Below are 288,358 nucleotides of genomic sequence, written 5' to 3' on the forward strand. Positions count from 1 at the left end.
TCTAAAATATATGAATGTTAAATTTTCATCATGACATTATGGAAAATAATGAACTTTATCACAATATGCTAATATTTTGAGAAGGACCTGTATATGGAAGATGGTCTGTTCTGATACTAATGATTGGTATTGCAAGTCTTTTTATTACTCCTGTGTTCATTTTGGAAAAGGTGCAGCAAAGACAATATAAGGCTAATCTGAGGAATTATGCTAATAATACTCATCAGCGGATTTGAAGAGAGATTCATCACTTTTCTGATTACCATGATCATGCTGATAATGTCTGGTGGCAACGGATGCATCAAACTGTGAGGAAGATAAGAAATGACAGTTGCTATGTTTGTTGTTTGATTCCACATGCTATTAATGATCAACCAGTTTTAGTACCTGTTCCTATTGATACTACTTTCTTTCTTTGGTTCTTTCTTTGGGTGAAGAATTATATTGTAAGGCAAAGCAGAAATGTCAGTAGATTTTCTAGTGAGACTAATTTAACATGTGCGTCTACGGGAACATTTTATAGAATTCGGGGTAATAGAAATCCGATTAAAGATCCAGATATTTGTATTGCTCAGGAGGAAAGCACACCTTATTTCCTTGGAAAGGGTTTTTGGGTACAATTATTCCTAGTTATGGTGCTGCTAACGCCGCCCATAGGATTAATGAGTTGTCAGTTGAGTTAGAAAATCTTACTGCTTTATCTGAGGAAGGTTTCACTGTTCTGACTACGGAGCAGCAGGCTATTAGAACGATAAGTTTGCAAATAGAATGGCTTTGGATTATCTGTTAGCTGAGAGGGGTGATGGTTTTGAAGAATTTTCCTTTAGTTGTGATTATCTTGTAATCAGAAGAAAGGAGTTGTAATGGAAATTCTTTTATCAAGTGTTCCAAAGTGTATGACCTTTAGGTTACCTCACTCCTCAGAACATCTGTGTTAGAGGAGGAAGCTGTAAAAGCCATTATCAGATGTTTAGTGGTTAAGACCCATCATTTAGGGTGATGCCTTTGAAAGAGCAGTTAGGTCTGTTCCTAGATAACTTTGTCACCTCTGAACCCAAGGAGGGTCTGGGCCATAAAACACAGACTCTTTGAAGTTGAGATAACACTGTCATGTTTGGTATAAATACTGTGTGTAACTGTTGATCGAGGCTCTGCTTAACTGACTTGCTCGGTGACAGAGCCATTCAAACGCTGAATGCCTTTGAATAAAACTTATAAAGACAAAGTCTGGATTTTCTCTTGTTGTGAGTCAACTTCTACCCACTTTAATAAGAAAATTCCACAACAACCAGCTCTTACCAGTAAATTCCCAAGGATTATTAATGTAATTTGATGTGTTTTTCTGTTGTTTGATTTTCTGTATCATTGTAATGTTTTTCCTCATGTATAGCACTTTGAGTGCCTTGTTGCTGAATAGCGTTAAATAAATAAATTTGACTTGACTTGACTAGAAATGAGCTTTAGTTTAAAGTGCCTCTGACATGCTTTTCCCACAAATGCAGCAATTGAAAGAAAACATAATAGGATTAAAGAGGTCAAAAAGACAATTGTGACACAAAATAAGCATATTTCAATGCTGAATTTTGCAAGTCCAATGTTGCCTGGAAATGACACCAAGGCGGAAGTCTCCATCATTTATTGTGTGCGCCAATCATAAACAGTTCAGGTAGAAGCCAAGTTGCGTTAAAAACAGCGTTAATATGGTGAAACGGTGCATTGCTGGTGGTGGCAGCAATACTACGACAGCAGCCGTTAGTCTGCACTATTTTCCTGAAGCAAAGAGGATCAGAGCTGGAAAATTGACGAGGGACAGATGGGCTGGTCCCACCAAGCACAGCCAGTTGTGGTTGTAGGACTTCTCGGCAAACTGCTTCGAACAAGAAACCTCTGAATTCACAAGAGAAATGATGTCACTGGTCAGGAAATCTGACAGACGAAGGAAAATGTTGAAGCAGAGTCTACAGCCACGCTGTTCAGAGCATCTGATGGGAAAAGATCGCCAAAGAAAAGGTTGTTGCTTCTGTTGCTAAATGGATCAAGGCTCAGCAGATAAAAATACATCCTTGTTGCAAAATACATTTGGATTTCGGCAGGTATTGTTAATAATTAAAAATCCAAAATTATTATTATTATTAAAATAAGACAAATTACAGGCGCATACGATATATTTAAATAAATGTTTCTGTAAAGATTCTAATAAAAAGTTTAAAAAAAAAAAAAAAAATGACACCACGTGTCTGCTGCTGCTGCTCCATGCTGCTGCTCACTTTGCCTCCGGTTGTTTCACTCAATACTGTATTTACTGTAACCCTGACTTTACATTGAATCTGCTCCCAGATGAGCTCCAAGAACCATACACAGATTGGGCAATAAAAGCCGGTGATAAATGCGGTAGCAGCGGTAGCGGCACTTGTGCTCTGCCATCTGATGAAAGCTGACTTTGTTCTTCTGACTCTGCTGCATCTCTCTGTGATAGTGACTGAAATATATCTAAAGAAATATCCAATTCTTCACTGCTTTCTGTATTGCTGGCCATTGTAGCGGCAGTCAGTTTACCTGGAGGGGTTCCCCTTTGTCATGACAAAAGAGCACAACAAAATCACAAAGGAGTAGTCTGGAAATGCCTTTTTAGTGAAATGTATTACCATATTTCAACAATAATGCATGTCAAATATATTTACCCAATAATATTATCAAGAAGTGCTTCACTTTATGTAGTTCACATGCTCAGATATGTGGCTTCATTAGTCACAAGCCCTGGGCCAGAAATGTAGTCTATGTTATCAAGGGTCATAATATTCGTCTGTGCATGAGATGCAGATGCACAGTGCACTTGTAGCCTCAGCACCCCAGCAGTAATTATGTACTATGTATGTTTGTTTTAGAAATTGCATAGATATTCTCAAGTACACTTGCATGAAAAATTTCCCAACTATGAATCCCTTTTAAGTGCCAATCGTAAAGATATTTTAAAGTTGTGGTTTATTCTAATTTCTTGGTAATTTACTAAAAAAAAAAAACAATGAAAAACTGTCCGAACCTTAAAAATCCCTGGAATTTGGCAACCATATTTCTAAACCAACCATAATTCTAAAGAACATCTGGTAGAAAACATGACAGAAATGTTCGAAGATTATAGTTAATCGACTTATGTGACAGAGTCACAGTGTGACTGTGTTAATTAACAGCAATAAAGAAATACTTTACATATGGACGGAGAAATATCATCAGTCAGTTGGACCTTAAGGTCCTATTCAGCAGTTCACAGGTTTTCATTAAGTGAATTGTGAGGTACTTTGTCACACTTTAAAGACATATTCCTTCTTTATCTGGTATGTCACAGAATAGATTTTTCTTTAATCATAGATTTCAAAACATGAGTTGGTATTTAAGAATAAATTATATAAAACTGAAATACATTAATATAACAAGCCACTCAACTGCTTTGCAGTCTCTGTAAAAAAGAAAGTACACCTGTGTCAGTGATCAATGTGGAGAGTGCTTTAGTAAAAATGTCCTTCAAACATATAAAAGGAAGAGCTTCTGTCATCTGTATGGCTGAGCTCTAACCTCCTAGAGCATCAAAGCATAAGTGAAAAATTGCTGGGATTTATGTGCAACACATAGACAATAACATTCTTGCATAACATTGCGAGCACTTGGTGGGGTATATCAGGCAACACAGAGCACTGTCCTCAAAGTTGTTTGAAGCAGGAAAAAATAAGCAAGCCTGGGGATTGGAGTCAGTTTGACAATGGCCAAGTCTTGATGGCAGCGCAACTGAGTAAGAGTATGTACAAAACTGCAGCTACATTGGTCAGGATCTATCATCTGTGGCCCAAGGAAGGAACAGTTTTAAACAAGGCCTCATACTTGGGGAGCAGGTACATGTGATCTGATCCCACTGAAGTGCTGCTTTAGCACTTCAGTCGGATCATTGAAATTCATGCAGAGGTTTTTTTAGGTTCTATAATCTACCTTTAATGTACACATAATCTTATGGCTGGTGGCTGTATATGAGAATATGCATGCATTTAGATTCTAATCTCTATGACTTCCAGTACAATTTGTCTCTGGTCACTTCTAGAATGATATATTAAATGACAATAAACACATCACGGTGGGCGTACCTGGCTGGTTTTGTGCAGGGTTTGAATCCCAGGCAGGCTCCTATGCGTTCTCTATCATATGTCCATGCATCTTCCATTTAAAAGCTAAATCTTAAGTATAAGTTTTTATATGGAATAAAAAAAATGATCCATGCAAAATGCTGTCAGTACGTGTGTATAAAAACCACATAAATATATTATATAACACACATGGAGTTTGTGTATATGTCACGTTAAAAAAAAAACCCTCAAAATTCCCAAAATCAAGAGATGAATGTACTGCTACAAAATTTATCTGGTCATAATGGCTTTCAGCACACCCTACGAGTCCAGATACAAACCACACCAACACTCCTGAGAGGGGATTTGTTTGTATTGTTTGATTCTAATTGGGTCCACAGGGTTCTCCAGAGCGGGCATACCAATTTGAACCACCAACTGAAAGTTTTGTTTCAGAACAAGAACATTTATAAGCCTATAGGCGACAATAGACAAACACGATTGCAAAAAGTTCAAAACCGTGTGCATTTATATGTCTGGAGCACCACTCAACAATCACTGATAACATGGAGTTGGATCACTGCAAATTACCTTGTGAGCATTTGTTTTCCTACAGCTACAAATGATAGGGGAAGGTTTTTAAAACAAACAGTCATACTCATGAAGAATAGAAAAAAAACAACTTTAAGCCTACAGATTCATGGACAATGTGGGAATAGCAAGGAGAACATCAGGGATGTTAAGTTTTGTTGAAGATACTCCTTGTATCGGTTGCATGCCTGCTTGTATCAGTGTAGTGTGTTGAATGTCAAGCAGACCTGAAAGCTTTGCAAGGAGTCAAGCAACCATTTTAAACCAAGAAGTTTGAAGAATATTATATATTTATCATAGTGCCTTACAAAGTATTCATATGCATTTGAAGTTCTTAACATTTTGTCATGTTGCAACCACAAATGTCAATGCAGTTTTTATGAAATTTTAAGTGATAGACCTACACAATTAGTCTAATGGTGATGTAAAGAGACAATAGAGTCGTAGTTTTAATTATATATATATATATATATATATTTATATATATATATATTTATATTATTATTATATATATATTTTTTCCTAATTAAAATTGAAAAATTACAAATTATATTTACAGCAGCACCTCTTTTGGGGTATGTCTCTCCCAACTTCCAGCTAAAATCAGCCTCAAGATAATAATTTTTGCCAGTTCTTTTTTTTTTTTTTGCAAAATTAGTTAAAGCTCGGTCAGCTTGGATAGTAAGCATGAATTTACAAGTGTCATTCGCTGTTTCTCAACATGCCATTAAGTGCTGCAGAAACCTTTTAACTACCTATTCATTTAAGCCAGGTGTGTGACAGCAGGGAAAAAATGCAGGGGATTAGGTCCAGGGTTGAGAAGCACTGATCTAAAAGATTTTACAGGGTAATCCAGCTGAAAAGTGAACCTCCAGCTATGACTCGAATCTTTTTCTTCCTGAATTGTCCTGTATTTAATGTAACTTACATGGCCCCAACAATGGCTTTCTTCTAGCAACTCATATACAAAGGTCAGATATGCAGAGTGCACAACTAATAGTGTCCCTGTAAACAGATTAGAACTAGCCCCTTGGTTGTTTATCTAATTAATCTCATCCTTGACTGTCAGTTAAGGTGGAGAACATTGTCTTGGTAGGTTTGTAATTGGGCCATACTCTTTCTGTTTTCAGGTGATTGTTTGAACAGTGAGATGTCCAAAGTTTAGGATATTGTTTCATAATTGAACCCTGCTTTAAATGTCTCCACAAATTTAACTCGGATCTGTCCAGTGTGTTTTTTGATCTTCATGATGTTGTTTTTTCTTTAGTGTTCTCTGAAAAACCGAGACCTTCACATAACAGCTGGGCCATCTTTCCTTTTTCCAAAACTTATCTTTTTCAGGCTGCAAGTATTACCTGCACTTCCGAGTATTTCTGGACAGATTTCTGGTCAAGCATTAGAAAGGTTGAAACAGGTGTCTCTCAGAGGCTATGGACTATCAATCGACATCGACATGTTTCATACACTGCAGCAAAGTTCTTGTGACCTCCAGCTTCCAGACTGGTCATTACTCACTCATTAAATCTGGAGATCAGAATGTGATCTCTTTTTCTGTCCCCCGTCTCCACCCGGGCCTTCTTCTCTCGCTGTCAGAGTCTGAGTCTGTGTGTGTGTGTGTTTGGTGTACTTGTCTTCATAACCATTCAGTGTTTCACAGTTGGTGCTGGAGTTCTCATGTGCGCTGGATGACAGGTGTCTCCTATCTGCTGATTGCTTGGAGGAGTACTTAAGCGGGAGGCTGACAGCACTTCGATGCCAGAGTGTTTGCCTTAGTGGTAACAAGCTCAGCCTTTACTGATTTTTTGCTTCGTTCATGAACTTCAGGTAACTTTGTATTTTGTTTCCTTGCAGGTTTTTACCTGAGGCTTTGTTTACCTTGCTGAGTTCTGACTTCGTTCCAGAGTTTCTCTGAGCATCTGGATTCTCAACTTCTGAGTTAAGGATCTATCTTATTGTGGATTTTCTCCTCTCTACCGTCTGTACCTCTCAGACACGGACCAAGCTGGCGGCTTCCCGTATTCTCCAACTCCTGGACCCAGGCATCAGCATACCCTGTTCCTTCCTCCATCTCAAACATCGGCACCTGAGGTCCCTTTGGCTGGCATCAAGATCACAACAAAGAGGACAACTGAACGATCTTCCCTCACAAGTCACTCTGAATCTCTCTCTCCCTGGCGGTTGAAGCTACAACAATTTAGTAAGCCATTTCAGAGATCTAAGTAATCAGTTACTTCAGATCAATCGTTTATTCACCAATCCATTATTCTTCCTTCCCGTACAGTTGGTGTTTCCAGTCCTCCCCAGATTACTTTGCTGACAATAAAATCTGTAAAAACTTTCTCTTCTGAGTGTTCTCTGTATGTGGGTCAGATCTATACCGAAAATGACAGAACACTCTGGCCAACAAGACCCTGCAGAAACACTCCAAAGAACTCTTTCAGAACATGCAAATCAGCCTCATTCTCATGATTCATCTCTCCATTTTCTTACAGAGCAGCAGCATCAAGCTAACCAGCAGTTTGTGCAGATCACCTCCATGCTACAGCAGACCCTCGGTACCCAGTCCAATTCACAGGTAGATGGCGCTGCTGCATCCCCGGCAACTCCACAGCTGCCTCACTCTCGCGACATCATTTCCCCTAACCCTGATAAGTTTTCTGGAGAAGTGGGTAATTGTAAAGGGTTTTTACTCCAATGTGCCCTAGTTTTCAACCGCTCTCCAAGTTCCTTCCCGCATGATGATTTTGAAATTTCATACATTATTGGTTTATTGACCAGCAAGGATTTGCAATGGGCCGAGGCCCGATTTTCACCTTCTTCTAATTTTGGTTGTACCTTTGAAAAATTTATTTCAGACTTTAAACAGACATTTTCGTCAGAATTAGATAAGTCAGGCACTGGACGACAGCTGCGGGCATTAAAGCAACGCAATAGACCCCTCACTGAGTTTTCAATAGAATTCCGTACTTTGGCAGCAGCTTCCAGTTGGAATGACTGTGCCTTAAAGTCTGCATTTTTTCATGCCTTGGACGAGGATCTAAAGGACGAGTTAGCTCTTGTTGATGAACCTACCACATTGGATGGAGTAATTTCTTTGGCCACAAGCATGGATAACAGAATAAGGGAGAGAAGGAGAACCAGAACAGAAGGATCAAGGATTAGATCACAGGTTAACTTTTCATCCATTACTAAATCCACTCAGCCCTTAGCTACTGGGTCAGAACCTATGTTAATAGGACGCACCCGGTTAACTCCGGAAGAGAGACAGAGACGCAGACAAGCCAAACAGTGCTTTTACTGTGGTTCTCCTGACCATTTTGTTGCTAACTGTCCGCTAACCAGGAAGGGGCGGTTTGCGGACCATTCTTTAGATAGTGAAGCCCTTAGACTCAGCTTGCCAGCTATTATCACAGTTAACCAATAGACTTTGACTTTGCTCGCTTTGGTCGATTCCGGAAGTGAACAGAATTTGATTGATTCAAGATTAGTAAGCCAAGCCGGAATTGAGGTTGAACCTCTTGCTTCCCCTCGATCTGTGTTAGCCCTTGATGGGCAGGCCTTACAGCGAATTACTCATCAGACAAAACCGATTGACCTTTTACTATCAGGAAATCATAGCGAGAAGATATCTTTCTTTGTATTTCCAGTATCACAGGGTTCTTTGGTCTTAGGTTATCCCTGGTTGCGGAAACATAATCCTCATCTTGATTGGTCGAAAGGTCGTGTTGAATCTTGTTCCATTAGTTGCCATTCATCTTGCCTCTAGTCAACGTTCTCACCGAGCTTTTCTGAACAGAGTAGTGAGGAGAACGAGGACATTGACCTATCACATATACCCCCAAAATATCATGACCTCAAGGAAGATTTAGTAAAAGCAAGGCTTTGTCACCCATAGGCCTTATGACTGTGTTATCGACCTTCTCCCAGGTGCTCCCTTACCCTCTAGCAGGTTCCTTAGCTGCAGGAATAATCCGACCCTCTTCTTCACCTCTTGGGGATGGATTTTTCTTTGTAGGGAAAAAGGATGGTTCATCAAGACCATGTATTGACTATAGGGGTCTTAATCAGATCACTGTCAAAAACAAGTACCCTCTTCCACTACTTTCCTCAGCTTTCGAACCGGTTCATGGTGCTACAGTATTTTCTAAGCTAGATCTGAGAAATGCTTACCATCTTGTTAGGATCCGCCAGGGGGGTGAGTGGAAGACGGCCTTCAAGACTCCACTCGGCCACTTTGAATATCTGGTCATGCCTTTTGGTCTATGTAATGCTCCTGCTGTCTTTCAGGCCCTGGTTAACGACGTGCTTAGAGATTTTATGAAAATTTTTGTTTTTGTGTATCTAGACGACATTCTGGTTTATTCTAAGGACATTGAGGAGCATTGTCGTCATGTTCGCCAAGTACTCCAACGTCTTTTGGAAAACCATCATTTTGTGAAGGGTGAAAAATGTGAATTTCACCAAACCTCTGTCATTTCTTTGGGATACATTCTCGAGAGTGGACAAGTACGATCTGACGCTGAGAAGATTAAGGCAGTCCTGGAGTGGCCTGTACCAGACACCCGCAAAGCATTACAGAGATTCCTCGGATTTGCAAACTTTTACCGACGCTTCATAAGAAATTACTGTCAGACAGTTGCACCACTTACTGCCTTAACCTCTTCTAGGGTTTCATTTTCATGTCCACCTGAGGCTGAAGAAGCATTCCAGGTACTAAAAAGTTCTCTCAAGCCCCCATCTTGATTCACCCTGATTCACCCTGACTTTTTTTTGAAACAGTTTATTTTAGAGGTCGATGCCTCTGACATTGGGGTTGGGGCACTATTATCACAGAACTCTGAGGATGGGAGATTACATCCTTGTGCCTTCTTTTCACGCAGACTGAACAATGCAGAGAGAAACTATGACGTCGGAGATAGAGAGCTACTAGCTATTAAGTTAGCTCTTGAGGAGTGGCGCCACTGGCTTGAGGGCGCGGAACATCCTGTCCAAGTCTGGAAGGATCATAAGAACTTGGCTTACATACAGTCAGCTAAACGATTGAACCCACGTTAGTCCCGGTGGTCCTTGTTCTTTTCACGTTTTGACCTTTGTATTTCTTTCAGACCTGGACCGAAGAACACAAAGCCTGATGCACTTTCCAGACAGTTTGCTTCAGATGATTCTGTAAAGGAGCCAGCTCCCATTTTACCGCCCAGCTGGACAGTTGGAGCACTCAAGTGGGAGATAGAAAACATAATCCACAGAGCACAACAGGAACCCGACCCTGGCACAGGTCCACCCAATCGCATCTACGTCCCGCTTCAGGTTCGTCATAGACTCATTGATTGGTTGCACACAGCCAAGTTTTCAGCTCATCCTGGAGTCAGCAGGACAAGAGCTCTCATACAGAGAAGGTTTTGGTGGCCTTCAGTTCACAAAAACGTTAAAGACTTTGTTCAGGCTTGCTCCACGTGTGCCAGAAACAAAACCAGCAATCAACCACCCGCAGGTCTCCTTCAGCCACTTAACATTCTGAGCCGTCCCTGGTCGCATGTCACTTTGGACTTTGTTACCGGTCTAACCCTATTCTCAGGTATGACTACTATTCTCACAATTGTTGACCGTTTCTCTAAAACTTGCCATCTCATCCCTCTCAGGATGAGAGGGATGAGATGGCATCAACACTGCAAACAGCTAAACTCCTCACCAAACACGTTTTTTGATTGCATGGAATACCACATACATCCTGTCCAACCGGGGCCCACAATTCATCTCTCAGATCTGAAGGCAGTTTTGTTTAACCTTAGGAGCTAAAGTTTCATTAACCTCCAGTTATCACCTTCAATCCAACGGACAAACAGAAAGACTCAACAACTTGAATCCTCTCTACGCTGTCTCACTTCCACTAACCCAACAGACTGGTGCTCATACCTACCATGGGTAGAATATGCGTTGAACTCTCATGTTTCCTCTGCTACAGGACGTTCACAGTTTGAAGCATCCCTAGGTTACCAGCCGCCTTTGTTTTCTGCCGATGAGACAGACATCACGGTTCCCTCGGTCCACCAGCACATCCATCGCTGCAAATCCATATGGAACTCCACCATCCAAACCCTCCAACGAACCGCAGAACAAAACAAATGATTCGCTGATCGACGACGCCGAACTGCTCCGGAATATCAGCCCGGCCAAAAGGTTTGGTTATCAGCATGTGATGTACCATTGAAGTCTATGTCCCGAAAACATTCGCCTCGCTTCATCGGACCATATGAGATTGAGACAGTGATCAGTCCCTCAGCAGTTTGTCTCCGCCTACCTGCTAGCCTTTGCAAACACTGTACGTTTCATGTATCCCAGATTAAGCCTTGGATCCCTAGTGCCTAAAGTCTGTCCTCAGTGATCAAATCACGGTTTGGGGCATTAACATACAACTAAATAGGTAAACACATCACATACGGGTCTGTTAGCTCAGTAATGCAACCACATCATTCACAACTCCATGGATGTTTCCTTATCATCACGGATACATTGTCACTTGAACTTTTTCATATCACCTACTAAAAAAAAGTACATCTTTTTAGCATCTTATGATGCTAGAAATATTCATTCACTCCTTCATTACTTCACAGTCAGACCACTGCTACTCTTTATGCCTGGGTTTTCCTCAGCCTTAATCAGTATGCTTGCAGCTTGTCTAAAATGGCTGCAAAACCCCTTACTGGCATTAAAAAAACACAATCACATCACTCCAGTCCCAGCGTCTTTGGATATTCTCCCTTTCTGTTACACAATTTATTAATAGGTTCTGCAGATTCTATTTAAATGGGCTAAATGGGTCTTCACCTTCATATTTTACTCACCTTGTAATTTCCATCTACCCCTTAGAGCTCTCAGATCAACAGGCAACCTTCTCTGAGGTGTCCCTAGATCACGTCTCAAGCACAAAAGAGACCGAGCCTGACATCTGTAATAACTAGCTGCTCCGTGATATCAGATGTGCTCCTTCCATCCTTGTCTGAGGTCTTGGCTAAAATCTTGCTTTTTATTTTGATATTTCTAGACAGCTAATTTTCCAAACTATCCTTTCCTTTTTCATGTGTGTATTTTATATGGTACTAAATTTGTGAGTCTTTTTCTTGCGGGTATTTGGTTTTTAATGTATGTTTAGAGATTGTGTGCTGCACATTGGACAGTGAGAACTGTATTTAACTGTGCTATATAAATAAAATTTACTTTCTTGTTTACTTAACCACAGTTGAAACCTACAGGGGTTGGACAATGAAACTGAAACACCTGGTTTTAGACCACAATAATTTATTAGTATGGTGTAGGGCCTCCTTTAGCCGCCAATACAGCGTCAATTCGTCTTGGGAATGACATATACAAGTCCTGCACAGCGGTCAGAGGGATTTTAAGCCATTCTTCTTGCAGGATAGTGGCCAGGTCACTACGTGATACTGGTGGAGGAAAACTCCTCCAAAACACCCCAAAGTGGCTCAATAATATTTAGATCTGGTGACTGTGCAGGCCATGGGAGATGTTCAACTTCACTTTCATGTTAATCAAACCAATCTTTCACCAGTCTTGCTGTGTGTATTGGTGAATTGTCATCCTGATACACGGCACCGCCTTCAAGATACAATGTTTGAACCATTGGACGCACATGGTCCTCAAGAATGGTTCGGTAGTCCTTGGCAGTGACACGCCCATCTAGCACAAGTATTGGGCCAAGGGAATGCCATGATATGGCAGCCCAAACCATCACTGATCCACCACCATGCTTCACTCTGGGCATGCAACAGTCTGGGTGGTACGCTTCTTTGGGGCTTCTCCACACCGTAACTCTCTCAGATGTGGGGAAAACAGTAAAGGTGGACTCATCAGAGAACAATACATGTTTCACATTGTCCACAGCCCAAGATTTGCGTTCCTTGCACCATTGAAACCGACGTTTGGCATTGGCATGAGTGACCAAAGGTTTGGCTATAGTAGCCTGGACGTGTATATTGACCCTGTGGAGCTCCCGACGGACTGTTCTGGTGGAAACAGGAGAGTTGAGGTGCACATTTAATTCTGCCGTGATTTGGGCAGCCGTGGTTTTATGTTTTTGGATACAATCCGGGTTAGCACCCGAATATCCCTTTCAGACAGCTTCCTCTTGCGTCCACATTTAATTCTGTTGGATGTGGTTCGTCCTTCTTGGTGGTATGCTGACATTACCCTGGATACCGTGGCTCTTGATACATCACAAAGACTTGCTGTCTTGGTCACAGATGCACCAGCAAGACATGCACCAACAATTTGTCCTCTTTTGAACTCTGGTATGTCATTCATAATGTTGTGTGCATTTCAATATTTTGAGCAAAACTGTGCTCTTACCCTGCTAATTGAACCTTCACACTCTGCTCTTACTGGTGCAATGTGCAATCAATGAAGACTGGCTACCAGGCCGGTCCAATTTAGCCATGAAACCTCCCACACTAAAATGACTGGTGTTTCAGTTTCATTGTCCAACCCCTGTACGTGAGTCATAGTTTCTGGAATTATTTGTAACAAACTCTTAATTGAGCAGTTATGACATATGTAAGATAAATAAAGTAGAATTAGCATATCATTAAAAGGGTATCTAAACGAGCTATGAACCTAATCATCTGAATCAACGAGTTAACTCTAAACACCTGCAAAAGATTCCTGAGGCCTTTAAAACTCCCAGCCTGGTTCATTAGTCAAAACCCCAATCATGGGTAAGACTGCCGACCTGACTGCTGTCCAGAAGGCCACTATTGACACCCTCAAGCAAGAGGGTAAGACACAGAAAGAAATTTCTGAACAAATAGGCTGTTCCCAGAGTGCTGTATCAAGGCACCTCAGTGGGAAGTCTGTGGGAAGGAAAAAGTGTGGCAGAAAACGCTGCACAACGAGAAGAGGTGACCGGACCCTGAGGAAGACTGTGGAGAAGGGCCGATTCCAGACCTTGGGGGACCTGCGGAAGCAGTGGATTGAGTCTGGAGTAGAAACATCCAGAGCCACCATGCACAGGCGTGTGCAGGAAATGGGCTACAGGTGCCGCATTCCCCAGGTCAAGCCACTTTTGAACCAGAAACAGCGGCAGAAGCGCCTGACACGGGCTATAGAGAAGCAGCACTGGACTGTTGCTCAGTGGTCCAAAGTACTTTTTTTGGATGAAAGCAAATTCTGCATGTCATTCGGAAATCAAGGTGCCAGAGTCTGGAGGAAGACTGGGGAGAAGGAAATGACATATGTAAGATAAATAAAGTAGAATAAATAATGTGTGGCTTCAGAGCTCAGTGTCAGTGCAAAATAACATTAGTGTAAAACAGCACAGGGTAACAGCAGTTACATTGTAGGCATGTGTACCATATGTGGTCAACAGTACATTTTACATTACACTTACCACAGTGAGAAGCTCACAATTAGCTTTAAAAATAATCAGAACCAGCATGAGACTACAGAGAAAACTCCCCTGCTGTAATCCTCTGCTCAACATGATAAAACACTTTTTTTAAATAATGGCAATTCAGGGTTTAGCAAGATTTTCAAACATATTTCCATGTTTTAATTTCATCCCTCCAATTGTTTGAAATTTGCAGTGGTCCCCAATCTTTTTTACCTGGGGGCTCATCCAGGTAGTCATATGAAAAAGGCTGTTGACAGATTTAATGATATAATAATTCCTATTAGTCCTAAGATTTTGACCTGAACCAACTACCACCACTTCATCAAAACACATTTTTTTGTTACTTTTAGACAGCAAAGTGACAATTACTATGACTGGTAAAATATGATTTCTTTACACAGAGGATTTCCTTTTCCCCACTATACAGAAAGCCATTATGAAGCCTTTTAGGTTGCTATTTAATATGAAAAGTTAATCTGATTTCACCTCACTTTTGGTCTCCTTTAGGCTCACAGTAGATGTAGCTGTTGCTCTTAAATTGTGTTGAACATGTAGTTGTTAAAATGTTTGCTACCTGTTAGCTGCCGGACAGACAGCTTTTTCTTTTTAGTGCCAGACCTCTGTGAAGACATCAATATGTTTATATTTTTGACATAGATCCATTGCTGATATATTCTTAAAATAGTCCAATGCTATTTCAGTGTTCATTATAAAAAATACGTGAAGAAGTCAGAGTATTCAGAGAAAATGTATATGTGGGAACAGGTTTCTGTCAGTGCCCCCAGCCATCCACAAAGAAGGCCTGCAGAGCTGAGATTCAAACCGGAGAACTACTTGCTGTGAGGTGACAGTGGTAACCACCACGCCTTACAGCCCCCTATAAGTCACACAATCTGTTGCTTTTTTGTTTTTATCACAGACACTCCTGCAAACACAATAACATCTGAACCAACTATTTACGGTGTTATTATCCCTAATTTACTCTTCAGAAAAGCCTGCAGTGAATATATGTAATATATTTGTTGTCTCAAAATACTGAAGACAAAAAAATGTAATGTTCAGAAAACTGATAAAATGTAATGTATCCTGACCCTGGTGGGTCTTTGCAAAAAGAGTAAAATCACTCTTTGTTAGTTGACCACTTTTCTTTATAGAAATGTTGTTTTTGTCATAGTCTGGGGTAGTTGTGGACCAAGATGCAGACAAGCACTGGGCGGCAGCATGTTGAAAACAAATCCTTTAATTCAGGCACCACAAAAAGCACTTACAGGTCGTAGGAGGTACAGAGGCAGGAATAATCCCAAGGGAACACGAAGACTGACGTGACAAACATGACCAGGAGAATTGAGGAACCAGCGAAGAATAATTGGCAGAACTGGGTAAATAAACAGGGAGAGGAGGAGAGTGGACCAATGAGGGAGAAGCTAGGGTAATCAGAGGAGAAGTAGAAACAGGTGTGGGAACTGGCTGTGGAGACTGAGGGAATGAATGGTAACTATGGGGACATGAACTAGAGAACGCAGGGACACGAGAGAAATAAGGCTATAAGAAAACCAAAGGGAAACTAGGATCTAAGGATAAACACTAACAGAAAAGGAAGAGCAAAAAAAAAAAACACAACAAATACTGAAATAACTGAGAGGGAAGCAGAGAAAGTGATGACTTAGAATAAATACAAACCAAAACGTAAACAATAAGTGGAACTAAGTATAGCGGCAAACAAATAACTAAAAGCTAACCTGTCAGAAGGAACTGAAACAATAGAGACTAACACGGGGAACTAAGGCCAAGGGGAGGAACTAGTAGGGCACAGAGAATGGGAAAGGAGAACACAGGAAAACAGGCAGGTAGTCTTTAAAAAAAATAAAAGGTCCTGCAGAGGCTTTCAGTACAGATTTAAAGCTTCCTCTTAGAGGGAATGCTGAAGTTTTCAGAGTTTGAGCATCAAACAGATGTGGTATGGAAACCTGAAAGCTGAGTTCAGCTGTAGGAATTTGCTATGTGACTGTATTCTACTTGCTCCCAGACACTCATACGGCATTTTTCAATGGAAAGAAAACACTTCTCTCAGTTTGCTGATAAACACTGCTTGTGGGCCAGAATAATAACTGCAAAAATGCTAGTTTTCATTCAGAAAATTACATTCCCCACTACCGGCGTCCTCTTCTATAAAGCTAAAGCAGGGACTGAGAGCTGAAACCGAAAATTACAATTAAACAACAGAAGTTTACAATGTAAACATGACTCTATCACTATGGAGTGCTGGCACAACAATGTCTGTAATTATGATTTTTTTATTTAATTTTATCAGCTTCAGGACTTGACTACTTTGTTATCTCAAGATAACCAGGTCGGTTTTATGTTCTTACATGGATAAATCAGTCTTGTCTGTTCAGTTTCACTGTCATTACATATGGTGAAGACCTGAAACAGTAAGACAAGTCATGTGTAACTGTATTTGCAGGATGCCTCTTGATGGGACATTTTCAGTTTATGTTAGTTGCTAGCATTGTTATTCTGATCTCTAATAAAAAAGGAACTCTAATTGTTTCACTGTGAACCTTCCAGTGATTTTGAATTTCCTATGTGTTTCTGACTTAATAATAATAACTAAGTACCGTATTTTCCGCACTATAAGTCGCACTTAAAAACCATTAATTTTCTCAAAAAATGACAGTGCGCCTTGTAATCCGGAGCGCCTTATATATGGATCAATTGGTTAATTGGTTGATCCATACTGGTTGTACACGGCGCTCTGTCAAAATGTTTCAGTACGACTGGTAAACTACAAAGCCGCACCGCTTGCAGCATTACGGCTACCGTAGTCAGGGGTGTCGCCGAAGTAATAGCGGTAAACACCTGTACTGTGCTTACTCCTAGTCCAACACCACTTGTGTGTGTATAACGACCCCAAAATTGCACCTTTCAAGAGACACGCTTACGATGCTGAGTTCAAACTCAAGGCTGTCAGCTACGCAGTCGAACATGGGAATAGAGCAGCAGCGAGAGAATTCAACAGTTAACGCTACTATATTGTGAATGTACTAACGTTTGATTTAGTGCATCAAACTGTTTCTTTTACGTGTTTACTGAATCAGGGAAAAGTTCCCTTTCACGTTTTAACTAACGTTTGATTTAAACTTCAACTTCATAGACTCCAATGCATTCCTAACGTGCGGTTGGCTCTATTCAATAGAATTCTATGTAGAGGAGACCTTACCATGAGAGTGAATGGAGTTATCAGAACGCTGGTTTGTAGTGTATTAATAAAGTTTGACTGACTGACTTATCTGACTGTTTTGTTGACATTCTCTTTAGCACAGCTCCATCTAGTGGATGCATAACGCAACCCCAGTCAAACGTTTGACTGCAGTAGCTTCTATTCTATGCGCCTTATAATCTGGTGCGCCCTATATATGAAAAAAGTTCTAAAATAGGCCATTCATTGAAGGTGTGCCTTATAATCCGGTGCGCCTTATAGTGCGGAAAATACGGTATATTGTTGTTATTCAGAGACAACAAACTTAGGTGTCTGTAGGTAATGGCATACTTAAAATGTTATTACCACAAACCAGGATTTGCTTTCTGGTATATAAAAATTTGATTTTGTGGCAAATATCAGATCCTCCTGTTTTTGTAAATCTATGACTTAGTAGTACTGATTTCAGTGAACCTGGTGGCACTTAGACATAGTCTGTTCACTTATGCTGCATTCAGACCAAACACGATTTGAGCATGAAAAAGGCGTCCAATACATCAAGTTAGACGTTTGTGCACTTTGAAGTGAGACGCTCTCAACGCGTGTCAAAAAGTGAGCAAAGTGTGAAGAGACGCGCGAAGCAGTTGGCTTTCCACAGGGAGGCGCAACCCTTGGTTATTTTCCTTTGCCGGTTTGGACTGGTGAAGCTCCTGAAGAAGTTCCAATTTTATGAGGAGGTTTTTATCAATAATAAGGACAAGGGCAGCAGACTTTTGACCACAGTAAAGTTAGTTTTAGGTTGGATATTAGAGTGCTCCGCGGATACAGCGGGATTTCCTCCCGTTTCATTCAAGGCAGAGTCGGAATACGGACAGCTGCTCTGTCCTGCTGGTTCATTAGGACCGTCAATAAATTTCCAAACCAAACACTCTGTTTCATGGTGGTGTTGTTTTGGGGGAAATGTTTGTGCCTCTAAACAGCTGATTTTATGTGTGATCAGTTGGTTTAGCATGTTATTAAATACAGTGCTCCGCTTGCGTGGGTCCTTATACTTTTCTTTCAGCCTTCATGCATGGACTGTGATTTTTAAATAGTAAAATGGTCCTTGTTTCATGATAAAATAGGTCACTATGTCATGGTGCTGAGCTTCTCTGATTGGTTGAGAGTTCGGACTTCCCAACTCAAGCATCTGACGCTTTGGATGCGTGAAACGAGCGTCAGATGCTTGAAATCTCAAAACGCACAGCGCTCAACGCGCGAAACGCTTGAAAACGCGCCGCACCAGACGCATGAAACATGCCGCAGGACCTCTTGACGCTCCGAGACACACATCCACCATAGATTTTGCATGAAAACCAGACACCCCTGATGCTCAAATCGCGTTTGGACTGAACGCAGCATTATAAGAAAAGGAAGGGACTTGACTTTCTGACCTGACCTCCTGAACAACCAGTTACTGGTCAGAGCTGTTTAGGTTGGAATACTCTGGTCCCAGTGCATCTCCAAAGAAAATCAATTTTTACAAGAGATGCACATGTATACATATGCCATAACCTAAAAATAATCTCTAAATAGTCAGTCATTTTCTACCACTTATTCCATAGTGGGTCGCAGGGGAGCTGGTGCCTATCTCCAGCAGTCTATGGGCGAGAGGCAGGGTACACCCTGGACAGGTCGCCAGTCCATTGCAGGGCAACACACAAACAACCATGCACACACTCATTCATACACCTAAGGGCAATTTAGAGTGACCATTTAACAGGCATGTCTTTGCACTGTGGGAGGAAGCTGGAGTACCCGGTGAGAACCCACGCATGCACGGGGAGAATATGCAAACTCCATGCAGAAAGACCCCCGGCCGGGAATCGAACCCTGGACCTTCTTGCTGCAAGGCAACACTGCTATAATCTCTAAATACTATATCTTTTTTTCAATGCACTTGTTTGCAACATGGCTTTTTTTGTAGTATTAGAATTTTATTTTAATTTCAGATTACAAATTGCTTTCTAACAATTCATTTTGAGCAGCCAATATTAGACATTATCGTTCTGTTCTTGAACTTTATGTGCTGCAAGTAAGTAGGCGGAAGCCCTATATGAAGAATCATGAATAGTTACATGCTGTAAGATGCTTTTCATGGCAGTTGTTGTCCATTTTAAATGCTCTTAAGGTGCAACAGGACCAGAAATAACACATGTATCAGTTTCACTGGGGGAAACAAATCATATACACAGGACTGGCCCAGTTCTGCCAAAAATGCTCCCCAAAGACTACACAAACAAGATAACAGCACTATCATCGCACAACATTTGAAGCTTGTTTGCCCTCAATACTCAATCAGGGAAACAGATGCACACAAATGTATTTAGTCCATACGAAGAGGAATGCTGCACACAGATCAAACGTTAGCTGCGCTGTAGTGTTCCAGATATAAACTGGAAGGGGCCAGCACAGATTTCCCAGAAGAGCCAGGAAGAACAATGACTGAGAGTATCTCATGTACTCCCATGGAACAGTGATCATTACAAGTATGAGCATCAATATTTGGTTGATGGTTGATTATGCTGAAACAATGCCTGCCATTATTATCTCCTGTGAAACATTCACTGACACCTCTGTAGTTTGCTAGGTTGTTTTTGGTCACCTAGAAATATAGTTCATAGGTTTACCCTTGGTGCTTTTGTCCTAACTTGGATTGTGAAATGTATGTCTTTGTAGTGTATGAGAAAAAGGATGTTCCTAAAGAAATAGTTGTGGGGAGAGCATTCACGTACCTCTCAGAATGGGGCTTGAACATTGCACTAATGACCTCCTCAATAGGAGGCTACATTTCTAATACCTAATATTTCTGTTTTTTGATTAGTATAATCAGCTTTTGTATCTTTACCAATCAAATGATTTATTCAAAAGTATATTGCAAATTAATTCTGCAAGAACCACCTTTTTCTTTCCAACACCATTTTTGCTACACCTTTGTTAGCAATATTGGAGAACCAAACGGCAGCATTTAGTGTGATCCAAATGCCATTTATGCTCCCTAGAAAATAAAATTTTGTACATCACATGCATAGATGTAATTTTGATAGGAATAGGTCATGATAACTACTTCCATAAAACAGCTGCACTCAGATTTATAAAGAAAAGAAGACTGCACTGTAAATTATGCTACTATTTATTAAACATTCCTTTAGTTAATCATTTAAAACATGTCATTCTGGAACACCATATGCCTGTTGTTAATATTTATTTTTCTATTCATTGTGGTGCTTGAAATTTAGCTAATAAATGATTAAACAAAGCCATGCAAATGTAAAGTTTGAACTGATATGATCCATAACATTTTGACATAATTTCTTTTGAGGAGTTTGATATTCATTAAGTGCATACATTAATATAAATTCAACTATTATTTTTATTACTACATTAGATATTTATTTATTTACTTATTCATCACCAGGAAGATCGGTTTGAGATTAAAAATCTGACCTGGCCAAATTGAGTACCAGCACACAGACATTACCAATCATAAAACCAAAAATACCAATGCAGAATAAAAATGCATCAGAGTAAATAAAACAAGAAAAATAGAAAAGAAATTCACCCACATAAGTGAAGATAATGATAAAATACAATTCGATATCAGTCAGAACATTTACAAACAAATAACATGGACATGCATAAATTTGCCTTTAGTTAGAGAGTATTTGTCAGCTGCCTAGGAGTCTAGGACAGGGAATATAGGAAGGTAAAATACAATATAAAAGCTCTAAATGTTTCATATACAGTACCATGCAAGTATTAAAAGTACATGCAGAACGTAACTACATCTAACACATTCAACCACAAACTTCAATGTTTTTGTTAGTATTTAATGTGAGAGACCAACACAGAGTCAACCTTAACTTTTAAGAGAAAGGAAATATTACATGCTTTTATTGAAATCATTCCATTGTAGTAACAACATCGGGGGTGGACATGGAAAGAGTGGTCATAATGCAGTTGGAAAGTTGCCTACAGATCTACCTTTTGGTTTATGTGTGCGTGTTTTTAGGTGCAACTTCCCATTAATTCCGACTGGCTTTCCTGTGCCTGATTTACTGTGGTGATGGTGAGTTCAGGGTGATATGCAATATTAGGTTTTGGCCACACATACCATTTTGCAAAAAAGTAAAATTGCTGTAAAGTAAAATGTTTATCTCATCTGATCAGTGATTTATTTCACTTTTGTTGTATCCCCCACATAGCTTGAGACAATCTGTAAATATGACTTCTTATGCTTTTCTCTTGCAAGTCTTCCATAAAGGCCAGATTTGTTGGGTAAACAGATATTACGTAGCTGTCTAGTTGACAGAGTCTCTTCCCCGAGCTTCTCTGATTTGTGCTGTCCTTATCTAGCCTGTCAGTTTACGTGGAAGGTCATGTCTTGGTGTGCAGATGTACAATATTCTTTTTTTTTTAAGATGATGGATTGAGCCGAGCACTGTGAGATGTCCAAAACCTGTGATATTGTTTCATAACATAACCTTTCTTTAAACATGTTCCTTGGTCTTCATAGTGCTGTTTGTTCACCTCTGAGACCTTTAAAGAACTGTAGTATTTACAGAACACTGATATTAAATTACAGACAGCTGGCATTTATTTACTAATAAGCTAACTTCTGAAAAATACGAGTGGACTGGATTCTATATAGGGGTATCATAATGAAGATTTTTTTTTGTAAACATTTTGAAAACCAAGTATCGTCTCCCGTCTACTGAAAGTTTGTTGTTGCTATATGGCAAAATATCATAAAGTTTAAGATAAATGAATACTGTTTCAATGCACTGTATTAAAGGGATGACAAGGTACGTTATCAAGTTAAAAGAAGAGTCAACACTATTTTCACACTTATGTTTTTATTTGTCAAACTGAAAGAGCATTTGTTTGAAGCCAAATTTTTTTACTGTACAGAGTCTCTCCCCCATCTATGCAGGTTTAAACCTAAGCAGTGTTCAAACTGTTGCCTTTTCTAGATGGAGACGGAGGAGGTAAGAAACAATTTGTGAACAGATGACACAGAAATACAAAGACAGCGTGGCTTTTCACTTTGCCTCCATTTTGGACATGTTAAATTAAGTTTTACAATGTGCAAGACAAACTGACAGTAGGTTTAAAGTAAATAGAATTACAATGCATATGCATATATATATATATATATATATATATATATATATATATATATATATATATATAAAGGAAGAAAGAGAATGTGCTTTGTGTACATGTTTGTTATACTGTACTGTTTTTATTTGTACATCATGCAAACGTTCTGAAAACTTTGTACCAGACCTGCTCTGTCCTACATGCTCAAAGGAAAGCCAGTTACAAAGATCAGTCAGTACAGATCTTGGCCACAATAGAGTTATTTGGCAATAAAGCATTTAAGGGACACAATCTAAGTAGATGAAACATTTGTGAGATACAATAAATGTATTTATTCTGTGCCCACACCCACAAACCTACAGAGTGGCAGTCACTTATTTATACCAAGAACAGTTTTCACACAATGATAATCTACAGCAAAGGCGTTCAGTGTAACTTACACAAGTGAATTGTTTAAAGACATTCCTCTCATATCAGCGCCATTACAGAGTACTAGGTTATGACATACACGAGTGTCTTATATAATGTGTATGCTAGGATCATTTCCTCTTCTATTTAAAACATCAATTGTAGATTTTATTTACTTGTAAAAAAATGCACTGATACAAAACAACATATTTTCCTCTTGTGCTCTTGATTATTTTAGAACAGATTAACGTAGGGACATTTTTGAAGCCAATTTTTACTTGCAGGTAATGCGGATGAACAAATGTAAACAACTGTGGTCATCAGAGTTTTTAAGAAAAACATGATGAATCATGTTTCATGTTTGTCTGCTACATAAACAATCATACTGAAAATATTTAAAAATGTGTCTGATCATGGACTGACAGTTGGTGAGCCTTAAATAAAGCACTAAATATAAAACGGATGTGGAACTATTCTTGACTCAGCCCTCAGAGTTTTGGAACAGCCATAAAGAAAGTTAACAGGCTGACTTTTAACCACAGAATAGCCTGCAAAATTTAGACTGTAGAATAATTGTCCTTACCCAAACAGAAAGCCAGATGTATGCAGAGAAAACTGGATAAATGTAAAGAAGCTATCACACTGTATCTTATCTTGACACATGTGCTGCCACATATGAAAAAATGCATTTTTATGCCGGTCAAAAGTGAAGAAATTATAATTTTCTACAACATCAAGGTCTTCCCAATCTGTGAAGTATGATGCATATTATGAAGGCCCATTGTGTATAATGTCTGTATTACAATGAAGGGAGTAAAATTTATGGTGTCATACAGCTTCACGGAGGAGTAATTACATTTTGCCATGATCTCACCTTATTGTTTTTTATATTCTTCAACATTGCATACCCATTTTGTAAAGATATGTCAATGTTCTATATAATCTATAAGTACCCTCAATTGGTCAGAAAACTGTTAGGCTAATTAATAAACAAAACCTGTCTCACCCTCTGCTGTTGGAGCTCTACAATCGCTCAGTCTGCTCAGGTGGGCGAATCTTCATTAGTGCAGACTAAATGTCTGCATAGCACAGCTTGAAATTAAATAATAATACTGTTTCACTGCTGCGATTTACAACCTATGTGTAGAATGTATGGTGCATTACTTGCTGTAAAAGCCAAGGCAGCCTTTCTTAGCTGGAGATCACACTGTCGATGCAACAGTACCAGATTTGTGAAAAGGTGAGTATGTAATGTCATTGACTGAAAGCAGTGTGTCTCTGATTGAATGCTAGGCAGATACAAAATATTGTGAAAGAGATATAAGATTTTGACATGACTGGTGTTACAACATGTCAGTAACTCCTATATAATTATTCTATGTAGTTTAATATTCTGCGAGCCTCACTTTACATAAAGGTACAGTTTTCAACACAAAACCGTAATACTTAGGTACCCTGCAATAAACACTAGTTCTCTATAGTTGACACAGATCATTGTCAATGTTGGAGCATATGACACACTTAACATGGTCTACATTAGTTTTCTTCTGAAAACAAGCAAATTAATACTTTTTAATTAGAAGACATAAAAAAACACTTGTTATTTGAAGTATATACATTATGCTGATGATTTCAGTAATTCCTTTCACTCATCTGCGGTTTTCTGTGGACGGTAAGTTTATAATAAGCTTAGGTGGCCAAACATTATACACAAAAGAATACATGTGGGAGTATTGTGAATGATATCTATCCTGAGCTTTTGAATCAATTCATTGTAGATCTCCAAGACAACACAAGGACATTGGAACATATTTCATAAATTTGACAATCAAGTAGAAAAAAAGAAATTAGCACAAAGAATAACATTTTAGAAAAAGACCGGCTACAATCACAAATAGGGAGCAACATGTCAGATAAATAAATAAAGTCTGTAAGCTTCAGTGTCAGTGTTGCAGTAAAACGTTTTAACTGCAGTGTTTGTTTATTGTCTCACAAAGCACTCATCTGTAGAAGAGTAAAGTAATGTGTCAGAACTATTTAAAAATGCACATAAAAATAGGTCCCTATTCAAAGCTATTTGCTCTTAGGACTGGAGGTTTTTCATGATTTGTCGTAATATACATTTATAATTCACGCACCATGCAGTTTGTTAATGTTTTACATATAATACAAGAGCATTAATAGTACTGTGATTGATGCATTCCTTTGAGGGAAATCATGGCTTGGGGGTGTTCAGTTATGAAATTAAAAATATGTTTCATTATATTTTATTTCTACATGGTACCTTAGACAGTTTAGTCATGATACAAAGTTGTTTAATAATGTCCCATGAAGCACAACAGACAGATTTAACATCTTTGTTAAAAAGTGACACTGTACCACTGTACAATAGCTTCCACAGTAAAACCACAAAGAGACCCCCTTTCTGACTCCTAACCCCAATCCATATTTGTTGCAGAAGTTCATTCCAAACAGGATAGCAATTCTTGAGAGGAATAAAAAGAAAAATATTAAATAGGAAACTGAAAGACAAAAGTGAAACAAGGGGACAGGTTTAAAATCATTGTACAAAAGAACTAACAAAACCCCACCAAAACGTATTTAATGCTTATTACATAAAAATAAAAAATAAATAAATTGCTTTTTCAGGTTGAACAGTTTATTTCTGAAGAACTGCACGATATACTCCAGTATTCCAAAGGAGAGGGGGGTGATGGACAGAAACATGGAGAGGGAGGAGACATCACTCTTGCTCTGTGCATCCCAGTATTTCTACACGCAAAGTGATCCTGCCGTACCACGACCAGGGAAGGATCCGGACGAACTGGGCATAGATTGGGGGATCTATCACATTTTTTCTGTGTGTGTCGTTGTCAAAGTTCCCCTGGAATACCTGGAAAAGAGGGCAACATGGACTTAGATTTTATTTAAATGTTCTCTTTTTGAACAAACTATAGCCCCAGAAAAATTTAGGAGACCACTGAATTTTTTTTCTGAAATAATAAAAATCATTTATGGCAGTCTGTGTATGTATGTGAAAGATTTGCAAAGACCAAATCAGGGTTATTGCACCAAATTTGTCTCTGAACTCTTCCTAAATAGGGATGCATGATAGACTAAAAGTTTTCTAATGACACTTTGTAGTATTTATTCCAAAAATAAACAGTGATAAAAAATATTCCAAAATGTATTACTGTCTTTTCTAGCCTCACAATGACTCCTGGTCTAAAACTCCCTGCTTCTGAAAGAGACAACCTTAGTACACCAGTTACAGCAAACAATATTGATATGATATATACTGATATGTATAATATTGATAGTTTTTTATTGGCCCACTAATAATAAAAAAGCTAATTTAACAATCCAATCTATAATGTCAGTTTTTCGGGTTTGCAAAAATCACCAATTAGTTCAATTATTATCACGCAAAAATCCAAATTGTGCTATCTGAAGTCTGAAAACAATGTGTTTGTTAATTTGATCATTTAGAATTGTTTGGAAATAAATGCTTGAAATAATTTCATTTCTTTGTCACCTTAAGATCTTGTGCTTGTGCAGCTAATGCATACACCACAAACAATCAGAGATTTATTTCACACACAACCAGCTTGAGAACATTCACAGAACTTCATCGTTGTCTATGCATTCACGTTTGCACATAATTGGTTTTCCTTAAAAAAAAAATAATAATAATATGGCACAGCTGGAAGCAGCATCTTTACAGCAACAGAGATAAATAAAAAGGATGAGCGTCTTTTTCTTTCTCTGAGTATATTGTTTTGATAAGCTACACCTATTGCTATTAGTATTCCATGTCAAAACGGATTTTTGTTTACGTTTTTTGTCTCAGCTTAGGTAACAGAGGGTATGAGTTCATTTATTTCAGTATTTTAAATTAAAAATCATGACAGAGTGGTGCATTTCAAGCCTTTCTTTCTCATAATTTTGGTGATTATGACATACTGCTAAGGAAAACCCAAATAGCTATTTCTCAGAAAATTTGAATATTACATAAGACAAAAAATATAAACAGAAATGTTACTACACAATTATCGGGTAAGGCTGCTGATTGGACAGTTGTCCAGGGGACCATTACTGGCACTCTTCACAAAGGAGGGTAAGCCACAAGACACCATCGCAAAAGAAGCAGGATGTTCAGAGTTCCTTATCCTAGCATATAGATTGTTGTCAGGAGGGAGAACAGAGACACTGGGCTCAGCAATGCAGATGAGCTTAATACCGTACCACCTCAGCACAGCCACAAGTTGACCTCCTCCTCCATGCCATGTCACGCTGATAAAGTAGTTCATGCAAAAAGGTCCAACCAAGTAGTGCATAAATTGAACAATATACACTAATAATGTACTGTTCAGTATGTGCACAAAATACCTATTAATTTTTTATATATTGATATTTAGTAATCTAATAACATGAATTTCGGGTAGTAATCAAACACTATTACTCTGTGATAAATCTATATATGAGCTACACGTTTTGAACTGAATTACAAAAAAAGTGAACTTCTCAATAATATTCTAATTTATTAAGCTGCACCAGTACATTTGAGCAACATTTTAATGTGTAGACCATGCTCATATTATCTTCATTCAACACGTTTTATTCCTCACATCTTTCTCTGTCACATCAACCCTCTTCATATTGTTCTTCCCTAAATTTATTAATGTTCTTTTTGAAGGTGTTTAACAAATCTTTAAAACAGCACTTTAAGCCTTGACAATCCCAATACATAATCATCACACTGGGACACAAGCTGTCTGGTTGATTGTTAAAAGCTTCAATATGTGCTTAATGACAGCAGGATGAAGTACATTCCAAATAAATGCATCTGCAGGGGGTGCTTCATTCAAGGATCTGATAATGTCAATTTAACACTTATCATTATGCTTGTGTAAGTGGGATGTAATGGGATTCAGTCTGGTGTGGAACAGAAAAGCAGTGGGATAAATCAAACAAGGTGCTGAAAACTGAGATTTACATATTTTTGACTTAATTTTAGGCAAATTCCCTTTCAAATATTCATAAGAGCATGAGGAATTTGGCAGAACAGTGATTTAGATTTCATGCGGTTGAAGCGGATAATCTCAAAATGTAGAGTACAGTTTGCACTTCAAAAGTTCAAATAAAAAAAAGACAAACAAAATTGAAAGAAATCTAATTAAACCTGTCAAAAGACTGCTAGTTGTGTTCAAGTGGATTATAACCAAAACATCTAATTTCATCCAGGTTCACAATTATAAGTCATATGAATCAAAACATGGCCTAAAGTGACTCAGGTGGCGATTGAGTAAAAAGTATAGCATGTATTGCTATATACATTTGTCAACTAGCACAACTGTTTCAGCCGTTATAATTATACTTCACCCTTTAATGTTTAAAAAAAGGTATTTATGTACACATCGTTGCTTGTCAGAAAAGGCTAAGGATTTGTAGTTTATTTTTGATTAATTTTATTAGATTTGTACAATACAAAGATTATAGATGAATGATGCTCTCAAAACAAATAATTTCAAATTTTCTGCAATTTACAATGTATATTTACTCATAGACTGGACTATTGTAATTATGCATTATCAGGAAAATCAAATGATCTTTGATGGATCTAAAATCATGTTAGACTGCTGATAAAAGTGCAAAGAAAGATATTTATCCAGTATTACCTTCTCTTCACTAGCTCCTTGTTAAATCCAACACAAATCTTTAAAGAATTCTTCATTAAAAGCTGTTAATAACCAAGTTGAATCTTAGGTTAAATATTTCTTATTCTGTATGTTGCAAGCAGAGCACTTAACAGGTTAACTGGTGGTTTTAGTGTTCCTAAAAGTAAAATGGGTGGCAGATCATTTAGTTATCAGGTTCCTCTACTGTGGAACCAGCACCCTGTCTACTTTTAAGTCTAGGCCAAAACCCACAGATTAATACTGGCTCTTAATCTGTTTAGATGTGATTTGTTTTTAGACAAAGCCACTAACAGAGCTTATGTTACTATTAACTCTGTGTACTCTTTCTTTCACATAAAGGATTTCTAGGACCAATTCTATGTTTTATTTCTGTTGTGAATTAAAAGAGTATAAATGATCTAAATAGTTTCAGATAAATGTGTGATATAAAAAATGGTTTAGCTGTAAAATACTCTCTTGGACTCTTTGGTTATGCAGCAGGTGACATGATATAACTCATAAGATTTCAAAGACTTTTACTTCCAAGTGAGTGTGCAGGTTTCTGTTCCCTTAGAGCCGGTCTGAGAAACTTTGAAAACATTGTACAGCCTCATAAAAGTCAGCGTTTCTATGTTTTAACCAAAAACTTTAAGTCTCTTTTCTCTTGTGTAGTTTTTATAATTATCTTACTGTGGTCTTACTCGTGTCAAGACAGCCTGTTGTCAGATTTTTTATATCTCAGCAAAAACTCATCATCTCAGTCTGCTCTCTTTTTGTTTATGCCTCTTTGTCCCTCATACAGGTGCTGCTATGCTTTGCTGTGTATATTCAGATGTTGACTAAGTAGAAAATAAATATGTGTTGTGGTATTCTGTTCACTTTCATTTTCATTTAAGTTCAAAACGATTTTGAGTACTTTACTGATGGTCTTTCAAATGTATTCCAAAAAGGTAGTAAAGTGTAAAAAATATGGATTAGATACCTAACTTTGACTGAGTTTCAACATTAAAAGTGTTCATTTTTCAATGGAGCATAATTGCTTTACTGCCCACAAACTGCCTGTTTGCATTAAGTCTACTTATAAAGAAACAAAAAGAAATTAGAATTTTTGGTAAGAATACAACTGTTTGTACACTGATACAAGGTAAACCATTAGATCGATAAAGTAAATTGTTAAATTTTCTGTGTTTACTGAACAGCTAAGTAAATTTAAGGTCATTGCATCAATTTTCACCCACTACAACTAACTAACAACTAATTCATTACTCACATTGGAAAGGTCTCCAGCCTCATAAACCCAAATGGTAACACCCCGATCTCATTAGTGTAGGCTGATCTGGGCGTGGCCCATTTTGTAAAGAAACAGGGCTGAAAAGAGCTTTCAATATCCCAGGGAGCATGACATTTACCACAACAGCCTTTTATTAATCATTGCATCTAAGAGTAAATAGTCACACCCCCAGTATAAGAAATAGCAGGTGTTTAAAAGACCCTGCCCTGTGTGACATAATTAACATTTAATAGATCATGCTTGCATTAAGTTTGATTCATTCTAGGGAAACATATGCACATTATTTGCACTAATAATTGATATTAAGTAAAATTAGTAAAACCATAGTCTTTGTCAGTGGTATGTGAAAAATGAGCCACATGCGGGAGCATTGCCATGACTGTAAGGTGATTTCTCTGACATATCAAAGCACAGTATGAAAGGCCTGATGGAAATAAAACCTGCAGATCCTTGAAGTATGAAAAGGTCCTTTCCTAGGCTGTCTGGGGATTTGCACAGTTTCAGAAGCAATGTCATTAAAACAGATTCTTCAGACAGATATTTGAAAAATTACGATAAAAGAGGACAGAGGAGATGAAGATAAAGACAGTCATAAGCAATATTAACAAATTAGAAAATGTTTTGCTGTATTCTCGAGACATTTAACAGCAAAATCTTCTCAGTAGAGAAGTGGTTGTCCTAAAACCAGACCCAATGTTCAGATTATTGGAAGACAGTTCTCCAATGAGAACCCCTCTATCAGTGCATTAACCTAACCTAACCTAACCTAACCTAACCTAACCAACTTACTCCTACTGGCTAAAAATGTGCTTGCTGTTTCTGACTATCTAATTCTTGATGTGAGTTAAACATGTATGTATGTGCATTTATCTTGCTGAAAAAAACATTTGTTTTCCACCCAATAGAATGAATTTGGTTGTTTGAACTTGAAAAACATTTTTTTTCTGTTTCCGCAACACACAAAAAATAGGCTGTAGATTAAACCAGTATTTAAAAATTCACTTAGAACTGAATGTTGCCTGGAATTGGAAAATTTTCAGCTTGATTGGCCATAATCAGTAACTATCTGGTCAGAAAATCAAAATCCACTTGTTCAGTGCCACCAACACTCTTTGGTGTGGATGTAATGAGTAGGTAGGACTCTTCAATACCAGTAGAGTAGAAGCACACTAGTTGAAAGCTCAAAAAACTAAGAATCTTAAAGTAAACTGTATTTTCTACATATTAAGAAATGTCTGTGTGTCGTTCAGGCTGCGAGAGAGTGTTTTCAACCTTGAAAATATTAGCAATCTTTTTAAAATCTCAGTGTTTACATGCACAGTGTGTAGTGACTACACAGAGTCTGGAGTTTTAGTAGTGTTAGAAATGCTTATTATGCTAAATGTTAATATGAGACGCTAAAGTTGAAATGAAAGGAAGGCTTAGAATATATATTTTCTTTATGAAAATTAGCTTTAGAAAAACTGAGGGTTTGGGGTTTCTGCCCTTGAAGGCCAGTGAGAAAATAAAATCTAGATTCAAATATTTCTAAGCTGTGTCTCTTTTTTTTCAGAGGCTTATTTTTCTGTTTGTTCTTGTAATACTTGGCTATGCCACTAAAGGCACTGCAATAAAACCACCAGCTTTCTCTAAGAGCTGTATTGTTCAAATGAATGGTCATAGGGCTGGTTTACAAGAACCAATGTCCCCTTTTCTAAAGGAGATTGTTGTAAAGTAAAATAAAATACAGCAAAAGCACATAAACAGTGTATGTGTTGACCGTGCTATGTTGTTATCATTCCAAGATTGTATATTTATGTGAGATATAGAATTAACTACAGCATTGATCATGGAAATCTGTAGGACAAATGACCATTGCGACCATGACTGCTGTTTCTTGGGACCAAAATTGTACCTTGCAAATGGCCTTAAAATTTGCTGTCAGTACATGCTTATCATAACTTGTCACAATAAATTAGAAAGGGGTATGATTAATCACCAGGTAAAATATAGAATATGAAACCCTTTAATGATTTATAAAAGTATTTATTCATATTTTGGTGACAACAGCTCAATAAAATTTTTTGAAAAATAATTTTTTTTTTTATCTCAGTCAACAGAGTGGGTAATAAATTTTGTCTTATTTTTCTAAGTCTTTTTTTTTCTCTCAAATCCAATAAGGTAAGTGAAAAAAAAAAGAATTCTGTCTTATTTTTTTTAAGTGTGAATTCTTGTAATACCACTTCTGTCCACTAAAAAGGGGTGGCACAGCCAGCCAGCCAGCTAGGTGCAGGTGAGTGTAAAAAGTTATATTTTGTTTAAAAATCTAGAAGTGTGGCTTTAAAAGATGTTTTGGGATGTTTTCAGATGAGAAATTTTACCTAAGACAGTATATGGAATCAGTCCTTCAAAATGAGCCTGCTTTTAGATTCACTACGGTGGTTTCAGAGATGCAAAGGCCTGCATCAGACCCAGGCTAAAGTGGGAGTTGGAGATAGATCACCACGCGGAGTATGGCCTGATCCCAGCAGGGGGCACTGTAATTTTATCGCTACCTGTTTGATGTATATAGTTGGTTTAAGTTGGATAAAAGGTTTCCTGATTGATAATTACAGGTAGCTGAATATAAAAACTACTTTTTTGATGTACATTGTTATGGACAGAGTTAGTTATATTGTATAATAGTCGAATATTCCTGAATGGTGCTACAACTCTTATTTTGATGGACACTGTCTGTCTCTACTATCAGGAAGTAGCATATTTATTAGCTTGACAGCTTGAGCCTGCATCTCCGAAGATGGTTTAAGTATGATTACTGAGAACAATAATGAAATCAAGGGTCTGTTATTAATCAATGAGATGAGTTTCTATGTTCCTTGTAAAGAAGAAATCCATGTTATAATTAGAATTGTTCATATAAACCAAAGCTACAGCAGTTTACAATAAAATCCCTTCTTGATTGTTTCATGCAGGACAGCCAAGGGCAACTCCAGCATGGATCCAGTTTCTGGACAGCTCCCAGTGGTCTCTCTAGCTTCATTTCCAGCTTCATGGTTTCCTCACCTTCCTGCAAAGTTTAACACTCATTGATAAGGTTGATTTTATGGTGAAGAATGTTTTGTTTTTTATAACTATTTTAATAAATTACATTGTTACTATAAACTTTTCTTCTCTGTGCTGTCCACACACGACTTTACCTGGTGACAACAACAATATAATAATAATGATTGAAATAGATTAGCTTTGTCTGATAGTTACCTTATACACCATTTCATTCAGTTATCAGCTAACAGCTGAGGTCAGATGCAGGTGGGAAAAAGTAGAAGCATATTAGCATATTTTTCCAAGCTCTTCCAATAAGCCTCTAGAAAAAAACAATTTTTTCTCACTGGCCTTTTAGGGAAGAACAGAAAAAACAACTTAGAAATGTTTGAATCTAGATTTTCTTTTTCTAACTTGTCTTTCAGGGCTCCTGTAGTTTCTGCCTGACATAGCTGTGGGGAAACATACACAATAAGTGTCATCAACAGTGGTATCCCATCTTAGACAAGTCTTTATTTCTTTAAACACTCCATCGAGTGCCTGGTAAGTGTTTTATTTTCACATGTACTAAGACTTAGGATCATAGGAACCCAAATATGACCATCAGAGTTAATTTTACAACAATAATATTCATAGTTACCATCTGACCTGGAGGAAACTGAAGGTTCTAATCACTAATTAACCTCATGCCACCTGTGAAACACTATTAAACATAAACCATTTACTTTAGTGCTTGGTTGGCTCCCCATCATCCGGCTGTGTAAATACTGGCAATCATGAAGGAGCAATGCTGCAGGTCCAGTGAACAGTGGCCTAAGTTTGGGAAGTTGGTAGACAGCAAATAGGAGGAATTTGGTTATGCTTAAAGAGTGGACAGTGCTGTAACTTGTCTCAGCTAAAATTGTTGCTTTATTGGATATGTCTGTGACAAAAAGGCTAACAAGCCATTCTATACATTTTGCAAAGGGATAGACTGAATTTATATAGCGTTTTTCTAATCCCACTAAGATCTCAAATCGATTTACAATAGAGCCACCTTTACCCAATCACACACACACAAATGCCCATTTATAAACGTAGAGCGGTAGACTCTTGGGGTTAAGTACTTTGCTCAGGGGCACACAAAAATATAGGAGGAGGAAGCTGAAATGGAACCTACAATTTTAGGATCGCAAGATGAATTCTCTACCCACTGAGCCATAGTTGCCCCTGGATGGATGATATGTGTATGCTGCTAAGGCCCACTTTAACATCTGTATTCCAACAGAGCTTCCTCTCTCAATCTAGATCTAACTGCCTGCTGCCTCTGCCACACAGGAGCTAGAGGGGGAAGCTGAGAAGAATACTTACAAGCCTTCACCACTGTGTTCGAGCCAGACACTCAGCTGCACACACGTTCTCAGTATATCCCTGCCAAGTCAAGCATTGTGAAGCCCCAGGAGGTGCCGAGGGAGGCCAACAGCAAAATCTGTCCTCGAGCATTAATGGCTGCTTTAGCTAACTGACAGGGGAACACATCTTTAGGAATCATAGTGTTAAACAGCCACTTGGTTCCCAGATGTCTTGCTAAACATCCCTGCCCACTTATATAGAGATAGATACTCTAAGTATCATAGGTTCTGCCTGAAATGGTGCAATAATGAAGGAGCAGATTATTAATCTTCATAAAGAATAAATTAAATGTGCCTAAATGCCTTACTGATCTATCACCAATAGTTTTTCCTTGTGTGCAGGCTTACTTTTTTGCAGGCATGTGAAAAGCATTCCATACCATAGGGCTGAAAATATCAGAGTGAAAATCCTACTGAGCATGCACTGGCAGCCATAGATACTAATGAGAGTCATCAAATTATCAAGCAACCTATTTGAACTTGAGTCGCCAAGAAATGATTCAGGGCATCAGCTGCAGCACTGTGCACACAAAAAGCATAAGCGCATGAACTGATTGGAGCATATCGCCCTTAATATTCAATCGCTAATTTTTGTTAAGCTTTAGCCTGCTAATGCCAATTTTGGTTTCTCTTTAAGAACTACATATATGGAAAAATATAGTAAGAACACCATTCAATTTTCTTTTTTACTAGGCTTTATTTGGTGAGTTGTCATTGATTATTTACAGTACAGACCAAAAGTTTGGACACACCTTCTCATTCAAAGAGTTTTCTTTATTTTCATGACTATGAATATTGTAGCTTCACACTGAAGGCATCAAAACTATGAATTAACACATGTGGAATTATATACTGAAAAAAAAGTGTGAAACAACTGAAAATATGTCTTATATTCTAGGTTCTTCAAAGTAGCCACCTTTTGCTTTGATTACTGCTACGCACACTCTTGGCATTCTGTTGATGAGCTTCAAGAGGTAGTCACCTGAAATGGTTTTACAACAGTCTTGAAGGAGTTCCCAGAGATGCTTAGCACTTGTTGGCCCTTTTGCCTTCACTCTGCGGTCCAGCTCACCCCAAACCATCTCGATTGGGTTCAGGTCCGGTGACTGTGGAGGCCAGGTCATCTGGTGCAGCACCCCATCACTGTCCTTCTTGGTCAAATAGCCCTTACACAGCCTGGAGGTGTGTTTGGGGTCATTGTCCTGTTGAAAAATAAATGATGGTCCAACTAAATGCAAACTGGATGGAATAGCATGCCGCTGCAAGATGCTGTGGTAGCCATGCTGGTTCAGTATGCCTTCAATTTTGAATAAATCCCCAACAGTGTCACCAGCAAAGCACCCCCACACCATCACACCTCCTCCTCCATGCTTCACGGTGGGAACCAGGCATGTAGAGTCCATCCGTTCACCTCTTCGGCACCACACAAAGACACGGTGGTTGCAACCAAAGATCTCAAACTTGGACTCATCAGACCAAAGCACAGAGTTCCACTGGTCTAATGTCCATTCCTTGTGTTCTTTAGGCCAAACAAGTCTCTTCTGCTTGTTGCCTGTCCTCAGCAGTGGTTTCCTAGCAGCTATTTTACCATGAAGGCCTGATTCACACAGTCTCCTCTTAACAGTTGTTCTAGAGATGTGTCTGCTGCTAGAACTCTGTGGCATTGACCTTTTCTCTAATCTGAGCTGCTGTTAACCTGCAATTTCAGAGGCTGGTGACTCGGATGAACTTATTGTCCGCAGCAGAGGTGATTCTTGGTCTTCCTTTCCTGGGGCGGTCCTCATGTGAGCCAGTTTCTTTGTAGCGCTTGATGGTTTTTCCGACTGCACTTGGGGACACTTTCAAAGTTTTCCCAATTGTTGGGACTGACTGCTTTTTTCTTGCCATAATACAAATTCTAACAGTCTATTCAGTACGACTATCAGCTGTGTACTGTGTCCACCTCCTGCACAACACAACTGATGGTTCCAACCCCATTTATAAGGCTTGAAATCCCACTTATTAAACCTGACAGGGCACACCTGTGAAGTGAAAAGCATTTCAGGAGACTACCTCTTGAAGCTCATCAACAGAATGCCAAGAGTATGCGTAGCAGTAATCAAAGCAAAAGGTGGCTACTTTGAAGAACCTAGAATATAAGACATATTTTCAATTGTTTCAAACTTTTTTGTTCAGTATATAATTCCACTTGTTAATTCATAGTTTTGATGCCTTCAGTGTGAAGCTACAATATTCATAGTCATGAAAATAAAGACAACTCTTTGAATGAGAAGGTGCATCCAAAGACAAACAAACAAACAAACAAACAAACAAACAGATAGATAGATAGATAGATAGATAGATAGATAGATAGATAGATAGATAGATAGATAGATAGATAGATAGATAGATAGATAGATAGATAGATAGATAGATAGATAGATAGATAGATAGATAGATAGATAGATAGATAGATAGATAGATAGATAGATAGATAGATAGATAGATAGATAGATAGATAGATAGATAGATAGATAGATAGATAGATAGATAGATAGATAGATAGATAGATAGATAGATAGATAGATAGATAGATAGATAGATAGATAGATAGATAGATAGATAGATAGATAGATAGATAGATAGATAGATAAGATAGATAGATAGATAGATAGATAGATAGATAGATAGATAGATAGATAGATAGATAGATAGATAGATAGATAGATAGATAGATAGATAGATAGATAGATAGATAGATAGATAGATAGATAGATAGATAGATAGATAGATAGATAGATAGATAGATAGATAGATAGATACCTCTCTCTCTCTGGTGCTACTCTACACTTCAATCTGGAGGATCGCGAAGCATTTGTTGGCAAAAATCCAGTGTATTCTTTTTTTGATGCCAGAACGACTTATGTGTGGGCTTTAATTATTTTAATCTTATTATATTTAATTTAAAATATTACATTTCCTATTTAAGGAGAGACTTTGGCAGATTTCAATAGTTTCATACAACCTTAATTTTTATGTAAGGTTGCATATTATAAGACAAACATTAGAGACAAACACATTTTTAAAGCACGGCACCTGAAATAATATAGCCTACCAAATATTGCTTTCAAGCAGCTCTTGGGAATTGTAATTTTGCACACAGTGATATTGTGCTGATCATGGTAAATTGAGGATTTGAAAAATGTAACAATGCGGATGCCCGAGATGGAAAGTGCAATTACAGTCTTAATGAATCCAGTTAATTACTAAAATGTGCATATTATAATTAAGGGGATGTGAATTTTGCGATTGATTCCTGCGGACAAGAAATCATCATTGCATCAAGATTAAGAAGGCCTAGCTTTTAATAACATAGATAGTGAGAAAAGCAGATGCCAACAGTATACATTAAAAGATAAGGGTCTGTAGGTTCAGCACCAGCCCTGTGCCTGCACCTCTAATGATATCAGCAGAAGGCCTGCTGCAGCTCCATCCTGTCTCTTTGGTTGTGGATGATTGCGAGAGACATGTAAACTGCTGAAGGACCATAAACAGTTCTGTCAGCAAAGAACTGCCTGAGCCAGGCTGACGGCAGGTTCTTATCTAATCCCAAATCCATCAGAAACAAGAGCACAGACCAGGCAGGTTCTGTTCAAGCCCAGGATAAAAAGATGCAAAAGGGTAGTGAAGAGAAGGAGACAACTTCCAAAATGGGCATCTTCACAGCTAATGTCTGTCTTTTTTGATTGTTATTTTGTATCTTTTCTCTCTAAGGTTCCTGTTCATGCTATGCTTTTAGGCTGCTGACAATGTCTGCTGAAGATGCCCTTGTTTGTGGTTGTGTTATAAATATTTCAAACCTACTGTTCTCAGAGTACTCACATCCATATCACGTCTTTAGTCTTGCTCTATATTTCTTTCAGAGCTGACAATGAAGATGTGTTCATGCAGATACATTGTGGACTCTTCAGTTTGCTTATTGCTGTGGAGTTGGAGTTGAAGATGCCATCATACACCTGCTTCAACAAACCCACTGTCATCTGGACAAAGCCAGCAGCACTGAGGATCATGTTCTTTGATTTCTCCAGGGAATTTAATACAATCCAACCTGATTTGCTTTGTCAGAAACTCCAGAAGACTCATGTGGAGGCCTCAACAATCTCCTGGATCAAAGACTACCTGACAAACAGACCACAGTTTGTGAGACTGAAGGGTTGTGAGTCTAACCAGGTAGTCAGCAGCACAGGAGCACCACAGGGGACTGTACTCTCACCATTCCTTTTCACTCTGTACACCTCAGACTTCCAGTACAAGACAGACTCCTGTCATCTGCAGAAATACTCGGATGATTCTGCAGTCGTGGGGTGGATCAGAGATGGACAGGAAGCTGAGTTCAGGAAGGTGGTGGACCGCTTTGTGGCATGGTGTGGAAACAATCATCTCATTTTGAACGTGACAAAAACGAAGGAGATGATTGTACGTTTTAAGAGAAACAGGAATAAGTAAAAAACTATTTCTATCATGGGAGAAGAAGTGGAGGTGGTGGAGGAGTATAAATACCTCGGTGTTCACCTGGACAACAGACTAGAGTGGAGATGCAACTGTGAAGCCATCTACAAGAAGGGACAGAGCAGACTGTACTTCTTAAGGAAGCTTAGGTCCTTTGGTGTTTGCAGCAAGATGCTGCATATCTTCTATAAGTCTGTTGTGGAGAGTGTGATCTCTTCTGCCATCATCTGCTGGGGAAGCAGCATCAGAGCCAGGGACTTAAAAAAGCTCAACAAGCTGATAAAGAAGGCTGGCTCTGTTCTGGGGACTCCTCTGCAACCTCTGGAGATCATTGTGGAAAGACGGATTCTTCATAAAATGAAGAACATTATGGAGAACCCTGAGCATCCTCTTCATGAGACTGTCCTACAACAACAGAGTGTCTTCAGTCAGAAGCTTCTTCAGATCTGCTGTAAGACGGAGCGCTACAGGAGATCCTTCCTGCCCACAGCCATCAGCATCTACAACGGCTCTTTGAAAAAACCTTCATAATGAGCTACAACAACATTTAATTTCCCTTTGGGATTAATAAAGTATTTTTGAATTTGAATTGAATTAATATGCAGATGCAAAACCACAACTTACCTTGTCTCTTCCCTGTTTCTGATCTTGATATACACTCCACCGCTCTCCATCGTTACTGTAAGCGAGTTTGTATGAACCGACAAACTGGACGTGGCCAAAGTCTTTAGCTCCCTGTGTGATGATCCCTGTAACCTTTGTTGGCACAAGTAGGTCCACCTAAGATAAACAAAAGCCACAGTTTAGGAGAAACAGAGAAGAAAGGGAGACAGACAAAACAGAAAGATGAATTTCATAGATGGCGAAATTCAGCAAGTGAAGAAGTGCTCTGAAGTGCAAAGTTTACACAATTCAGTCAGCATCTTTTTATTTCCCTTCAATGTCATCAGTAGATTTACTGAGGAAAGACACTGGGCGCAATTCAAGTCAGTTTCAATTATTCACAGAATATTGAACAAGGCTAAGTCCACTGCCTGGCCTCAGCAAAACAGAAACTGCATGCGGCAGCAACTTTTCAGACCCACACACCACCATATGGGTTAATTTTTAATAGGCTGTCATTTGTTGCAAACTATTTACTGTCCAAGGTTTCTTAGCCTTACAAACCGTTTTGCAGTTTAAAATGTATAACATATACTAAAAACAAAAAGTGTACCATTGTATCATTATACAAACTACATCACTCCCAGTCTTCCTTTATTTGCATATGGAAGTATCCGAAAGCTGCCAGGATAGACCCAAATCCAGTTGAGATTTGGCAACTCACTCTCCATCAAATATTACTTGAGCGGTTTTGCTGAGAAGGTTAATTTGTTTCTCTAAATTGCCCTTAGGTGTGAATGAGTGTGTGTGTTGTTATTTGTCCTGTGTGTGTCTGCGTTGCCCTGCGATGGACTGGTGTCCAGGATGTACCCCGCCTCCCTCCCATTGACTGCTGGAGATAGGCACCAGCTTCCCCGCCACCCACTATGGAAGAAGCAGTAGAAAGTGACTGACTGACTGATGACTGACTGACAATGCGTAAATGCTTGTATAGGGAAATATTAGCCAAAATAATTTGTAAAAAAAAGAAAAATCCCATGGCTTCCCAAGCAGTAATGAAGCAGTTTTCATGCTGTCTGTGATGACAGGCTTTGTTCTTTCATAAATGTCAGAGGATAAATCTTAAATAATTAATAGCACAGCTTGGTGATGTTGATAGCTTAAATGCCACTGTATAACCGTCTAACCTATGAGATGCATCAGAGCAGCACCAATTTGCCACAAACACAAGATGAAAAACAGGCCGTGACAAAGACAGTGGGAAGATTTAGAAGCACAGAGAGAGGTGCGAGAGAAACATGAGCAAACAGATTTTCGCTGAATATGCTGCATAAAAATACTGGGACAACAATACATCAAACTAATTGGCCTGGTCACCTGTCAACACATCCTGTGTCATGCTGAGAGACAAAAACAAAAAAGGCTTTTGTACGCAAAAATACTATTGTAGGATAAACTCATGAATATTTTCTGGTGACATAATGCAGAGTACAACAGCACCCCACACATAAATGTTGGTACTCAAACTAGTGATGTGAATATAAGATCAAGAGTTTTCATCTCTCATAAAGTTTCAACAATACATCAAAGGACCTCTCCCACTTATTTGAAGATTGAGGTTCATTCCTGGGGCATTGTGGATGCTCTCTCAAATGCTAACCTCCTGTTGTGTGTATAAGAAGGCATAAGATGAAAACTTTTGATTCTTTGAAAGGCACTCGAGTGATTCAGCACCCAACTCTGCATTTGTGAGAGGCAAAGCTAACGAAAGTAGGACGACAGCTCGCGTGTGGGCACCTGATAATGCTGATGTTACAACTATGTATTTATGCAGATGCTGCACAGAGTATATACATGCTTCATTTGATGTGAATTCCTTATTCATGGAGGTTTCTCATCAAACAAATTCTGCATATACCTCAGTTTGCGAATAAACGGAAAGCTCATTTCTGTTTCAGCTGTGGCAGCTGGGAGAGGCAAATTTCCCTGTGATATCTACGAGTACATTAAAGCAACAGCTCTGTTACAATGACAACAATGTCAACACAAACCTCTGGAATAAAGGGGTGAGGAAGAAACTGTGGCAGATGCTGTGAGGCTGATTCTAAGGGGTATGACACCTCACATCAGGAGGCTTTGATTATGCTCCAGTTGCAGAGCAGAGAGGTAATCTCGTTCTACCCAAGCAGTCAATTCTGCACAAAAACAAAGACATGCTTGAAGTGAAACCTGTAATTGCTGTCACAGGTAGCGGTCAAAAAATACGACCGCACCTAGCAATGTCAATTCTCAGCACTTTGATGGCCCAAACTGAATTACGGAGCGAGATAAGCTTGTTAAAGCAAGGTCTATCCTTCGGTCCCCCCATCTTTTGTTCTTTCTTCCATCACACTCTCAATCCAAGTCACTCCTCCGTGAGCTTTTTACCCAGACAAACTGGAAGAGTGAGAAGTCTCTGTAAGAATCTTTAAACGCTTTTGGCACAGATATTCCGAAGAAATAAGACAAGAATTTTGCTGTCTGTTCTTGAAATCACAAAATTTAATTTAGGTTTAGTTTATAGCTTTGAGTTTCCATCTCCAAAGACTACATTCCTGCCCACATCAAATGGCCTGCTAGTCAATCAACAGCATAAAAAAACTCTAAAAATCTAATACAAACATTATTTTGAATAAAATAACCCGTAATCAATCAACATAAAGTTCAATGCTGGATTATGGGAAATAATTCTGACTGTGGAATTTTTATCCTGTGAATATAGGTCAAAATGTGTGAAACTATATGCCATTATAGAGGAAGCACTCTTGCTAATTGTGTAATTTTAGACTGCCTTTTACTTTTTGGATGAAATGTTGCTGTACCTAAGTTCACATAAAGTCTGGTTTTGATTGATTGATCCATCCTATTTGAGGTGGTCCAAGCAGATTGAAGTCAGGCACCAAACTCAACAAAAAAGTGAGTCACCAGAACATGGGCAGTCTTTGGAGATGCTGTCACTATAAAGGTTACTTTTTTGCATCACATGGTATGTTCATATGTGTGTAAGCCTTGAGAAGCAACTCAAGGCTAAAATTGAAAGTGAACAACCTCCAGACATCCAAACCTGAAGTGAACATGACCACTGCACCCATTTGGAACAGTAGCTTTTGGGCTGCATGGTGGTGCAGTTGGTAGCACTGTTACCTTGCAGCAGGAAGGTCCTGGGTTCAATTCCCAGCCGGGGGTCTTTCTGCATGGAGTTTGCATGTTCTCCCCATGCATGCATGGGTTCTCACCAGGTACTCTGGCTTCATCCCACAGTCCAAAGACATGCCTGTTAGGTTAATTGGTCACTCTAAATTGCCCTTAGGTGTATGAATGAGTGTGTGCATGGTTGTTTGTGTGTTGCCCTGCGATGGACTGGCGACCTGTCCAGGGTGTACCCCGCCTCTCGCCCATAGACTGCTGGAGATAGGCACCAGCTTCCCCGTGACCCACTATGGAATAAGCGGTAGAAAATGACTGACTGGCTTTGGAACAGACTCTCCTTTGTGCCATGATGTGTCTTAAAGCCAAATACAAGGTTAAGAAGGGAGATTGCATATCCATGGTGATATTTCAGATCTTATGAGCAGTTAATACAATAGTTGGACAAAACTGGTCCGTCCCCCTCTTGTCCTGGGCAGATGCCAGTGTGAATCCAGATGGATTTTCTTAGGGGTTTGTCAACTGAAAAACTTAAAACTTTTTTTCCTCCGCTTCTAAACCACCTTTTTTTTTTTTTAAATAACCGCACTTTTAATTAGTGTTGCAAGAATAGTATCCTCTTGACAGCAAACTTCATAAGACTCTTAATACCTTTTAAGTCATTAATCAGTGTGATTCTTAGCTTAGAAAAACAACTATTGGTCTTGTATATTAATTAATGATTGTCTCATCAATAAGATCAATAGCAGGTAGATCAACTGGCTGTAGTAAGCATCCCATCTATATTCTTTGAATAAATATAAAATAATAAAAAAATCCCTTGTCTTTTAAAGCGCAATTTAAAACAAAAAATTTTAAGAGTTGTTTAGATGAAATACATTTTATTGATAACTGGTTGGATTATGCCTTTGCAAAGATATTTCTGCCAAATATCACCTTCACAGCCTGTCAGCCCTTGCTATTCCAAAATAAAAAGATGAATACAATATACGCAACCCTGAATGATGCAAAAGAGGCCACGTTTCCTTTGTTAACGAACACTGAATATGTATCTATAGGAAGCTGTGCTGATTTTATTGTATATGGTGAAGATTCATTAAAACTTCAGGAGGAATGCATGTGTGTAATACATATTTTCTGTACATTCTCACAGATTACAAGGCAGAGTTCAGAGATGCATACACCAAACTGGCAGAGAAATAAGGAAGACAGCGCTATGGTCCATCAACCTCATATCAGTGTGGTGATCATTACAGCTTAAAGCCACGGCAAGAGGATAAAAACACCATCATTCAATGCTTCTTTCACAGTGGGAAGTTTTAATAACCTATAGCAGGTCGGTTTGCTTAATCTTACATGAGAATTGTATGCTTTGCATGACTTCATCTTCATGTTCAAGATAAATCTTCGACTGTATTACCACAACAGCCATTATCATAAGTCATTATTATGCCAAAAGCAGCGGAAAAGCTCATAAAGTCTTCCACGATGAGTACAGCATGATTCTGGCTGAATAAAGAAGTTCCAGCTATGTGGCAACCATATATACTAACAGTGAAACATGCATGCTTCGCCATAAAAAACACAGCAGTCAGCTGTCCGTAGATAGTCGATACTTTCAGTTCATTAATTAAGTTCTCCAGTGTGATGTACTAAGTAGTTTCACACTCCGCAAAGCTCAATTTCCACAAACTCGTACTCATACTCGTCGTCTTCCGCTTCATCCGGGACTGGGTTGCGGGGGCAGCAGACTCAACAGAGACGGCCAGACGTCCCTCTCCCCAGACACCTCCTCCAGCTCCTCCAGGCGGAGCCCAAGGCGTTCCCAGGCCAGCCGAGAGACATAGTCCCTCCAGCGTTTTCTGGGCCGTCCCCTGGGCCTCCTCCCGGTGGGACGTGCCTGGAACACCTCCCGAGGAAGGCATCCAGGAGGCATCTGATATAGATGCCTCCTGGATGCCACCTCAACTGGCTCCTCTTGATGTGGAGGAGCAGCGGCTCTACTCCGAGCCTCTCCCGGATGGCCGAGCTCCTCGCCCTATCTCTAAGGGAGTGCCCGGCAACCCTACGGAGGAAGCTAATTTCAGCCGCTTGTATCCGGGATCTCGTTCTTTCGGTCATGACCCAAAGTCCATGGCCATAGGTGATGGTAGGAACGTACACCGACCGGTAAATCGAGGGCTTCGCTTCTCGGCTCAGCTCTCACTTCACCACAACCGACTGGAACAGTGACCCCATTACTGAGGCAGCCGCACCGATCCGTCTGTCGATCTCCCGCTCCATTCTTCCTTCACTCGTGAACAAGACCCCGAGATACTTGAACTCCTCCACTTGAGGCAAGAACTCCCCTCCAACCTGAAGAGGGCAAGCCACCCTTTTCCGATCGAGAACCATGGCCTTGGACTTGGAGGAGCTGATCTTCATCCCAGCCGCTTCACACTCGGCTGCGAACCACCCCAGCGCTTGCTGTAGTTCTTGGCTACAGGGGGCCAGCAGGATCACGTCATCCGCAAAAAGAAGAGATGAAATCCACTGGTCCCCAAACCAGGCCCCCTCTGGCCCTTGGCTGCACCTAGAAATCCTGTCCATAAAAGTTATGAACAGGACCGGTGACAAAGGGCAGTCCTGCCGGAGTCCAACATGCACCGGGAACATATCCGACTTGCTGGCGATGCGGACCAAACTCCTGCTCCGCTTGTACAGAGACCGGATGGCCCCTAATAAAGGGCCCCCGATTGCATACTCCTGGAGCACCCCCCACGGTACCCGTCAGCCGCCGCAGGAGTCACACAAGCCAACCACAGTTGATAGGACTCCTTCTTCAGCTTGACAGCGTCCCTTACTGCCGGTGTCCACCACCGGGTTCGGGGATTGCCACCGGGACAGGCACCACAGACCTTATGGCCTCAGCTACTGGCAGCAGCATCGACAATAGATGTGGAGAACATGGTCCACTCGGACTCTATGTCTCCAACATCCCCCGGAATCTGGTCAAAGCTCTCCCGCAGGTGGGAGTTGAATACGTCCCTGGCCGAAGCCTCTGCCAGACGTTCCCAGCAGACCCTCACTATGTGCGTTGGGCCTGCCAAGTCTGTCTGGCTTTCTCCTCTTCCAGCGGATCCAACTCACCACCAGGTGGTGATTAGTGGACAGCTCAGCCCCTCTCTTCACCTGGTGGCTGGGTTGCTCCTCGCGGGACCCAGCCTGGCCAAGCCCGAAGGAAAGATGCAAGGCTATCCCCCAGTGGGCCCACCACCTGCAGGGGGAACCGTGAGGGACCAGTGCAAATAGGATTGGGCAGCGGACAAAGCTGGAGACCTCAGCGGCCCAATCCCTGGATGCTTAGGCTGGCTCTAGGGACATGGAATGTCACCTCAGTGGGGGGAAAGGAGTCTGAGCTTGTGCGGGAGGTCGAGAGATATCGACTAAAAATAGTCGGGCTCACCTCCGCGCACAGCGTGGGGTCTGGCACCCATCTCCTTGAGAGGGGCTGGATTCTCCTCTACTCTGGAGTGGCCCACAGGGAGAGTTGCCAGGCTGGGGTGGGTTTGGTTGTTGCCCCCCAGCTCAGCCGTCTCGTGTTGGGGTTTACCCCAGTGGATGAGGGGGTCACATCCTTGGGGACAGGTCTCTGACTGTTGTTTCGGCCTACGGGCCGGGCGGTAGTGCATAGTACCCAGCCTTCTAGGCATCCCTGTCGGGAGTGCTGGATAGTGCCCCTCCCGCGGACTCCATGATTCTGCTGGGGGTCTTCAACACCCACGTGGGAAACAACGGTGACACCTGGAGAGGCGTGATCAGGAGGAATTGCGAACCCCGATCTGAATTCCACAAACTTATATCTTGATATATTGATAAAACTCCTGTCTAGTCTGAGTGTGTTTCATTCACTGTAAATTCTTCTTCAGATATCTGGTCTAAGTATATTCTAAAACCACCTGCAATATTAAGGACAAACCTGCAGAGACAATTTAGACAGATGGCTAAAAAAATTGTAAATGGATAAAGGTTTAGCTAATCTATATTTTCTCATACAGAGCAGATAAAACACATTTAAGACCACTTATGCTCCTTTATTGCATCCAAATTGGTCTAACAGTTGCTAATGTTGCCAAGTGTCACTGCCTTCATGCTTGCAAGGCATTTATTAAGTTGGCATAGCACTATATCCATGAGAGGGGAGTTCTCAGTTAGCTTCTGAATTCAGAGCTTCAGAAAATAAGCAAACATTGCGACAGTGGAGGAGATCATGATAATATCATGAGATTCTCAGAAAGAGACATAAAAAGAGGGACTTTGTTAGATGGAACTGGTTTGTGCAGCGATTAAATACATTGCGACAAGTGGATGGAGAAGTGCATCCTTTTCTGTCATTGTCTTCCTAATTTTTTTTTTTTGCTGATCGCAGCTGAAGTATACTGCCCAACACTGCTCTATCGTTTACTGGTGTTATTGTTCCAAGTGTTGCGTGTGTAACTGCATCAGCAGGCTCCCTGATGACAGACTAAAACATGCACGAAATTAAAGCAGAAGACAGACAGGAGATTCTGTCTTTTCGTATGTGTCGACATATTTAATATTCAGCATAAGGTCACACTCACACATTTTCACACCTCATTCTGAAACCTCATTCTGACAGGATTCTTGCATTAGATGTTTTTTCTAAAGTTTTTAACAAAACCTGATTGATAGCATAAAGGTATGAGCAGAGGAAGTAGGAAACAAGCTAAGTTTATTGAAACACTCAGATAATAAAAACAAAAAAAAGCACATCATATTTTATCTACTTATTTGGAAATCCTCATTGTATGTTTTACAGATTTATAGAACAAACTAAGATCTATTGCTACTAAGCAATGAGGGCATAGTATGAAGTACATGTAAATACTGCCCAATAAGATAGCAACAACTGCTAAAATGCAGTTTTCAGATATGGTATTTCACAATACCCAGTGGTTAGAGGTTTGGTGGAAACAATTTAGATTTTGTTCCCTAATGCTGTTTAGTGGATGGGACCCTAAAGATACAAAAATCAACACATATAAAATATCTGTAAATGAATGCACAGTTGTCCAGGTTAAAAAACTAAGCTGGGTAAAAGTCTTCAATGATAATTGCAGTAAAATATTTTATTCAGCTATTCAATGCCTGCTTTGAGTCTTTAAACAGTCTATAAAGTAGTCTGTCATGCTGTATGCCATGTGATTATCTTAAAGCTGTCGACAGTGAATAGAAGGCTGATGTTGACCCCTACTGTTACATCGCTGATCCACCTCCAGAGGTACTCACAGAGCCGTGGCAACCATGAGATTTAGGGACAAATCTAGATCATGGAATGAATCTGACACACTTTAAAGACATACAGTAAAGTAAAGACAGCCACAGCTGCAGCCCCAGTCTGCTGGTGACAAGCAGAGCAATTCCACCAGAAGTGTCAGCCTGATATGAGAAATATGATGATCAGCAGAATCTAATGTAGTTTGAAACACACTGAGAATGACACAAAAAACCTTTGTTTATTTGAAACGCTAAATATGTTGGAAAAGCAAGCAGGTAGATCAAGACACAGAGCTCAGCCAAATATTATTGAAACCTTTGTTGAGTCTGGAACCCCCTTGGTTTCAAAATTTTTCTGAAAAATGGAGGATGGTTGTTGCATGTTTATGAGAGAAGTGTGATAGTGTGATCGAAGAGGGGCTTTACAAAGTTACGTTTTATTGAATCCCAACAACACAGAGAAAAAGACAAAACATCAGAGGCAATAGTATGAGCAGTCAACAAATAAATGTAAAATAATCTGCTAGAGGAAGCTTAGATTCAAACTGAACCAGCAAATGCTACATTCTGTTACATCTGTAGACATACAGAGCTCTATGCAGTGTTTACAGCACACAGACCAAACACAGCTGTTACAAATAGCTTCTGGACATGAGTGAGTAAAAAGAATAAAATTATAAAAACAAAAATGATTGTCATATAACAGCTAACAGCTTGCACATGACCAAATAAAACAGAAAATGTATGGGGTAAATACAGCGTTTCACCTTGGGGCAGCATGTAGCATTAGGTACTACAAAATGTTTAGATGAAAGAACCTGTTGGATGATGAAATGCCAAGACAAACCAACATGTTCCACCTGAATGTAAAAACAAACAAATTATAAAAATAATAAGTAAGAAAAACAATTATTTTACAGCTAGAAGTGTTATCTTTGTCTCAGGTTCCAGCTTAGCTAGTAAGCAAATATGATCTTCAGATTAAGTGGTGGTCTGAACTTTGCTTGCATTCATGAAAATCTATATCAAATTTTTTTTTTTTACTTTTAATGATACATTTAAACTGTTGTTTTTGCATTTGGAATGATGATACATTAAACAAGTGGAATGAATTTCAGTAATAAGAATTGGGGGCATGTGTTTGTTTTGTTGCAAATTTAATTACAGAAGGTCAGGTCCCATACACACACCTGTACACATATTCAAATCTTTTAACACTTGAACCCAAACGTCTGTCAACTCCAATGAAAATAAATTGGTTACAATGTTCAGAAACAACACAGGAAACAACATGACTGAGGCCTAATATGAAATAGAAGATACTGGAAGACCAGAGTCACTGTCCACAGTGTAGCAAGTTTAACGTCAACAATGGACTGAAAGGTGATGACTAAGAAAGAAACCCCTGTTCTCCAATCAGCACCTTTAAAGTTCACCAGAAATTTCCAGCTGCCCACATGAATTAACAAATGCATGTTGGAGAAAAGGTTCAGATTTTGCCCACACGTATGCTGAGGGTCTGCTTAGCTGTCAGTGGTATAAAGAAAAACAGGAGGCTTTGGAATTGATAAAGAAGGTTAACATTAAAACTTCTAGAATTGCCCCTGACCTCCAATCAGTAGAAATGCTTGGCAGTTGGCAGAAGGAAACCTAGGAATTTGAATGAGCTCAACTTCTGAAACAAATGCCATAAACCTTGTTGATGGCTACAAAAGTGTATAATTTCTCTGCAACAGACAAAGAAACATTTATACAAATTTTAGTGAGGGTGTATGTAAACATTGAAGCCTGGATGTATATTTTTGACCCTGTATGGTTTAGAGAACACCCACAATAAACTCAGACTCACATCCTATTCTATTTTTTTCATTGAAGTTGCATGGAAACCTAAGACTTTCAAATTTTTAATTTTCATATATTGTAATACTGTATTATAAAATCAGTTACAAAATATACTCAAATGCAACATGAATGTTATTGCTAAAGCTAAATGTTACACTTGTTTTCCTGTATGAGAGGAAGTCTCATGTTCCACTGCTAATTTATATCAAATTCTCTGTCTCTCTGTTCCTTGGGGCCTATCCACCCTCACACAATCAGTGAACTTCATTTTTTCATTCTCTTATTGTTTGCTCATTGCTTTGCCTGTTTCTGAGACTCTCTAACTTGGTAATTTGCCACATCATATAGTATTTCGTTCCAGTTTACAAATAAACAAGTCTCCAATATTTGCATGTAGTCCATGATCTGTTTTTTTGAAGAAAATAATACTTGGTCTTCGTTTGAATTTCTCAGTAGACACAAAAACACAGAGACGGAAAGAGACAAAAAGAGATAGCGACAATCTCCCCTCTAACGTCTCTTGTGATCAATGTTTATCCACACGGGGTGATAGGATGTCAGAAGGTATAAATGCCTGCTGAGCGCTCACACTGTGAAGGGAAGGTGTGCTGGCAGTCTAAAGTTGCCCGGGAGCATGGAGCATAGAAAAGGCAAAGTCACAGTGGTAAAGCATCATAGGCAGGTCAGCACTGACAACATTCCAGCATGAACTTAAACATTTTCCTCTTTTTGAAATTTGACTTGTATACACTGCTCCTGAGAGTGCTGGCTGTGAAATGTAAGTCAAATATAGTTTCCTCAAAGCCAGGTCTGCGTGTAGCATTTCCTGTCAAGTTATGAGGATAAATACCTTTGTCACAGATCAAGATGGCTTGTTTGATGTATACTGAGAGAGTCACATTTCTCAGCCAAAATTGCTGGGGATATAACTACGGGAAATAAAACACCCTGCAGTAACTCCCAGTAAACAGCAAAGCAGTGGCAGCCGCAAAAATTGAAAGCCAAACAGTTATACATGAACTGAATTGTGCATTAAACATCCTCCCACTTCCTTCCTGCTTTTCTTCACTCTAATCTTCCTGCCAGCACATTTGCATGAAACATTGCCAGTTAGGGTGGCTGAGGTAAAATTCTTACAAATGTTCATTGAAATATATTGAGTTTGTCCATCTTATGTCCTAAACCATCTCATAGGATTAAAATGAATGTTGAGGAAATAAAAAAAAATTACAATTTGCTGAGCAATAGTATTTTTTGCATATTTTAGTCTGTCATCTTGTGATAACACTGGTAATTGTTGTGGCAGTTTGGTGCTCTATACCTAAGGTGCAATCCGTGAAAGGTACAGAGGAGACAAAGACGATGACAGAAATCTTTCCTTTAGTGGATATTGAGCAGACCGATGAAATTGTAACAGCTTCTCTATATGCCAAACGTTTGGATTTTACTACTGGAAACTTGTTAACATTAAAGCTTTTTTCACGAAAAAGTTCAAGCATGCAACCACAAAGACAAGCCCCTCTCTAAGCTGCCTCAGGCCTTTTACAAATCACCAAGAAAGCGACACTGTCCCATGTCACACGTGAGCATTCAAACTTATTTCATTTCCAACTGTTAACTACTAAACAACTACAGATCATTACACTGAAGTGTAGTGATCTGTTCTGTCAAGAGACACTTCATTATGAATAGTCAAGTACATGATAACAACCAAAAACAAGAGTGCATAGCAGCAGTCCTGTTTCGTTTTTGCTCTAAATCTGCCAGTCAGTTGGTTGGTCACGCTATTTGTGACTACCATGCTTGCCAACTCAGAGGCTAAAGAGCCATGAGTTCTCTGCGACCCCCTTGCCACCTCCGTCCTTTTACAAAATTTTAGTTTAGTGAACTGTGGCTCAATGATTTTTGATTGTAGTCCTCCTAGAGTCTGAAAGTTGTTGTTTCAGTGTATAACTGTGTATATTTCTAAAAGTGACTGGATGAATGTGGCTCTAGTGTGAAGGTCTTTAAGTGGTCAATATAACTACAGAGGTGCTACATAAATTCAGTCCATTTACAAGACTGACAACTTTTCATAAACCAATTTGGGAAAACTAAGGAGGCTTTTAGGACAAACATTGTTAGTACTGTGATGTGTGATTTAGATGTCTCTACAGAGATGCTCCTTTTTGCTTTCTTACTGCTCAAAAGCAGCTGTAGAACCCATGAGCTGCTTGCACTTGGAAAGTGTTAACTTTGATTTATTTGCATTTGCTGTTTCTGAACTTGGGAGGAAAAAAAACAACATCTCAAAGTAGTACACAGCTGACTTTTAAATGTGACAGGAAACTTAAACTATTGGTCAGTTGTTTAATACCATGTTGTACAGATCTGTTGGCTCAGGCTCAAACTGCTGTAAAAGCATAACAAGTAGGTAAACATGGCAATTGTGTTGAGCATGGGGCAGCAACAATGGGCAGCTATTATTGACTGTAACCTGCAGATAGAAAGAGGACACATTTTTATTATTTACACTCCAACCGGGAGCTCAGTCTCAGACCATCCTGTCCAACAGTTCTGGAAAATAACTATGGAAGAAAATAGTTAAAAATTACAGTTTAAGTTTTGAGACTCTATACTTTGCATAGTAACAATGGCATATTGTTACTGGAAATGAAGGAAGATCTAATGCCAGGTTCACATGACAGGATTTTAAAATTGAAGTAGCTTTTACTGTTTTAACTTCCACAGGATAAGTTGTTTTGGTCTGACTTTGCACGGTTACTTCACCAACTTAGACTATTTTGTGCATTACATAAAATCAGCTAAAAACATTGAAGTTACATATTGCAATGTAACAAAATAGGTAAAAAGCCTTGCCGAAGCCACACAAGTTATGCACTGCAATCAAGGATTTCAGTTATAAAAAAAGAAAAAAAAGGAAGAAAAACAGACACAGTGGTTCATTTAAAACAACTATGGAACATAGGAAAACATTCCTGGAACTATCCAGATGCTTCTAATTTTCAGTGGTAGTGAATTGAAGTAGTACAATTTATATGCATAACAAATACTTCTTTGCAGCAAACTAGAATTTCACACACTATTTAATGCTCACTCTGATAAGACATTTGATGGACTTCTACATCCTGATAAAATCTAATTTAGACTGTCTCAGTGATCGTTGTTTGAAATCAAACGTGTGATTTACAAAGAAAATAAGAAAGCAGTTTTTGAATTAAATACAACGAAAGAGTAAATGAAAATGAAAAACCTTATATTGAGCCAATGTGGTGTAAAAAAGTCAAATATCAGTTTGATTAGTAGGAAATTATGAAATACTGACAAGAGTGAAATTCAGGGCATGGCGGGGGCTAAAGGTGGTGGATCCTGTGCCTGTGAAATGCTTTTCCCACAAATACAGAAGTTGAAAGAAACCATCCTAATATTGAAGAAATTGGGCAGTAAGTGATAAAAGACAACTCTGACACAAAATAAACATATTTTGTTGATACATTTTGCAAGTCCGAAGTTGCCCTGAAATGCCATGAAAGGGGAACTCTCCAGTCATTTAATGATGGCGCATCAATGACAAACTGTTCAGGTAGAAGCCAAGTTGCATTAAGAACAGTGTAAATATGTTGAAACTGTGCATTGCTGGTGGTTGCAGCAATACTGTAACAGCAGCCATTAGTCTGCACTATTTTCCTGAAGTGAAGAGGATCAGAGCTGGGAAACTGACGAGTGACAGATGGGCTGGTCCCAGCTAGCACAGCTAGTTGTGATCAGAGGACTTTTTGAAAAACTGCTTCGAACAAGAAACCTCTGAATTCTTAGGAGAAATTATGTAAGAGGTCGGGATATCTTCCAGACGAAGGAGAATGTTGTGGCAGATGCTATGGCCACATTGTTCATAGCATCCGATGGGAAAAGATTGCCAAAGAAAAGGTTGTTGTTGGTGTTGCTAAACAGATCAAAGCTCAGCAAGTAAGAACACCTTGTTACAAAAGTACATTTAGATATTGGCACTTATTGTTTATTAAAAATCAGAAATTGTTTTATTAATAATTATAATGATCAGAAATATTATTATTAAAATAAGATAAATTACACACGCATACAATATATTTAAATAATTGTTTCACCAAACATTCTAAGATATAGTTAAAATAAATTAGACACCAGGTAGTGTCTTCAGATCTTAAATCATTTCTTGTGTCTGCTGCAACTGCTCCATGCTGCTCACTTCATCTCTGTTTGTTTCACCCAGTGTCCTATATATCTTGGATTTAAACTGCATCTGCTCTACTGCTCTCCAGTCCATCCGCAAACTTCTCTGCCCTTTTGATTTACATCTGCACAGCTCCGGTCCGCTGCAAAGCAAGGAGGAGCTCCAAGAACCATACACAGATCGCGCAATAAAAGCCAGGGATAAATGCATTAGCAAGCCCAAAACAACTCATTCTGTGGAAGTTAAAGCAGTCAAACTGCTTCACTTTTTATTTTATGCATTCAGATATTTTCCTATGTTTTGTTCTACAATGGGTGAGTACACTAAGTTGCTGGGTTTGGAATACCTTGGTTAATGTTTATAGCCCAGGAACTGAACTAATTGATCTAATGTAAACAACTGTTAATATACACTCACCGGCCACTTTATTAGGTACACCTTGCTAGTACTGGGTTGGACCCCCAATTACATGGCAATTGCTGCCATGTGATTGGCTGATTAGAAATTTGCGTTAACAAGCAGTTGGACAGGTGTACCTAATAAAGTGGCCGGTGAGTGTATACATGTGTATATATAAATATATGCATGTATTTATTAATATAGCTAGATCTAGTCCATCTTTAGTGAATTATTTTCATGTCAGTGCGGTATTATTCATACATCCCGCAAAAATAAAGAATTGGATGGCCGTCTGCAAATCGCAGCACTTGTGCTCTGCCATCCGATGACATCTGAGTTTCTTCTTCTGAATCTGCTTTGCCTCTCTCTGAAATTTACTGAAATAAATCTAAAGAAACATCAGAATCTTTGCTACTGTGTGTGTTGTCTGCCATTGTAGCAGCAGTCAGTTTACGTGCCTTGGTTCCCCTTCTACATCATAAAAAGGCACAAAGGAGTTGTCTGGAAGTGCCTTTTTAGTATAATTTATAACCAACTGTTTATTTCAGTCAGTCAGTCATTTTCTACCGCTTATTCCATAGTGGGTCGCGGGGGAGCTGGTGCCTATCTCCAGCAGTCTATGGGCGAGAGGCAGGGTACACCTGTTTATTTCAGCTGCATGAATTTAGTTTTTGAAATATTTTTATTGTTTCCTTTTCATAAATGTAACTGCATTTATCATAAAATTAGATGTCACAGGCACTTTAATGTACATGCATCCAAAAACTTACAAAAAACTGTAGAACATGTAAGTGGTCTAGTCTGAAAGATATATCCTTTGTGTTACTTTGGACCTAAATCAGGGTAAATTTCAATGATGTTTTAAATGTATGAATATGAGCAGGAGGAAACATTGCTTGTCAAGAGATGGCTTCTAAACACTTTTAAAACAAAGATATGCATGTGTTATGCACTGGACCCTATCTCTGTTGCACCAATTTAACATCTGGCACATTCTCTTCTGACAGTTCCTGCAGATCCAGCAGATTAAAGCAGGCGCTGCAAACTCATGGATCAATCATCCCTTGATAAAGCAGATAAATGCAACCAATGTTGGTTGAAAGAGATTGGCGGGAAACAAGGCTGAGAAAGAGAGAGAGTTATAAGGATAAGGTTGTGGTGTAAAGGGATAACATTGTTTTGTTGGATAATGAAAACAAAAGATTTGCATTACACAGATTCTGGACCGGCACATGTAAGGGTGCAGAGGGAAGGAAGGAAATCTAAAACCAAGCAATCGGAACAGAGAAGCAGATGGACTTACCATCCTTTCTGAAACTTCATTTGGATGCTAATTGAATCTGCATGCTAGCTGCAGGGAGATCGAATAAAGTGAAGAAAAGAAAGAGCCATATTGGGCAGGATTAAAATCAGGCTCTGGCGATAATTCCCTAATGAAATTTAAATCATGTGTTATTTCAAATGAGTGCAGATTCTTACTAAGATCTTTCCTAAATTGTGGGTTAATGTTTTCAAGCTAATTAAATTAGCAGCCATGAGGTTTTACAAAACTTTTAAGTTTATGTTTGTGAGGGGAAGTGGTCAAAATTTAGGGGAAAATTTAGGGTATGAATAATAAAAAAAAAAAAAGGATATGAATACTTTTGAAAAGTACTGAAATCCTGACCTGTATGATATTAACAGTTCTCCTCAGAAGTTTACCTCAACATCTGAGTCTATGACTGAGGATCAAGAGTGGCAGAATGGTGAGATATTCAGTTGACAGACATAGTGAACTGTGCAATGTCCTGATATACCCTTAAAATATCTAACATATCAAGCACTGTTAAACATGTTGTTGTTTTGTATTAGTGGGTGATACTACTGTTAGATCTAGTACCTGAGAGACCTATGACCTGAAAATATGACATGGAAGCTGCTAAGCTGCTTAGCATTTTGAAAATGTTTAAAGATTTTTGCTTACTTCTGCATGTAGCTAAATAGTAACTTTCTTTAAATTACTACAATAGGCACAATATACAGTTGTTCATTGATTAGCTGTTTTGGTGATTATTTTTGTCTGTTCAGCCTTAAAATACTGAATGCAACAAAAATATTAAAAGTCCAGTGTGCAGAAATAAGGATCATTTAATTTAGGCTAAATATGACACCAACACCAATATATCCTACACTTAAGAGAATAGGAATTTTAGAAATGTATTGCAATCTGAAAAGAGAGGGATGGCAATTATAAAGGTTTTAATGATGAGAAATTACATGGTTATTTCTTTGGCGCTCAGACCTGGGTGGAAGACATGAATGCTGAGAATGACATGAGCTAAGATGATCCTTTGTAAGGCTTAGATTTAAATATGTCTTCCCCCTGATCCGACACTGGTCGTGGATTGGCGGCCAGGGAGCGAGGAAGCCAGGAGTAGATGTGAAGGAAGATGGTGGAGGTGGGGTGGAGGAGGGATGAGCTCAGCTGACAAGTGAAGATGAACACGGTAGAAGGTCCTTTAAAAGCAAGGCGTCGGAAGGTGATTGGATGGAGAATCAGACGGACAGGATGCTGATTGGAAGGCCGCGAGACGCACCGAAGAGTCACTGGAAGGCGGAGGCAGTGAAGGTGAGTCTTTCATTCTGAATTTTTGTCAAAACTCCACTAGACTTCTGTTGTTGAAATAAATCTTATAATAATGTTATCCAAGCTAACAGGAGACTGACTTAAATCCTTTAGTCATACCACTTCTTGCAGACGCAGTTTAATCTGACTTTGGAGAAGGAAAATATTATCATAGCTAAAAAAGAAACACTTTTACAGTATCCGCAGTTTTGGCTAGTAATGCTTCAGCATTGTCTTTCCTTGCATCTGATACTGTAGGATACATATTGTATCATCTGGCCAAACCAGAATACCATGTACTTTTTGGACATGTTGAAAAATTATGTAGTGTGAAAATCGCAACTTAGAGACATGATATAAACTATAAATGCCACTTCTACTAAATAAACATAAATGACCAAATAATACCATTACTTAATCTCATGCTATGCACATATCTGCACCAAAAAACCACTCAACTTGGCATGCCAAATGCTTAGACTTGCCCCAGCTAACAACAGTGTTTATTTTGTTCTGATAAATTTAAGCAAATAATTATCTGACCACTGGGGTCCTTCACAGACTCTGTATAGACCACACGTGATTAAAGGCACAACAGTGATGCAAATACCAAAAGTAACTTATTCCATCTATATGCAAAGGAGGACTGGATATTTCACATTCTTCATTCCAATGTACAGGAAATCCAAAAGGTGGTGCATCTTAAGTGAAACACATACTTCACTGCTGTGACAGCATTTGATGCTTTGCAGAATGTTATTATTTTCTTCAGCTTTGGACACACATGAAATACATGTTTAGATAGGGCAACATTTATAGCAATGTAAGAAACATTGTGCTGGAAGATTTAGGGTTACATTGTTTCTAAATAGAACAGAATTTGATTCAAATGGATGAAACAAATGCTGAGCTAGCTGTATATATTTAAAGAAACAGAGCTGAGCTCAGTGGACTGCAGTAGAGTTAGCAATTTTAGATGGAAATCGTGCTCTGCAAAGTTGGTTGAAATAACACTGAGTCTAAATACTTTAAATGCAAACTCACAGAGCTGGAGCAGGAATTCATCGAGCAGCATATCTTTTTATTATTGCTTCTAGCCAGTGATACACATGAGACAACAATCTATGTAAAGAATCAAAATGCACTGATGTTCAGGATGAATTGTAGAAGAGCTGGTGTACATCAGCAGCATAGTAATTTACAGATGTTTATCTTACAAGAATATTTTGAATTTGACTGTTAAGCAACAAATGCATTTTAATGTTTGAAAAGGGATTCATCTTTTGCAAAGAAATTAATAAAAATTTCAAATTAAACAAATAACCAAAACAATTTCCCCTGTTTCCCTACAGTTTCCTTTTGCAGTCATAGGAGATGCATGCCAGTGTAAGTGTAAGTTTTAGAATTCAGCTCTCCTGACAGCATTTTACTCTGCCTTTGCAGTCTTTTAATACCTCGCTAGTTCAGAACTCATTGGCGGGTCTGTTCTGTGTTCCACTGATTCTTTAATTAACTAAACCTCTGCCTTCGTCCAAATACAGCTTGTACAACTTAGTTAAAAACATGAATGTTTCACCTGCAGGTAGCCAAAAGAAGTAAATCTTCTCCAAATCTTAAAGCCAAAATAGTCATGCATTTGTTGCCATGAATAATAATATATGAGACATTAAGGTCCCTTTAAACAAGAATATGCAAGGAGTGGCAGTTTAACCCAGAACAGAAGAAGACTGATCATGTTGGTTAATTTTGGAATGGACCCATCTGACAATATGCATTCACTGTCCACAGCCTGAAGACAAGATTATTCTGTCACTGTCAGCTTGCTGACTGGCTGTGCCAGGGTGATATTTGCCACAAGTAAAAAGCTTGATGTTATCGAGCTTTGTCTCATGAATTAAACATATGCAGTTGCCCTTATCGAGCAATGTTTTATAATTTTCTTTTTTCTCTTATGTATTGTTGTTCATGGATTAATACTTAACTAAATGCCTAATTATGTTAGGAAAGTGTTTCCGAAAAATAATATTAAGGGATCTTTCAAAGCTTCAAATTAGCAAGTAAACCTTAAAATAAATTACAATCCCTATTCCCATTACCAACAATAACATCCAGAGAGGTCACCAATGTCTCCTAAGAACTCCCTCAACAAGGAATGGAGATATGAATTGTGTGACACTGAATAAATGACAATAAATGAATGAATAAAAGAGCTACTGTGTGGCAATGTTTAGATGCATCCCTGCTCCAACACACATGAATCAAATGGTTGAATTACCTCTTCAGTGTGCCGTCAAGCTTGGCAAAGGCCTGGTAACAAGCTGTTCATTTCATTCAGGTATGTTGGAAAAGGGATTCATGTAAAAGCTGCAGGATAATAGCTCTCGAGGACTGGAGTCGGACACCCCTGATCTAACGGTTGTTTCATAATATTAACAAAAATAGTGTTACACAGCTCTAACAGAACCTGTTTATGTAATCTATGCAGGATTACTTATTGTCCTTCAGTGTTCAAATTGTGGAATAGTATTTTCCCTCCAGAGTAAAATTGTCTTTTGGTGTCTGGTGGGCACAAAGCCTTATATGCAAGCCTTTAAATGCTTGTCCAGAGCGTTGGACAAAAAGTTAAAAAGAAATTTAATCAAACTGCTATCTGAAAAGTTAAACAAGTGAGAAACAATAGAATTTATGGCTGTTTTTCTAAAACAAATTCCCTGTCTGAACATGGTTCAGTCAAATCACTTTGGATTTCAAAAGATATTATTTACAGTGTAACACACAGCACCATATACTTAGCAAGACCAGCGGCAAAGCTAAGGGGAATCAATACTGCTACTAGTAAAGTGCAACTGAGGCAACCAACAACACACTGTGGACATGCAGCAAAATAAATTATGGCACTATGGATTCCATAAAATGTCTTGAATAGAGGCAAGGATGGAGAAAACACTGAGAGAGAAAACACCAACAGTGGAGTCATGTTATAACTAATAACTAAGTTACATCGGGAGATGCAGATTGGTGGCTATTGATGTCAAAAATGTATATAAAGGTTTTGACTAATTCCCTTAAGATTTCATCTGAGGAACAATTCAGACTTGCCCACAATCAATGAAAGAAAAAAAAGGTTATTTGGTGATAAAAACTCTTTTTTTGCCAAACCCCAAAAGTGTTCTCTCAGTAGCTTAGCTGTTGCTTCATTGTGATTATTTGTCTCCAGAGACAATTCCCTGCACAGTTTTGGCCTAAGGCAGGAAATAAATGACTCCAACCCAATTCTGTCACAGCTGTAGCATGTTCTAAGGATTGCTAACTCCTGCCATCAAAACTCACACATTTGTTGTGGCGAAGTTTGTTGTTCTTAGATCCTCCTTATAAGTTTCATAAAACTCCTAGAGCCATTAGAGTGTGTTAACAATGAGAGGGAAACAGTTAGTCATCACACCAAAGTTTTACATCCTGGTCAATCAGTATGATAAATCAGTAACTGTCATGATCCCGGTGTGTGAGTGGGAGTTAGTGTGTTTTTTGATAGAGGATCTCTGGTGGAGGACGTAGCTGCCTACGGCATTCTGGACACCTGTTTGCAGTCTCCTAAGCTGGCCTGATAATCAGCCTTTCTTGGTAGAGTCAAGCCCAAATAATCTCAACATTGAAATCCCTTGAGTATTTAACTTTCTTCTGTGGAAGGTTATCTCTGTTTTTTCTGCTTATTTTGTCTAGAGCTCACACCCAGTTTTCTCTGTGCCTCCCAGTTTTGAAGCCTTTGGTTGGTTTCCATGCTAATCCTGGATGTCACCAGCAAATCTTCTCTATGACAGTCCTCTACTGGAAAATCCATCCATCCTCATCCACTGCAGCGCCCCCGCCTCCAGCCGTCACCTGCCTGCCTGCTCTCCAACACTCTGTGCGGTTTATGTCAGGGCCCCCAATCTTCATCTAATCTACTTTATGAAAATTTCCCCTCGGACATTAATCCTTGTTCCCTCCACAATCCACCAGGATCTCATTCCCCTTAACTCTCTCTGCCAACTCTGAAACAGTAAGCCATTTGATTACCTTTGTTGGGACCTCAGCCATGGGTTACAACATTTAAAGGCCAGTAAGAACTTTTCTGGAACTTTCAAAATAAATCGCATTAACCTACTTCCAGCACAGCCAGGAACAAGAAGGGAGTAACAGCAGACTTTCCATGATGTCACTGTTTGAATAAAAACTCTGCGTTCAAACAAACAGATCTCTTTCCATGCGGATTCCAGACGGAACCGGACAGGAGAGGCACCACACAGCAGTTATGCTTCCTTGCTGGCAAGCAGACATAACTCTTTAACTTGGATCCAGAGTGATTTCGATCACATGCAACAAAGTTTAGTAATTATTGACTTGGCTTTTCTTCTGAGGCCTCCAGAAGCAGCCCTAATCGAAGCGGATTTCCCCACAGCCTGGAAAAAAAAAGGCCAGGACCGCATTGTAGCGAGAGCTATCCCGCCACATCGTGGCCACTCAAGGAGCCAAACATGCCTTTGTCCTATGGTTCGGCCAGGCTGGCAGAACGAGCCGCCCCACCCCACAGCTGGATGTTTTTCCTCAATGCCCAAGACAACTTCTTCTCAGCATGGTTCACATAAGAGGTAGTGTTTGGGCAGAAAAGATTAGTTTAGAGGTAAAAAAATCCAAATAATGTCCGTTTATGACGTTTGTTTTGGTTTGTGTTGAGAAACTCAGCTACAGTAAGTGCTAGCAGACTAGCACTCAGCTAAGGATGTATTCTGTGTTGTGTTTTTTTTAAATTGAGACAAACTTTATTTAATGGGTGGTTTTTAAACACAGAAAGCCATAACGTGCCATCAACGCTTATGCATTTCAACCCTCTTATTATTGGTATTTTAAGATATGTGTTTGATTCTGTTGACAAGCTATAAGCTTATTTTGTTAGCTCCAACCGCTAATGGCTAACAACACGCGCTCACCCACTCTATGAGTCAGCTGAAGATCATTTACCCAGAAAGGTGTTGGTCCTATTAGTATTATTTTAACATTTCCTTAATAATATTTCCTTAAATATTATTATTAAACTAAATAAATAAGATTAAGACCCATTTATCCAAAAGGTTTGGTTCTTATTCAAAATAATATTTACATAAATATTATTTCAATAAATAAAAGCAGCTAATTAAACACCATTGGGAATTAGTCGTCTAGATGGTTGGTTTTATTCAGCAAATCATTGTTTAAAATGTTATTTTATTAAATTAATGTTTAATCTGATCTTGCATTGTGAATGGTTGTTTGAAGGTATACCAATTATTGCCTAAGTTAGTTCCAAGACTAACTTCATTTCTAGATTCTTCAAGATAATCCTTGGTTCTCAAACATAAACATCGCGTGGTAATGTTGCATCACTCTTTTGGTCATGGTTTTTTTAACCATCTTTGATTCACTTGTTTATATTGTACATAGCCCATTAGTCTTCCTTATTCTTTCATTCTACTTGGTTGTTTAGTTGGATTGTTTTAGCATAGTAAAGTGTTTGTTGATTGAAATATGTTTGACTTTGAGTTGACTTAATTTTGTTAATAAATTCTTGTATTTCAAGAAATTGTGTGAATTCATTCTGTGTGTTTAGAGTTTTGCTGTTCAATTTTGCCAGATCTTGGCTCATCCCTTCCAATTTTGTACTAATACCACCACCTTATTGGGTTGGTATTCACAGGACAACCCTTAACAGATAAATATTATTTTATAAAATATTAAAGTATCAATATTAAATATTAAATAATATATTCATATTCATAATCACAACACCTTCTTGATTATTTGACTCATTCCTGTTCTGATCCTCCACTTAATCAAACTGCTCCTCTGTTTCTCCAGACGCCGATGAACCACAAACACCGAACCCTTCCTAGTTTTACAATTTTCCCACTTCATGTTGTAAATACACTTTTATATGGATATATCCCAAGTCCGGAGTTTGATTCTGCATGTGGGTCAGGAAACTTTCCAGAAACATGACAGTAACATTAACATCGAAACATATGAACATTATGAATTACTTTTCCACAGCTAATTCTCCAGCAGATGAGATAACTCCCTAACTCATGACTGATGGTAGAAACTCTACACTAGACCTCAAGCAACTTGGATTCTGTACCTGTCCACTCCTCTTGACTCTGGGACCTTGATTTTCAAATGAAAGAGAAAATCTATTCCCATCTAAAAATTGACTGAGCCTGAATCACTGAGCATCCCATCCTCATTTCAGCCCAGGAAAACCACTTCTGACATTGTCTGGTTCTCTGGTGAGTAGCTTCTCACAAAAAATAAAACAGTTGTCGCCCGGTCCTGGATACGTGGGTGTTGGCTTAAGCACTGCCTTCTGCTGCACTACATGTCTTATGAATATCTTTGTTGCTTGTGCCCCTTTTTCCTACCGCACATTTCACTCAATTTTCCATTTATATGTGAACAGCCAGGTTCTTTAGCAAAGAGCTTTGGTAGCTTTTTTAAATGACTGTCTGCCGGACAACAGTCAAGTCATCAGTCATCTGCTTAAATATGTTGGTCAATACCATTATATTTTGCTATTTTAAATCATTCCCTTTATTGGTCTCATACAATAAAAAACCTTTACTGAGTTTCAGCTTTTCCTTACCTGTAGGTCATAATTCGCAAAATAAACTCAAATACATGAAAATTAAATGAAATACTCCACTCTTGTGTAATAAATCTATATATTACAGTATATTATATTTACATTTCTAATTGAGTATTGAAATAAATTGTTTGAGTGTTTGATTATATGCTTTCTAATTGAGACACACCTGTGTGCAGGACATAAAAAGAGTACCTGATAAACTCTACCCTTATGGAGTCTTACATGGGAAAAAGACAAATTAACTAAAATACTGGGTAGGGGGAATGTATGAAAATAAACTAGTGTTTGCTGGTTTAAACCAGCAGCGGGAGCCTGTGAAGCACTTTATTAAAACCGCAGAGATGGGTCACTTTACTTGTGTCTCTTCACTTTACTTCCCTGTCGCTGTTTATAATCTCCCACTGTGCCTTCTTCTAGGTCCCCTGGGTACCTGCAGAGAATCACTCTGATCTCCCTGCACATTTCCCCTGGTAAACTGCTGTTTTCTCTCTTCCAGCATCCTTCTGAACTAACCTCTATGTTTTTATAATGCTCAATTTATTTGTATTCTGCAAATATTGGACCATATTTACATACATTTCTTAGATCATTTTAATTCATTGCAAATATCACAAATTAAACCTCACAGTAATACAGTATTAACAGTATTTGCAAAAATCTTTCAAATACTAAGTAAACATCAATCTTTACTCAGGTAAGTAGAAATTATTAAATTACAGAAGCCAAGGAAATTCAGAATTTAATTTGAGTCTCATAGTGAGAATATGATCACTTTGTTGAGAGAAGCAAAACTATATGTAAATATACGTGGTTAAAACAAATACCCTTTCAAGAAACTACTGTAAATAGTTTGTCCACAAAAAACAATCTAAGGCAGCAGTTTAGTTAAATTACTACAAAAGGCTGTGTGTGCACTGGTTGGCTTCAATGACTGCATGGAAATTACTACTTTAGTATCAATATACTGTCTGAACACAGGCCATCTATAGTTCAGTCAAAGTTTTCACACAAACTCTGCTGTCGTCATTGGAGGCAGAAGGGATTAACCGGGTGCCACAGCCACGCAAAACACATATTTATCAATTCGGGGAGATAATTGGCTGTGAAAACCTCTGAGGCAGGGGATAACTAATGGACCACCAGTGAGAAATTATGATTAAGGCTTGTTTTGTAACCTTTATGAGCTGTAAATAATTTTGACAAGTTGCAAATGATGTGATGCAGTTCTTTACAAGGATATGCCTACAAACCCATTTATATTGCAGTGTAAGATGCTCAGCTGCAGTATTGTGGACTAAGGAGATAAAATATTATTTTCTGGGAATTCTGAAATGAAAAACTCTCTTTTTACCTGACCCAACATGAGATGAACACTCATCACTCACAGCATTTTTCTGTGAGACTGAAGTGTCGCTGTGAATTGGGATCAGCTGTCTACTGTGTGTATGCTGTGCATGTGTGTCAGAGAAAGCAGGTAGCCTCACTTGTTCAGGACTGCCACAGGTGTTACACACTTTTTTTGTGTACTCATATCTTTGTCAAGACCTATTATTGGGAAAGTGCATCCCCCTCCACCCTGCTCTAGAGGTAGCCATTAAAATTGAAAGCTCATGCTGAGCTCAGCCTGCAGACAGGGATCTGCACGTAATCCGTGTAGAGTAGAGGCGCCACGTGGAAAGGAAGAGAAAATTGCTGGCTGGGGAAAACTAAAAAAACCTTCTGTAACTTTGTTTTTCCCCAGTCATTAAAGATGGATCCAAATCGGTATCAAACCCACTCGTTATGTTATTCTTGGACTAGATCAGAATCAGAATCAGAATCAGCTTTATTGCCAAGTTCGTACATACAAACAAGGAATTTGACTCCGGTACACTTTGCTCTCTGGTTTTTGTTTTTCCATTACAGAATATACATATATACAAATATACACATATATAAATAAAACGGTGCATTTGCAGCATCTGTATGCTGTTATTTTGTACTCTAATGAATGTTCAACAGAGAAACAGCCTGGGGGAAGAAACTGTCTCTGTGGCGGCTGGTTTTAGTGAGCAGTTCTCTGTAGCGGCGGCCTGAAGGTAAAACTCTAAACAGTTTATGTGCAGGGTGTGTGGGGCCTGCAGAGATTTTAGCAGCTCTTTTTCTGACCCTAGACCTGTATAAGTCCTGGATGGAGGGAAGGTCAGCCCTGATTATTCTCTCTGCAGTCCTGATTATTCGTTGCAGTCTGGAGCTGTCCAGTTTTGTGGATGAGCCAAACCACACTGAGATGGAGGAAGACAGGACAGACTGAATGATGGCAGTGTAGACGATCGCCAGCAGCTCCTGTGGAAGGTTGAGTTTCTTGAGTTGCCTCAGGAAGTACAGTCTCTGCTGGGCCTTCTTCCGAACAGTGTCTATGTGTGAAGACCATCTCAGGTCCTCAGAGATGGTGGTTCCTAGGAACCTGAAGTGGTCCACAGCTGCTACGGTGCTGTTGAGGATGGTGAGGGGGGTGTACGGGGTGGTGTTCCCTGAAAGTCCACCACCATTTCCACAGTCTTGAGTAGGTTGAGTTCCAGGTAGTTCTGACAACACCAGTGCCTGTGATGTCTTTCAGGTGCTTCAACACCAGCTGCTCAAAGGATTTCATGACCACAGACGTCAGGGCTACAGGCCTGTAGTCATTTAATCCTAGGATGGTGGGTTTCTTGGGCACGGGGATGATGGTGGATCGTTTGAGGCAGGAGGGTACCTCACACATCTCCAGTGACTTGTTGAAGATCCGGGTGAAGATCAGAGCGAGTTGATAAGCACAGGCTTTCAGACATGATGGGGAGACATTATCAGGTCTGCAGGAGACGCAGAGATCCATGTTTTTACCGGTGAGGAGAAACAGCTCATCCATCTTGTTGCTTAGAGAGCGGACATTTGCCAGATGGATTGAAGGCAGTGGTGTGCGAGGTCCTCTTTTGCGGAGTTTTACCAGCACGCCAGCACATTTCCCCCTCCGGCGCTTTCGGCACAGTATCCCATAGAGTGCCACAGCTCCGCTTGCCAGAAGCTCAGTGAACCTCGGATCGATGAAAGATGGTGAAAAAATCCCAAGAGAGGACTCTGTGATGTTGAGAAGTTCCTCTCTACGGAATGAGACCACGGGATTGTGGCTCGAAAAACATATAAACAGACAAGATACACAAACAGAGAGCGAAGCTCCGAGGCGGCCATCGTCGGCGCCATCTTGCTTTCATTGATATCGGGATAAAGCCACCAATTCCTTCCTCATTTCAGGCTTCATTGTTCACTGTTTCTGCAAGTCATATTTTGGTTGATTTTATACTAGTAACAATACATCCTACTAATTTGGATGTATTGTGTCAGATTGTTACAGTAAAAGTTGTAATTATCCAGGATTTCTGCAGGGTCTTAAAAATGTAATAAGTCTTAAATTTAGTCATCTCAATTTAAAGCCTTAAAGAGTCTTAATTACATTTGAGACCTTTTCTGTAAAAGGTCTTAAATTATATTTACTTAGGTCTGAAATTAGTTTGCATTGTCTTGTATAGCTTCATACATGTGTTGTAGTTCTGGCTGTAGTAATATGCGTTATTGTATGATGTGATTAAACCACAAGGTCCATATTTCAGTGCAGAAATAAGTACTGTCAAAATCAGGGCCTCATTACATAATTGGCTAAGTTATATTTTGCCTTACTGTTACAATATCAATAAAAATATAATGTGCATGCTGAAATTTTTGTTTTTTCTTGTTTTCCTAAAACGCTCACTTAGGCGATTATGGTATGTGGAAAGTAATGATATCTCAATATATGGGGTTAGTCAGAGGGAATGTATCGTTGCACATGGAGTCTTGCCTGCAAACCTGAAACAAATTTATTGTTATTTGTTTTGGAGCAGACATGACTGTGTTAGGTCCTCAGCAGGTACAGTTCCAGCCTGTCCCACAATCCCTGCTCCTCTGCTGCGGGAGCTCAGACCAAAGCAGGTCAAATTTTAGATGTGCCGAACACAACCAAACTACAGAGGGATTTTGAAAACAGATTGGAGTAATGTTACAGTGAAACAGATTATAAATTTGTGTTTGCTGTTGAATATGTTTTATCACTGGCTGCACACAAAATGTTTCATCTCTGAGGTGAACAGCATGGATGAGGATATATAGATATATTTTAAATATAGTCACTGAAACCTTTCCTCTAATCCTAAAGTAGCAATCTTAACACAGGTTTATATATTCCCTGTTAATATTTCAAGTTTAACTTTTGTAGCTTTTTAAATAGACCCCCACACACCTATTTATTGAGGTTTTCAATGAAAAGATTTCACACCAACTGATATAAAAGTTGTCATAATGAAGTATTTTGTACATTGTGCAATGAGTGTCATGCAAAGTTGCATGACACTCATCAAAAATGCAAGATAAGAAATAAAGTTCTTAGGTTACTGTTATTTATGCAGGGCTTACATTTAAATCCAATTGGTCTTCCTAAAATGTCTTAAATGTAACTCAGTCTAACTTGCAGAAAGCTTGATACCTCCAGTAACATATAGAATCTGGATGTTTACAGTTTATTAAACTGTCTTTAAAACTGTTGTTAGGTTGCAAGGTCTGCTAAATGCCCCCATCCCCTCCCTCTGAAAAGCCCATTGTTCAGATTGTGCACCTCTCCAGTTGACAAGAATGTAAAAATAACCATGCAAGGACCAATCTGCTATATAAATATCAATCTTGCAAATATAAATTTAACTAAAGATAAGGGCACAAATTACAGTAGTAAAGAGCTGTTTAAATTAGCTTATGCAATACCACGACCAAAAACAACACTAAATGTTAAAGTAAAACTTTCTGGAACAGAAAATGCTGGCATCAGATCGGACTCAAAACAAACTGGATCAATGCATCTATACCTATCACTATGAATTACAGTTAAAATCCTTTAACCTTGTTATTTTAGGGTTTGTCAGATGATACTGCCTTTAAAAAGCTTAGAATCAAATTTTTTAAACAGAAATAATATTTAAGCTTTATTGGAAATTAACATGTACCAAATTCTAGTCTAGCATAAAAAAATACATGCAAGAGGAAATAAGCGGTAAGTGTTGACGTGGATGTTTTCAAATTCCTTTCATAATTCAAGTTAATGACCTGAATTGAATTAAAACCTGTCTCTTTTAAAGGGTTAGCACTTTCATAAAAGCGTGAGGAGAGGACACACAATCACTCTATTTTAACCTTGTGTTCTTGCTTGTCTGAGGCATGAGATTTAACGCAAAACTGATAAACACTTCTAAAAAAGATTTGCAGCACAGATTGGTTAACAGAGGAACAACATGAAATGTGTAGCTATCTAATGCATTGCCAGCAAATTTCTCTTTGCTGTGTGGACATGTGAAGGCTCATAATTAAGCAATCAACTAATGGCAGCTGGAACATTTGGCAGCTCAGACTCACCAATTCAGTTTGACTCGTGAAAACAACTTGATATTGATATAATTCTGTTTTGAGTCTCCCCTCTGTGCAATTTCATTTACAGTCAAGTCAGGAAAACTTTCGCTTGGATGATGCCCAAAACATCTTGGACTCAGTTTCTGTTTTGACCTACAGTGCACAGGGGCAAAGCAATTCAGATATATTACATCTACAGGTGTAAGCTTCTCAATCAAACTGGACTGAGAAGAAAAAAACATCCTGGCAGAGGTTTAGATATGCCACTCAATTCTCTTTTCAGTATTTGCAATGGGTTTCACGCAGTTTCATCCATCAATAAACCTAATTGTATCTTTTAGTATTTCCAGAAACATTCCTCCTGCTTCCACTCCATAATGGAGCAACATTCTTGATTAATAGGAATACTTATTTCATCATTAAGGCTGATTAATTCCATTAGTCTTTGGCACTTTAAGTCATTCAGTACTAGTGCTGAGCATCAATTATCTGCCATGGCAACCAGTTAAAAGTGGACGCATATTGTTACAGTTTAACAAATGCACATAAGATGTTACTCACATATACAAACCACTCAGTTCAAGCCGCTGCATCACAATGTGAAACAGCACTCTGTGAAATATAGTTCTCCATGTTTGATTTTTAGAGCCCAGACATCATATATACCTGTGTGCACAGACACGGTCTTTGGAAATGGATGCCATTGATTGATCTCACTGCATCTGTGTAGCATCTCCCCTCTCCTGCCAGCACAGCATGTAATATGAAACCGCAAGTTTTCCTTTTACCTACAGCAATCAAATTCGCTTAGTCGAGATACATGGCATAGATTTGGCTTCTCTAAGTGCCTTTCTCCCTGAGTACACCTCCCTGCATGTCATCATTCCCTGATAAAGAGCTTTAAGCATGATAATAATTACAACAAAATCTCTGAATGAACCAAATCCAATTACAGCTGGCAAATTATTATTACAGCATAGTGTGAAGAGTGGCACAGCCCAAGTGTGCTGCACAAGTATTGGTACCCCATTAACTTTTTAACATTTTGTCACATTACAACCTCAAACATAACTTGATTTTGTTGGGAGTTCATAATTTAGAAAAATGCAAAAGTAGTCCATCTGTTTGAAGTAGATTTGTTTTACAAATAAAAATCTAAAAAGGTTTGACATGCATATCAGTTCAGGCCATGTGAGTCAATACTGTATAAAACAACCTTTTGAAGTATGTCTCTATCAGGTTTACACATCTAAAGACTGGAATGTTTTGCTCATTCTTCCTTATAAAACAGCGGAAAGTAAGTCAGATTAGATGAAGAGCATGTTTGATCATCAATTTCCAACACTTGCAGCAGATTATTATTGGACACATGAATATCTTTTGATCTAAACGATTTGGCTCGTTGTCCTGTTGGAAGGTAAACTACTTAAACAGTCACAAGTTTTTTGCAAACTCTAACAGATTTTCATCCACAATTTCCCTGCATTTATTTCCTTCTATATCTCCAATAACGCAGACAATCTTCCCTGAAGAAAAGTATCTCCACAGCATGACACTATTTTTCAGATTATCCCTGAACTGCCATGTTTCTTAGTATTCATGGTCCTGTTTGTTTACTAATACTCTTAAACTAAACTCTGAGGCCTGCACAGAACAGGCAGATTTATATGGAGATGAAATTACATGCAGCAATAAAGTACAAAGTAATATAATGTGAGAAATTGTGCAAATGTTTAAGGCCCTGCACCCATACACAAGCTCGGGAAATTGAGCATCCTACATTGATCTTCAATTTCCAAAGAAGATCATTCACAAAACAACCTCTTCTATGCCATTAACTTTACAGCTTGGAATGAGATACTGTTAGGATTGTGTTCTGTTGGAGGATATGTTTGTGTTTCCTTACCTTTCAGAGTCAGAGTGGCAAGGGCGGAGCCTTCCTCACTCACCTGTCCTGGATCCTGCTGATGAGTGCAGCTGGCATTTAAGCTCTGGGTTGTGATCCATTCCTCGCCGGATTATTCAGTGACACTGGACACTTGGTGGAGTCTGGAACTCACCTGTTGCTGGAGCTTAAGGACTTGTGGATGTGGACTCACTCTCCTGGAAACTCTCACCCGAAGTTCAACAATCCTCTGTCCTGCCACTCTCACTCTCCCTCGCGGACCTGGAACACAAACTTACCTCAAAGACGGAATCCCTTTCCTCCTGGATATCCTTTGCCTCCTCCTTCAAAGCTTACCTCTCTCCCAAGAGCCTGACGAATCTACTTCCACCCTTTGTAAATAAACTTCACTTAAACTTTTCATCAGTCTCTGCTTCATTGTTCTGGTTTTGCCTGTACTTGTGTACTCCTCCTGTTACAACTCAACATAATAATCCGGCCAAATCAGACAATGACCAGATTCTCGAGCTATTAACACTCCAAGAGAAACGGATAAATCAAAATGAACTTATGTTTCAACAAATCATCGCTCAACAAAATAAACAGTCTAGAAATTTGTCTGAATTAGGTAGCATGTTGTATTCCTTGGATCAGAAAGTAACACCTCTCTTGACTCCTCCAGCTTCCTCCAGACAAGAGCCCAATTCCGCTGCAGCAACAGCTATAATTGTCCTGGAGTGACATTTTGGACTTTGTGGGTTCTTGTGATGGTTTATTTTGTAATTTAGATTCTCCTTATGGCTCTTTGTTTATTTCTTAGGTTGTTGTTTCTATGTTCTCCTCTAGTTTCTTTGTTTACTTTAGTTCATAGTTATTCTAGTTCTTTATTTCCTCCTCTGATTTATTCTCTTGCTTAATTTGTGTTTTCTGTTGTTTATTTAGTCCTTTCACTCTTCCTCAGCCTTTGTATTTGTTTCACCTGTTCCTGCTGCTTCCCTGCCTCCTTGTCGCACCTGTTCTCAGTTCCCTTGATTCCCTGCCTTTGTCTTTCCCCAGTATATTAGTTGGTTTGGTGTCTCTGTTTGTCGCTGGTTCCTTGTGTTTGTCACTACCCCTTTCCCTACTATGACTATGCTTTGTTTATGCTTCGCTTGGAGACTTATGCTACCTTTTTGCCATTAGTACCTACAGTGTTTTGTAAGTTTTGGATTTTGACTTTGATTTATACCTGCAATGTTTTGTTACATTTTTGCCTTTGGTGAATGAACTATGATGCGGCTACCAAGCTCTTTTCTGCACTTTGGTCCGACCCAAGATCCCCCCTCGACATTAGGAACCAGCCATGAGGACCAAGTGGACAAAGTTACAGAGATGAAGCTATGGGTAAAGCAGCAAGTGGAGACGCTAAGGACTATGTACGGTGAGGAGGTGGAACTTTCGCCCTCACCTTTATTGCTGGAGGAGATGGAAGAATGCTTCGGTGAGGCCGACTGGGCTGATGTGGATTTCGAGCCAGGTCGGAACCGCTGCTCACCAGCACGATCCTCCTCCAAGCGACTTCGTTCTCACCGCAAGCGTTCAACGTCTGCAGCAGCTCCAGCCGAGCTGCCCCCATTGCCACCTGCCGCTGCAGAGTTTTCGGCTGGGTTTTCATCCTGCCCTGGACGACGTCATCGTCGGTGGGCAGTCGCCACCGAGAAGGTACGGGTGGGCGCCTCTAACCTTTCCATGGAGGGTCCATCCGCCATGACCTCCTCGCGGCTGTTTTCCCCGGAGTTGGTTGGCGGTTACCCATCGCCCTCTGCAGTTCTTCAGCCGCCGGTGCAGCCTCCAGCCCCGAGTTGGATTGAAGAGGAGGGTTTGAAGAGGAAACTTATGAAAAATCGTTGCTGTAAATTCGTGCTCCATCTAATGGATCACCCAGAGGATCAGGATCTGGTGCACTCTTTACTTCAGGATGAGTTTCTTGCTGTGGGATGGCTAGATGCTCCAGCTCCACTCTCCGCTGGAGGTCCCTTCGACGCTCTTCTCGTGGCCGTTAAGGCAGCCAAGCCTCTGGACTCACAGTACTTAGCCAAGCCTCTGGACTCACAGTACTTAGCCAAGCCTCTGGACTAGAGGCTGACATTTTTTCGGGAGTCCCACGGGTCATGGGATTCCCATGGGAATCCCGCGGGATGGGAGACAGCATCAGTAAAAATCACGTGATTGGGACGGTACAGGATAAAAAATGAACGGGAGCAGACGGGAGCGGGAGCTAACCAATAGGAGGGAAAACAAACTAGGATCAATTGTCTTTGGAAATGTAAAACTGAGACTTTGTTATAAACTTTAAGAAAAAAAAACGTGTGTAGTTTTTTTCCAAGAAGCCTATACTATAATGTGAGTCAAACGAACTACATGACCCACAAGCCAACAGTGCTTCTGATCGATGTTTTCCACCTGCGTTCAGAATGGAGGGAGCAAACGCAGGTGGAGAACTGGATGTGGTAAAATTGGATTTGTAAGATAAAGTCAGAAATAAGGACTTATCTATTAAACTCATAGAGCTGACAGGAAAGTCGCAAATATTACCGAACTTCAGGAGAGTTGAATGTAGCGGTGTTAACACGCAGTCTGCTGCTTGTAAAAAGTGTTTAGTCGTAATCAAGTATACCAGTGATTAAGGGACACTTGTTTGGCAAATTCTGGATTAAATCAGCCCTGCATCTCTTCATTCATCAAACCAAAAGTACCATCATGTGTCAAGTCTCATCTGACCAACAAAATTGCTGCATGTGCACTAAAGATTTAAGAGGTAAGGTACGGAAGCCAGTGAGGGGACATGGGGAAATGTATTACTTTTGCGTCCCCACGCAATACTTTTGCGTTCGGCATTTTGGAACAGCAGCACAGATGACAAACTGCTCATAAAAAAAACAGCACTGATATGTCATTTATATGGTTTATTTGTCATATGCAGGTTAACACGCAGTAAACAATGCGATGAAATGCTTAGGATAAGAAGAACCGTTCAAATCACGATAAAAACAAAAACACGGCATACAAAAAAAAGTACACATCAGGCAGCATTAATAAGGAAATAAAGTGTCACAGATGTGGTTTCATGCAGTATTATTGTTCAGTAGTTTGTTTCACAGCTTGTGGATAAAAACTGTCTTTTAGTCTGATTGAAGATAATTTTATTTAAGGCCGATTTCAAAATAAAACTCAATAAATCTCAAAACGGGTGTAGTGTTTGTTTCATTTTTGCAGTTCTCTGGTTTGGAAACTATCCCACAAAGTATTGCGAAATAACGCAAAGACTATTGCGTGGGGACACAAAAGAGAAAACAGTTCCCCCATGTCCCCTTGCGGACTCTGTAGAAAGGCTTCATCAAGGGAAGATATTAAATAAATATGTTGTGAAATAGAAAAAAATTTAATGTACCAATAAATGTACAATTTATTTAATACATCATTAAATATTAAGTGTACCACTAATTACGCCATGTCGTCTTTAAAATTATACTTAATTATTCAGTGGCACATTTAATTGCATAATATTCCATTTCATGATATAATGGTACATTTATTGTTTCTGATGATGTATTAAATAAATAAATGGTACCTTTAATTTAATGGTACATTTAATGTTACATTTCTATCATGTTACATTTACTTCACTTATGGGACATTCACAACATTTATTTATTTAATGATGATTTTATTGTATTAAATTTGTCCAGTTTGACCCTCCATTCTTGATGCCTGTATAGGAGGTCATGTCAGAATTTGAATCAGGTGTTCTGGAGCAGACACACGTCTAAAACTTGCAGGGAAGGGGTCCCTGAGGACCAGGGCGGTGATCCATTGAGGTACAGTTTCTAAATTGTGACGGTAATGCCTTTTTGGCCTTTTGTTCAACAAGTACAGTTCTCTTACTAGGTGCATTTTTCTTTTGTTTCAGCAACTTGAAACATAAAAGTAATGTCATTGTTCAAAGGAAACAGTCACTTAATAAATGAGTAAAATACAACTATGTACATTTTGTTTATTCTGCTAAGATAGACATGGTCTGTTTGCTTGTTTGATATTTTATTATTTCTTCATTATTATTCTGTTTACTTTAACTGGCCTTTACTACAGCTAAAAACAGGGACCTAACTGGTCCTTCAAACAAAGAAATTGCCAAAAGACTAAATGAAGAAAACAAAAATGGGAGTGGCACAGGAGTGGGAGTCGTTCTGAATGGGAGCGGGATGGGAGTGGGAGTCAATTTACCAGGTGTGAGATGGGACAGGATTTTTTTCGTTATGCTGGCCTGGGATTGGGATGGGACAAGACATTTTTCTGTGGGAGCGGGATGGGACAGGAGAGAAAATCCACTCCCGTGTCACCCTCTACTCTGGACGCACAGTACTTAGCCAAGCCGCTGGACTCACAGCATGCAGCCAAGCCGCTGGACTCACAGTACTTAGCCAAGCCGCTGGACTCACAGCATGCAGCCAAGCCACCAGAGCCTCAGCCGGCCGCCGCCGGGTCTACAGAGCCTCAGCCGGCCGCCGCCGGGTCTACAGAGCCTCGTCACGACACGGAGGAGCCCGTGGGCGGGCTGCCTCCACTTCCACACCATGCTTCAGAGGAGCCCGTGGTCGGGTTACCTTCACGACCTGGTCCAGAGCACCTGCTCAGTTTCCTCTGGGGGGTGCTACTGGAAATACAGACTGACTATGTTCCAGGCACCACTGACTCTTTGCCTGACGCACTGCAGCCTGACTCTTTGCCTGATGCACGGCAGCCTGACTCTTTGCCTGACGCACGGCAGCCTGACTCTTTCGCACGGCAGCTTGACTCTTTGCCTGACGCACGGCAGCCTGACTCTTTGCTTGATGCACGGCAGCCTGACTCTTTGCCTGACGCACGGCAGCCTGACTCTTTGCCTGACGCACGGCAGCCTGACTCTTTGCCTGACGCACGGCAGCCTGACTCTTTGCCTGACACTCACCATGACACACCAGAGCCTGACACACCACTGCCTGACTATGTGACGACTGACGTTTTGACTGACCGTACTCCACACTACTCTAGGCCCGAACCAGACGCCAGGGCCAAGTCTTCAGGGTTTCTGCCTGGGTCCAAGTTGGACGCCAGGTTTAAGTCTCTGAGGATCTCGCCACGTCATACACTGCCTGACTCCTCGCTTCGTGGGTTTGCCTGGCATCTCCGCTGCCGGACTCCAGGCAGCCTGCATCCTCGCCGCAGACCTCCGAGGAGCCTGCATCCTCGCCGCAGACCTCCGAGGCGCCTGCATCTCCGTCGCTGCAGGCCTCCAGACCATCGACCACTTCGCTGGCTACTTCGTCACTGCCGACCTCCGGATCATCAGCTACTTCGCCGTTGGCTTCGTCGTCGCAGGCCCCAAGATCATCGGCCTCCTGGATTTTTGTTCTCGCCTCTGGAGATTATGGACTCTGTTTTGTTTATTGGGAGTTACTTTTGTTTTGGATTTTGGCCCACCTCCCAAGGCCTCCCTCCGCCCACCCTGGGTGGGTTGTTTTGCTTTTAACTTTTGTTAGTTCCCAGAGGTCGTCTGGAATCCGACCTTGAGGGGGGGGGGGTTATGTCATGGAGTGACATTTTGGACTTTGTGGGTTCTTGCGATGGTTTATTTTGTAATTTAGATTCTCTTTATGGCTCTTTGTTTATTTCTGAGGTTGTTGTTTCTATGTTCTCCTCTAGTTTCTTTGTTTACTTTAGTTCATAGTTATTCTAGTTCTTTATTTCCTCCTCTGATTTATTCTCTTGCTTAGTTTGTGTTTTCTGTTGTTTATTTAGTCCTTTCACTCTTCCTCAGCCTTTGTATTTGTTTCACCTGTTCCTGCTGCTTCCCTGCCTCCTTGTCGCACCTGTTCTCAGTTCCCTTGATTCCCTGCCTTTGTCTTTCCCCAGTATATTAGTTGGTTTGGTGTCTCTGTTCATCGCTGGTTCCTTGTGTTTGTCACTACCCCTTTCCCTACTATGACTATGCTTTGTTTATGCTTCGCTTGGAGACTTATGCTACCTTTTTGCCATTAGTACCTACAGTGTTTTGTAAGTTTTGGATTTTGACTTTGATTTATACCTGCAGTGTTTTGTTACGTTTTTGCCTTTGGTGAATAAACTATGATGCGGCTACCGAGCTCTTGTCTGCACTTTGGTCCGACCCAAGATCCCCCCTCGACAATAATTCCCTCAACCCTCAAGGAACCTGAAGTTCATCCCAGTCAATTCTTTAGTGGTAATTCCGAGCAGTTTGGTGGGTTCTTACTTCAATGTAACCTTGCATTTTACAGAGCTCCCACAATGTTTGCTTCCGGATTACTTATGTCATCTCAGCCCTTCGAGGTGACGCCTCAAGGTGGGCTCACGCTTATTTTCGCTCCCTATCTGTTAATGACTATTCCTTCTCCACTTTTCTGCATGATTTCCAGAGTGTTTTTGAACTCCCTCTTCATCAGGAGACCGCTTCTAGAAGGCTAATCTTGCTAAAACAAGGAAGTCAGTCTGTCGCCGAATTCTCCATCCACTTCCAGATCGCCGCCAAGGAGGCAGGATGGGACGATATTGCCTTACGAGGTATTTTTTCCAATGCTCTAAATGACCAAGTACAAGACCAATTAGCCACTAGAGATGAACCTGAGGATTTAAATAAGTTAAGAACAGCAATTCGAATCGACAACCGTTTACGGGAGAGAAACAAGCAAAGGGCCTACAATTCCCAGCATGCCTCAGTCCTGGTTCCTCAACTCGAGTCTTCAGTAAACCCTTCCCCGATTACTGAGGTAACTCTTAATTCAAAGGCAGAACACATGCAGATTGGGCACACTAGACAGTCCAGTGAAGAGAGAAAAAGATGTTTTGAAGTCAAGGAGTGTATCTACTGTGGCAAAAAGGGTCACTTCATTGCAAACTGTCGTCTTCGTTTAAAAGGCCGATCCCACCAGTAGTTCAAGAGATACGGGTGGGTGCTGCTGATTTTTCTCCTGACAGCCGTCTCACGCTACCAGTCACAGTTTGTGTCAATAATATAAATTTTCCTGTTTCAGCCCTTATTGATTCAGGGGCTGAGCAAAACCTTATTAGTGACAACCTGGTGGAACAACTTGGCATCCCCACTGAAGAACTTGTTTAACCCATTTCTATGATGGCTCTCACAGGACAGACCTTCTCCTCCGTCACTCATAAGACTCTCTCCCTTCATTTTGTAATCTCTGACAACCACCATGAGATGGGTGAGTATTTTGTTTTTCAGTCTGAACACGCTCAAATGGTTTTGGGTTTCCCATGGCTTATAAAACACAACCCCATCATTAATTGGTCTCAAGGGAGAGTAGACTCATGGAGTGATTTTTGTTCAAGGAACTGTTTAAAGGCTGCAGTGTCCTCTTTTTCTTCCTCTAGTGAGACATAGAGGGTTGATTTATCTACTGTTCCCCCTTGTTATCATGACTTGGCCCAAGTATTCAGTAAATCTAAGGCTCTCTCTCTTTCCCCCCACCGCCCTTACGACTGTGCCATAGATTTCCTTCCCAGGGCTCCCCTACGCTCTGGCAGACTTTACAACCTGTCTGGCCCCGCAAGGGAGTCTATGCGTGAGTACATTGAATCCTCCTTAGCATCTGTGATCATCCGTCCCTCCACCGCGCCTTTGGGGGAGGATTTTTTTTTGTGTCCAAGAAGGACAAATCACTGAGACCATGTATTGACTTCAGAGAACTTAACAACATTACTTAAGAATAAATACCCACTCCCTCTGATAGATTCCGTTTTTGAACAACTTCAAGGGGCTACCATTTTTACAAAGTTAGATCTCCGCAATGCCTACCATCTGGTTCGCATCAAGAAGGGCGATGAGTGGAAGACTGCTTTCAGAACACCATTGGGTCATTTTGAGTATTTGGTGATGCCTTTCGGTCTCACTAACGCTCCTGCCGTTTTTCAGGCCCTCATTAACGACGTTCTGAGGGATCTCCTAAATTAGTTTGGTTTTGTCTATCTAGACGACATATTAATTTTTTCCAGGAACCCTCAGCAACATTCTCAACACATTCGCACTGTTCTTCAGAGACTCCTTGAGAACCAACTTTTCATCAAAGCAGAGACGTGCGATTTTCATGCCTCATCCATATCTTTCTTAGGACTGATTTTTGAGAGTGGACACGTTCAGATGGATCCTGAGAAGGTCAAGGCAGTGGCAGAGTGGCCCAGACCGGAAAACAGAAAACAGCTACAACGATTCCTGGGGTTTGCAGACGCTTCATCAGGGACTTCAGCCGAGTCGCAGCTCCCCTTACCAAACTTACCTCCACCCTCCGCACATTCTCGTGGAACTCTGAGGCCGAGGGTGCCTTTTGTAAGTTGAAACAACTGTTTTCTTCTGCTCCCATCTTGTGTAATCCTGACCTTCACATTCAGTTCACAGTGGAAGTGGATGCTTCGGACTAAGATGTGGGGGCCGTCCTGTCTCAACGTTCCCCCAAGGATAATCGCCAACAACCATGTACCTTCTTTTCCCAACGTCTATCTCTTTCTGAGGCCAACTATGATGTGGGTAACCGAGAGCTTCTTGCCATTAAACTGGCATTAGAGGAGTGGAGACACTGGCTAAAAGGCTCTGAGGTTCCGTTCATCATATTGACTGATCATAAGAATCTTGTTCCACTTCTCTATTACTTACCGGCCAGGGTCTAAAAACATCAAGCCTGATGCCCTGTCTCGGCAGTTCTCTTCCTCAGATAACTCCAAGTGCAACAAGCCCATTCTGCCCCCCTCCTGCTATTGGAGCCATCACATAGAGGATTGAGAATGAGATTCGCCAAGCACAGCAAGTGGAGCCAGATCCAGGTACAGGACCTCCTAATCGTCTTTTTGTCCCTAAGACCGCTATCAGTAAGGTCCTTGCTTGGATTTACGTCTCCAAGTTCTCTTGCCATCCAGGAATCAACAGAATGTTATCCTTTGCTAAATGGCATTTTTGGTGGCCTACTATGCACAGTGATATAAAGGAGTTTGTTTCTGCCTGCTCTGTGTGTGCCCAAAACAAAAGCTCACATCGACCTTGTTCTGGACTTCTTCAACCACTCCCCATTCCTGGACGACCATGGTCTCACATTTCCTTAGATTTTGTCCCTGGACTACCTCTGTCTGAAGGTAACACCACCATTCTCACCGCCATTGATTGATTTTCCAAGGCTGTTCACTTCATTCCATTACCTAAACTTCCTTTTGCACACGAGACTGCTCAGCTCATCATTCAACATTTTTTTCGGTTACATGGCATTCCCACTGACATTGTCTCTGACAGAGGTCCGTGGTTTGTTTCCCAGGTCTGGAAGTCGTTCTGTCAAGCTCTCGGGACTTCTGTGAGTCTGTCTTCTGGTTACCACCCTCAATCAAACGGTCAGTGTGAAAGAGCTAATCAAGAACTTGAGTCACTACTTCGTTGTGTTGTCAACAATAATCCGTCTTCATGGTCATCTCATTTAGCATAAGAGAATGGCGGATCGTCATCGGACCCCAGCCCCTCAATTCATGGTGGGTCAGAAGGTATGGCTATCTACTCATGATATACACCTCAAGGATTATTCCAAAAAGATGGGTCCTCGATTCATTGGACCTTTTCCCGTCATTAAAATCATCAACCCTTCTGCTGTTAGACTGCAACTTCCCAGGACTATGCACATCCATCCTAGCTTCCATGTCTCTCAAATTAAACCTGTCATTCAGAGCCCTCTGAACCCCAGCAACCACGACCCCCCACCTCCTCAGTTGGTAGATGACCAACCGGTCTACACTGTTCGACGGATCCTAAATGTTCGTAGGAGAGGTCGTGGACACCAGTTCTTGGTGGATTGGGAGCGCTACGGACCTGAGGAGAGAACATGGATCCCCAGGTCGTTTATTTTGGACCCAACCCTCATCACGGACTTCTACAAGGCTCATCTGGAGAAGCGTTCTGGTTCGCCTGGAGGCGACACTTGAGGGGGAGGTACTGTTAGGATTGTGTTCTGTTGTAGGATATGTTTGTGTTTCCTTACCTTTCAGAGTCAAAGTGGCAAGGGCGGAGCCTTCCTCACACACCTGTCCTGGATCCCGGTGATGAGTGCAGCTGGCATTTAAGCTCTGGGTTGTGATCCATTCCTCACCGGATTATTCAGTGAAACTGGACACTTTGTGGAGTCTGGAACTCACCTGTTGCTGGAGCTTAAGGACTTGTGGATGTGGACTCACGCTCCTGAAAACTCTCACCCGAAGTTCAACAATCCTCCGTCCTGCCACTCTCACTCTCCCTCGCGGACCTGGAACACAAACTTACCTCAAAGACGGAATCACTTTCCTCCTGGATATCCTTTGCTTCCTCCTTTGAAGCTTACCTCTCTCCCAAGAGCCTGACGAATCTACTTCCACCCTTTGTAAATAAACTTCACTTAAACTTTTCATCAGTCTGCCTCATTGTACTGGTTTTGCCTGTACTTGTGTACTCCTCCTGTTACAACTCAACAGATACAGTCTCTCACTCTCAAAGAAAACAGAAATTGTAGCTCTTTATCAGGAATAGCTAGACTATATGAGGTTATATGTGAAGGGATTGTAGGGATGATGGACTGTGAATTGATACAAGCCCTAAACCTTACCAGCCTTTATCAAGCTTACATAGTGTAAAAAGGAAAACTCCAAAAGTAAACATTCAGTTAGAGTTGTGCATTGTCATTTCTAGAAGGTTGTTTAGGCATAATTTACTGAAATGAAAACAAACAGGATTAAGTAGTCTACTAGTGGCAGAAATCATGGATTGCACCCAGAGATAACTAAACAGCAACAGAGGCATGAGGGGGTGTTAGACTGCAAAAGGCTTGCATGTAAATAAACAAACAAATAAAACACTTATTTGTGTCTCTTTCTGCTGAAACTGCATAGGGGTTTCCCAACAAAGGTAGGATTTCTTCAATCCAAGCTAAGTATTTGTCCATTTCCTTATGAAATATAGCTCAATTCCTTTGGATTAGATCATATGTCAGCTTTCTGAAGGAACTTGCTTGTCTGTTCATTTCCCAACTAATATGTTGATTTTCTGTAGACTGTACACTGCAATAGGAGATTAAAATCAGATTATATTTTACCTGTAGCCATTGTGACTGGTCACTGTGTCCAGCTGTCCAGGCATTGACCTTGCCCTGTTTGTCCAAACGAGCTTTTCCAGGTTCCCAAGTGAACATGTCCATGTTGAGTGTTCGGAAAATGCTGGAAGCTGTGACCTGATAATCCTGGACATGTCCTGATTTCATCCCCAGCGGTTCAGAACAGCCTTACAAGAACAAAATGAGACAGATTTCTACCAAACTTTACAAGCTTTCACTACACAAAGGAAGGGATGTAAATAGAAATCGGCTATTCACCAGAAATTAACAGCTGACAATTCAGCTTTGTCAGCACTGACCACTTATAAACTTAACAAATCCAGTCATTTTTCTGATCAGTGAATGCACCACATGTATCTGAAACAAAGTTGCCCTCACAACAACAATCTTCAATGTGGATGCTGCCACTGAGTAAAGAAAACTCAAGGTGAATTATTTTAATAATCAATGAGGTGTAATTAGAGGGAGCACACTGACGTGAGAAGCATTTTAAAAATAAACAGTATTTTTAAAATTTCTATCTAATCAGTACTAAATGTTTATGACACTATTCAAGTAAATCACACTTTATGGCCTACCAATTATAGAAAGTAAAACACAAATAATAATCTGCCAGGAAGAATTGCTAGGTTCCATATTTTGGATCTTTAAATGTCTGCATGTCATGAAACATGCAACATTACAAAATGTTGGCAGAATTTTGTAAATTTTAAGCTAAGGTAGGAATCTAGGGAATACACACAGAGGCTGCTGATTTTTAATACTAGCCATGCTAAGCAAGCTAATTATTAACGTAAGATGCTACAGAAAGTTTAAACTTAGGAAAATATATTGTCTTAGTTTGACAACTATTGAAAAACTATTTTGCAGCAACTCTCTCACAGACGCAGCATGACTTTACCTCCTAATATACAGTACAGACCAAAGGTTTGGACACACCTTCTCATTCAAAGAGTCGTCTTTATTTTCATGACTGTGAATATTGTAGCTTCACACTGAAGGCATCAAAACTATGAATTAACACATGTGGAATTATATACTGAACAAAAAAGTGTGAAACAACTGAAAATATGTCTTATATTCAAGGCTCTTCAAAGTAGCCACCTTTTGCTTTGATTACTGCTACGCACACTCTTGGCATTCTGTTGATGAGCTTCAAGAGGTAGTCGCCTGGAATGATTTTCACTTCACAGGTGTGCCCTGTCAGGTTTAATAAGTGGGATTTCAAGCCTTATAAATGGGGTTGGGACCATCAGTTGTGTTGTGCAAGAGGTGGATACAGTACACATCTGATAGTCCTACTGAATACACTGTTAGAATTTGTATTACGGCAAAAAAAAAGCAGCTAAGTAAAGGAAAATGATTGGCCATCATTACTTTAAGAAATGAAGGTCAGTCAGTCCCAACAATTGGGAAAACTTTGAAAGTTTCCCCAAGTGCAGTCGCAAAAACCATCAAGCGCTACAAAGAAACTGGCTCACATGAGGACCTCCACAGAAAGGAAGACCAAGAGTCACCTCTGCTGCGGACGATAAGTTCATCCGAGTCACCAGCCTCAGAAATCGCAGGTTAACAGCAGCTCAGAATAGAGAACAGGTCAATGCCACACAGAGTTCTAGCAGCAGACACATCTCTAGAACAACTGTTAAGAGGAGACTGTGTGAATCAGGCCTTCATGGTAAAATAGCTGCTAGGAAACCACTGCTTAGGACAGACAACAAGCAGAAGAGACTTGTTTGGGCTAAAGAACACAAGGAATGGACATTAGACCAGTAGAAATCTGTGCTTTGGTCTGATGAGTCCAAGTTTGAGATCTTTGGTTCCAACCACCGTGTCTTTGTGCGGCGCAGAAGAGGTGAACGGATGGACTCTGCATGCCTGGTTCCAACCGTGAAGCATGGAGGAGGAGGTGTGATGGTGTGGGGGTGCTTTGCTGGTGACATTGTTAGGGATTTATTCAAAATTGAAGGTATACTGAACCAGCATGGCTACCACAGCATCTTGCAGCGGCATGCTATTCCATCCAGTTTGAGCGTTAGTTGGACCATCATTTATTTTTCAACAGGACAATGACCCCAAACACATCTCCAGGCTGTGTAAGGGCTATTTGACCAAGAAGGAGAGTGATTGGGTGCTGCGCCAAATGACCTGGCCTCCACAGTCACCAGACCTGAACCCAATCGAGATGATTTGGGGTGAGCTGGACCGCAGAGTGAAGGCAAAAGGGCCAACAAGTGCTAAGCATCTCTGGGAACTCCTTCAAGACTGTTGGAAAACCATTTCAGGTGACTACTTCTTGAAGCTCATCAACAGAATGCCAAGAGTATGCATAGCAGTAATCAAAGCAAAAGGTGGCTACTTTGAAGAACCTAGAATATAAGACATATTTTCAATTGTTTCACACTTTTTTGTTCAGTATATATTTCCACATGTGTTAATTCATAGTTTTGATGCCTTCAGTGTGAAGCTACAATATTCATAGTCATGAAAATAAAGACAACTCTTTGAATGAGAATGTGTGTCCAAACTTTTGGCCTGTACTGTAAATAATCAATGACAACTCACCAAATAAAGCCTAGTAAAAAAGAAAATTGAATGGTGTTCTTACTATATTTTTCCATATGTAGTTCTTCAAGAGAAACCAAAATTGGCATTAGCAGGCTAAAGCTTAACAAAAATTAGCGATTGAATATTGGGACACATAATTCTGATTTGTACACTCAAAACATTAATATATGAAAGTCATATACCTGTCAGCTCACAGCCAAGCAGCTCCATGCGTAAGGTGCAGTGCCTTCTGCAAACTTGAGGGTAGACACGCACATATTGGGCTTCAATGGGAGGTGTGAAAGAGTTGGCTGATGGAGCATTGTTATCAATATTTCCTCTGAAAATCTGTTGAACAGGATGAAACACCCGCAGATGAGGGCAGAGAAAATGCTGCAGCAGATCACTTTGCTATAATGTGACAATCTATCTACTGCACTATCAAGTGTCTGCCCCACAGTGGACAAATTGCTGTCATTCTAGGTCAATGAGCAAGAATTACCAGGAAAAATCAACAATTTCCTGCATCATTTAAACCTGATCATTCATCAAAACAGCAATATGTTTTAAATTAGTGCCCCAATAATTTTGCAAGACTTTCTTTAGAGTTAACTGACAAAATATAATTTGACACCAACTCTATGTTTTGTGTAAAAAGTCAGTACGCAATCATATTTGTTTCTTAAGTTTGCACAAATGCAAAAGTATTTTTAAATATGAAAAGTTCAAGGACAGATTAACATAGCTACATCTTATAAATTAAATAAGACAAGAGCAGATACAGATGCTGCATGGCCTATTTGGAGGCTGTTCATCCCCAAATAGTATATAAATCTAATCTAAAAATCCTGGAAGTGGATAGGGGTAAAGGGTAGTGGGATGGGCCCTGTGTGTGTGAGCTAATTAAAAACCTTCATTAATGTGTCACAGAGTAAGAAGCATTGGGCAAAAGGAGATGTGCACATGTCTCACCATATCCTCATCTTTGCCCTTGACTTTGTATGTTCTCCAGGTCTTCCCATCATCGCTGTATGCTACTTTGTATGACTTGACATACTCTGGGCTGCCGATACGTTTGGCACCTTGGGTAATCAGGCCTGTGACCCTCATTTTCCTCTGGAGATTTATCTGCAGAGTTCAAGGACAACATACAAAATCATCAAATTCCTGCTTAACTTTCTGGCTCAAACACATAAAAAGTGTGCCTATAGTCACAAACAAAGTGAACCTGTCATGGAGATCAGTTTGCCCAATATTGTATTGTTTCTGTCAGGGACATCTATCTAATTCAGAAATCCTAAGTTAAAATAAAACATTTAATCAATTCTCATGATCCACATTCAACTATATCCACAGCTCTACAACCCTGCAAGCTGAAAATACGGTGTCAATGTGAAGCAGTTTGGTAAGCCAGAAGGAAAAAGGGGAGCAACAGTAGAGGGAGATGATTAATGGTTGCCACTGATGCTATCTGGCAACACCAAAGTGAATCTTTGCTCTAAGTGCACACAATTTTAAAGCATTTTACAAACATTTCATGTTGACAAAGTACATTCCTGCAAAACTGGACATTTTTCTTGTGTTTTCCTCTTATAAATATCGCAGCATGTTAGGCATTTAAAAAAATAAAAATAAATACATATATATATATATATATATATATATACCGTACAGACCAAATGTTTGGACACACCTTCTCATTCAAAGAGTTGTCTTTATAGTAGCTTCACGCTGAAAGCATCAAAACTATGAATTAACACATGTGGAATTAAATACTGAACAAAAAAGTGTGAAACAACTGAAAATATGTCTTATATTCTAGCTTCTTCAAAGTAGCCACCTTTTGCTTTGATTACTGCTACGCACACTCTTGGCATTCTGTTGATGAGCTTCAAGAGGTAGTCACCTGAAATGGGTTTCACTTCACAGGTGTGCCCTGTCAGGTTTAATAAGTGGGATTTCAAGCCTTATAAATGGGGTTGGGACCATCAGTTGAGTTGTGCAGGAGGTGGATACAGTACACAGCTGATGGTCCTACTGAATAGACTGCTAGAATTTGTATTATGCCAAGAAAAAAGCAGTTAAGTAAAGAAAAACGAGTGGCCATCATTACTTTAAGAAATGAAGGTCAGTCAGTCCCAACAATTGGGAAAACTTTGAAAGTGTCCCCAAGTGCAGTCGCAAAAACTATCAAGCGCTACAAAGAAACTGGCTCACATGAGGACCGCCCCAGGAAAGGAAGACCAAGAGTCACTCCTGCTGCGGACGATAAGTTCATCCGAGTCACCAGCCTCAGAAATCGCAGGTTAACAGCAGCTCAGATTAGAGAACAGGTCAATGCCACACAGAGTTCTAGCAGCAGACACATCTCTAGAACAACTGTTAAGAGGAGACTGTGTGAATCAGACCTTCATGGTAAAATAGCTGCTAGGAAACCACTGCTGAGGACAGACAACAAACAGAAGAGACTTGTTTGGGCTAAAGAACACAAGGAATGGACATTAGACCAGTAGAAATCTGTGCTTTGATCTGATGAGTCCAAGTTTGAGATCTTTGGTTCCAACCACCGTGTCTTTGTGTGGTTGGATGGACTCTACATGCCTGGTTCCCACTGTGAAGCATGGAGGAGGGGTGTGATGGTGTGGGAGTGCTTTGCTGGTGACACTGTTGGGGATTTATTCAAAATTGAAGGCATACTGAACCAGCATGGCTACCACAGCATCTTGCAGCGGCATGCTATTCCATCCGGTTTTTGTTTAGTTGGACCATCATTTATTTTTCAACAGGACAATGACCCCAAACACACCTCCAGGCTGTGTAAGGGCTATTTGACCAAGAAGGAGAGTGATGGGGTGCTATGCCAGGTAATAATCAGGGCTGACCTTCCCTCCATCCAGGACTTATACAAGTCTAGGGTCAAGAAAAGAGCTGCCAAAATCTCTGCCGACCCCACACACCCTGCACATAAACTGTTTAGAGTTTTACCTTCAGGCCGCCGCTATAGAGCACTGTTTACTAAAACCAGCCGCCACAGAGACAGTTTCTTCCCCCAGGCTGTTTGTCTGATGAACATTCAATAGAGTACATAACAACAGCATACAGATGTTGCAAACGCACCTTTTTTATTAGATATGTGTATGTTGTACATTGTAAATTGTAAATTTGTATATTCTGTAATGCAGAATATTGCATTGTATATTGTACATTGTAAATTTGTATATTCTGTAATGCAAAAACAGGACAAAAGAGCAAAGTGTACCGGAGGCAAATTCCTTGTTTGTATGTACGAACTTGGCAATAAAGCTGATTCAGATATTTTCAGGTGTTTCACACTTTTTTGTTCAGTATTTAATTCCACATGTGTTAATTCATAGTTTTGATGCCTTCAGTGTGAAGCTACAATATTCATAGTCATGAAAATAAAGACAACTCTTTGAATGAGAAGGTGTGTCCAAACATTTGGTCTGTACTGTATATACAAAAGATGATATAATAATAACTTTCAAACCTCATCTCATAGCTCTCAAAATGTGCTATATATACAGGCTAGGTGAAGTATCTTATAAATCCAAATAAGTGTTTTAGTAGTTCAAATAGAGGCCAAAGTGTAAATATTGGGATTAAAGCCTAATTTCGATTCTGCCCTCTTCCAAACATACTGTAAACCAATTATCAAGAGGTAAAAGGTAAAAGCATTACCTTGGACCCCTGGTAAGGATGGACCCCTCCCCTGGTCCATCCTTATCAGTTTGTTTTTCTAATATCTTCAGCCTCACTATAGGGGGTCTACTATTCGATATAAAATTATTACAAACTCCATCAAATTAACAAAAGTTATGTTACCCATAACCTGGTTAGAGTCATCACACATCAGCGTAGGGTAATTATTAATTTCAACAAGCTTATGCTCCAAGAAAATCCTCATAATTAACAGAAATAAAGGCTTGAAAACATCAGTTTGTGTGCAGTTAATCTTTATAATGTGTTTCACTTAATGAGCTACGTTACTGAAATAAATGAACTTTTTAACAATAACATATTATATATATATATATATATATATATATATATATATATATATATTATCTTATTGAATGGGTCTGTACATGCTTATCATAAGAAACAAAAACAACCCGACCAGGGCGGGCGGTGGAGGCATTGGTAGGAGGGCCAAAAACAAAAACAGAGGCGGGCGACCAGGAGGTTGTCCCCAGCAGGCACAGAGTTCCGGCTGGCAACCAGGAGGTCGTTCCCAGCCGGCACAGAGTTCCGGCGGGTGACCAGACCTGGACCACAGAGTTCCGGGCGGTCGGCGGCGAAGCCGTGTCAGCCTGCGACGCGAACCTGCAGGTAGGTCAGGAGGCCGACAGAGGAGAGTAGAGGCCTCCCCAAAAACTCTGTGGAACCCCAGAGGCGTGGAGCCTGGCAAGCCCTCAGAGGCTGAAGCAGAGCCTGGCGAACACTCAGAGGCTGAAGCAGAGCCTGGCGAACCCTGAGAGGCAGAAGCAGAGCCTGGTGAACCCTCACAGGCTGAAGCAGAGCCTGGCGAACCCTCAGAGGCTGAAGCAGAGCCTGGCGAACCCTCAGAGGCCACTTTCAGAGCTCTGGGTTCAAAAGCCAGAACGAGGACAAAACGTTCCTTAAACTCCTGCAGAATAGGAACAGGAGCTGAGGCGTCGACCGGACCCTCAGTGACGTGTGCAAGAGCTGAGGCATCGGCGGGATCCTCAGTGACGCGAGCAAGAGCTGAGGCATCAGCCGGACCCTCAGTGACGCGAGCAGGAGCTGAGGCGTAGACCGGACCCTCAGTGACGCGAGCCGGAGCTGAGGCGTCGGCCGGACCCTCAGTGACGCGAGCAGGAGCTGAGGCGTCGGCCGGACCCTCAGTGACGTGAGCAGAAGCTGAGGCGTCACCGAGACCCTCAGTGGCGTGAGCAGAGGCGTCGCCGGGGCCCCCGATGACTTGAGCTGGGGCGTCCTTCTCACGACGTCTTCAGCGCCGTGTGGAGGGGGTTGAGGCTGACTTAGGGTCAGGCTGAGGCTGTGGTGTGTCTGGCCTGGAGTCAGGCTGTGGTGTGTCTGGCCTGGAGTCAGGCTGTGGTGTGTCTGGCCTGGAGTCAGGCTGTGGTGTGTCTGGCCTGGAGTCAGGCTGAGGCTGTGGTGTGTCTGGCCTGGAGTCAGGCTGAGTCTGTGGTGTGTCAGGCCTGGAGTCAGGCTGAGTCTGTGGTGCGTCAGGCTGAGGCTGTGGTGTGTCTGGCCTGGAGTCAGGCTGAGGCTGTGGTGTGTCAGGCTGAGGGTGTGGTGTGTCAGGATGAGGCTGTGGTGTGTCAGGCTGTGGACCTGACGTGGGGTGCTCTGCAGCAGCAGAAGCTCCTGGAGTCCTGGCGTGGGCTGCTCTGCAGCAGCTTCCTGGAGACTTGACGTGGGCTGCTCTGTAGCAGCTTCCTGGAGACTTGACGTAGGCTGCTCTGCAGCAGCTTCCTGGAGACTTGACGTGGGGTGCTCTGTAGCAGCTCCCTGGAGGCTTGACATGGATGATGGAGGATGGCAGTAATACAGCCTTACTGCCGCTTCATACTCCATCTCGATCTGCTTTATTCTCTCCATCAGCTCAGGAGAGGAATACAGGAGACCTGTCGTCATGAGGATCTTGATTTGGCTTGCAGTGAACCTCAAGCGCTGCTCCAGCTCGGCAGGTGTTGCCCCAGAACACCGGGCTGGAGCGAGCGCAGACGGCATGGGCGGAGGTGCAGCGAGCCTGGCAGACAGTGCTGTGGCAGACGAAGATGCGGGCTCACTTGCTGCAGCCCTCACGTCAGCTGGCAGGGAAACCACCTCCTCGCCAGGCGACCAGCTGGAAATCCCTGCATGACGGTGATTCTTGCGGCGGGAGAAAGATGACGGCTTTGTTGCCAGTATGGAAGCAGGTGAGGAACGTCGGAGCTGAGGCGGAGGGACAGAACAGCCCTCCCGAACTCTCTGGCGCTGGGTCGCCTCACGCTCCATCTGTTCCAGCAGCAGAGGAGACGGCAGAACCTCCAAATCCGTCGGCAGAAGTCTCATCGCCTCCTTCATTTGCTGCTTAACCCAGCGATCCCTGGCGCTCTCCTGCCTACTGTCCGCGAGGTCCATGTTTGGCAGAAACATACTGTCACAATTCTGTCTTGATATTGGACCCCACAATGCAGACGAGCAGGCAGTGTGATGGTAAGTGAAAAAGATTTAATAATGAAAACTCACTCACTACAGGAGGCAGGAACAAAACAAACGAGCAGGCAAGACAGGCATGGCATGATCAAAAAAAGACAAGACTTGGTTAGAGAGCTAGACATGAGCATGAGAGTGAAAGATGTTTCCGCGAAGACAAACAGAGCAGGTGTGAATATATCGAGTGAAAACCAGGTGGAGCAAGGGGACAGATTAACTTGGACAGGTGAGCCGAATAAACTTAATTGACAGACAGAACAAAACGTGGCTGCGGCAAAAACAGAGACTCTAATAAACAAACTAGAAAAACATGAAGCAAAAGCATAACCAGATCCGAAAACCAAACTTGACAAAATCTAAGAAGAATAATAACAAAAGAACGAGTCAAACCTTAACTGTGAAAAACATAAGAAACCCAAAACCCAAAACCAAACAACCCTACATCATGACAGTCTCCCCATATTTTTCATTTTTTAATTGTGTCGAGTACACTATTTCTATTTTTTGCCCCTTTCGAAATGCATAAATGCTTTAGTTTGTTTGGGGGTTTTACATTAAATTATTCAGGTTCCGAGCTTTTTCACAACAATGCTGTGAAACACTGTGTATTACCACGCTGTCCCATAGGAAGTCCCTTTAGGTACACTTTTAAGGAATACTTATGGTGCTTTTCTCTGTTAAGACCTGGAGCTGTCTTTGAATATACCTTTTCCTCTTTCTGTTCATCAATTTTGTGACTGCTGTGTTTTTGGCAGAAGTCCATATTTCATCTATAAGCTATGGCAACAGTGACCTAGCCAAAAAAGTTAACTATTCACAATTGCTTCACTTGATATGCACATTGGTGGTGTCATCATATTTACATACTTGCTTTATCAATGACAAACACAGGCACAGCAGAGAGTGGGCCTAAATGATGCACAAAAGTTTTCAAACGTCACAATTTCAGATTAGGTCAAAAAAGTATGTTATAGAGGCATATTGTGATGATGCCATGACTGAAAAAAATACCACCAAAATAAACTAGTGAGGTATTATTAAGAGGTTTTGAAAAAAATATAACAGTAATCAGAGTTACAGTGGCATTTTTTCAAAATGATGCCACTAACACTAACCAACTTTAACTACCTGTGACAAACTGACAGACAAGTGCTTCACTACTGAAACGGGCATTGTTACGGAGTCTCTGTGAAAGCTCAGTCTACATAGAGAATATAATGATGTTATAATTATAAATAATCCTAGCATCAGTGATTGCTTGTCCTTTGGCTTTAAATTGCAAGATGAAAAGATGCTTAAATGTCTGATAAATACCATGATTAAATTCTGGATGGTGTCAGATAATTTAGTTTCATTCAGATGGGATCCTGCATGTTAAATTATTGCATGGAAAAGAAGAGAGAAGCAGAGGTTTAGGTATGATGAAGGGCTATTTTATGAGAGCAAAATATTTGGTGAGATTAGAAAAGGCCCCATTAAAACTATTGTGCGACTTGGGTCTGACCTGAATCCTAAAGAAATCTTTTTGTGATATTCTGAAGAGGAAAGATAATAAAACACAAGCCCCTTCGGCAATAAATTATTTAATTGGTATTGCATTTATCCTGCTGGAATGATATAAATGTCTATAATATTTTTCTTTGTTGGATACATAATTACATTAACCCCAAATTATATTAAACATTGAAAACTAAATAATTTTGATCATAGTTTTGAAAGATTTGTTTTTCCTTGCAGCCCATAAAAACAAATAATATTAAACAAAATTATTAAATCTATTCTTTTCCAGCATCTCATTGCCACATAGCATGATGAATTTGCTGCTGTCAATCAAAAACCAAATTATTTAGAGTCTGTAAATGAAGCACAATAAGAAAAGGTGCTGATTTCTTGTAGCATTTGCTCGCATTTCATGTGTCTCTATTTCAATTATTTTAATAAAATTTCAGCTTTCCTGTTAAACTCCAAAAACTAGCTAGTATATCAAAATTTTGTGCAAGCTTGTTAGTCTTTATGCCATAATGTGACAGACTGGCAGCCTGCCCAAGGTGTTAACCACATATCTTCTAGGCATTCCTGAATAACTTATAGAGGGCTCGGCTCATCTCACATCTCACAGTATTTGATACCCAAGTTGACACAACATTTTCGCAGTCCATCTCGATTTACAAAATTGCATCAGCTTTTATAAATTTGAGAATAATATATGCAACACCTATGTTTTCTACATTCATTGCTAACAATCTGTCATCGTTTGTTGAAATTTTTGCCATGTGGTGTGGGATTCTGGCAAGTTTCTGAACATGTGTGAAAGCCGATGTCAACTGAGGATGATTCTCATCTTGAGACAAAATGTGAAGGCCTTTGGGGATGGAGAAATGGTGCCATGTTGGTGTGCTCACAGACAAATGGTTTCACAAAGAGTTAAAGTAAGCCCTCACCTCAAAACAGTAAATACTATCTTTCAGCACTGGTTGCAACCCTGTACATTATTTATGAAATGCATAGAGCATTTGCAAGATTGATTGACACCTTGAGTAAACGTGTGAAAAAATCTTAAAATAGAAGATTTTTTTTTTTATTCATTCTCTGAGTTTACTAAATTTATTAAATGGTAAAATATTGTTTTTATCAAAATCACTCATGGCATAATTAACTGTAGAAGGGGTACTTAAGCGACAGCACTTCCTATTAGCACTGTTATAACATTTGTCAAGGTTTATCTTAACAAACTTGGCAGATGCTGTTATCCAAATCAACTTACAAGGTTGGAACTTTTAAAGAAAGAAATCTTTGAACATTTCTCTTTCAACAATCTATGTACAGGGGTTGGACAATGAAACTGAAACAACTGGTTTTAGACCACAATAATTTATTAGTATGGTGTAGGGCCTCCTTTTGCGACCAATACAGCATCAATTCATCTTGGGAATGACATATACAAGTCCTGCACAGTGGTCAGAGAGATTTTAAGCCATTCTTCTTGCAGGATAGTGGCCAGGTCACTACGTGATACTGGTGGAGGAAAACGTTTCCTGACTCGTTCCTCCAAAACACCCCAAAGTGGCTCAATAATATTTAGATCTGGTGACTGTGCAGGCCATGGGAGATGTTCAACTTCACTTTCATGTTCATCAATCTTTCACCAGTCTTGCAGTGTGTATTGGTGCATTGTCATCCTGATATACGGCACCGCCTTCAGGATACAATGTTTGAACCATTGGATGCACATGGTCCTCAAGAATGGTTCGGTAGTCCTTGGCAGTGACGCGCCCATTTAGCACAAGTATTGGGCCAAGCGAATGCCATGATATGGCAGTCCAAACCATCACTGATCCACCCCCATGCTTCCCTCTGGGCATGCAACAGTCTGGGTGGTACGCTTCTTTGGGGCTTCTCCACACCGTATCTCTCCCAGATGTGGGGAAAACAGTAAAGGTGGACTCATCAGAGAACAATACATGTTTCACAATGACCACAGCCCAAGATTTGCGCTCCTTGCACCATTGAAACCGAAGTTTGGCATTGGCATGAGTGACTAAAGGTTTGGCTATAGCAGCCCGGCCGTGTATATTGACCCTGTGGAGCTCCCGACGGACAGTTCTGGTGGAAACAGGAGAGTTGAGGTGCACATTTAATTCTGCCGTGATTTGGGCAGCCGTGGTTTTATGTTTTTTGGATACAATCCGGGTTAGCACCTGAACATCCCTTTCAGACAGCTTCCTCTTGCGTCCACAGTTAATCCTGTTGGATGTAGTTTGTCCTTCTTGGTGGTATGCTGACATTACCCTGGATACTGTGGCTCTTGATACATCACAAAGACTTGCTGTCTTGGTCACAGATGCGCTAGCAAGACGTACACCAACAATTTGTCCTCTTTTGAACTCTGGTATGTCACCCATAATGTTGTGTGCATTTCAATATTTTGAGCAAAACTGTGCTCTTACCCTGCTAATTGAACTTCCACACTCTGCTCTTACTGGTGCAATGTGCAATCAATGAAGACTGGCTACCAGGCTGGTCCAATTTAGCCCTGAAACCTCCCACACTAAAATGACAAGTGTTTCAGTTTCATTGTCCAACCCCTGTAGTTCCGCCCGATTGCCTTACAATTTATTTTCTTCAGATTTCCGATTTTGGTGTGGCAAACACTTTCTGTATTGATATGGAGTTTTGACGAAAATTCAATCTGGAAGACTCACCCCCTCCTCTGCTCCATCTAATGACTCCACCATACGTCCCTGTTCCAGCCAATCAGCATTGAGTCCGCATTTCCTCTTCAGCCAATCACTGTCCAAGGCTCTGCTTTAAAGATCTTCACTCACGGACTTCAATGCTCTTCAAGCTGAGCTGCGACCCTCCTCCTCCCCACCTCCACCATCTGGCTTTGTAGCTCCTCCCTGTTTCTCTACCTCCTCAGGCTTCCACTCCACCACCAGTCAGATCTCTGGGGAAGACATCTCTAATTCTATTCATAAGTTGTTCACTCAAGCTCACGTCATTCTCAGTTTTTGTGTCTTCCTCCGGGGTCCGAGCACCAAAGAAATATTTGTAAATAAACTTCTCCAATCACCACCTATGTTTCTTTTCATTGTGGGTCTTACAGGATTGAATTAACATATTTTTTTACATCTCTATCCTGCTGAAAGACCAGCTGATGACCCTTTGTTCAGTTTTCTCACAGAAGCACCCAGATTTTTTATTTAAAATCTTCTGGTGTTTCAAAGAGCTCATGAACCCAAGAAAGCTTTCATGATTTTTGGAAGGGAATCAGGCCAGTACTATCACTCAACTTCCCCCATGGTTAGTAGTGGGCTTTGGGTGGTTTTCCACAAATTAATCCTTTTTTTTTACCCCAACCTAGACTGGGGTTGTATTGTGTTTGTGTCACAAAGGTCATAGAGTCATCTTACCAAAGCAAATGGTTCCAGTTCTCATCCCAGTAGAGTTTTATTCTGGTTATTATGAGCATTTTAATACTAAAGCTTGGGACACTTAATATGAAGCTAAATAATCAATGAAGACAAAAATTTACATAACACCAATAAAAAAAAAAAAAACATATTGTAATATTGACCTGCATTAGGCAAACCACACAAAATGTGTAGACTTATAGTGTGATGTGTTTTTCTTGATATGTTTTTCAAGACAACAATATATAAATTCCAACAAAATTACTTAATTTGTCTGTTAATTTTTGTGAGTGTTGAATCTATTTGTTTCTGAAATACATGATTGAAACTAGGGATGCACAATATGTACCTGCTTTAACATCGGTATTGGCTGATGTTAGTAATCTTTTAAAATATCGGTATCAGTTCCACAAGTAGAACTGGGCTAATATTAATAACCAATGTTAATTTCCATCTTGTTGCCATTTGCGTATATGTTTCGAGTGGGAGAGGGGAAGATGTTGGCCTTGTAACATTTATTTGGGCAAATGCATGCATAACACTGGGAGTTAAATTAAAGTGGACAAACAAAAAGGTTGTGTGGCCAAATGTTTCTCAGAATAAAATGCACTACAACTTGCTGTTTCTGAAGGACATTAGGCTTTAAAACTTCAGCAGAAGAAAAACAAAATGCTGACTGAACAGTCAAGCCTAATAAAGAACTGCATTCTGCAGTCTGTTTCTTCCAAATTTTTTCTATTGGAAATAAAAAATAAAAAATAACTTTTTTTTCTGTGGTATAGGCTTAAATAAACGCAACACTTGAATTACACATACAGTTTACATATACAGTAAGGACCCTTTTAGATCCTCAGAACTCTGTTGACTTACTGCCATAATCATAGCATTTCTTCCCTCTTTTCCATTTTCTCCATAGAGACAAAAACCTCTTGCACTAATTAAACTCTTGTCACTAGAAGGCCACTGCTGAGCTAATTGTTGGTGATCCTTCACTGGTTAATGGCCACTCAGAAATGAACCTCTGTCACTTCATTGCTAATAGAGATTAATTTCCTAGTTTAAATGCAACATCAATGGAAGCATCATCCTTGTGCAGATTGTGTGTCTACACATATGCAGGTGAGTATGTCATTTTGGGTGGAAAGAGTGAATTAAACTGCATTACTTAGAATCTACTACAAGAAATTAAAAAATGACCCCTGAGAAACACAGGTAAGTCCAACAACTTTAATTCATTGGTTTAAACTCAAGCTGTCAGTTGCTCTTGGTGAGATTAAACATTGTTGCTAAATCCTTCTCATCACTTTACAGACCTCTAAATTAGCTAAATACAAGTAGGCTGAGACTACCAATAAAGTTCCCACATATGACTAAAAATAGGATCCGTTTTCTAAATTCATGTGTTAAAATAAATACTGATGAGCACTGATGAGTGTGTTATTATTTTAGTCGCTTCATTTCTGTTACATGAATATTAGACCACATATAGTGAGTAAATTGCTTAAAAAATCTTCTTAACTCTCTAGGAATCACAACCTTTCTGCAAAAGTAAGGCATACATTTTTAACTGTGGCAGATGTCCTTATTTTGCTACATAGTGAAAATATGCATAATACAACAATGAATAACTTACTGCAAAAAAAAAACCACATCGACAAATGAAGTTTTTTTTCCAGTAAAGACCAAGAAAGCACACTGGAGAGTTAAAAATGAACTCTTAAGACTTTCAACATTTGAACCTCTCTTAGCATGCATGAAACGTTTCTGTGAGTATAAATGCTCAAAGTAAAATAAGCCTCTGAATAAGAGATTATGCATCAAATGTTTTTGATCTCAACGTCGAGTAATGTTCTTGTTTTCTCATTATGATTCATGTGGTTTTGCCTTCCCTAATGTCAGAAGCACATATTCAGTATAATTTCACCATCATTAAATGGACTGTTATTGGCTAAAATGTCTATGCCTCTAACCGTGTTGAATACAGTTGTAAACAATTAAATAATTCAAACTGGTATTTGCAATAAAAAATGAATGGCCTTTTATCAAGGAAGGGTAAAAAAAACATCACAGAATTATAAAAAAAAAAAAAAAAAAACTGCTAAAGAGTAGGGGTGGGTGATAAGAAATAACATCATGTCATGTCAATACAATTTATATTAAAAGTATTTAAAAATAAAACTGCCTTTTTGGCCATAAACCAGAGAGGTCATCACAAAAGGTCTCCCAACCAAAATTCACAGGAGAAGTGGACCCCCTGTTAAACCCCCTCACCCCAGACCCCGACCCAGAACAAAACTCTCCCATCTCCCCACTGAGCCTTCTTTTTGCTTTACTGGATTCTGATAACATGAAAGGAGCTTTTAAGATCAGGACCCAAATGGCTCTGACAGCTTCTCCATTCAACACCTCCGGTGACCGAGGACCTGCTACTGAACCAACATCTTCCAAATGTTACAGAGCCCCACCTCCTAATCAATTCAAATTCAAATTCAAAAATACTTTTTAATCCCAAAGGGAAATTAAATGTTGTTGTAGCTCATTATGAAGGTTTCTTCAAAGAACCATTGTAGATGCTGATGGCTGTGGGCAGGAAGGATCTCCTGTAGGGGTCTGTCTTACAGCAGATCTGAAGAAGCCTCTGACTGAAGACACTCTGTTGTAGGACAGTCTCATGAAGAGGATGCTCAGGGTTCTCCATAATGTTCTTCATTTTATGAAGAATCCGTCTTTCCACAATAATCTCAAGAGGTTCCAGAGGAGTCCCCAGAACAGAGCCAGCCTTCTTTATCAGCTTGTTAAGCTTTTTAAAGTCCCTGGCTCTGATGCTGCTTCCCCAGCAGATGATGGCAGAAGAGATCACACTTTCCACAACAGACTTATAGAAGATATGCAGCATCTTGTAGATGGCTTCACAGTTGCATCTCCACTCTAGTCTGTTGTCCAGGTGAACACCGAGGTATTTATACTCCTCCATCACCTCCACTTCATGATAGAAATAGTTTTTGACTTATTCCTGTTTCTCTTAAAATCTACAATCATCTCCTTTGTTTTAGTCACGTTCAAAATGAGATGATTGTTTCCACACCATGCCACAAAGCGGTCCACCACCTTCTTGTACTCAGCTTCTTGTCCACCCCACGACTGCAGAATCATCGGAGTATTTCTGCAGATGACAGGAGTCTGTCTTGTACTGGAAGTCTGAGGTGTACAGAGTGAAAAGGAATGGTGAGAGTACAGTCCCCTGTGGTGCTCCTGTGCTGCTGACTACCTGGTTAGACTCATAACCCTTCCGTCTCACAAACTGTGTTCTGTTTGTCAGGTAGTCTTTGATCCAGGAGATTGTTGAGGCCCCCACCTGAGTCTAATCTATCTCCTCCTAATCAGGACCTTCAAATCACTTCTTTGTGATACAGTCTGGGCCCCAGTGGTAACTCTATCAGACAAGAGCATGTCCAGGAAAAACTCGGGCCCCTAATAGGAGATAGTTGTAAAATCTCTGTGCTTATACGTGACAGAAAGACCAAAGCCAAAAGGATAAGAGACAGTAAAAATTATCAAAAAACCCATAAACTGTCAAGTACAACCAGACACAGAGTTAATATCAGCAATTAAGTCATATAAACTGGCTTTATTGAACATTAGATCTCTGTCAGAAAATCATTTTTAATCAATGACTTCATTACTGACCACGATCTTGATGTTATGTTTTTAACAGAAACATGGTTACATGAATTTAATGAAGCTCCCATTCTGATAGAGTCGATGCCTCCGAACTACAATTTTCTTTGTGAGAGCAGACAGCAAACAAAAGGTGGAGGGGTGAACACTTTGTTTAAAGATTTACTAAAGTGTAAAAAAGTATTTCTGGGCAAATTTGACTCTTTTGAATATTTGGCTCTCCAGGTAAAGAGCCCGGTCCGAACCATGTTCTTGAATATTTACAGGCCTCCTAAGTCCAAAACAAACTTTTTCAGTGATTTTAATTAGCTTTAATCTGTGATATGTGATATTGATTATGACTGTTTAATTATTGTGGAAGACTTCAACATTCACATGGACAATCCTGAAGACAGAAGTGCAATAGATCTATGTGACACTCTTAGAAATTTTGGTTTCCCTCAACATGTTAAACAGCAAACGCACAAACAGGGACATATTTTGGACTTGATCATCACTAAGGGTCTAAACATTTCCAAGGTGTCTGTAATTGATGTTCAGAATCAGAATCAGAATCAGAAAAGCTTTATTGCCAAGTACGTTTTTGGACATACAAGGCATTTGTTTTGGCGTAGTCGGTGCAATACAGTACAAATTAAACAGTATAAACATATCTACAATATAATATAAATATATGTGCACAGTTTTAAGTGAGTGAGAGTAAATATAGAGCAGTATAAGATGCAAGAGCAATACAACATGTTGCCCTATCTGACCACTTTTCTGTTATTTTTTAAAGCATCATCTCCAAGGGCTGTTTGCCGAAGAGACATTATAAGAAAATGCATCTTTAAGGACGGTGCTGCTGAAACCTTTAACCAGATTTACTCTTCTACCTCCTATTTGCCCTGTAAAACTGTAGATGAACTGGTAGAAAACTTTCATTCTAAAATCTCGGACATCACAGCACAGCTTGAAGAACGATGAAGTCTGCGAGTGAAGATCTTTAAAGCAGAGCCTTGGACGGTGATTGGCTGAAGAGGAAATGCGGACTCGATGCTGATTGGCTGGAGCAGGGACGCATGGTGGAGTCATTGGATGGAGCAGAAGAGGGGGTGAGTCTTCCACATTGAATTTTCGTCAAAACTCCATTAACAATAAGCCATAAAGGAAATTATGTGGGTTGGTTTTTTTATTTCTTTGGATTTCAGAGACAAGTCTCATCGATTAATTTAATTACAAGCTGCATACTCAGAACTCAGAAATAAGAGGTATTTTCTGTAGCAATGCTGCAACTGATTAGTTAATTTAGCTTAACAGTGCTGAAGTCAACTGATAAGCAATGACAACTTCTACTGTTTAAAGTTTTATTTTCCATAAATGGCACCTAAGATATTCACCGACCTGTTTTTAACAGGCAGAGGTATTGTTTTATTACAACAGCAGCCTTCTGGTAAAAAGAGAACTGACCTCTTGGTAGATAGCATCTATCCATTTGCATTGTTAAGACCGCAAATTATTTCCATATTCAGTCTAATCATGGTGACATTCAAGACATTGTCCACACACAGACAAACATGAAAAGGTCAAGAGGATAAGAACATAAAAATCCACTATTTGTTGATTGTACACTGACATTATAACTGTAGAAGAAAATGCAACATTAGTCATATAATCGGAGTGTCCTTGAAACTCCATACAAGACTTGTGGCACTGTAGTGGTAAATTTCAGGACAATGGAAAATGAGTTTTATGTTTTTAGTTTTCTTCCCTTTTGTCTTATCGACAGCATATTTGGTGTGTAAAGTAATAAAACCATACCTGTATGTAAACAGATAAATTATTCCTGAAAGAGCAAAAAGTAACCAAAATCTGGACAGGGTTTCAACATAGTCATCACCTGTCACATGCAAACATTTAGCCAAGACGTTTTGACATAGAAGCGTTTCTAAAGTTCAAATGTATTTAAAGCCATGAATGAAAAGCCGAAATGTAAACATGGCAGGGATGTTTTGTTAACAATATTTTCCATTCCATCATATCATTCTATTATAACCCTATCCCTTCTCCTCCACCCCAAAAGCTTTAATCTTAGTGGAAAAAATGATCAAAATCAGAAAGTTGTTGCAGTCAATAATAAGCCGTTTTTGTGGTTCTCAACTAAAAGTATTTTCTATATACTTATTTATGTTCTGCATTGGCTGCCACAGAACCGATGCAAACTGATGAATACCACAGTGCAAATCAGGTTACTGCTCTAAGCATTTACTGTGCTCAGCACGTAGGGAAAAGAAAATTCTTGGACCTTGGATATTTGTTCAAAGGCAATTATTCACTTTCTGTCATGCTACATTTGTAAAATAAAGCCTAATAGAAATGCTTTCTTTCAGGGCCTCATTTGTACCACAGAAAAAAACAAAATTGTTTTATATTCTACAAAATTAAAAGGTGAAAAGATCCTAAGACAAAAAATAAATAAAAAATTTTACTCTTTGGCAGAGATTTGACTTGCAGGTTTGCGACTAGCAAGCACCCTATTTTTGGTGTCAAAAAGATTACTGTTAGATTAACTAAAGATGTTTCCCTCTATGCTGGTGCCTAAAAGACCAGAATATATATATTTTTTTATTTTGTGTAGCATTTACAGTCCTATTGAATAAATTAAAATATGTGGTCAGATGAGGCTCAGTTGTAAGATTGAAATTAACACATATCACAACCTTTAAGAAGGTATTAAAACTTATTTTCCATTAAGACCACATTTCAGTGTTAAACATGATTTTTGATTGGTCTTTATTGTGGCCAATTAATATTGTGATCTTATATGTCATGTTTTGGAAAATAATCATAATTAACATAGATTAAAGGCTTGAAAACAGTCCCTGTGTTTTGTACACGCAAACCTTTTGAAGATAAGGCCCTAAGAGATTTGGTCTTGAGATCCTAGAGTTCTAATGGGGATGTGTGGACGTAAGAGCTTGAAAAGGTAAGGAGGGGCCAGAACTTTTAGATATTTAAAAACTAAAAGTGAAGTCTTAAAAGAAGAAACAGGCAGCCAGTGGATGGAATACAAAATAGTTATGCTCCTTCTTATTTTCAGAACCAGCATCATAGTTTTTAAAAGTTTTTTAGAAGTTGGCACCAAACCACTCAATGAAGTCTGATAACCCCTTTCACTGTATGTGAAACTATACAGTTCTAGGTCAAAAGTACTCACTTTTCTTTTTTATTGGGATAAGATGAGATAAGATAAGATAAGATAACTTTATTTTCCATCACCTTTTTGAGATGGAGATTTGTCTTTGACATCTGATATAAATAAGCACCCATACAAAATACATAGATTACAAAAAATAGACTGTCAACCGTTTAAAACTAACATAAAAGCCGGCGCTCCCATTTGCATATCTATTTTTAAATGCCTGTAGAATTGCAACAAAATAAGATAGAGCAATATTTTTTTTGCAAATGAAACCAGACAGTTCAACTTAAATATTCTCCTCACAATGTGTCCCAGAGCGTTGTTTTTTCTCCAGAAACTTTTGCAGAAATCCAGTAAAAGGCGTCAAAAACAAACATTTGATGGGTCTTTTTTCCAGGGAGCCCGCACTTTCACTTTTGTCTCATCTTGTCTTTTTGTATTTACTGCTCTTTAACAAAGACACACACACACACACACACACACACTCAACACACACACACCCGCACACACATTTATGGAGCCCAAAAAAGCAGGACTCGCCAAACTGTATTTTACCTCACTCAAACCTTTGGAGCTTATTACAGCCATGAATGAAGCCAGTTTTCTGTCCACTCATCTTTGATGAAGCTGATTTTATTGACGGAATAGATCCTTCCCATGACATGTATGTATATGTATATGTTTATGAACTATTACTTGTTCTGAGTTAGAGAAAAAGTAAGGAATCTATTAAATTGAAAGATGTTTACGCATGATTATTTTATTATTCGTGTTATGGACACATCTAAAACAAAGTGTAAGTTTTTCTGTGTGTAGTGCTGATGAGGAGGAGGAGGAAGAAGAGACCTCCTGCTCCCCTGAAAGACACAGTGCTTTGGAGAAAGGCAGAGGGAGAGGACGAGGAAGAAATCAGCCTTCATGAAACAGGAGCTGCAGCAGTCGTTCCACTGGCAAGCAAGTAATCGTGAACAGGAACTGTCACAAAGCCTATAACAACTCCACTGGTCAAATTGAAAGATGTTGGACTCTGTGCCTGTGATTGCATTATAAATTATTTATTGTTAATAGTTTTTTGATATTCATGTTTTTTTGCATTCTGCTTTTTTGTATCTTGATAAAAAATATAATTCGAATTTGTGTTCATCTGTTCTAAAGTTCCAACACAGTAAAAATTATAGATTATATTTTTTGTCATTGAACTTTTTATTGTCAACATGGTCTTATAAGCATACATGTGTGATCATAGGTATCTGGCACTTATAGATTTGATAGCATCACTGTAAATAGTTTATTTTAATGTAAATATCTTTTCTCAAATTGTTCACAATATGGATTTTATTTCTGTTTTTGTATCTGTTTATGAAATCTAGTGTATTTCAAAAAAGTTATGGACACACTCAAATAAAGTAATCTTTGTATGTTTCTTATGTCTGTCATGTCTTTGGACTTAGCGAGACAGCCAGGTACCCCGTGGAGTGTTGTTGGGTCCAGCAAACGCCGTAGATGGCACCAGGAGAAGAAACAGAAATGCAAATGCTGGGCAGGCCTACTAGCCCAGAAAAGAAACCAACTGCACAGACCTCCGCTACCTTTGATCTTGTTCACCAATAGCAGATACCTTGCTAACAAGAGGGATAAGCTACAGTCACGGTTTACCTACAACTGCCTCAACCGTGAGTGTTGTCTGCTCATTGGTAGCAAATCCTGGCAATACCCACTAAAGTAGAGCTAGCTGGCCGCACCGTCACTGCCACAATGGACCGAAGCCACCGGCAAGAGCAGAGGAGGATGAATGTGTTTATGTACAAGTAGACTGGTGCACAGATAGTGGGACGTTTCTATCTGCCACAGCAGCTAATTGTAGTTATTGTGACAGCTGTCTACATCCCTCCTGATACTAGCGTTAAAACGGCACTCGGTCAACTTCAGCACATGGTAACTAAGCAACAGAGGTCCAATTCGAATGGCTGGTGACTTCAACAACGTATGGCTCAAGTCTGTTTTCCACCAGCGTGTCAGGTGTGCAACTAGGGGAGAAAATACACTTGATCATGTTTATTCAAACATTGGGCTGCACGGTGGCGCAGTTGGTAGCACTGTTGCCTTGCAGCAAGAAGGTCTTGGGTTCAATTCCTGACTGGGGGTCCTCTACTTTAAGTGGTGTGTAGAAAATGTCACAGAGGAAAGATGCATTTAGGTCTTCCCAAACAGAGAGCCCTGGATGATAAAACAAGTCCAGACTCAGATCAGAGCTCCCAACTTGGCCTTTAAAATAGGGGACAGAAGACTTTACAGCACCGCCAGAGCTGAAATGAGAAGGGGTATAAAACAGGCTAAGGATTCCAATAAGAGAAAAATGGAGAGAAACCTGACAGACAATAACCAACGACACATGTGGAGGGCCATCCAGGCTCTAACCAGCTATAGCAGCAGCAACACACTGGCAGAGGAGCAGAACAGATACTTTGCCCAGTGTATGCCACACCACAACTGTCGCCCCCTAGTTCCAGTACTCCACCTCCTTCTCTTCAGGGACATCAGGTGAGAAAAAACCTGAGAACAGTGAACCCCAGCAAGGCTGCTGGCCCTGACAGGGACAGTGGTTAAATCATGTGCAGATGAACTGGCTGGGATCAATACCAAGCTCTTCAATCTCTCCTTGACACATGCCACAAAGACTGTCAAGGACAGCTTTAGTGATTACAGGCCCAGAGCCATGACCTATGTAATCATGTACTTGGAACAATCAGTTTTCCAGTCTTAAGAGACTGTCTTCCTCCCTCTCTCGAGCCACAGCAGTTTCCTTACAGAGCAAACCAGTCTACAGAGGATGTCATCAACCTTACACTCTGGAGACCTGGAGAACAAGAAGAGGATGCTCTTTGTGGACTACAGCTTTGCTTTTAATACTATCATCCCAGACATTCTCTTCTGCACTGGCTTCTGGTTCAATTCAGGACGCTGTTTGTTTTTAAAGCACTGAATGGCCTTGCACCACCCTACATAGTTGACCATCTGAAAACCCACCATCCCAGCAGAGCGTTACGGCATGCTGGTCAACATCTGCTGGAGGTGCTTGCTCTAGGTGTAAGCACTGGGGGGACCGGTCGTTTTCAGTGGCTGGCCCAACATCCTAGAATAGTGTGCCACGTATGAGTGGCACACTATCTCTGACCTGTTTTTATTCAAAGCTAACCTTAGAAACTATTTATTTAAAAAGGCTTTTGACATTTGATTTTTAGTCTACTATATTTTCTTTTAACGTGTTTGTATTTCTAGTTTTTACTAGACACTTTGGTTTATTGTGTTCTGTTTTTATTTGTTTTATTTTGTAAAGCACCTTGGCTAATCCAAGGCATTGTTGGAAGGTACTATATAAATATAGTTTGATTGATTGATTGATTGATTGATCTGGACACAAAGCCACTGCTGGCTTTCTATCACTCCTCTATGTAGAGTGAGCTGGCACACTGTCTGGGTGTGTGGTATGCAGGCTCCACAGCTGAGGACATGAAGTTGGTGCAGAGAGTCATTAACAATGCCCAAAAAATCATTGGCTGCCCTCTGCCCTGCTTGGAGCCTGTTTCCACATCCTGCAGCCTCAGGAAAACCAAGACCATCAAAGGAGACCCATCACCCCATGCCTACCCTTTGCATGAACTGCTACCCTCCAGAAGATGTTTCAGGTCAATCAAGTTACACACCACCAGACTGACTAACAGCTTTTTCCCCTGGGCCATCAGAAATGCCAAGACTCACGAACATACATGCACAATCACATACAAATAGACTTCTATACAAAACAGTGGAATGCTGCTCTATGTGCTGAATGTAGGACGGGTTGTCAGGAACCTTAAGTCCAGCGACCAAACCAATGTCTTCAGGATTCTTATGAGAGAAATCTATGCTGTTAAATCACAGCCCATTTGTGTACATGGAGAACATAAGCGTAGATGAGACACAACCTTGTGGAACTCCAGTGTTAAAGACCCTGCAGCCAGATGAAACATTACTGATACAAACCCATTGAGGTCTATCTCTCAGAAACTCCCTGATTCCCTGCACGAGAGAGCTGCTGATATTCTGGTCACACAAGCCCTTTAAAATAGAATGAGGATGAACTGTATTAAAGGCAGAAGAGAAGTCCATGATCAATACAAACATATATGTTGAGGTTTATCTAGATGACACTGTACTTTATCCAGAAGGGTAAAGTACCCCTCCATTGGCCCAGTTAGTAAACTGCACGGGTCCATTTGGCTGGCAACTTAGGAATTGACGTTTTTACTCACTATCTGCATTTGCTTAATACAAGGGATTTTATTTGAGACACCACAACAAAAAAAAATGGATTATTGTTAGGTAGAAGGAAAATGATGCGAGGGGGCTATAAGTGATGCACTAAACAAATCTGGCTTTCTGGAAGAGAGACAAGAAGAAAACCATTGCTGAAAGAAAGCTATAAAATGTCATATTGGTAGTTTGCCAAAAGCCATGTAGGGGAAACTGCAAACAAGAGGGAAAATGTGCTCTGGTCAGAATTCAGGTTTTTAGTATATCAGCACAATGCACCTCACCCTGGACATACCATATTCAATTCAATTCAATTCAGATTATTTATATAGCACCAATTCACAACACATGTCGTCTCAAGGTACTTCACAAAAGTCAGGTACATACATTCCAATTAATCCTAACCATTGAACAGTGCAGTCAGAGTTACTTATTTATTCAAATTGGATATAAAGTTTTTCTAACTAAGGAAACACAGCAGATTGCATCCAGTCAGTGACTTGCAGCATTCACTCCTCCTGGATGAGTATGTAGCGACAGTGGACAGTCACTGGCGTTGACTTTGCAGAAATCGCTCATAATGAGCATGCATGTAACGACAGTGGAGGAAGAAACCTCCAGCAGTGTGAGCGGCCATCTGCCACGACCGACTGGGGGTTTGAGAGAACAGAGCTGAGACACACAAAGAATACAGAAGCACTGATCCAGGAGTCCTTTCTATGGGAAGGAAAAGTAAATGTTAATGGATGTAGCTCCTTTAGTCGTTTCACCTAGAAAGAAAGAACAGATAAACTGAGCCAGGTTTCAAGGTTAGAGTCTGAAAGAGAACACGTAGAGTTAGTCACAGTAAAAGCTCTGTCAATTGCTATATCGAGGAGAGAGAAAAGGTTAAACAATGAGAGACAGGGCCAAGTGGATCATCTGTAGAAGGTGTGCATTAAGTTGTTGCCAGCAGAAGCTTGGACAATGCCCCTCTCCAGAAAGGTGTCACAGGCAGACACACAGTCAGGCCAGGTGTAGCTCTTTTGACTAGAGTTAAATATTGCAACCAATCTTAACATTCGTAACCTGGGTAACTCACTAGTAAGAAATGGGCATTGCCAGGAACACAAACTGCACAATAACAGAGGATTAAGCACAATATTAGCAAGATTTGAAATGTGACCACACACCCATCTACCAAACTACGTAAATTTGGCTGAATGAATCAGAATAAAAAAAACAAAACCCAATGGAGAAATGCATGCCAACATGTCCATTATTAACCATGTAACTTTCATTAAAGTATGTGTAGACCCGCTTAGCCGTCAGAAGTGATTTGTATTGTTTCATTTTTCCAACACAGCTGGCTGACACAATATCTTGCTGATATTGGTGAGACCGGCAGCATATTTCCCTTGAGTGTTCAAATGCAATTTTGCAAGCTGGATGTGGCGAGGCTGTGAAAAACCCACGTTCTTTCACTACATAGGTGTAAACCTTCTACAACTATCAAAAACCAAAGAAAAATAAAATAAACGCATATTCAGAGTTGGCATTTCTTGTTTGAACATATTACATATTTTAAAGAATGTTATCTACTTTTGGTTTAAATTTCATAAATACTTTACGGTTTTAGTAGCTGATCTTAAATTAATGTATGTCCAAAGTTTTAAGGTGCTGCATCAGTGAAAGCATAAAAACAGAAAGTTAGAAGTGAACCTGCTAGAATCTGATAGGGTTGTAACATGTCAATATTAGGCTGTTTGCAATGACAGACATGCAAACAGTCACGCCACATCGGTTCACTACGCATAAGGCACACCACTGACTGCTGAGCTTAATCCCAGTGCACTGGCATGCCTGTAAACCTCTGCACTGTTGTCCCAATTACACAGGCCCTCTGTAGAAACACACGATGCCTGTAGCATCATGCACATCATCCCACATAGCATTATTCAAGTCAAACGCATTGCATAAATGTTTTATGTCTCTTTTTTCTCAACTTTCTACAGTGACGGATTCTCTTTCTCCTTTTCTTTTCACTTGAATGTTGATTTTTGCTCTCTTTTCAATTATTCTTGCTGCTAAATGTAGTTTCTCTTTCCCCACCATTCTGCACTGTTTCCTAGTCTTCTTCTTCTTCTTTTCTGGTTCACTGTCTGTCTATCACATATCTGAAAAAACTGTCTTCACGCTTCAAAAATTGCTGTCATGGCACAGTCATGCAAAATTAAGTTTTGCAATATAAAGCAAAAAATAGTACAAGAACAAACAATCTTAATTAGGGAATAAAAAATTATTTCAAGTGCTATTTGAGATTACATTCTTCAGTATAGAAAGAGCGGTCTGTGGGATGTGAGTGGGCTTGGTGCTAGTCCTTTGAGATCAGGACAGATCTTGAATTTTGGTGGTAATCTTTGTAATTGTTTAGAAAAAAACACTAAATTATTATTATTATCTGTTATAATATGACAGTTTGCTTCACTGTTTGTTTCTAATTTGATTTCCATCCCTGCTGTCTGCTCAATATTAATTGCTACCTCACCTGTGGATTGTACTGTATGTTTCAGTCTCTGACCATTATTTTGTTAGTCTCCCTGTAGACTAGTCTTATTTATCTGGTTACAACATTATAAAGCATTCCCCTGGTTTGAATTACTTCATATTTAGTTTTTTTCCAAATATTTAATTGGATTTTGGTTATAGCTTTGTAACCAAATCTTGTAGCTGCTATTACAAAAGAAACCTTAATATCCTGGATTGTTATAGTACAGAAAATATTCTTTTTAAAATCTATGCAGTCTGCAGATCTATCCAGACACTATTTGGCATCATCACACTTGTTCATAATGCTATCTGTAAACGACCTTTTGCACTTATTACACTTTTCATCATGCTTCCCACTCTTTGTTTCACTGTTAGAACTTTACTTTCATAACATTAAAATAAGCATTACATAACTCTTTAAAAACGTATTCCATTAATTTGATTCATTGAGATTTATTTACAAATATTGTGATGGCCTTAAATTTTTTCTTCGTGCACAAATCATTTAAGACGATATTGGTATATCAGTCTCTTTGGGCATGCAGTCAGAAACTCTTAGTCTGGAGAACCTGCTTAGCTGCTGTCAGAGCTTTATGTGGGCAGAGACAGTGGCTGTATGCAGATGGAGATCACATCTCTGAACAATGATTGGCTAACATACCTTGTTCATGAAATATTTGGTTTTACCTATGTTGGAGTAAGTAAATTTTCCTATGTCCATTTCCATGTTTGTGAGGACCGAAAGCTTAAAATTTGGGTAACACAAAAGATGCACACAAATACATAAACACAGCCCAATGTTTTATCATTGAAGAGATACCTATTTAAATAATTGTGTTTTTAGAATTAGTCGTTTTTTGTTAAATATGTTTTACCTTTTAGAAGCACAGAATGTACCTTTTGATGCAATTGGTCTTTAAAGGGGTGCCTGGATTTTCAAAAAAAACAATTTCCATGCTGAAAAAGACAAGATAGCATAACTGTTAGATTTTGAATAATAGAGCAATTGAGGAGTAGGATCTTTTTTAATTATCTGATATTTTGGTAACAATTTTCTAAGATGTACTCCAACTTCTCACAGTCAGTGATGATTTGGGTTGCCACGTCATCTGCTGGTGTTGGTCCCCTCTGTTTTCTGAAGTCCAAAGTCAACACAGGAATCTAACAGGAAATGTTAGAGCACTTCACAAGCCTGTATCTGTAAGCTATAATCATCAAAATGACAAGAAATAAAGACTTGACATATTTATTTCTGTGTGTAAGGAATGAAGATAATACATGAGTTTCACTTTCTGAAATGAGTGACTGAAAATATTGCACTTTTTCATGATATTATAACATTTTGAGATGTCCCTGTACAATGAACACAACCATTATAGGGGTGGAAAGAATTGGCTAAAGGCTTTTATTGATGTAATTTTGTGCTTTTAAAATAAGCACTGCCTAATGGCGCAGCATAAATGTTAACTTTAACAAAGCCTGAGAAAAAGGCGAGTTTCAAGCATCAGTGCTTGTTTGCAATAAATGTGGATTTCTTTTCACATGTATATGCTTGTTCTAGATAAAACCCCTGCAGGAGGTTATTGAAACCCTGAAGCAAAAAAGGCAAAAAAGCCTGCCTACTAATTTCCAGAACAAACTTTACATATTTGGAAAGCAACATCATACCAGTGTTATGGATTATTTATACATTGTGTGCCTTAGTTTTATTGCTTGCCAAGATCACCTAATTAGCCAGAATACCTAGTTAATGTAGTATAAATTGAGAAGGTCTCAGAGTAAAGGGTGGTTGTTAAATGTCACATTTACCATGCTGCTTAGGTGAGTTGTGTGATTAATAGTGGTGTGACAATAAATCCAGCTCACAAGATGAGATGATGCACAGTTTTGGGGTTATGACATAAAGACAAGACAATATTTAACAATAGTTTTGAGAAAACTAAGAATCCCACTTTTTTGAATTACTTTAACTGGCTAAGGATTTCACAACCCAAAAAGTATTGTATTGAAGATTCTGTAATTTGTGTGCAATCACTGAGTCTACATTTGACAAGTGTATATAGTGATACTTTTCATATTATTTCTTTTCTTTTATTGCTTAAAACAATTCAGTAATAATAAACTGTTACAATGGCTGGGCATTCTTAACAAGCACCATCTTATAGGATGCATCTCATATAATGAGTGCAGAGAACCAGGGCCTTCAGTGTTAAAACTGAACTGTTTAACGGTAAATAAAATAGTGTTCACATAAACTGCAATGGCATTGTTGAGACCATAGTTAAGCATTAATTTCAATTCAATCAGTCATTTTCTACCGCTTACCGCTGGTGCCTATCTCCAGCAGTCTATGGGCGAAAGGCGGGGTACAACCTGGACAGGTCACCAGTCCATCGCAGGGCAACACACATACAACCATGTACACCCTCATTCATACACCTAAGAGCAATTTAGATTGACCAATTAACTTAACAGGCATGTCTTTGGACTGTGGAAGGAAGCCGGAGTACCCGGTGAGAACCCATGCATGCACGGGGAGAACATGCAAACTCCATGCAGAAAGACCCCTGGCCAGGAATTGAACCCAGGACCCTTCTTGTTGCAAGGCAACAGTGCTACCAACTGCGCCACCATGCAGCCTCAATTCAGTTTATTTATATAGCACCAATTCACAACACATGTCGTCTCAAGGCACTTCACAAAGTCAGGTACATACATTCCAATTAATCCTAATCATTGAACAGTGCAGTCAGATACAGTAATTTAGATTAAACTTAAATTAGTAAAATAGTAAAATTATTTGAACTAAGTGAGACACTTCAAACTTTTATAATTGACATCTGCATCTGATCTGCTGTCTTGTTAGTCCTTTTTATGGATCATTTCAACTAGTAAGTGTCACATCAGCTTTATTGTATTTGTAATAAATCCAATGAGGTAAAACTGCACCATAATCAACATTTTCTACTAATCAATGTACCTAAAACAAGTGTAACTTACAAATACAAGCAAAACTTTACTATTTAAAGACACAACCAACAAGGGGCCTTTCTTTAATTAAAACTGCACCTGTGCCCTAATTTAGTTTCCTCCAGCCCTGACCAGGCATTGCGTGCTGCCTGTCCTGTCACTGTGCTTTACCTGGATCCATGGCCATCTGTCATTCTCGGCAGCCGTCCAGGCATTGACCAGGCCCTTCTTGTTGAGGCGTGCAAAGTATGGGTACCACTTCTGCAAGCCAAAGAGAGCACGGTGGGTGGAGGAGGCTGTTATCTGTTGGTTGGAGATTATACCTCCCTCCATGCCCAGCGGTCCAGAGCATTCTGGGAAAAGAAAGGAGGAAAGTCAGATGAAGTTTTAAAGCAATCAAACAGTGTGAGCAAAATAATTTAGATTTCCAAATATACCACAAGGTTGCAACTGTAAGGTCACTACTTTTCTCTGCTACATGTTTTTACCCCACTCTTTTTTATCTTAAAATTAGATCCTTAGTGTTCTCTATTGAGCATCAATAATTAAAAACTACTTTCTTGTTTCAATCTTCATGGTCACTATTTTATCATGATTTTCCTACATAAAATCATGCACTTAAACAAACAAAAAAAAAAAAACATAACACATCATAACATAAGGCAAAGAGCCTTTCTTCTTTTTTAAATATTTGTTTGGCACTAGTGGCCTTTTTGACAGTTACCAGACAGGCAATGGGCATAGAGAGAAGAGAGAAAGAGGCATGCAGTAAAGGTCTCAAGGACAGGAAACGAGCCCAGGAGAGCTGTGTCATGGGCAAACCTACTGGTACACGACGCAATGCCCCACAAAAAGCTTTTCTAATCATATTCTAATCTGTTGCCACATATTTGACAACTTGTGTCAATCAAAACTAACATTTAGGAAATATGCCACCATTTTTAAGACACAAAGTAGACTGTGTCTCAAACTGCTCTCAAACCTATAATAATGTATTTTCATTTCAAAACAAAACACCAGCACTTATGGAATGTTTACTATAGCTACTTAACATGTAACAGTACGGAAAGATTTTGTCATGTTTATTGTGTGCAAATACATCATAGTTTTCAGTTTATCACCAACATCATCAAGCAGTTGTTGGTAGTAGTAGTATTTTCATCATTTCATCACTTTCTAATCAACATACATACAATGTCATCTGCATTAAATTATTTCTGCACCGAAAATGTTTGAATGCACCTACCATTCAGACGTTTTAAGCATGGAGGAGACTGCAGGTTGTTTTAATTAGTTTTATGCTATGTGAAGTTTAGAGTGCTTTATATGTGGATAAGGCTTTCATTGTAAAGGTTTGCTGTATTGATGATATAAATAAAGGCAGAAACCTTCATGATATTATTCTGGCTGTCCTGCGGAGAGCTATCAGACCCTCTGATACAATAAATCTGACCAGCTAATACCCAAATAAACAAGCAAACCAGGGGATTCTGAAAAGCGCTTACTTATGCACCAAATAGCACTTTGTGGTATCTGGTGGTTTAAATATCCCAATGTTTCTTTACCCTGCCTTCTGCTTGATTCTGCTGCAAAGTGTCTTAGATGATGCACTTACTGGACCACCAAAAACTCAGACTTATTTTAAAAGTACTAAATATAATTTTAATTCTAACAGTAATTCCAAGTAACTATTCTAATAGACTCTTCCCATGATCAATACAACCAGTACTCATTTTATACCAGCTTCATAAAATATTTTTTTTAGGTTGAAGAAAAAAAAGGCAAACTAAACTTGTGCATCTGAGCAAGAACATAGCACGGCATTGTACATATACAATAGGTCTTATAGGCAATCTCATGACCTCTCTCTGCTTTGACAGGTCTTTAACATGTTCTAATACTTCCTTAAAGATTCCTTAAAGAATTTCCCTAAAGATACTTTACAGTCCTTTCAGGGTTGCAGGTATCGGTTTTGCTTGTGTACATTGATCCACCACACGTTTTCCTTCCTTCTTAACTTTCCATAAAAATACTTGGATGTAGCACCCTTTGAGCAGCCAGCTTCTTTAGCAGTGACCATTTGGGGCCTTCCCTTTATGTGTAAAGTATGCTGAGCTCAGCAGTCTTCCCAATGATTGTGTAGACTGCTTGGTCTTTAAAATCGACAAAGATTGTACCATCAACACCAATGACAATACTCAAGAAAATTGCAAATATCTGTAGGCCATAAAACTCAGATGACCTCTTTGTGCTCCAGTTGGGTTTTGTTTATGTTTCTTAACCTAAAAACAAGACAGTTTCCAGCCAAAGCTGTAAACAATAAGTTTCTCTCTAAATTATTTTATACAACTATTTAAAGGACTTTCCTTATTTTTCTCTGTCATAAAAAGAGCCCTTATTGTTTCCTCCACAGGAACTGTTGTCATGGCTAGCCAGCACTTTCTTTTTGTACTGTTGTAACGTTAAACAACCACAGCATTTAAGTGAGAAGGGAAAGATTTTCAAGCAAGAGCACTGTTGGATTTGTTTTCACACTTAATTCTGACTGTCATGTCCAGGTATAACCGATAAAGAATGTTTTAGCTTCTATAAAACGTGTTTTGCAAATTCAAGGCAAATGACAAAAAAGGTCAAAAGATTTTACAGCTCATTTACAAAGAAAACCCTTCTTTTTCTTATGTTTTTTTTTCTGAACACAAACGATTTTTCTCCATTTCTAATCCCTAGACAGTTTCTTCCCCATAAATAAACCATTTTTCAGCAATATAATTTCAGCTTAAAAATAGCTGTGCAAAGACATCATAATTGAGGAATTCTCAATATCAAAACACTATCTTTGGTGGAAGTGTTGTTTCATACACCTTTGGCTCAATGGCATGAAAATATATAAGGCATCACTTAAGTTGTGAAGAATCTGCCAGCCTGAAATAACTGCTGTAATGAAATGATTCCCCCTAATGTCTCATCATCAAAATCTTTACTTAAGATCTACTACTTCTTCACCCATAACTGGTAATAAACTGCATTTACATTGAACACATTCTAATTTACAGTCATTAAGCTAAAAGAAAGACCCTGTATCTGTTTGCTTCTTTAGGCTCACAAAATAGCTCCAACAGTAAACAGCATCCCAGCCTTACTGGGGGCTTAGGCGCATTAGTTTTGACAGATGCTTAAGTTTTAATTAGACTATAAGTCAGGCAAATAGTTACCATAAATGCAAAGGATTATACCTGAAGAGATATTTTTGTTTTTAAATAAAAACTTTATCTGGTGCTTTCTCAGCAATAACGTCATCTCTGTGCTGAAATGTAGACTATATTTCAGGTAAATCAAGTGAAAAAAGGCATCCAGAACAACTAACACTGATGCTGCTTTCTATTAAAACAGCTCATAAACTTTGGATATAGTTGGCAGGATAGCTCAGTTCAGTCAGTCTGAAAAAAGGATACTGGTGTTTATTGGATATTCTGAAATCCTGTTCATCGGCAATGCTTACTTTCAGTTTGTGCAATATAATTCTTCATGACAGCTAAAATCATGGCAGTGAAATTGAAAATAATCCTCAGAATCTATTTCCAACAACTATTCAGTTCAATTTATAGAGCTGAACACTGTTCAAGAATGAATGCATGCACTTCTACATGGGGCTCTTTTGTTCTGGGAAAAGTAAGTTCTACAAATTCTACATATCTTCTCGTGTCAGATTCAGTAGTGGCTTAATACAAGTGTTGGGACCACAGCCATGGATTACAACAAGTCCGGTACAGACTTTTCTGGAACTTTCAAAATAAATTGCATTAACCTAGTTCCGGCACAGCCAGGGAAAGGGATACTTCCCATGATACCACTGTCTGTATAAAAGCACCCCCTTTCCAAGGAATCGATCTCTTCCACCCGGACCCCGCTGCGGAGCTGGTAGGAGAGACACAGCGAGCTAATGTCTCTTTGCTGGCAAACAGACATAAACTCTTCAAACTGGATCCAAGAGTGTCATACGATCATCGATGCACTAAGTTAAGTACAAATGAATTACTGTTCGTGTATCCGGTATTTCAACGGGGTAATTAAGGTACAAGCGTGGCTTGAATTTTCTCTCTGAGTTCTACAGATCAAACTGTGTAATAGAGAGTTCCCAGCAGAGACCTTGTCTCTACAACGCCGAGTGAAGCGGTTTTCCAGTGTTGAGGAAGGACAGAGCGAGCCGCATCACCGTGGTTACAGTAACTGTGCAGTTGGTTGGCGGACAGAGCGAGCCGTTCTTCACCCACAGCTGCGGAGGTTAGCTGAAGCTAACACTTTGTTCACATAGCTTTCTTCAAACTTCGTCGTCGCCTGGACACGTCTCCTCAGCACGGTTCACATACGAGGTTAGGGTTCGGGCAGAGTGATAGAAGTGATTTAGAATGAAATAATCTAAACGTTTTTCATTTTATGAAGTTTGGTTTTGTTTGTGTTAAACTCAGCTATCTTGGTGCTAGCAGGCTATCTGATCAGCACCACGTGCTCAGTTTTGTGTGTTTTTAAAGTTAAGACAAACTTTATTTAAAGGGTGATTTTAAACACAGAAGATTGATCATAACGCGCCGTCCGCATGTATGCATGTTAACCCTTTTATTAACGGTATTTTATAGATGTGTGTTTGATTCTGGTGCAAAGCTATCAGCTTCTTTTGTTAGCTTTAACTGCTAACAGCTAACAACACATGCTGCTTACCTGCTAAATAATATTTACCCAGAAAGGTTGTTAGTTTTCAATCCAGTAAATAATAGTTCCCTAAACATTATTTTACTAAACTTGATAACTAAGTAAGCACCATTAAGCCCCATTTCTCCAGAAAGATTTGGCTCTTTCTCACAATATTTCCCTAAAATATTTTACCATTTCCTTAATAATATTTCTTTAAATATTATTTTAATAAATAAAGGCAGCTAATGAGACATTGTTGAGAATTAGTCATCCAGAAGGTTGGTTTTATTCAGCAGATCATTCTTTAAAACATTATTTTATTAAAATAATATTTTTTCTGATCTTGCACTGTGAATGGTGGTCTGAAGGTGTACTGATTATTGCCTAAGTTGGTTCTAAGACTAACTTAAATTCATTTCCAGATTCTTCAAGATAATCATTGGTTCTCAAACATAAACATTGCATGGTAATGTTGCATCACTCTTTTGGTCATGGTTTTCAACCATCTTTAATCAAGTTGTTTATATTGTACATAGCCCATTAGTCTTCCCTATTCTTTAATTCTGCTTGGTAGTTAGTTGGATTGTTTTAGCATAGTGAAGAGTTTGTTGATTGAAATATGTTTGACTTTGAGTTGACTCATTTTTGTTAATAAATTCTTGTATTTTAAGAAATTGTGTGAATTCACTCCATATGTGTGCAGAGTTTTGCTGTTCAATAATGTCAGAGCTTGGCTCACCCTTTTCGATTTTGTCCTAATGCCATCGCCTTACTGGGCTGGTATTCACAGGACAACCCTTAACAGACCGAAACATTATTTGATAAAATATTAAAGTATTAATATTAAATATTAAATAATATATTCAGTTTCATTGTCACAACATATTTTTTGCGTTCCTGCGGGTGGACATTATCATGAACAGCTTGCACTGTACATAAATGAGAATGAATAAACCACAACTGCACATTATTGATGTACCAAGTGATGAGCTTAAAACCAGCTGTCACTGGTCACAATAGGACTCAAAACATCAGAGTTCTAACATCAGATGTCACTGATTATGTTTACGAGAACATTATAACTCGTGACATTCCTGGAGTTCACAATTTTAGACTTTCATCAAAATTAATAACTCCAATATCTCTGTGCTAGTAACAATCATCTCTGCTAGATAGGCAAAATTTTAGATGACTCAGTCTGGTTTCTTCTGTGTAAGCAATAACTTGAGACTTGGTTTAACTTCAGCTAACCTCACTGTCCAGAGAGTTGCTGCATATTTATTGCCAGAGGCTGTGTTTTGTGTACGACCACAATTTGAAACTGAATTAACTTTGCAGTTAATTTTATTATCCGACCTGATTTTTGATGCATGTATCCATTCAGGAACTTCATAGTTTGTTTTATGTTTTGAAAGAACAGGATTTATTGCCAGATTAAATCCCAAATTTAATCTAATTATCACCCTTAGGTGTAGCAATTTTCCTTTGCATTTTAAACAAAATTTCCTTAAAGGTTAAGAGTAGTGTCTAATCACTAGTTTCTCCCAAAGAAAGGTGAAGAATCACTAAAATCACAAATATCCCTAAAGAAATGAGTAGCATTGTAACACTTAGAGCATAGTGTTGTCACAAGTCACAGGTTGAACGCTCAACTTGTGCACCCATTTTACAATCAAACAAATGTTTCCAATATATGTATAGTCATATATGTATAGACATATATAGCTGGGCATACATTTGTTGTTGCTTTTAACAATATTCTTATAACTTTGTTGTTGTTTTGTAGTGTCTGCCAGAATGATGGAATCAAATTCCATTATGAATTCAGCAGACGTGGAGATGCAGAAGACTGTTGTTGCTGATCTCATCCATTTGTCTCCAGATGAGTGGGAAGTTTTAAATCAGTTTGACCTTGCTGCATATGATAAAAAGATTCAAGAATTACTTGACCTAATTGAAAATCCAACTAGGGAGATTCGGATTTCAGATGTTCTTTGTCAGCTTACCTTGTTGTATCAGCAGAAATCACAACTGGAAGCTAAAAGATATTTTCAGTTACAGACTGCCCATCAGATGACCCTTCAAAGAGAGAATGCTGCAAAGCGTGAACTCTCAAAAGCTGAGGAGAGGATGGAGAAAGCTGAAGCAAAGTTAAAAGACCTGAAGGCAGATGAGCTCAAGAAAGCTTCATCCAAAAAGGGTGGACAGACCCCACCTCTCAGGTACCTGATTTGCATTTTCACTCACAGCAGCCACAGCAGGAGGCAGACTCAGACAGCAGGCATTCAGCACCCAGGTCAGAGTCTCCCCTTCCTAAATGTAGTCAAAGTGTTCAACTTACTTTCACAGACCTTAATAAAATTGTTGGAAGTCAGATGGTCTCCAGTGGTTTCCTGCCAAATCCCAATGCAGTGAACAACCACCAAGATGATCAAGTGCCGGACTCATCATGCACAAGTGGTCCAATTGAGTAGAAGGAGCAGCCTTCCAACCTGATCTGCACCCCTCTCCCTTCTGACTCTGTGTCAACCCCTAGGGGCCAGGAGAGGTGTATATGGTTCTCAGGTGACTCAATCCAACCTGACCCACCACCACTTGCACCGGTCCATACATTAGAAAGCTCTCATTTAAATCATGAGAAAACTGGTTTTCTTCCCCAGAAGTTAGATCATGATCTTCCACCATTTCATGAACCTAACCAGCTTGAGTTCTCAGATGGACATGGTCCACCTTGAGACCATGGTGTCCGTTTTAAGCAGCTTGAATCCCTTGCTAAGGACTTAGAGGATTTTGATCCAGGTAGTCAGGAGTCAAATATTGATGCTTACCTGCTTGAGGTTGAACATTGTCTTCATGATTTGCATTTTCCTTCTTATCGTGAGAGGCTGAGGCTTATTTGGAAAACAACAGCTAAGAGTGTTCATTAAAACTCTTCCTCCAGAAATTAGTGACAGTTATCCAGCTCTCTGCCAGGCTCTTAGAGAAGAGTACTATGTTTACGGAGATTCTTGTATTTTAAGAAATTGTGTGAATTCATTCCATGTGTGTGCAGAGTTTTGCTGTTTAATAATGTCAGCGCTTGGCTCACATTTTTCGATTTTGTCCTAATACCACCGCCTTACTGGGCTGGTATTCACAGGACAACCCTTAACAGACCAAAATATTATTTGATAAAATATTGAAGTATTAATATTAAATATTAAATAATATATTCAGATTCATAGTCACAACACAAGGAATGCAGCAGCCCATGCTGTGGACATACAAGTGTGTGGTGGCTCATGAACTACTGTTGAGGCCTTGTAGATCTTTGTCTAACTCTTTTAGTGGAGCTTTTTCTACCTGTTGGGGTCATCCATTTTGGTTGGACCAACTAGGCTGCACACGTTTGTTTCCAAGGAGACCCCTTGTTGATTCAGTCGACTGCAACAGTTCCTCATATTTTCCCCATTTTGGACAGATGAGAAGTTTACTATTTTTGAGTTGATCACGATAGCGTGACACTCTGGATTCCCCGCCCCCTGTTTTTCTTCAGTCCTACAACCCATCTTCAAGCCGGTGAAGAGAAGTCAACGTCAAAGTAATTTCGTTCTTTTTATATTTAATCAAATAGGTGTATTTAGAGGTCTGGACAGGATGAGGCATAGCTTAAGGTGATTAAGAATCAGCAGTGGTTTATCCAAGGTATCAACTTGTTGCATGCAATATTGATTGAAGTGTTTTATGCTGAGCGGTTTTGATTTGTTGTGCAAGTGTTGCTAAATCGCTGAGCGCGGATGCGATCAGCAAGGTGCGTGTGTATGTTTTTGTCTGGCCAACCCCAAATCTGCCAGGTGTTAGAAGTTGGACTTTTAAAAGTCCAACTTTTCAAAGCAGCTGTGGTCTGGGCCCCGTGGCCTGACCACTCCTTTGTCCCAGTTTTATTACTGGAGTTTTTTTTTCCACCATTCCCACCTCAGAGCTTTATGACAATTTGTTCAAGATTCGGGGCAATCACCTGTGAGTGGCTAAGGGCACGGCCCATCATTCTACCAGCTGATAGCCACCATCGAGACGCATCAATGCACCAAAAAGTCTTCCCTTACAGTGGTTCTGGTTCACTTTCCAAGTAAACCCAAATTGTACATTTTGTCCATAAAACTCCTGGTTTGATCTTTATTAAAACTCAATGTGCATATGTTTTGTTTTATTATTAGTTAGGTAATCATTTTACTCTTTGTGTAGAATAGTGCTTGTTAGATAGGTGAAGGTTTTTGGACCAGAATGGTGGTATACCATGGATACATGGTTTCAATAAATGTTTACATACTGTATATAAAGGGAAGCATTTGTTTATTTTGTGCAAAAGTGACTTATCTGTCAAAATTAGGTCAAAGTTTTCATGAAGCAGCTGATTAAATTGTGACATTTAGCGTGGTTTTGGTTAATAATTATCAATTATTAATGATAATTAACAAATTGTAATTATAAAGTGCTCGGAGCCCATCATCACATCAGACGACATGTATGATTTATATTCATAAGCAATGATTTTTGGTGAAGAAAATAATTTTTCTGAATTAAGATTTTGAATTATAAATGTTCATTAATCAATAATCATAATCCTTACATTCCACACTTTTATCATCCAGCCAGTGTGCCATTGATGTGCTTGGACTTACAGGACTCTGAGAACAGCCAGCTTTTTTAGCACTGACCTTTTATAGCATATCTACCTTTTGGATGGAAAAAGTGACCGTCTGCTTGACAACTGTAAAGTCAGTATTCTTCCAATGAATGCTTAGGCCATAACATACATTTATGTATATTTTTTATTGGTCTGATAATATTATTATTTTTTAATTACTAGAATAAATTAACTTTTTGTTTATATTTTATATTAAGATATTTGTAAATATTTTCCCTCCATGCCCTAAGAAACTTGGCTTTTGGTTATCAATGACGAAAAGTATAATCTTTGATTTGTTAATGAAGAAAAACTGCATATTCAACTACTGAGGAGGCAGCCAACCAAGCTGATAGAGTATGTACAAATTATGGTGTGCTCGGAGACAAAGGGTGGGCAATAAAGTTGTTAGCCAGCAGGACGAAACTATGCAACTTTTTCTGTTTGTTGTTTGTGATGTTTTTACGCTGAAGAAGAAGATGGATTACTTACAGCTACAAGTCAAGTCAAGTTTATTTATATAGCGCTTTTCAGCAACAAGGCACTCAAAGCGCTGTACCTCTACACATACACCACATGGTCATGCTCAAATAAGGAACTATTGTTTTGTTTTACGAGCATCTCTGAATTCAACTGGATGTAGTAATGATGCTAACGTCTTTCTGTTCAGACAACAAAGTAGTGGGTCTGCTGCAAAACCCTGTTTACTGATGTTGTGGTGAATATCTCAGTTAAAACCCAAAGCAGCAATGAGTACTAAAGGAAAGTGCCATACATGAGTGAGAGCAGGATTTGATTATTTTTTTTTAGTTTATGTTTAGTTCTGATAACAAGAATAAAAGTTAAAAGAAAATGCACAACTGTAATGGATTTTTGTGAGTTGTGTCGTCTGTTAGTAAAATGTTATCAACCTATTTGACTACTCCCTGCTGGTGTGTTTCTGGTTACTAATGTTTTAAGAGATCTGCACTAAACCACGAGAAGGAGAAGGCTAAGGCAACTTCAAAATTTCCCAAAAGAATAAGGGGAAGTCATACTCAGACTTCAGTCAGAGCCCAGGTGGCACAAGAAAAAAAGGTCCAAACTGCAACTGCACTATGTCCATACAAACCAGCCTTAGGGGACGCCTGAAGCAACGTCCACCTGAAAGTTATGATGCTGCCGTCACTATTAGAACAAAACCTCTGCGTATTTTTAAACTCTGTGCCCAGACACATACAGAACAGGCATAAATAGACACACCAGCAGACAATGAAACTTGTAGCACAGAGAGCTGTAAGGTTGCTTTAACCATGCAAGAAAGCTAAGAGTCAGGGAAGAATGGAACAATGAAAACAACCCCAGCACAACTGATCCAGCTGCTAAAACTGTAGGGTTCTAGTCAACAGGAAGCATTGGGAGACACTGAGTAATGTCTGAAGTGTCCAGGGGGATCCACTGTAGGCTGGAAGAGAGGGAAGATAATATCCAAATGTATGTGTGTGTGGGTGTACTGAGAGATGTGTTCATACATTCTGGCATGGTAAATCACTCTCGCTTCACTGCTTCATTCTATGTGAGTCACTGCTTCCAGACTGGTGTAGGTGGATACATAGGCTTCCTGCTGGAGCTCTAAGAGGCAGCTAATTTTCCAATATCAGATACATCAACCTAATTTGGACCAAAAGCCTCACAGAGCATAAGAAGCTTTCATTTATGTACAGGTTATTGTTATTACAAGTAAAGGCTTGGAGATATTATTATCTTTGTAGGTTTTCTCAAAACCCTTTTGTCATAAAAAACCCAGCACAATAATCATAATAATTAAATGTTAGTGTGAATTCCTAGACTAATTCTGATACATTACTCCTACCTCAATTAAATACATCAAACATCTTTATGGTAGACAGGCTAAATAAGGCATGAATTGTTCCCCCATTCAATTTAAATCTACCATTTTTCAACCATAATGTGTGAACACAGTACGTTGGGAAGCCCAATGGAGTTTTTGAAGGCTTATGTATTAATTCTACCAGTGTGCATAAATATTTATCCCAAAAATTATTTGACAGAAAATTTGCAATCACACAATATGTAAGCACATGTTTCTAGCTCTACAGGTTTGGCTTTGAACAGTGGTCTAATATCAGTTCACGACTGCTATTTATTGGGAAGCCTTTATCGGAAAATCAAGGAGCAAACACTTTTATAGGCAAAACAGTTTAGGTCATTGCTTTTTGTTGAGTTACGTTACCAGTAGAGGTCAGAGAAAAGCTACCGGTACATGCAATTGATCAATATATATATATATATATATATATGTGTGTGTGTGAGACTTTTTTTATTTGGTATCGACGTTTTTTTGGCCAGGCAGTGTATTTGTGGTTGTGATGTGGCAAAATGTGAAATATTTTTCAGGGACATAAAGATATTAAGACTCACTGTACTACATAGTGGATGCTTTGGAAGTTTAATTAAGTATTCCCCATTTCATTTAACTTAACTTTGTGCCTCTAATAGGATAGGTCTCATTGGCTGTGGTGGATTTTAATGTGCTAACAATGCAAATCGAAAATTCTGCAGCAGAAAAACGTCTTATTTTTTTTCTGTGCAGGATTTGACATTATGGGCTTATGGATTAGAAGAGTAGTGCATACATCAATCTCCTGGTGCTGTCACGATATTCTACCCCCATCATTCTTTAAGAAGGTTTTGCCTGTTATAGCGTCTGATTTGATTCAAATAATAAACTTATCCATGTTGTCAGGTGTTTTCCCCCAGGCCCTAAAAACAGCAATTATCAAACCACTGGTAAAAAAGAATAATCTGAATAAGTTGCTATTGCAGAATTACAGGTCCATCTCAATTATCCCATTTATCAGTAAGGTTTTTGAAAATGCTGTGTTTCAACAAATTTTTTTTCTTCCTTTTAACAATGACCAGCTGTTTTGATGTCTTCCAGTCAGGTTTCTGTGCTCATCACAGTACAGAGACTGCCCTTGTCAAGGTGTTTAATGAAATCAGCATAAATCCAGACTGTGGAAGAACCTCAGTGCTGGTATTATTGGACCTCAGTTCGGAATTTGACGCTGCTGATCACAGTACATTACTAGAGTGACTGGAGAACTGAGGCGGGCTTTCTGGTACAGCACTTGGCTTGTTTGAATCGTAATTGAGGGACAGGGACTTTATTGTGTCAATACTTTTACATCAGAGTTGACAAAAATCACATGTAGGTTCCAGGTTCCATCCAGGCTCCCCAATATCTACATGTGTTTATCTTTAGTTGAATTGATTATTGCAACAGTGTCTTCACAGGTCTGTCTAAAAAGTAAATCACTCAGCTGCAGCTGATCCAGAACGCTGTTGCTCGCTTCCTCACTAAAACTAAGAAAGTAGAGCACATCACTCCAGTTTTAAAGTCCCTACACTGGCTTCCAGTATCTCAGAGAATAGACTTTAAAATTATTTTGTTTGTTTATAAATCACTGAATGGCTTAGCACCAAAATACATTAATATCTATTGCTGTTGTATCAACTTTCAAGACCACTCAGGCCTTCTGGTTCAAGTCTACTCTGCATCCCCAGAATCAGAACCAAACATGGAGAAACAGCATTCAGTTTTTAAGATCCATTAATCTGGAACAAACTTCCAGAAACTAGCAAAATGCTGAATCCCTGAGTTCTTTTAAATCAATGTTGAAAACCAATTTGTTTAAATTTTCTTTTGATTGTTCTATTTAAATGAATTACTAAAAAATTTTTTGTAAATGTTTCTAGAGGGGATAAAGGTTAATTATGATTTTCCACCTTGGAACAGATAGTGTAAAGGACCTTGCTGTCCACAGTCAGAAGCAGCCAGTCACCAACAGAAGTTAGGAGTGTAGTCTCTGACTCTTGGTCCAGGCATGGACCAGTTTTAAAAGGAATATTCCCGCATTATCAAAACACATAATGGGTCAGAACAGCTCTAAGGAGTTGTCTCCTCCAGGGAGAAAAGTATGATTTTACATTAAGAAATTATGGGCCTAAAAGCACAGTGCATTTATTAATTTTAGTCAGCAGTCAAACTTTTCTTTATTTTTCCTTTTTTTTTTTTCTTGCCTTTATCATGTCACTGCAATGTACTTTTTTCATGTAAAGCACTTTGAACTGTCTTGTTGCTGAAATGTGCTATACAAATAAACGGACCTTGCCTTGCCATGTTATGCTGTGTCACCATAATATGATATTTGTCTAGATGCTTTACCTCTTGGCTACACTCTCATGAGATATATGTGGATGTTGTGACAAGACACTGCTGCAAAGCGACATTCCTTTTCACCTTGTGGGAATGACAGGCCAGTCTTAACGAGCTGCCTGCCAGCCGTCCGTCAGAGCAGCAGAGGCAACCGGCCCTCGGGCCTTGCCCTGCTGTCCTCTGAGCATATATCAGCCTCACGACAGCTCACATCGCTAACACCAACACTAGCGTGCGGTGACAGCTGAATCCATCTCCTACAAGCTCTGCCTAGACCCTAAACAAATTAATAGCCTGCCGAAATTAATGCCAACATACCAGTATTAATGAGCATGAGGCAGTTGATAAGGGAAAAATACGATAATCAGATGAAACAGATGTCAGCTATATAATAGGGCTTTCACAGGTGACAAATGAGGCCAGGGGAAATGAAATATATTTACGTGCTGTTAAGTATTTAAATTAGAGAGGAATGGCAATTGACACTCACTTAAAGATTATTACAAAATAATTTAACAAATAAAAACAGTGTTACATGTTTAAAGATCAGTAATACCAGTTTTAAAAGACTAATGCATTCTTCTTTTTTAACTTAAATCACAGCACCACTATTCTAGTTTTGAAAAATCTGATAATAACAGTCATTTAGCTTTCCTTGCAACCACAGTGGCACTTTTTTTTTTTTATTTTATAAGACAAGTTGAAACAAAAATTCCCTAGTACACACTACTGATATTGCTGCGCTTTCCACCTAATACAACAAAAACACTGTATTATGATATTAAGGGCCTATTAGTTTTGAGAAAGCATCATCATGGGTGACAGCAGAGATACAAAGCTAATAAAAGTTTAGAAAACTAAAACACATCACTTAGTTAATAATTTGTTTTCGTAAGAAAGAACCTTTAGCGTCAAACTACATCACCTGCTTTGAACCTTGGAAAAATAAACCTGTTTCAGAATTGCAAAAATTATCTTGGTCTTAGTCTGGGTGTGATTGGGATTGGATTTTCCTAAACTCCCACTAGCTGATACCAAGTCAGTTTTATCTTTCAGAACCAAAATACTATTTGTTCTACTTTCTGCATGTCAAACCAGCCAGACAGATACCAAAAACATATTTAAATTGATTCCAAAAAATTTGTAAAATTATACGTTGGACCCATAAAAGAGTATTATGTATACCACTCAAGTAGCAGTACAATTAACTTAGGCAATACCTGACCTAACCAATCAGACAAGAGACTTATCTAAATAAAGGCTGACAAGACCACTGTTAACACAGAAGAGGAATTCCTGGCTAAAAAAGTATATATATATATATATATATATATATATATATATATATATATATATATATATGAGACTTAACTGTCAAGAAAACACTGGTCAGATTACTTCTTAACTGTAACCTCTAAAAATATAAACGCTGTTATGTCAGACAAAATCTCCTATCCCCTTACAATTGTACGCCAGTGTAAGACCATTTTAAATGGCTCTGCTATTCTTTTAGATCTAAAAAGAAGCAAAAAGTTGCAGAACTGTTTCCCTCTGAATCATCAACAAATTTAGTAATATGCTCCAGAATATGGGTCACAAACATCAGTAGAAATAATCTTGATTAATAATAATTGCAGCACATCTCATTGACTCCTCTACATGACACATTATTGCTCAATAACTCTTTCCTTTCTCTTTTTGTATTATTTACTTAAAAATATAATGTGTGCATCGTATCACAATAAATACACGTTTTTCTTCTAGATCATTTTAAAACAAAAAGTAGCTTTCTCCAACTTACTATGTGAGAGGAAAACTTTCGGTTATGTTTTAGATTAATAAATCATTTATTTATTTGTTATAATCATAGCTGATCATCGATTAGAAAAAGGTCAGTTTTAGCTTCTGATTAACCAATCACAAATTACAGCCAGCCATGTATAAAATCAGCTAATTCCAGGCACCAGCTGATTTCTCTGTGCATAGCTAGCTAAAATGTGAGAGCTTATATGTTGACAATTTGAAGAAAATTTTAAGTGTCAAGTCTATTACACCATACGTTTGTGTGCACTGTGTACACAAACTTGTAAATAAGCTTTCCTCCAAATGAATACTGTTCTGTGAAAACACCATACATTAGTGTTTTCTGTTGTTCAAAGGTTTTGTACATTCAGATACTATAGTTTTTCTGCACATCAATATAATTTTTTTTTTCTTGATTTTGAATTTATGCCAAGGTAATGTGTGCCTATTTAACAAGTAGTGCCATACAAATGATATGATGATTCTGGTAGTAATTATTATGTAAATGCCTATTTTATAAGCGAATCTATTACTGTGGTTATCTAACTGAATATTGTCTAAGAATGTCTCTTAATAGCTTCAACAATCACAGAATTTAACAATTTACTGTAGGCCTGTACAATGGTTATTTTACAAGAATTTGATGCATATTTTACAGAAATATTTATCTTGGCAGTTAAAAGACATTTTTCTTCTTGTTACTTCTCATTTCCATTAGCTCACAGAGATCTGTACTAAAACTCTCTTATCACAGCGAGACAAGTTGAAGTGAAAACATCACAAAGAAGTAAATGAAATGTGCAGCTGCATTATTTGCATAAACCAGTGTGAGCGGGGCTGCCCACACACACACACACACACAGTGTGGGCTTATGGAACAAATTAGACGAGATGACATGTGCTTGTATCACAGGCATGTACCATATATTTAATATATAATTCATTTAAACATTTAAAATCCATATTGGGAGTTTAAATTAGATTACTCATTCCAGTTCAATGTCAATTCTATTTTTCACTGAAATTGTCAGGTGCAGTGTAACGGAGAACCCCGGAATACAGACGGATAGGAAGCATAGGTGGTGAGTAAATGGTTTAATAAATAAAACTTACTTCGGAAGGTGGTGGCACATACAGGCATGGAAAGGCTTGACATGAACAGCATGAACTGGCTGAACACATGGTGATATGACCCGAAATGTTTCCGCGACAAATGAACAGAACAGAGGTGTATATATGGAGCAAGAACAAGGTGAAAAGAGGAGACTGATTTGCTTAGTGCAGGTGAACCGAATAAAGTTAATTGACAGATAGGACAGAACACAACGTGACTGGAGCAAAACAGAAATTTAAGGATACAAATTAATAGAAACATAACTAGAAAAACATGGAAGTAAAGCATAACCAGATCCAAAAACCTAACTTGACAAAACATGAACTAGAAGACAAAAACTAAAGCATGATTCAAAACCTTAACTGTGAGAAACATATGAGGAAAAACCCGCAACCAAAAACCAAAAAACTTCAAATCATAACAGAAATGTGTTTCACTGTGAAATAGATGAGAATATAATGAAAATCAATAAGTTAAGATAGTCTTGATCTTCTCCAGAAATGATAAATAAAACAAAGGGTCGTAATACGATGATCCCTCTTTGTTAAAGGTAGAACATTTTAATGACATTTAGCTTTTCTTGGATGCCAAAAAGAAACACCCTAAGGGTGGATAACAACCAATCCTTAACTCTTACATGTCAAGGAAACATGTTTTATCGATCATAGTAACAGCATTTATCTAGATAAGCAGAAAGAGAACTTGCTTTGTTGGACACACACACAGCTGATCCCCCCACTTACATACATTTTCCTCAAACCCCCATAAGTCTAATTTTATCAGACAACTTAAACAGTCCTATGCCTGAGACTGAATCTCAAAGGTCAGCATTATAAATCTTTATCATATCAAAGGATGACAGAATCCATTTACTTATCTAGGAACTTAGTAAGCTTTGTGATTTGAAAAACATTGTAACCAATCGATTCTCACAAATCCCCACACTTCAATGATTGAACTGAAAAATGAAAGAGATGCATAGTAGTTTTTTTTATTTGTCTGTATTTCATATATTAATATTTTATTATTAAATGTAAAGTGTTTAAAATAGAGGACTTTCATACCATAATGTAATGTTTGTTTTACTAGCTCTGTGAAACAAATGCCACAAAAGCAAAAGCTGCCCGGACTGACACTTCTAGTTAACATGTAAACAGACACCACTGTCATTAAAAACAGACAAATAAAATTCCAATTACCTGAACACATTAAGCACAATACCGTTGTGAGGCACTACACCTCCTTTTTAGCCTATCTTCCTTAAGCTCAAGGGTTATAAATGATCACCTATTTCTTCTCATATTTGGGTAGGAACAAAGAGACAAAGAGACTATCACTTTATCCTGATAAACTGAACACCAACAACAATATTAAGAACTTCACATGGATATATGGCTGTCCAATATTGGTGAATTGGTGTGAATTGTAGCATTTGGTTCCAGTTTTAAACTCAAAAGAGTTCAATTTGTTGTGGTATTCTGCTGCTCTAGCGCATCCGCTCCAAGATTTAATATGTTATGCATTCAGATACGCTTAGCTGTAACAAGAGCTACTGTTACCACTTTATAATCTCAAAGCAATCTGACATCAACAAGGCATTTTATACTATACAATTCTATACAACTGCAGCACATTGGATACTTTCTCTTTTTGGAGAATTCTTTGTATACCTCAGAGATGATTCTGTATAGAAATTCTAGCAAATCAACAGTTTCTGAAATGCTTAGACCAGCCCATCTGACACCAACAACCACAATAAAGGGTGGATTATGATTGTTTTTCCTTAAGTGCCCTGAGTTAATTTGGTTTGTGGAATATGATTCAATTACATTAAATTGTTGAACAGCATTTCCCTGCTAGAATAGTCCTTTTTGGCTGCTAGCTGACAATGGTTACCTTAGCACTAGCTGTGGCAAAATCCTGTTAAGAAAACATGTTTCGGACCCATTATACTTGCAGTTATATCAAGAGTAATTTTTTTTTTTTTACTAAAATATTATTTTTTAAAACAGTTATGGCAGTTACCTCAATACTGCTTTTAAATAGGTTTATTGATGATATTTTTTAAAGCTACAACTAAAATGAGGAATTGATTGAGAACCAATATGACAATGATGCTTCAGTAAAAAGCAACCTTAATGCAGATATCGAACTAAACATTTTCAGCCAAGATCCTTTAAAGGCAGATTTTCAACAAATGTACTCCTTTTGGATAATAGTTTCTAACAACATTAAATAGTATTCAAATATTACACAGAGAGGCCACAAATTAGTAAAGTAGGTCTGGCTATTCTGCAGCACAATAAAAATAAAAATCTAAGAATCACAAAAAAAGACATTTATAGTGTTGATATGGCTTTAAGATTATCACAAGCTTTTGACATTTATATTAGCAAAACAATGAAGGACAGCCCCGGTTCCAGTAGCCCTCTGGGATATTTATAAATTAGACATCCTTTCTGTACACTTGTGAAGGTGTAAACACAAGTCAGCATTTTCACCTTCTGGTCATTGTTTTATGTCAAATCTAATGTTTTTAAACACACACCCAAAGGAAGCCATTATAATAATCCCCCTCCAGCTGTATTTGAGCGTAAAATGCTGAATCTCTTCTCTTTAATTTACTGTAAAGTGATAAGAGGAACTTCACATCTAATTCTAAACACTAACCCAACCCAGTTTTTCAAGGTATTTGGATTCATATTCAGATATTTATTATTATTTCTAAGGGGAAAACTGCATCTTTGCTCACCTCTTTCATTTTCTAAAAGTAAGCTCCAAAAGCAGCCATTTCTTTTAAACATCACAGTTATTTGTACAATTTAAGTGCATGTCATGCCCCCTAGTCAGTAAAAAGACAAAAAAAAAACAACGGCGGCACACCTAAGACAGAGAATGTGATGTATTAATTTGGAAACATCCATGCAATGGCAAGGTTCCAGGTCTACTGATATTTTAATCCTAAAAATTTCCTGGACTGTAGATTATATCCCTATAATAGCATTATAAACCCATGAAGGCCCGTGGAGCTGTTGGGCAACTTGAAAACAATGCACAACTTTGAAAAGCCAAAGGCTCTCTTTCCACAATGTCTCTGGAAAAGAAAAACAAAGAATAATCGCATAGTACCATAAAATCTTTTTTTAACACTTTGCTTAAATTGTCATGGTTTGTTTTGGTTTACTTGTTGAAAAAGAATCGGTCCTTCATATATTTCCTTCACAAACTACAGATATAGCTTTTCATAGGACAATATATTTTTTAAATAACATTTTAAGATTTATTCATGAGACATTCCTGAAAAAATTAGGATTTTTTGGAATGTCAGGACTTAACATACTCAATATATGAACAAATTTACCCCTTGGGGTCATTAAGTTTATGTATGAGAAATTCCCTGAAATCTGTCCTGTTAGGTATAAGGAAAGATGAAACACAAACTCCACATCCATGTTTTTGCAGCTGGAAAGTAATCTGCGTGAGAGCAGCTGCTGCTGCTGTGGGTAGCAGTAGTATTGCTGCCAGAAAGCGACACACAAATCCTAAACATAAAAAAGATGGCTAAACGGAAGAGAAAAACTTAAGTAGAAATGCCAAACAAATTGTGGAGATTAACACAGTGAGCTGGAATTATTATTATTATTATCTGTCTCTATAACATTGTTTTTTAATAGGAAAGTAAGCATGAATGTATGAAATTTGCTTTATTGACAAATAGGTATCTAGAAGAAGCACATTAAAATGATGTACAACTGTTTTTATTATACACTACTGGTCAAAAGTTTAAGATACACTGTCTCACTTAATGGATCTCTTTATTTTCATGACTATTTACATTGTAGATTCTCACCAAAGGCATCACAACTGTGAATGAACACACATGGAATTATATAGTAAACAAAAAATATGAAATTATTCTAAACATTTTAATATTTTAGATTTTTCAAAATAGCCACCCTTTGCTTTGATTACTGCTTTGCTCTCTTGGCATTCTCTCCATGAGCTTCAGGAGGTGGTCACCTGAAATGGTTTTCCAAAGAGTCTTGAAAGAACTTCCCAGAGGTGAGAAGACTTAAGTTTAATATTTCAGTCACCAAAACAAAAGGCATCTATTTTTTTATTATTAAACAATCTTTATTGGTCATTGCACATGTACATTACAATTAAATTTGTCCTCTGCATTTAACCCATCCCTTATAGGGAGCAGTGGGCTGCCATTGTGCAGCGCCAGGGGAGCATTCTGGGGCTAAGGGTCTTGCTCAGGGACCCAGAGTGGCAATCTATGGGATACAAACCCGGCCCCTTGTGTCCCCTCCAGAACACAAACCTCCTGTTCTAACCACTAGGCCACCACCCTGAATCTAAAACAAGTGAAAAACATATTTCAAGTTCTTTTACCAGTTTTTGAATGCTACATAATTCCATATGTGTTCATTCACAGTTTTTATGCCTTTAGTGAGAATCTACTCATTGAAGTAAAGAAAACCAGTAAATGAAAAAGTGTTTCTGAAACCTTTGACCGGTAGTGTAGGTAGAAAACAAATGGATATCGATAATCGATTACCAAATTAAAGATGTTAAAGGAAAACATCACTTACTGTACTGGCAGTTCCTTCCCATGTACTCGCCTGGGCATTCACAGGAATAGTTAGCAACCTGATCGGTGCAAATTCCCCCGTTCTTACAAGGATCCCTTTCACATTCATTGATATCTGCAAGAGGGAAAAGACAAGAAACAAAAAAGCACATTCCTTGAATTAAGTAGCACAGATAATCAGACAGGCTTTAAGCACAATGAAATGCAATGCATAGAAACAGTAATTTTCTTTGTGTTGCTTGATTCTTAGAGAGCTCTGAACTAAGGCTAAATTATCAAATGACAAAAAATGTTTAATCCAAGTTTCAACACCTGCATCTGTTGACCAAACTACACTGCTTCAAAAGCTAATGTCAGAGTTGTGTCAGCTGATACAGACTAAAACGGACAAACTGGCTTGGCAGATGCACTCAAAAAACACCCTTTATTTTACACAATCATCTATGAGTTTTGATTCTTCAAACCAAGAGCTGCAAAACCGGTAATGCTGGTAATACTGGTGGGGCCCGGGCTCTAACTTTTGATGAGCATCTTGTTTAAAAAAAAAAAAACTGAATAAACAACAAACAATGACAGAGCAATAAGAATTACATATCCCAAGTCTAAACCGCCTATCAAATTCAACAACCTTAAGAAATGTATTGGCTCAGTTATGTGAGTTGAGCCCAGGCTTACTTAAATAAATGCCCACATCTTTCGCACATTCCATAGCACTAACTTACACCTTTGTTTGCTAATTAGCTTTTATCCACAAAATGTAATAGAAAATCTCAAGATATTTTAGGTCAAAAGTGAAAGGTGAGGTATTACTGCAAAGTTAACAACTGCAGTCAGCAGTGTTTCCTTTAATGCAAAGCATTTTACCAGTTAGCATAATGAACTAACTTTAACTGCTGTATTCTATCACTGTGACTGAATTGGAATAAATGTGATTGAGTTTAAATCTGCCTAAATGGCTGGTTGAACTGACTATGTATAGATGGGATCTGTCATGATTCCAGCCCTTCAGCTCTACCTTGACTGTACTGATTACTCATTGCCTTCACCTGCACTGGGCTGCTCCTATTTAAACAGCTGCTCGTCACCAGCTCAGTGCAAGATCATCTGTTGCCTCTGTCACAGCTTTCAAGCCTTGATTCATGTTTCAAGAGAGTTTTTCTGGTTATCTGATCCTGCCTGTTTTTTGACCACAGATTTCTGCCAAGTCTTTCTGCTGTTCGGAAAAGTCCTGACCTCCCATTGCTGAAACCTGCCTGTCTCTGACTCTGTCTCTGGATTACTGGACTACCCCTGCCTGAAACCCTCCAGTGCTTTACCTTGGATTGTCTCATGCCTCTGCATCTGGTTGGTGGAAATATTCTCTGTCCCCTGTTTGTTCCCGGAACCCCAAAGACCTCCTGTTGTCCACTTCCCCTTCCTCCCTGGCTGGATTTCAGTTCCCTGTGGTACCTCCATTCCTGTCCTTCCAGTCTGACCACTTCCTGAGGAACTCTATCTACCCAATTATTATTTTTATAATAAATCTTTTGGTTAACCGTTCTCTTGTCTGGCTGTGTTTTGGGTTCTGGCTGATTTGCTTCATTGTTACAGGATCTGTTTCTTTTGTAAAGTGTTTTGAGACTACATTTGCTCTACGTAAATCAAATAAATTGAGTTGAATATATATGTTGCTGAAACCAAGCAATAGCTAAGACTAAGAAGAAGGAAATGTTTTGCTAACTAATATGGATTCCATAATAATAACTACATGCCCAAATCTACCCAAACATTTTAGGGAAATATTATTGAAAAGCCAGATTATCACCAAATTTACACCTTTATTATAAAATATTTCTCATTAACACTTTCCATTCTAGATTGCAACCATACGACAGCACTGAGCCTGCTTTTATGAAGGTTTTAAATTTCATAGGTCTCAATGGTAACACACTAAACTTGTTTAATGGTACTAAAAAAAGAAAGGGTTTGTAACATACTGATTGTAGACTTGAAACATTGATGGAAATTTCCAGTACTGTGCTAAATTGGTTCAGATCTTACTTGTCAACTGGGATTACTTTGTTACAGTTGGTAATCATAAATCTGACCAAAGATTTAGGCTCCATTCCTTGGTCACCTTTAATACATTTTCACATGTTCTCCCAAGTCAGATAATGGAGTATCACAAATCACAAACAATGTGTATGCTCATGAAATACATCTTTATATTTCTGTGCCAGAACATGGCCACACTTCATTAAAGTTACTAATGATTTAGTAACTTAGATTTCTATGATCGTCCATCTGTGATATGTGTTGGTTACGACTGCTTAATCATTGTGGGAGACTTTAGCATCCATGTTGACAACCATCAAGACAGAGAGGCAAAATAACTATGTGATACACTTAAAAACTTTGGTTTGACTTAACATGTTAAACAGCCAACAAACTAGCGGGGAAATATTTTTGGCATGATCATCAACTGATGTCTCCCTATCTCACTACTCTGTTATCAATGGAAGCGTGGCAAAAGACTGAGCTCCAGATTCATTGTGACATCCATACAGAGAGACGTCAAAGATATCACAACTGAAGAATGCAAGGGAATCTTTCTTTCTGAAATCATTAACGAAAACAATGCTGGGCCTTATTTGCCTCAATTGACAGGTTAACAAACCCTCCTGTGTCTGTAGCATCTAAATGCCACTTTACCAGGGCCTGCAATGAATTTGCTAACTTCTTTACTGAGAAATTTCAGAAAATTAGACAAGTAGTCTGTGCATTACCAATTCTTTGTCTAATCTAAACAGATTTGGCAAAGAATGACCAAAAGGTACCAACTCAGCTACAAAAGCTTAGAAGAGGTTATACAGCAATTAAAATGTTCCTCCTACTGTCTCAATATTTTACCCACATCTTTCTTTAAGAATATTTTGCCAATCTGTCACTGCTGCCAGCCTCCTCACTAAGACTAAGAAAATTGAGCACATCGTCCCAGTTCTAAAGTCCTTTCGCTGGCTAACTTTAAAATACTTTTATTAGTTTATAAATCACTGAATGGCTCACCTTCAAAATACATTTGTTGTCAATGTATCAACCTTCCAGACCCAGGTAATGGAGGCCTAGTCTACTCTGCATCCCCAGAACCAAACATGGAGAAGCAGCATTCAGTTCTTATGCTCCACTAATCTGAAACAAACTTTCAGAAAACTGCATAAATGCCCATTTTATTAGAGTTGCTTCTGAGTGTTCTATGTAAATCATTAACTGACACATCTTTAATTCCAGTCTGTAGTCCAACTTTTCTTTACTTTCCTTTTGTCATGATCTGCCTATGTTATGTTCTGAGTTCCTTGTCTGTTTTCTCTACTTCTGTTGCTGTTTTTCAGTTCATTAGAATCATCATTCCGTCTTGTTTAAATTAACTTTCTGGGATTCCTGAGTTAGATGTGTCAGTTTCTATTTCCTTTTAGATCTGTTTTCTCCCTGTTTATTCTCTTCAGTTAGTTCAATTGTTTACTTATTTCTGTTCTCTTAGACATTTCCCTGTTATTCTGAGTTTATTGGCCTCCCTCCTTCAGTTGTCTTGCATTGTCTCCCACCAGCTGCTCCCAATTCCTACTGATTAACATTTTTTGTTCTTTGGTCAATTCTCCTTCCTACCCTAGTATTTATGCCCTCTGGTTTTCATTATTCACTGCTGGATCCAACTGCCTGTTACCCTGCAAGTATCCCTGGTGTTCTCCCCGTGTTCTATGTCTTGCTCCTGCCTGTAAGTTTTCAGTTCAGTTTTTGATATGTTCTTCTACTCGCTATGGCTGCCATGATCCTGCTTACAAATTGGTCTTCTAAAAACTCAGCCTCATATGACACCTTTATTATGCCACTGCAATGCACTTAATGCATTTTCTTTTTTTATGTTTTCATCATGTAAAGTAGTTGGAATTGTCTTATTGCTGAAATGTGCTATACAAATAAATTAGCCACACTTTAACAATTTTATAATTAAATAAGACCACATCTAATAAAGTGACTTTTACTCAAAAACCTGTCACTGACTTACACATCCCTTTCTTACAGACAATCTGGCTACTTTATGTATTTAAATATAAAAAGATTGCATGCTTAGTTTATTTTAAAAAAATCACCATTATTGTTTTAGATGTTTTTGGTAATCATAAATTATTAGATTCGTTTTTGACATTTTTTTTTTTAGCCTGCAAGTACTTTTGACTTGACAATTCTGGTCTATGAGACAAAACGTTTAGACACCACTGACCTAGGCCAAAATGAAAATAATGACAGCAGCAATTGTCAACTGTCCTCAGTAATAGCCGTGTGAAATAACTCTCTCATTCACATTATCAAGGTGAAAGAACTTGAATCCAAACCCATTACACATATTTGTACTCTGTTGTTATAAGTATAGATAAGAGAAGGAAATGGCCAGGATGATCTAAATGGGGAGAGATGGATTGAAGCGAACTTTCAGTCACTTCTGAATATATTTGTAATGATTTCCAAATTTGCCTATGGCTGCAAAAGACTTTTAATCCTCTAAAACATAACTTGGGCTGTATGTGACACAAAGGTGCAGTTTGGCTTCATGAATATGTAATTAGGTTGGACATTTAGAAAGCTTAAGGAATTGAAAAATTATCTTATCTATCTAAGATCCTTAATCACCCAGGCACTTATGTAATGTCTTTTTTCTTACAGTCAAGGTCTTTGTTTCTGTGATTAGAAAAACTAAGGTGTTTAATTTGTACCCCCAAAAATACTATGAACAATACTACTGGGTAAGATGAAACTGAAGAAGAGAATGAATGAGAAATGATTTGTATTTCACTCAATACCATGCGGGACATGTGCATGTTAACTGCAATGTTTTTTTGTTTTTTTTAAAATGATGATTATGTATGTTTTAAAATGAATATACCATCCAGACGGGAATAAAAATCATGTAAAAAGTAAACAGTTGTAAATGCCTCCATCTGTCTGGTGATTTAAAGCAAACAACAATATGGCAGAATTTCAAAGATGCGGGTCCAGACATAACATTAAAGACAGTTGGCTGGAATATCTTTAATTATAATTAACATATAAATCTTTTTATATGAAAATAGATGAAAATGTTCAAGCACTTGCATTGTCAGTTTGTGGTGTTTTATCCTGGGCTTTACAGTGTTCTTACTTAGTTTTCATTTTTCCTTGACCATTGGTTTGTAATTGTCTGCATTTTAATTTTTTTCACTTTTCCCCAAGACATTTTTCAAACCTCTATAGAATCTAAAGCAAGTTCTTATTTCCCCACTAACATATATGGTAACAACTGTTTTACTATCTACTGGAGTCAAAATATCTGGGGTCTTATGGTTCATAATCATAATAATTTACAGTAGAACTATAAATAAATGCCTTGAATACTTGAATGCTGACTAAAACAACACCAAACTAAAGTAATGGTAAGTAGAAATTCCTACAAAAGAAATTACTGTGAACAGTACAAGTCAAAAGTGAAAAACAGAAGGATATTTATTTAATCATTTATTTGACAAATTACAAAAATAAAACATGTTTAAAGATCTCTGGTTATTGGCTGGACCCACATGCAGACAAAGCCGAGGAGCCTCATGTCGAGTTGAAAAAGGTTTTAATAATGATACTTCAGCCAGAACTTACAAGGGACACGGTGATGAATCACAGGCAGGTAACAAAAACTCGGGCAGGGAACACACTGGGAAACAGACGGGTAGCAAGCAGGAAGAACAGTAGAAAACTGGAGAGTATAATTACTGAGGTAGGGTGGATAATGGACCAATTAACCAAGGGAACTAATCAGGAGGAATATAAGGCAGCTGGTGACAAGGAATGCAAAGCAACTGATGGACGGAGGCTGATTAACACAGATCAGCATGTAATAAACATAACTTAAAACACAGAAAAGTAGTAAACAAGAAGCTAAAGAATTATCTAAATACATAAACCTGGTCTAATATGAATGAACTGAAATAACAGCAACTGAAGGAGAGAAAACACACAAGGAATTCCGAATCAAAAGCCTAAACAAGGCAGATCATGACATCTTCGTAATAATGACTAAGGGATGAGAAACTGGGGAGGCGGTTTATGTGGTTAAAAAGTGTTTGTGTGTCTGAGCCAAACTGTTCCTGGATGTTTAGTCTTGCTGGGCCAAAAAAAGGAAAAAAACTGTGGTCCAGTTCAGCTCTGGAATGAGGAGTTGATAAGAGTAATGAAATTGTTATGGTACAACTGTCAATTAGACTTAGTTTGATTTCTTGCAGATGTGATGCTAGTCTCGTATTCCCGTAACTGCGCTTGAGAATCAATGTAGTGTGTAATAATAGTCTGCCTCCCAAAGCAACTCACACAGCAACAGACAAAAATAGATAAGTGAAACTCTTTTACACATGTATCATATTTGAGTCTGGATTTAGGGTTACATGTATGTCATAATCTAAATCCTGTACAGTTCATTAAGAATTCAAGTTTGAAATTCAGATCATCATGAGTTTATTTTTAGGATATTATTTAATGATATGGTGGTATTCTTAGTTTCTATTGTGATATGTGGACTACAGGGGTTAGGTTACCTTAACATCATCTACAGATAGTAGTAATTAATCATTATTACATGATTTATAATTTGAACCATTCTATGGGCAGGTCTTGTGGGACTGATTCTTCTACTGATTAGTTTGCCTTTGAATTACAAACCACAAAGAGGCCCCATGAAAATCAAGAAAAAACAAAAACTCATTGGGGTGCAGATTGGGTTCGTTAGAAGGAAACTGATCAGGAAAGATGCAATCTTAGGCAGGTATGATTGTTTGCAAAAATGTTTACCTCAGAAAAATAGCATTTATTTAACCTAGCTCCACCTTATCCAGAAAAACAAATGCTTAATTTTATTATAGCTTTTCATTGATTTTACTGCCAGCGAACTGTAAGAAGGTATAATTTCAACAGTTATGACAAAAATAATAAAAATTAAAACACAATTAATAAGCAGGACTCTTTTGAGTATGCCTTTCTAACACAATCTTACAATTAGTTGTACAGAAAATATTTGTTTTCTTCTAATTACCTAGTGGAGCAATAAAAAGAAAATGTGATTTTATGGCCACTTAATATACCACTAAGGTGTAACGGATTCTTATTATTAACTGCATGCAGAGCCATCTGTAATTTAGCACTGATGGGTTTAAAGTTTACAACAAACAAATGTTTCAGAGCACTTCCTGAGCAGATCAAGAATTCTTTAGTGCCATTTGACGAAAGTCATCAAATACAACCACACACCAACCCATTGAGAGCACTAGCTCATCTTGTTGCACTTTCATGAGAAACCATCAGCCCCTGGGAGATCAGTATGGTGAAGGTGAGACTTGCCAGTAAATCAAGTGAACAAAAGGGAATTACTTGAGTTGATGCTGTTAATCAAGCTGGTAAACATTAGAAATGGGACCCAAAGCCTGCAGAGGAAGGGAGGAATGGAAACAGAAAAAGATGGTAGAAGAAATGTAGAGATAAAAAACTTGTTTAGATTAGTGGTGTGGGTAAATAAACTCAGTTTACGCTTCCTTAACACCATTAATGTGAAAGCAAGTTTCTTTAACTATTAGTACCTCACAACTAAATTACTACTTTAAATGTTAGTCTTTTTAACATTGAAGGCACCAAAGTCAACCTCTTGGAACTAATGTGTTCAGTTTATTCACAATGGTTGTAACAGTTTAACAATATGGTGCTTCTAAACATTTGTATGGACACAGTAGATAATATAAAACAAAACAGTTAAATAGAGCAGATTCCTTTGAACATAAACCTAATACTAATGAAGTTGAAAATGTTTTTGATGGTTTTCTGCAAGAATAAAACTCATTTAACTTTACGTTTAGCAGCTTTGTAGTGCACTGTAATATTCTGCTCGCTGATTTGTCATTTAAATTCAATTCTATTTTTTGATTCCTCCAAATTAAAACAAATATCACCTACAAATATCAAGGCAGCTAACTAGACAATCATGTCCAAATAATATTCAGACCAGAAACCAAACCATTCCAAATGAATCCAATTCACAGTACAATACAATCATAAAGATGCATTCTGATTCAAAATCATGCATTTTAATTTGGTCCTTAGTATAATACGGTACAATTAAAGTCATAAAATCATATAATACAAATTCTGTGGAACAGTAGGCTTTGTCACATCTGCAGTATGTGTACTGTTTTTGAATAGTGCATGTGTATTGGGATCAGGGATTTGGAATTTACAGTTTTAACTTCATGAGGGGAGGTCACTAACTTTTCCCATTATGTCACCGTCTTGTTATTTTTAAAATGTATATTTAAATACCAACTGACCATCAGGGAATGAAATGTCAATGCTCAATGACTGCCCCCAAATGCTGAGATAATTATTAGTCAATTTCAACAAAAAGTCTGCTTTAATTTATTTTTTAATTGTCCAGCCCCCCAAGATAAGTGAATCTTCAGACGGTTCATTTGCATAGTGTTGCATAGAAATAAATAAAGTTAGCATTAAGAAATTGCAGCAATATTTAAGTAGCAGTTGTCTAACTGACATAATAGTGGAGCAAAAGTATGGTACACATTTAGTGACAATTGTGGTGCCTATGCAGCAGAATATTTCAACATCTTCCAAAATATCCATGGCTGCTTGGCTTAGCTGGTGATCACCTTAAGCATGCTACAGCATTAATTTGAAGGAAGCTGACACTGGAGTATTTTCCTACACCATCAAAATGCAAGGCATGATGCACAATACTGACACAGGACTATAACTTCTGCCTACATGTAGTTCAGTTATGGACAATCTTCATATGAAATATATTATTTTATTACTCTCTTAAATAATGCATAATACTTCACAAATTTCTTAAACATGAGTGTTTTAAAGAAAAAATATATATATTTCTGTGGTCCATGGGAAAAAAATAATAATAATAAAAAAAAAAATATATATATATATATACATATAGACAACAGGGAGAAATCTTTGGCGAGTAGCAAGACACACTCAATAAAGGAGTGGTTCTGCAGGTGAGGACCACAGACCACTTCTCAGTACCTATGCTTTCTGGCTGATGTTTTGGTCACTTTTGAATGTTGGTGGTGCTTTCACACTCGTGGTAGCCTGAAACGGACTCTACAACCCACGCAAATGGCTCAATGCAGCTCATCCAGGATGGCACATCAATGCGAGCTGTGGCAAGAAGGTTTGCTTTGTCTGTCAGCGTATTGTCCAGAGCCTGGAGGCGCTACCAGGAGACAGGCCAGTACACCAGGAGACGTGGAGGAGGCGTAGGAGGGCAACAACCCAGCAGCAGGACCGCTACCTCCGCCTTTTTTGGAAGGAGGAACAGGAGGAGCACTGCCAGAGCCCTGCAAAATGACCTCCAGCAGGCCACAAATGTGTATGTGTCTGCACAAACGGTTAGAAACCGACTCCATGAGGATGGTATGAGGGCCTGATGTCCACAAATGGGGGTTGTGCTCAAAGCCCAACACCATGCAGGACGCTTGGCATTTGCCAGAGAACACCAGGATTGGCAAATTTGTCACTGGCGCCCTGTGATCTTCACTGATGAAAGCAGGTTCACACTGAGCACATGTGACAGACGTGAGACACCGTGGAGAGAGATCTGCTGCCTGGAACATCTTTCAGCATGACCGGTTTGGCAGTGGGTCAGTAATGGTATGGGATGGCATTTCTTTGGAGGGCTGCACAGCTCTCCTTGTGCTCGCCAGAGGTAGTTTGACTGCCATTAGGTACCGAGATGAGATCCTCAGACCCCTTGCAAGACTATATGCTGGGGCGGTTGGCCGTGGGTTCCTCCTAATGCAGGACAATGCTAGACCTCATGTGGCTGGAGTGTGTCAGCAGTTCCTGCAAGATGAAGACATCGAAGCTATGGACTGGCCCGCCCGTTCCCCAGACCTGAATCCGATTAAGCACAACTCGGACATCATGTCTCGCTCCATCCACCAACGTCACGTTGCACCACAGGCTGTCCAGGAGTTGGTGGATGCTTTAGTCCAGGTTTAGTCTGGGAGGAGATCCCTCAGGAGACCATCCGCCATCTCATAAGGAGCATGCCCAGACGTTGTAGGGAGGTCATACAGGCATGTGGAGGTCGCACACAATACTGAGCCTCATTTTGACTTGTTTTAAGGACATTACATCAAAGTTGGATCAGCCTGTATCGTGTTTTTCCACTTTAATTTTGTGTGTGACTCCAAATCCAGGCCTCCATTGGTTAATACATTTGATTTCCACTGGTGATTTTTGTGTGATTTTGTTGTCAGCACATTCAACTTTGTACAGAACAAAGTATTCAATAGTTTCTTTCCCAGTAACATTTTCTATGGTGTGTCCAGGGAGCAGCAGGGAAAAGTGTTGCAAAGGGAGGAGGTCACCAGTGTGCTAACCTTCTCAGCACCTACAACTGCTACAGGAACATACACACAAAGACCAATGATTTGGATTTCCACTTCATTCAACAGTAAGGCTATTGAGTCTAATGTTGGAAAATGGAGGTGACTGAAGGTTACTCTAAGGTGCAGTGACATACACCCTTCATCCATTGTACCTCCATTGCGCAGACTTTGACCGAAGACAAAGCAATTGTAATTTTTAGGTTTCATTTAAAACAGTTTTAATTGGAGTATTTGCATTTGCATAAACTGCCTTTGGAAAGTCTAAACAGCCCCAAACAATACTATAAGTCACACAAGTGTTTGAAATAAATACCAGCTAATACCTTGTAATCCTCTCACACTCATAAAGCTCCCAAACTTAATTAGCTAAATGAAAGGTAGCGTCCCTGCAGTATTGCTTCTACATCGCAGCCACTTCCTTCATTAAATTACACACAGAGGCCAAATAAAGCTCAATAAAGACTGTTTTGTTCTTTGGCTAAACATGCAGCCAAACTGCTTGGAGATAGTGAAGAATAAAAGTCACACATTTTGTTTTTACAGGTATATATCTTGATATAATTCACCTGCTCATGCACAACTCTCTCTAGGGACGTTTAATCTTTTTTTTCTCCTATTTCCAGTAGAGAGTAGATGGACTTGATCATCTTAATCCTTCTGCTTCAACATGGTGCAATGACATGAGCTTATAATGTCGGTTGTCCATAGGAATTTAGTAGGCAGCAGGCTATTTATACCTATTATGTAATTAACCTCAAACTCAAACAGTTATGCTTCCTTGAAAGTAATACTTTTTTAATAATGGTAAAGTTTGGCCCCTAGAGACAGACTGCTGATGTTGATGCATGGTGATTCACATGGCCACCAGGCATAAACCTAACAGACTGTATTGATGGGTTTACCATAGGAATTAATGAAGAGAAACAAATGAGAATGTCAGCATTGTGGGCTTGGTGGCAGGACCAAAATGCAGATCATGGCGAGGAGGCCGCATGGTGAGTAGATGACGTTTTTAATATTAAAGCAATGACTTACAGGCAAGTAGTCCAGGTGTATAGTCAGGAGATAAACAAACCATAAGGAGAAACACGGTAATACAAGGGTTGTCATCGTAAGGAACCAGTGGGGAACAAAGAAAACTAGAGAGCTTATAAGCTGAGGGAAGTGGAGTATGGACCAATGAGACAGGGAGGCAGGTAATCAGAGGAAACATGAAACAGGTGTGGACCAGGCTGCAGGGAACTGAGGAAATATGTTACTATTGAAACGGGAACTAGAGAACATAGAGACAGGAGGGGAAAACTAAACTAAACTAAAGACAACTCTAGGGAACATGAGCAGTAATTCTAGGAAGGACTAAACAGGGGCATGGGGAAAAGCTAAACTAATGGAAAACAGACCTAAGGAACCTTATATAATATAAAGCATACAATAAAACACAAGGCTAAATCTGGAAGGAACACTAACTCGACAAAGCAGGGACATGAAGAACTATACTAAAGAGCTAGGCTGGGAAAGAACAACTAATCTTAAGGGGAACAAGCAACTGGGTAAATAACAACAAAAAGGGGTCTTAGGCCAAAGGGAAAAGGGGAACTAATAAACTAGAAGAATGCAGCATGAACAAATAACCTAATAGTAAACAAGCACAGAAACACTTAGCGAGAAACTAAACTAGAAAACCCAAAGAAGCAAAGAGAACTGTTCGAATAATGATAATATAACCAGAGGAGAAAACCATTCTAAGTAATAAATAAATGAGAAAGCAACCACCAAGGGAACTATGGGCGAGGGGGGAAAGAACTACTAAAACTAGGGGGCAGGAGAGAGAACAAAACTAACATCAGGGTAAGAGAAGGAATAAACAAACACAACTACTAAATCCAAAGGAAGACAAATACATAACTGAAAAGTGAACAAAACACAAAACAGATACAAAGTCCAAAATGGCAGATCCTGACAGAGAAACCAAAGGCTGATTTGAAATACTAAACAGGAATCATTGGCTTGAAATATCTGTGTGAAATCAGTTCACTAGGTACAATATTTAAATTAAATAATAATAACTAGGGCTGCATGGTGGCGCAGTTGGTAGCACTGTTGCCTTACAGCAAGAAGGTCCTGGGTTCGATTCCCAACCTGGGGTCTTTCTGCATGGAGTTTGCATGTTCTCCCCATGCATGCGTGGGTTCTCACTGGGTACTCCGGCTTCCTCCCACAGTCCAAAGACATGCCTGTTAGGTTAATTGGTAACTCTAAATTGCCCTTAGGTGTGTGAATGAGTGTGTGCATGGTTGTTTGTGTGTTGCCCTGTGATGGACTGGTGACCTGTCCAGGGTGTACCCTGCCTCTTGCCCATAGACTGCTGGAGATAGGCACCAGCTCCCCCGCGACCCACTATGGAATAAGTGGTAGAAAATGACTGACTGACTGACTAATAATAACTAGTATATTTAAATTATTACTACTAATAGTAATATATGAAATATTAATATAGAATTTACTATGATTACTTAAACTGCAACAGTGATTTGATGGTTACATACAGTGCCTAAACACAGTTTTCATACTTCTTGAAATTTTCCACATTTGATCACATTCTAACCACAAACATCAATGTATTTCATTGGGGGTACATGTCATAGACCAAGAAAAAATAGTGTGTAATTGTGAAGTGAAAAGAGAATGATACATATTTTCCTACAATTTTCCAAACACCTGAATAACCTGGTGTGCAACTATAGTCAGTCCCATTGAGCCAAAGCTTTGTAGAACTGGCTGTTTAGATTTAAGCCATTCAGGCACATGGGTATAATTTGATCTAACACCTCCTATATGGCTCTGGCTGTATGTTCAAAGTTGTTGTCTTCATGGAAAGTAACGTACAAAAGAGTCATGAGTTTTTTACAGCCTCTAACAGATTTTCTTCCAGGTTTGCTTGTATTTAGCTCCATTTGTCTTCCCTTCTGAGCTAATCCAGTTGTATGCCCAGTATTCCCAGAGAATAATTCTACCATCACCATGCACAACTTTAGGGTGTGTTCAGAGAGGTGTAAAATATTAGTATATCACAGGTAATTTTTTGAATGCAGACCGAAAAACTACAGATTTGGTTTCATCTTCCTAGAACACCTTCTTCCACATGCCCCTTGGCAAATGGTTTGTGACAGATTTACAAACAGAATTTCTTATGACTTTCTTTTAACAATGACTTTCCTCCTGCCAGATGACCTGCCCTCCACAGTCACCAGACCTGAACCCAATCGAGATGGTTTGGGGTGAGCTGGACCACAGAGTTAAGGCAAAAGGGCCAACAAGTGCTAAGCATCTCTGGGAACTCATTCAAGACTGTTGGAAAACCATTTCAGGTGACTACCTCTTGAAGCTCATCAACAGAATGCCAAGAGTGTGCGGAGCAGTAATCAAAGCAAAAGGTGGCAACTTTGAAGAACCTAGAATATAAGACATATTTTCAGTTGTTTCACACTTTTTTGTTCAGTATGTAATTCCACATGTGTTAATTCATAGTTTTGATGCCTTCAGTGTGAAACTACAATATTCATAGTCATGAAAATAAGGAAAACTCTTTGAATGAGAAGGTGTGTCCAAACGTTTGGTCTGTACTGTATATATGCATATATACTGTATATATATATAGCTAATAAATATTGCTTATTTGCACTACATAGTGATGACTTTTCACTCTTGATTTTGAACACTGAGACATATAGTTATCGTAATGTGTTCAAAGTAAACTGTTTTGGCTTTACAGATAAAAAAAAGAATGTTTTCCCATTGTATTTAATTGAATGTGTTGTTCCTCTCAGTTTGAATGTCATAACTGAAAGCTCAGAGGGGATTTAGTCTATTCATAAGCCTTGAATATAATGTATTGTGACCACATCTTAACTGTGTTGAATACACCTTTATGATGAATAGTTTTGTAAAGCTACTGAACTTAGAGGTGTTGACCTGTTCTCAGAGGTGCATTTTCTGGTCAACCAGCCTTAGATGTTTTGCTTGACAAGTCCTGGTGCAATGAAATGTGTCTAGTCCTCACAACATGAGGTTGACACATGCCCTGTCTCGACTGGTTGAGTCAAATATAGAAGAAACAACAAGGAAGTGTCTGTCTGACAACCCGCGCTTGTCAGTCCTCCCCTGCCATTTCTTGTGTCACTGAAACGGCTATCTCTTCAGACTGGATTTGTTTCTGGGGTCTGATAGAGTCACATAACTGCACATCCCTGAAATTTAAGCTTAGCATGAATATTGGCTCTACTAATGTATTAAAAAAATTCATTCTTATACACAATATAACATTTACAGTGTTACATGCTGTATGTTTTAAGAGGAGTGAGGATGCATGAGGTTGTGAATGTAGGATTAGGACTGATGTATTCCAAGGACATGTTCTCTGAAGTGGGATTAGCCTAGCAAGAAGTTATTCACAGTAGCACTCCAGCAGCCCTTGAAAAGACATCTTAGGATGCATTGCAGAGAGGCTTGAGTATCAGAGGAGCAAAACACTCATCATGCAGACTGGGGGATCCAGCAGAGCTGGGATGTGCAGAATGTGAAGAGCCCTCAGCTTGGAAGCACAATGACATTCAGAGGAAAGCCTTAAGTGTCGTTTTAAGCTCAGAGATGAAGGCTCAGGAGCAGGTGTGTGAGGGGAATTCAGATTTCAGTCAGAGCAACAAAGTCAAAGCCACAAGCTCCTTAATGTCACCAAGACACCCTTAATATGATGTTTAAATGACATGTAGGTAAATTGTGGAAGGAGGTGACAGGCAAACAACAAGATGGCTGCTACTATGAGGCTTTATCTGCTCTAACATCTGCTGATGAGGGCATAATGTTGGACAATGAAATGTAATTAAAGAAAACTGCAAATGTAAACAGAACACGTTTTTTTTTTTTACAAAAATGACAAACACTAAAACTATTTATGCTCACGCTTTTTATCCTGACCACTATGCAAATGTCAGTGTGTTTTTATTAATCTCAAAGTTATTGCAGACACTTGCATGAGCAAAGGTTTATCCTTAGGCACTTCACCTCTGTGTATGAACCATCTCCAAATAGAACTAATGCCTGGTTCACACGGCAGGGTTTTCAAATTGTTGACAGATTTTCAAAACCTGACAGACCACACACGTGACGATAAAAAAATCTTAGGTATAACAGGTTTGGTCCTACCGTGTGTGTTGTCCAGCCACACGGAGAATACAACGCACCACACACCAACAGATTTCTCTTACAAACATTCAGATGTCAGACGGGAAATCTTACAAAACCTCTCAAAGTCAAACGTGAGTTCAGAGTAATTTCCTTTCGTGTTCCCGTCACCTCACTTTCTGATTGGCTAAACGTCACATTTAACAAGCTGCATACTCCAAACAGTAAGAAATCGGGGTAAGACAATCCAACGTGTTGAATATCTCAGATTTTAGGTCGGAGCGGTCCAGACACCACACGGCAAGATTATCTCATACGATTATCTTAAGAGCCATGACGATAATCGGGGCATGTAGGAAGGAGAAGATCAAGGCAAAATTCAGCATAAAATCCTGCCATGTGAACCATGCATAACTTGTGAGGAAGGCTTCCTCATGTCAATGCATATATTAATGGACCATTGAAATTTCAAATAGCACCTACTGAGCTCAGTATTTTGACAAGAGCCCTAATTAACACCAGACACTCAGAATGCATTCATAACTGCTCCTCACTTACACAGTTTTTGGGTTTTGAGGGCATGATATAAGCAAAACACATAGAAGAAATCCAAGGCCTCCGCTCTATCACTGTGAGTAAATATTCTGTGCAGGAAACAAACATTTGTAAAGTTCATGACCAAAAAGAAATCAAAAATCCTTCTTCGAACAAATTAGTGGGTTTATTTGACATTATTTCTTTTACAGTTTCTCTTCGTGTGCATGGGGTCACTAATCAGGAAAAAAAATGATTACCATTACAACTACAAGAAGTTTTAAACTACTTTATTAAAAATGCTGAAGGAATGAGGAGGAAAAGTACTTTATGTAGTTGCAGAAGCAACTACCACTGAAACTACATGCTTACGCATCCAACATTAACAATAGGGGTGGGGAAGAAAATGCATTTTTAGATCCACCAAAATATAGAACTGGACAATTCATAATCAGTTTTCTTAAACCTAATTGACCAAAGTCTAACAGAGACAAAAAGTGGAATTCATAAATGCATCAAGCTCCAAAACAGTTCAAGGAGACACATAAGAGAGTTACAGGATGATGCCTTTGCAAGAAATATAACCAGCACCACCTACACAAATGACAAGGTAAAACATCCACTATCTGACATATTTCATTGACACAATGATCGAATCACTGAAGAAAGAGGGTGGGATGGCTTCAAAATGTGATGCATGGACAGCTATTGCCACAGAATCTTATGTCATCATAAATGCATATGTGCTCACCATTGAGTGGCAGATTAGCATCTTATTTGCTCCAAGCAAGAACAGGGAATGAGAGTCACAAGGGAACAAATATAAATGAACAACAGAGAAGTTACGGACTAATATCAGAATCAGCTTTATTGCCAAGTTCGTGCATACAAACAAGGAATTTGACTCTGGTACACTTTGCTCTTTTGTTCTGTTTTTGCATTACAGAATATACAAATTTACAATTTACAATGTACAATATACACATATCTAATAAAAGGTGCATTTGAAACATCTGTATGCTGTTGTTTTGTACTCTATTAAGTGTTCATCAGAGAAACAGCCTGGGGGAAAAAACTGTCTCTGTGGCGGCTGGTTTTAGTGAACAGTGCTCTGTAGTGACGGCCTGAAGGTAAAACTCTAAACAGTTTATGTGCAGGGTGTGTGGGGTCTGCAGAGATTTTAGCAGCTCTTTTACTGACCCTAGACCTGTATAAGTCCTGGATGGAGGGAATGTCAGCCCTGATTATTCTCTCTGCAGTCCTGATTATTTGTTGCAGTCTGGACCTGTCCTGTTTTGTGGATGAACCAAACCACCCTGAGATGGATGAAGACAGGACAGATTGAATGATGGCAGTGTAGAAGATGACCAACAGCTCCTGTGGAAGGTTGAACTTCTTGAGTTGCCTCAGGAAGTACAGTCTCTGCTGGGCCTTCTTTCGAACAGTGTCTATGTGTGAAGACCATCTAAGGTCCTCAGAGATGGTGGTTCGTAAGAACCTGAAGTGGTCCACGGCTGACATGGTGTTGTTGAGCATGGTGAGGGGGGTGTATGGGGGTGGTGTTCTCCGAAAGTCCACCACCATTTCCACAGTCTTGAGTGGGTTGAGTTCAAGGTAGTTCTGGCTGAAAGAGCCTGTTTACATCTTCCTCAGAGATCTTTAGTGCAGGCAGAGGATCTGAAGGTAGGGGGTTGGTTGCTTTATGGGAGGAATTTGTTCCTGAATGGGATGTGGAGGGGATGATTTGAGGTGTGAATGGCTTCTTATCATGTCTGCAGTAGAAGCCATTCAGATGGTTGGCCAGGAGACGACTCTGTTCAGGATGGGTGGAGGGGCTCTTGTAGGCAGTCAGGTTTCTCAGACCAATCCATACAGCTGAAGTGTCACCAGTAGAAAGGCTGTTCTTAAGCTTCTCACTATAGTTTCTCTTGGCTGCTTTGATCTCTTTTGTTAGTCTGTTCCTGGCCTGCCTGTACCGCGCCCAATCTCCACTGCTGTGAGCTTCTTCCTTTTCCCTGCGCAGATTCCTGAGGTGTGGAGTAAACCATGGCTTGTTATTCCCAAAGGTGCAGAAGGTCTTGGTCTGCACACACATGTCCTCACAGAAACTGATGTATGATGTCACCACATCAGTTAGTTGGTTTAGGTCAGTGGCTGAAGTTTCAAAAACAGTCCAGTCTGTGCATTCAAAGCAGGCCTGTAGCATCTGCTTTGATTCCTCAGTCCACTTCTTAACAGTGTGAACCTTGGGTTTGGAAGCTCTTAGTCTCTGTCTGTAGGTTGGGATGAGGTGGATTAGGTAATGATCCGAAAAACCCAGAGCAGCCCTGGTGACAGCATGATATGAGTTCTTTAAAGTTGTGTGACAATGGTCCAGTGTGTTTTGGTCTCTGGTGGGACACTTAATATGTTGTCTGTATTTGGGGAGTTCATGGGAGAGGTTTGCTCTGTTAAAATCTCCCAGTATTATGATGAAAGAGTCCGTGTATTTTTTCTCCAGGTCTGTAATCAGCTCAGCAAGATGTTTTTCCGCAGCAGAAGTGCAGCCATGCGGTGGAAAATATGAGCCGATTATTATAAACGAGGAAAGCTCTCTCGGTGAATAAAATGGTTTACAGATTATGGAAAATGACTCCAGATCCGGGCTACATGTTTTTCTCAGCTCTTTTACGTCTCTGCACCAACCTTCGTTTATATAAAAGCAGATTACACCTCCTCGCTTCTTCCCCGATAGCTCCGCGCTGCGATCCGCTTTAAGCAGCTGGAAATCCGGCAAAAGCAGTGCGCGGTCCGGGATGTTTTCACTCAGCCATGTCTCGGTGAAGCAGAGAACCGCTGATCCACGGAGGTCCGTGTTTTTACTGGTGAGGAGAAGCAGCTCGTCCATCTTGTTGTTTAGAGAGCGGACATTTGCCAGGTGGATTGAAGGCAGTGGTGTGCAAAGTCCTCTTTTGCGGAGCTTTACCAGCGTGCCAGCACGCTTTCCCCTTCGACGTTTTCGGCGCAGAATCCCGTATAGAGCCGCAGCCCTGCTCGCCAGGAGCTCAGTGAACCTCGGATCGATGAAAGATGGTGAAAAAATCCCAAGAGAGGACTCTTTGATGTTGAGAAGTTCCTCTCTACTGAATGAGACCACAGGATTGTGGCCCAACACCACAGAACTGTGGCTCCAAAAACACACAAAATACAAAAACAAAGAGAGAGCGAAGCTCCGAGGCTGCCATCATCGGCACCATCTCATAATATCTCATAATATCACACCTAACATGGTTGATGCTGGTAATTGTACTATATTGCCAAAAGTATTTGTCTACTTTTACATGTACATCAACTTTTATGACGTCTTATTCTAAATCTATGATGTCCAATTATTTATGGACACACCATTGACAGCAATAGCAATTTTAGCTATTCTGTAAACATATTTGACAAGGTTTACTAGTGTGTTGGTAGTTATTGTTCACAGTTAGTGTTCATCTCAATGGTGTTCAAGAAGGCTGAGGCCAGGACTGCGCAGGCCACTTTCTCCTCATGAAATTTTATACACCTGCAGCCATGTGATTCTAACACCAGAATTCATTGATTTGGTGGTGTGACACAATACTTTGGAAATATAGTAAGATGTAAGGTTTAAAGACTGGGTATAGCATTTCAGTTCAGCTGCAACATTACCAAGCATTATTTCTATGAAAGCTGCTGTTACTGAATTTGTTTCAGTACTATTTCATTTTTTTTCTGGACTAAATGTGCAGTACAGTCTGTACAAAATGGTGACTCATTTGTCCACTATACTCACAGCAAGGCTCCATAAAGTTCTTAACCATTAAATAAAAGCTATAATTACATTGAATGCTCAAGAGCAAAACATGCAAGTAGGCTGTCATAAAGAGTTTAATGAACTTAGTTAAACATCTTAAGAAATAATTGCTGATCAAATTGATCAAACATTACAATTTCTATTTGACAAAATAAAAAGAAAGGGTCAGATTCTGAAATAATTATGCAGAGTTTTATTCAGAATTGTGCTGCCCAAATCCAATGTGTGATTGGCTTCAACAAAGTCATTACACATAGGTTTTATTAATTAATTTCCTTGCTGACCTTTCTTTAGTGGCTACTGAACAAAAGAGGACTGCATTATTACTTGAGTCATGAGTTATCAAAATGATAGATATTTGATTATTTTTCCATGCATTATTTTCAACAACTCAAGCTAATATAAGAATTGCCCTTCACAAAAGAGTAATATGATGCCACAGATTTCTTAGGACCATCAACCTTCAAGTCTTTTATTTGCAGCAATACATAAACCTAATTACCGACTGCTACTAATTTGATCCATACTGAAGGTACTGAATTAATGCATCTCTGTGTAGTCAAGCAGAACGTTTTTCAGCATTCTACTTTGACTTTCAGTGACAGCCAAAAGCCCTGGGCAAGGCTGAGCGAGAGTTTTCTTTTCTCCCTTCTGGGATTTGGAGTCACATCTCTATTTATGTTTGGCCATCTGCCAACAGGTCCATCCTTACTGCAGAGGCCAAGAGGTAGCAGTACAGCTAAAAAGAGCGAGAAGACCTTGCACAATTAGACCATGGTAACAGCTCATTCCCTACAGCTCCTATACATCAAAGATAAAACAGGTAAATGAATACAGGTTGGTTTAAAAGAACAAAAGAAATAACCCTAAGATGAGCAAGTCAATTTAGTTAACCTATGACCTTCCAGGTTCTCCGTAGAAGAAACTTTTCATTGGGCAGAAGTATTTAAAATAACTTAGCAAAATAACAGTTATGTAGAGCTAATAACCAGAAACAGAGTTGTTCAAGCTTTACTTTTTTGCCTCAAACAAGAACTAATCAAAAGGGAAGTGTGGTGAAGAATATATCTATAACTACCAAAATAAATAATAAAGCAGACAACAGTGAACTAAGAACAAGTGCTTTGAAGCTGGAATGCAGTTCTGGGTATGATATTAAAACCCGATTTAGCCATGTCACAGTTGCAAACTGGAAAACTATGGGTTATATTGGCTAATCCCTCTACTCAAAATCAAGCTAACTAGCATTACTAATATAAGCAATATAAGTGTATATCTTCACTAAACACTAAAGGAACATGTTAAAAGAGCCTGTACAGGACTATGTGCGAAAGATTTAATAAGATGCAAACTTATGGGGTAAGAATGCTGTCAAAAACAATGTGTATGTAAAGACGTAAATGTGTGCATATTAGTCAATAGTTCTGCATTAGTAAAATCCAAAAGAGGTATTGTATATTTTCTCTATAAGAATACAAAATAAAATGTTGCAGCTTCAAGAAATTACAAACACAAAGTTGAAGTTTACAGTTGTGGTTTATTCTTTATGAATACAAAATGCTATAATAGTTTGTGAAAAATGTGTGAATAAAATACAAAACTAAAACATAGAATATAGTGGGTAGTTATACAATGATGTACAGTAGGTGGCGGTATGCACCTCTGAATTTGTTGCGAACCGCCAGCAGAAGAAGAAGAAGCAGCAGCACTAGCGCTAAGATGACGGACCAAGAAACTACGGTACAAAGCAAGGTAATGTTAAATTGTTTATATATGTCTTAATGTTGTTAATATATGCTCTTGGTCCATCATCTTGGCGCTAGTGCTGCTGCTTCTTCTTCTTCTGCAGGCGGTACGTAACAAATTCAGAGGTGAATACCGCCACCTACTGTACATCATTGTAGAACTCCACCCACTATATTCTATATTCTAGTTTTGTATTTCATAAAAATAAGAACAATGCTTTATTTATAATACTCTTGATTTTCCCCCTATTACCACTCTGTTCCTAATATTCCTTTTAGACTGAATTATCTCCCATTGCCTTTTTCCGTCATCCAATCCCGGCACTACGTTTACTGGCGGTGAGGAGTGTGACAGCGCATGCGCAACGCGAATCGACTAACTGTGCTCCACTAACCAGCCTGAGATCATGTGACGGCAAGTCGCTGATGTAAATTTGTATTCTCATAGAAAAGAAATCGTATTCACAAACGTTTATAGAATATTGTATTCATAAAGAATAAACCACAACTGTAAACTTGAACTTTGTGTTTGTAATTTCTTGAACCTGTAACATTTTATTTTGTATTCTTATAGAGAAAATATACAATACCTCTTTTAGATTTTACCTATGCACAACTATTGACTAATATGCACACATTTACGTCTTTACATACATATTGTTTTTGACAGTGTTCTTACTTCATACAAACTGAAGAGCAAATAAACAGTTTATTTGGGATGCCATGTTTTAAACATGCGAAAAGCCTTACTGGAGCAGGTTGAGATAGGTGAGAAACCCCAAATTTTTGACTTCAGGAGACTATCTAAATATCTTTACAATAAATCTAAAAAAAGACAACACCAAGTTTGAAGTCTATTACTTTGTGTCATTTCTTCCTCTTGTTCTAATTTTGGGTGTTGGTAATTTTGTCCTTTTTGACATTTTTACTCTTTTGTCTTGTTTGACTTTTGGGGATTCAGGCATTTCCTTTTTTTTTTCTTTAAAAGTCAAAGTGCTTGTTGCTAAAGCCTTTTCAACTTATTATGCAGTCATATTTTTCATGATGCCAACAAATGATGTGGATAGAAATGTTGTCCTTAAGTAATTTACATCTGCATTCTAAGAAAACTAAAATTCCCATCTTTTTCTTTACACCTGTAACTTCCACAAGTGGCCATCTTTTGTTTTAACAGCAATCCTGTATTTAAAATAAAAACCACCTCCCACTACTCTGCTGGCAAAACACCACCTCGCTAACAAGGAACAGTTGTCTTACTCACAGCATGTTTTAACATAAGTTTTCTGTTAACAAGATTGCTTGGAGAAGACCAAATATGACTATACAGCTAAAACACTGATCTGGCTGAGGGAACATGGACAATTGCAAGATTTGTTGGGGGTTCTTCAGAATAAATAATGAAAATATTTCATTATTATAGACATTAACTAATTCAAGTGGAAAGAAAATATGATGTCAGTTTTGTTCACAAAGTGAAAGCCTCGAAGAAAAAGGATAAAGTAAATGCTCATGTAAGTAAGGTACCTAAAGTGCTTTATAACACCTGTAGCCTGTTTCCACACTTGCCCTCTGAGAGTCTTCAGATGTGGTTTGCAACTCCAGGAATGAAAAAAGGCAGCAAAACAGCCAAAGAAAATTGACATTTTACCTGAAACTAAAATTTCAACATGAATATTTAACCGAGTTTCCCTCCATATGTATGTCTTCATAAAGAAGCACCTGCACATATTCTAAAAGCACACAACTCCACACGGCCAACAGAAAAGATCAGTATCAAAAACATTAAATTCTTGTGTTACGTTATTAAGGTTTACAAGGCTTCAAAATTATGAGTGAAGCATTTTCACTGTACATTTTTCCTGTACATCTGGCTTAACATTTGCATCACAATAGGAAGCAGAAACCAGGCCAAAAGTAACTCTTAAATCTGAGAGCCAATGGATTTTCTTTTTGTGCCTTATCTCCAAGATCTCCGCAGGACTCAACACATTGGTGGTTTTTTGATATGGGTACACAGTAATGGAATCTATTTACCCAGTTGCTAAGGATTGCTGCTCTGTTGTTTCAAGACTATGTTTCCACCCACCTGCTTATTTCATTTGCACAGAAGCCCTTTGAGACACTACAGCTATACAGATGAGCTGTGTTCACTTTAAACAAAGCACCGCGAAACAAGAACTGAGATTCTTCAAATTAAATGACAAGCTTTAGAGCACAAGATATTAAAACTGTTTTTTTTATTCTAAAGATAACAATAATTTGCATCTTTGCTGGCCTGCAGCCAATCAAATTAAACAGTTTAGAATTGAACACTATTTATATGCATACTCTACCAAGTACTGCCAGATACAAGTGCTGCTACAACAAGCCAAACTACCCCATGATACAACAAATAATGCCAGATTAGCAATATGCTAAAATGAATCATGCAACCCCGCAAATGTGCTGAATTAAATTAGTTTGTAAGACGTTTAAAACCACACACTTTATTTCACTTATTATGGGACATTGGAAGGTAATGTGTTGCACCAGAATGTTTTAGGGGGGCTTTATCACAAAGGGGGACTATTTTGTGCAGACCCATCACATAAAATAAGAATAAAAACCATTTAAAGGTTGGAATGTAACAAAAAAGGTAAAAAGCCAAATGGGGTGAATACTTTGGCAAGGCACTGTGTGTATGATGCTTATAATTTGTCCTTTCCGTTTTCCGATGAGCTAACCCCTACCTCGTACTTCCCTATCTCTGTGGGGATTGCTCAATCCAATTCTCCATCCAACGGGTCCGGACTTCCCTAAACCTGAAAGGTCTTACTAAGCAGGTTTACTGAAAGATCTGTTTAAGCTGGTGTTGGGAAATGACTCGCCTCGCCTGTGACAGCCTTCATACAAAGGTCTCGCCCTTCTTCAACAGGTGATCAGGACAACCGAGTAGTCCACAGCAGTCATCCACTCCTCGACAGTCACTTCTGTTAATGGCTGCTCATTCCCTAATATTATAACTGGCTCTTGGTATATGGGTTAGGTTATTTTTTGTGACTCGACACGAGCCCCAAGGGCGCTGTTTTATCAAGTTTGGCTAAAGGCAATTTAGTATGTATTAGCATATTGTGATAAAGTTCATTATTTTCTATAATGTCATGATTAAAATTTTACATTCATATATTTTAGATTCATTGCACAATAACTGAAATATTTCAAGTCTTTTATTGTCTTAATACAGATAATTTTGGCATACAGCTCATGAAAACCCAAAATTCCTATCTCACAAAATTAGCATATCATTAAAAGGGTCTCTAAACGAGCTATGAACCTCATCATCTGAATCAACGAGTTAACTCTAAACACCTGCAAAAGATTCCTGAGGCCTTTAAAACTCCCAGCCTGGTTCATCACTCAAAACCCCAATCATGGGTAAGACTGCCGACCTGACTGCTGTCCAGAAGGCCACTATTGACACCCTCAAGCAAGAGGGTAAGACACAGAAAGAAATTTCTGAACGAATAGGCTGTTCCCAGAGTGCTGTATCAAGGCACCTCAGTGGGAAGTCTGTGGGAAGGAAAAAGTGTGGCAGAAAACGCTGCACAACGAGAAGAAGTGACCGGACCCTGAGGAAGATTGTTGAGAAGGGCCGATTCCAGACCTTGGGGGACCTGCGGAAGCAGTGGACTGAGTCTGGAGTAGAAACATCCAGAGCCACCGTGCACAGGCGTGTGCAGGAAATGGGCTACAGGTGCCGCATTCCCCAGGTCAAGCCACTTTTGAACCAGAAACAGCGGCAGAAGCGCCTGACCTGGGCTACAGAGAAGCAGCACTGGACTGTTGCTCAGTGGTCCAAAGTACTTTTTTCGGATGAAAGCAAATTCTGCATGTCATTCGGAAATCAAGATGCCAGAGTCTGGAGGAACACTGGGGAGAAGGAAATGCCAAAATGCCAGAAGTCCATTGTCAAGTACCCACAGTCAGTGATGGTCTGGGGTGCCATGTCAGCTGCTGGTGTTGGTCTACTGTGTTTTATCAAGGGCAGGGTCAATGCAGCTAGCTATCAGGAGATTTTGGAGCACTTCATGCTTCCATCTGCTGAAAAGCTTTATGAAAGATTTCATTTTTCAGCACGACCTGGCACTTGCTCACAGTGCCAAAACCACTGGTAAATGGTTTACTGACCATGGTATATGGTTTACTGACCATGGTATCACTGTGCTCAATTGGCCTGCCAACTCTCCTTACCTGAACCCCATAGAGAATCTGTGGGATATTGTGAAGAGAACGTTGAGAGACTCAAGACCCAACACTCTGGATGAGCTAAAGGCCGCTATCAAAGCATCCTGGGCCTCCATAAGACCTCAGCAGTGCCACAGGCTGATTGCCTCCATGCCACGCCGCATTGAAGCAGTCATTTCTGCAAAAGGATTCCCGACCAAGTATTGAGTGCATAACTGTACATGATTATTTGAAGGTTGACGTTTTTTGTATTAAAAACACTTTTCTTTTATTGGTCGGATGAAATATGCTAATTTGTGAGATAGCTGTACGCCAAAATCATCCGTATTAAGACAATAAAAGACCTGAAATATTTCAGTTAGTGTGCAATGAATCTAAAATATATGAATGTTAAATTTTCATCATTACATTATGGAAAAAAATGAACTTTATCACAATATGCTAATGTTTTGAGAAGGACCTGTATATTGGGATGAAGATAGTAAAATTTACAGCTTTCTTTTGTCAATATGTCCCCATCTAATGTTTTATATGTAGTGATTACCTGATCTTCTGGGCTAAAAGTTCAATTCTCTACAAAGTCTCTGTGCTCATCCAAGTAATCAGTCACTTCAAGCTTGCAGCATGCAGAGATTAGCAAATCGTTTTCAGGACACAATTATTGGAGCCAGATCTAACTGGTCACTTTATCCAGTCAAAGGGTTGATACTTGTTTCTGCTGTGGAAGAAATTAAATTCAGATATTAAACTGTTAATAAATGATTCAACAATTTCTTCGTTACACATGACTAAACAAGAATTTCCCTGGGGGATTTATTTCACAGAGGAACAATTCTTGATTTAAAACTTTAAACTCTAATAATTTGTGAACATTAATTTCTGATCTCCTAAGCTTAATGATTCTAACTTTAGCCCACAGGCATCAATCTAATGCACTTACATTGTAATTAATAGCAAGTGCATTTCTTGTCTAAGTTCAAAATATATTGTAAAAAGGACTCTTTGCTTCTTACAAATTACTTTAGCAAAACAATCCCTCCACACACACACACACACACACACACACACTCGCACGTGCCGTCACGCCGTTACACCTCCTGTCAGCCTAGGAGGCTCAGAAAACTGTGTAAGTAAATGAGAGACTCCCTGTTGCAGGATTTGACTAAAGCCTTTGTAAATGCTTAAATATACAGAAAGTGCATCCTCACTGCCTCAACAATAAATATAGTTAGGCATCTGTCAAGTTAGACCATGCTGGTTAGTTTATACAAACTAAAAACATCTTCTTCAAAACAAATTTCCCGATATCCCAAGAAAAGCCAATACATAGAGACACAGTTACATATTATCTGAAACCAATTGTGGCTGTCACTGTGACAGTATCTCTTTCTCACTATTACAAATGCACACACACCCTTTGGATATTATGTTTCCTTAGGTCACATAAACATTTACCTTGATCCTTATTATATAGTTATTTGAACTTGATTATAACCCTAGCACATCTTCATGTCAGAAATTAACCTTACTACAAGTTCTCATGTATTTTCCTAGGATTTTACATAAAAACACAAAGCAGTGCATAATTATGACAGAAGAAAAAAAGCTAGTCAATTTCACCTTTTATAAAATAGAATAGTGTGTACTTTGTAGAACTTTGGAGTTTTCTGGAGCTTTGTAGGTCTGTAGGTCTATTTTTCCTGTCCACATGGGCTGAACTTGGCAGATTGAGGTGAGCAGTGTAGGTTGGTCATGATCCTTTGTTTGCTTCCAGAGGGAGATGGAGGTGACGGCAGAGCGTTGGAGGGTGGACGGACAAGGGAGTGTTGTTGGTGGTGTAAGGAGGAGTTTCTGACAGCAAGCCAAGGAGAGAAGCCAGGGAAGAAGCTAGAGGAGCGGTGTTGAGATTAAAAGAGGGATTTCTAGAATGCGTTCTTCAATGGGCTGCAGGTGTGTGGAATCACCTAACGATCACACCCTGGAAAGGAACAGCTAAAGCAAACACATGCATACATACACACACAACCCGCACACCGCCCTGTGTATATCACAAATACCCTCAAGAAATAAACTGGTGTTGGTGGTTTTTAACATGACAAAATCTGAAATCGAATAAAAAAACAGATCTACCGTCTGTCACAAAGGTCATTGATGTTTAGCGTCTGTCAGTTTGGCTGTTCGTTTGTGGTAACTGTTTTAAATGTTTGCTGGTTCTCAGACCTTTCCCATATACATTCATTTATTCTTGTAAATGCAACTTTTTTGCCACAGACTGAGAGCAGCAGATGGGCCTTGGGCTTGTGAATGCAAAGTTGAGACAGTCCTGAAAATTTCCTGTGTTCACCACACAGCTTGGCATCAAACCAGTACAAAAGCAGGGAGAGCCCTGAGGCGAAGTGTTCGACCTCGATCTGAGGAAAACCCATGGCGCTGGGACAGTTTACTTTTAGATCTGTGAATAAAAATCCTGGCTCTTAAGTGCATCACCCAAACTGAGACAGTGATACACTGCTTCATTGTTATGTCATTACAACGTTTTAAATTAAAACAAGACAAAAAGTTTCTGACTACATTTGAGCACAGACCAATTTATTTTAAGTGAACAGACTGTTGCAAAAAAGTTATTTCTGCTAATTTATGCACCCAAAAACGCAATTGGCATGAAGATTTGCATAATTGCAGCAAAAATTCTCAACTCTTGTAACCCAGAGGCTGGTAAAAAGAGACAATTCCATACCTGCAAGTGCAAACCTCTCGCACCATGAAAAAAAAACAGTGCTTCTGTTTATTTAGAGAACAGTTTAACTTTCTCCATAAAAAAAGGTCTGCACAGACTTTCTCCTTAATAAACTTTTCCACCAACTTATACATAAATCTATCATAATCCATTAAGCTAAGCTTGCCCAAGGACTCTAATGCTTTTGAAAACTAGAAGAGAAAATCTGCCCTTAAACAGAATTTAGCAGAACTGCTTATATTATCCAGGCCATTTTATGGATTTGAGCAACTGAGCAACTTTCCCTTGGGGCAATATACTAAACAGCAGCAGCATTTGAAGAGACTTCTCAGTGGAGATGAATAAGAACACAATACTGTGGGCACAGCAACAATTTGGAAGATCCTGTGCTGGAAATACAGGCAGATTCAATTGTACACTGTGGACAAAAGGCCAAATGTGGAAGTAACAGTTTTGCAGGGTGCAAGTCCTTAATCTGTTAAACTTTTATAAAACACGCAATCATCCTAACATTGTTGATGACATAAGAGATCTTGTTATGTACAGTACCTTGCAAAATTATTCACAGTGTTTTAATTTTAGTTTTTTACATTTTGTCATGTCAAAACCTTAACTGAGTATGAATACAACTGCTGTGTGAAGGCCACACAGATTTGTTAATGAGCACGAGCAAATGCACAAAAACCAGGACAAACTGTAGATTAATCTTCTCATTTTGATTTGTAGAAAAATAATAAATGCATTTATAGTGATGGCTTTCATTGGCACACCCAAAAACAAATGTTTATTTTACAGATGGAAAGTCCAAAAGGTATGAATGAAGAACTGTTATTTAACTCCTTTTTTGGATCTATTCATCCTACAAATATGGCATGCATTCAAGGAGCTAAATATTAGCAGTGTTTATTTAGGGGACCTAAGCTTTTCTTGATTTTTGTTTTTGTTTTGGTGTGCTTAAATTCAAAGAGTTCTTTTTCCTCTTGTTTGTTGTTCTTTAACTTTAAACATTATACACAGTTATTTACTTTTTAGCTAATTAACTTTTCAACCCTTGATTGGTCAGTTGTCTTTATAGGGGAGCTGACTACAAGTGCACGGTGTACTTTTGAGTTTTGTTCTGTAAAGAAATTTGATAACCATGTATCATCATTATTTCCTTTTATCTTAGTCCAAATATAATACAAATACATTTGTGGGTGTATTGTGAAAAAATGTAAAATAAAAAAAAATAAATAAAACTTAAAGTATGCATACTATCCAGGTCTGGTTAAGAACCTGATGCTTACTGTAATTTTCAGCCTTTCAACTGATTTTTTAAAGGCCTGTGAGATTCTATTAACCTTTAAAAGCACCAGCAGTAGGAGAACAATGCTTCAGCATGATCTTGGATAGATAGAGTTTAACAGCACATCTTCACAGTCAAAAAGAAGAAAAAAAAACACCTAAATTTTGCGAAGAGGACGTATTATCAGCAAGCCCAGAAATATTGTTCTTCCTAAGACAGCATCTTGTTGCCTGCTAACAAAATCTCCCTCCCTTTCCTCATTTTTAATCACAAAATACTGTATATGTGCAGTTGGTTTAAAGGAGTCACTTCCTATGGTGCAGTGGTAGGTTTGAAAGGTGACTTTTTTGGCGCTGAATGAGGTGAAGGAAATTAATCTGCTTTCTGTTGCAGATAAGAGAAACGATGAGAGTTTGGGAATGGGTTCCTGCAAGCGGAGAATTTTACTAATGTCAAATGTTTAAGGCGGGGGTTGCCAACTCCAGTCTTCGGGAACTACTTTCCTGCAACTTTTAGATGCATCCCTGCTCCAAGTCAGGTGGAGCAGGGATCCATCTAAAAGTTGCAGGAAAGTAGCTCTCGAGGACTGGAGAAGGAAATCCCTGGTTTAAGGGTTTACATAAACAGGTTTCAACACTACATGCCTGTTTCTGTTGATTTTCAAAACCTCAGAGACCCGACACATGCCAATAAAGAACCATAAATATTACAGGTTTGGTCCTACAGTGTGTTGCGTACAGCCACACAGCAATCACAACATACCACACACAGATTTCTCTCATGAACATTGAGATGTCAATGGGGAATCTCACAAAACCTCTCAAGATCAAACGTGAGTTCAGAGTAAATGAATATGGCCGACAAGGAAGAAGCAATGGCAATAGTTTGTGGACCAACTTTAACAACAAAAAAACATTACAAAAAAAAAGGTTTGGTTAAAGGAGTGGAGACCACCCGAGCAGGGACTATACTTACTATAATATGGAGGTGACTTGTTTTGTTTTTATTCTTGGGAAATATTGTTACACAGTGTTTAAATTATTTTCTGGTGCATCATGACAGTTGTTTTATCTTCTATATTTTGGATTCCCCTATATGTTTCCGTCACCTCGCTTTCTGATTTGTTACACGTCTGTCATTCCTGCCTGTGTTTTTGTTATATTACCTGGTCTAGTCCTTTGTTTTCTGTCTCCCTCCACCCCAAACCCACACCTGTTCTGTGTTTTCCCCTGATTGCCTGGTCACGTTTGTCATTGGTACACCCTGCTGTTCAGTTATGTACTTAAGCCCGTTAGTTTCCTTTGTTCCCTGCTGGTTCCACACAGCAGGAATATCATAGAATTATCTTTAGGGCCATCACGATAATCAGGGCATCCTGAAGATTGTCGGAATGGGGTGACCGGGTCAAAAATCGGCATACTTACCTTGTCTTCTGACCAGGCATTATTTATACAGCCTTAGGTTGTAATGTTATGTACATTTGTTTTTTTGTGTCCAGCCATGAACAATAAAGACTTGTCATACCTGCAAACCTTGAGCTTCAGTTCTTTACCGCATATTGGTCCATCAAAAAACCCAACTATGACAAAAAGAACCAGCCAACGGGACCAAGAGGAATGGAGCTGAAGTTCAAAAGAGGTGAAGTCCTAGTAAAGCTGTTCTCTCACCTTGTGACCTCTCCCAGCTCCACATGGAGGAGGTTGGAAATAGCTGGAAGCCTTTAAGACTGGCTTAAGATTTTTTTTTTTCCAGATCCTCGGATTCACCACACTATAGAGGCCGAGCATCAAAGGGCCCAGGGTGAAATCGCCCCATCTATGAGGAGGCCTCCTGCTCCCTTCCCCGCTCGCCTCTCTACTGAAGCTGGAGGCGGCTTTCCAGCTCATGGTTTAGCTCCTGATCAGCCATCTGCGCTGACCCGACTCCTAATCCTGTTCCGGAGGGGTTCTTGAATGAACCGCCTTCACACCCCGATCTTGTTCCTGTTTCTGTTCCGGAGTGGCCCCAAGCCGAGCCGCCCTCACACACTGTTCCTGTCCATGAGGGGCTCGTGGATGGACTGCCTCCACTTCCTGCTCCTGTTCCCAGTCCTGTCCTTGAGGGCTCCAAGGACGAACTGCCTCCATCCCTGGTTCCCGTTACAGAGGAGTTTGTGGAAGAGCGTTCTCCACTTCCTATTCATGCCCCTGAGGGGTGCGAAGACGTACTTTCTCCACCTGCTGTGCCTGACGGGTCCGCCGCAGATCTCCACGGCCTCGCTGAAGGTCCCAGCGATTTCTGCACCGCTTGCCTGGGTTCCAGTGGTTTCCACACCGCGCCTCTGAGCTCCACTGTGGGTTCTCCTGGTCAGATCTTCTTCTCCTACGTCGCCGGCCTGTTGATCGCCTGCTCCTACGTCGTCGGCCTGCTGATTGCCCTGCTCCTACGTAGCCGGCCTGCTGATCGCCGGATCTGCCGGGGACGGCCTGCTGATCGCCGGATCTGCCGGGGACGGCCTGCTGATCGCCTGATCTGCCGGGGACGGCCTGCTGATCGCAGGATCTGCTGGGGACAGCCTGCTGAACTCTGGGTCTGCCGGGAACGGCCTCCTTCAGAGGCCCCCTCCGCCCACCCTGGTCGGATGTTTGTTTTGTTTTTGTTTTGTGAGCGTCTGGGTTCCGCCCTTAAAGGAAGGGGCTATGTCATACCTGCTTGTGTTTTTGTTATATTACCTGGTCTAGTCCTTTATTTTCTGTCTCCCTGCACCCCAAACTCACACCGGTTCTGTGTTTTCCCCTGATTCTCTGGTCACGTTTGTCATTGGTTCCCCCTGCTGTTCAGTTATGTATTTAAGCCCGTTTGTTTCCTTTGTTCCCAGCTGGTTCCTTATGTGTTGTTTGTGTTTGTGTGCACGCTTGCTACCGTGTCCGTGTCCAGCCATGAACAATAAAGACTCGTCATACCTGGAAAGCTCGAGTTTCAGGAGTTCTTCACCACATATTGGTCCATCAAAAAACCCAACTATTACAATGTCATAATGAACAGGCAGCAAGCTTGCTTGTCCTTGGGGAAAACCCCACACTAGGTTTTGGGCCAAGACAATCTAACATGTTGAATATCCGGATTTGAGGTTGGAGTGGTCCCGACTTCCTTCCGAGCAGACTAGATCACCATTAACGCACAGCAGGAATATCATAGGATTATCTTTAGAGTCATCACGATAATCAGGGCATCCTGAAAATTGTCGGAATGGGATAACCGGGTCACAAATCGACATACTTACCTTGCCGTCTGACCAGGCATTATTTATACAGCCTTAGGTTGTAGTGTTGTGTATTTTTGTTTTACATAAAAAACTTGTATACACAGAAAGTGTCTGAGGGCAAAAAAGGGAATAAAATCATCCAGAAAAGAAAATGCATTCACCATTGGATTCCGTCTTAAAAGGTGCTAAATACACTAAAGAGTTCACTGATGTAGTGCTAAATGGGGCACAAGAGAATAAGCACACAGTGAGTCTTTATAGAGTCACTTTCTTTCTCCCAGGCTGATGAAAGTCAGTCTGTGTTCTGCCCCCAAGTGGACTGAATATCAGTGATGGTGCTTATTGCTTTTACATTTTCCTTGTGACAAAAAAACCCTGTCCAAGCAACAGGACTAATACAGCATGATATTGACTGTCAATCTGGGATCAAATGCAGGGGCCCTGCTTAAAGAAGAAACCACTTCACACATCCTATATTTAGCCTTAATCAATCCTGCTCTGCTGGGGTGTTTCAAGACACACATTGATCAACATCCAAGATGGAATCTGTTCAAAGAACTTGCTAGAAAAGAAAGGTTGGAGAAATATTGAGTAAGAAGGTGAGTAATGGTCATCTATGAGCATATTTAACCAGACTGTTTCATCTTTCTCTTTGGCTCTTAAGCTAAATGAAAGTGATAAAAACAAAATCATTTCCCACATTACTTGGTGATCTATAGCAGGGATCACAAATAAACCAAGAGGAATATGGCAACAATCACAAACTGCATCACATCAATGCTGTATATATCCTAACAACCATCAAACTGCTTTTGTAGTTAGATGGCAAAACAAATTTTAGCCCAGGCAAAATGCAGCTCCAACAGTTTACAAAGCATTTGCCCTTGACAGACTGAAAAAGCATCCGTATAAATGATTTGTAACCTCATGAAATCTGAGGCAATCAGTCCCAATCTTCACACTGTGACAGCTCATTACGGACGTTTGGCTACTCACCCAATAACAGCACACTTGTTCTCTTGTCACCACGGGGACATGACGCCACACTATTTGGAAGATAAATGACTTGGTGATAATCATGGCTCAAGCAGTGACACTAACCCAATGTTAACCTCGGTTTTCTCAAGTATGCTTATAACTTTGATGATAATTGATATCAAAACGTTTGAAACTCCACACAACTATTTATTCCAGAATTTGAAGTACAGTATGACTGAAAACCCATCATTACAGCCCTGTTTAAAATAAAGTTGGAAAAAAGAAAGCAATGATATTATTTTGTCATATTTTTCAGAGAATAATAGAAAAATTGGGGGTATATCGTGATATATATCGTTATTGTGATATAAAATAATCTATATCTTGATATATGGATTTTTTCCATATCGCCCAGCACTAGTATATATACCCACTGAAGTAGTGCATTATTGTGAAGTAGAAGGAAAAGGTTTACATTTTTTTTTTTACAAAAGATACTCCGAAAACTTTGTGATCTCTTTTACTTAGATACCCCTAAAAATCCAGTGCAACCAGTTGGCTTTAGACTAAATAACACCTGTGTCTGATTTAGGCTCTGTATAAATACAGAAGTTCTGTGGAGGCCTCAGAGGTTTATTAGAGAACATTAATTAACAAACAGCATCAAAAGACTAAGAAACAGAGCAGACAGGTTAAAGTTAAGGTTGTGTAGAAGCCCAAGCTCTGAGCATCTCACATAGCACTGTTCAGTATATCAACAACTTGAAACCCAGTAAGACATGGTTGTTCAGCTTTCTGACTACCCAGGTGAGCTGAGAATTAATCACAGACAAAGCCAAGAGACTGATGGTAACTTTGGCAGAGCTGCAGAGATTCACAGCTCAGGTGCTAGAATCTGCTGACAGAAAAAAAATAATTGTCAAGCACAGAACAAAATTGGCCTTCATGAAAAAGTGTCCTGAATTAAGAGACTCTTGAAAGGACGTCACAATAAGCTCTGTTTGCAGTTTGCCACAAGACATGTTTGGGACACAGTATACAGTAGAAAGAGGGACTCTGGACAGATAAGATAAAGGTTGAACATCAGTCAGTTGGTCAGTCATTTTCTACCGCTTATTCCATAGTGGGTCACGGGGGAGCTGGTGCCTATCTCCAGCAGTCTATGGGCGAGAGGCAGGATACACCCTGGACAGATCGCCAGTCCATCGCAGGGCAACACACATACAACCATGCACACACTCATTCATACACCTAAGGGCAATTTAGAGTTACCAATTAACCTAACAGGCATGTCTTTGGACTGTGGGAGGAAGCCAGAGTACCCGGTGAAAACCCACGCATGCACAGGGAGAACATGCAAACTCCATGCAGAAAGACCCCTGGCCGGGAATCGAACCCAGGAGCTTCTTGCTGCAAGGCAACAGTGCTACCAACTGCGCCACCGTGCAGCCCAAGTTGAACATTTTGAACTCAATTAAAAGTCTTATGTGTGGCAGAAAACTAACACATGCACGTCACCCTGAGCACACTATCCCCACAGTCACATGTGATGGTGGCAGTATTATGCTGTGGGGATCCAGTGAAAGGTAGTTCAACAAAGTGTTGACTCAGGGGGCTGAATACATATATGTATGTAACAATTTTCTGATTTTATTCGAAAAAACGAAAGACATTATTTCTGCTTGTCAATTACGCACTACTTTGTGTTGGCCTGAAATCCTATTAAAATATCATTGAGTTTGTAAAATGTGAAAAACTTTTTAAGGGGTGGGCATACCGGGGTATTCACACTTGCCACTTTTGGTCCACTTTAAATGGACCAGAGTTCGTTTCCCCCCTTGGTCCGGACCACACAACTGGACCAAGACCCACTTCTTGAGGTGGTCTCAGTCCGCTTCCAAACGGACTCTGATGCAATTCGCTTATGATCTGAATACAAACCGGCCCCAACCCGAACCAACTACAAAAAGCGTACGTCTCTTTGGACATAAAAAGACACCGTAGCCGGTAGCAAAGGTGTGTGTTGTAAGGTAATCATACCTGATAAGCTGTGTGTTGCTTGGCAACGCTACTGGCTTGTGTGGGACAAGGCGCGTAGAGAACGTCGGCGTTCAGCACGCATTCTCTGACGGGGTTCCAAAATTATAAATGGAGCGTCTTAAAGTCTGTGTTGAATGAGCTGCTCTTCACCCTCACAATAATATTGCAGCTGTAATAACAGCACGAATATGCAGAACAGAGGTGCTGCACGCAGCATGTCTACAACTGTTTTCCTAAATTTCTTGGTCTGTGCTGTGTCCCGCCCCCGTCATTTCTGTCCAATGGGAACAATGATCGTCACCCGGATGGCTTTGTTTACAAGTAATAGTTCACTTGCAAAAAGTACAATGTGAAAACAAACCGCACCAAATGAAAAAAATAAAGTTAGCTTTTGGTCCGGACCAAACAAGCGGACCAGAGGACTTTCCTGGTGTGAATACACCAGACAGTGTAAGATTTACTTACACATAAACACGAGTTTTTTAAAGCACACCTTATCACCTTTAAATGAGAATGTTTAGTAAATAAAAACAATAAAAGTTTAAGTGGTCACATAAAATGTCTTGCTTTTCAGTAAGTTTAAAATAACCTCTGTTTTCTCCCATTAACTAATTTTTCTAAATGTATTTATACTAAGACCAAAATGTAAAACACTATTTGTGTTTATTTATTTATTTTTTTTAAGAAACTTGTCATTCATTCATTCATTACAAAGCCAACACAAAGGCAGCTCAGCTATCTTCAAGGACAGTGGATTTTAATCCAAGTCATCTAGACCCACTGTCCTGCATGCTTTAGATGTTCCCTTGCTGCCACATACCTGGCTTAAATGAGTAAGGGATTTACAAGCTTCTGCAGCACTTTATGCTAAGGAGACAATGTAATCATTTGATTTAGGTGTACTGGTGCAGTGACACATTTAAAAATTGAAGGACAGTGGTTCTTGAGGACCAGAATAGAGAACCATTGTTCTAGGAGAAGCAACAATTCCTATGCCCCTCATTATTTACTGGTGAGAATTACCCTGACAGAGATTTGGTTACTAATGTCCTTAGTTACACTAACTCCCATTCAACTATAAAGACCAAGAGAAAAATTGGCAGACAAAATGTTTATTCAGCCAATATCCTACCGGTTTCTCACTACCCTTAGGTGTTACTAGGAAGCAATAAATGAATTATGATACACTAGCCAATCTCTCACAATTTGTGGTGTAAATAAAGACAATGACATACAACTGATACAGTGGCTCATGTGTTCTCATGAGTTTTGATGCTTATAATTGCATACAAAAGATAACAGTGATGTGAAAATAAGTAATGACTGAATTAGTCCCACGGTATGATATTCTTTTTTTGTGTTAACAATCAAAGCTGATTGCTGACGTTTTCAAATAAAAAAATATGCCCTAATCTTTGTACTTGTCATCATTTATTAAACAAATAACCACACATTTGAGAGCAAGATTTGCATCGTGAAACCATAAACCCATTGCATACTGCATAAGTACAACTGCAGGAAAAGACAGCTACATTATCCAGGTCTAATGCACACAAGCAGGTGGGGAAGCCATACAACTCAGACCTATATATGATACTGCAGGATTTCACACAGATAGATAAAGCTAACTACATAGTTTCCAAAATGTGCAATACATTCAAAATGTAGGTTGCGTATGTCCTAGAACCATTATGTACTGTATGTATTCTTATAGCAAGCTTGTTGATGCTGCTTTGAGCTGATAATCTTGTTCCCTTTGATAATTCATCATTATGTTACATGATGAACATAATGTATTATGTAACATAATATTGTCATATATACTGGCCCTGTGACTGACTCACTGGTGACCCCTCCAAAGTGCATGCTGCTTCTCCCCTACTAACTGTGGGGATTAGCATGAACCCTTTCCCATGACCCTGAGTAGGACTAAGCTGGTATATAGTATGGATCAGTGGATGGAACTGACACATCTTTTATTTGTTGTTACATTTGCTTTGCAACCTGTATGCAAAATTAAAGCTGTGAGTTCATTGAATGCAAAAACAACTTCCGTTGATTATTTTCTGTCCTCATAAAGAAAAATCTAGCCCAGGATTGGAGGAAGCTTTGCATTTAGGGGTAGTAAATATTTTCCTTATTAAGAAAAGTAGTATTTTTGATTCCTTCTGGTTTTTCTTTCTTTCTTGCCAGTATTAATACATATCAGGACTGGTTGTGATTTATCAGTTGTTTACAGGACTGTACATTTTCTAAGGTGTTGAGCTAAGAAGCCATGTTTACATTTACGATTTTCCTAATGCCAAGATTCAAATTGATTGGGTTAAATGGCTCAGAGTGTTGATTTAAAGACTGCATCATGTGTACTGTAAGAAGGATCAACAATTGAACATAACCCTTTCATTTGAGCATGTTGAACTGATCTAGTCCCTAAAACCTTTATATTCTAGGCCTGATACCTCATTAACTTTTCACATTTTGTCAGGTTACAAACACAAACTTTAAGGTATTTTGTTAGGGTTTAAATTGACAGACCAACACCAGGTAGTGCATAATTGTGACATGACTACATCGCTTGTGGCAAACTGCAAATTAGACTTTTTGAAGGATTCTGACAAAAATTGCTTTCTTCTCACTACTCCTCCAAGATTTGTGAAGCAGGACTTATATTATATTTGCTTTCTTAAAAGATCTTCCCACCTGGGGTTTGTGAAGCTCCTTCCAGAGTTGTCAGTTTAAGTGGACAGTCACATCTTTGGTAGGGTTGCAGATTTGCCATATGTTTTACATTTTTACATGATGGATCCATAACCTAACCCTCTTTTAAACTTCTCCCTGACCTGCTTGGTGTGTTCCATGGACTTCATGATGCCGTTTGATCTCTAATGTTCTGACAAACCTCCAAGGCCTTTAAAAAACAGCTATATTTAGAGAATACAAAAATCAATTACATACTGCTGTAGTCTATTTACTAATCAGGTTACGTCTCGAGGCATTTGACCATGCTGGATTTTATTTAGGTATATTTATAAATAGTGGGCTGAACAAAAATGCATAACACATTTTTCAGGTATTTGTTAAAATAATTAAAAACCATGTATCTTTTTATTTCACCTCACAATCATTAATCAACCAACCAACAAATGAATCTGTGTGGATAAATACACTACACCGGCTTTATATCCAAGGGAGGTGAAAAAATCTTAGTCTCTATAGGGAGAGATGCTCTATCTCTACAAGTGCACTGTGGAGAACATCCTTACAGAATTCATTACTGTCTAGTTTACAGATGCCAGCAACCTCCATCGATTGGTGATTGCAGCCCAGCACACCATCAAGCCAGAGCTTCCAAACCCAAACCAACTCCGTCTACAATCAGACTCCACAAAAGAGGTGTAACAGTAATATTGGACATTACGCACTGACCAAACCATCTGCTTCCATCTGGAAAATGGTTTAACACAGTAAAATAAAGCAACAACAGAATGATGGATAGATTTATTCAAGAGCTATGGCCTTCATCACTCTACCCTTCCCTGGACTTTACACACTACAAAAAAAACAGTTAGCTAATATGAATACATTAAACTTTGAAAAAAAAATATGCAGTGAATTGACTGTGTGATTTCATTACCCTTGCAAAGGTCACCCATATACATACAGTGTAGTTGTGAATCTTTCAAATCCAAATAATTTACCATATGTATTTTTTGTACATCTCAACATTTCCTAAATAGAAATATTTTTAACATTTGTTTCTGGCTTCCACTGGTAAAAATCTATATTTTAACTAGTAAAAGTATTTTTCATATTCCGCTTTTCTGAGCCACATACAATTTCGTTATAGTTTTCGTCTGTTAGTCAGTCATTTTCTAACAGGGTACTCCCTGGACAGGTCGCTAGTTCGTCGCAGGGCAACACAGACACACACAGGACAAACAACCATGCACACACTCAGTCACACCTAAGGGCAATGTAGAGAGACCAATTAACCTAACAGTCATGTTTTCGGACTGTTGGAGGAAGCCGGAGTACCCGGACAGAACCCACGCATTCACGGGAAAACATGCAAACTCCATGCAGACCCGCAGCCGGGAATCAAATCCAGGACCTTCTTGCTGCAAGGCAACAGTGCTACCAACTGTTCCACTGTGCAGCCTTATGAACTCAGCAAACTCAGTCCGATGTCGAACAAAAGAAAGCAAGCTCAGCTTTTCCATTTTTCACCAACCTCATGTTCTGCTTAGTTTGACTTTTCAACAATAATTCACATTTTTTTCCATACCTCAAAATGTATTCATAGCACAAGGTCATATAAAAAATCTCTGTGATGAAACAGAAAAATCATGCTTTCTTGTGCCCTGGTAGCAAAGTTTTTGTTTTTTTGTTTTTTTAATTATGTTTATTTTTTGGAACATGTTGTATTCAGTTCGGATATTAAAGATAGAACACACTTACTGTGCTGACAGTGAACTCCGCTAAAGCCTTTTGGACACTTGCAAATGTAACCAATGAAGGTATCGCCTCTGTAAGTCTCACTGATTTCACATGTTGCTCTGTTGTGACAGGGGTTTGGATGACAGGGGCCTGTTCAGGAACAAAGAAAATAGACACACAATGAGTAGCATTTATCATGGTCTCATTTACTATGTTAGCATACAAAAAATAACAAAACTAGATAGAATTTTTACTCTGACGAAGCGCATTGTTTTTCATTGTGTGTCCTGAGCGTGAATAAAACGAGTAAAGAATGCAGACAATCTCACCCAGACAGTAATTCATGTTTAACATAAAACAAAAGCATTTTATATATTTATTCTGTGCTTTGAAAACACACTTAAAGAAAGTTTAGACACATACATTTCCTCCAAAAACACTGCGATATTGTGTGCAAGTGAAAAAGTGTTTGACAGGCAAAAAAGAAGATAACAGGATAACGAGTGGAAAGAGTCTGGCATTAAGATACTGCTATTGGTCTTAGTGATCAAAAGACTGCAGTCTGAACATTTTTCAATTTCTTCACTCTAGGAAAGCAATACCTCACACTAATAGGGGGAAAAAGAGGGCATAGGCCACATTCAAAGTACATTAGACTCTTTTAAAAGGCCAAATATTGTCCAGTCCAAAAATGTGTTTTTTTCTGGAAAACTGGCAAAAAGAAAGCTATTGTTGAAATAAAACCATAACATTTTATGCTGTAAACATTTTTGACTCATGCACATTGCTGTGTACCATGAAATGAAAATATACACCACCCTCAACAAACAATCCCCACCGTGAAACATGGTGGTGGCAGCATTAAACAGAGGGAGTTCATGGGTTAGAGTGGCCTAGTCAAAGTCCAGATCTAAATCCAATTCAGAATCTGTGACAAGACATGAAACTGATCTTGAGCCACCTGCCCAGTCTCACTGAGCTTGAGGTATTTTTCAGGAAAGAATGGACAGAAATTTCAGTTTCTAAATGTGTAAAGTTTGTAGAAACATACCCGAAAAGACCCGCAGCAAAACATGGTTATGCAAAGATTTAACTTAGGTTGGCTGAAAATAAATGTATGCCACACTTTCAGGTTTTTATTTGTAAAAAAAGGTTTTGAAAAGCATTATACAATTAATCACAACGTTTTATTAATCTATTGCAAAAGATCCAAATGATATGGTTGTAATGTTGTAAAATTTCAAAAATGTCAATGTTTTCCAAGACACAATATCTCAAAATGCATAGTTTTTCTGTTATGTCTCCACCAGTCCAGCTGACTAATTATCAAGAGTTTACCCTATTCACAGTGGAGAAATGCAGAGGTGCAAAACCTTATTGCATTTATATCTTTTTTCTGCCACACTGAATGCTAGAAAATGATAAACTGGAAGATTCATAATTGACTTGCTGCCCTTGATGTTTCAATGATTTCAAACCAGTGTGTCAAAATTACAGAAGAGCCCAGAGTTGAAATGTCCAATAGAAGAGGCCACAACAGTTTCAGAAAGTTATTCAACAGGTGAAGGATGACAACAAAGGAGATTACGAATTTATTTTCGTTGTAGGATTGGATGTTATGGTAAAAATATCATATGCAGTTTTTCAATGAAAAATATACTAATCACAATTATTATCAGTGCTTCAAAACGTTAAAAAATATAGCTCTTCAAAAAAAAAAAAAAAACAAGTTTAGACCAAAAAACATGTCTTTCTTCAAAAATGCATTTTTGCACAGATTTTTATTCAGTTTTTAATTAGAATACCTGAGCTACCCTCACTCCCATACTGTTTAGCCAAATGTAAAAACTATGCTTCACTTTAAAATGTATCTGCTAGATAAAAAGTAGTTTATGAAGTAAAACAAAAGAAAAAGAAAAACGAATCCATCCAAACAAAAACCTAGTCCAGGGCCAGCTCACAGTTAGGGCCCTTACAGATTTATAGTGGTGGCCATTTGCAATCAGGCATTTATTGTAGATCTTATAGACAGAAGCTATTCCCCTTCAAGAAATAACATCTACAAAGCCCCTCAGATGCCAAAAGGCTCTTCTGAGAACATCAGAGTATGAGAGGCAAAATCTCTGTAAATGAAGAAAAATGTGCCAATGTGAACACACTTCCCAACCACTTGTGTTCAGGAACCCAGGCCCTTCACAGCAACCCTTTAATATCATCATGTGAAATATTAGAATGCTAATAGGGAACTGAACTGGGAAAAAGGGGAGATGAAAAAATATATAGGTTGAAAAAAGTTGATAGAAAATCTTTTGAGAGTTTCTTAAAATGTCTAGAACACAGGAGTGCTTTCGAGAAAACTGTAAAAGTCCTGAAGTGACCCAGTTAGGATCATAGTGCAGTGAAGCAGTCCTAGAAAGACCTGGGAATGAAAGTCTGCAGATGCTTTAAATCAAAAATGTCTTTCTTCAAAGAAAAAGAGAAGAAAACTTCAAAGAACAGCTGTGCCAGGTGAGCAAATAATCAGTTTGGAAAAAGGCTACCATTGCTGCCAGTTGCTTTAGCCATTTAGGAAAAACTATAAGATACAATTGAAAATGATCTTTCATAGTTAAAATTTACCCCCTAAATATTTTATGTCCATGGAAATTTAGTTGACTATTTTAGGATGGTTAGTCCTTGTCTTTCCTAGAAATACAGACTATGTGACTATTTGAGCCCATACAGTGCTTTGCAAAAGTATTCATACTGGTTGAACCTTTCCACATTTGTTTCATATTACAACCCCAAAATTCATATTTTTGGGATTTTATGTGGTAGACCAGCAGAAAGTAGTCCATATTTATTAACTGGAAGGAAATGGACACATGGTTTTCCCTTTTTTAACAATAACAAACTTGTGGTGTGCAAAGTCAATATATTGCAAAATCACCTTTTGCTGCAAATACAGCTGCAGGTTGGTAAGTGTCTCTTCCAGTTTTGCACGTCTAGAGAATGATAAAATTCTCTATTTTTGTTTGCAAAATACATTGGATAGTTTGGAGTATCTGAGAACACCAGTATTTAAGTCTTGCCCCGAAATCTCTGTTGGATTTAGGTCTGGACTTTGAGAGGACCATTCACACAAATCAACATGCTTTGATCTAAATCACTCCATTGCAGCTCTGGTCGTATGTTTAGGGTTGTTGTTCTGCTAGAAGGTGAACCTACGCCCCAGTGTTTAGACTTTGAAAGGCTCCCATGAACACTAAACATTCCTTATTGCCCTGCTATAGAAATGCATCCACAAAGCATGATGCTGATACAACCAAGTTTCACAATGGAAGATGTGTTCAGGGTGATCTTCAGTTTTCTTTTACATGGAAGTGAAGATTGTGAGTTTTGCTCCTGTCTAGCCAAAACATGATTTGAAGGTGATTGAGTTTAGTTTGGGGTTTTCTTCTGATCATGAGTATCTTCCCCAGGCTCTGTTTTAGTTATTTCTTTAGGTTTAGTTTCTTAATTATTCTTGTGTTCTGTTCTTTATGTGTTCTAGTTTGTGTTCTGTATGAGTTTCCTTGGATCAGTTTCTATTTTCACCTGTGTCATGCCCGTTACATACGCTGCTGTTCCGTTCACTCCTCCCAGACACATACTGTTGATCTTCCTGCCTGTTATTCATGCCATGCCTGTCCATGCACGTTTGTCAAGCCAAGCCAATACCCTGTGTATCTTGCCAGTTTTTGTTGCCACCTAGCTGTGTGAGTTTTCTTTAATTAAAACTTTTACTCACCGCAACCCTGCCTGTCCTGTATGCATTCTGGGTTCCATTACACAAGCTACTCCTGACAGAAACACCTTCTTCCATGTGTGCTGCACAATCGACTTGGCTTGGGATGAACTTCAAATGCTGAAGGGGACTCTACTTACAGATAAGATGAACTATGAAAGCAATTGGGTGACTGAGTTTTATTTAGGTGTATCAATGTAAAGAGAGCAGAATTTAGGTATACACCACAGAGTTTAGATTTGTATTTATAAAAAAAACCAAAAGGAAGTTATGTATACTTTTTTTCATTTGATAGGTGTTCTGGCGAACTGCTAGGTAGCCACTCCCCTCTGCTGCATCTTTCTGTGGCTTCTCTGCTTGTTAGTGATGAGAACCAGGTGGACTCAATCTCCTAGCAATCAGAGTGCAGGTATTTTTGGTGTGACTGACTTGTCACTCCTGTTTGAAGAAGTGTCGCAGCATGAGAAGCAAATAGTGCTGGTAGTACATGGAAATTGAGAACTGTGCGAAAGTTTTCTACAAACAGGGAAGGACAGCCGGTAAGCCTCACAATGCTGTTGCTCATTTCTTGAATCTCAGTGGAGCAGCATATGGACTCTGATTGATTGTTGATAGTTTTAATATTATTGAAATCAAGCATGTAAAAGGAAAAAAAAATACACTTGGTGTTTATTAGGTAAAGTAGAAAGTGAAAAAAAAAGATGAGGTGAAAAAAAGATGTTGATAAATATGCTAATTTATTTATTGGTGTTGAATTTTACTATAAAATATTTGCAATTTATTGTATTTTGGGATTAACTGGTTACAGGGGTGGAAATCTGTTTGATTATTTCACAATGTATTTGTCTTGTTAATTTCAAAATGTAATGGATGTATTTCTGTTTCTTTTGAGGTTTTTCACCTATGTGGCTGGAAGGCTAAAACACAATGGTGACCATCATACAAAATAGAGATGGATCAGCTAAATTGAAGGCTCTTTGAGTGAAGTCCAGTTAAGGTTCATAGTAGAGACTATCCCTTCCAAGTGGGGAATCGCACAGTAAACCAAACCTGACAAAACTTGACAATAGGTATGCACCAATTTGTGTTGTCCATTGCATTGAAACCAAAGAAATGAATAGACGTTTGGAGCTTTTAATAGGACAAAATGTGAAAAACCTCTAGGGGTTGATTACATTTGTAAGGCGCTGTGTCTCCAGTACAAATTTGGTCCAAGCAAATACTCAGAAAGTCATTCTTAGTTACCCTGCGTTATCTGTGCCAACTACCCTTAAACCACATTTAGATTTTGGTCAATAGGGCGGTATCAATTCAAAACTGAAACATACGTTTTCTAAACAATTTTCTTTTTGAAACATATGAACATGATAAATAACTTCAGGGAGGTTCCAATTAGCACTGCATTGTATAAGTTGAAAAAAATGTTTCATTTTTTTTACTTTACTTTTTAGTGACTTAAATGTTTTCTAAACCTATAATTCTCTAAAAAAATAACATTACTGCTTTGGTTCAGATTACACTATTCCAGACTGCCTTCTCAAAATGGGGGGCTGTTTATGTTCTACCTGGCCAGGCCCTGGGTCAGTACAGCTTGGCATACAAAAAAGCTGTTGTGAGCACTAATTTGCATGGAAATTCATGTTCATGGTAATTAGGTATAAGCATGGTGGCTGTGTACAAACTGGCCCATTCATCACAACTATTGTTTTTGCTTTAATATTCAGCTGCACAGAACAATAGCCAAGCCATGAGTGCATAGTGAATCAGAAAAAAAAAAACATACTAAAAGGAATATTTGAGCACTTTTCCTCTTGTGAATTTTTTTATTCTCCTCTCCTAAAATTGACAAAACTGGTATTGAATAAATGTTTGAATTAACAAACAAACAAACAATTAAAAGCAACATGGTGACCTTATACTCTCATAAATAACCTGGAGCACTGGCAAAAAGGCAAGTGATGTGGCCTTTAAATTGGGATATTTGTTTCATAACTCAGACATCCGTTTAAATCCATCTCTGGATGCTAGTAACAAATATATCTGAATACTAAAATATTTATATAAAATAAAACTTATGTGGATGCATATGGTAACCTATATTCAATTCAAAGCTTGGGAAATATCTGTTGACATAAACATCAAAACAAGCTAATATTTATCTCTTCCCACAGCATGTTTTTTTTTTTTTTTTGCTTGGAGTTCCCTTCTTTTTATGTCTTTTGAGCCTTGTTTTTTTAAAAGGCATATCTGACTGGTGAAAAAGAAGTGCTTTGACAAGGCTGTTATTTCATTTTAAGTGATAAACAACAAAACGTCCCACGGGTGAAAATAGCGTGCTCTCTAAAGTTACTGTGACAAATTAAAAGCCACAAGTGCAAAATTTGACAGCATGACAAAAAAGGGAAAAGTCATCTGCTGAGCCATGGAAAGCTGTGCTTTAACTTGAAAAAATGTGTACAGCGTTGGTTGGAAATGAACAGAAAAATGAATCAGAAAATAAGCATCATTGCTAGACATTGTTTATTTTCCCACTGAAATTAACAAGTTTCTGGATGTGAATGACAAATAAGGTAATTCTGCAGAATATGTGCTATTTCAAATTGCTACATGCGTCAGCATTAAGGAACAGCCAATCAGCTGAACAGAGGAATATGTTATCTTTTACCCAGACTCTGCTATCAGCGTGAACAAAGATTAGCAGTAGTTGATCTTAGTATTGATATACATTATAGTAACAAAAACCCCGAGAAAATTTTAATAAGGTGAGACTGACAACCCAGAGGGAGACTAAGGGTTAAAGGGAGCTTGTGACAGATGTAGAGGGGGGAGTACTCTGAGTGACCACTACTTTGTGGTTCATTTTTGTTTGTTTGGGATTGAGATTTATAACTGATATCTCTATGTCACTTCTCAACCACAAATACCCCAGGTTTCTAAAATCAGCAGGGATATGCAAATCGCCTGCCAAGGACTGTCTATGGGTCCCAATTACAGCACCTTTTAATGAATAGTATCAGAACAGCTACATGCACTCATATTCTGATAACTGTGGTTTTACGACAGAAATTCTAAAAATATTGTGATGGTTGTTGTGACGAAATGTGTCAACCAGTGTTGCTGACATATCTGTGGTTTAGAACTTTTTAAAGCAGAGCAGTTCACTTGTTATTTCCAAACTTAACAGTTTAGGTATTTCAAAAGGAAGTTGTGATAAAATGGCATGGGTAGAACGACTTCGAATAGCTACTGTTAAGCCAAAGATTATTCATATACTGACAGGGTTATGGTTTAAATTTTTTTTAAGTTCTTTTAACTTTACCGTGTTTATTTTTTGACAGGAAGTAATATTAATGCTTTGGAGTGGCCCAGCCAAGGTCCAGACTTAAATCTGAGAGTGAAACTGTGGATAATTGAAGAATGAGGGTGGTGGTAACGAGGTCTTTCAACCTCAAAGACTTAAAGCTCATCACCAAGGGTAAATTGTCAAAATACCAGAGGAAACATGCAAAACGTTGGTCAGCAATTTCAAGCTTTTAATTGTTGTAATAGCAATAAATATTTTCTTTATAAAATAACTTGAAAGATGCAACATTTCAACAAAATGTAGATAAACATGTTTATTTAAAAATTCTCATTTTATTCATTTTTGTTTTAAAAAACAAACTTTACATTTTTGAGACATCTGTCTAATGTCCTATCAGAAACAAACAAACTTCTTGGTTGAATTAAGATTATTTGAAACTAAAACTGCAGGGGTATGAAACATTTTGGGCTCAACTGTAACCCTAAACGTGACTGAGCGGAAGCAAGGATGAATCAAGCTGAAGGATCAAGAAAATGCTACACAGCGGAAAAGTGTCTGCTGAAGAACGATAAAGACATCAGTTTGAGGCTCCTTTAATTATAACCGATTTTTATCATTATCTGGAACAAAAATCTTAATGGGAGGTCCATAAGAAAGCCAGAATAACTCTGCACAATAAATATTGGGGTGGACTGATTCTGAAACAGTTTCTTAAGACCACAACTCAGGCCTCATTTATTCCTTTGCTTAGGAGTTGATGCAAGAGAATTTGGACATGCCAAATGCCTTCTTGGGATTCATACCTACATTTGAGACACAATTAGAGCACTGTAAGTTTTATTCTAAACAGCAGATGGGGCTGCTGATAAAATCTCCCTGTATTCAACAACTGGTCGCAGAAGAAAAGATTCAATAGGAAATTCATTTCAAATACAACTCTAAGAAGTCTTGCCCTATAATTCATTTTTTTTTTGCCATTTTTCTCTTAGTGTTTATATTGAACCATGCATATGCTTGTAAAAAGGGACAAGCTTTCAGCCTCTACCTTGCTGCTCTTTCTGCTTGGCAAGCACCACTCGCACTGAGCACTGTTACAAAAATGTACCACAGGCCGAAGCGACCAGCCACACCACCCAAAAACAGCCCACACCAGTGCGCTTCTTCTTCTTCTTCCCCACATTCCTGAGGTAAATTTTCACCAACAGACAAAAGATGCAAGGAGAAAAACATGCAATCCTGAAACACAAAGGCTGAACACCTGAATTTTGAACCTGAGATCCTCCAGACATCGGACATCAATGGAACACACAATCGTTCCACTCTCACAAATTACAACATCTAAAAATATGGATTTCTCAATATCCTTTGTCTTTATCTATAAAGCACTGATCCAAAAAATAATAAATGCCATAATTGGTAAAAAAAAAAAAAAAAAAAGCTATAAAAGTAAATTGCTTGTCACTGGATGCCCCCTTTGCTCATGCATGTTGTATGATGAATGGATGTGAGGTGCATATCGAAAAGGACCATTAAGGGCTTTCTTGTGTGAATGTCAGCTGCTGCTGTGATGTATACACCAACGCCCGCTCAGAGATTGATGGGATTCTGTGTCATTTCCAGAGCAGGCTTTGTGATTTCTTTTCTGTCTGAAAAACAAAGGCCAATCAATCAGATGTGAAAACCGGACCCATGGTTAAACATGGGAGAGCATTATCTCCTTCCTTTGATGATTGGTCAGAGAGACATGATCATTTTCAGGGATAACACCACATATGCACTGTTACATCTTAGCTGCAAACTGTCACAGACATTGTACTTATAAATCTGACTGTATAAAAATGCTGGAGTCTTCTGTAGCTATAAACAATATTACATAAAATGTTTTATTATGACAGAATATATGGAGGTTGACAAGGGCTACAAAAACCATTCATCAAAAAATTATTTACAAGAAATGAATAGAGCATTATCAAAAAGTTTATTTTTTATAGTAATTCAATTTAGAAAAGTAAAATCCATGTGAAATTCAAAGGTTCACATCCTGACAGCAGGTTCACCTGCTCTCAAACCTATGTCTATCACTGCTGCATGTGGAGCTGTTTCTATGAGGAATGTGGCTCAGTGGGAAAAGTAGTCGTCTTGCAATCCGAATGTTGTGGGTTAGATTCCAGAGTTCCTCCTGCCACATGTTGACGTGCCCCTGGGCAAGACACTTAACCTCAAGTTGCCTACTGATCTGCATATTGGTGCATGAATGTGCACGTTTGTGAGTGCGATTGGGTGAATGTGGCTGTATTGTAAAGTGTTTTTTTGAGTGGTCAGTATGACTGAAAAGGCACTATATAAGTCCTTTCAGGACTATCGGATTTTTTCCTTCCACTCAACTTTACATTTAAAGGCTTGGATACAGGACTCTCTAAGTAGCTTATGAAGAGAGTGCATGATGGCCTAGTGGACACCTGCAAAGTCAGCTGTCTTCCCCCATGATTGTGTGATATAAACGTTTCAGTGATATACTAATTTGAGATCCATATGTGCTACTGGCTAGGTTTCTTCCCAAAAAAATAAAAAACCACGTTTAAGGGCCAGTTTGGATTTTAAGGTGAAAAAGTAGCTGAAAACGAGCCTTAGGCTTATTCAGAGCTTCTCTAAATAATACTTTACTCCTCTTGATAGAAAATCTTTTATTTCAACAAGATTTAATAGCTGGAATTGAAGTCTCATTGAAAGCATAACCAAATGAAACTCTGCACTGGATTTAAATAGATTTTTCCTGTATCTTACAAAGTGCTGAGTTAATAGTGATAAGCCAACCTATCAAAAAATCTTGTGAGCCTTTCATAAAATCTTTATTTAAAGAACAAGGGGAACACACACACACACACACTACACCTGCCTCTTGAGTGTAACATTTGCATGCAAGGTTCTCAGATTTGACTGTGCACCTAGCAACATCACAGACAAATCTAACATGGCCTAATTGTGTCAAACCTATTTTAACCCAACTTCTTTTTCCCTACTATGGCTTCAATGGTTCACGGGTTTTCCTGGTGATTACACCCGTCCTGCACCTCGTGTGATGAAAGTTGGCACTGCAACACCAATATTACATCTAGGCTCTCAGCGTGTGTGACCTCCACGCTTATGCTTTTAGAGACTTTCTGGCCTCCTTTTCTCATGCTCCTTTTCCAGTCCTCCATTTTAACCCATCAGCATTTTACAGCATCAAACAAATACACTTAGTAAGGTGGTAAGAATTTTGCAGAAACAAATAGTTTGGAATATGTCAAATAAATATCCACAAGGAGAGGTCATGCTGAAGATCAGCTGACAGTTGAGGAGGAATGAGAGGAATGCAGGAGTTAAGAAATACCATGGAAATGTCAAAGCTAAAGCCGGCTGGCTCCCACAGCTCCTCCCAGAGCAATTTTAAGGTTTGGGAAACAGAAAATACTAAAACATATTCCCCAGTTCATAACCAGGTTTCTTGCATTTTTAATGGAATCTAAATAGACAAAATGTACAAGATTGTTTTGAAAAATAGAATTAGAAAATTGTCAGCTTTGCACACTAAGCAGGTTCTCATTTCAGACTTTCACAGTTTTAAGAGAATAAGATTAGATGCAGTATAGATAGTTCTTAATAGATACTTGCCAGGATATGCAAGACCATAAGACAGACACACTACCTCCAAACCCCCCCCCCCCACCCCCCACCCCCACCCCCCCCCCACCCCCCCAAAAAAAAAAAAAAAAAAACAAAGCACCAGACTTGTTAATGTGTGCACAAAATGGCTCAGATTATGTAGATTACATATATGGCAGTCTTTAAAGCGGATCTCACTTGCTTAATTCTTTAAAACGTTCAAAAGTAATTTGGCTTTTCATGTCAATCTGTCCTATTTTCTCCAAAAGTCCAGTGGGCACAAGATTAGAACCACCACTGTTCCCAACAAACTTAGTAAGTGGTTTACATTTCTGCTTTTAGTTGCACAGTTTTCCATATTTTTCTAAATAGTATTTCATTTTTGCACAAATATAAAGAGCAGTTTGTACATTTATTTTAAAATTACTTTACGTAGTTTGCACATTTCTTACAATCTTATTCTATTCCATTCTATTCTATAAGCAAATTTTTTCAATTATTTTAAGTATTTCTTGAGTCTTTTGCTATGTTCTCTATTTTCTGATCAAAATTGATTCTGGAAAATGAAAAAAAATATAACTTTTTTGATGGAAGGACTTAGGACAATAACATTGTTTTTTTTTTTTTGTTACGATGATCTATGTGGAGCCTATTGATTGTTCAATGGAAATATAACTATAACAATAATTGAGTATAGTGAATATAATTAGCATTGAATAAAATTCATAAATTATGTTCTCAAATTAAAACGTTTTCCCAGACAAAACAAATTAACAGTGGTGACTAACATAATATTCAGGTTATTGCTGAACTCAAAACTGAGGTTTCTTGTTAATATACATTGCTGAAAATGTTGGCAATAAATCTGACATGACAAAAAAACTGAAATTAGTTATTTTAATTTACAATTTCCCACAATGCTTTTATTGATATATTTGTCATCTCACATCTTTTAAGTGATTTGAATCAGATATTATTTGCAGCAGAAAAGCCAGTTACTTTGATTCCTTGGGTATTATGTTCAATCCCTCTTGATTTAACCAACCTGATCTCAAGTACGCAGCAGGGATTAAGATTAATGAAACGCACAGTAAAAGACAAACAGAAGCTACAAATGCATTTAGTATGTTTGTATTCTGTTGCTTATACTTTCCCTGGTGCAAAGGTACATTTTAACTACATTCCTGCCAAAGTTAAATACTTTTCTTGTTGTCTTTTAGTTTCCTGTGGACCTGTTTTCATCGGAAAACTTTCAAACATGTAGTACTTATAATAGTTAATTGTAATTATCAGAGGCAGTTATTCTGAAAATTAGAGCAGCATTTCTGCTCTAATACCACAGCATGCATGTGAACACAACAGACTAAAAACACAAAGCATACACTTTATATCGAGACTTAGTTGACAAAGTTAATGGCATGCTTTAATGGTCTTAATACATTTATATGCAGAGTAAAGATTCTAAAATGTCTCCATATCGTTGCTGCTGTAATGATAAAGAAACAAATGTGGGCACTCATATAATGACAACACAAAGTAGAAGTGTGAACTTCAAAAACTCAAACTTTGTGAGATAAAGATGTAAGATTAACTGAATTTGAATAATAAACTAAATTTGAATGTACTCTTGGATAACTAGGATCAATTGGAATGTATGTACTTGACTTGGAATCTGTATGATTCAATTAAACTAACTTTGTAAAGTCCCTTGAGACAAGATGTGGCATTAATGAACTGAATTAAACTGAACCAAATCTATGGTACTGGATAAATCTCTACAGGACAGTTTTAAGAATCCAACTGCACAATTATGCAGTCATGTTTTTGTTTTGTTTAGCATTGTTTACGAGTTCAGTAAAGGGTAATGCAAAACAGAGGTGAAAAAGAGCTTAGCTAGGATGTAATTGGGTCCATATACTAACTTTTAAACATAGTAAGTCACCCTGATCTTAAACCCTATAATGAACTTAACCTGTCAACTTATTTTAACGTTTTTCCTTGGAATGAACAAATAATCTCTGTCCACACAAGTCTTTAAAATTACAAACATTGGCAGTTCTTACATGAATGGGTGTTCTGGGTGGGGCCCTCTTTTAATATTCAAGCTCAGGTTTAATCAGCCCGAATTTGAATTTTGATTTGTGAATTTTCAAATTCAGTCCACAGTCCTTAAATATCAGTAAAATAGGACTGCCACAGGGTTCCCAGAAGATGTAAATCAAATGCCTTCTGAAGCATCATTGCTCAACATCAGCATAGGGGGACGTTTTTTTTGTCTTGCTAACACTGTGCACAGCACGGGGGGTGGGGTTGTGGACTCCCAATTTACCGAATATGCAAAAAAATAATTTAACAGGTTGTTTGAGGCACAACTGACGTGTAACGTTTTATCAGAGCAAAACAAAGCAAAACAAAAAATTGTGAAAATGACTCAATGACCTTTGTGGTGTGCAGCACAGACAGCAACACTGGGCATGTACAAAGAAGGTCATTATAAATTAATTTTGCAAGGTCTGCATGTATAAAGTCCACATGGTTTTTAAAAAGCTTTAGTGGACAGGAAGTGCATGAACATCTGAAAAACATACTTTAAAGCTGCAGAAAGGAGTTCTAAGAAATCTGGAGACTTAGCCTGAAAGTTTGAAAAAGCACGCCTTACAGGTCCCTTCCCCTTTTTCTTTACTGTGCTACACCCCTCCCTCCACAGCAGAGCCTGCCGTGAACAAGCAGGCTAGTAATCAGGCCACAGATGACGGCGGATAAACAGCTACAGCACATTCACTGGCAGGGACGAATCATGAATGATATGCTTTACATTGACTATGGCCCCCCCATACTTTCCTTACCTGCGGCAAATGGCAATCTTGCAGGGGAGGTGTGTGAGCAGGGTTTACACAACGAATATCTCCCCTACATCGTTTTTAAAAATATCGTACACACATGAGGTTTTGAGAAAAGTTTTCATCCACACCAACCAGCAAAAATAGGCCACTGAGCGTTGTGTTAAACACTCCGGACGCATAGGGGGCAGTGTACATCAAGAATGAAACCTGTCAGCCAATCAGAATCCTTCAACACAATCATGACTTCCTGTTAGGTATAAAACATGGTGCCAGGAGGTTCGTTTGTGGGGACAGAAAAAGATGTTGAACTACTTTTAAACACAATTTTAGAATATAAAGCTTATAAAACACAAGATAGTGTCGATTGGGAATCGTTCAACATTAAGTTTTACTCCACTGTACGTAGCCGAGTCTATAAAACAATGTTCACATATTTGATGTCAGTGCCGCAATCATTGTCACAGACAGTGATGCGGCAAACTGTAAAGTCCGTTTGATTATGTACACACCCAGGCTCAAAAAAGTTTTTATAAATTTCCACTTTGGCTGGAGTTTTCAGAATAATTTTTTTAATGATGTAAAAGAGAGTTTATGTGTGGATGAAAGGTCAAATGCATAAAAAGTTATTCGTTATCCCAGATATCCACCTATGTGTGGACAAGGCCTAATTCTCAAAGTGATCATTGCACCATCGTGTAACTGTCTTGCTCTGTACATTAGCAGGAAGTAGGGCTGGGCAATAAACCGAAAATTTATTGACACCAAAATTTACAGCAATAACCGACATCAATTTGCCCTTGTCGGTAATTTCGGTATTTTTAAAAATGAAAAGTCGTTTTTGTCTGCTAGGCTCATGTCCCTTTAAGACGCTACGCTATGTGTAGAGTCTGTAGTCACGTGACTCCACCCCATTGAGTCTGTGACAAGAAGTGAAAGAGACAATGACGTTGACAAAATGGGGGGTGACTGCGGTGCCGGGTCCAGCTGGTAGTGGTTAGGTTAGTAGGTTAGTGCACAATGTATCATGATATTCCTTTTAGGCCATATTGCCCAGCCCTAGCGGGAAGTCCCCTAAGTTGTAGCCCATGAGTTTTTTCACATTTTCAGCCTTGTCTGGGTATTTAAACAAACACACAAATATATCAAAATAAATAAGCAGAAAACGAGAAAGACTCAGAGATCATGTTACAAAGCATAAAAAATTCCTTACCTGGGGAAGTTGGTTCTTCACCATCTGTCGCTGTATGAAGCAAAAAAGGGAAGAAGGGAAAAAGAATTATTAGCTTTATCACAACTATGTCCCAGTATTCAGGACTGCAGTTGTATTCAACACTGCTGATTCGACTACACTATTAACAATATACTGCACTACATATGCACATTTAACAAGCAATTTACTGGAGCATAACGTATGTAAAACCAGACATAGCTGCCATCTGTAGGCCATTGCATTAGCAAAGCAACACAGTTACTCTAAACATAACCTGGCACTGAGTCAACCCCCTACCCCCCTCCCGGTTTAGGCTCTCAGTCCTGGTCATTTGCATTCCACTAATATGTGTTCATCACTCTGAACCATTATAGGATTATCCCCTGTGGCACCCACACTTGTTTGCACCATCCTGAGTTTTGAGGCTCTGATCCAGCTTCATAGCTGAGATTTGGCCTGTCTACCGTCATTACTAAAATCTTCAATCTCCATCATAACCCATGAAATTGCTGTAAAATTTGATACAGAGGGACTAAAATAAGGCCATCAGATGCAGGGGATAACAAAAAGACAGCCATTATAATAGGAGATGATAAGAAATATAAACCAATGGATGGATGCATATACATATACTTAATTATTACAGAAATGAGGATTTAAGACCACATAGGCCATAAAGAAGACATTGAGGCAGTTGGAGCTATTTCATTAAGCAGTAATTATTATACCTGAAAGTATTTCTTTCATTTCCAGTCATAAGGTAAATGAGCACAGAATCATCCCTGTAAACCAATCATCGCTTTCCAGTTAGAATTTATGAGATTCTTTTTCAATTTGAAAATTAAATTGCTTCAAAATTTGCTTGATTTGAAAAAAAAATAATAATCTGCATGGAGCTTATTTCAGCAAACCAGTTAAGAAGAAAGGTCGGTACTGACATTATTTATGATATATCCATCAAGATATTTAATACTTAAGACTAAATCTGTTTCATCAAATCAAGCTCCTTCATAATAAAGGAAAAGGTTACACTGCTAAAATAAATAGACAAAATTTCATTGTGAATCACAGCCTTGAACACTGCTTTAAATGTGAGGGAAAGCCTCCACCAAAGTCACACAAAGCCAAGCACATTCTCAGCTTCTCATTTGTCTGGCAAAAAAAGCTCTCCTCTGTGTTTCCTCGTGCATTTGGGCCAGTGCAATCCCAAACCAAGCAAATTCCACGCTTCGTTTCGTGTGGGGTTTTTTTCTCTGCATTTTTTTCCCTCCTCACTTACCACAGGGGTCAAGGCAGAAACTTGAAAGTTCTTAGACACGTTTTGTATGCACACATAATTACACAATAGCAAATGGGAAACAAATAAAAAGAAAAGGATAAGAAAAAAACATATGCCTCGGAGCATACACGACGCTTTACACCCACACATGGAGAGAAGATAAAGAAGCAGAGCAAGAAGGTGTTTTTTTCCTCTCCAAGTATTGATGTAGTGAATCAAAACACTTGGCTGGTGTTCAACATAGATGAGTGAAATCACCCAGCATATGCTGCATCACCATGTGTATCTCTTGTGGATAAGAGCATCGCTCTTTGACTAATAAAAAAAACTGTTATTCCATTTGATAATTAAACTAAAAATGAGCAAAGTTATGATGATTGACAGTATAATCAAAGTTAAATGAATGTCTACTCTTGGGAACATTTGTTAAAATCCAGAAATAAAGTAAGGCTGTGCATCAGACTCAAGGTGTACACTGAAGTGAAGCAATCAGTTGTAGCCAATTTAAAACAGGTGATTATAAACCACTGTAGTAATTGAACCTTGTTTCTAATCTGACAAACAGTTGATGCCAGGATGGAGCTTGATACATTTTCCACACCCCAAACCAGAATCTTACTCATAAGCAAAAGGAATAAGCATTTATATAATCAAAAGGATAAAAACAAAAATGTGTACATTAGAAAAAAATTGTCATGACCTATGATTACTCTGCTGTCATGAATCTGACAAAAATTGTAATAGCTTAATAAAAATTATTCCAGGAAAAACAGTCAAGCACTGTAAAGAAAATGCAGATGACAGAGCAAAATGTGATGTGATAACAGCCTTTTTTTTCTATAACCTAGAAAAGACAGCTCAAAACAAAACAATTCCCCAACAGAATCAGATTTTCAGTCTTTTCAGTCTTTCATTGAAATACTGTTCATCTATTAGCCAAACTGTGCAAGAACATTCAAGTACTTAAGAATATCAACCTCAGTTATGTATGAATAATCCTAATCATTAATGTCTTCATTGGCAGACACATTGCAGTCTTATATACAAATATGAAAGCCTTTTAAGCCTTAAAGCCTTTGCTTGTCCCATTTAACCCAGAGAGCATTTTTGTTTACCATATGCACATGTCCAGCTGCAGTTACATGAAATAATTAATTACATATTTCTTACCAGTATTTCATGTGCAAAAATCTGGGATAGGATATACTGGAACACTGTGAACAGTAGCCGAAGTGGCACAGAAAACTTTAGATTGATAAGAAAGGCAGGAGCTGGCAGTTGATGGTTTGCTTGTTTCAGAATGTACCAATCTGTCCCTAAAATTGCAAGAACTTTTGAATGCAATCAAAGGTGGCACAGTGTGAAATTATATGAAGATGGAGATCCCAGTGTCTGGGAATGGTGCTTTTTACCGCGCCTGCAAGTAATGGGTATTATGTGGCAAAAAAAAAGGATAGTTACTCTGTCTCTGTATTAAAGAACCTTTTAAAAGGCAGAGGAGATATGAGATGTGGTATCACCCCTCTGCTGAAAATGCCATCACATTTTTGACATTATATAGAAAATTTGTCATTGTACTACTGTCACACATTGCTTTGGTGGTTGTGAAAGACCAAATGAAGGCAAAAAGGGAGACAGAGCAAAAAAAATAAACATACAAAAACACAGTGCAAGGTCAAATTTCAAATATCCAAAACGTGAACTAAAGATGATGAAACTACATCTGATGATGAAACTACATCTGAAAACAAACCAGGAACATGGAACATAACAGGGAAGATAATGGAGGGCAGAATTACACAGAACAGACTAGTGTTCTGTGATTATTATTATGATTATATTATTTAATATTTAATTAAATCATTATTTGGTCTGTTAGGTGTTGTCCTGTGAATACCAGCCCAATAAGGCGGTGGTATTAGGACAATAGAGAAAAGGGTGAAATGAGCACTGGCATTACTGAACAGCAAAACTCTGCACACACATAAATAAATTCACACAATTTCTTAAAATACAAGAATTTACTAACAAAGATAATTCAACTACAAGTTAAACATATTTCAATCAACAAACTATTTACTATACTAGAATAATTCAACTAAAACTACCAAGCAAAATGAAAGAATAAGGAAGTCCAACTATATACATTGTGAACAAGTGAATCAAAGATGGTTAAAAACCATGACCAATAGAGTAATGCAACATTACCATTGAATGTTATGTTTGTCTGAGAACCAAGGATTATCTTGAGGAATCTGGAAATGAGGTTGAGCTAGTCTTAGAACTAACTTAGAACAATAATTGGTATATCTGCAAATAACCAATCACAATGCGAGATCAAAAGAGCGGATAAAACATCATTTAAAAAAAATAATATTTAAAAGAAAGACTTGCTGAATAAAAACCAACCTTCTGCCTGATTCATTCTCAAAGGTGTTTAATTAGCTGTCTTGATTTAGTACAATAATACTTAAGGAAATACTGAAATAATATTTGGGGAAATATTTTAAATAAAAACCAACAACCTTTCTGGATAAATTATTTTTAATGGTGTTTAATTAGCTATCACATTTAGTAAAATAATATTTAGAGAAATATAATTTCCTGTATTGAAAACTAACAACCTTTCTGGATAAATGATTCTTCACCATCCCTCTACTTGGTGACTCATAAGATGGCAGCGAGTCACATGTAACCCCTGACTTGACTGGTGATAGCTATTAGCAGATTCAGCTAACAAAGAAAAGCCTAGTTTCCTTAAAGTTGAACATGTACCTTAAAATACCATTAATACATGGTCGATCTGTGTTTAAAAACCCCCTTTAAATAAAACTGTCTTAACTTTAAAACGCAACACAGAACAAATCATTAGCTCAACGCTGAGATGTCTGTTCACCTTAGCCGAGCAGATAGCCAGCTAGCTCTTGAGTAGCTGAGTTTTCTCCACACAAACGAAACCAAATGTCATAAAATAAACATGATTTAGATTATTACATCCTCAACTAATTCCTCTGCCCAAAACACCACCCCTTACGTGAACCATTCTGAAGAAAAGATGTCCTGTGGGCAACGAGTTGAGGAGCGGATTTGTCCCAGTCATCCAGCCTCATGTGGGCAGAACAAAGGACTGCTTCATAGCCGCTATGTGGGTGCTACCTGGAAGTGCACGCTGGAAGGCGTGCAATGCTGGAAGGCGTGCAATGCTGCAGTCCCATTACCTTCTCCTTGACGTCGTGTGGAAAACTGCTTCAATTAGAGCTGCTGGGCTAATGGGTTGCTTCTGTAGGCCTCAAAGAAAAGTCAAGCCACTCTTGTCTTATTACTCCCTTTTCATATGAGTGCTGGGTTATGTAAGCAGCAGATCAATACTTAACTTTGTTGCACACAATCGGCAGGTATTTTGCTGCCAGATTGTAGTCACTTTGGATTCAAGTTGAAGAGATTTGCCTTCTTGCCTACAAGGAGGCATTCGCAAACTGTGTCTTCCCTGTCCAGCTCTCGCTGGAGATTCGTGTGAGAGAGCGAATGGAAGTTGGGATAGGGTTTGTGTTCAGAGATTCAGCTCTGACTCCTATTCCTGGGCTAGACTGGAAGTAGGTTAATGTCATTTATTTTGAAAGTACCAGAAAAGTTCATATCGGCCTTTTGAACTGTACAGTTCAGAGTCCATGTTCCCTAGGATCATAACTGCTATTGCTATGAAATATTAGAAAAAATTGTCAAAAGGAATATCTCAACTACTGTCCAAAGGTCTTGTGGTTTATCAAATGCATCTGAAAATTAAACTATCTTGCAATATGTTTGAAGTGAAGGACAGCCTCATTTTTGTAAACAATTACAAAGAAAACATGCTTATTCTAGGTATTTTAAATTCCACCTACATAAATGGTGACTTCTCACAGGCTAACGTAGGCATATAGAGTCTGGGATGCACCTAGGTTTTTTGACTGAATTGCACCATTCGAATTCAAGGTAAACTCCAAAGAAAACTGGGAACTGTCCTAATTGTTTGGTATGTGTAAATGATCTACGTGTAAATGATCTCAGTGATTTCCATTTTTATTTTATTTTTACAAATGGCGCAAACCTCGCAGTTTGATGGCTAGCAACAATGGCTTCTCTAAAATGATTGCCAGTGTCTCACCTGATCATCATTTTGATAACAAACACCTAAATGCTCCACTACAGAAAATCTTAAAAAATAAAAAATTATCTGATCATCATTGATCAAAACAGTAAAGATCTATTTAGTTTCACACATTGTTTTGTAACTTTGACTAATGCAATAATAGATAATGACAACATGTAACATAATAATATCCATGTTATGTTCTGTTATTTATTATTTATCTAGTTAAAGAACCTGGTTTAGAGCTGAAGAGATTTTCAGTATGTTGTCTAAGAATGACTTGTAAAACCAATTTTCTTTTATGCAGGACTACATTTGACTCACGGCACACCTGCTATGAGTATTTTTTAAATGTGCTTCCATTGTCATTGTCATTAATGTTCTGGAGATTAACTATGAAAAAAATCTTCTTTAAAACTTGATATGGCTTTATCCTGGGACATATTGTTATTACAGCCAGGAGGCAGTAATAACCATCCAAAATCTAAATAAAAACCTTCTGTCCTGTCCAGAACTTCAGGACTGACATCAATGTGTTCTGTAAAGATAGAGGAGCAAATGCAGAGGAAAAAGTATCAATCCTACAGAAAACACAACTCAACTGAGAATCACAACATCAACATCAATTGAGGATACATTTAATGTAAAACAATAATGGTGAAACCAATAACTATGAGGTATGGACTCTCAGAGCAAGCCATCAAACAAATAAGTACCACCAAGAACCACCAAGCAAATAATATAGCATTTGTAATTTAGCATTTGTATATGTGAATGAACAAAAAAAGCTATAAGGATATTTATTGAACACAAAATTAAGTTGATATTTTAGTATTAGCTGAAAATGAAGGTTAACCTATGGTGAGCTTTATTCTTACTTGGAAGTCAAAATGACAATAGGATCCCCTGAAGTTTGGTCTCACATATATAACATGCAGTGAAAATTGCAACTGTTGTATCTCTTTATTGGCAAACACATAGAACACATAGAAAAAATACATTATCAGCTGGTAATGCTAATAAAAGTTAGCAACACATCTCCCATAATAAGCAAATCCCACCCAAATTGCAAAGTAGAATGTACTGAACGCAGGTGTGATATCATTCTTAGGGGTGAGTTTGGACTTCTAAGACAAATTAAACTAATTTGAGAAGATTAAAGTGTGCAAATCAGCGATTACCCAAACTAAGATATTAGAAGCAGGTAAAATGGACTCAAAAGATAGAAGTAAAAGCAAAACCTTCGGTACATATCTAATAAGTTCTTGGATGAAACAATGTTGAACGTGGCTCACACGCCACTTTAAAATAACTCAGTTACTTGGAAAAAACAATTACATTAAATTCATGACATCACCTTTGACACTGTGAACCGAGGGATAAGTAGATTTCTAATTGTTCTAGGAGTCATTTGTTAAGGTTAATGCAATGAATGTGGATTCTTTCAGTAGGGTCACTTTGTAATAAATAGTCACACTGCACTGTTAGTGTTGTTTACTTACAATCATGATTAGTCATGTTATTGTTGTGATGTCTCTACATGTCCCTGAGTAAAGCATCGACACAACCATTGCAGCAGATGTGACTAAGTCATCTCCACAATTAAGAGTCCTTTATCAGTTAAACATTTTTTGTGGATTGTAGAAAGGAGGCAGGGGGACTTGAGTTTAATGTCACTTATCTACCAGGGCAGAGGTTTTGACATTTTGTAGGTGTTACTGCATTAGCCATTCTTCTAGTATAGTTACATAATACATTTACACAATTTCTCTTCAAACATCTTGCAAATGGTCGAAGACAGCAGGTTGCAGTGTAGGGTTATACTGTGATGTATTTGTATGTATTGTTTCAGCAGTAAACTTCTTCACATTAATTAGGATTTTACAATGGAATGCACAACTAAATCAACCAGACAAAAGGTCCAGCTACATTTAGCATCATGGCTTAGACAAACGTGTCCCTTCTGTATAGAGTCAAGTCCATGACAGCATCAAAACACAATACCGGTAATAGGTATTTGACTCCTGTTTAGCAGAGTATCATCAGGGTTGACAGTTAAGTGTCACTGCTATTACTTGTAGCCAAGACAATACTACAGTTACATTCTGTTTGCATATGTCAAGTGTCCCTTGTTATGAATATCTGGCATTTGTATTATTAATATTTTCATTTCTCTTTACAGTTTGTGGCAGCAAATATAATAAGTGGACTGCTTTGATAAGAATGGAAGTCTGTAAAATAAACACAGTAATTTCTTTCATTTGTAAGAAACCTGCATTTAGATTAAAATATTCCCAAATTCGTGAACTGGTCATATTTTTTTAGGTAGATGCCTTTGACTGACTGTTAACACAGTGAATTAGTCAATCACATGCCATCATCTCAATGCATTTCTGCATGTAGACCTGAAAGACGACTTGATGAAGTACAACCAGAACAGCAAAACAGGGGGGAAAGAGGATATTTTTTTACTCACAGCCGTCTTCAAAGTCAACACATAATGGTCAAAAAAAAATTATCCAGTAAGTGTCATGTTGCCAAAAATACCATGGTGATCCTAAAGGTCAGAGTAGAATAAGGCAGACTAGTTTAAGATGACAACAGCAGTTGCTCAAATCACCACTGGTTACAGCCAAGGTATGGTGCATGTCTCTGAACCAAATACCCATTGAACTTTAAAGCAGATGGGCTGCAGTAGCAAAAGACCACACGGGGTGCAATTCTTGTCAGCTAAGTACAAAAACTAAATCTATAATTCGCACAGCTTTACAAAACTTCAACAACACAATTTAATTCAATTCAAAGATACTTTATTGATCCCCGAGGGGAAATTAGAATTCCAGTACAACCCATCCAAACAGACATCATGACACAAGACAAAGGGGGGACGGGTCACAGAGGCTTTGCTGCCCACTCACAGGCGCTGCCCTTGCTAGATGAGAAAAGAGGCCACATTTGGAGAGTAGAGGGAAAAAATCATAATTCACACTTTATCCTTAGCAGGATACAGTTTGAGATTGCAAAAAACCTCAGCACAAAGAAGCAACAAGTTTACAAAACAACATCATGCTGGGAACGGTGAAGGTGGTGTGAGGGGTGCATATGTTTATCTTGAGCATGTGTGTGTGTGCGAGTGAGTGTGTGCAAGTAAGTCCATGAAGCACTGTCACAGAGGCCATTGTCCTTGATGGTACGTTGGAATGTACATCAACCGGCCACAAAGTTCTGAGCAGGTCCACAGATGTCCTCAGGGAAGGGAGGGGGCAGAGGGAGCAGAGCGTCATGTTTACATAACTTCCAGGAGAAGTTGAAGATAGCCAACCATCAAGGTCGTGCAGGGGACCCATATTCAGAAAAACAACAATTATTTGGGTTAGGCTGACTCTTAATTTTCCGTCAGCCTTGAGAGTCTCGCTGGTGCTTCTCAAAGGCGAATCCAAACAGCCAAATTCCTGGTCTTTCTGCCAGATCCGAGCAAACAACTTTCTCCAAGATTTATCCCATTTCACCCCTGAGTCCAGGAACCGCAACCTGCCTGCGATCCTGTGTAAGGATCATATCCAGTCTGCAATTCAGCTCACGTAACATCTCAGTCTGAGTGCTGATCTCCCTGAAGATCCCATCACACATGCCAGGCAGCCTCACAATTGCCAGAACAGCTGCTGACACTCTCCGAATTTCTCGATATGCCAGGTAACCGCTGACTCCAAAAAGCAAAGATCCCGATATCAAACATCCAATTATGTACACATCTTCCACATCCTCGACTGACATTATCGACAAACACACAATCCTCCACTTCTGCCAGGAGTCCATTGTGTATCCAGAGAAAAACGTCCAGTCCGGACAAGTTGGGCTCTCCTTCACCCTGTCTTCTCCTCGAGAAAATTTTATCAATTGCATTGAGAGACCAGCTGACCAAATCCATAACTAAGAATTTGGAAGATATGCAAGAAGCAGGGCAGATATGGGAGGGGGTGGGAGACAGAGAAAAAGCGTCCTCCTCCACCGAGAGCAGAAAGCAGACTGGAAATATGTCGCTCTGTCTGATGATTCTTTATTTTAAATGCACAATTCATATCAAAGGGTCAGAATGGGGCCAAAACAACATGAAAGCATAAAACCATCCTGCCTTATATCAACAATTCAGGTGGTGATATAAAGGTGTGGAAGATGTTTCCTTTGTACATGTCAAGCCCCTTATAACCATGTGAAGATTGAGTAAATGCTTCTGCCTACCTGAGTTTTGTAGCTGACCATGTCTATTCCTTGATGACCACAGTGTACCCACTTACTCATGGCTACCTCTAACAAGATTTCATCTAACACCGGTTTCTTTAACATGACAGTGAGTTCACTATACTCCAATGGCCTCCACAGTCACATCAACAGTCAGATTGCAATCAAATAGAGTAACTTTTTGATGTAGTGGAACAGATGACTCATACCATGGATGTGCAGTTGAAAAATTTGCAGCAACTGATTTAAGCTATAATGTCAATATGGACCAAAGTCTCTGTGGAATGTTTCCAACACCTTGTTGAATCTATGCCATTAAGTATTACAGCAGTATTAGGACAGAATTAAGGCACCTAATAAAGTGGCCAATGAGAGTATAAATATATGCATATACAAACAAGCCTTAGGAATTATCAAAATTAACTTGCCAAACAGCAATATAATTGAAATGGCATTAAGTAAATACAACTTCGCCAAAAAATAATATTTCTTTTCTTTTCTGATAAAGCACAGTAAAGAAAAGTTCTGAAAAAGTTCATAATTGAGGTTACTTGTAATCAGGCACAGTACTGTCACTGTACGTGCTACACATTAGCACTACAGATATCACTTTTTCTCATACCTCCTTCACACACACATACAAATCCCTTCCCCGGTGCTGAACAGATGCTTGGCATGCGTCTTTCTTCTACATATTATCACCCTCTAAAGTGTTTATTCCATCAGAGACATGCATATTAACATTAGCTCGTCTTGCTATGGAGTGTGTGGCTTTCTGTGAAATGTCTCAGTTACAGTACCAACAATAATTAAAGAGGTGTCGTTGAGGCACCTACTTATCATTAACTGCACCGACTAATGACAAGGTGGTTCAGCAGAAGACCAGACTTTGTCAAATTAAGTGATGAACACTATTTATTTGAGAGTAAATAACAAATCCATTCTCATTTTGTTTTTTGTTAGGATCAGTGGACCAGGTCAGACCTCTATTAACAAGTGTCTCTTTGACACATAGCTATAGAAAAAAAACAAGAAACACCTCATGTTAGAATTATACCACAATTGTGTTTTCCTGGAAAGCCCACCTGGGTTCCAGGAATGTTTTATGTGGCATTTTAGGGCTTCTAAGGAAAGTGACACTGCTAAGTGTTGGAGATGTGAAAATTAAAAAAAAAACTAGATAAAGTGTTTCCTGAGTAACACAAGGTTGAATGCCAAGAAGCTTAAATAGTTTTTTGTTCAAAAGCTGAAAAAGTTAAAATGTGAACAGAAGAACGTGAAAATCTGAAAAAGTTTAAGTTTAAGCTGGATTTGATGTTACAATGAGAGCAAATGTTTCAAGTCTGGATCATTTCAAAAAGCATGATGATGATTCAATTCAGTTCAGTTTATTTATATAATGAATCTTATATAATTATATACAATTCACAACACATGTCGTCTCAAGGTACTCCAAAAAGTCAATTCAATCGAATCAAACAGATTTTAAATCAGGTACATACATTTTAATTAATCCCAACTATCAAACAGTGCAGTGAAATTCAGTTTATTATTTTAATTGGTTAAAAAGGTTTACTATCTAAGAAAATCCAGCAGATTGCATCAAGTCAGTGAGTAGCACCATTCACTCCTAGATGAGCATGTAGCAACAGTGGGCAGTAATTTGCATTGACTTTGCAGCAATCCCTCACACTGAGCATGCATGTAGCGACAGTGGAAAGGAAAACTCCCTTTTAACAGGAAGAAACCTCCAGCAGAACCAGGCTCAGTGTGAGCGGCCATCTGCCACGACCGACTGGGGGTTTGAGAAAACAGAGCAGACACAAAAAGTACACAGAAGCACTGATCCAGAAGTACTTCTATAGGTAAGAAACGCAAAACATTAGTGGTAGTAGCTCCTTTAGTAGCTTCATCTAGGAGGGAAAGACAGCTAGGCAGATAATCAGTTTTAAAGTCTAGAGTATGAAAGAGAGCACATACAATTAGTCGCAGTGGAAGCTCAGTCAATGATTGACAGAAATAAACAGCAAAATATATCCTTCAATGTCTAAGAATCAATTTAAGCTGAAAGTATTTAAACATTAGTGAGTAGGTAGAAGACATTTAAAGCAGACATTTTACAGAGGAAGCTATCCTCAGTCCAGCACAAGACTGTCGTGCCTGTACAACAACTGTTTCTGAAAAATAAACAGAGAAGCTTCAAAGTCAGAGCCTCTCTGACTAATGAACTTAAAGGAGCTTAATCATCACAATTCTACATTAAGTTAATGTTAATGTTTGTTAAAGACAGACAGCACAGACTTATACCACCTATGTCTGCTAAAAATCTTTTAGTTTGTGAAAAATGCACTCTCTTAATGATAGGGTGAGGAGCTCAGAGTAGAGCCGCTGCTCCTCCACATCAAGAAGAGTCAGTTGAGGTGGCTCGGGCATCTCTATCGGATGCCTCCTGGACGCCTCCCTTGGGAAGTGTTCTAAACACGTCCCACCGGGAGGAGGCCCAGGACAAAGCCCAGGACACGCTGAAGGGACAATGTCTCTTGGCTTGCCTAGGAACACCTTGGGCTTCCCCCGGAGGAGCTGGAGAAGGTGTCGGGGGAGAGGGAAGTCTTGGAGTCTCTAATGAGTCTGCTGCCCCCGCGACCCGGTTCCAGATGAAGTGGAAGACAACAAGAACGACGAGTATGAGAATTTAGACTATATTCTGAAATGTAAATCATGAAGATAAAACTTAAAAAATTAAAATTGTCACACAGCATCAAATGTTTTTTTCGCCATGCTTGTCGTTTTTATACTGCATCTATTTTGCATTAATAATTTCATATTAATATTAAAATTCAGTGTTTTACTGTGATTGCCTTCTTGTAGAATGAGGTTTAATTTGGTAAAATTATCAAAACAAAACGGAGAAAACAAATTGGAAAAAACCGAACTGAACGGAGGAGCAGTATTAATAATTCTTATAGAAATTTATGTGCTCATTTACTCGACAATTACAGGGGTGGGTCTCTGCGCAATCGAGCTGGTAGCGTGTTATTAATGCACTGTTGTTCATTGTACGGAGAACATCTCTCCTTTCTTTTGGTACAGGCCCAGTTCTGCACTACAATAAAGGAAGAATGACATCTGAAAGATTAATGATGTTTGAATATTACCAGGGGAAGCCCTTTGAGCCATGGCCTGATTAAATCTCATGTATATCTATGGAATTTCCTTACTTGCAAATGTTGCAAATATCCTAAAATGCTTAAATATATCAATTTCAGCTGAAAGTATTCAGAGGCTTAGTTGCAGTTTCATTGATTTCAAGGCAGCAATAGAAGTTAAATATATTTTAAGGCTGAAAGCAATGTGAAGGCTAAAAGATAATAAAGCAAAAAACATCCTTCAATATTCAATATGTATTCATACTTTTTGAGTAGAAAAGAGTTTTAAATATGTGTCTATCGCATCAAATGGCCAAAAAGAACTTACAGATGCTTGGATCTGATTGCTTCTTAATAGCTAAATCCAATGTTTTCTGTGATGATTCTGGCCCGTCTACATACTGTTTTCCTCATCTGCTCTCCCTGCCAGCAATCAAGCTCATCTGCTCCACCTGTTCGTTGCTGCCCTGCAGCTCATCAGCTTGATGCCTCTCACCTGTTTCCCAGCAGTTATATGCAGCTCTCTGGTATGCAAATGGTGCCAGATATTTGAAAGCCCAGTGTGAGTAGCTATCCAGCATTCATTGCTCGACCTAAGCCTCTGGCTTCGCTCATGGATCTGTCTGCCTGAGCCTGCCTCCCTGGTTTCTGACTCAGTTTCTGCCCCTCGACCACAGAGTTTTGGATTTTCCCCATTGGCAATCCGACTGTTGTAAGTGTGTCTGCTGCATTATCAGCCCTGATCGGCTCCTGCTGAACCATCACCTAGTTCAGGAACTACTACTGGATCCCTGATCTATTCGGATTCTGAGAAGGTTAGTTGCCTTTTTTGGAGTCGTGTATTTTTGCCGGAATTCCTTCACGTCACTAACCTGCCTCTCTGTTTCCAGTGATTCCTGGTTCCCGGAAGGTGGTCTCTTGTGTTCCGACCTCAGAGCTTTGAATAAACTTTTAACGCTGCCTTGTGTCTCAGGCTGAAATTTTGGGTCCTTCTGTCTTATTAGTTTTTCTATGGAAATTAATGATTCACAGGACAATTAAAAAATTACTGGGATATTATTTGAGGGGTTCAAATATCATAGGGCTATGGAGCGAAACATAAGTTTGAATGACTTCTGTATGATAAACTGTCTCACACAAAGCTTAAAGGTCTGCATGATTTTGCTAAATCATATGTTCTTATTGGATTTTATTTGCAAATGTTGCAATTTAAAAATGATCCAACGTATTGTCATGGCAATTCAATTTGTCAGGGCGAATTCTCTGGAACAAAGTTTGTCTCCGTGATGAAAGAAGTCTTGGAACAGGTCTGCATGTTTTTTTTGTTGTTTTTTTTTTTATAAATTCTATGTGTTCCTATTGAATTTCATTATTTGCAAGTGTTAATTCAGAAACGAAATGATTCATCATCACAGCAACTCTATTTGTTGTAGGGCACATTCCCTGGAACTGCAGGCCATATAGCTTCTGTTATGCACACAGCTGTGTATTTTTCTAATTGAGTTCAATAGTTTATCATTTTACAATTTATTTTGTTGTCAAAATTTCATAATATCCATTATTTAAGCCAAGAAAAGCTTGCTTAATCAGTCTGTCAGCAGCAAAGCATATTAGTAAGATGGTCAATTACAGATGACAAATGTCAACTCTTGTTTGTTGGCAAAACAGTCCAAAATATCTTCATGCCGTTTTGGCTCTTATTCAAACTGATACACAAATCAATGCACTCTCTTTTTGAGGACAGTCATGTTTTCTAATTTTTGTATGTAAATGACATGCTTCACAGAAGTCTTTAGCCACTTCTCATTTCTTTAAGTTTCAGCTTTTGAAAAACCAGACATTCATTAAACTCCCTAAAGCAGGGGTGGCCAACTAGTTCAGTATCAAGAGCCCGAATAAAATCCTGCAGTACTGCGAAGACCCGCACAATAAAATATCCAAACATTTTTAATTACTCAAATGCCTTATAACAAACCTAATGTGGTTTTTTTTTCTGCATTTTTATTTTTTATTCTCGATGTGGTGGAGGAGGGAAGTAGGGTTAGGCATAAGTGTGGGCTGTGCCAACAAGTGAAAATGACGTGTCATGAGGTGGTAGAACGTTCTGGTTAAACTGTGCTTCCCCTAGTGGACTGGTTTATGTAATTGCAATAAAGATGGCTGAACTGCATTCATGTGTAAACCGTCCTCACTGGATAAATAATTAAAATGCAGGTAGAAGTTTTTTTTTTTTTTCATATTTTTTAAATAAATCTTTCAAAATAAAACACCCTACAAACTGCAGTCAAAATGAGAACCTTGACAGATCAGTCAAGTTGCTGTGAGCCACACAGGACAGGGAAAAGAGCCACATGCGCCTTGCAAGTCATACATTCACAACTCCTGCTCTAAAGTATTACTTTAATGCATAAGAAGGTAACTAACTCAAATGTGTCTCACAGTTTCCTATATTGCTATGTATGCAGGCAGTTTAAAAAACATTATTTGGTCTAATATGGAACTGAAGGGTTGTTTTTTTTTGTGGGAAATCAAGCTTGGTCATGTCATTATGTATGTGTGCTGCCTTGTTAAGCCTGCTTTCAGAATAGTGAGTATACTGATAACAATGGACTGGGATTTACAGTGTTCTACTGTGTCATGACTGGGTACGCAAAATTTTAATTCTATTAGTGCCCTGAAGTGGCCAAATATTATTGGTGAAATTAGACCGCAAGTGATGGCTTAAGTTTCATTTCAGTTTTGACCAACCCATGGGTTATTATGCATCTTCCGGATGCACATCGCTTCTGTAGCAGTGGTGGGGCTTGATCGTTTGTGGTGGTGATCAGCCACAATGTTAAATGCATAGTAAAGTGATGTAGGGAAGTAATTTTCATATAACGAAAGTCTGATAATAATGTATTAGTGGGACAGTGCTAATAGGCAAAACTTAAAATCTATATTTTGCAATGGTGTGCAGAGTTCACTTAAAAAAAGAAAGAATGTGGACAAGAAATAACTAGAAGACCCAATAAACTATCAAATCTGAAAAATACTGTATGTCTTTAAAGAACTGGAAAATTATTCAGCAAAGGTCTTACAGAGCACTTGAGAAATGTTTTGTCCTTAAGGTAATCATCTTTTGTATACCCAATTGGCTACTAATTATTTGGAACTCATCTTGTTGGTGCAACAATATAACTTTATGCAGGTCAGGTGCAATTTTAAGTTTGTTGCTTGCTAAAAAATAAAAAACACTTTACAGTATAAAACCCTTAAAAAGAAACCATCATAAGGTAGCTGTGGACACTAAAGAGAAATGCTGCCATGGGCCTCATGAATGCAGGTCAAATGCAGAAGTGTTTAACATGACTAAACAAAACCAAATGAGCTTTCTGAATGCCGAAGCACATGGAGTACATTATGCAGCACAAGCTGTTCCCAGAAATGTTATGGTAATTTCCACCCTTTTTGGACCACACACTATTGTTTACTTCAATTATTAAACACTGAGTTCTAAAGGCTGACTCACATTATTGAAATTAAGCCAATAAAAAACCCTAAATTAAAAAGACAACCTACAACAAGGTTGAATTGAGATAGTAAGGATTGTTATGTTTCTTTATTTGGATTCATTTTTAGCTTTAATAATTGAATACCTGCAGCATTAAAACCTGCATACTTGAACTTTAGATGCACTTAATGAAAACATCTACAGACACTACCATCGGGAATGTTAAAGTTCTGACTTACACATACTTTGGATCTACATGATGAGGTTATTTAAAGAGGGTAAAGTGAGATTTTAATTAGTGTGTTTATTGTAATTCTGTATTTCACTGTTTTAAAATTGAAAAGGATAAAGTATAATTTAAGACGTTTTGCTATGAATAGTCTTGAATTTATAAAGAAAGGTTGTTTAAAGCTCTTCTAGATATTCCTCAAATATGCAAAAGTCCATTAAATTCAACCAAACAGGCTGTGAAAAAAAGAGTAATGTGAGAATTGGCCCATGTATGATATAAAGAAAGGCTATCATAAGAAACAACATCACAACAAGTCAACACAACTGACGTTGATACTATCCAAAAAAAACACATGTTGGTCCTGGCAATACAAGAAAAGCATGTGATTCAGGGAGTTGACTTGTGATTAGTGTTCTTGACAGTTTGGTAATAAGTTGATAAATATCAGAAATGTTGACAAGTAATTTTTCAAAGTCCAAGTTTCAAGTGTTTTGCTCCAGATCAAAGCTTATATGGCTAAAATGAATAGTCTTAGATCGTATGCAGTCCTCCAAGGGATTGAATTAAAATCATAATGTTTAAGTCTAGTTCAATAAATAAACATTTAGCTTTTGTAGAACACCAATTTAACATGTAAAAAAAACTTGTTAACGCTTGTGAATTATTTTGAAAACTAATAAGGTATATATTCAACGCTTAAATATGCATTTATGTTCAAAGGAAGCTAATAGAAAAAGGCTAACACCAATTAATGTCAAATTTCAGAATGAATCAAAAAGGAGGTGCTTTTATTTTGAAGATCAGGATCTTCGTATTGATGCAATTAATGCTATGTTCAAATCACCCACTCCTTAACTTTACAGAACATTTTATAGGAAAGTAAATGAGAAAAATAAATAATTTCTAAATAATCCTAAGAGGAAGTAATTTCTGTAGAAATAGCAGTGTCTTTGTAATGACATTAGCTTAACGGTGCAAAAGAAACATTATAGAGAACAAATATAGACTTTGGTTATGACAACCACGACAACCAGTTATTCGTATACACTTTGGTACCTCAGAGGTGCAACATTAATCTTTCACTTTTGGTCTACACTAGAGGATGACACGGAAGTGGATTTTCTCTCCTGTCCCATCCCGCTCCCACAGAAAAATGTCTTGTCCCATCCAAATCCCAGGCCAGCATAACGAAAAAAATCCTGTCCCGTCCCACTCTTGGTAAATTGACTCCCGCTCCCATTCAGAACGACTCCCACTCCTGTGCCTCTCCCATTTTTGTTTTCTTCATTTAGTCTTTTGACAATTTCTTTGTTTGAAGGACCAGTTAGGTCCCTGTTTTTAGCTGTAGTAAAGGCCAGTTAGAGTAAAAAGAATAATAATGAAGAAATAATAAAATATCCAACAAGGAAACAGACCATGACTATCTTAGTTGAATAAACAAAATGTACCTAGTTGTATTTTACTTATTTATTAAGTGATCATTTCCTTTGAACAATGACATCACTTTTATGTTTCAAGTTGCTGGAACGAAAGAAAAATGCACCTAGTAAGAGAACTGTACTTGTTGAACAAAAGGACAAAAAGGCATTACCTTCATAATTTAGAAACTGTACCTCAATGGTTCACGGTCCTGGTCCTCAGGGACTCCTTCCCTACAAGTTTTAGACGTGTGTCTGCTCCAGAACACCTGATTCAAATTCTGACATGACCTCCTATACAGGTATCAAGAATGGAGGGTCAAAATGGACAAAATTAATACAATAAAATCCTCATTAAATAAATGAATGTTGTGAATGTCCCATAAGTGAAGTAAATGTAACATGAAAGAAATTTAACTTTAACTGTGCCATTAAATTAAAGGTACCATTTATTTATTTAATACATCATTAGAAACAATAAATGTACCATTATATCATTAAATGGAATATTATGCAATTAAATGTGCCACTGAATAATTAAGTATAATTTTAAAGACGACATGACGTAATTAGTGGTACACTTAATATTTAATGATGTATTAAATATATTGTACATTTAATGGTACATAAATTCTTTTCTATTTCACAACATATTTATTTAATATCTTCCCTTGATGAAGCCTTTCTACGGAGTCCGCGAGGGGACATGGGGGAATTTTTTCTCTTTTTGTGTTCTCACGCAATAGTCTTTGCGTTATCTCGCAATACTTTGTGGGATAGTTTCCAAACCAGATAACTGCAAAAATGAAACAAACACTACACCCGTTTTGAGATTTATTGAGTTTTATTTTGAAATCAGCCTTAAATAAAATTATCTTCAAATCAGACTAAAAGACAGTTTTTATCCACAAGCTGTCAAACAAACTACTGAACAATAATACTGCACGAAACCACATCTGTGACACTTTGTTTCCTTATTACTGCTGCATGATGTGTACTTTTTTTTTGTACGCCATTAGTGTTTTTGTTTTTATCGTGATTTGAACAGTTCTTCTTATCCTAAGCATTTCATCGCATTATTTACTGCGTGTTAACCTGCATATGACAAATAAACCATATCAATGACATATCAGTGTTTGTTTTATGAGCAGTTTGTCATCTGTGCTGCTGTTCCAAAATCCCGAATGCAAAAGTATTGCGTGGGGACGCAAAATAAATACATTTCCCCATGTCCCCTCACGGGCTTCCGTACCTTACCTCTTAAATCTTTAGCGCACATGCAGCAATTTTGTTGGTCAGATGAGACTTGACACATGATGGTACTTTTGGTTTGATGAATGAAGAGATGCAGGGCTGATTTAATCCAGAATTTGCCAAACAAGTGTCCCTTAATCACTGGTGAACTTGATTACGACTAAACACGTTTTACAAGCAGCAGACTGCGTGTTAAAACCGCTACATTCAACTCTCCTGAAGTTCGGTAATATTTGCGACTTTCCTGTCAGCTCTATGAGTTTAATAGATAAGTCCTTATTTCTGACTTTACGTTACAAATCCAATTTTACCACGTCCAGTTCTCCACCTGCGTTTGCTCCCTCCATTCTGAACGCAGGTGGAAAACATCGATCAGAAGCACTGTTGGCTTGTGGGTCATGTAGTTCATTAGACTCGCATTATAGTATAGGCTTCTTGAAAAAAAACTACACAATGGCGGCGTCGATTCAAGTTTTTTTTTCTTAATGTTTATAACAAAGTCTCAGTTTTACATTTACAAAGACAATTGATCCTAGTTTATTTTCCCTCCTATTGGTTAGCTCCTGCTCCCGTCTGCTCCCGTTCATTTTTGATCTTGTACCGTCCCAATCACGTGATCTTTACTGACGCTGTCTCCCGTCCCGCGGGATTCCCGTGGGAATCCCGTGACCCGTGGGACTCCCAAAAAAATGTCAGCCTCTAGTCTACATTTACCAGATTACTTACCCTTTTTTTAAACAATATAAAGATTGTTCATGAAAGTTAAGCTACAGACCTCAGGTCTGAGCCAAGTTCAAGTCAAGTCTGGAGTCTTTTTTATTCCTAAATGAATTGTGACCTGAGTCTAAGTCACCAAAGTGAGTTCCCATCTCTGCTGAATATGCACATTTATTTATTTTTGCAGTTGTCCACATCCAAGCTTAAGCTAACATTTTCAAGATGTTAACATAGCTGACACAAAAAACATCATCAATCCACATCCACAAATGATCTCTCTTTTCACTGCGTATTGTGTTGTTCACCAAATAGTAAAGGATCCCAACTTGAAAGAGGAAACCAAACCTTTGTTTCCTTGCCAAGCGTGTGCATGAAGTGTAATTTGTTCACATCAAAGAGAAGAAAACCCCGATTCATTCCACTGTATTCCAAGTTGTTCATGTGGGAAGAGAGGAGGGAAAAAAGCCTCACTCCACCTAATTGGATATAATCGCCAGAGGGAGCAAACTGGCTTTGGCCTGAGGGTGGGGGAAATGCGAAGACAAAGGGGATGTTTATGGAAGGCTGAAAACACAAAATCTCTAGAAGAGTAAAAAGACACAATGTAGTTTTATTAAGCCAACAGAAACAACCTACCATGTTCGGTAAACGTTAAATAAATAAACAATTACACAAACTGGAATTAAAAGGTGCAGACACACATTTTATATTCCTCATGTGTAGCCCAGTCCTAGAAAAAAAGGTATTTCAGGCAACAGCAGTAGCACCCTATTTAAATTAATTAAATCTGAAATTAATTTCAAATTAATTTCAAATGATTGCAAATTAGCTGTCCTGTCTGTGAAACTCCTGAAGTTTGCAGATGACACCACCGTTATTGGATTGATCCAGGACAGAGATAAGCCTGCATACAGACAGGAGGTGGATCGGCTGGTACACTGGTATGGTCAGAACCACCTGAAACTTAATCCACTCAAGACTATGGAGATGATGGTGGAACGTCGGAGAACACCACCCCCACATAAACCCCCTCACCATCCTCAACAACACTGTGTCTGCTGTGGACCAATTCCAATTCCTAGGAACCACCATTTCTCGAAACCTGAGATGGTCCTCATACATAGACAATGTTCAGAAGAAGACCCAGCAGATACCTCCTAAGGCAACTCAAAAAGTAACAACCTTGCACAGCAGCTGCTGGTCATCTTCTACACTGCCATAATTCAGTCTATCCTGTCTTCGTCCATCTGTGTGGTTGACTCATCCACTAAACAGGACAGGTCCAGACTGCAACAAACAATCAGGGCTGCAGAGAGAATCATCAGGGCTGACCGTCCCTCTATCCAGGACATATACAGGTCTAGGGTCAGGAAAAGGGCAGCTAAAATCTCTTCAGACCCCCACAACCTGCACACAAACTGTTTAGGCTTTTACCTTCAAATCTGCTACGGAGCACTGTCTGCTAAAACCAGCCAAGACAGTTTCTTCCCCCAGGCTGTTTCTCTGATGAACACTTGACAGCAGAGTACCAGAACAACACCATGCATACTTAGACTTATCTCACATCATATTCCATTGTAAAGTCAATTGTGTATGTATGTACATTCAAAAATATATTCTTTATTATTTATATCAAAGTGTAACAGAGTCAATTTCCTTGTTTATTTGTACAAACGTGACAATAAATCAGATTTTGATTCTGAAAATGTGCTGCAGCACTCATTTGAATAACCTAACTTGTACAGTATGAAATAAGGACAACAACCACATTCAATTTAATGCATTTTTTGTTAGTGAAGTAGAACACTGTTGACAGTGATATGCAAAATGGTCTAATGTAACACCTATATTTTAAATCAGTTATATTTTAAATCCCTCAAATATGTTGCAGTTTCTGCTCATCTCATGACATCCTCTGTTACTCTCTTCATCTCTATCTGTGCCTGCTCTCCTACATTCTGTTCAACAAAATGATGCAACCATACTGCAAACTAAATCTAATTACATTTGAATTAATTTAGCCTGATGATTAGGCTACAACCTAAAAATACAGTTCACTCATCAATGCCTTCCTTTAGAAATTTACCTTTTATATTTTTATTTATCAGCTGCAACATAAAATATTACTAATGTAAGATCACTTATCTGTGGGAGTGTTTATCTAACTCAGTCTTACATAACCAAAAAAATCCATGAAGGTATGCCTGGAAAATTCATAAACAGTTTTTATCAACAGGGTGCTTTGTTACAAAAAAAGCACTAAATTCCTTCTATTGCATTGAATCTTTACTGTGGCAACAACAGACGACAACTTAGGTGGTATTTCCTTTTCTTCTATGAACACAGCTAATATTTTGCTTATTAATAAGAACTGGTAAAGGACTTCACCATCACAATTGGCAACACACGTGCTAAGCACGGAACGTTACTTGAACTATAGGAAACAAAAGTTACTAGAATGAAAACACAGACAAAACAAAACATATGTTGCATTTTTTAACACAAATAAAATTGGTACATATTTTGTTATCATTATTTATACTTAATTCAAACACATATTCTACGTCTTTTTCTTGAGTTTGAAGGCAAAACAAATTCAACAAACCTATGGCCCCTTGAGAGATCAGCAAATAAACTCATAAAATACATGTAAAAGTCATAGTCTGCTAACCTTTTCAGAGGTTAAGGTCCTGTAAATACACATACAACGTTATTACAAGGACAATTGGAGATAAGAAAACATAAAAGTACTTTGGTGAAGTCTGCTGATTCCTGAACGTCATTCTCTATATACCCACCATGACCCATACATTAAACTGATTAAAACTGATTAGAATAGCTGGCAACAGATTTCCTAATTGATTAGTTCTGATGAATAGCACACACTCTGGTTACGTGGGACTCACATTGAGTATTGCAGAAAGTCACAAAATCTTAGAAACAGACAGCTGCAAAATCAAAGTAACACAATACACAAATTCCTGTTGTTTACCTACTCTCCATTTCTTAGTCCGAATAAGCATCTGACAAAGACACTTTGAAAGAAATTCTTCATTAAGAAAAACTGATGTACTGAATTAATCTTTTGCTAAATGTTTCTCCATTGCATGATCATGCATAAACTTTTATATTATGCCAGATTTACCAAAATTAACCTGTATTAAATAAAATGTCAGTCAGTCATTTTCTACCACTTATTCTACAGTGGGTTGCAGGGAAGCTGGTGCCTATCTCCAGCAGTCTATGGGCGAGAGGCAGGGTACACCCTGGACAGGGCACCAGTCCATCACAGGGCAACACACAAACAACCATGCACACACTCATTCATACACCTAAGGGCAATTTATAGTGATCAATTAACCTAACAGGCATGTCTTTGGACTGTGGGAGGAAGCCGGAGTACCCGATGAGAACCCAAGCACGCACGGGGAGAACATGCAAACTCCATGCAGAATTGAACCCAGGATCTTCTTGCTGCAAGGCAGCAGTGCTACCAACTGCACCACTGTGCAGCCCTAAATAAAATGTATTATTCATAAAGTTAAATATTTTTTAGAAAATAAGCTATGACAATTCAAATGATAAACTGAACCAATAGCTGACTGAGAAAATAAAACATCTGCTTGGCAGCCAAATTATCAAATATTTTTCTGAACAGGGATTGCATCATGTGTAAGCAAAACTATGCGACTGAAAATAACAAGAACACTCAGAGTAAGGTATTTTCAGCATCACTGAATTGTTTGAAACTAATGTTTTGGATGAATCATATGGCATTGATTAAAAGAAAATAAAAATCTTTGAATATCACAAACTGAAATGTATTAACCAGTCCAAATGTAGGATTAAACAATTTAACATATAACTTCCTCTAGTAATAATTAACTTCTTTAGACTTCAACGCCCAAACTACTCTCCAAAACCTACAACTCATTTCCTATCAGTAAACGGGATGGTGATTTATCTATCGTTACAGATATTCTATCTTTCACAGAATGCACTACATAGGAAAAATTATGTTTCAAAATGGTTTTTCACTTACCAATACATGTCCAAACTGCATGGGAGACTTACCTGATGATTATCTACATGCTCTCTGGCACTGCCCGCCTGTTTATGGCTTCTGGCTAAAGGTATGTGAAGATCTATCAACATGTCTAGAGTATACCCATCCCCTCCTTCCTCACATATGTAACACCACACGGCAGTAGGGTCTTAGTGTAGGGCAGGATGGAATGGGGGAGGCTCTGCTGTCAACAAGCAGTGGGGGCTCATACACCCCAGCCACAACCCCAATTTTAATGCACTTTAGACATACACATTTCCATTCATCACAAGCAAGGGCCTGCTGCCTTGGTGGGGTGTTATCTGTGTGGGTGCTTGGGCCACGTCCCAAAGAGGTGGGCCCCCGTCTGGTAGACTATGGCTGCCAGAGGAGACCGACCGGTCTACATTCCTACCCTCACCTTCAAGACACCCTCATGAGGACCACAAAATCGAGGCACGTGATGTCGCCCGGTACGGCGGAGCCGGGGTCCCACCCTGGAGCCAGGCCTGGGATCGGGACTCATTGGAGAGAGCCTTGTAGCTGGGTTGCTCCTCGCAAGACCCGGGCGGGCCAAACCCGAACGAGAGACGCGAGGCCATCCCCCAGTGGGAACCATGAGAGACCGGTGCAAAGAGGATTGGGCAGCAGACGAAGGTGGAGACCTCGGAGGCCCGATCTCTGGATGCTTAGTTGCAAATAGTTAAATATTTTAAAATCTTTTTAATAGATTATAAGACACAAATTATTTATCTACTTTCAGGTTCCCAATTTACTACACCCTTTTATCTCCGCATGAATATATCTTTCTGACCGTTTAGAGGAAAAAAAGACCGTTTAAAGCAAACAGGGACATCAACGTTAGTTACAGGTTAGTAAAACATGTAGTATCCTGACAAATGTATTTTTTTACAGCAAATCTGCACCTTCAAAATGCCGGTTCCTTTACTTTAGAGAAAAGAAAGAGTTGTGCAGAAGAAATTATGGCAGTATTAGACTCTATGTGAAACCACAAGTAATCCGCAAGGGCAGGAATGTTTTGGTATTCCCTTTTCTGAAACATTAAGGCCGTAATATTTCCAGCTCAGAGAACGTGCTAAAATCCTGCCTTTGTCTAGGGTTGTTTTTAAATGTGCATCAGAAATCATATGATGCTCATCATTGCAGGGATAGGGTCAAATTCATTATATCTCTTGAAAGGCTGGTGTCATGAAAACTAAAAGACATTTTGTGCTATGAAAAAAATATGCAAATGGACAGATTGTACTATACCTCTGTAGTGTTTTGAGCAAAGCAGTAAGATATTTTTGAATAACTCATAAAATTGTACCAACTCACTGAAAAAGGATAACAGGTCTCTCTTTTAGCATTCAGGCTGTGCGAAGTTAAGTTCAAAGTATCATTAAAACGTATCACTCTTTATTGAAGGCTGAAATGACCACTTTAGAAAATGTAATATCTTATGCTTGCAATGAAGTCCTTTAGATTTTATTTTTATTTCTGCTGCATGATCTTTCCCACCACCACACAATATGGGTTAAGCTCTAGCCAAGCCACACCAAAACATTCAGATTTTGTGAGCAATAACCAGCATCAAAAGTTGTGTTTGACCTTTGTTCACTGAAAGGTTTGAGGCTTCAATAAATGCTAACACCACCACAAAGGAACTTGAAAGTCACTCTCCGGATTACTTGGCATAAATCAACCTTACTTGGCTCAAGATGCCTGCTTTTACAGTTCCTTGTTTGCCAGCTTGCCTTGCTAGTATTGTGACTTTACAGTGGGAGTAAACATTTTTTTTACTTAGTCTAGGATGTATATTCTAACAGAAACCCTAAATTCTCTTTAAGATCATCACGACTAAAGTAAATAGTGTGTTTAGGAGGTGCTTTAAGCTCCAAGAAAAAACAAGCAAAACTTTAGGAGTAAGGGTTAGAAATGCCAAACTAGTGTCTTTCTTTTCATTAGTGGTAAGGTCTCAATCCTGGTAGGGTCTAAGCTGGTCCCCTCTCTTCCTTCTGCTACTTTCATTACTCTGTATCTTGTCTGCGACAAATTTAAGCCCTGCAAAGGTGCACAGAGGGCTTTTGTCTCAGCATACGATCAATACCTCTCCTCATCATGGGCAAGGGGCAGGGATAATGCACTCAACCAAGGGCATACAGGGTTCACAAGATTTTCAAGCAACCTAGGACTAGGTAAATGTATAACCTGTTTAAAGTGTGTAAACCATCAAGTCAGTGCAGAATAGAGACAGGCAAGGGCTTTAAAACTACAGAGACATATCAGATGTCAGGCTTTTTAAGGCATTATATTTGTCTGGAATGAGAATATAGGGAGAGTATAAGGAATATTTTCCCATGCAAAATATTCCCTTTAAATCGGGTAAAGCTAAAGTGGTCATACCTACATGTTTACCAAAGTCATAAATATAAATATATACTCATAAATATGAGTAATTCTCTTACACATGCAGCGTAAATGGCAAATATGTTTTAGAGTCAAAACATCAACAAATCTTAAAATTAAACAAAAATAAACCTTTCCATAAACAAGCATTTCTTTAGTCTTATTTTAAAATACTTTCAAATACTAAGCAAAACGAGTCTTTTGAGTAACAACCACTAAAACTGGAAAGACCTACCATATATGGTAGAGGCTGAACCAGATACCTTAAATAAAGTCTGAAGCCAGACCATGGAAGCAAGAGAGGATGTTGCCGGTGAGAACAATTTATCTGATAAGAAAATGCTTTCTGTTATGATATTTAACTGTGGGGATATCATTTTTCCTCTGTGCCAAATGAGCCAACTATGTCAAATGAAAGTGAGAATATTTGACTACTGTTGCTATCTGAGTATTTCAACTTCTCTTCCATCCATCAAAGTGTCGGGTGGTATCATTTGAATAAGGTTTTGACAGATACATTAATATAGTGTACTTAAACCTTAAGATTAATAGACTGATTATTTTGAGAAAAGCAAGACTTGCACATTCACTGCATGGCTAGCTGATATTAATATTATAACATATGGTGGTTAAAATTGGAACAGAAATTGAAAACACTAACCTAAATGCTATCAGAATTTTAGTATAGTCCCAAGTGGTGAAATACAGGCAGAGAGCGCTTGACACAGAAACATTTTAAATTCCTGGGTAGGGTAACTGTTTGTCAGGTCTCCAAGCAACTACTCTGAGACAACAGTTTCCCTGGCATGTACCCTCTCAGTGGACAAATCAACACATACATTTCCACTTTATGAATTGGAGCTAAAGGGTTTGCTGTCACTGCTTTTGTTTCAGGTGTCCATTGTGTGATGTAATAAATCCCAACTTCGGTATTCTGAAATAAATGTAGTGACACTTCTACAACCTTTGATTGAACCCGCAGCTGCCTTGTACCCGCTGTTTTCTGCACACTTTTTTACGTACACTATATTACCAAAAGTATTGGGTCACACCACCAGATCAATGAATTCCGGTGTTACAGAAACTTGACTAACCTGCACAGAATCCTGACCCCAACCCTCTTGAACACCTTTGGGATGAATTAGAGCAGAGGCTGCAATTCTGGTTTTCTCATCTAACTTTGGACACACTCCTAAACCTCGTGGAAGATTTTTACTGAATAGTTAAAGTTGATATTGCTGGCAACGGTGGTTCCATCAGCAAATTGGACCTCATAGATTAAAAATAGGATGTCATCAAAGTTCATGTACATTTAAAAGTAGACAGACAAATACTTTTGGTAAGATAGTGTATTTTTACACTTTTATACACCTTTAGTATTTTAGGAATTATTTCTCTGACCACTACACAAACCTCAGTTGATATTAACATAACCTCTAGTGCATTTCATGCAACCATACTGCTAGGCAAGGCCAGTTTATTTATATAGCACATTTCAGCAACAAGACAATTCACAGTGCTTTACATGGTGAAAATAGTACTGTGCAGTGACAAAAAAGTACATCGCAGTGGCATGATGCAGCAAAGTAAAAAACAAAAGAAAAATTTGATGAAGGACTAAAATGTATGAATTTTAATACTGCTACTGATGAATTAAAGCTCCAGTAGAGAGGTCTATAAAAAAAATGAGTACCTAGCCTGAAAATTTCAATAAGCACACCTTACAGGTCCCACCACCTTGCTCTCTGTTGTGCTACACCTGTGTGCTACAGCCATCCATAGCTCCTCCCCCACAGTGAAGCCGACCATGAACGCTTAGGCTAGTAAGCAGGGCCACTGGTGACAGCAGATACACAGCTATGTCTAAGCTATAACTATGGCCTGCCCATACCGTAAGCACAATTTCAGCTCACCATTAATCTTGAGCTTGAACTATGGAAAGGCGCTATGCGGGGCAGGGGTATGAATAGTGTGTACAAATATGTAGAAAATACATTCTGACAAAATTTACCTACTGCAGCTTCAATGATTGCTACTTATGCAATCGATTCAGGACCATATTAACAGGATAGTATTTACTATTCCTATCTGCAAATGTAAAATGCACTGTGGATTATTACAAGTTTTAACACTGATGGAACCCTTTGAAAGTCTGAATATTGCCTTCAAACACAACTGTATCAAAGTAAAATAGAAATAAATGACAAAATACACACCAAACTAGAAAAATGATTGAGGTGAAGAAAAAAAAACAACCTACTTTCAGGTTATGACTCATAAACTCCTCCTTACTTATTAGATTAAAATGTGTACTGATGATCAGCTGTAAGAGGCCAATCTCTTCTCTGTTGTAAATCACTTCCTGGCAAGAAAACATTGCAACTCCCTTTGATGGATTGTGATAATTAATATGATTCCTCTAAAATCTATTTCAAGTTCTTACTAATTAGGAGCCAGCAAAGCTAACATGACTTGATAAATATTTCACCAGATTCTTAATATACGCTTCTATTGCTCAGCACTTGGGCAATGTAGTATTTCATTTTAAATAATTCCAATTTCTAGATCAAGTATGTTAATGTGGTATTATCGATAAAAAGCAATAATTAATGGATGTAAAACTGACTCAAGCCACAGCATGCATGGTATTGCTAATTCAGCTAGGTTTCTGGAAAAACAACCTTCAGGCTGTGCTGACAGTCATAATTACCAAATGCATCCAGTATCTCTTTTGAGTGGGAGTGACAGCAGGATTGACATGTCCTTCCTTCCAGCCATCCTTTGGACGCCTGACATTACAGCCTGTGGCTAAACGCAGGCTCGCAAAACACCTCTCTGTCTGTGTTCTGCCCCCATCCCCTCATCTCCCTTCTCACTCATTAAAGATGCCCTAGTTTGCTCGCGAGTGAGGAGATCTTGCTAGCCTCATTACAAACTTGGACACCTCCCATCTTTTGTACCCTTTTTTCCAGACAAGATCTCACACATTCACGCTTTTATCCCAGGAGAAGTCTCAAAAGATTCATGAAACATGTATGAAGAAGCAGCACTCACATCTCATTTGAATCCTTCACGCTGAAAAAGAAGAAGAAGAAGACAGTGCCAGTGAAGAAAAGTGCCATGTTGGATTAACGGGCGAGGAAAGTCAAACAAGCAAATGGAAAACACATTTAATGTTACATTGTTTGTCAATTCACAGAAATAATACATATTTAACAGCACACAGAGGCATTTCTTTGACCCTGTTCATTAAATGTTTTCCTCATTAGCAGTGTTGTTGCAGTGATGTTTTCCATATAGCATTTTGGATGAGAGGCAAATTATGCCACACAAATAAATTCTGTGACTGAGCAATGATTTGATTCACAATTCAAATGATGCAGCAGTATTTTTAATTGAAATGTTCATCCCATTTGAAATGTTTATTTGATTTCCAACAACCAATAACAGGATTGATTAATCCACCGTCCGAAATCAAGGTAACTATTCGCCAATGTTCACAATTCTTTGCCATAACATAATTTTTGCTTTGTTGGCAACAATACTCTGTCTACTGAAGCCAGTTTCAGATTATTTCCAATCAAATGGGGATGCATTACTTGGTTAAATAGTATTTCAGTATAAGCAGCTCTTAATGCCACTTATAACTTTTTTTTTAATTATGGTGAAAAGCAAGACAATTCCTTGGCTAAGAGTCAGTTTGAAACTGCAGGCTATTAAAGTGCCATCATAATAAAACAAAAAATTCTTATCTCCTAAGAAAAAAAAGAAAAAAGCCAGACATTTGAATGATGTTATGGCTCCAGGTCAAATCAAACTTCAATGCGTTTTTATTACATATGAAATATATCTTATACCAGTAAAAAAATCATATTAGGCATTACAGATACATTAATGAGGCTTTTCCTTACAGCTACCGATTTCCAACTTTCATTAAAGTCAGTTAATGCTAATGCATTTATTAAAAGTGATAGGTGAAGGTTCTCAGTCATTATGCATTTACTGAATACAGGGAAAAAATTATTTTTTAGTATTTGACCTGACGATAACTGGTCAAGGAAATATTGCAAAATTCCAATATCAGGCCTTTAATTCTATTTAACTAATGATTACCCAGTCTGAGGTTCATTTGATCATATGTAGTTTAAACGGATGAAATCTGACATGGATAACCATTCAGATAAGAAAGATTATTTAAAAGAGTATACATTTTGTAAAACCTTTATTCCAAATTTGAAAATATTGAAAGGACATTTTAAGAGTTTTATTTAGGCATTAGATGTCAAGATGACTGATCAGATCAGATCTAGAATGCAGACGGACAGGCAGATTGACTATGAGTAAAAACGGCTTTATTTAAAGCAAAACAAAATTACTCTCAGGTGGAGGCAGGAATTAAACAAACAGGCGTAACAGGTACAGACGTCAAAGTGAAGTGGTAATGTTTCCGCGATGAGTAAACAGAATGATGGCGTATATATGGAGCATGGTGCAGGTGAAACGAGAAGACTGATTGCATGATGCAGGTGGACCGAACGAAGCTGATTGCAGGTTGACAGATGCAGGGAGAACAAAACATGACAAGGCAAAACGGAAATCCAATAATACAAACTAATCGGGAAGACATAACGTACAGAACATGAACTAGAAAACAATAATAACAAACTTAAGCATAGCCAAGAAAAAAATAAAACAGAAATAAGATCCAAAAGGTAAACTGGAAATAAGAATAACTAAAACCCAAACAAAAACCCCAAAACACCCTCAAATCATGACATTAGCACCACTTTAGATTCAAACTAAAAGATATGGACTGCTCAAACCTGGCCTAAATTGTTTTACACTAATTGCATATTCTTTAAAACATGGTTAATGATCAGTTAAACACATACTGAGATTGTGAATTTTCTCCAAAATATTTAAATAATGTCATTTTGTTCTAGGGAACCCAGAATAGTATTAGTGTCTGGGTAAGAGGCAGTATCGCTAAACCCCTTGTAGTTAAGTATTTCAAATTTGCCCAAACCTTGATTTATTTTACGGGCTGCACAATATCAAGAAAATATGTAAATGTGATAGTATTGCTGAATATTACAATGAGTGATCTCTATTATCTTACATTTTGCTGACTGTTTTCATACCTCTCCTTCGTGACAATGTCATCACTCTTTCTGATCTTTTTCTTGGTCACTAAAAATATGAAACCATTGTGGACATCCAGTGCAGTGAAAGTCCATCAGAATGGCCAGATGAATAACTGGCAAGCAGAATATGCATGTATGGGACTTTAAATATAATATCCAACTAAACATTGCATCAAAGCAGTTTGTTGGGTTTGTGATATAGCACACATTGATACTACGACCACTGTGATTCAGTGTATTGTGAAGAAGAAATATAGGAAAGTATGTCAACTGACTAAACCAAAATAACTAGTGACTGCTAGATGGTGGATGTTACACAATGGACTCCTAAAACCGCGCTTTCTTTTAGTAAAATTACAAAGCAGATATGAAACAGTAAGTAGGAAGTCAATAAAGCTTCAAAAGTGCACATGCATTGCCACATATCATATAAAAAAAGACCTAATGGTACAAATCACTTTGTCTTACACCTGTTAAACACAAAAAACAATCACACTTAACTAAATGTGTTAAAGATTTGTAATTCCCCAGACAATTTATAATACACATTTAATTTTAAGAAGCATCATGGCAGCTTAATCAGAATAAGCATACAAGTTCATTTACAGCAAATGTGTGCATATCCCTTTAAAGTCCAATGTAACTTTTGTGTACTTCTCCCTTCTGAAGCTTTCCCTGTCATGTCTTTGAGTGAGAAAATAACTGCTGCTCAGTAGACAAGGTGCTCTTGTCTACTGTGTTGCTCTCTCGCTCATGTCAACAGGCTTTGTGTTAGACATATATTTAAAAGAGAAAATGTTTTTGAGTAAAATTCATGCTGAAAGGATGAAAAATGTAAATGATCTTAAAAGCATGACATGATTCAGATTCAGGCTCCATCCAGCTCTTGGAAGAAAAATATGCAATTTTCTCATTTCTTGTATTAAAGTACACATATGAAATACATCTCCTAAAATCACAGTTTGGATCGTAGTTGCTAACTAAAAAAGTCTCACTTTTCAAGATCTCACATGACAGGTTGTTCACAAAGAAACATTGTTTGTTAAATTTAAGACTACCAGCCAACCTGAAATGTTAAACAGATGCTCCACATGATGTTCCTCTGCAACATCAAAGGTATGGAGCAGGAAGGAGTTATAAAAAACATCATCTCATATTTGTTGCCCTCAAACCTACTGGACTAAGCTGTGCATTGTATCTACTGGAAAGGGCAAGCCTGACAAATTGAATTTTCTTGATCCTGCTTACCTACTCGGTCACTGAGCTTCATGTATCAGGCATGACTTTTCCAGAAAGCCAGTGTGGAGCGTGAGAATGCTATGTAGGCATTGGTTTTATGAGTGATGATGTCTCATCTAGGGTGATTTTAAACTCAAATATCACACAACAGCTTCTTCTCTGTAAAACCTTCTCTTTTTTTAATATGCTCATGGGGCATGATTTAGTCTTTGCTCATATCCTTGAGATTGTTGATGGATTTACTGCGTGATTAAATAGCTTAAGCCAAAAATAAACAATCCCATATCCCAAAACTATGTGAGCTTAATGCAAATTTCATGCAAAAATGCCACTCATTTTATTCATAACATCAAACCAGATCAGTTGGATCAACTTCCTCTAACCATGGATCGGTGTGTTATGCCTGTAATACCTACTTTGTATGGATACCACAGGAGGAAAGAAGACAGGGTGTGAAATCCTTTAAATATTCATTTTCAATACAATAAACTGAGTATTTAAACCTTCAAACTCTGATGACATATTTTCGTTAGGACTCATACCAACTAAAACATTATCAGAATCAGAATCAGAATCAGCTTTATTGCCAAGTTCGTACATACAAACAAGGAATTTGACTCCGGTACACTTTGCTCTTTGGTTTTGTTTTTGTATTACAGAATATACAAATTTACAATGTACAATATTCACATATATAAGAAAAAGGTGCATTTGCAACATCTGTATGTTGTTGTTTTGTACTCTAATGAATGTTCAACAGAGAAACAGCCTGGGGGAAGAAACTGTCTCTGTGGCGGCTGGTTTTAGCGAACAGTGCTCTGTAACGGCGGCCTGAAGGTAAAGCTCTGAACAGTTTATGTGCAGGGTGTGTGGGGTCTGCAGAGATTTTAGCAGCTCTTTTCCTGACCCTAGACCTGTATAAGTCCTGGATGGAGGGAAGGTCAGCCCTGATTATTCTCTCTGCATTCCTGATTATTCGTTGCAGTCTGGACCTGTCCTGTTTTGTGGATGAGCCAAACCACACTGAGATGGATGAAGACAGGACAGATTGAATGATGGCAGTGTAGAAGATGACCAGCAGCTCCTGTGGAAGGTTGAACTTCTTGAGTTGCCTCAGGAAGTACAGTCTCTGCTGGGCCTTCTTTCGAACAGTGTCTATGTGTGAAGACCATCTCAGGTCCTCAGAGATGGTGGTTCCTAAGAACTTGAAGTGGTCCACGGCTGACATGGTGTTGTTGAGGATGGTGAGGGGGGTGTATGGGGGTGGTGTTCTCCGAAGGTCCATCACCATTTCCACAGTTTTGAGTGGGTTGAGTTCAAGGTAGTTCTGACCGCACCAGTGTACCAGCCGATCCACCTGCAGACTCATCACCATCCTGGATCAGTCCAATGACAGTGGTGTCACCTGCAAACTTCAGGAGTTTCACGGACGAGTCCTATGAGGTGCAGTCATTTGTGTACAGGGAGAAGAGGAGTGGGGATAGAACACACCCCTGGGGGGCACCAGTATTTATTGATCTGGTTCGGGAGAAGATGCTCCCTAGTCTCACCTGCTGCTGTCGGCCCGTCAGGAAGCTGTTGATCCACTGACAGGTGGAGGCTGGGACGTTGAGCTGGGTGAGCTTCTGGTGGAGGATGTCTGGTGTGATGGTGTTGAAGGCCGAGCTGAAGTCTACAAACAGGATCCTGGCGTACGTCCCTGGGTGGTCGAGGTGTTGCAGGATGAAGTGTAGACCTAAGTTGACAGCATCATCTGCCGACCTGTTTGCTCGGTAAGCAAACTGCAGGGGGTCCAGCAGGGGGCCTGTGATGTCTTTCAGGTGCTTCAACACCAGCCGCTCAAAGGATTTCATGATCACAGACGTCAGGGCTACAGGCCTGTAGTCATTTAATCCTAGGATGGTAGGTTTCTTGGGCACCGGGATTATGGTGGATTGTTTGAGGCAGGAGGGGACCTCACATTTCTCCAGTGACTTGTTGAAGAGAACACGAGACACTATTTCCAGAATGTACTAGCACTCCAATCTAAGACTACTAAGTCAGGTTAGAAAGGTCACATGAATATTTAATATTCCTGAAACCGCCGTAAATAATACACAGACAAAACTGTGGAAAATTTTAGATGCAAAACAGAAGAAGTAAGAAGGGCAGAATTTTACTAATGTTATACTATAAATATTAAATGACATAAAACATTTTTATGAGGTCTACAGAACTCCAGTTAACAGTTAAACACTTATTTCTAACTAAATCATCTATGAAATACCCTAAGTAAATTCCTATCACTATTTGTAATGCTGTGGGCCTGTTTCTTTTCGAAAAGCTTTGGGAAGTTTGGTAGAATCCATGGCAATGTGGAATCTTATGCTCCTTTTCCACTGGCTTGATTTGGCCCTACTCTACCCCACTCAGCTTTAAAACAATGCCTTTCCACCATGAAACAGCATGTTTGGTTCAGAAATTTTATTGACGGTCCCTAATCGAACCAGCGTCTGCAGGAGGAGGGAGCAGGCAGAGAGCAGCTGCCTGTAATCAGACTGCCTACATCAAATCAAACGAGAGGAAGTCTCCACTGAATATGCGGAGCACGAATGTCCAATATCCAACCTAAAACTAACTTCAGTGCGGTCAAAAGTCCACGGTTTTGCGCTTTAATGTCCTTGACCTAGTTATTGCCATGGCTGAGACAAAAACTTCCTCATGAAGCCCAAAATTTTAATTTATTCAGGTAAAGTCTGCAGCAGTATTAGTCCAGACAGCAGCGTCTCTCCTCTCTGCTTCTCCTGCCACACCCCCTCTCATCTGAACCCCTGAGCCTTTTTTAAATAAGTTCTGAGTAGAGCGGAGCCACGCATCCTAAAACAAGCCAGTGGAAAAGGGGCACTATTAAATCACAATATGATGGGGGTTTTTTTTAAAGCAGTGGTGCTATTGAGTGTGGCCACCTGAAAAAAGTTATTTCTTAACATGTTTTTGTTTCAGCCAACCAAATGTACTCCACCTACATGTTTCCATCAGATGTTTGAAGATGGCAGACACAGACTTAATTCTATTCTATTAAGGCATATAAACTACCATTATGCATCCAAAATAGCAGCAATCCATGAAAAAAATTGTTTGTGGAATTTGTCATTCACAAAAAACCTAAGTAGTTACAAAAGGTATGCTGCCCTTTCTGTAGAGATGATCTTTTAACAAAGCCCTTAGTTTTCAATTCTTACATGTTCCCTTTTGGGGGAACATCCCATTCCTTTGAGTTTTACCAGTTAGTGGTATGACTTATATATGTGGTTGCAACACAATTGCCCTTGGTGATATTATGAAAATAAAGTAAAATGAAGTCTTGTGGTAGAACCTGATCTTGCTGAATCTGACTTTGTTCTTTTATTGTTTTTGCTCTTGTTCCCTTTCTTCCAAAAATTATACAAAACTAAACTCGTAAAACAGAAAAAATATGACTTCTTATGGGTCAATTAATTAGGCCTATGAAAGTTACCTTATCACTGAAGTATGCAACTTTAAGCAACTATTGCCCTTACCTTTATATGCCGATGGTTATTTACTCAGCAGAGAAGAACCTTCAGTTTTCTAATGGGCGCAACTTTGATGTTTGATGGTGAGTGTTTTCTGTCCATTGAACTCCACATTAGAGGGAACTTTAATTCTGATCCACAGCCTTTTACCTCTCCCCTTCCATTTTCCTGTGTGGCACCATGCATCCCAGGGGTAATTTACAAAAACCGGGCTGAGGATACTTCACTAAACACTGCACTTCACCTCTTAGTGGGTATGCCATTACTTAAATACACCTCCTTAAAACACATCAGAGAGGCTATTTTTAAGATAAAGCACAAGCCTCCAATTGAGCTTTCACTTCAAAATGGTGGTTATTTAAAAGAAATATCAGGAAAAGCCATCTGACTGGCATGATAAATAAAAAAGTATTTTTTTTTGTGCATTTGAAAATAAGAGATGTATAGATTCACATCAGCAGTGTGCAAAAACCGGCTGAATTGTGGCCTTAACTTTGTGCAATGACATTTCTGTCAGAAACAGAAGCCGAGACAGCATTGCACACACAAAGTCACAAATGCAGAGCCTGTACCTGGTACAAGAAGTTAAAACGGTGACAATATCTTGCAAAAATATTTACATCCTTTGATCTGTTTCATATTTTGTCACATCACAACCAGAAACCTCAATGTACTGTATCAGGATTTTGTGTGATGGAATAACACAAAACAGTGTATAGAATAGGGTGAAATGAATGCATGAGTTTAAAGTTATAAATAAGTTATAATATAACTACTTTTTGTTGTGATTACACCTTCGGTTCTTTTGGGGGTTGTCTCTACCAGCAAAATAGCTACATCTCCATAACCTAATGGATTGTTCTGAAAAGTTTTGACACAAATTTACTAAACGGATTTAGGACAGGACTTTAGCTGGGCCATTCTACCACATGGATATGCGCTGATTTAAATCATCCCATTGTAGCTCCAGCTGTATGTTTAGGTGGTTGTCCTTCTGAAAGGCGAAACTCTATTCCAGTATCAAGTCTTTTGTAGCCTCTAACAGGTTTTCTTCCAGTATTGTCCTGTATTTAGCTCCATCCATCTTACCATCTACTCTGGCCAGGTGCCTTTTCCATGCTGATGTAAAACAAATCGCTACCACCTTCTTTCATGGTGGGGATGGTGTGTTAAAGATGATGTGCATAGCTAGTTTTCTGATACACATCGCATTTTGCATGTAGGCCACCAAGTTCAATTTTGGTCTCGTTATACCAGATCACCTTCTTCCGCATGTTTGCCGGGTAGCCTTTATGGCTTGGGGAAAATGTTTTATCAACCTTTGTACCTTTCTTTCAATGACAATGTTCTTCTTGCCACTTTTCCATAAGGGCCAGATTTGGGGAGAGCACAATTAATAGTTCTCCTCCCACCTAAGCTGCAGATCTCTTCAGCTGCTCCAGGGTTATCAGAGGTCTCTTGGGCCCTATTTTGATTAACCATCCTCTTGAAAAAAAGCATTAACTGTTAGCCATCCACTGTAAGGCTTTACATACAGTACATACAGTAAATAATAACAACCCATATGGTCAACCATTTGATCACAAATCAGTTGACGGTGTTTGTTAAATATGTTCTGATGTTGCAAAACCCAACTGGGAAACTTTTATCATAACGAGCCAGAGCTAACTGCTCTGACCTCAGTATTTAATTTCAACTTCGCTGTGAAAGATCTGCAGCATGTTTGTAATAAATACAAGCAGAGTGCTGCAAGCCTTTGTTTCAAAAGGTTGAAAAGAATCCTTCCATACTCTTTAACCATTAGAAACGTAAAAGGAAATAAACTCCCTACATTCTTGAGAGCTTTTTTGAAACCCCAGTACTGGTGAAAATGAGAATTTCAGAGATGGAAAGGATAACACGAGCCCACACTCAAGCACTAAAAGACTTTATGTCCTCACAAAGTACAGAAGAACAACAGTAAAATGTGCCAGTTTAGTCAACTTTCTGTCTAAACATGAAACATCTAATGGTTTTTGCATCAGCTAACAATTTATCCCTGGGGGTGTAAATTCAAAAAAAGCTACTTTGCAGTTTTAACCCCACTTTCCTGAAGTTTTTGTCACCCAATAGAACTGAAACCAGCTGAAACTACTCACACCTCCACAGGCGTAAAGCTGTTGAGGTTCCGAGCTTTAATCCAAAATCAATTATTCTGATTATTGATCTGTTATGGAAAGGTGGACTCTTACACTTCTGGCAAACACAGATAAAGAAAGGCCGATGCTTGCGTGACACCGCTTTGAAAAACCACTCAGGTCCATAGCCACGCCCACAGCACAATAAATAAATAAACAAAGGCAGTCAGCAAAACGAAACAGCTAAATTCCATCCTAATGCTTGCCATAATACTTTGATTTCTACTACCAAACTCAATGCCTCCTCTCATACCTGGTCACAAAAAATGACCAATCCTCTTCGCCAACAAAGTTATAATTCCAAAGCTACAAAAAAAAAAACAACCTCTTAATGTTTTGTACAGGAAATTATGAACACTTTACAATAATAGCTGTTAAACTAAATATGTTTCAGTTTCTATAGAATCTCCTTTAATCTTTCCATTTCTCCCAGCCCTGTAGAGTTTATTCAGTAGAGTCAAAAAAATCACAGCTTTTGAAATAATTGCTAACAGAATCAGTGGTTGAACAATTATTGACACCCCAAACTAATCTCTTCAAAATAAATTTTGAGGAAAACTGAAGCATTGTTTCAATTCCAACTTTACATTTTAAGGATTATCAGAGATTCTGAAACTTCTAATTAGTTCTCTGGGGTATATGATGTGAGAGACTTATTTATGTAGCCACTATAAGATTTTCACACATCTTTCCTGGGGGGGTAATACATTTCTTCAGCACTGTATACTTCACACTGAAAAAAATGAAAGGAAAATGAAAATAATTTCTAAAACATTCAGTGATGCTGACAGAAACAAATCTATAGAGGAAAAAACACCTAAGTAGGCTACTAACAGAGTCGGGGAAAACACTTCATCAGTGTTATAGAGTCAAAACCACTTCCGTATCACTGATACACTGTGGGCTTTTTTTGTCAGCAACAGTTTAGAGAAAGAGCACACTCTTGGTCTCATCTCTCCTTTTCAGGCCTCCTGTCAGATGCACTCTTTCTCCCCATGTTTCCAATCAGTCTTCATCCCCGCTGGCAGCTAAAACAATGCCTTTCAGTATAATTGATGTATTTTAGACATAATGGGTAAAACCGTAGAAACACTGGCTGTTTTAGCATTGGTCGCTGACTCTACCATACTGGCATAGGACAGTATGAGACCTAATGGTATCATACCCTTGAGCAAAAATCCCACATGGTATTAACACAAACATTTCAAAAAATGACTTAACTGACTTTATTTAAAACAGAAAAACAGGAATTATTCCAGCTGCTGCTTACATATTGATTATTACAGTAACAATGTTTTCTCTATATTTAGATTATATCATTGTTTTAATATATGCACTTAAGCCAAAAATATAGATTATACACCCTATACATTTAGTATTTTGTTTAGTCCTTATTGAATCATTCTACTCTTTATGCCATTGTGCTCCGTAATTCAGTTCTGTTTTTTTCAATTCAATTCCATTCAATGTATTTAAATATTGCCAATTCACATCAGATGTCATAAAGTGTAACTTTATTAAATAAACAGGTCCAATTCATATCAAAATGTAAAATAATACATCAGTCCATTTCATATGGATACAAATAAATAAGACTGAATCAGACCAAGTCAGATTCATTTGCACAGGGTCTGGTTTGACAATAATTGCAATACAATCCAGTCAAACTGAGTAGATCATAGGATGCCAATTAGTGAACAGGTGTCTACCTAAGGCAGTTTGCAGGACTGTGTTTTTGACTCTGCAGCAATTCATTGCTCATGCTAGCCAATTGTAGTTTTGGTGTGCTTTTGGAACTACTTCTAACTTCCTTGGGAATATTTTTGAACAAGAAGTTTCTTATGTTGTCAGAGCAAAGTGTTCTCCTTCAACCAGCTGACTTGCAGTGCACAGCAGCAGGCCAGGGAGAATCAGGGAGGCAATCGTCTTTGCTACATTGACCTTGAGAAAATTGTGTTTGCTCTGGCACTTGCTCTAGCATTTTGTTGAAAGGACTGTGAACCATAGAAACAGTTCATGCCTGCTAACAATAAACTGATCGAGCACTGATGTCTTTGTTGCATAGTTAAGAATAAAATAAAATCTAAAGTAAAACTATAATGTATTTTATTTCTTAGCTCGAACTGACGGAATCGACACAACCTGCTCTGACATAGTAGATGCTGACATGCAATCTATTTGTGATGAGCTTACATAAATGTAGATACCTATAAGATAATAAAAAAACAGGTTGAAAACCTGTAATTTGGTGTATGAAAGAAAGCATACTGATATTTCTTGCTATTTGGATATTGTCAGTTAGGTTCAGGCACTTTACTTTGGATTTAAATTTCAACAAACAAGTATGACTCGTGACTGTTAAATTAAAACTGACACCTCTGTATTGTTGTTATTCCTAGTCGTGATATTTTCTTTGAGTAAGCAAAGATTTCTGTAGTGCATATATTTCAGACAAGGCTATATAAAACTTTATCATCTGTTTTTTTTTTTTCTTTTTGCTTAACTCACACTGTGAGCCTTCTCACAGATGAGTCATTTATCACAATCCAGTGAGATTACTTAAAACCAGTGTGTGGTCTTATGAAAGCTCGAGCTAGGAGATGATAGGCTGCTCCATGTTCTTAGCCGAACAACTAATGTACACTCAACATGAACTGACACTACAAAAAGAGCACTCATATAATCATTTTTACTATTTTAAGGGGGCCTCTTTTTCCTGGCAGAGCCACGGTTTGAATTTTGACACCGGCTTTAACAAAATGCTGGAAAAAAATAAGATCACAGCTTAAACTCACCATTATAATGCGGCCTGCCGCTTTCAGTAAATGTTAGTTTTTTACATGTCTGAGCGGATTCAGAATCAATGTTTCCAGAACTGTGTGAAAAGGAGCAGATAATGATTTGAAAGAAAAAAAACAGAAAGTTGTGCATGAAAAGAAGCTATTTTTACTGCTGATAAGCCTCTTTTTCCATGTGAGGAATTTAAACATTTCTCCTTTTTTATTCTCTGATGTAAAAACGTGGAACTGATAAGCTGCAAGTTACCTTGAAAAGCGAGAAATGAGCCTGAAGCCCAGCATATAATTTCGAAAGAGATTGTGGACTAGTCACGTGCTTACTCAGTTACAAGGGGTTAAACAAGATAGAAAGATAAAGCAAAATACTATTCACACACTTATTTAGTTTGATACCAAACTCTAACTTGAATCTGTGTTATCTTAAAAAATATATTCCAACTAGCACTGCCACCTTCGTCTCATTGCTTTATTAAAGCTCTTCCTCTGTGAGTGTCCTTGCATCCCCTATAACCGTCCCCCTGGTGCCCTTCTATTAAACCAAGCATGAAATATAGGCAGGACAGCAGAGGTCAGACTACATCACAACATAAGTAGTACTTTATCCATTAACTTGTCACCAGAAGAGACAAATGACCTCTCTGTCAAATATTAAGGGGAATAGGGAACATGTGCATGGACAATGAATAGCTCAATTAAGTTTCACAAATATATCCCAAAATATTTTAAGAAGGCACAACAGCCAATGTCAGTACATCTCAGCTTCCTATGCAGGATTTTCCTTTTTGCATGGGGGGCGGCATCTATTGAGTCACTTTGATTCTTGTGGTTATCATAGCTGGTGATCTGACAGAGGTCTGACCTTTATTCCCTGATTAAAGATTGTCACATTTAAAACCCGAATGAAGTCACATTGGACATAGTTTGCGAGTTATTGTAATTAATAATTACCCAAACTTCAACCATGGCTTTCATTGGCCAACAAATGAAGTGAGGTTTTAGATAAATTGCTATAATATATATCCATATTCGAGGATTAGCCATTGAATTGTCTAAAGTCATTTCTCAATGTTCATGAAAAATTACAGCATATGAATCACTAAGTACAACAACTAGTTTAATAATTATACTGCGGAAATAATTAGTATTATTCCTAACTGATCAGCTTAGGTCTGAGACTATGGTTTTTGGAAAGATAAAGGTGCACTGCAACCTCTAGTTCTAGATTCAGTCTTTGCTCCATGCGAAAAGTATTTTTTATGTCAGATTCAAAAGTGATGGTAGAATACTGCAGGAGATATTTAGATGGATTGAAGCCTTGTCTGCAGTAACACAGATGATGCTATGTTTTATCATGATCAAACAACAAGCATTCAAGAAAATTTAAATTAACTTCTTCATTAGGTTGGCTGGATTCAGCCTTAGGAGTTCCGACATCTGAGGGGAGCTCAAAGTAGAACGGCTGAAATCTGCATCGAAAGGAGTCAGTTGAGGTTGTTCAGGCATCTGTTCAGGATGCCTCTGAGGTGATCTCTTTTGGAGCTTTTCCAGCCAAATTCAAATGGGAGGAGACCCTCAGGTAAAAGAACTTGGGCAGTTGGGACTATATATTTCATCTGACCAGGGAACGCATTGCGATTCCTGTAGGATGAGCTATAGAATGTAGTAAGCAAAAGATGGATGGATGGATGGATGGATGGATGGATGGATGGATGGATGGATGGTAGTCCATTTGGCACACTAAGCAAGACAGATATAAACTAGCAATTTATTGTTTTCTTTTTTAAGGATACCACATAGTAGAAGAATAGCAGTGCATCACTTCAACAGACCATTAACACAAAATGTGTGTTAATGGTGCCAAAATTATGCAGATCTATTGATGTAATGCACTGCTAAGACAATAAAACACTTAATTGCAGTTTCATATGAGTATCCATGCAGAGAATGGAACTAAAAGAAGTCATCAAATATTCTAGTAAGAGTGAATTCATTGGCCTAACAGGGCAGCAACCAACATTAACATTAATCACATTTCATTAAATGTGGACAATTACACTGCTAATCAAGATGGCTTACCATTTGCCTAAAATCCTTCAATTGTACAATTATTACAATACGACCCAAATCAAAAATAAGACACAAAAAAGCCCATTAAAAGTGAGTCTTAGTACAGAGAGTAGAGCCTCTTACATTTCCAAACACTGAGTGCAGCCCTGTGCTTTGTCCAGGCTTGACAGACAGAATACCAAACAATGTGTGAGAGTCAGCACCAGCAACCAGACAACGTGATGTATTGCGCATAGACTTGGAACAATGCAGTCTGTTTTTACCTGGGGGCCAATGTTTTTGGCACATCAATTTATTTCAGTGGCACTGTGTGACATCACCAATAGTGTTTGTTTTTTGGGCTATCTCTGAAGGCACCTGCTATCATTGAGTAATGACTGCAGATAGGTGAAATGTGTCTTCAACGCACATTGGATTTCTAATGATAACAATACATTATTCTTTTGTAACTCCAAGTGTGTATATTTGGGACTCAGTCTAATGTTACAGAAAATGTTACTTTGAAGGAATGTTTATCTTTTATTATGTACATTCATTCTACATACATCTCATCTAACTGCAGATAGTTTTGTTATACCATTCCAACACCTTAAAGCCATTTTACTGAGATGCCGGAGAGATTGAAAAGTTTCTTCTTTAAACCTGATAGCCATTCTGGCCTAAAACAGTGGTGCCCCTCCTCCACTAGTTGCTGTGCACTACTGGTCAGCAGAGGGAAAACCTCTACATTTTCACTTTCAAGAAAGACATGGTGGCACAGTTAATAGCACTGTTGCCTTGCAGCAAGAAGGTCCTGGGATCGATTCCCAGCTGGAGGTCTTTCTGCATGGAGTTTGCAGATTCTCCCTGTGCATGCGTGGGTTCTCACCGGGTACTCCGGCTTCCTCCCACAGTCCAAAGACATGCCTATTAGGTTAATTGGTCACTCTAAATTGCCCTTAGGTGTATGAGCGTGTGCATGGTTGTTTGTGTGTTGCCCTGTGATGGACTGGTGACCTGTCCAGGGTGTACCCTGCCTCTCGCCCATAGACCGCTGGAGATAGGCACCAGCTTCCCCGTGACCCACTATGGAATAAGCAGTAGAAAATGACTGACTGACAAATATGTTCATTTGGAAATGTGTATGCAAAAAACAGTCATAATATGGAGTTGAAAGAAGTGCAACCCATCATTTACTGATTGTAGATTATTGGACTATAAGCAGCTAAATGGTCTTAAGGCTAAATACAATTCAGAGTACTTGGCAGGTATGCAGACCCACCAGGTGATCTGAGACCTGTTTACTCATTGTAATCGGGACCAACACTAAATAACTGAAGGCAGCATTTACTTTCTATGCTCCTCAGCTCTTAAACAAACTTCCTGAAAAACTGAGATATCTGAAAACCTTTTGCTCCTTTAAGGTGGGACTGACAACATTTTACTGACCCTTTCCCATTAAGATCTAACATGATTGTCACTTCAATTCTATAATTTCTTAGCTATATATTTGGTTTAAATTTTGATCTTGATACTTCTTTTTTTATGTGATCCTTACAATTTTCATTTATTTAATTTCTTCTTCTTAGTGCAGTTTTCTTTATACCTTTTCCTTGAATTTTGTTTAAAGCCCTTTGAATTACCTTGTGTCTAAATTATTTTATACCATTAAACTTGCCTTGCCTTAATCTGAAACTACATATGGCAAACTAACAGCTGTGTGTCTGTAAAGCAGCAGACCAGGTAGCCTAATTAGTTGTGTGTACTACTAGTGCTACTCTGTAACAGCGGAATGGCAAAAAAATTATATTTTGTATGTTTTTCCATTTGTCTTTGGTTTTATTGAAACATTTTTAATGAAAAGTATCAAACATTGCATGTAACTGATCAGTCAGTGTGATTTTATTTTTCCTGAAAACTTATATTTTTTCTGTCCAACAGCAGTGATATGTTGTTATATTTTTACCCGTACTGTGAATAATTATTGGTTTTGTTTTACCTAAAAACAATTAAATCATGCTATACCTTTTTCTTTCTAAATATCAGGAAACCTAGGTATTTCTACTTAATGTTATTATTCTGTGAGAATTTTATACTAGCTCATGCCTAGTCAGAATAAAACCAGTTCATAATGTCTAAAAAAAATTACGGGTTTTAATTAAGGTACCACTAAGGTGTATTTTTCACTCTCCGAGCCTTGAAACAAGTCGACCCAAAGCACCAGAGCTCCGTTCCTCTCCTCCAGATTCATTATGCTAGTCAACCAGGGAGTATTATGTCTTGCAACGAATGACACTGAGTTGACACCATAGCTCAGGGAGCCTTAGAAAGTCTGCTCGAGGCAGACTCCTTGTTTAGAGACCGAGGTCTCCCTGACATGTGTGGCTCCTGAGGCAAGTGTGTTGTTAAATGGATAGAGACAAGGAGGATGGCATGACCCACTTCCATTAGGGCAACTGCAGACTGTTTTCCTCACGGACGATCCCACAGGTATACTGTTTATGTGCTCACCGTGGGCAACATTAAAGTAGACAGAAGCCTAAACATTTTCAACATCCAAAGAAAGCTTAAAAGGAGGAGAGGACGTTGAGTGATTTGCAATGCACATTAAAGTCTATAGGTCAATCTATAAACACTCAGCAATTTCCTCTCTAGGAAAGACAATCTGGCTGATATTGCTAAGACTCCAGATTAGTTTTAAAGTGCTTAATTGGCCTTTTTGTGATGTCATCCAGGCCAATACTATTGCAGCTGTAAAGAAAGGCGTAATTTACTAATTTTCCTTGTCTATCCATTCCACTTGCGAAATTTTCTATTTATCTGTCCCTGAATCCAGCTGGTTAAAGAAAAGGAGATAATAGTCTAGTGGAGGCAGTTAAACCTGAATGCTCAGCATATTTTATCCCGTGGAGAGCGAGACAAGCAGCTGATTAACATCTCGAGAAGAGAGCGCAGAAATACCCATTTTTATATGAACTGTGCGCCTAACGCGCTAAACAAATATCTAGCAGATATTACGCATGGATAAAGAAATCATTCCATCTGTCTGACTGATTCATACGTGTCCTAGGAACACATGTAACCTCATTAACTAATGAATCGTGAACGTGTATACATATTAACACAAAGTGCACAAAGGCTGCTCTTAATCTGCGAACAATACGACATATAATACGTTTTGACCCGCTTTTTTACCCTTTAACTAAAAATGTCAGCACTTTCAATGCATTTTCTAGACATCCGTATTGATCAGTCTGCTACTTCGACTCTAACAACGTAAAATAACATAATGACAGCTTCAGCCCTCCACTCACCTTTCACACGGTGTGGGACAGCGGCGCTCAAACACAACACGATGAAAGGGAGTAGCGGTCCCATCCTCAGCAATCAGGTGTGTCTTCCAAGGTTACAGGGATGCGGTTAAAACACACACAAATCACACGATCAAAACTTCTCGTTCCCCCGCTCTCTCCGGGCTGCAGGAACAAACCCGGGAGGTGCTGCTGTAGTATGTCCTTTCAGGGAAAGTACCTCCTAAGTGATGAAGTCGCCTCTGTGATTGCGCGGAGCGGGGGCAAGTGAGCTGTGTAGTGTACCTGCTGTCTGCTCCTCTGCTGATGAATCCCTGATCCTACCGCAGTGGTGCGATGTAGTGGAGAAAGCGACGTGTGCGCTCCGTGCTCCCGAACATCGGCTGTCAAGCCCTCGGGAGTCGTGAGAGTCGCTACGTCCGGCTTGCAGCTACAAAATAAAACCTGGTGCTCATTTAAAATATTAACCATATTGTGAACTATCTAGACTATGCAATAAAAGTAAAAAAAAAAAAATCTAATAAAAGCTTTAAAACCGCGCTGTTGGCTGTAATCTATAAAACTGCAGTGGTGCTTCTTGCACAGATCGCTGCTCCGGACAACCTCTCCTTTTTCCATTGTTTAGAAATATAAATATACACTCACCATCCTATTTTTAAGGTACACCAGTTCCGTTTCTCGTTTATGTCAGCAAACAATTATGCATTTATCGAAACGTAAAGAGGACTTGCTGAAGTTCAAACTGAGCATCAGAAAAGTGAAGGAAGGCGATTTAAGTGACTTGGAATGTGGCAAACTGGGTGGTCTGAGTATTTCAGAAACATTTAATCTACTGGGAGTTTCACAAACAATCGCCTGGTGTGTTTTACTGTGTATAGAAGCTTCGGGTAGCGGTAGTTGTGTGGAAGAAAATAGCCAGTGATGTTAGAGGTCACAGGAGGATGGGCAAATGAGAGGATTAAAAGGCAACAGTAGCTCAATTAACCACCAAACAACAAAACATGAATTCGTCCTGCCTTGCTTAAAAAGTTTAGGCTGTCCTGTATGGGCCCCTTAGTACCAAGTGAGGTTGTTTAAATGCTACAGTCTAACTAAGCATTGTTGCAGACCATGCCATCTCTTTATGACCACAAGTTCATCTTCTGCTGGCAACATCCAGCAGGATATCAAAATGCTCAAAACATCTTCGTTTGTTTTCTTGAACAAGACAGGTTCACTGTACTTGAAATGGGCCCCCACAGTCACCAGATCTACAGGTCCTTCTCAAAATATTAGCATATTGTGATAAAGTTCATTATTTTCCATAATGTCATGATGAAAATTTAACATTCATATATTTTAGATTCATTGCACACTAAATGAAATATTTCAGGTCTTTTATTGTCTTAATACGGATGATTTTGGCATACAGCTCATGAAAACCCAAAATGCCTATCTCACAAAATTAGCATATTTCATCCGACCAATAAAAGAAAAGTGTTTTTAATACAAAAAACGTCAACCTTCAAATAATCATGTACAGTTATGCACTCAATACTTGGTCGTGAATCCTTTGGCAGAAATGACTGCTTCAATGCGGCGTGGCATGGAGGCATCAGCCTGTGGCACTGCTGAGGTCTTATGGAGGCCCAGGATGCTTCGATAGCGGCCTTTAGCTCATCCAGAGTGTTGGGTCTTGAGTCTCTCAACGTTCTCTTCACAATATCCCACAGATTCTCTATGGGGTTCAGGTCAGGAGAGTTGGCAGGCCAATTGAGCACAGTGATACCATGGTCAGTAAACCATTTACCAGTGGTTTTGGTACTGTGAGCAGGTGCCAGGTCGTGATGAAAAATGAAATCTTCATCTCCATAAAGCTTTTCAGCAGATGGAAGCATGAAGAGCTCCAAAATCTCCTGATAGCTAGCTGCATTGACCCTGCCCTTGATTAAACACAGTGGACCAACACCAGCAGCTGACACGGCACCCCAGACCATCACTGACTGTGGGTACTTGACACTGGACCTCTTAGCATTTTGGCATTTCCTTCTCCCCAGTCTTCCTCCAGACTCTGGCACCTTGATTTCCGAATGACATGCAGAATTTGCTTTCATCCGAAAAAAGTACTTTGGACCACTGAGCAACAGTCCAGTGCTGCTTCTCTGTAGCCCAGGTCAGGCGCTTCTGCCGCTGTTTCTGGTTCAAAAGTGGCTTGACCTGGGGAATGCGGCACCTGTAGCCCATTTCCTGCACACGCCTGTGCACGGTGGCTCTGGATGTTTCTACTCCAGACTCAGTCCACTGCTTCCGCAGGTCCCCTAAGGTCTGGAATCGGCCCTTCTCCACAATCTTCCTCAGGGTCCGGTCACCTCTTCTCGTTGTGCAGCGTTTTCTGCCACACTTTTTCCTTTCCACAGACTTCCCACTGAGGTGCCTTGATACAGCACTCTGGGAACAGCCTATTCGTTCAGAAATTTCTTTCTGTGTCTTACCCTCTTGCTTGAGGGTGTCAATAGTGGCCTTCTGGACAGCAGTCAGGTCGGCAGTCTTACCCATGATGGGGGTTTTGAGTGATGAACCTGGTTGGGAGTTTTAAAGGCCTCAGGAATCTTTTGCAGGTGTTTAGAGTTAACTCGTTGATTCAGATGATTAGGTTCATAGCTCGTTTAGAGACCCTTTTAATGATATGCTAATATTGTGAGATAGGAATTTTGGGTTTTCATGAGCTGTATGCCAAAATCATCTGTATTAAGACAATAAAAGACCTGAAATATTTCATTTAGTGTGCAATGAATCTAAAATATATGAATGTTAAATTTTCATCATGACATTATGGAAAATAATGAACTTTATCACAATATGCTAATATTTTGAGAAGGACATGTAAGTTCAACACCGCACCTTTTGAAAAGTTGTGGAACATAAATTTCACATCATGGGTGTGCAGTCTGCAAATCTGCAGCAACTGCATGATGCTATCATGTCAACATGTAATATTTTTTCTGAAACCTTGTTGAATCTTTACCACAAAGAATTAAAGTAGACATGAAAGGAGAAAAATAGGGCTTAGAGATGTCCAAACTTGCTCATGTCAGCAGTCCGTTGAAGGATCTGTGAATCTGTGGACCTGTTTTTTCTTTTAAATGGCCAGGGTGCAGAGCTTCATAAACTAATTGAAATACCAGGATAATTATCCAAAGCATATTGAAAATTCTGACACAGAACTGGTTTACAAGATACAAAAATCAACTGTCCTTTATGGCTATTACTATTCCCTGACTTAAATCCTATTGAAAGCCTGTAGGGTGACCTGATTAGAGGAAAGCTTGAGGAAAGGAAAACCAAGGACTTGGGATGATCTCGATACTGAGCGAACAGGAATCATCAAGGCTCCCTCTTTATGTTTTTCTATAATTTTCGGTTTTAAATTATTCTGCTGCAGTGAAAAATGTATTTATTTTATGTTTTTTTTTACACATCTGGACCAAGAGAGCCAATATATACAAAGAGTGCTGCACATACAGTAACCCTGCTTGACATATTTGTAACACTTTCTTTGCCAGAGTCACACATCAGTAAGCACACCAGGATTCAAACACAGTTTGACATGGGGATCAAACTGTCAATCTTAGTTAAATCTAGGAGAAATCCCACTCTACCACCACTGAGACATGGATGTGACAGAAACTTGGTTGATTAATTTAAAAATCTTGCTGGGAGTTGTTCTAAAGCTCTCCAAAAGTGCATCCCCTCTTTGAATAAATATGTTTGGGCACTCCCTACAAGACATCACACTCTCTACAGGTGTAAATGGACAGGTCTTCAGCTGCAGCAGGCTCCAAAAGCCACAAACCAATCGACAGATAGATGAAAGCTAAAGAAGTTATTTTGTTGCCTTAGATAGATAACACTCCACAGCATCATGTGGTGGAAAAGTTTTTCTTTTCAGCCGGGCCAGGACAGCAGGTCATAAATGTTCTCTTTCTACTCTGAAGTTGGCTATATACAACAACAATGCCCACTGAAGTTGGAACCTCTAGTTTGGTATACAATATAACAGCTGTCCATATAGAATATAGTGAAAGATGCTATGTAAACTACAGGGGTTGGACAATGAAACTGAAACACCTGTCATTTTAGTGTGGGAGGTTTCATGGCTAAATTGGACCAGCCTGGTAGCCAGTTTTCATTGATTGCACATTGCACCAGTAAGAGCAGAGTGTGAAGGTTCAATTAACAGGGTAAGAGCACAGTTTTGCTCAAAATATTGAAATGCACACAACATTATGGGTGACATACCAGAGTTCAAAAGAGGACAAATTGTTGGTGCACGTCTTGCTGGCGCACCTGTGACCAAGACAGCAAGTCTTTGTGATGTATCAAGAGCCACGGTATCCAGGGTAATGTCAGCATACCACCAAGAAGGACGAACCACATCCAACAGGATTAACTGTGGATGCAAGAGGAAGCTGTCTGAAAGGGATGTTCGGGTGCTAACCCGGATTGTATCCAAAAAACATAAAACCATGGCTGCCCAAATCACAGCAGAATTAAATGTGCACCTCAACTCTCCTGTTTCCACCAGAACTGTCTGTCGGGAGCTCCACAGGGTCAATATACACGGCCGGGCTGCTATAGCCAAACCTTTGGTCACTCATGCCAATGCCAAATGTCGGTTTCAATGGTGTAAGGAGCGCAAATCTTGGGCTGTGGACAATGTGAAACATGTATTGTTCTCTGATGAGTCCACCTTTACTGTCTTCCCCAGAGAGTTACGGTGTGAAGAAGCCCCAAAGAAGCATACCACCCAGACTGTTGCATGCCCAGAGTGAAGCATGGGGGTGGATCAGTGATGGTTTGGGCTGCCATATCATGACATTCCCTTGGCCCAATACTTGTGCTAGATGAGCGCGTCACTGCCAAGGACTACCGAACCATTCTTGAGGACCATGTGCATCCAATGGTTCAAACATTGTATCCTGAACGCGGTGCCTGTATCCGGATGACAATGCACCAATACACACAGCAAGACTGGTGAAAGATTGGTTTGATGAACATGAAAGTGAAGTTGAACATCTCCCATGGCCTGCACAGTCACCAGATCTAAATATTATTGAGCCACTTTGGGCTGTTTTGGAGGAGCGAGTCAGGAAACGTTTTCCTCCACCAGTATCACGTAGTGACCTGGCCACAATCCTGTAAGAAGAATGGCTTAAAATACCTCTGACTACTGTGCAGGACTTGTATATGTCATTCCCAAGACGAATTGAAGCTGTATTGGCCGCAAAAGGAGGCCCTACACCATACTAATAAATTATTGTGGTCTAAAACCAGGTGTTTCAGTTTCATTGTCCAACCCCTGTATTTATTAGCACTTCTGATCCTTTGTATCTCTTTCAACCAGTAGCATACATAGTGCTGTCAAGATGTTTACAAAAAAATATTTGTGTTTTAAATGCATGATGCTATTGACAAAGATTTTGTCATCAGCTTGTGCTAGCTATCTCCACAACCAACTGCAAATTAGAGTGTTTTACAGTGTTTGCCTCCAACTACAAGTCTCCCTACTCAGGTGTGACATCAGTACCAAGTCCGAGCTCTTACTTCCAAGAGAAATCAAATGCCGCATCATATTTAGCAGCAACCCTAGAACCAGAACAATACAGTTTGATGTGAAAGTTTCCATGTGCAATATAGCAAATTTCACAATGATCTGTTTCCTATCTAATTTAATCTGTCAGCCATATAACGTAATGAGTATATTTTAAGGATAAAAAGGAAGCATATCACAGTTCACTTCAATTGCAGATGATTGGATCCCTTACAAGGTCTCTGGCTGAGCTAGCTAGCAATCACACATTGATGCTAACTATAGAAAGTGATAATTTGATTTCTCTGGAGAGGTGTTGTTAAAATAAGTGTTTATTCACAGTTAACCACCTGATGTTTGCTGCAGCTTGTCTGGATTCTCTGTCTGTGCGAAACATTCAGGCATACTCACACAGACTCTGAGCATTGTAGTAGTGTGGACAGTTGTAGTAACAATGTTCAAATAAGAAAAATATATTTTTATTATCAATATTATTTTCTCTGCTTTATGTCACTGTCAGGCTTTAGATGGTTTTACTGGGAATGATGTCCTTATATCCATTGTTAAAGGCATCATACTCTCTTTACAAAAACATTAACTGTGCCTAACAGCATGTTGATTGTCTACCATCAACTCGATACATGTTTTAGCATGTTTGGATCTTAATTGAAGTGTTAAAACACTCAGGTGTCACAAAATATGGGGGCTGGACACAGCTATGTAGTTGACTGTGTTGGAAAGGATGCTTTTTCCAATTTTATGACTGATCAAACAAGTTCAGGTACAACTACAATATATTTTCAAGAAATTAGGCAACATCTACAAGCTACCTAAGGCACTCCACTTGAACTGTGCCTGTTTCATGAGATTTTTTACTCACTACAAATTCAGGTGGTCTATTTAAGCTGAAAAGCATCCTGCTGCTCTCTACATTTGATGCAGTGCAGCTAACAGCTTTTGCTTGGTTCTTTTCAGCCAGCCCACCAATCTTGCAAAGAATATTGCAAAAACTAAAGTTATTTATTTAAAGTTACATACAAAGGATATCACAACTGTAGCTGTCTCATGTGGTTGTTCAATTGACAATCAATTGTTATGATTTGGGGTTGTTTGGTTTTTGGTTTCTGTTTTTTTTCTTATGTTTTTCACAGTTAAGGTTTTGGCTCGTTCTTTTGTTATTTTCCTGTTTATGCTTTTGGTTCATGTTTTTTTAGTTATATTTCTGTTAGTTTGTTTCCTTGGAAATGCGTTCTGTTCAAGCCATGTTTTGCTCCTGTCACGTTGTGTTCGCTGTCAATTAAGTGTATTCGGTTCACCTGTCCAAGTTAATCTGTCTCCTTGCTCCACCTGTACCATGCTCCATTTACAGGTCCTTCTCAAAATATTAGCATATTGTGATAAAGTTCATTATTTTCCATAATGTCATGATGAAAATTTAACATTCATATATTTTAGATTCATTGCACACTAACTGAAATATTTCAGGTCTTTTATTGTCTTAATACAGATGATTTTGGCATACAGCTCATGAAAACCCAAAATTCCTATCTCACAAAATTAGCATATCATTAAAAGTGTCTCTAAACGAGCTATGAACCTAATCATCTGAATCAACGAGTTAACTCTAAACACCTGCAAAAGATTCCTGAGGCCTTTAAAACTCCCAGCCTGGTTCATCACTCAAAACCCCAATCATGGGTAAGACTGCCGACCTGACTGCTGTCCAGAAGGCCACTATTGACACCCTCAAGCAAGAGGGTGAGACACTGAAAGAAATTTCTGAACGAATAGGCTGTTCCCAGAGTGCTGTATCAAGGCACCTCAGTGGGAAGTCTGTGGGAAGGAAAAATGTGGCAGAAAACGCTACACAACGAGAAGAGGTGACCGGACCCTGAGGAAGATTGTGGAGAAGGGCCGATTCCAGACCTTGGGGGACCTGCGGAAGCAGTGGACTGAGTCTGGAGTAGAAACATCCAGAGCCACCGTGCACAGGCGTGTGCAGGAAATGGGCTACAGGTGCCGCATTCCCCAGGTCAAGCCACTTTTGAACCAGAAACAGCGGCAGAAGCGCCTGACCTGGGCTACAGAGAAGCAGCACTGGACTGTTGCTCAGTGGTCCAAAGTACTTTTTTCGGATTTAAGCAAATTCTGCATGTCATTCGGAAATCAAGGTGCCAGAGTCTGGAGGAAGACTGGGGAGAAGGAAATGCCAAAATGCCAGAAGTCCAGTGTCAAGTACCCACAGTCAGTGATGGTCTGGGGTGCCGTGTCAGCTGCTGGTGTTGGTCCACTGTGTTTTATCAAGGGCAGGGTCAATGCAGCTAGCTATCAGGAGATTTTGGAGCACTTCATGCTTCCATCTGCTGAAAAGCTTTATGGAGATGAAGATTTCATTTTTCAGCACGACCTGGCACCTGCTCACAGTGCCAAAACCACTGGTAAATGGTTTACTGACCATGGTATCACTGTGCTCAATTGGCCTGCCAACTCTCCTGACCTGAACCCCATAGAGAATCTGTGGGATATTGTGGAGAGAACGTTGAGAGACTCAAGACCCAACACTCTGGATGAGCTAAAGGCCGCTATCGAAGCATCCTGGGCCTCCATAAGACCTCAGCAGTGCCACAGGTTGATTGCCTCCATGCCACGCCGCATTGAAGCAGTCATTTCTGCCAAAGGATTCCCGGCCAAGTATTGAGTGCATAACTGTACATGATTATTTGAAGGTTGACGTTTTTTGTATTAAAAACACTTTTCTTTTATTGGTTGGATGAAATATGCTAATTTTGTGAGATAGGAATTTTGGGTTTTCATGAGCTGTATGCCAAAATCATCCGTATTAAGACAATAAAAGACCTGAAATATTTAAGTTAGTGTGCAATGAATCTAAAATATATGAATGTTAAATTTTCATCATGACATTACACACCTGTTCAGTTAGTCATCGCGGAAACATCTTTCATGCTCATGTCTAGCTCTCTAACCAAGTCTTGTCTTTTTTTTTTGATCATGCCATGCCTGTCTTGCCTGCCCATTTGTTTTGTTCCTGCCTCCTGCTGTGAGTGAGTTTTTGTTTTTTCGTCATTAAAACCTTTTCACTTACCATCACGCTGCCTGCTCGTCTGCATTCTGGGGTCCGATTCCAAGTAAACCGTGACAGAACCGTGACAATCAATGCTGATTTACTGATAAATTAATAACAGGCCAAGTGAAACTTAAATAAATAAATATCTATCTATCTATCTATCTATCTATCTATCTATCTATCTATCTATCTATCTATCTATCTATCTATCTATCTATCTATCTATCTATCTATCTATCTATCTATCTATCTATCTATCTATCTATCTATCTATCTATCTATCTATCTATCTATCTATCTATCTATCTATCTATCTATCTATCTATCTATCTATCTATCTATCTATCTATCTATCTATCTATCTATCTGTCATCCAGACAAATGAGTCAAAGCAGATGCTACAGGTCTGCTTTGGAAGCACAGATTGGACTGTCTTTGAAGCTGATATAAACCAAACCTAAACCTAGAAATATATATATATCTCTTTTGGTGAGGGCACTTGCGTCTTTCAAAACAAGAAGACGATATAAAAAGGCAATGAACGAATTGGAATTGCCATTCAGCTGTGGTACAGGGGACTTTGCTGACCATTGGGAGACAGAACAACAAAAATTTCAGCCATTACTTCCTGAGTGAAATAAACAAAAAACCAAAAAAACACAATTTCTTTCCCCTTTGCCATCTGCCCCACATCTTATTTCAGATCCACCATTAAATATAAAAACGAATAACTTGGTTTGACACTTAGGACTCTCTGAAAATAAACTTTCTTGCTATTTCAAGACATAAAGATAAATGGGCTAAATGGTTGAATCACTAGAAGAAAGCCATTATTATGCCAAACAGCTTCGAGAGCAAAGTGAGATGGAGGGATGTGATCTACATTGAACCTTATGGCCATGAATCTTATGTTTAGAGGAGTCAACAAGACCTATGATGAAGAATAATCTTTTCCGATTGTTAAACACTATTGCTGATGTTTTGGGGATGGGTGGGCAATAAAGGCATAGGGAACTTTGTCAACTTTGATGACAAAATTAATGCAGTGAGTTATCATACAATACTGGGGAAAAACTTGATCTTATCAATTAAGAAACTGTGGGGCATACTAGGATGTCACAACATAGCAATGATCCAAAACACAAGGCATGGAAAGCTTCCCATTAGCTCTTCCATAATACAATCTCAAAATAAATTTTGGGGATCTCTGATGTCCACTACTTCAGGCTGACTTTGATGTTAAAGGACACATTGCACAGTACTAGTATGAAAACGTATTAGCACAACTGAATGTCATTGGTTGTTTGATGGATTTGGACTGTATATAACCAAATTAAACTAAAACAATCTAGACTGAATTGAATTGAAATTTGTTTCTTTGTTTAAGAGCCAGTTTGATTTAAAATTTCAGTGAGCTTTAACAAATTTCATTTCATTTTCAGCTTTACAGCTTAGAAAATATGTTTTCTACGTTTTTAAGTCCTCCTATGATCTTATCATAATCTGCCCGTGTTAGGTATTTGAGTTTAAGTTTCCTTATTATCTTTGCATCTTTGCTGTTGTTTATGTTCTCTTCTTTCTGCCATTTTAGTTATTTTATTGTAGATTAGGTTCTTGGTTTATTCTTATGTTGAATTTGTATTATATTTAGTTCGATTTCTTTCCTGTATTCTTCTTTGTCTGTTCCTGACTTTCTCTTCTCCCTCAGCTTTCTCTCTCTTCATTTGTTTCATGTGTTACACATTCTCTCCTGATTGGCCAGCTATCTCTTCACTCTCTCCCTGTTTATAAATACTGTTTGATTGTCATTGTTTCTTTACCGGAATCTTCTGTTTAAGTGCTCCATGACCATTACTCTGCTCCATGTCTATGCTCCATTTCTCTGCCTGTTTGCCTGCCAGTGTTCCAAGTTCATCTTTTGTAAGTTTATTGTTTAATTTATTAAATCACTTTACATACCATGCTGCTCCCGAGTTTCTGCCTGCACTTTGGTCCAGCCAAATATCCACCAAACATGACAGTGCTCCTCCAAACCTAATCTTTAAATGACTTTCAATACAACACGACTCAGCATAAATTAAAATTCAAGACTATGTCTGGGCTGCACGGTGGCGCAGTTGGTAGCACTGTTGCCTTGCAGCAAGAAAGTCCTGGGTTCGATTCCCAGCCTGGGGTCTTTCTGCATGGAGTTTGCATGTTCTCCCCGTGCATGTGTGGGTTCTCACCGGGTACTCCGGCTTCCTCCCACAGTCCAAAGACATGCCTGTTAGGTTAATTGGTCACTCTAAATTGACCTTAGGTGTATGAATGTGCATGGTTGTTTGTGTGTTGCCCTGCGATGGACTGGCGATCTGTCCAGGGTGTACCCTGCCTCTCGCCCATAGACTGCTGGAGATAGGCACCAGCTCCCCCGTGACCCACTATGGGATAAGCAGTAGAAAATGACTGACTATGTCTGGTTTTTGTATGAAACAAAAAATCAGTTTAGCAGTTATGTAGCTCATGAAACTAATGATAAAAATGAGCTACAGTAGGTGAAGTTATACTGTACATTGTAAAATAGGCTATATGGAAGCATTCATAGATGGTACTGTAAACCTATTGTTTTTAATGTGGCCTGAAGAAATCATGTCAACTCTTAAAGAAAGGGCATATTATGTCTCCTTTAAGCTGATGTCATTATCCAACATCACGTTGTTATCAGTATGACCTTGGGATGTGTCTAAGCTCATCATCATGAATCATTTAATACTTCAAGTGTCCTTTATTTAATGTACGTAAAGACCTATGCAGTTGGTTGAGACTAATAAATCATGTGAGGGAGCTATAGTCAAGTCGACTATCATGTTAATGAAATGCTACCTGCTATTCCTACAATCACAGCACCACCCACCACAATTTCCACTTCCAGGCTGTGTCTCAGTGGAACATGATTCTGATTGAAACGAGCAACATCTTACAAGGAAAAGAAAAATACCAGGGATGATAAATATTGATGTAAGTAAAATACAAAATATAAAATTATGTGTAGATCCTAGAACTGGAAATAATAAAATAAAAAACTAGTTAAGAAAAAAATTACATCATTACAAAATAACACATTTGGGCAAAGTTAGCAGACATTTCCAATACTTAGTTTTCTTTAACATAAAACCTTTAAAACTAATACCTACAGTAGGTAATGTATATGTGTTAGAAGAGTGAAAAGTACTTCCAGTGACAGTATCTACTGTTGATTGTATTCTTAACTTCCAAATGACTCAGCAGATTGGAAATCACATTAGAACAATGAAGCTTGTTTACAAACCAGAAGCCTCGCTAGACGCGGTGGATTTTAGGTGAAAATGTGTTTGTTCACCAGAAATTGTACTTAAGTAAGAGCAACATTACTTCAAAATAATTTTGCTTAAGTAAAAAGTATGATGCACTATAATGACTCCTAGAAGTACTTTTGTTTTCAAAAAGTTACTCCATGTAATGTAACTCAGTTAATTTAACTTGTTACTACCCACCTCAGCTGTGCACTATCCTGAATGCACCATCCTCATTGAAACCCACACATTGAAACATCCACCAAATTTGGTTGTACCCCCCCAGTACAATGACAGTATAGACTATGCTAAACATAATGGTGGCAGCATCATGGCAATGGGACTCAGGAGGAACTGGGAAGCTAGTTTTTGGAAATATGGATAAATATAGAGTTAAATTCAGAAAAAATGTTAGAGGCTGCAAAGCACTTGATATAAGGTTGGAGATTCATCTTCCATCAGGACAACCACCCTAAACATACATTAAAAAATACATTAAAATATGTGGTTGTAACTTAACAAGGTAAAAAGGTTTAGACACAATGATTACTTTAACAAGGCACTATAGGAAGATTTTAATTAAACTGTGCTGTTTTACCAATGATGCATCTGGATCTGGTTTTGAAACAAGCTATTCAAAGAAATTGAAATTTAAGTGTGCGTGATAATCATGAAACTGAAAAAAGTACCTTATTAATTTACAACAAGCCTACAATGAAGTGAAAAACTGTCAAGAAATGGAGTAGAGAATAAAAGAAAACTGGCAACAGGGATCAAGCTGGGTTACATGAGAAAAAGCCTCTTAACTTCCTCCCTCATTGTCATCTTAAACAGTGAATGCAGGAGCTGTAAGTGTATTCTGTAAATCCCAGTTACAGCCAATTTTATATTGAGCTCACTTTTGCCTCTCCTGCCCTTGTGCTTCCTCTGCCTTTTGTAAAATGCTGAGATCTGGACCTCCTCTACTCACATTTATCCTCATTTAGGCTAAAGGAAAGCATTTAGGATGAGCAACAGTCTGGAAGACACAGTGACCTTCTCATTGACTCATTTACTGCATTTTTATTGTAAATTATGTTTTAATTTCCGGCAAAAGTTTGAGTTGGATAGGAGTGGTTAATCCATCTTGTCTGGCAAAAATTCTCCCCTTGTTAAGCACATAATGTTTCATTTATTTATACACTTGAAAAGAGACATGAGCACCTTTTAGAAAATAAAATAATTGATTGAAACCAAATCAGATAATTAAGGCTTTGCCTGCAATGTTACCTTGAAATCTAAAATATCCCCAGCATTTAATGAGGATTGTCTGTTTTTAGGCTTATTAGTAGGAAAATGCTTTCCAACAGTATATTCTCTCCTTCTTTTCATTACCCTTTCCTCCAATGTGAGGAGCGGAGGCTTGTCCATATCTGCTCACACCTTCTCATTTTGCATATCTTCAGGTTTTTCTGATCTTCTTACAAATTAAGCTCCTTAAATCCTATTCAGTGCCTCTCTCTTTGTCTCTAAAGTCTCTAACAGATGTCCTAATAAAAACCTAAGGTACAAAATGAAAGATAGTACAGGGAAAATGTAGTGATAGTAAATGCCAAGCTTCTAAATAGAATAGATGAGGGCAATGGAGCCTGGAGTGGTATGAGGGTATGTTGATTCAGAAAGGAAGGCAAGCAACACTAAACTAGATTCTCTTGGAGAAGAAACAGTGAATTAATTCCAAAGAGAGTACTGCCTTGTATCTTCTTCTCTCCTCCTTTCTGAGCATTGGGACACCGAGCAGAGTTATGTTGCCCCACCAGCCTTGTTCGTTTCTCTCTTCTGTTTTCTGTTAGTCCCGGATGACTGATAGAGCTGGCATCGGCTCATGTTTTTCTTCTCTTTGGCATTCCAGTTAAGATTGTGCTTTTTCCATAGCAAACAGACAGAATACTAACATTATGGATTCATTAACATTAGAATTTCTTTGTGTTACTGCAAAGGAGCCATATTAACCATGTGGGCTTTGTTACTGAAAATCAGAGAAGTACAGTAGCTCTACTTCTACAATGTTATTCAGTATTTAAAGTCTGTCTAGTTATAGAAATTAATATATAGCCATATTCACAACAGAAAAACATAAAAGCTATTTCTATTCCTGCATTTTTAGAGGTTGAGAAAGCCATAAGAAGAACATTTTCTATAACCCGCTCCTAGTGTAATCATTGTATAACAGCTATCTTGTTTGTCCCGTCAGTTTCCAATACAAAAGTCACTAGAGTAGCAATACATTTTCAAAGACTCTGTCCCAATTCTCTGGACCTAGAAAACATTGTTTGTTATAGAAGATATGTTTACAAATCATAATATATGTGTGACAGATATCAGGTTCCATTGAATTAATTACTTTGCCTTACACAGCATGCAAAATCTCCCCTCAAAGAGTTATTGCTACTGAACCATTATTAGACAAAGACCATTTGGCAGAAGCAATCTCTATGGTGAAGTAATGTGTGAGTTATCATATTTAAATCTGTCAATTTAAAGACTTTTGGGGGTATTCTTTTAGGCAAAGAAAAAGCACAAGTGCTTGCTAATACAATGTTCAACTTTATCACAAAATCTCCAGAAAAGCAAAGCAGAAGGCAATGCTTCTTCTTCATCTTCTTCAGGAGTGAGGTTGGGGATGAAGCCAAAGGAAGATGCGGGCCACAGCCTTGATAGGTCACCTCGCCAGCTCATTACAGGGCCAACACAGAGACATGAGACAACCAACCATGGATAAACACACACAAACCTACATGTTTATTTATTTATAATTGTTAGTTATTTGCCAGGTTATCTAATTTTAAAGCCTTATGCTGTTGTAGAAATTCTGCTGGGGTTGTATGACAGTGTTTACTAGATATAGTAGGAGGTCTGGATGCTGCATTGTTAATAGCTTGCAGGATTGATGATCTGTCCAGACTGATAAAAAGGGCAGTACAATAGTTTAATCGACATGACACAAATGCATGGATTATGTTTTCCAGATCTGTGAGACCATGTCTCGCATTTTGGAACTGTTTCTGAAAAGACAAAAACAGGAACTAGAATTAGATCTGATGTGTTACTTAAAGCCTAATGAAAAATCATGTGTTATTCCTAAATTTTTTTACATTGGATTTGGTTGCTGGGCAAAAAGAAGCAACTGTCTGGTTTATTTTAGAATGCCGTAATAGGATTCTATTATCAAGGTCTCTGTTTTATTTGTGTTAAAAACCAGAACATTGCTGGAGAGGCACAGAGTGATCCGGCAACAACACTGGATGAGGGTGGACATCCTATCTAGCTGGTGCAGTTTAAATGATACATACAATTGTAATTCAATTCAGTTTCAATTCAATTCAGTTTAGTTATATAGTGCCAATTCACAACACATGTTGTCTCAAGGCACTTCACAATGTCAGGTACATACATTCCAATTAATCCTAACCATTGAACAGTACAGTCAGATTCAGTGATTTATTCAAATTGGATAAAAAGGTTTTCTATCTAAGGAAACCCAGCAGATTGCATCGAGTCAAAGATTTGTAGCATTCACTCCTCCTGGATGAGCATGTAGCGACAGTGGACAGTCACGGGCGTTGACTTTGCAGCAATACCTCATACTGAGCATGCATGTAGCGACAGTGGAGAGGAAAAACTCCCTTTTAACTGGAAAAAACCTCCAGTAGAACCAGGCTCAGTGTGAGCGGCCATCTGCCACGACCGACTGGGGGTTTGCGAGAACAGAGCAGAGGCACAAAGAAAATGTAGCGAAGAGGGTGAAAGTGGTCATTATGTCCTCCAGCAGCCTAAGCCTATAGCAGCATAACTACAGAGATAGTTTCAGTTTCAGTTTATTTATTTATATAGCGCTTATTTACAACAATGTCGTCTCAAGGCACCCCACAAAGGGTCCGGAACGGCGCGGGGCTGCCGGGGAGGCCAGACCAAACCACCGGGTGCCAGAGCCCGGCCACCCCAGAACGGGCCACGTGTAGGGGCACTAAGTAAAATAATAAACTGATAAAGTTTGTCCATCTAGAGCCCACTGATGGCCATTGTTATATTAAAAACCACAAGGATTGGGATACCTCTGTCTGTCAGACTGATTGTAACCATTGGTAAAGAGAAGGGGTCATACAAGTAGCAGAAATGGAGGGTGTGTTTGCACCTCAACCATAACTGAGCCGGTTTAGACTAAACCTGACTCCCCCTTACTCCATCCAACAGGGAGAGAAGAAGACGGAGGTAAAAAATAAGAAAGTTAGCCTAAGCCACTCTAACTATAAGCTTTATCAAAAAGGAAAGTTTTAAGCTTAGCCTTAAAAGTAGACGAGGTGTCTGCCTCACGGACTAAAACCGGGAGCTGGTTCAACAGGAGAGGAGCTCGATAACTAAAGGATCTGCCTCCCATTCTACTTCTAGAGACTCTAGGAACCACCAGTATACCTGCAGTCTGAGAACGAAGTGCCCTGTTAGAAACATATGGAACAATCAGATCTCTGATGTATGATGGAGCTAGATCATTAAGGGCTTTATATGTGAGGAGGAAAATTTTAAATTCTATTCTGGATTTAACAAGGAGCCAATGAAGGGAAGCTAAAATAGGAGAAATATGATCTATCTTTTTAATTTTCATCAGAACTCTTGCTGCAGCATTTTGAATCAGCTGAAGGCTTTTAACTGCATTTTGTGGACATCCTGATAGTAAAGAATTACAATAGTCCAGCCTTGAAGTAACAAATGCATGGACTAGTTTTTCAGCGTCACTCCTGGATAGGATATTTCTAATTTTGGCAATGTTCCGGAGGTGAAAGAAGGAAATCCTAGAAACCTGTTTAATATGGGATTTAAATGACATGTCCTAGTCAAAAATAGCCATCCAGGTTAAGTGATTGACTAAGCAGTTTCTTTTTTAAAGACTCCAGTCCAAAGACAACAACTTCTGTCTTGTCTGAATTTAGAAGCAAAAAATTTAAAGTCATCCAAATTTTTATGTCTTCAAGACATGCTTGTAGTCTATCTGGTTGGGCTCATCAGGATTTATGGATAAGTAAAGCTGAGTATCATCAGCATAACAGTGAAAATGTATCCTATGCTGCCTGATAATTTGACCTATTGGAAGTATATACAGTAAAGAGCATTGGCCCAAGTACTGAACCCTGTGGTACTCCACAATTAACCCTGGAGTTTAAAGATAATTTATCATTTACATGAACAAACTGGAATCTGTCAGACATAAGATTTAAACCAGCCTAGCGCTGTTCCCCTGATCCCTACAGCAAATTCCAGCCTTTCTAAGAGAATATTGTGATCGACTGTATCAAATGCAGCACTGAGATCTAACAGAACAAGTACAGACACAAATCCGTTATCTGAGGCCATAAGAATATCATTACTGACTTTCAGCAGAACTGTTTTAGTGCTATGATGAGCTCTGAAGCCTGACTGAAACTCTTCAAACAGGTCATTGCTGTGTAAATGCTCACACATTTGATTAGCAACTATTTTCTCAAGAATTTTAGATAAGAATGGAAGATTTGATATAGGTCTGTAATTTTTCCAAGTCATCTTGATCAAGTGAAGGTTTCTTAAATAAAGGTTTAATTACAGCTACCTTAAAAGCCTGTGGTACATATCCATTTACTAAGGATAGATTAATCGTACCTAAAATGGGGCTGGTAATCAGAGGGAACACTTCCTTAAATAATTTGGTTGGGATTGGGTCTAACATACAAGTTGAAGGTTTAGATGAAGCTAATATTTCTGATAACTCAGGAAGCTCCACAGGATCAAAACAGTCCAAACACAAATCAGGTTCTGCAGTTATTTCCAATGTTGTCTCGCTTGCTGAGGATGAAGTAATCATCTTCAGGAGTATGTCAAAGATTTTATTTTTAATAGAATCAATTGTATTTGAGAAGAATCCCATAAAGCCATGACTGCTGAGAGCTAAGGGAATGGATGGCTCAACAGAGCTATGACTGTAAGTTTAGCAACTGTATTAAAGAGAAACCTAGGATTATTCTTGTTCTCTTCTATTAATGATGAGAAATAAACTGTTCTGGCTTGGCAAAGTGTCTTTTTATACATCAGTAGGCTATTTTTCAAGATTAAGTAGGTGTGTAGAACACCATTTTCTCTCCAATTTTCTAACATTGTGCTTTAAAATACACAGATCTAAATTAAACCAAGGAGCCTGCCTCCTGTGAATAATTACCTTGTTTTACAAGGGGGCTGCATTGTCTAATGCACCATGCAATGATAAAGTAACACTATGAAAAAGAAAATCAATTTGTGAAGTGGCAGAAACAAAATTATTTCCCTCCACTGTGCTTTCTGTGATAATGAGGAAATTAAATGTAGTCATCTGCATAGATTTGATAGGATATATCAGAAAAAGACAGAAAAATGCCAGCTAAAGGAATAATGTAAAAGGAAAATCATAATGGGCCCAGAACTGACCCTTATGGAGCCCCACAAGTTAGAGGAGCAGGGTTTGAGGAGAACATTTCTGTCTTTATGCAGACTATCTGATCAGACAGATAAGAGGAGAACCAGTCCAATGCAGAGTCAGGACTTTTAGCCTATATAACAGAGTTTCTGTCTTTTTATGTCGTCCTACAAATATTATACTGTTTAGTTTGCTTTTTTTGTTCACAAAGGCTTAGATTTGGATGTGATTCTGTTGGCATAGGGGTATAAGTGCGTGGCCTGTGTATTGAGGCTTCAGTCCTTGACCAGGCGGTCCCGAGTTCGAGTCCTGGCCCTGGCGACATTTGCCACATGTCTTCCCCTCTCTTTTAGAAATGTTTTATTTGGTAGGGACAGACAATAAACATAGATCATTATGCAAAATAATCTGATGCCTGTATCATAGTGCTTATAGCCATAGCTAATTTGCAGCACCTGTCCCTTGAAGGGCTTTAACAGTTAAAATAAATAAAAAGTAAAAACAATTACTATAAATGCAATCAGAAATGTCCAGAAACCAGTTAGTACTAATAAATTCACTGTAATAAAATTAACACATCCACGCAAGATCAAACAAATGTGCGCCTCATTTATACAGTTATGCATTTCATATGACATGGCCACACTGCTGCTGCTGTGTGAGCCAGGATTTTGCTTGGTTTTTGAAAGTGGACAGCCTAGTCAAAGTCTTAATATTAACAGGAAGACCATTCCACAGGTTGGTTCCTTTCACAGAAAAGAAATGTTTTGCAAAATATGTTTTACAAAATGGAACTTTACAGTTTCCACTTGTAGCAGCTCTCATTGACCTGGAGATGTCCAGTTTGTTAACACATTTACAAAGTGGCTCATATGCAAGTCTAATCAAACATTTAAAAATCAACTTTATATAGGTAAGATTAACAAAATTCACAAAATTTAAGAATTTGTATTTATTTAAGATGTGACAGTGATGAAATCGAATGGGCTTTTTATCACATTTTTTTTAAGTCCTATTATAAAGCCTTTCGATAGGCTTTAAGGTAGTTTGACTGGTCTGAGACCAAACAGCAGTGCAGTACGACAGATGTGACAGGATCATTGTATTCAAAAAGACATGAGCACATTCTAATGTCAGACAGCTCCTGATCATTCTGAAACTGTTCATGTTCGCCTTCATTGTTCTTACAATGCTTTTAATGTGACTTTTGAAATTTAACTGAGTATCTAATATTACTCCTAAGTATTTTTCTTGTTCTACCTGTTCAATTAGGTTTCCATTTATTCTGATGTTTAGATCGTTTGTTGTCCGAGTTCTTTGTATAGAGAAATACATAGATTTGGTTTTCTTCAAGATTAATGTCAAATAGGATTTGTTTAACCAATACGATACTTTCTATAGGCTTTTGGTCAATGTGCTGCTGATAGCTGAAGGGTTTTTACCAGGCACATAAACAACAGTGTCGTCAGCGTACATCTGAAGGCTAACTTCAGGACACACTTCAGGCAAGTCATTCACATACAGGCTGAAGAGAATTGGGCCCCAGTACGGTTCCCTGAGGAATTCCGGTTTTAATTTCAAATGTAGCAGATTTTACATGATCAATATCTACACATTGTTCTCGGCCCTGCAGATATGACTTAAACCATGATAGTGCCTGATGTGACATATTAAAAGATGACAATTTTGAAATAAGATGACTGTGGTGTACGGTATCAAATGCCTTCTTTAAGTCCAGGAATACTGCACCCACAATGTTTCCTTTGTCAAGCAACTGCACAATGCTTGCCAATAATGCGCAGATAGCCAATTCAGTAGAATGGTTTTGTCTAAAACCATACTGTTTAGGGTGTATATACTGGTGTGTTTCTAAATATTGAGTTAGTTGTTCTGAAACTATTTCTTCTAATATTTTTGACATCACTGGAACTAGACTTATTGGTCGATAGTTACTGACATCTGTGGTATTCCCGGACTTAAAGATGGGTAGCATCTGGAAATGTTCCAGCTGCTCTCTACCCCCATTTCCTGTCTACCTACTGTCAAAAAATACAAAAAAAAAAAAGAAAGGCCACTTGTGCCGCAAAAAAAAAAAAGAAGAAAGGATTAGATTTAGTTTAATGAAATTAAGGGTCATGTCATCTCAAACTATTTTTTCCATTTGGAAAAATCTTTAGGATTTTGTAGAACATCAACCAGGTGGCTCCCCAGGATGCCCAGGTCAGATGCATATCTGTCGGTTACGCCTCAAAGGAGTTTTCTATTTCTTACCTGCATGTTCTGTCACTAGGAATTGGTGCCTTCTTGTAGTGTGCACACTTAGAAAAAACATTGCAATTGTAGTGGCTGACTCGAAAGTTGGTGTCTGATTTAAAGCTTATGACTTAAATTGAAATGTAATTTTCGTGGGGATTTCTTTTATGGAGTCTTAGAGACAGTATTTAACATGGAATGAATTATTCTACTGCGAACATGAACATTTGAAAACTGTTTGCCCAGGATGGGAACCCAGATATTAGTCTTCCCAGTGACACTCCAAAGCTCATTCTGGGGGATGAAAGAAATGTTCCCAGGTCAGTATGGAGTAATAGTTCCTACAGCAGGTTTTGGATCTGCTCTTGGGTCTCTTCCCAGTGGTAAAACCTTTGTTTTGAGGTAAACCAGGAGGCATCTTAATCAGATGCCCAAACTTCCCAAGCTTATTTCAATTTCTTGTATTCGGAATCTTATTTTTGCGGTAATGATCCAAAACCCATGACCATCTAAATCAATTACCAGGTCAATAATTGTTAGTTCTTAATGTAACAAAGCATAACATATTCAATAAACTAGAATATGCATTTTGATGATGCGCTTTTGTCAGATTAAAGTACCTTTTGAAACTAACAACCTCTAAGCAGGTATTAAACATATTTTTCATGAAGCCCACAGTTCTGTTATAAAAGTGTTTCTTATGGTCTGAAGTAATATTCTAACCTTAAATGTCATGTTTTAATTAACTGTAAGTGGAAAATCATCACAATTAACAGAAATAAAGACTTGAAAATATCAGTATGTGTATAATTAATCAATATAAACTGTTTCACTTAGTGAATTGAGTTACTAAAATAAATTAAATTTATAATATTAATACAGTTTGTTCAATTTGACTGTATATACCTGTAATAATGTTTGACCATCCAAAGAATTATTTCTAACAGAATATTATCCAAGAATAGCTTTACACTCAGATCAAGGCATGACTGAGCCTCCAAAGTTTTACAGATCTCAGTCCAAGCAAGCAATGATGGGATGTGTTGAACTGACAATGCCCCACTTCATAACTTAAAGGAATCAAATAATCTGTTGTTGACAGCTTGGTGCCAGATACCATAGCTTATCTTCAAACTTTTTATGAAGTCAGTGTTTCAACATGATGTGCCAGTTTTAAAAGCAAAGATGAACCTATGAATTTGATGTGAAGCGGTAATGTTTTATGCTATGTTATGGAGTTTTTAACGAAAATTCAACATGGAACTCTCACCCTCACCGCATCCGCTCCGCCTGGTTATTCCTCCATAACGCTCCAATCAGAGACAGGTCCACTCTTCTCCTTGTCCAATCATCTCCCAAGACATTATATTTCAAGACCTTCATCATGGAAGACACTTCTCGTTGCTGAGCTTCGACCCTCTTCCTCCCCTTTCTCCACCATCTGGCTCCCATATTCCTTACAAACTTCTTCAGGCCACTCCACCACAGGGATCGGATTCCCGGGGGGGAAGATGTACCTAATCCTAATCCTAAAATGGCCTTTCTAGCTCACGTCATCCTCAGACTACACGTCTTCCTCCAGGGTCCGAGCGCCAAGTAGATAATTTTCATAAATAAACCTGCTAATCATTATCTCATTGTTTCTTCCTTTTTGAGTCTTTCCAGGTTGAAATGATGTTTTATGTAATTTTATGTTGTGCTGTGTTGCCCCGGCATAATGTACCTGTGAAACACCAGACTGCATCGCAACATTGTGATGTATTCTTCTGGTGTGTTTCTTATATCCTTTTGTAATTTTAGTACTTGTGAGAACAGAATACAGGCAGCAAGATCTTCGTCCATTCTTCTAAAGTTTCACATTTCATTCAGAACATAGCTTTAAGGCCCATGTAAACACAAATTGCAGAAATGGTGAAAGAGCTGTAACAGTATTAATAGTAAAGAAAGAAAATGCAAGTTAATTAATTCAATGAGTGTAGTGTTCTACCTTCTGCCATGCATTGTTTAAAACAAATTGCTGCAATAAACACAAATGGCCAAGAAGGGCTGTATCTGTGCAAAAATCAATAAGCTGTTTCCTTGAATGGCACAAAGGATCTTTTAATGTGTTATTGGGATTTTATTTGAAATCTCCTTGCTCATCTATGTACATGGCCATCACTGATGTCAGTGAATATGTTGAGACAGCCACCAGCAACATAGTGCTTGATGCATTTCATGTTGTAGACTATTCCGTCTCCTTGAACTTGTTTCAGATTTTGTCATTACACTTTTATGTGACATACCATCACCATCAGAGCATAACTGTCTACTGTCGACTGTCCCCACATGCTTGTTCAATAGCAGGGAATGCTGCAAAATCAATGAGTCAATGCAATCAGCTAGATTTCCTTAGTGATTTTTTTTTCTTTTTGTTTTAACCATGTCCTGTCCACCAGAGTACCACTCAGAATTGTTGTCTGAGTGCCAAGAAAAAGCCCAACAGAAATGGAGCATTACAGCTAACGCTTTAAAGCTCTGCTTGATATTTATAAAAAAAAACTTTATAAAAAACTGCTTTGGGATTATTTCAATTGTTACGGACACGGAGACAGAAATGGAAAGGAAAAAATAAAAAGCACTAAATAGAGAGAGGTGGGGCAAAAAGGAAGGAGAAAAGAATGGAGGAGAGAAAGAAGGACGAAGAGATTACAAGACAACACCCTGCCTGCTTCTACACCTGCAGAAACATGCATATTAGAGTGATTTTTTTAACAACTGGCATAATAAATTTAAGTTGACTCCACTATTTTATAACTAGGATGACCTTAATTTTGAAGCCTGTAAACATCTCCGAAGTATTGACAGTATATAAGTGCATGGAAAACTTCTCATATTTATTATTTTGCACTAAACCATGTTAGTATAGTTATTTTTAGTGAGTCAGTAAATCTATTGTGCCATGTCAAGATCTGGGGCATTGGCACCACACTACAAAGCAGAAAAAAAGGTTAGTCTTTGTGGGGAAATCAGTAACCTATTTGCTTTAAGACACTTTTTCAATGCCAACTCCAACTGTCACACTTGCCCTTTCTAGTGCAGACGAACAACATGTTGATGGATAAGAAGGAGATCCATCTCACACACTGCATCAAGTCTTCAACCAGCTTATCCACTTGTCACATTCCAGGTACTTGATTTTATAGATTATCCCATCTAGTCACAAAACTGATAAATATTTAACCATTATGTTGACATTATTTACGTTTTCTGTATTTTGGTGCTCTTATTTGTCATTTATTTCTGGTTTTTATGGAGTTATTAAAGATCATGTGACCTATGTAATTTAATTGCACGTCTGAGCAATTAAAGGGTGTGTGCTCGTGCACACAGAGAAGAGAGAGAGGGATGTGGCAACAAGTAGACTTCTTTTCAACGGTGATGAGAAAAATTATGAACTGTGGGAAAGTTTTTGGGTCATCTTTGCTTATAAGGATTAAAATACACTATTTTATCAGACCCTATCGACGAGGAGGCAGAAAAAGATGCGACGAAAAATGCCGAAGCTTGTACAGAGCTCATACATTTCCGGGATGACAAACGTTTGTCGCTTATCATGGAGAGGTGGCAGACGATGGACAAGCAGCACTGGGAATCTTGTGTGAACACTAGCCTGGCAAAGGAAAGCCCAGAGTAATCAGCTTGTACACGGAGCTGACTTCACTGCAAAAATCGCCCAGTAAGTCTGTCACTGAATATGTCATCAGATTTGAGATTGTGATAACTTCTTTAAGAAATGCAGGTGAGGTTTTGAGTAATGGACTTTTAATAGTACTGGTTCTGAAGGGGCTACCAGAGATATTTAAGCCATTTGCCATTAATGTCACTCAGTGTGAAAATGGTGATAAACTGACTTTTGCAGAGTTCAAGCTAAACTCAGAAGTTATGAGGACATTGAAAATATGCGTGCAAGTGTATCAGAGGACAATGTAATGAAAGCACACACGCATTTTGGCACAAAATCCGCACCTGCACAACTGATGCTGGAGATGGAAGTACTAATAAAGTATGCTATAAATGTGGGATGAGAAGCCACATAAGCAGAACCTGCCAGCAAAAACGTAATACCCACAGCAATAAAACCTGCAGGCGGAGTAAGCAGCGAGACAACGCATGGAAAGTAGCCTAGGAGAAAGGTGACGACAAGGAGTATGTAGTGAGGCTGAGGTGCGAGAGGAAGATGTCAAGAGGAGAGGTGGACCTGGTTGCAACATCACATATTATCACTGACATCAGGATGTTCCGGAGATTTGACAACAGTTACCATGCCGAAACCTACTGCATGGAATTGGTAGATGGCTTCAGGTGTGTCGGGTTCTCAAAACATCGAGGAGACATGGAGGTGTGTATGATCGACTCCAGAGGCCAACGTCTACAAACGGTGCTGAGGAACACACTGTACATTTCTACGTATTCGCCGGACATCTTTTTGGTGAAAGTAGCCACCTTGACCAGAGCTACTGTGATTTTTAAAGAGGGGAAGAATGCTCTACACAAACACAGTACAAAATTCCCCATGGATGTATGTAACAAACTATATTACTTACACACAATAGACAATGAATGTGGTGACCAGTGTAATGCTATGACTGGTAGAGTTGGTGTGAAAAGCTTAGGGCATTGCAATTTTGGAGATGTACTGAAACTAGAGAATATTATTGGTGGCATAGAAATTAAAACGGAGAGATAAACCTATGCCATAAAGGCAAATCTGCACACAGAGAAAATTTGTTCAAACTAGGAGCAGGGAGCCAGATGCGAGAGCCAAAGTCCCAATGTCCAGAGATGGCCACAGATATGCATTATCCTTTATAGATGATTATTCGAGTGCAGTTTTTGTATACTTTTTGAAAAATTAGAGAAACACAATGCAAGCTACTGAAAAGTTTATAGCTGACATAGCTCCATATGGAAACATTAAATGTATACGGTCAGACAATGGTACAGAATTTACAGGAAAAGAGTACCAAGCATTACAAAGTAGTAACTGTATTAGACACGAGACCTCATCTTTATAATGTCATATTTGGTTCAGACTAGAGAGACTCTTAAGCAGCTGTTGGGACCCACAGCCATGGATTTCAACATTAAACTCCGGTACGGACTTTTCTGGAACTTTCAAAATAAAGTGCATTAATCTTCTGGCACAGCCAGGAAACGGGATAACTGCGGACGTCCTGTGATGCCACTATCTGAATAAAAGCACAGCTGTTGCTACATCCGCCCTCTTCCACACGGCCTTCCAGAGGGACCGGATAGGGGAGACAAAGCGCGCTGATGTCTCTTTGCTGGCAAACAGACATAAACTCTTCAGCTGGATCCAAGGATGTCATACGATCATCGATCATATGCAAAGTTACGTACGAATGAAATACTGTCTGTGTATCTGGTATTTTCATTCATGAACGGGGGTAATTAAGGTACAAGCATTGCTTGACTGTTTCTCCGAGCCCTGTAGGAGCAAACGGTGTTCGAGAGAAACCCCCTGCAAAGACGCGGTCTTCCAGTCTGGAAGGAAGACAGCAGAGACCGCAGCGGACAGGACGGGCCGCCCAGCTGCAGCTCCGGAGCTAACCCTTTTGTTCAGAGAGCGAACGCACCTTCTGATCGTGACAAGCTGAGGAGGTTAGCGGGAAGCTAACCCTTTGTTCACTGTGGATACCTTCTTCAAACTTCGTCCTTGGACAACGTTTCCTCACCACGGTTCATGAGGTTAAGTGTTTTGGGCAGAGACAGATTTAGAATGAAATGATCTAAATGTTTTTCATTTTATGAAGTTTTGTTTGTGTTGAACTCAGCTATCTTGGTGCTAGCAGGCTATCTGCAGCACACGTGTTCAGGTTGTATTCTTTGTGTGTTTTTAAAGTTAAGACAAACTTTACTTGAAGGGTGATTTTAAACAGAAGATTGATCATAACGCGCCATCTGCGCTTATGCATTTTAACCCTTTTATTAACGGTATTTTAAAGGTATATGTTGATTCTGGTGCTAAGCTATTAGTTTCTTTTGTTAGCTCAAATGCTAACCGGTAAGAACACGTGCTTGCTACTAAAGAGTATTTAACAAAAATGTTGTTAGTTTTCAAGCTAGTGAATAATAGTTCCTGAACATCATTTACTAAATTTGATAACTAAGTAAACACCATTAAGCCCCATTTCTCCAGAAAGATTTGGCTCTTTTCCAAAATACTCTCTTAATAATATTTCTTCAAATATTATTTCAAGAAATAAAGGCAGCTAATTAGACACCGTTGAGAAATGGTCATCCAGAAGGTTGGTTTTATTCAGCAGATCATTATTTAAAACATTATTTTATTAAAATAATATTTTATCTGATCTTGCATTGTGATTGGTTGTTTAAATGTTGATGATTATTTCCTAAGGTGGTTCCAAGACTAACTTAACTTCATTTCCAGATCCTTCAAGATAATCCTTGGTTCTCAAACATAAACATTGCATGGTAATGTTGCATCACTCTTTTGGTCATAATTTCCAATCATCTTTAATCAAGTTGTTTATATTGTACATAGCCCATTAATCTTCCCTATTCTTTAATTCTGCTTGGTAGTTTAGTTGGATTGTTTTCGCATAGTAAAGAGTTTGTTGATTGAAATATGTTTGACTTTGAGTTGACTTTTTTTTGTTAATAAATTCTTGTATTTTAAGAAATTGTGTGAATTAATTCCATATATGTGCAGAGTTTATGTTGTTCAATAATGTGACAGCTCGTCTCACACCTTTCTATTTTGTCCTAATACCATTGCCTTAGTGGGCTGGTATTCACAGGACAACCCTTAACAGACCGAAATATTATTTGATAAAATATTAATATTAAATAATATTCTCATATTAATAATCACAACACAGCACAACTCAAAGGTTTTAACAGGTTTTTTGAAATAATGTTTTCCAGATAGTGTCGGAACTCCGTAGCTGTCAGGCTTCTGGGATTGGCTCACTGAGAGAGAGATGATGATTATTAACTGGTAGATGGGTTTGAATGTTAAGGATGAATGAGCAAGGCTTACTTTATGATTGATATGTTGATGCTGGGGAGAAGTGAGCAAACCACGGAGACTGAGGTTGACAGGTCGGTATGCTGAGTGAGCGGGCACCTCGAGTTGGTCAGTGGCGTTGAAGGGTGGACAGCTAGGGCATGTAGAGTGAAGAGTATTTCTGCAATCTGATCTGGTGGGTTCAGGGAGGTCCTTGGGCTTAGGTCAATTCATTGAAGTATTTACGAGCTTGGTTGGAGATTGAACCACGGCAGGTTACCCAGGACGGGGGCTTGCTGACAGCCAACAGAGGATGAGACAGAACGTTGAAGATTAATCCAGAGCAGAGATCAGCTGAAAGAGACCTTTGAAGGTGAATAAAGCTGGGATTAGGAAACCAACAGGTCAGGACAAAAGCAAGACAGAGCAGGGATGGTTGGTCCGATTACCACTGGATTTGAGCAAACAATCCGACTCTTCCTCCAAGGTCTCAGCAGCTTTTTAAGCTCCTCAGTGATTCCTCTTGGTTGAGAACATCTGTGCCGCTGCACCTGCCTTTCGCACCCTGGTGGAGAGAATAAAGAACAACACAACACAAGAAACCTGCACTCAGCTCCGTGGCCTGACACATAATCTCCAAACCAAAATGGTACAGCAGAATGAAATTGGAGAACCTTATTTGACATGGCTAGGTGTATGTTAATAGAAAGTGGACTACCAAAGATGTCATGGCCATACACAGTACAGACAGCTGTTGTAGTGAAAAATTGATGCTTTAGCAGCCGCACGGACCTCCCCTCCTGATTCCTGTTCCAGAGTGATTTGAGGACGAACCGCCTGTCCTTCCTGTTCCAGAGGGGTTCGGGGACGAATCGCCTCCAGTTCGGGTCATCGATTTCCGTGAGGGGTGCGGGAAGGTACCACCCCTAGTTCAGATTCCTGAGTTTTCATGAGGGGTGCGGGAACGCACTGCCTCCATCTGCTGAGCCTCAGCAGCTCTGCTGCACATCAACAGGGCTCTGCCACAAATCTCCACAGCCTCACTGAGGATTCCAGCGGTTTCTGTACTGCTCTCCTGAGCTCCACTGCCAGTCTCTCCATGATTGGGTCTTGTCGGGACATCCTCCTGGCCGTCCACCTGAACTCTGTGCCTGCTCGGGACATTTTCCCAGTTGTCCTCCTGAACTCTTTTGATTTTTTCTTTCCTTCTGGCCCTGTTTCAGGTACTTTCAGGAGCTGTTTCTCCTTCCATCTCCACTGGGAACGCAGGGTTTTTATTCCAACCGTGACGTCACAGGAACTCTACTGTTACTTCCTTCTTGTTCCTGTTCCTGGCTGCTTCTGGAGTAGGTTATTGTAATTTATTTTGAAAATTCCAGAAAAGATCAAACTGGCCTTTAAATGTTGGAATCCATGGCTGGGGTCCCAACACCATAACCTTACCCTGTGAACGAACCAAATGGATAACTTACCATGGATTAGGGTTTCACATTACATATAATGAGTCATTTTTTGATTGTCAGAAGTAGGGAGAACCTGAGCTGAATGTTTAGCTCAGTCTGGTATAGAGAATGCAGCTTAGTGTATGCACAAGCCAAAATGATAAGACATACAGTCATTGCCCTAAAAGTATTTCTCACAGAAAAGGATTACAATAACACATGTTTTGCTATACACATGTTTATTCCCTTAGTGTGTATTGAAACTAAACCAAAAAAGAGAGGAAAAAAAGCAAATTGGACAGAATGTCACAACAAACACCAAAAATGGGCTGGACAAAATTATTGGCACCCTTAACATAATATTTGGTTGCACACCCTTTGGAAAAAATAACTGAAATCAGTTGCTTCCTAAAACCATCAGTAAGTTTCTTACACGTCTCAGTCGGAATGTTGGACTACTCTTCCTTTGCAAACTGCTCCTGGTCTCTCTTATTGGAAGGGCACCTTTTCCCAACAGCAATTTTAAGATCTCTCCACAGGTGTTCAATGGGATTTAGATCTGGACTCTTTGCTGGCCACTTCAAAACTCTCCAGCTTGGTTCCATTTCTGGGTGCTTTTTTACGTATGTTTGGGGTCATTGTCCTGCTGGGAGGCCCAAGATCTCGAACACAAACCCGAAATGCGTTGGTAATCCTCATTTTTCATGATGCCTTGCACACATTCAAGGCACCCAGTGCCAGAGCCAGCAAAATAACCCCATAACATCATTGAACCTCCACCGTGTTTCACTGTAGGTACTGTGTTCTTTTCTTTGTAGGGCTCATTCCATTTTCGGTAAACAGTAGAATGATGTGCTTTACCAAAAAGGTCTATCTTGGTCTCATCTGTCCACAAGATGTTTTCCCAGAAGGATTTTTTTATGTCTCTGTGTCAGCAATGGGGGCCTCCTGGGTCTCCTGCCATAGCGTTTCATTTAATTTAAATGTCGACGGATAGTTCACTCTGACACTGATTCTCCTTGAGCCTGCAGGACAGCTTGAATATCTTCTGAACTTGTTTGGGGCTGCTTATCCACCATCCGGACTATTCTGTGTTGAGACCTTTCATCATTTTTTCTCTTCCGTTCACGCCCAGTGAGATTTGCTACAGTGCCATGGGTTGCAAACTTCTTGATAATGTTGCGCACTGTGGACAAAGGAAAATCTAGATCTCTGGAGATGGACTTGTAACCTTGAGTTTTTTGATATTTTTCCACAATTTTGGTTCTCAAGTCCTCAGACAGTTCTCTTCTCTTTCTGTTGTCCATGCTTAGTGTGGCACACACAGACACACAATGCAAAGACTAAGTGAACTTCTATCCTTTTTATCTGCTTTCAGGTGTGATTTTTATACTGCCCACACCTGTTGCTTGCCCTAGGTGAGTTTAAAGGAGCATCACATGCTTATTTATCGCTAATTTTGAAAGGCTGCCAATAATTTTGTCCAGCCCATTTTTGGAGTTTGGCGTGACATTCTGTTCAATTTGCTTTTTTTCCTCCCTTTTTTGGCTTAGTTTCAATACACACAAAGGGAATAAACATGTGTATAGCAAAACATGTGTTACTGTAATCCTTTTCTGTGAGAAATACTTCATTTCTTGAAACATTTCAGGGGTGCCAACATTTAGGGCAATGATTGCAAATTTTTTAGGTGCACTGGTCAAGTTAAGATTGCATTCATTAAGACTAATTATGTTGGTGACCCACTTGTTAAGCTATTTTGTGGAATATGGTGTATAGTTTAATCTGCAGGTTTAAGGACTCAGTGATACAATATTATCTCTAAATGATCATTATGCTCAGATTTTATTCAAAGATGAAGAAAAAACTAGCCTTTTAGCCTCAATGTAAATTTGTGACACTGTGGATTTTATTCTTTTCTTTTCTTCTATGCATCCATGCATGTCTTTAAAAAAGTGAACTAACTAACTTAACTACTTTTAAAATGTCCAATTGTGGAGCAAATTCAACTTATGTTCTATTATAATCTAAATAATACTTTTTTCATTTTCTATTATTCTACGGTTTTTGACTTTTTTTTTCATTTATTTGTTATAAAACTCTTATTCTTCTTATAGGCTTAGTCTTTATGACTGTGGTTGTTTGCTTCTATCAGAAGATCTGGCAGCAGCTGCTCCAGCAAAGACAGTTGTAAACAGGATGGCTGTTGATACAAAGAAGTGATGCGTTACAGATGTTTGTAAAACAGTGTTTTAAGGGATGTGGCTATAATTTAGTAATTTAAGGGATGCTAACAGCACAATGTAATTAGAGGGTGCAATTTGACTCATTCATCTAACTCTGTAATATGTAAACTGGAGTATGAATGGAAAATTGTGTTTGTAACTCATATAAACAATATAACTGTAATTTTGTCCTAATTAGGTTGGAGACTTATTGTGATTTATGTAGAAAAATGTTGCTTCTGGTCTGCCCTCCTTTTTAACCTTAGTTTAGACTAGGGTTCCGAAGCTTGTTACTCTGAAATCCAGAGATCTTCAGCTCCTACAGTCAATACTAACAACCGTGAACAATAATGATGTAGAAATTATCATGTTTATATGTAAAGAGGCAAAAGGATATGATCGCATTGATGACATAATATTTCTTATTTCATTAGGTTGCAATTAATTTTTGAAACTGGTGTATTCTATACAGAAAGGCCTCAATAGACCTCATTTTGTTTAGGAAATTGTAAGGTTTGATGTTTTTCTTTCTTTGCAAACCTAAACATAGAAACTTAAATAAAGCTTCTAAAGTTATTTTGACTTCCAAGGATCAAGTTGGTTTTGCACCATAAAAAAAAAATTCAGTTCAGGAGCGAGTGCAAAAATGTCTCTTTGGATTGTAAAGGTTGCTCACCCCTGGTGTAGACACTTATTTTAGTTTACTCAGCCAAAAGGAAGCAGGAGTCTGCAGAACATGAGTCATATGGCAATTTAATTTTAATAAAATTTTTCTGATTCCCTTAAGGTTTGCTTAACACAAACAAATAGATGAGTCACCCTCTGTTTGAGTGACAATTACCTATAGCCTATGCTGTAGGTTTAGTTTTTACTGGCATGTGCTACAAAGATTTGAAAATAAATTGTGTCATTGCTCCAGAAATCAGTGATCATCTAGTAGGAATAATAGCAGAAACTCTAAAGAAAAGAAAGTAATTGATTCAGTAAACTCTTTATAAATCAATCTATTGTTTGTAGTAGATCATGAAGTGCAGTGAAAAGTATTCATATACCTTTAACCTTTTCACATTTTTTCATAGTCCAAATACAAAATTCAGTGTGTTTTATTGGGATTTAGTGTGATAGATTAATATAAATAATCACATAATTCTAAAGTGGAATGACAATACTTAAATAAAAATGAACAATTATGAATATTTTAGAGAAATAAAAACCTGAAACACATTCAATCGTCCTGAATAATTTTTCTTTGCAAAATAGCTCAACCTTAATCAAGACTGGATAAAGAGCATTAAATTCTTAATAACTATTTTTAAGTTACCCACAGATTCTCAGTTGAATGTAGGTCTGAATTTTGACTGGACATTTCTGAGTGGTGAATGTGCTTTGATCTTAACTATTTTATTTCAGTTTTAAAAATACTAATACTTTTATCCAATCATCATACAGAAAATTCAGTGAGTGTATTAAGCATTCTACACCAATCATTATGCTGTGTATAATGTAATGACTAAACAGGGAGGCAGATGCAAAATTTTGAAGTGACATGCCTAACCTACTTACTCATCAATAATGGCTGCTCTTCAGATTAACTAAAAAAAGATAATTTGTACATGTAAGATTCAAAAACCTGGCTTTACTGACCATGTACAATTGGTAAACTTGCTCCATAAAAACATTTTATTCCAGTGAGAGAAACGCATCTCTTGTTATGTCTGCCTTTGCCACCTGGGATTTATTAACTTTGTTAAACACTACATAAGCAATAAGTTAGAGGTAAATGTTTTTTATGTGGAGATACGTATTGCCATTCTGCATTGCCTTCAGTTTGCATCAAATCAATTGAAACGAACATTGACTGTCCCATTTAATAGTTCACTAATTTAAAATTGGTTTATCAGGCTTTTTTTTAAGATATCACATGAAGGGCACTGTTTTGTTCAAACTGAAGCTAAATTATTTAAATACTTTTAAAATTGAAGTTACCAATAGACAAATTATATCTTGCTGCACAAAGCCTACTCTGTTACAGCATCTTCACTAAAAGGGATGGATTGTTAAAGTCTGTTTTTAAATGTTTCTGGTTTCCTTTTGAAAAATAAAATAAAATAAAAAACAAACAAATCAAATAGCATTTAGCATTTCTTTTTTTGACATTGCACTGGACACTTATCAAACTATGATCTCAAATCTGGTGTTACAAATGCAACCGTGACTTATTCTTAGCACTACAGCCCTAGTGTCTTGTGAGTATAGAGTCCAGGTCAGCTGCTGGATTTGTCTCACTTATTGGTTCTATATATATCAGATTGTTAGAAATCACATTATCCTATGTCGCTGGTGTATAACATAAGCTGCAGCTGCAGTCTGTAGCTCACATACTGGCTATTTCTAAACCTTCATTACATGAAATAAAAACTATCTCTGAAATAACAACAAAGATAAAAGCCCATCATCTCTAACTAAACCTCTCAAAAACTGAACTTCTTTTCCTTGCTGCCAAACCAACCGTATACCACAATGTCTGCACAATAATTGAAAACCTGTCTCTTGCTCCATCAAAGGTAAAGAAAGAAAATCAATGATCAACACACCTTTAAACATTGTGTTGCTTCAGTCGCTCGATCGTGCTTTGCTTCGATAAACCTAAGAAAAATCAGGCCGTATCAAACCCAACATGCCACCCAGCTTCTGGTGCAGTCTATGGTGATCTCCCACCTTGACTATTGTAATACCCTCATAAAATGTCTCCCTAATCAGTTCTGTTATCCTCTGCAGATGCCCAAAAAACAGGGCTGGCAGATGGGGTCTCGGAAGGAGGGCAAGAACCAAAACACAGAGCCGTAAGGTCGTCCCAGACAGGCATAGATTTCAGGAGGACAGTTGGGAGGATAGTTGGGAGGGCAGCCAGGAGGACGGTCAGGAGGACGGCGAAGAAGGGGCATAGAACCAGGAGGCCGGCGACAGCTGTGAAGGAAGCCTGTGATGGCAGAAAAGTAGGTCTGGAGGCAGATGACGGCAGGGAAAGTGTTATGGAGGCTGGTGATGGATGAAGAAGGAGATCTGGAGGCCGGCGATGGCAGAGAAGAAGGTCTGGAGGCCCGCTGTGATGGCAGTGCATGGGGAACCCACGGAGAACTCTTCCTGGCAATTGGCTATGACAGAGGTGCAGTAACCTTGGAGGTCGACGGCAGCTGAGAAGGTGCATTGGAGGTTAGCAGTGGAGCATAGAGGACCCTCTGAGAACCCTGTCTGGAGGTCAACCGCAAGGTTGGGTAGGAGACCTGAACCCATGGAGAAGCTTGGAAGACTTGAAACCATGAAGAAGCTTTAGGAAGCACTGGTAGAATCCTCAGTGAGGTCCTGAAAGGCGGTGCATGAACTGCTGGGATTCTCTGTGAGGCCCTGATGAGTGGTGTGGGAACCACAGGAACCCTCGAGAGCCTTGGGAGCGCTGATTACACACACGACGAGACTCTGGAGATTGGCATGGAAGCCGGTTGAACCCTCGACAAGGCTCTGAAGATCGTCATATGAGTCACTTGAACCCTTGATGAGGCTCTGAGGATCGGCGTGGAAGCCCATTGAACCCTTGGCCTGGCTCTGAAGATCAGCATGGAAGCCGGTTGAACCCTTGAAAAGGCTCAGGAGAATGGAGCTGGGAACGTTGGAGGAGCCATGGGAGACATCAGAGAAAACCATAACATGGTTTTCATAAGCAGTGCAGCCCAGAAGGTATGCAGTGGAGCTCAGAAGGTCTGCAGTGGAGCTCAAAACGTCTGCAGAAGAGCTGTCGTCAAGGCTCTGGAGACAGAGGTAATTCGTCCTTGAACCCCACTGGGTCAGGAACAGGAGAAGATGGTAGTGAGAATGATGATGTCTGGTCAGAAGAAGTTGATATGGTACTGACCTGCTGACACACACTGATCCATGGCTTATCAGCAGGTTACAATTGCCCAGGGCAATTATTTTTTGATAGCTGCGTGGAGCTGGCCACAGAGTTACAGAAGGTAACCAGGAGGAACCGTGCGTCTCTGGTACCAGTTCACGTTCTCACTACTCTGCAGTCCTTTCAACCGGAGCTTCTCAGAGGGAGCTGACTGACAAGCCGGGTATTTAACAGTCATCCCTAAGCAAATGCATGCCACGTTTGCCTCCTCAGCTAATAACTCCTTTATACTACAATAATTATAAGTGTTGGTAACAAACCTCAAGCAGACTCCACGTGTGATGGCTGGCTTGTAGTTGATTTTCAATTTTTTTTATGTGGAATCCTGAACGGTTTTAAAATTTAAAGTACTTCACAGTGTGTGTGGTGACATTCTTGCTAATAAAAATATGTAAGGAATATTCACATCATTATAATGATCAGCATTGAGCTGTAATTCAGCTCAGTGCAATGGGTTCAAGCCGACAACCTTTTTATTTCAGGTCAGGTTTGAGTCGCTGATGTCATTCAAGTTGTTGTTGGTTTGCTGTAATTTACTACAAACATCCCTCATGATGTGCGTTTTTCTGCCGACAGGAACCGGTTCTTTGACTGTCACAGCACTGTTGCCATAGTTATTTGGACACATGATGGCAGACTTCCGGTTACTTATACTACTTTGCATATGTATTTATGAGCGGGGACTGGGCGGTCCAAGCGCCACGTGCAGCTGCACCAAATTTACCGCAAATTGGGATGTATGAAGGCTACATGTGCGGTGACATGTCTACGCACAGTTTCCTAAATCGGAATGTCCCCCTACCGCAAAGGTTTAGTATAAAAGCTGCACACTCTTTTGTACACAAGGCCCCTGGACTTCATTATTACAATTTTCAAGGCTAATCAGTGTAATCTGATAACTAAGAAGGAATGTTTGCCCCCACTCTGTTGTAAGTAATGTTTAGGTAGGATTTTAATAATTCACATGTTATGCAAAAGGACTATATAGACTGTGCATGTGTCACAGATAGTGAGACAGTCTTCTGGGTAATGGAAGAATTTCAATTTCCCTGTGCCAGTTATCTAAATGATGGGTACTTGACATTTTCTTTTTCCAACAGTCATCCTTGAGCTGTGTTAGCTTTCCAAAAGTTTTTTTTTTTATTCCCAGAGAACTGAAAAACAGCTGTGGTAACTGAGGATGCTGCAGGATAATTATAGTACTGATGGAGGAAGTGAAGCTGCCAATATGAAGTCTGCTTTTTCTCTGTTGATTACATTTCAGTCTCATACAACTTCAGAAAATATCTAATTCAAGCACAAAACGTTGTTTTCCGAGAAACACGGATACTATTAATACTACTGTGCTGAGCTCTAGCCCAAAACAGTGCTTACACTTACATAAGACAAACTGTAAATAAACAGTTTACTTGTTTTATTAAATTTTGTTTGGTATAGGTTATCACAAATAACTGCAAAGTATTGGTGAAAATAAAGTTAAATCTTCTCAATGCTCATTACATTGGACAGCTAATCAAAAGCTATTGCTGGAATCTGCGTGGCTGTCAGTAGTATACTGGAAAACTCGTGTGTCAGTCCATACGTTGTCACTCACTGGCCTACCAGTGTAAGTTCATGAAAATAAAGTCTTTAAACACACAAGACCGGCTGTCAGACTGAAATGCAGAGTACTTCCCAAATTTATATCCAATCTTTCTATAGTTTCTCAAGATGTTCATTTTATGTTTGAAGGAATATGAAGTTAATCATCTTTCCATTGAAGTGGACAGGATGTGTCACTGGCTGTTTTATCTTACATAGCAGTAAATATTGCAAAAACACTTATTATGTCATTAAAGTGTAACTTGCGTTTTATTTTTCTTTGCAGCAAAATGAATATTTTCAGCAGATTTTTTTTTATTGTGTTAGATAAAGTTAGTTTATTTTTATCTGGTAAGGCTGAGGTATTTGAAACAGATCTGCAGGAGAGGTAGTGGAGCTAATATCTAAGTCAGATAAGTATAATGCTAGTGACAGAGGATTTAGTGCTAGTGACATAGCTGGTAAAACTAAGGGATAAGAATGCTAAAGTATAAAGATGCTGAGGAGGCTGAGGATTTACCATCTGATAAAACTCAAGGACAAAAGAAAGCGAAATATCACAAAGCTGGATGCTCAAACAGGTCCTGTTTTGGTGTGGGAACCTTGTTTTGGTATTCTTTAAATGTATTGATTGATTACTGTAAGTAGGTTTGTGTTTCATTGAGGTCAATTATGACTCACATTTAATTTTTCCATTCTGCTGACCAACGTATTGATCTTCAACCTCGTCTTGTGCAATACCTGTTCGCCCAGCAGGTCTGCAGTCTTTGTTACCTTCTGGATTTCATCAACGCTGTGGAACAAACATCCACTCACCTTCCCCATGGCAGAGCATCACACATCATCTAGTAAGCTCCTTTCTTCTCCCCTTCTCCATTCTCTGGATTCCCCTTCTCACCAGTGTCTCTCTTTCAGAGCTCCCGGTTCTCCATGTCGCTGTTTCCCCCGGCAGCAGACCCTCTGCTGCACATTACCCATTGTATTCAATAAATATCCTTTAACTTATTTCGATTCTCCTGAGTTTTCCTGCATGTGGGTCAGAAGCCTTAACAAAACAATGTCACAAATAAGTGGCAACATTAGCTTAACAGCAGTATTTTTATTTACTTAATTTGTTATCACATATTTAAAAAGTCTAAATGCATTCTGCCTACCTAAGTGACTTGTGAAAATGTTTTTCGAAAGTACATAAATGTACATATTTACTTTTTTTTTTTTTTATACCTGAAGATGATTAAAACCCATCAGCATAAAAAGATGACAAATCCTGAATGAGTTTATCAAAAGGGCTAATGTAAACCTAACCTCAACTGAAACCAAAGCATCGCTTGGCCAAATATTTCTGCATCTTCTGGATTTAACATGAGGTATTTGAATAGTAATCTGCTTTGCAGTGGTGAATATTATGCAAATCCAAACACATTAACTAATCTGAATGCAAGCTGGACAACTTGTGCAGCCGAACCTGAGCAAGGAAAAGGTCTCTTCCAAGTTCTTGGTATCTCCACCCACACTCATCTCCATAGAAACCACAAATCTCAGGGGGCCTGCATGAAATAAAAAAAGATGAACAGTTTCCAAGTCACAGTTTGTTCTGCATCTTTACCACAGTTAATTACACACATGTGGGTTATGCTAGGAGTCCATATGGTTGATACTTACATATTTACACTTATTTACATATTTTATCTGGCAAATGGTTCTTAAAGAAGTGTGAAGCAAACTCATATGTACCTGCAAACACAGACAATATACACTTCTTTAAGCCACAAACAGTCAGACATTTTTTTAGTCAGCATAATGCTTGCAGTATTATAAGACGTTGCAGAAAGACAGCCGTTAGCAGCAATGCAAAAACCACATACACTAACACCAGTTTTCATAGGAACTTTAGAAATTAAATCAAATGTATTGTTTAAGCTAAGCCCTTAATCAAAAAAGGTTATAATTCTTATTCATTTTGTTTCTAAATTGTCGACCAAGTCTAACAAGGAGCCTACTTCGGAGCCTACTTGTTATTTCAGTTCTCTGCCTTGATCACGGTGACTATGTTTTGGATGTTTTTGACAGATAGGGAAATTCATGCTCACATTGCAATAGACTCCAATTAGCACATTTCCCTCTTGTTCAATAAACCTGAGGTGTGTTGGATCTTCCTAACAGAGCACAATGTTATACAAGAAATTATTATTGTAAGAAATTTAAGTTTAAAGGGATGAATGCTTTTCTGACGTGTTTTTCCAAGGAAAACATGATTCATAAAATGTTCTTGATGGAATTTAGGTTATTTCAGCTAAAAGCAGTAAAGATGTCAAAATGTTACATAAACATAAAATTAATTGTAATGCAGTTCTGTGATTTATGCACTAATATTAAGACTGTGGCCCATTTACTACCTGTTAGTGTTATGGTGTGCGAGATATAGGACCCCAGAATGCAGACGAGCAGGCAGCGTGATGGTAAGTGAAAAAGGTTTAATAACAAAAACTCACTCTCAGCAGGAGGCAGGAACAAAACAACAAACAGGCAGGCGAGACAGGCATGGCATGATCAAAAAACAAGACATGATATGAGAAATGTTTCCGCCCGAATGACAGAACAGGTGTGTATTTATGGAGTGTAAACCAGGCGGAGCTAGGAGACAGATTAGTTTGGAGCAGGTGAACCGGATAAAGATAATTAACAGAGAACACAACGTGACAGGAGCAAAACATGGCTTGAACAGAACGCAAATCCAAGGAAACAAACTAATAGAACTATAACTAGAAAAACATGAAACAAAAGCATAAACAAGAAAATAATAAACAGAAGCATGATTCAAAACTTGAGCAGTGAAAAACATATAAGGAAAAAACCCGAAACCAAAAACCAAACAACCCCAAATCATAACAGTTAGTTACAAGAACAGAATTTTTTTCCGGCATACATTTTAACATATAAAATGAATAGGATTTCCTTATGTCTTACAAGTCACTCCATTGAATTCAGTTCAGTTCAATTCAGTTTAATTCAATGCAATGTAATTCAGTTCACAGGCATTAATTTTAGTTATATTCAATTTAGCTCCTGAACAACTCTAAACTGTAATCAACTGCTTAAAGACTAAAGAACTGTCATTTCTTTTACCTTTCTTTTACCTTGGATATGTTAAAATTTAACTATTAAAACATAAAACATGTTCTTTTCTGCAATCTTTCAAGTTTATTATGAATGAGAAACAGACTATATGCATGTGCTTTGATGCACAAAATCCGGGTATGTTTAATTTATTCATTTTCTGTTGGAATTAAAAACTACTACCTTTATCTAAAAAAGCTGCAATACATTTCTTGTCTTTTATACAGTGCCATGAAAAGTATTTACTGATTATTTTCACTTTTAGCCAAACATATGTCTCAGCTCATAGAAAATATCTGATCAATATAAGCTCAGTAAATATAAAATATAATTTTCAAATTATGAATTCCTTGATTAGGCAAAAATAAAACAAAATCCAAACCAGCCCTATATAAAAAAGTAATGGTCCTAAACCTAATTGCTTGTTGAGACAACTTTCACAGCAACCACTACCAACAAGTATTTTTGAGAACTGGCAATGAGTGTTTAATTTCATGGAGGAATTTTAGCCCACTCTTCTTGGCTGAATTGCCTTAATTCAGCCACATTGGAAGATTTTGAGTTCAAAGGGACCTGTTTAAAGTTATGTCTCAGTATCTCAAATGGAGTCAAAAGTTTGACTAGACCATTGGAAAACCTTTATAGTGATTTATTTTTAGCTATTCAGAGGTAGCATTTCTGATAGTTATATGTTCTCCATCAGGATTTTCAGTTGTAAATACAGAATTCATGATTTGATCAATTATGACACATTTTCCAGGTTCTGAAGCAATGAAGTAGCCGCTCCAGACCATTACAAAAACATGATTTCACAGAATATTTTACCCAAAATGATGGGAATCATCAAGACATCTGTTGGCAAATGTGAGTCCAATATTTTTGCTCTTTTTGGTCAGCAGTTGTGTTCACCTTGAAACCCTGCCATATATACCATTTTGCCATGTCTCTTTCTTAAGTTTTTAATCATGAACACTGAGCTTAACTGAGGCAAGTGAGGTCTGCAATAGTGTAGATGTTATTCTGGATTGTTTTGTGACCTCAGATAGTAGCCATGAAATTGAAGCTAAAATTATGTATTGGCTATGGGGCCATTATATTTTCCCATAGGGTTAAATTGGTTCATATAGTTTTTCATTAATCGTTGAAACAGCATTAAAAAAGTAGTTTTTTGTATTCACTTGGCATTGTTTTAATATTTAGGTGTCAAAAAGAAAAACTGAAAAAGAATCTGGAAGGGGGAAATCCTTTGACCAGCACTGTATGTTAAAAACTGTAGAATAAAAAATCTTAGTTAAATTGTGAATTGGCAAGTGAGGCCTCAAAGAAGACCTGAAATTTCTATCAAGCAGCAGAATCCTGTTGAGTTCATTTCTAGCTAAGAATTATAACTAAAAAAGTATTTGCTTTAATATTAAGAAAAGCTGTTTCGCACCTATGTATTGCAAATTTTGTTCTTAAGAAGTTTCTTAATTGAATTACCCTAACAAAGAAGCAGTATTGGCCAAACAAAACATAGCACCCACAGATTTCCATATTAACTAATTTTGTTAAATAATTTCCACACAATGCAAGACTTACTCATTTACTGGTTTGTTCAAAGTCTAAAAAGTTTGTAAATTTATTCTGGTAAATTTGTGCTGGGAAATATATTTGTGAAATTTGCGCCATTCAATTCCAACAAGTGATGTCAAAAGAAAGAGAAAATAAATAATCCTTCTTTTCATTTCCCCATTTCTGCCTTCTCATTACTGAGAATGTTGACATTGTTAAAAGAGAAAAACAAAATGTGTGGAATACAAGATAAAAACCTTTTCTGATTCTGCTTCACATTGGAGCTTTATTAATTTGGAAATGAAATGAAAAAATTGGTACTTCTTGATTAACGCCTGGACATTCAAAAAAAAAAAGAGAATAAACTGGACTATTTTTACATTGTTACCGGAAACCAAAAAAAAAAACCTCAAACAGTGTGTGGTGATGAGTGCTGGGGCCTTTTAAGCCTATCTAATATCTTCTTATGTAAATTGATTGTTTACGGATTGATAATCAAAACCAATCCCTGAAGCCAGTTCAGAGATTAGGAAACAATATTGATGAATGTAGAAAAATTTTATTTAGGGGGTAAAGAAGGGTTAGGGTTAGTCTTTACTTCTCTCAGTGAAATTAAAGTCTATGTAAGCAGCTTTATTTTGATTAAATGAGGACCAGGGTTTGAGCACCACATATATTGTTTATTATCTCCATGTATCTGTTTGAAACATAAACCCACCATTGAATCTGGCAGCAAAGCAGGTGCCTTCAAGAAGGCTCATCAGGCAAATGAAATGGTAATTATGACTGAGTGCCACTTCAAACACAGGAAATTGATGTTTTCCTACCCATTTTATCTTTGGGATGGGTGGCCTATTTCAAAGCTATCTGCATGCATAACATCAAATCAGCACTGAGCATGTTTGAATATCCAGTCCCTGTTTTGTTTCTTTGTAATTGATTGAGTTGTCAGTTAATTCAGCTTTCGTTGCTCAGGTACCACTTGATTTAATTTTCAAATTAAAAAATAAATGAATAAGGTGATCATTTTTTATTTCAAAATTGAATTGGAAAACACCTAATATCTATGTAAATACAGATATTGGGAAGTCTGACCTCTGTGTCTGTTGTTAAGGTCTGCCTACAATTCTTTAATTAATTAAAGTGTTTTGAATTTTTTTTGTGGAACTGTATTTCTGCTTTATTGAGTTTAAATGTATGCACACAGTAAAATACTATGAAAAGAACAGTAATCCTGATTGTGCTGCTACCAGGAAGGCCAAGCACTTGGCACATGGTTTGGTTCTGTGTTGGGATTTGGGGGATTGTTTGCAATGCTTCGTGTAGGTCGCGGTGGATATGCATGATCACAGTGGAGTTAGTCGGCTTGTGTACCCAAAGACAGAAATGAAAGAGATTTCTTTTCTCAAAAGCTGTAGTTGTTGCTGAGCAGAAGCATTGTGCACCAGCTTTTGTGTGTCAAATTACCAATACTAAAACATCAGTTTTTTTACCTATTTCTCATGATCCGTGTTTTATTTTTGGAATAGCTTGAAAAGTGTTTCTATAGTAAAGTCTAGCATTTTCTATTTTGAAGCTTACAGACAGGGAAAAACAAGTAGCTTTTAAACAAGTATGTCTATTATTTTATTGTAATTGTTTGTAAATGCCTCAGATTATTGCAAAACACATAAAAAGAGGGCATGCCATAAACCAGTTTCTGAATTCACAAAAAGCACTGATAAAAAATGAAGTTTGAATTTATGTAACACTTACATACTAAATATCAATAAAATGCAAATCTGCAAGTGCATTTTAAAAAGTCACTCAAAATTATAAAAAAATAAATAAATGTTTCCTTTCCTCTAGATTAATACCTTCTTCTCTTTTCTAAGGTAACACTTTGAAATGGTATTGTCAGTGTTATTGGCTCAGATCAGCAGATTAAGTTTATGTATTTGAGCAGAAAAAAAAAAACATGTTTTAGATTTGTACATGTTACCAATTAATATAACAGTTTGTTTTTTTAATTTAAACTTTTGGTTTGGGGTAACACTTTTGCCTTTCAACAAGATGGACCTCGGTTTGACTCCCGGGCGGGAGTCTTTCTGCATGGAGTTTGCATGTTCTCCCTGTCCATGCATGGGTTCTCTCCGGGTACTACGGCTTCCCCCCACAGTCCAAAAATATGACTGTTAGGTTAATTGGTCACTCTCAATTGTCCATAGCTGTGAATAGGTGTGTGCATGGTTGTTTGTCCTGTGTTGCTCTGCAATGGACTGGGGATCTGTCCAGGGTGTACCCTGCCTCTCGTCCATAGACCGCCGGAGATAGGCATCAGCTCCCCCATGACCCTTTATGGAAGAAGCGGATATAGAAAATGGATGGACTTTTGGTTTGGTAAGCCACATCCCACTCAATTTGTCTATGTGCTGGCTTTGCTTAATTACTTATAATCACTGGAGAAATAACATCACTCTCACAAAAAGAACTGCTGTTCTGAGAATTTTATCTGCTTTTTTAATGTGTCAGCCATCAATGAGATTATTAGCAAATGGGTCAATCTACACTAGCAAGCAGCTTGTATGGTTGTTTTTTGAATTTATTTAATTGAATTTATTTTTAACTTTTGATTACTAAACTTAATTCCTCAAAGACAGCAAGCCATTATAAAAGGCGTAAGCAAAGCAACAACGTGCTAAAATGTTAATCATAATGCTTTTAGATCAGCTCAGTTCAGTTTCAGTTCAGTTTATAGCACCAATTCAGAACATAAATCATCTCAAGGCACTTTACAAAGTCAATTCAGTGGAATCATACAGATATCAAGACAGGTACATACATTCGAATTAATCCTAATTATCAAACAGTACAGTCAGATTTAGTTTATTATGAAATTGGTTAAAACATTTTTCTATATAAGGAAACCCAGCAGATTGCATCGAGTCAGTTACTTGCAGCATTCACTCCTCCTGAATGAGCATTTAGAGACAGCGATCAGACTTGCACATTTATTGCCTATATTTTCTTGTAATCATAAGTCCTATTTTCCTGTAATTATAGTGCCATTGTTTGTCATTGCTTTAAACAATTGTATCAGGTTTATTTTACAAATGTACTACACTGTACGACAAAGTATATGTTAATATGCATGTTATTTTTTATTCAACAATCAGAGCCTAGTTTGATAGCTAACAAGGACACAAGTGAAATGCATAAATTTTATGTTGTATCCAAGCCTGGGCCAAGGTCTTGTGTCCTAGTCAGAACTAGATGAGGGGTCTCACTTCCAGTTAAGCTCATAAACTCTCACTCTAATATCTCCTTTCTGTTTTTTAAAGCTTGAACATTTTTCCATTCTGTATTTACCATAGCTTGTTTTTAAGTTAAGTATTAAGCCAACGGGACAACACTGATTCTTTAAGTAGGGTTGTATTGAAAGGTAACAAGGAGTTAATATTTTACCTGCAGCACGTCTCTCCTTGTGTTTAGTATGAACAGATGAGGTTTTACTTGGAGCTGAAGCAAGCAGCAAACCAAAGCTTAGTTAAAAGAAAGTGGACGTCTATGATCTTAAAACCTCTGTACCCTCAAAAACTTCCCATAGGTTTATGAGATATTTATTTTAGGAATCCTTGCCTTTACATTGTATACAGGTCCTTCTCAAAATATTAGCATATTGTGATACAGTTCATTATTTTCCATAATGTCATGATGAAAATTTAACATTCATATATTTTAGATTCATTGCACACTAACTGAAATATTTCAGGTCTTTTATTGTCTTAATACGGATGATTGTGGCATACAGCTCATGAAAACCCAAAATTCCTATCTCACAAAATTAGCATATTTCATCCGACCAATAAAAGAAAAGTGTTTTTAATACAAAAAACATCAACCTTCAAATAATCATGTACAGTTATGCACTCAATACTTGGTCGGGAATCCTTTTGCAGAAATGACTGCTTCAATGCGGCGTGGCATGGAGGCAATCAGCCTGTGGCACTGCTGAGGTCTTATGGAGGCCCAGGATGCTTCGATAGCAGCCTTTAGCTCATCCAGAGTGTTGGGTCTTGAGTCTCTCAACCTTCTCTTCACAATATCCCACAGATTCTCTATGGGGTTCAGGTCAGGAGAGTTGGCAGGCCAATTGAGCACAGTGATACCATGGTCAGTAAACCATTTACCAGTGGTTTTGGCACTGTGAGCAGGTGGCAGGTCATGCTGAAAAATGAAATCTTCATCTCCATAAAGCTTTTCAGCAGATGGAAGCATGAAGTGCTCCAAAATCTCCTGATAGCTAGCTGCATTGACCCTGCCCTTGATAAAACACAGTGGACCAACACCAGCAGCAGACCATCACTGACTGTGGGCATTTTGGCATGTCCTTCTCCCCAGTCTTCCTCCAGACTCTGGCACCTTGATTTCCGAATGACATGCAGAATTTGCTTTCATCCAGAAAAAGTACTTTGGACCACTGAGCAACAGTCCAGTGCTGCTTCTCTGTAGCCCAGGTCAGGCGCTTCTTCCGCTGTTTCTGGTTCAAAAGTGGCTTGACCTGGGGAATGCGGCACCTGTAGCCCATTTCCTGCACACGCCTGTGCACGGTGGCTCTAGATGTTTCTACTCAAGACTCAGTCCACTGCTTCCGCAGGTCTGGAATCGGCCCTTCTCCACAATCTTCCTTAGGGTCCGGTAATCTTTTCTCGTTGTGCAGCGTTTTCTGCCACACTTTTTCCTTCCCACAGACTTCCCACTGAAGTGCCTTGATACAGCACTCTGGGAACAGCCTATTCGTTCAGAAATTTCTTTCTGTGTCTTACCCTCTTGCTTGAGGGTGTCAATAGTGGCCTTCTGGACAGCAGTCAGGTCGGCAGTCTTACCCATGATTGGGGTTTTGAGTGATGAACCAGGCTGGGAGTTTTAAAGGCCTCAGAAATCTTTTGCAGGTGTTTAGAGTTAACTCGTTGATTCAGATTATTAAGTTCATAGCTCATTTAGAGACCCTTTTAATGATATGCTAATTTTGTGAGATAGGAATTTTGGGTTTTCATGAGCTGTATGCCAAAATCATCCGTATTAAGACAATAAAAGACCTGAAATATTTCAGTTAGTGTGCAATGAATCTAAAATATATGAATCTAAAATATATGAATGTTAAATTTCCATCATGACATTATGAAAAATAATGAACTTTATCACAATATGCTAATATTTTGAGAAGGACCTGTATTTACAAGAAGTTAATTTTTTCCTTGTCCTGTCACATTTCAAGCAGCTGCTTATGCTGCTTACACCTTGGTGTGGCTCTGGTTTTTCATGCTCCTTTTTGGTCTTCCTGACCACTCTATACATAAAACACTTCCTTGTACAATGCACACATGGAGAAAAAGGCAAATTATACTGGATTTGTATCTTTCCCAGGGATTCCTGTGTGTTATGCCTAGCCTGTGTCTGTGTAGTGTTTTTGTTTATTTCGCCTAGTCTGGTTCTTAGTTTACCCTCTGTTCTGTGTTCAAGGTGTTATTTTCACTCTCTCTGTCTCCCTGCAGTCTGGCTCACACCTGTTCCCCGTTTTCCTTGATTATCTAGTCTCTCTGTTCATTGGTTCACCCTGTATTTCAGTTTGTATTTAAGCCCTTCAGTTACTATGGTTCTTTGCTGGTTCCAACCATGATGTACCATGATGTCTGGTTATTTACCCTGTGTCTGGATCTGGTTCTGGCTCCATAGACGCCTGGTGTCCTGTTAGACGTTTGTTTTCCCAGCTTGCCTGGCTTTGAGTTAAGAGTATTAAAACTTGACTTACCTTATTCACCTGCTTCCTGGAAATCCTTCTTGCATGTTGGTCCTACCTCCAAACTCATAAGACACTGTGATGTAGTTCAGTAAAGGGAGGATATGAAACAACCTGAACCCTGATTGGTTATTGTCCTAAATGTATATGTTAAGGCTCCATTAGATAAAAATGAGTACTGGCAAGATATTATATTCACGATATTAAAGACATATAGCAGACACAGGTTTTGGATGTTTAATTGTCAAAGGTACAATGACCAAGAAATATGACTTTTTGCCAAATGAAAGTCACTTCACAAACATGATTATATTGCAGCCCTTATATACTGCACAATTTAAAAAAAATCCTAATACACTGGCTCTCTTCCCTGGTTTTGTTCTCTTTTCTCACTCCCAGCTCACATTGTCTGACTCTGGGGACAGCATGTGAACAATACAACAGACTGGCAGTGGGTGTCAGGAGAGACATTGCTGGTTCTGTGAACAGATACCTTGTGCAAGTGTGTCCTTGTTGTTTTCATGTGAAACAAAGCATTAATATGTGTTGTATTACATATATAGCAATTACTTGTAATGTAATCTTACTTATGGTGCAGTGAGGGCAAATAACCAGTTGTGAGGCAGAATGTAACTTAACCCATTTATCCCACAGAGATTGGTATAGCTACTCTCTCTCAGCATTTTGAAATACTTCTAGCCAGAACCTTGTGAACTTAAGAACAATAGATCTTTACAGTGGGCCATGTTCCTGGGCATTTTATCAGAGTATTTAATGTTGCAGTTCAGAATGTGCAGTACATAACCTTAATGACCTTTAGTCAACACGTTTGTTACATCAGCAAATAATATAAAAACATATCTGTCACATGTGTTTGCAATGTAACTAGTACAACAAACTCTGCATGAGGTTTTATGTCCTTTCACTTTTAATGTCACAGACATTCCATGTGAAATCACAAACTATGTCTCATGCAAACATCTCACCTATTTTGTAATTACCATCTATGTTGTGCACAGCACAGCACAGCAGGAAATGTCAAAATGCCTTAACTGAAGTAGCCCTCCTTCTGCAGCTTTTGCTCACTTATACATTTTATCTGCATGCAATATTTACCCGACATAGGACTCCTACACACAGACAAGAAACTGCTGCCATCAGGCTTGTGATTTCTCCGTTTCCTGTTAGATCTGTATTTGATTAATATCGCTCACTGCCTGAAAAACTTTTCCATAAAGTTGTCTTTGATGATAAACGGTAGCCGTGTAAACAGGAAATGTGGGGTATGTAAATGAGTTTGTCTTTGACATGCTGCTTGGTCCCCAGTTAAATATCACTTGGAACGATTCTCCAAGCCTTGATATGGGAAGAGAAGTAGGTTTTTGGGCTAATGCAAGCATGTACAGAATGATTTAGTATCCTAACCAATGCAGGCAGTTGTGTTTGCATTCAAAGGGACTGTGAAATTATGTTTGTATGTAGTTTACAGGTATGACTGAGTTAGGATCAATTATGTTTGACTTGTGATTTCTTTTCTTGGTTTGGATGAAATTTTGCATTGTTCTTTATGACTCAACATTTACACTTGCAGGCCATTATTCTGTACACTTTGCTAAATGTTTGTTTGTTACCAGAAATAGGACATCAGCCAATCACATGATAGCAACTCAATGCATTTCAGCATCTAGACTCAGTGAAACTTAGCATTAGAATAGAATATGCCATGAAGAATCAAAGCAGTTCTGGAGGCAAAATTAAAACTAACAAGTACCTGCAGGGTGTAACTAGTAAAGGAGCCAGTAAATGTACATAGTTTGGTATAGTTCTTGATGCTAAGTTCAACCATAGAATACAGCGACTATGACTTGTTTAGGAGTAAAAACATAGGATATAATATTTTTTTGCAAATCCTTCTTCCTGTGCAGGGTCACAAGAGGGTGAATTCTATCCCAGCTGCCACAGGACAAGGTAAGGGGTACACCCTACCAGTACACATTGCTTATTCATCACATTCCTGCCATAAAAAGAGACATTTATTACTTTTAAGGAGTTTAAAAGCTGATTAATATCTCAAAAGCTCAAATAATACTTCAGCTACAACCCCAAATCCCTGATGAGTTGAAAAGGAGATGTCGTGGATGCAGAGCAGGAGCTAAGAGAAGAGAGAGAAGGAGGAAGTTCAAACCATCTCTTCTGTCGATTTTGATGGGCAATGTGAGATCGTTGGGAAACAAGTTGGATGAACTCCAAGCCCTACAAAAGGACCCAGCCAAAGTACAGGGCATGCAGTATCATGTGTTTTACTGAGACATGGCTGCAGGATCATATCCCCGACTCCAGCGTCTCTCTGCCGGGCTTTTTAACCATACGAGAAGACAGATTTAAAGAGGAGCGGCAAATGTAAAGGAGGTGGACTGGCAGTACTTGTGAACAACAGATGGTGTAATCCAGGACATGTAACTGTGAAGTGTCATCTCTGCAGTCCAGATATTGAACTGTTGGCAGTAAGTTTTCATCCATATTATTTACCCAGAGAGTTCACCAGTGTTATTTTGGCAACAGTTTACGTTCCACCTTCCGCTGTGGCTGACACTGCATGTGATGCCATCAGCTCAGTTGTTCCTAAGCTACAGCCCCAAAACCCAATGCTTTTGTGGCAATTTCTGGTGATTTTAACCATGCTTCACTCTCTGCTACACTTCCAACGTTTCAACAATTTGTCTGCTGCTCTACCAGAGAAAACAAAACATTGGATTTGTTTTATGCAAATGTCAAGGACTCATACATTTCTACAGCAAGACCTCCTCTAGGCAAATCAGATCACAATCTTGTTTTTCTCTGCTCAAAATATAAGCCCCTTGTTCAGAGGCAACCTGTAACAAAGAGGACTGTGAGAAAATGGTCACAGGAAGCTGAAGAAGCTCTGCAAGGTTGCTTTGAGGCTACAGACTGGGACGCACTGTGCCAGCCACATGGAGAGGACATCAATGCCATGACTGAGTGTGTAACCGACTATATAAACTTCTGTGTGGATAACATCATCCCCACCAGAACCGTGAGATGCTTCCCCACTAACAAACCTTGGATCACCAATGACCTGAAGGACCTGTTTAACAAGAAAAAAGGGCCATCAGAGAGGGAGACAGAATTATTGAGGATTATACAGAAGCAACTTAAAGTCAAGATAAGAGACAGAAAGGAGGTGTACAAGAAGAAGCTGGAGAGCAAGCTCCAGCAAAACAATATCAGAGATGTTTGGACAGGGATGAAGACGAACACAGGCTTCAAGCAGAAGGATGATCAGACCGATGGACATCTGGACAGAGCCAATGAACTGAACACATTCTTCAATAGGTTCAGTTCAGAAACAAGCTTCACATCCTCCTCTCCTGCTCACAGCCAAACAGACATTCAATCTTCCTTTGACCCACAGGACCCACAGATGTCCAGTAACACCTCACATTTTTTATCTTCCACCTCAGCCCTAGACCCTTCAGCTTCTACACGTTTGCCTTCAACCATATCAGAAGATGCTGATGCTTCCTTTGCTTCCCCCTTCGACCTGTTTGTCTCAAGAAGTCAGGTGAAGAGACAACTGGAGAGACTGAATAGGAATAAGGCTGCAGGTCCAGATCATGTCAGCCCTAGAGTCCTGAAGGCCTGTGCAGAGCAGCTCTGTGGGATTCTGCAGCACCTCTTCAACCTTAGCCTTGCCCAGAAGAAGGTTAAGGTGTTTTGGAAGACCTCCTGTCTTGTTCCGGTACCAAAGAAAACTCACCCATCAGTCCTCAATGACTATAGACCTGTTGCCCTGACATCTCACATCATGAAGGTTCTAGAGAGACTCCTGTTGGCCCACCTGGGTAAGCAAACAGTAAATCATCAGGACCCCCTTCAGTTTGCTTATCGCTGTGGAGTTAGAGTTGAAGATGCCATCATACACCTGCTTCAACAAACAAATAGAGGTGTTGCCAAAATGAATAAAGAATAAACGAGTAAATTTGCTGACCATGTCAGGATGCATTGGGATCAAAAAGTGAAGGAATAGTTCACGAAGAATTGTTTTCACACACAGATTGGCAAAATAAATATTTGTGAAAATCTCTGCAATCATTAAAAACAATTATGACATTTCATACCAGTTTATAAAAAAATCTTTGTAGATTTGGGAAGCAACCAAAGCTAAAGGTTACTCTCACAAAGAGTTGTATTTTTTTTTTTTTGTTACTTGGTTGTTTTGCTGTAGATACAATTTTAGTATTAGGCAGCTGTTTAAAAGTACCCCTTTACTGACCAAGCGCTGTATCAACTTTTGAATTGTTATGTCATTATTATCTTTAACAAATATGTTAGATGTTTGAGTGCTTTAATGTACAAAACTCCTCAAAAAAAGTGTAATATATATATATATATATATATATATATATATATATATATATATATATATTTGTTTTATATATTTTTATTTACAGAGTATTCAACGTGTTATAGGTCAAAACCATAAGGAAAAATCTGCAGGGAATGTGCCATTTTACTTTTACAAGGCCATGAGTGCACCCACTCATGACAGTTTTCTTTTCAAAATCATTCTTGAGGAAGAATGGATTTCTCATAGTTGTTCAGTTACCTTCAATGTTCCTGTCAAGCACATCCATTTTATTAATAACATAGCCTGCCTGGTTCAACCTGATCAAACCAGAAGTGAAACAATAACTCAAAAAGGTTAGATGATCCAATGTGAATCCCAGAAGGCATTGTCCCTCTTGTATCACACAACTGTCCCAAGTGAGATAATGTACAGCCTCCAATGGTACTATGTGGGGAAAGATATGGACTTATTGTTTACTAAAGGGACATGTTTTACCACAGATGAAAAGCGCACCATTAGAAATGAGAGAAAAAATTACTAGTCTTGGGCAGAAATGAAAACATGACTTTGATCAACCTTCATACAGTCAGAATAAAAACAGTCAACATGGGACAATAAGTCAAGCTTGCAGACCTTTTATGTACATGTATGCAATGGAATGCTTGAACAGTTCCTTACAAATGTATTCACCCCTCTTGAAATTTTTTATGTTTTGTTGCCTCACAAGGTGGAATTAAGATGGATTATTTGAGGGTTTGCACCATTTCATTTACAGAACATGCCTACATCTTTGAAGGTGTATTATTTTGTGTTTATTGTGAAGCAAACAACACTTATACACAATAACAGAAAACTTCAGTGTGCATAACTGTTCACTCACTGTAAAGTCAGTACTTTGTAGAACCACCTTTTGTGGAAATTACAACTGGATGTTGCTTTTGTTAAGTCTCATATGAGCTTGCCATATGTAGCTACTGGGATTTTTGTGCATTCCTTTGTGCATTCATGTTGGATGGTTTTTGCTTGTGAACTGCGGTTTTCTAGTTTAACCACAGATAGATTCTCAACTGGATTGCGGTCTGGACCTTGACTGGGCCATTCTTAAATGTTTCTCTTGAACCACTGGAGTGTTTCTTTAGAAGTTTGCTTTTGCGTCATTGTCCTACTGGAAGGTGAAACTCA

At 38.8% G+C, this 288,358-nt stretch overlaps 1 protein-coding gene and 1 long non-coding RNA gene across 5 annotated transcripts; one reads left to right on the top strand and one right to left on the bottom strand.

Moving 5' to 3' along the window:
* Positions 1-22,175: 22,175 nt before the first annotated feature.
* On the bottom strand, positions 22,176-235,830 carry LOC124877972 (EGF-like repeat and discoidin I-like domain-containing protein 3). 4 transcript variants are annotated; one of them, XM_047381658.1, is made up of 11 exons: positions 235,459-235,532; positions 218,262-218,282; positions 188,847-188,876; positions 174,100-174,228; positions 133,392-133,505; positions 112,474-112,655; positions 85,504-85,659; positions 84,735-84,879; positions 81,967-82,151; positions 39,343-39,498; positions 22,176-25,742 (listed from the first exon to the last, which is right to left on the bottom strand). In XM_047381658.1, the coding sequence occupies exons 2-11, from the start codon at positions 218,266-218,268 to the stop codon at positions 25,593-25,595; spliced, it is 1,254 nt and encodes a 417-aa protein (XP_047237614.1). In that variant the 5' UTR covers positions 218,269-218,282; positions 235,459-235,532; the 3' UTR covers positions 22,176-25,592. The 4 variants fall into 4 exon arrangements, with proteins under 4 accessions (XP_047237614.1, XP_047237612.1, XP_047237615.1 ...); XM_047381656.1 differs by lacking the exon at positions 218,262-218,282 and having other exon boundaries at positions 235,459-235,830; XM_047381659.1 differs by lacking the exons at positions 174,100-174,228; positions 218,262-218,282 and having other exon boundaries at positions 235,459-235,830.
* Positions 178,285-181,419, top strand: LOC124877973. The gene is made up of 3 exons (XR_007040638.1): positions 178,285-178,383; positions 178,737-178,914; positions 181,183-181,419. It is a non-coding gene; the product is annotated as an uncharacterized LOC124877973 (long non-coding RNA).
* Positions 235,831-288,358: the final 52,528 nt, after the last annotated feature.

Source organism: Girardinichthys multiradiatus, chromosome 12, assembly GCF_021462225.1.
Source record: "Girardinichthys multiradiatus isolate DD_20200921_A chromosome 12, DD_fGirMul_XY1, whole genome shotgun sequence".
Lineage (NCBI taxonomy): Eukaryota > Metazoa > Chordata > Actinopteri > Cyprinodontiformes > Goodeidae > Girardinichthys > Girardinichthys multiradiatus.

Excerpts from the sequence above, each read along its gene's own strand:
- LOC124877972 (XM_047381656.1), bottom strand. The coding sequence starts at position 235,522 with ATGGGACCGCTACTCCCTTTCATCGTGTTGTGTTTGAGCGCCGCTGTC. Across the intron at positions 174,229-188,846 it reads TGAAGAACCAACTTCCCCAG|GCCCCTGTCATCCAAACCCC; the intron begins GTAAGGAATTTT and ends GTTCCTGAACAG. Across the intron at positions 25,743-39,342 it reads AGAAACAGGGAAGAGACAAG|GTATTCCAGGGGAACTTTGA; the intron begins GTAAGTTGTGGT and ends CCTCTTTTCCAG.